This window comes from Lytechinus variegatus, chromosome 11 (genome assembly GCF_018143015.1).
Source record: "Lytechinus variegatus isolate NC3 chromosome 11, Lvar_3.0, whole genome shotgun sequence".
NCBI lineage: Eukaryota > Metazoa > Echinodermata > Echinoidea > Temnopleuroida > Toxopneustidae > Lytechinus > Lytechinus variegatus.
Window position 1 is genome coordinate 16,102,131 of NC_054750.1, and position 248,903 is coordinate 16,351,033.

A 248,903-nucleotide genomic window follows, 5' to 3' on the forward strand; every position below is an offset into this window, starting at 1 on the left:
TTTATTCACATAAAACAAGTTTAGATTAATTTGTCATGTTCTTCAAATAGGACAAAGATTGCGTAGCTATAGCCGTCATGTGTGGAAAATCTTGATTTCTATAATTCATCTACCGGTAATCCATTTTCATATTCAAACAATTCATGTCAACAAGCAATAACATACCCCTTATTTTCTTACTTCTATGTATACCTTCAGATATACATAAAAGTAAGAAAATAAGGGGTATGTTATTGCTTGTTGACTTGTTATGGTGAATTGTCTGTTCAGTACTTTTTTGTTACGGTGGTTACCTTTCTGCTACTTGTTATCATTATTCGCATATGTTTTCTTTGTTTCTCTTTGTATGAACACATGCCTGATCATGGGCCTGATGAAGGCCTATAAAGCTTGCATAATAAAATTTATGAAAGCTATACGCCTTACAATCGTATCCCGTGTTTTACGTCTACTCATTATAAAATGTTGCACCTCATCACGTTCCGCGAAGGACCAACTTCTGTAATTGAGCATGGACCTAACTAGGTCCATGTTTTGAGAGAGTTTATTAGCAAGAATATGATTTTCTCTCTTTTTTTTTCCTTTTACATTATCGATATTGTTTTTTATTTTTATTTATGTACATTATCGATATTGTAATAAAGCGATATCTATTATTTTGTGTTTATGGAATTTCAGTAATATAACTTATCTCCACACTGGGCTACCCACCCCGCTCCATCTGTTTCCCCCACTCCCTCTTTTTTCTGCCTTCTCTATTTCCATTCATTTCCTTCTCTCACTATTCTGCCGGGTGCTCATTCACCTCAACTTGGTCGAGTGCTGAAGGGAAACACACCATGGCTGGGATTCGACCCCACGGCCCTCTGTTTGAAAGGCGATGAATATTCTTTTATATACCTGCTATGGAGTAGGCCCTACATGCATTTGGTACATTCAAGTGAATGATGGATTCCCTTTTCGTTTTCAAATGCGTGTTACGTAACGATTCAAAGGGTGTGGCGATTATTGTGCCAGTGAACACAATGAGACACAAAACATTAAACTAATAGTCAAATATGTACTTTCCTCTTGTCCGTTTGCATAAAATGTATCTCAGATCAGTAATGCAAGATGTAAGTGAAAAATTATGATGGTCCCATATATACCTCGCATGATTTTGTAAATGCAATTTTCTGCTAATAATTATGCAAACATAGGCCTAGATAAAAAAAAGATATCAAAAACTGCTGACAAGCCTAAAATTAAATCATTCTTCCTTTGATTTCATCATTACAAAATACTCCGCACGACCATCCTATCCGTGTTCTCCATGGTCAAAATATCTTATAATCATAGTGATGTACATTCAAACATTCATTGTTTTCTTGACGATTCAGTGTTCTCTTTGTTTCCAAAGGACGTTGTGCGAATTCCTAAAGAAAAAAATATGACAGATGGATTTCCATGCATGTACTTAAAGGTCAAGTTCACCCCAGAAAAATATTGATTTGAATATTAATAGAGACAAAATCAAACTATCAAAACGATGAAAATTTCATCAAAATCGGATGTAAAATAAAAAAGACATTTTAAAGTTTTGCTTATTTTTAACAAAACAGTGATATGCAAATGAGACAGTCGATAATGTCCCTCACTCACTATTTCTTTTGTTTTTATTGTTTGAATAATGCAATATTTCATTTTTTTTTTAGAGATTTGACATAAAAGAACCAACTTGACTGAATCATATATTAAACAATGCTCATTCCACATGTTCAGGGAAGAATTAATCGTTGTTTCACTTGACAATAAGGAGAAAAAAAATTCCATATTTCATATAATAAAATACAAAATAAATAGTGAGTGGATGACGTCATTAGCCTCCTCATTTGCATACCCACCAGGATGTGCATAATATATAGCTGTTTGTGAAATTAAGCAAAACTTGAAAATGTCATAACTTTCTAATTTTACATCCGATGTTGATGAAATTTTCAGTGTTATTTTTGTTGGATTTTCTCTTTTTATTCAAATCAACTTTTTGGGGGTGGCTTCTAACTAAGGTTGATCGGATCAATCGTAACTCCCTGATGTGTGTGTTTTTAATGACGTCATATTAAATGTTATCACATTCCCTAATAAGCAAATGACTTCTAATTAAAACCAGCAAGATAATCCCTTCATCATTTACATGCGAACTGAAAGTGCTTTCAACTCCTCTTAAAAGATAAATTGACGGCGATCGCTCTTTGGGATGTTTGCGAAATGGTCCTCCAACAATAGCTGTTTAACAATAGTGTCTGAGCTATTATTGGGAAGCTGTCATTATGTGGCTGTGTTTTAGGTGCACGCATTGACAAAAGAGAACTCGGTCAGACGGGACAAAATTATCAATCGTTCTCTTGGAATTAACCGATAGTTTCGGCGAACATGGGATCAAAAAGCAAGGAAAATTTATTTCCAATGGAAGGGCTTGAAGCCCGGGATATAATCGTAGGTGACAAGAAGAGGTATGTATGCTCGTTGCTTCCCTGGTTAATTGCTTCCTTGCAGTTGAACTTTTTCTTATTTCGAGGTCAGCATGTTTGACCTGTTGAGAGTTTAATCAACATTATTGTTAGGCAAGTTGTCAGATTATTTGACATCTCTCCTTGACTTTGATTGGCTGAGTATCTATTTCATGACGTCAGTAAGAATGATAAATAATCATCTAACTAAAATTTATGTTGTGTTTTTAAATATCATTGCATTATACTGCGATCGACGTTTGGATTTTAATTTCTTTCATTTATATTTGTTGTATGTTTTTTTACATGACATGTATATATTATCGTGTTGATATTATCAACGGTTGTTTCGAAAGTTCAGAGTGATATGAGAATGAGAGCCACATTCATTTACTTTATATTGTTAAGAAATGTCTATTTCGACGATTGTTGTTTACTTTTTTCTCTTGGATGCCTTAGTTTACGACTGTTTTCCTTTTTTTGGCCCCCTCACAATAATGTAGGCCTATCTAGGTTCATATTAATTTTCTGTGTCCTATTTTGTATATTTGTAATGTTTATATATATATTATTGTGGTAATAAAGGATTTGATTTGATTTGGTTTTGGCCATTCATTTCACTCTGAACTGCATTTTGGATTCGTAAAATTTAAGATGATATATATGTATATTTTTCTTTGGGGGATTAGAGTGAATGTCTGTTATATGCGAATAATATTGAAAATAAACTTTAAAAATGATAATATGTATATGTAAATATATATATAGTAACAAAATATGCTGAAGATAAATGGTAATGCTTTCAAAGCCAATATAGTTTTTATTTCCTCGAATTTTCGACGGACCTCCGTCTTCTTCAGGAGTAAATACAATGTGTGGTATCAATCAGAGAGCGCATCCTCAGACAGATGTTATATGATGACTGGCTGAGGATGCGCGCCCTCAGCCAGTCTATATTGGCTTTGAAAGCATTACCATTTATCTGGCATTTATCTTCAGCATATTTTGTTACTATAGTATTAGAGAAGCCAATACGTGAAACTTTAAGATGTTTAAATATATATATATATGTAAATGTGCTCGATGTTTCAACTGAAGCAGAGCGTTATCGGAATTTTCCTCACCTCTGGGCGTCTTTATGTACCGAGGCGCGAAACCATTGGTAGACCAGAGGTGAGGACATTTCCTATATATTTATATCTAACGCTCCCCAACCTCTCCTCGACAGTGGCTTTTTCCCGGCGGGCGGGGAAAATATGTTTTTTTGGTAAGGTTTGTTTAGCTCAGGAAAAGCACCGCCTCACCACTGCCGAGCTGGGGAGTTTAACACACAAACCACCGTAAAGTAAACGCAAAAGACAAAGAAAAGATTTAAATTTCTAACTTGGTCGCTTGTTTATTATATCTAAAATTCATGCTTACATTTCCTTGGTTTTCTCATAAGTTGGATTCCTTAAAACCCATTACCATGGTTCACATAAAAAAATATAAAACTAGCAACACCCAAACTACACTGTAAATTATTATGAGCTCAACATATACATGTACATTCACACCGTCACTCACACAGTTAGTAAGGGAAAAGGTAAAGGGACAAGGAGAAAAGAGTTTTGATAGTCCGTCCGTGGGCCCTAAGTTTTTAATGTCCTTCGTAGTATTATTGGATTAAATGTTTATAGTTCTAATTATATATGACTTTTTATATAGGAAGAAACTTGTCTACTTAGCTGATTTCTGGATTCTCTCTCTAGACGTTCCTCGCTACGACGTGACTGACGTTTCCTCCATATCTACGGTCGGTTCACTAGCTCCTTTTCCACAGGTTTCCACCAGGATCAACAAAAATGTGTTCATTCCTCTCTATCACTTGGAATACTTTAACTTGTTGCAGTTCGTTACTGAACTTATAAGTAAAGAAGATACATCATATCCAGTTGTTTAAATTTCAAGAACAAAATTGAAGGCTTTTGAACTGAAGATTATTGCTTCACCAAATAGTCTTTAATTCGTTGCTCACTCGGCAAATCAAAGACACAGGCGACAAAATTTTAAGTTTCTTTCTGTAGCAGGACAAACTTTGATTGAACTTAAATAACAGGTTCTTCAGGAGTCCATTTTGGTTACGAAGACGAAGAAAGAAAGAGAAGAAGAAGAAGAGGGCTGGCAAATGCTCTGGGACATGGATACAATTTATGGAAGTGCAAGTGAAGTGCAAAGATCGAAGAAAGGGAAAACGTGAGGTTTTATACTGCAATTCACACTCAGTCAAGCTACCTAGCTCACACCTCTATTCCAGAAGATTCTTATTACTTGCTATTATGTTTCCATCCCATAATAATCTTTTGGTCACCTGATCTAAATCCACTGACACTGTTTTTGATGGGCAGGGCAAAACTTATTTCCATTGGTTAAAATATTTAATTCAAATCTCAAATTTCTCATTTTAAATTCCAAAGTCATTCTTACCTCCTGATTGGTCAATTAGAGGGGCAGGACTTACTCCATTCAGCGTGGGTACACTGGACTCTCTCTATTCCCGACTATCGAGAACCTACTGACAGCTCAAGCTCTACGGAGTCGATTAACTAGTGACAGACCGATATCTGCCATTTTTCAAAATATCAACAAATATATAACTAAAAATTGAAAACATAAATTCTCTGTCCAGGACAGTTCAATATTCTCGACCTATCTCTCAATTTGCTCTGCCATTCAGTCTACAAAACCATTTAAAACTGTGAAAAAAATATTTGTTTGTCGGTCCTATATCCCTTAGGATTCCTTTACCCTCAAATTTCCCCTTTTCTGCAATTCAGGTGCATTTAGGTGTGTTCACACTCTGCATTAATCTCCACTATGATGTACGTTTACACATGTATTCAAGAATGTATTTTTTTTTATTTATCACTCTCAATCACATGTGCTGTATTAATTTTCATGATTATTCCCATGCAGTAAAGATAAGGAGGTACGACCGAATATTGGAGACCATCGTGAAGCTCATGCCCCTTATCGATCCGCCAGAACACTTTTGAAATACTTCGTGAATACTACCACTTTCCACGGCCTCCCCCAAATTTTTGGAGCCCCTTACTTCCTCGAGAGGGTCTTTTGGTTGGCGGCGTTCCTCGTATGCCTGGGCGTCTTTACACATCAAGGTAATTGCGAGTTTTCGCTAAAACCAAGTTTCCATGCACTGTCACGAATTGCGCCACAATTCAAATGACGTACTTAAAGGGGTGGTCCGGGCTGAAAATGTTCATAGCCTAGTAGATAGAATAGAATTCACTGAGCAAAATGCCGAAAATTTCATCTAAATCGGATAACTAATAACAAAGATATTGAATTTTAAAGTTTAGCAATATTTTGTGAAAACAGTCGTCATGAATATTCATTAGGTGGGCTGATGATGTCACATCTCCACTTGTTCTTTTGTATTTTATTACATGAAAATAGGTTTATTCAATTTTTTTCCTCCAAGAACTAGAAAAAATGGACTGACAACTGATTTAGTGCATTAGATATTTATTGCTGCAACTTATTTTATTATAAGGGAGACACATTATTCACACAAGTATGAAATAATGAAAAAATTATGATTTTATGTAATAACATAAGAAAACGGAAAGTGGAGATGTGATATATATAAAAAAATGAATTGATATGAAATTTTGATATCAAGAATTCAATTCTTGATGTTAGAAATATAATTCTTGATATTAAGAAATAAGACTCAATGCTAAAATGCCTTATAGGCTCGCGTCGCTAAAAGGCTCGTACGTCTCTGAACTCGCTATTAAGGAGTTTCACACCACCATGCAGAACAAATTCAAAAACAGTAAAATGTATTAAAATGCAAGTCAAATCTTTTTTAAAAGCTTGGAGGCGTTTTTTTCTTTTTTTGGAAAATTGGTAGTTGGGTACAACCGTTTCGAAGCTGACGAAAAATTGAAAATATATCGTTTGTCCAGAGCCCAGGACGGTCCTGCTGTTTCGATTCATCGATTTTTGACAAAGACTTCTTGGTCGCTCTTTATTGTCATTAAAGGCATGTGACCATACACTTTCTATGTTCTTGAAAGCGTTCCTTATCATTATCATCATCGTCATCATCATCTTTATCATTTTCCTTATCGTCATTGATGGTTATTGTTGTAATCGCCACCACCACCAACATCATTATCACAATCATTATCATCATTATTACCGTCACTATCTCCCCAAGCATCGTAGCCATCATTATCATTCACAATTCACATTCATTACCATTTCCATTACCACTTTCAATATCGTAATCGGTGATCATATACTGTTGTCATCGCCATCATCATTCATCATCGTCATCATCGTGTTATACCTAATCATATTATTATCATCGGTTTGGGGGTTTTGGTGATGTAGATGGTATTGAAATGTTTCATAAGAAGTTTTTAAAAAGCCTCCTTGGGCTTAGTCGAGGATCTGCAAATTGCATGGCATATGGTGAATTGGGAAGAGTCAGTTTGCATTATACTATTGAAAAGCGTATGATAAATTTTTGGGCTAGGATTCGTCAAAGTGTAAATGGAAAATCTAAGTTGTCAAGTATGATTTATAGGCTTTTGCGTCAACTTCATGATAGGGACCTTTATAAGTCACCATGGATAGTTAAAGTAAAAGACATTTTGGATAGATGTGGGATGTCTAACTTGTGGAGTGCTGAGAATATGGTCTTGGACGTTAAGTGGGTTAAGTCAACTGTGAGTCTCAGATTGGATGATATTGCCAAACAGGAATGGAAAACTGAAATTAATAGAAATCGTTTATGCATGAATTATAGGATATTCAAACAAGATTTTGGTTTTGAGAACTATTTAGTGAAGTTAGATTTTGCAGATAGGATTGAACTCTGTAAATATCGTTGTGGAAATCATAGATTGCCTGTTGCCAATGGTCGTTACTTGCCTAATCAAGGTTTGCAATCTTGTACTTTATGTGACTCGCATGAGCCGGGTGACGAGTTTCATTTTGTGTTAAATTGTCCTGCTTTTAAAAATGAAAGGAAAGCTTTAATTAGAGGGTATTATTCTGTTAGACCAAATGTGATTAAAATGCACAAGCTGTTTAATATGAGAAATACAAAAGACTTGAAAAATTTGTCAAGGTTTTGTAAATTCATTATGTCAAAATTTTAAAATCATCTTAAATGTAGTTGCTGTTTTGGTTACTTTCTCGTATTAGGGCATGATTTCAGATTTTGTTGAATTGCGCCCACACATGCTCAGTGGGGTATGTGTCTTTGTACCGGTCTCCAGATACTCTCTGGCATGTCTGGGGTGGGGTGGTTAATTTGTGCCCGTTTCTATTATTGATCTTGTATTGTACATATGTTTGTTATCATCATGTTTGATTCTTTTTTTTTCTTTCTTTTTATTTATTTTTTTTGTTACCATTGTATTTTTCTTATGCCTATTATTGCCATTGTTATAAGTTGTGATTTCTTCCATGCCCCCAGGAGGGGCCGTCAAGAAATAAAATCATTGTCATTGTCATCGGTATTATCATAGGAACTGTAATCGTCTATGACTTCATCTCCTACCCTTACTCAACTCGAACCGACATCATCACCGAATCCTCCCTGGACTTCCCCGCCGTTACCATTTGTAATGCCAACATGATGAGGCGATCGAAGCTTGTCGACACTAGATTCGAAGACCTGGTTGAACTCGATGGTAATACAGGTAATTAACACCGAATGTTCATGCTGTAGTTACACCTTGTTGGGGGTATTTTTTTAATGTCATCATACATTTGAAAGTTATACCTCTTGAAACTTGGACACAAATATGAAAAAGGTAATCCATTATCACTGATCGTCTTTATAATGATTGAGGTAAAAGGTCATGTAGGGTAAGTGAACTTATAAACACTGAAATCTTAACCAGTTTTTGAAATGTCATAACTTTGATAGAAAATGGATGTATTGCATGAAACTTGATCATAGGGGTGATTGTTTAACACGAGTTTCAGGTCACATGATCGAGGTCAAATGTCATTTAGGGTCAATGAACTTAGTATTGTCTTATCATAAAAGTAGTGTTTTTATGAATAATAATTCATCTTAGTTGTGTTCATTGTCAGCAGACTCAGCACTACTGATATGCAGGAGAGACTGCCGGATGCGTTAAACGTGTTTTATGATATTCAGATTTTAAAAACTTTATTATGTAAACGCCATTTCTTTACCGTTTCATTAAGACGCATCTTGCATTTGATTTCTGATGTGGCAAGCGCCCATTAAACGGTTGATCCGACGATTAACCGAAAGTTCGAATATTTCGAAGATTGAATCATCCGAAAACGAAATAAGGTTTGTTATTTCGTTTCAAAAAAAAAAAGAAAAAACTATTCGATAGTACGAAAATGAAGTAAGGTCTGTCAAAATTTTCTTAATTTTTTATATGGACCTTATTTTTTTCTGCACTATTGAACCTTCGGAAAAACGAACCTAGCGAGCAATGTCATTAATATTCTGATTATCTAACCCCTTCTTTCCTTTCGAACTGACAAACTTTTTGGAGTATGCAACTCGCATTTTAACACGTTTGGGATAACGAGCGTACACCCACTATAGACATCTCACATGTTTACCGTAATTCATGTTCTTTTTTAATCATTAATTTTCACTTTCCCCAAATAAAATAATTAGGCCAAACTGATGATTATTCTTTTTGGTTCGATGACGCCTTTTTCAACGGACTCGAGGAATCATCTTCATCTAGCATGTCTAACCAGTCAGGTATTTATCTATATAAAACTTTGACACATACAGATGGGGATGGGGGCTTGGATAGAGCACTTTGTCTTTCACCCCCCCCCCCCCACCAAATAAAAAAAGATAAAGAAAGTGCCGTTAATAGAATAGACACCCTTCGCCCCCTCCCCAATCGATCCACATTTTGGCTTTCAAAATAATATAGTAATATGATTGAGAACATTCATGACATTTTATTTCAGATAGAGGGTTCAAAACATGAGAATGTCGAGTGCTGGGAGATGGAATTAAGTTTTAGTTCCATGCATGCGCTCCGGCGACTTTTGCTTCAATTGAAAATCTGAACGTTAAGCAAAACATAAAACTCATCCTACAAAACTAATTAAACCAATTAAACCCCAATCCTCGTCTTTTTATCATTCTGAACCAAAAACTCTATTACAATCCTATAACTCTAATCCTGTGCCATCTGGAATATTAAGACCAGAAAAGTTGTCGCAAAACCAAATGTCATGTTACCAAAGTTTTATACATCCGGCGCATAGCACCAAAGCTTTGAAAGATGGGATGGGTTTGTGGACCGGTACCCATTACCATTACTAGCTCCGACCACAAGCCTCGATTTTTTTTTTTTGGTATCATAGACAGAGTAAACTGGGAAGACAAGAAGTGCCGCCGGCGCGTGAAACAAGGCATTGTAATTCTCTCCTGAAGCGCGGAATCTAAATTCATAAACCAAGCTAAAAGAAAGAGATCTCGTCTCGTTTAAGTTTTTCATCTTTGGATGTCAGAAGGAAAAACTTAGCCGACTCTTTTCCCTTGTCTTTTCCCCGCTTATCCCATATGATCTTACAATGTATAGTAAAAATCCACTATTTTCGTAGAGAGGTTATATATATATATATATATATATATATATATATATATATCTTCATCCATTTCTTTCACACAATATTTAGATAAAAGAGTTGCCAAAGCTGTTGTACATGTTAAACTTCACACATTTATTTATCGTTACCCGTGTAATTGTGATTAATACAGAATTATAAATCTCAATCAAAATTTCTGTTTCACTAATATGGAGCTTCTGATTCGATGTTCATTCCAGAAAGCAGTTCTTCGATCAGTGATTCAGGGGCTTCTCAACCTGAACGTACAGATCTTGAGGATGTATTCAGCTTCTTTGAAAGCTACTGGGATGATAGTTCATTTGATTTCAGCTTCTATGATGCGTGGAACGGAATATCAGGTAAGGATGAATACAGGAATGTGGTGAGGAGTACAATAATGTGAAATGGCGTACGAAGGAATAATAAAGGATAAGTACAGGAATGTGGCCAATGATTATGTAAAAGAAAGTGTAAAGGAATTTTGAATGATAAGTATAAGAATGTGGGAGGATAAGTGAAGGAATATGTAAGGATAAGTACAAGAGTATGGAAGGATAAGTAAGGGAATGTGTAAGGATAAGTATACAAGAGTGTGGAAGGATAAGTTAGGGAATGAAGAAAGATAGTGCATGAATGAGGAAGGTTATGTTCAAGAATGTGGAAGGATGAGTACGAGAATGATAAGTAAAAGATTTAGAAAGGATTAGTACGAGAATGTGGAAGGATAAGCATAAGATTGAGGAGAATCGGCAGGAATGTGGAAGGATAAATGAAGGAATGTGGAAGGATAAATCAAGGAATGGGGAAAGATAAGTGCAGGATTGTGGAAGGATAAGGAAAGTAACGTGGAAGGATATTTATAGTACTTTGGAGATATAAGAATAATAAGTACGGGAAAATTGACTTTCTATTAATCTTTCTCAGACACATCATGCAGGTGGATGTTGCACCACAAATTGTCGCCCCTGCACAAACCGTCTCCCCGCGACAATGTGCAAAATTCAACACCACAAATTGCCACCCCTGCACAAATTGTCTCCCCGCGACAATTTGTGCTGCACGTGCCGGTCTCAAATTTGAAGCATATTGTGCCAATTTGTGTCGGCAAAAAGAAGCCTAGAACCACAAATTGTCGCCCCTTACACAAATTTTCTTCAGCCACCAGTCTGGTGTGTGGTATTGGTGCGTCCTAGGCCCCGTCTTACCAAGAGTTACGATTGATCCAATCAATCGCAACTATGGAAAGTCAGCAAAGTCAACATATAAAATGCTTTTTTATTCTTTTTATCTGATATAAATGTATATTCATAAATTCATTGACTTCTGGATAATTTGGTGTGATCTCCTTTCTTTATTAAGTACATTTTGCAAATTTCCTATTGAAAAAATTATGACACTGATGGATTTCCATAGAGTTTTGTAAGACTTTGTAAGACGGGGCCCATGTGTGTGCCATTGTTTCTGGTAAGGTTGTGTGCGTTGTGTTAGAGAAGAGTGTTGGCGTGTGTGAGTGTATATGTGTGTATTATTATTATTTATCACTACTACTGTAGTTTTTTTTTTTTTTTTTTTTGGGGGGGGGGTTATATACACTTGGTCAAGCAGAAGCAGTTGGTCAAACTCTCTGATTGTCTAATACCATACTAGCTAAACCCATTTGCTCTCGTAGCAGTTTTTGTCTAACCTCCTCTTGGTCTAATGTATAGGAATTGGTCGAAAATAATTGCAGAATAGCCAAATGGTCTAGTCACCTTTTTCGTCTAAATCCAAAATAAATATTTCCATTACAGGAATTGACCAAGTGACCGATTACTTATTAGACCAAATAGAAATTCGACCTAATGGAAATGGGACGAAATATAGTAAATAGGCAAAATGACAATTAGACCAAAAGGTAAACTGGTTGTAGACCAAAATGGAATTAGACCATGTATAGTATGAGGCTAATCGGCCATTAGTCTAATCTATAGTCTAGATCAACTGACATTTTAACGTTGCGAAGGCTTATATAGAAAACAGCAGCAGAGCCCGTGGAAAATTCGGTTTTTATCCATATTATCCGTTTGTCTATAATAGCACATGGGATTAACCCATTCGGTCTACTAATAATTTGGTATATTTTTTGCAATTGGTCTAATATATACTTGGTCTAATTCTCATTTGGTCTAATGACCAATTCGTCTATTAGCCAAATGGTCTATTTGCATTTGCAACTCTGTGAACTATTCCGTTTGTTAACTGAAATGGGGAAACAATTTGTGGTGTCCCCTCCTCCACAAATTGACACCTAAATGAGGCGACACTTTATGCAGGGGTGACAATTTGTGGTGTCAACTTTTGGACAGTTATCGCTAGGCGACCTTTTGTACAGGGCGGCGATTTGTGGTGCAACAAGTGGGCAAGATTCTTTAGAAGTTTACTTTTAAAATGTCATGAGAGAGCCAAACGATGGCCTTTATTTCCTTAATTTCAAATGATCAGTTGAATCATAATTACAGTCAGCACCATTAGTAAATAACGCACACTTAAAAAATTTCTACGTAAGCTTGATATGCATATAATTGGCCACTGTGCGGTCATAATTGTTGTAAGCCCTAATCCTGTTCCTAAATACACGACTTGTATAAAACAGCTAAAATCGGATTGTGAAGTTGAAGTAATTGTCTTGGTTCTTAAACTTTTGATTCAAAACAGGAGCAGAGAATTGGGAAGCGATCTTTAATCGGTCTCAGTTACCCGACTTCTCTGATGTTCGAGCTCTCCTCAACCCTACAAGAGCCGAACTTGAAGAGTATGGACACCAGGCTGAAGATTTTATCCTTCAGTGTAGCTTTGATCATCGTCCTTGCAGCTACAGGTGATGAAAGGGAATGCAATATCACTCTGATGTATCGTTGGTTCTATAGACCGCAGTAATGGCGTATCTAAAAGAAAATTGCTAGTAGGGGCAATTTTTACCACTAAAAAGTGTGGGGTCCAATTTCACTGCCATTTGGAAGCAATTTTTATCAAAAATTGAAGGAAACTTTATTCTACATATCTACTTCCACGTACAGTAATGTTATAATTCCAATACAATGCGCTTTAATGAGATACGATTTTTGCTGTCACGGAGTTTATTTTTTTCTAAGGAAAAGACATTATTTTGATTTCTTTTTTATTCTGATACACCGAGTATAGAAAAGTTCAGAATGAGCACATTTGATGTACCTGGTTGGTTGGTTTTTATTCACCATTAAAAAAATGCATAAATATAAACAAAATAAACATTACATGATCAAATAGTTAAAAACAATATAACATATTTACAATATAACAGTAATGAAACTTAGAATGCATGTAATACAGAATCGTAGGGATAGACCCGCTCCAGATTGGCTAAAGCCAACCTGTTCTTCCCGGGGTCCCTATGATCTGTTTTTTGTATACAAGCCTGTAGCATGAGCACATGATTGGGTTATGAAGTTCTGTATGGTGTGTCTCTTTTTAACAGAAATTTTTCGAGGTTTGAACACAGTCAATATGGAAACTGTTTTACATTTAATGGGAGGATGTTGGAGGATTCAACCACGACGACACTGAGGTCAGGCAGAACTGGGTCAAATTATGGTATGCGAATGATTGTATTCTGAAGTTTTTATCTGTTCCCCGTGTTGGGTCAGACATAGATTATGATTCATAATCATCATCATCATCATCAATACCACCTGCACCACCACCATCATCACCATTATCATCATCATCACCACCAACATCATCATTATCACCACCACCATTATATCACCATCATTATCATCAATTCATCCTCAGATGTACCATCAGCTTGGTCATGAATCATCGTCGTCGTCATCATTATCATCATTATTATCACCATTATCATCATCACCACCACCAATGCCACCAATATATCATTAAATCATTGTTACCATGGGTTTGGGATATCATTAGCAGTGGTGTTTGGTGATTTGTAATTTTTATGCTTTCAGGATTGCAGTTGACTCTCTTCACGGAACAGCCCGAGAACATAGGGATCCTGACGGATGAATCAGGGGTCAAGGTCTCCATCCACGGTCAGACAGAACAACCATTCCCTGAGACTAACGGACTTACTGCATCTACTGGTCAGAAGACTATTATTGGCTTAAGGAAGGTGGGTGATATAGTCTGCAGGCACAGATCCTGATTGAAACTTCAAAGTCAAATTCAATTCAAATTTACTTTCTAATAAAAATACATAACAGTATAACATCAGTCAAAAATTAACATAATAAAACAGTAAACATATTACAACATAAGTAGCAATACAAGAAACTAAGAAAGGATACATAAAATTGCAAAGTGGGTTGCGGCCAGAAAGGAACTGCCCTAATAAATAGGCAAACCTCAAAATTATCATAAAATATGATATTCTTAAGATAATAATTTTAAATCAGACAATTGAAAGAAGAACAGAAAAAAAAACGAAGCAATACAAAACAAAGAAAACATAAACCTGTACCTAGGAACCGTTAAAATGTTAATTTTATCCAACAGAAATTTACAATACCTATTTTTGAAAATATTTAATGATTTAGAATTTTATTTTTTTATTTCAGAAGGGAGGGAGCTCCATATAAATGGACCCCGGCCTGGTAGATAGAAGATTTTTTTCAATAAAGTTGTGCGGACACGTGGTTATTGAAAATTATCCATAAATCTTGTAGTATGTCCATGTACCTGATAATTGAATGTTAAATATTTGGAAAGAGATGTAGGAATGGGTTCATGGTTACATAATTGCATCGCTCGCTCGCAAAGTGCTTTGTGAGGCCGTATGAGTACGTAATTGGCTACACTCTAAATTACAGGGATTTAAAATAAGTCCAAATAGACTGTAGTTAGGGACCAATCGAATTCCGGATTTAGTTTGAATCCTTAAGATTCATTTTTAAATCTCGAAAGATTAAAATCTAAATCATTTTAGATTTAGATTTAAGTCTTTAGGATTAAAACTAAATCCATAAATCAATTGCTCCCTAACTACATTCCATCTGGACTTATTTTAAATCCCTATAATTTAGAGTGTACTTTTACAGGATTTTCGTGTTTATAAAGCTAAATAGATATATTTTTATATTGATGTTTATTTTACATAGTGCACCTCCCCCCGAACATTAATGACTGCATGGATTTCATTTTCTCAGACCGTGAATTTTGGAGTAACTTTTTTTGTGTGTGTCACGGTTTTCAGCTGAACATCACCCGTCTTGGAGGTCGGTACGGTGAACCATGTACAAGGGCAGGAGAAGGCACCAACTTCACATCCCAGACGTTCTCCTACACGGTAAACGCCTGTCAGAAACAATGTCTTCAGGCTACCCTACGCCAATCCTGTGGCTGCATCACTGACATCAGGTTTAGCAACTACACCCAATGCAGCGCTCTCGACTCAAGGCAAGGTAATTGGACTGTCAGTGGTGGATCTAGCTATTTGCTAAGAGGGGGGTTTGACCCCAACACGATGAGCTGTAATACGTCCTACCTTCCCAACCCCGTAGATCAGCAAAACGTTTTTGACTTAAAAATAACTTTTTTTCTCAGTCTCCCAGATCCATTTTTTTTTATTTTTGCTCAATCCTTCACTTTTCTTCAGTTTTAATCGCCCCACACCCGACACTTAATGAAACCGCAGGGGGTGGTATAAAGACCGTCGCCCCTTGCCCCACCCTGGTCTGTCGCAATGGGAGGTGGCGCTAGCTGTTTTAAAATGAGGACATGATTGAATAAGTAATTTTAGACAATAAATACATGTATATCCCTGTATCCTGTCATATCACCATAGACTATGTCCTTGATAATTGCAACACACTCATCATTGGCGCCAAACCGACTGTCAGCTGAAGCTTTGACAGGGAATTGAAAGTTGTCCAATCTGTAGTTATGATTTCTTTTCTTTTCAACGCAGAAAAATGCCGCCAACTTGTTGAATATCTCTACGATACTAGCACCCTGAAGTGTTCTTGCCCAATACCATGCAGGTAAGAATATTTAAATTAAAATGACCTCGTTATGGTTTATGGTCACTTCCAGGGTCATGGGTTCGAATTCGACCCAGAAAGAGATAACCTTTAAGCTAGGGTTACACCAAAACCAAATTCCTCCCGAATAAATTCGGACCGATTTTTCCCGAAATAGTACGACCTGATTCGGATGGTTTCACTGAATTCGAATGTTCCCGAACCCTCCAGTTCTTTCTCGCATTCTATTCGCGGAAGGAGAACAGAATACTCCCGAAACCAACCGGATCCGAATACGTGTATTCGGACGAATTCGCAGCTTATTCGGTTCGGGAGTATTCTGTTCTGACAGCAAGGGGAACCGTTTTTCTTCACTGATGTGGAAGAGCCGTGGTGTAGTGGTTCTGACTCTCGCCTTGTAAACAGAGGGTCGTGTGTTCAAATCCCACCGCGGTCTAGCGTCCTTTGGCAAGGCATTAATCCACACTTCAGTGCCACTCTCGACCCAGGTGCTAAATGGGTACCCGGTAGGATGCGAAAGATATTGTATGTTTGATTTTGCCAGCGCCATAATGAGGCTGCGATGAATGCAAGGAATGCTCCCCAGGGAGTGGAAATTGTGCACTTTTCGTGCGGGATTGAAATAAATCCAATGACCGGGGTAATAATATGCTGTAACGCGCTTTGGGCCATTCTGGGAAAAGCGCTTTATAAAAATTGGGTATTATTATTATCTTATAGTAATGAGTCATTCCGAAGCTTTCCCGTAAATGCCGTGCAAGTGCTTGAATTGACCAATTTGCATTCTAAAACGGAAACTTTCTCATGCGGTCTCTCCGCTCAATCTTACAAAAAATTGGTTTTAATTGTTTGGCTTTGTTTTCGTCCCCTTCCCCTTACCTTCAGACTAGAAATATTTCATAAGATTTATTTTTGTATTCTTTAATTACTTGCTAATTTGCTTTAAGATATAAATGTTAAGCGCTTAGAAACTATTGTAATAAGCGCTATATAAATGTACATTATTATTATTATTATTATTATTATTATTATTATTACTAATTGTTATAGTGAGGAGTCATACAGGCGAACTGTATCATCATCGTTATGGCCATCAACAAGATATGAGGTAAAAAAAAAATTTAAATTGATTAAAAGAACTGCATTGTATTTCCTGTCTGGCATAATAGTTTTGGGAAGTAACGCTTCAGAGATGAATTCCAATATTTCTCTCTAAAGCAAGCAAGTATGCTTATTAATTTATACTCTTCACGTTTTTATTCACAGTCATTTCTCTTTTCCAAACTCATGAACGACAACCACAAACAAAACTCGAAGGAGAAGAAAAAGAAGATGAGGAAAAAGAAAGAAAGAAATGATAAGAATAGATGAGGACTCTGGATGAGGGGGAGTGGGAGTAAAAGAATTATTTCATTGTCAAAAACTTGACATCACTTTAACACTCTAATGGGGTGTTGCAAGAAACTTGCAATCAATCGCAAGTCAATTTTTGGTCCCTTAATCAATCATATGTCTTGCAGTTAATTGCAAATTAGTGATTGATTGTTAATTTGCTCCTTGAAACAAGAAGTTTGATCTAATTTGCTACAGCTAACGTTGATCTATCAGTTGTCAATTTGCAACAGAATATTTGCAATTGATCGCAAATATTTTCTTGCAACACCAATTACGAAAATTGCAAAGATTAAAAATATAAATACAGGTGGACTGTAGTTAGTGACGGTTACACTTCGTAATTCTAAAGGTTCGTAATTCCGAAGGTTCTTTATTCCGAAGGTTCGTAATTCCAAAACACGTAAATTGCCTATACCTCGATGTTCGTTAATCCGAAAACGTAAAAGGGTTCGTTAATCCGAACATTTGTGGCGTTATTCCAAAGGTTCGTTATCATGGTTATTCCGTAGGTTCGATATAATCCGAAAACGAAATAAGGTTCGATGTTGCGAAGGTTCATTAGTCCGAAAACGAAATTAGGTTCGTTAATCATTACGCTTTCGGACTACGAACTTTCGGAATTACGAACCTCATTTCGTTTTCGGATTAATAAACCTTCGGAATTACGAACCTCATTTCGTTTTCGGACTTACGAACCTTCGGAAGAACGAAGCTTTGGAATTACGAATGTATGCGGTTATTGACCAATGAAATTTTTGATTTCGTTTAAATCTTTATGAAGAGTTATTTTTTCCATTTTCAAGGATTTCAATTAAAGTCCTTTGAGATTGAAAAATCAATCTTTATGATTCAAAATCCAGATTTGATTGGCCCCTAACTACACTAACTACAGTCAACTACATGATTACATCTATACAATTTAGAGTGTAGATCCTTGTTCCTCCTATCTGAACATCCTTGTCCTTCCCATGGATGAATAGTCGAAATTTATGAAGGTATAAGCTCACATCTTTATTTCCATCTGTAGGTTTCTTGTTTACAATAAGTTTATTTTCATTCTTGTCACTTGCTTTACCAAGACACATCTCGCCGAACAGCTCGTGAACATTAACAACAAGCTGGAGAGGATTATCACAGATTCAAGGAAAACCAGGTAGATAATGAGGGGCAGCGCCGCAGGGGGGGGGGTTGCCCCGTGATTTTGTCTTTATGTGGTGAAAAAAGGGAAGGAAAAATGAACAAAACTAAAAAAAGAAAAGAGGAAGAAAGAAAAAAATATTTAAAAGAGAGGTCTGAGTTATTTGACTCTACAAAAAGGCGTCCGACTTTTAGCTAGAGCTTCTTGCTTTTAGGTCGTATTGTTCTCCCACCCCCACACTCACTATATTAAAAAAATCTTCTGGGCCGCCCATGATGAGTGGGTAAAAAAAGGAGAGATATAATCGACTGGTTGCGCACGTGGGCGGGCAAATAATTACGTTTCTATTTTTTTCGCATCTAAGACATAATTATCTCTGCTATTGCAATAGTTTGTGTTTCCCTTTCTTATCTTTCGAGGGCTTTATCCGTTTAAAACTTCTGTTGTCGTTTCTTAATGATTTTTTTCTTTTTTAATTGATTTATCTGTATTCTCAAACGAAGCTGCTTGATTAAAAAAACTGATGTATTACTTGTAGGAATCTTTTCTCATTTAGGGAAAATGTTGTGAATCTGGTGGTCTTTTTCGAGGAACTGAACTACGAGCTAAATCTACAGCTACCCGTCTACACGGTAAGAACTTGAAAAGTACATGAATAAATTGATATAGAATTAATTTCAAGTCAGTCAGATGTAATCAATTTCAGATTCTCCGCTTCCAACACTGACTTTTTAAGGTTAATCAATGATTTTTTTTATTCAAATGAGACAGCTGATGGTTGTCCTGATTGTAAAACAAACCTTCAAAGTATATGGATAAGGACTTTAGGTGGCAGCGGTGGGATCATTAATTTACGATGTTACTTTTTGATTTCGTCATCAGCTGGAGAGTCTTCTTGGGAACCTGGGAGGCCTCCTCGGGCTCTACCTCGGGATATCGTTCATGTCAATGGGAGAGATCTTATTCCTATTTGCCGGCTTCCTGAATATCATCGGCAAGAATTTCCTCTGCAGGTCCTGCAAATCCAAGAAAGAATCCGAGCAAGCATACGATGATCATAAATCGAATTCTCAATTCAATCAGTCTTCGCCTGATCACGACGAAGAGGTTCCTCGAGCTCAGTGGTATCGGACTTTGGTGGTGCTGGGTACGCTGTTTGTGTTTTCATCAACGGTAGTCGTCGTCGCACTCGTAGTCCTGTTCGATATCGGGATCATCAAAGTGAATTTGTGATTTTAAACATTAGCAATGAATATCCATGTGACATTGAATATTGTTAAATGTAAACTCATAATATTGTATCACTTTTCTAGATACAGTACGAATGGATTTTGATGTAAACCATCCCTGTTCATCTAGAGTTTCGATGTTACTAGTGTCCATTAACGCACACATTTACACTCTCCATGGACTTGACCATTAACCTCAGGTTAGTCGAGTCACGACACCTGAATTGTATACATTGAGTTAGTTAGACACTCTGCTACTGAGCTGTGTATCGTCTCATTCTGTAGGGTCATTTCTTGTAACCTAGAACTTAAAGTTATAACAATCCATCAGCGAACTGCGATCGCTGTAGTATTCAGGCTTGTTGAATTTATCAACCATTCAAACATTCTTGAATGCATCAGTATTCATATTTCAAAAGAGTAGAAATAAAGCTCAATCTGTAGAAATGTGAATTCCTAATTTATGTTAAAAAATAACCTCATTAATAGTGGGTTCTTATTAGGACAACGCAAAAAGTAACCATTTAGCACATATATATTTAACTAGTGTCTGCTTCTGTTTAATGTCATCCATGTTTGCACTCTGCGCATACGTCCCGAAGATGAAGTTATAACAATCCATCAGCGAACTGCGATCGCTTTAGTATTCAGGCTTGTTGAATTTATCAACCATTCAAACATTCTTGAATGCATCAGTATTCATATTTCAAAAGAGTAGAAATAAAGCTCAATCTGTAGAAATGTGAATTCCTAATTTATGTTAAAAATTACCTCATTAATAGTGGGTTCTTATTATAGGACAACGCAAAAAGTAACCATTTAGCACATATATATTTAACTAGTGTCTGCTTCTGTTTAATGTCATCCATGTTTGCACTCTGCGCATACGTCCCGAAGATGAAGCTACTGTCTGCAGTTTTCATTAACGGACAAGTCCACCACACGAAAAAGTTTATTTGAATAAAAAGAGAAAAATCAAACAAGTGTAACACTGACAATTTCATCAAAATCAGATGTAAAATGAGAAAGTTATGAAATTTTTCAGTTTCGCTTAATTTCACAAAATAAATATATGCACATCCCGGTCGGTTTGCAATGAGGGAACTGATGACATCACTCATTCACTATTTCTTTTGTATTTTAGAAACTTGTGGAATTATCATTGTTTAACATTTTATGGTTCAGTCAAGTTGGTCCTTATTGCCAAATCTTTAAAGATTGAAAATATTGTACAATTCAAACAATAAAAAGCAAAAGAAATAGTGAGTGAGGGTCATCATCGATTCTTTCATTTGCATGTGACTAAATTGTGCATACACTATTTTGTGAAAAATAAGCGAATGTTTAAAATGTCATCACTTTCTTATTTTACATCCGATTTTGATGAAATTTTCAGCATTATACTTGTCTTGATTTTTTTCTATTGATTCAAATAAACATTTGCTGAGAGGCGGACTTGACCTTTAAATACTTAACATTCCTCCTCTTTAATTTGGGAGCATACCCTTCTAATTATATGATATTTCACACAAACCCCTAATCGGGTGACAATGTCTTAAAACATAGTAATAGCACTGCACAGCTTTGCATACTATATATGACAATAACAGTTATAATATACTATCAAATATCTAGAACACTTGGCAAATGCTGAATCTAGCAAATAAAGTTTTCAACTTTTAGCTTTCATTATATAAGATTTTCTTCAAAGTGTGTTACATCTGTAAGTCTAAATGGTACAATTAGTTTTCATAGTTCTTACCATTTACTCATATAGCTTTGAATATCAATTTAATCATAAGAATTACTTGGTATCAAGTGCAAGCTTCACATTGGAATATGAAACTTAGTAGGAAGTGTTATAAAACATCCTGATGCAACTGTAAGCAAGTTAAATCCAATATCATATTGATGTTTTCAACAATATTCATGCATTTCTCATGGTGATATAATATCAATAACGTGTAATGTGGCTATATATATACCTTATCTGACGATTATAACTAAATTTCAGACAATAGTGTAATTTAACTTTGTTTCATGTGTTCTCTAATGAATGAATATGAAAATTACAACATTTTGTGAATGAGTCATTCTTAATATCTGTTCACCTGTGGGACTTTATAACTGATCTCTCCACCCTCTATAAATGCAAATATAACTCCAAGACATATTGACCTTTTTCAAACCCTTTTGATTTTTCTATTCCAATGGATTGACCATCAATCTGTCTAATCATCATGCAATAATTCACTTGCAATTCGTGCTCAGATAAATCTGAATAAGATTTATCAAGCATTTTATAATTACAATACCATCTTCAAGTAGCACATACCTTGTTCTAAACAGATGATTACGTGTGTTTTCTTTCAACATGCAGCTGTACGTTCTTTTACAGATTTTGCAATTTCCCTGTGAGTACCATTTATAATGTGGCTACTAACATATTTTGATTGTATGACACTATTATCAACCAAAATGAAATAACTTTTATATGTTTTTAATGAAAAACAACATAATCTTTAAACTTTGAGGGTGTCTGTAGCTGTCGTTTTGACACCCCCCCCCCCCCCTCGGTGCCGGGTAAAAATGGCAGAGGTAATAATGGCAGAGGTAAAAATGGCAGTGGTAAAAATAGCAGAGGCAAAAATAGCAGAGGTAAAAATGGCAGAGGTAACAATGGCAGAGGGGTCGCCCCCCCCAAAAAAAAAAAAAACGCACCAAAACGAAAAACATAGAGCAAAAGGAGGAAAAAGAAAAAGCGAAAGAAGAAAAGGGAAGAAAGATATAGCTCTGTTGTTTTTTCCTTCTTTTTTGTCAAAAGAATTAAAAAGAAAACCTAAACGAAGCGTTGATCTTCTCCCTTCATACAAAATTTTGCTTTCCCGCTCCGCGCGAGAAAATATCAAAATAGCCTTTCCCTTTTGTTTCCCACACTTTTTTTCTACTCCGTTTTTCCCCTTTCCGACTGTGGGAATCTTATATTCGTGCCAGAAATTATAAATTATACATGGGTGTAAAGATTATACTAAATTTTTAGTTGCATTGACACAAAATTTCGGCTCTTCTGTTCGGAGTTGGCAAACATTTCAGCCACTTCCCGACTCCCCAAATTATATTTCTTTTGCTTTTCAGCAAGTAATTTTTTGTATATCTGCTCAAAGGCGAGACATTAAATTCGTGCCGTGCTATATGCAAAAGTATGTACGATATATGAAACTTTATTTTATAGTATATCACTGCATCCATCTCCTGTGTTGTTTTGTGGCATTGATTTAAAAATTATATCACTAAAGTTTCTTAATCAAACAAAATGAAGTGCTTAATAATGTGTGAAATTACACCTTTTTTTCTTCCAAAATAAATCAAAGAGGATTCTGTGCTTCGTGAGCATGGGAAAGGAAAATTAATCCCTCATCTAGCTAGTGCATCATCGGATCGTCCCTTTCACATTTTGAGTTCGTTTTCTTCTAAATCGAGTTATCGTCTAAGAAATGTCAAAATTGTAACAGGTTAACGTTTCAGATAATTAAATTTCTTAAATTCTTCAACGCCATTCGCAGGAAGGAATGGGTCTGTTTTCTTCCTGCTTATACCCGTCTTCTACTCTATTTTGCGACTTGAGTTACAGAAATTCAAATCAAATCTCATGAGATCAAGGTAAGCATTCTGTTATCAATTCTTATGAAACGTTTTAGCTACCGCGGTTCGCGCGGTACGATGAATTATTTCTAATTGTTCAATCTTATTTCAAATCTTATAGTTCATTTCTTATGAAAACAATTTTTTATAATCACGCCAATTCTATTGAATTCGAGTTGGACGATAAGGGTACTTGAGACGCCTTCTTTTGATTTGAATTTGATGATATATCAAAAACTTCGCGCGGCCGCGCAGGAGGCGGGGCGAAACTCCCCCTCCCTCTAGGGAGCGCGTTCTGTATTAAAGTGTTGGCACCTTTGGTTGGCACGCTTCGCCTGCACTTATCGCCACCCCCCTCCAAAACTAAATCCTGGCTTCGCGGTTGCTACTCGGACTGATCAGAGTTTGAGCTCTGGGGTTTGATCGCTGGTACGAGGTTCCAATATCGGATGCTCAGTTGTCTAGGTTGGATACTTGAATCACAGTATATCCTTGTGGATTGGTTTATAGATGAGGCTTTTCTTGCGTAGCTTGCAGGTGCGGTTTAAGGGGGGAGGGACTTTGGGGACTGAACCAACCCCCCCCCCCGAAAAAAAACAATCGCTCAAGCCCCCCCCCCCCCAATTTTCGACCACAAAAATGTATTGATTAATATACTATTCCGTTCATATCGTCAAGTGCTCTAAAATCTAAGTTTTTTATTAAAATTCAAAAATTTTCTGGCTCGGTCGCTAAACGCTCCCTCGCAAAATAACATCAAAATGCCGCACAAACATTAAATCTCGCTCTACGTGCAAATCTAAGAAGTCTCTGATCTCCTGCAATATAGTAGACTGCCTTGCAACTTTTGTTTTTCAAATTAATCTCCCTATATATACTTCACCCACCACGAATATATTATGCTACAATTATAATGCCATATAAATGAAATACAAAAGAACAATTGGGGATATGGCATCATCAATTTGCCAATTGAATATTCATGAAAACATGCCTAGAATTAGTTTCACCGGAAAATGCAAGTCTTTCGAATGTTGTTTATTCCTTGTCCAATTTTGATCAAATTTTCAGTGTTTTGTTTGTCTGATTTTTCTTTATCTGTACTTCAGACTGGATTACCCCTTTAACGATTGTCCTGGTGTTGTACGAAAGACGGGGATTGGAAACCGCTCCCCCCCCCCTGTTACACCCACAAATGTAATAATCGCCCACAAATGTAATAACGCCCACAAATGTAATAACACTTTACCCACAAATGTAATAACGCCCACAAATGTAATAACACTTTACCCACAAATGTAATAATTTCACCCACAAATGTAATAATGCACTTTACCCACAAATGTAATAATTTTTGATCGCCCACAAATGTAATAATGACTTTACCCACAAATGTAATAAATTTGAAGGGATTTTTGGCAAATCCGTTCTGAACTAAAATCGTATAGTAATGCGTTCATTTAGCACAAAAGTGCAAAGTCTCTTTTCCTGACCCGGTCAATCAACAAATTATAATATAAATCCAAAGTCTTTATTCCAGACCCGGTTGTTTCAAAAATTATAATATAAATCCAAAGTCTTTATTCCAGACCCGGTTGTTTCGAAAATAATAATATGAGCCCAAAGTCTTTATTCCAGACCCGGTTGTTTCAAAAATAATAATATGAGCCCAAAGTCTTTATTCCAGACCCGGTTGTTTCAAAAATTATAATATAAATCAAAAGTCTTTTTCCAGACCCGGTTGTTTAGAAAATAATAATATAAGTCCAAAGTCTTTATTCCAGACCCGGTTGTTTCAAAAATTATAATATAAATCAAAAGTCTTTTTCCAGACCCGGTTGTTTAGAAAATAATAATATAAGTCCAAAGTCTTTATTCCAGACCCGGTTGTTAAAAAATGATAATATAAGTCCAAAGTCTTTATTCCAGACCCTGTTGTTTCAAAAATTATAATATAAATCCAAAGTCTTTTTCCAGACCCTGTTGTTTCAAAAATTATAATATAAATCAAAAGTCTTCATTCCAGACCCGGTTGTTAAAAAAATAATAATATAAGTCCAAAGTCTTTATTCCAGACCCGGTTTAAAAAATAATCATATGAGCCAAAAGTCTTTATTCCAGACCCGATTGTTTCAAAAATGATAATATTAGTCCAAAGTCTTTATTCCAGACCCGGTTGTTTAAACAATAATAATGCAAGTCCAAAGTCTTTTTCCAGACCCTGTTGTTTCAAAAATCATGATATGAATCCAAAATTTTTTTCCAGACCCGGGTGTTTAAAAAATTATAATTTTAGTCCCAAATGAGATACATTAATGATATTCCAGTGGAATAAAAATGAGAATCGAGCTTAGTCTTTTCTCCAGACGCTAATGGTAAATTGAAAATCATGCATAGTCTTTGCTCCAGACCCGGTAACTAAAAGCTGAAACTTTATAGTAATGTGTTTATATAGCACAAAAATGCGAAAAAATTTTTTCCAGACCCGATTAATTAAAAAATATAAGTCCAAAGTCTTTTTTCCAGACCCATTTATTTCAAAAATTATAATAATTATAAAAAAACAAAGACCCACGATCCTATTTATGTTGAATAACATGGAAATGTAGCGTAGTCTTTCTGTCAGACCCAGTTATAAAAGTCATTAAAAACACAACAACAACAACAAAACAAAGACCCTGCAACCATTAAAGGTCAAGTCTTCTTCAGAAAAATGTTGATTTGAATCAATAGAGAAAAATCAGACAAGCACAATGCTGAAAATTTCATCAAAATCGGATGTAGAATAAGAAAGTTATGACATTTCAAAGTTTTGTTTATTTTTAACAAAATAGTTATATGAACGAGCCAGCTACATCCAAATGAGAGAGTCGATGATGTCACTCACTCACTATTTCTTTTGGTTTTCATTGTTTGAATTATACATTATTTCAATTTTTACGAATTTGACGATTAGGACCTCCTTGCCTAAAGCACAAAATGTTAAAATAATAAATTTCCACGTGTTGCAGGGAGGAATGAAACCTCATTTCACATGACAATGACGAGAAAATAAAAATATTTCATATTTCATTTAAGAAAATACAAAAGAAATAGTGAGTGAGTGATGTCATCAGTTCCTCATTTGCATACCGACCGAGATGTGCATATATCTGTTTTGTGAAATGAAGCGAAACATTAAAATGCCATAACTTTCTTATTTTACATCCGATTTTGATGAAATTTTCAGTGTTATGCTTGTTGAATTTTTCTCTTTTTATTCAAATCAAGTTTTTGTTGGGGTGGACTTGTCCTTAAAAAAAATATTTTCTTGTATATTCTTTCCTTTTTTCTATGAAAAAACCTAAATAACAAAACATTAAAATACATATGAAAAAAAAATGAGAAATAAGATATCAGTAAGCAATAGGGGGATTACTTCCTGAAAACGATAAAGTTGTTGATTGACGATCTATGATATATTATATAAAAGAAAAACATTATAACAAGAGGGGATAACCATTCCATTCCATGTTTTTATTTGGCAATAAGTCATGATTGACCATTTACGCATACATTCGTAATTCCGAAGCTTCGTAATTCCGAAGGTTCGGTTATTCCGAAGGTTCGTATTTCCGAAGGTTCGTAATTCCGAAGGTTCGTAATTCCGAAGGTTCGTCAATCCGAAAACGAAATAAGGTTCGTAATTCCGAAGGTTCGTTAATCCGAAAACGAAATAAGGTTCGTAATTCCGAAGGTTCGTTAATCCGAAAACGAAATAAGGTTCGTAATTCCGAAGGTTCGTTAATCCGAAAACAAAATAAGGTTCGTAATTCCGAAGGTTCGTTAATCCGAAAACGAAATAAGGTTCGTAATTCCGAAGGTTCGTTAATCCGAAAACGAAATAAGGTTCGTTAATCCGAAAACGAAATAAGGTTCGTTAATCCGAAAATTAAATAAGGTTCGTATTTCCGAAAATGAAAATAATTCATTTTGGTAACAAAAGCGATGTTGTCATTACAAGATTACACGATATTATGCAATGATAGTAATAACGATCGATGATGTGTGTTGGGGCCAAAGCATGTATTTCATTAAGAATGGCGCCCTGATCAAGCATAGGCTAATTTCGATTTTATCTGAGCAATTGCTGCCTATAAGCAAATGGTTTAATTAAAGATGCAGGGGATCAAGTGTGTTGGAAGCGTGCGAGCAACCTCTAGATAATAGGATTTGTATTGGAGGGGATGTCATTTTTAATAACAGCTTCTGCTGCATGGTAATAAAAATAAAAATAATACTAATAATGATCCATGTGAGATGTTGAAAGCGCGAATCGCAAGCTGAAACTAGTAGACATTTCATGTAACAAGACGTGAAGTGAGCATTCGGAGCATTTTTTGTAATCATGAGAAAGATGTGTATCTTTCTAAAGAATTAATGCGAGGGCGAGTTGTAATTTGTTTATATACTGACCTGGGGCCCGTTGCATGAAACTTTTTACCTGAGAAAACTCAGGTTGTTTTTACAGGAGTTTTTGCCCTGTGCTAAAGTAATTGGCGGAAATCAGACTAACCTTAGTTTTCAGTTTTTACCAGAGTTTTCTCAGGTAAAAAGTTTTATGCAACAGGCTTCAGAAAGTAATCTTTTAAGGGCTGCATTTAGTGACTCATGAATAGAATATATATCTCACGAACTATATAATGAGAGCGCGAACCGCAAGCTTAAAATTTGTGATATTCCAACCTGAAAACTGGACATTTCATACTTCTTTTTTGTAACCAGGAATAGAATGAGTTCCTCAATAAACAATACTTGATGCGAGCGAGAAACGTGAGCCAAATTTTTCCGATTTTCCAACCTGAAAACTGGACATTCTATAGCATTCTTGTAAAAAAAAATAATAATAGCTGGGAGAATAGTTTTCAGAACTGAAGTGGCTTCCCTGGGTAAATGATATCTATATCAATATCATCATTCTAGGCCCACATGAAATTTCCAAAAGTTTGAGCACGTGATTCACTCGCAACATCTCACAAGGATGCCATTTTCACAGTATTGACCAAAAAGGTGAATTTTACATCTTCAGATTTGACTTTTTCCCCCCAAACCGCTTGCTCTCTACGCTCGCAGAAATGAAACGTAAATATATAACTTTAGCATGTTTAGTGATCACTTAAAAAATTGTGCTCAATTTAGTCACTACAAAAACACACAACCTCTTTACACAGATGATAATCTAATGGTGAAAATATCTGTTTGCACCAAATTGCCCCTATTGGCCCCTTTTTTTTACTTTGCACCCCCCCAAAAAAAAAATACGTTCCGCCGCCATTGGCTAAAACACGCATCGTCTTCATGGCTAACTGCAAAAAGTTCTTAAAATGTCCCCTTTAGATCAGATCAGAGCTTATATATATTTAAAAATTCTGTTCGCGCTTCTTGCAGGCAGTTATTATCTAAATTTAGTAACATAGGCATCTCGCTTTGAAGATCACAAACATATTGCCCATCATATTAACAAAAATATAGCTCGCGCTCGCATTATTTAAAAAGGGTTTATCATGTTATTACATATTTACTTTATTTTATAAGGATAAAGCTAATTATTGACTGTTAGGACTACCCTTTCAAAGAAACAAACAAAAATCAACTTTAAACTGCCGATCAAGGAAAATATGGCTAAAAAAAATCCCCCCCTCTATTTGACGAAAGTTGGATCCGTCGGGAGGGAGGCAGGGGGCATCAAAAATGGAATAAAAAACAGGGGAATTAATATTTTCCAAAATGGGAAAGTTCCTTTTTCAAAAATAAATATGCCGTTTTTCATGTTTTTTCGAAATAAAATACTCTTTTTAAAGTATACAAGTTTAGTTAAGTTTTCAGGCTGGAATATTGAAAATTTTCAGCTTGCGCTTCGCACTCTCATTCGATTGGTGAAATATGCATCCTAAAGAGGTCACTAAATGCTTTCTTTAACAGGTTCCTTTTCTGGTCAGTATGTTTAAGCTCGCGTTTTGCGCTCGTGTTAATTCTTTAGTGAGATGCACATCTTTTTAATGACAGCAGAAATCTGCTCGGATTTTTAAAAACTAATTTTCATTTTTTATTGAAATAACCTAAAGTTTAGCTTGTGATTCACGCTCGCAACACCTCGCAATAATGCCATTTTAAGAATAACTGACCACAAAAAACGTTATACAACTTCACCTTTGAATTTGTTTTACCAAGCCGCTCGCTCATTATACTCTCTCCCGAAAAATAAAGCCTAAATATACATTTTGCCATAATAAGAAGTCACTTCAAAAAAGTTATTCTCTACTTAATCACTATCAAACAGGCAATGACTTCAAGCAGATGATAATCTTAAGGTGAAAATATCACCACAGTCCCAATTTTGACGTATGAGTTTCATTTTTTGGCTTTACCCCCAACGAAAATTCGTTCGGAAGGCCCTTGCCTTCCCATCCTCATATGATAATTGAACGGCAACAGTGTCCCCCGCCCCCCTCCCCTTGCCTCTGCCTCTGCTTTCCCGGTTTTCATTTTTCGGATTAACGAACCTTATTTTGTTTTCGGATTAACGAACCTTCGGAAAAACGAACCTTATTTTGTTTTCGGATTAACGAACCTTATTTCGTTTTCGGATTAACGAACCTTCGGAAAAACGAACCTTATTTCGTTTTCGGATCAACGAACCTTCGGAATAACGAACCTTTTTTCGTTTTCGGATTAACGAACCTTCGGAACAACGAACCTTATTTCGTTTTCGGATTAACGAACCTTCGGAACAACGAACCTTATTTCGTTTTCGGATTATCGAACCTTCGGAACAACGAACCTTATTTCGTTTTCGGATTATCGAACCTTCGGAATAACGAATCGTCGGAATTACGCCACAAATGTTCGGATTAACGAACCCTTTTTCGTTTTCGGATTAACGAACATCGAGGTATAGGCAATTTACGTGTTTCGGAATTACGAACCTTCGGAATAAAGAACCTTCGGAATTACGAAGCTTCGGAAATACGAAGTGTAACCGACTATTTATACCACCCACTGTATGAGAAGTAGGGTAACAATTTTATTTAGTATTATTTTTATTACTTCTTTTTGTCTCACCTGCATAGCAGAGTGAGACTATAGGCGCTGCTTTTCCGACGGCGGCGGCGGCGTCAACATCAAATCTTAACCTAAGGTTAAGTTTTTGAAAAGACATCATAACTTAGAAAGTATAAGAACCTAGTTCATGAAACTTAGCCATAAGATTAATCAAGTATTACTTAACATCCTATCAGAGTTTCATGTCACATGACCAAAGTCAAAGGTCATTTAGGGTCAATGAACTTAGACCATGTTGGGGGAATCAACATCAAAATCTTAACCTGAGGTTAAGATTTTGAAATATCATCATGACTTAGAAAATATATAGACCTAGTTCATTAAACTTGGACATAAGATTAATCAAGTATCACTGAACATCCTGCATGAGTTTTACATCACATGACCAAGGTCAAAGGTCATTTAGGGTCAATGAACTTTGGCCGATTTGGGGGTATCTGATGAATTACAATCAAAACTTAAAAAGGTTTTGGATCTGATTCATGAAACTTGGACATAATAGTAATCAAGTATCACTGAACATCCTGGGCAAGTTTCAGGTCACATGGTCAAGGTCAAAGGTCATTTAGGGTCAATGAACTTTGGCCGAATCGTTTTTTTTTTGTTGGTGAATTACCATCATAACTTTGAAAGTATGTTGGTCTAGTTCATAAAACTTAGACATAAGAGTAATCAAGTATCACTGAACATCCTGTGTGCATTTTAGGTCACATGAAAAAGGTCAAAGGTCAATGAACTTTGGCCATAATGGGGGTATCTGTTGAATTACCATCATAACTTTGCAATTTTATTGATCTGACTTTTGAAACTTGGACATAAGAGTAATAAAGTATCACTGAATATCCTGTGTGAGTTTCAGGTCACATGATCAAGGTCAAAGGTCATGTGAGGTCAATGAATTTTGGCCACATTGGGGGTATTTGTTGAATTACCATCCTATTTCTGTAAGTGTATTGGTCTAGTTCATAAAACGTGGAAATAAGAGTAACCAAGTATCACTTAACATCTTGTGCGAGTTATAGTAGTTTTCAAAGTCAGCACTGCTGCTATTTTGAATCGCGTGATGCAGGTGAGACGGTCAGAGGCATTCCACTTGTTTATTATTATTATTTTTTGTATATTCATTCCTTTTTTTATGAAAAAAAAAACTTTAAATACATATAAAACAAAAAACTGATGAATAAGATATCAGCACACAATATGGGGATTACTTCCCGTAAACGATAAGGTTGTTGACCGACGATCGATGAGATGTTATATAAAAGAAAATCATTCTAACAAGAAACGTTTGAACGTTTCAACAAGTTCTTCGGTACTTTAAATTTTCAGTGTACCAAGCACCATTTGTAATATATTCAGCATTTTTTTTTTATTAGTTACAATTCCAATAATCTCAGTGGCCTAAGATATATTCTCTGGGGTTATAGTGACCCGTTAAGTAAAGAGAGAGAGAGAGAGGATTTATGTGATCAAGAAGTGATAAGATAGGGAAAAAAACTGATTTGAAATGACTGAAAGAGAGACAGGCAAAGAAAGAAGAGCCCCCTCCCACACCCGTACCAGAGTTACGGAGTTAGGCTGTCCCGTCGGTAGATTCAGGTCCATCAACATCTTGAGGTTTAATCTTTCCAGGGGGCAAACGTGTGTGTGTGTTTGAGTTTTGTCAGACGTGTCTCAATCAGATATGATTATTTACGTCTGGGACCGACCTTTAACGTCACCATCCGAAAGACGTGACCAGGGCTCGAACCTCGACCCTCTGCATCAATTTGTAACTTCCCCACAGCTTGGATTACAGGCGCACGCCACAACGCCCAGTCTTTAAATATGGTGTAGTCTTTGCTCTAGACCCATGCAGTTATTTCAAAATAGGAAATTATTAGAAACGATAAAAACAGACAAACAATATTAACCAAGACGCCACAATATCATTGATGTAGAATAACGTTGTTGTTGTTGTTATTTTGGGTCTTTAAAGCGCGTACCATTCAGATCTAAATATTTACGCCTTTTATTAATTTGACGTTTTTGTGGTATTCAATTCAATTCAATTTTATTATTTCACTTCCATCAAACAAAAACAAGTTGTATACCAACTTACGGTATGCCTTATCACAGGGTTTTATAGTTTGGGAGATGCTGGTGTCTAAGTTTTTAGATTAATCTTTTGCTTAATTTGTATTTTAAGAGAACTGGATGTGGGGTAAAGACAACTCTCTAAACCCAAGCATTTAACTGGGTTTGATTTTAAAGATTGGTCTTAGCTTTGATTTTTTTTTCAATATTTATTTATCTTATAAATATCTGGGTCTAGACGAAGGTCTAAGCATAATAATAATGTTATTCAACAGGAATAAGAATATGACAAAGTCTTATGTTTTTAAGATTGTTTGAATTAATTTCTAAATGACTGGGTCTGGAATAGAGACAACGCTCTAACATGTGCTTTTGTACTTGGTCTTAATTTGGAGGATTGTTGGTTCTTAGATTCGTTGTTGGGGGTTGGGTTTTATTGTTTTTCATTCTTGAAATAATTGTGTCTGGAGAAAAGTCTACAATCGATCTCCATGTTATTCCACAGTAGTTAGATTATTGGGTATTTGTTTTAGACAATTTTATTTTTAAATAATAACCAAGTCTGGAAAATGGACGTTTTCTTTGCAAATGCATAATTACAATGTTTGGTAGGGGTCTTAGTATTATTATACAAAAGAATCTGGGTGTGGGGTATAGACATATTTTTTACTGGGTGTAACTTTTGAAAACTGGTTTTAGATTTTATTTTCTTTTTTAATTCATTTCTTAGATAACCTGGTCTGGAGGAAAGAGTACGTTTTACAACTCATGTTATTCCAAGAGAATATGATAGGGTCTTATGTTAGATTTTTTTCGTAATTTTTGTAATAATTAGGTCTGGAATATAGACAACATTCTAAACCTCTTTTTAAAAACATGTTCTTAGGTTCAAGGATTGCTTGGTATTAGATTTGGAGTTATTTATATTTTTACTCTTAGCCTTATTTTGAAAAACAAATGACTGGGTCTGGCTGAAAGACTACGCTATATGTCCATGTTATCCAGCATTAATAAGATTATGGGGTCTTTATACGGTTTTTTTGTTGTTGTATTGTTATTTACAATTTTTGAATAACAGGGTTTGGAGAAAAGGCTAAGCTCGATTTTCTTTTTTTCCACTGGAATATCATTATGGTATCTTAGTTTGGACTTATATTATAATTTTTGAAATAACTGGGTCTGGAAAAAAGACTTTGGACTTACATTATAATTTTTGAAACTACTGCGTCTGGAAAAAGACTTTGGGCTCATATTGTGCTTTATGAAGGCATTACTATAGGGTTCTAGTTTTTAGTTTTAAATAACCGGGTCTGGAGAAAAGACTATGCTTGATTCTCAATTTACTCATAGCGTGTGTATTCACAATACGTTCAGTATAATTTAAAACAACAACAAAGACTTTGATTCCACCAGTTTTAATTAACTGGGTCTGGAGAGAAGACTAGGCTCGATTCTCATTTTTATTCCACCGGAACATCATTATCGTATCTTAGTTTGGACTTATATCATAATATTTGAAACAATCGGGTCTTTGGAATATATTATTATCTTTTGAACAACCGGGTCTGGAATAAAGACTTTGGATTTATATTATGATTTTTGAAACAACAGGGTCTGGAAAAAGACTTTGGATTTATATTATAATTTTTGAAACAACCGGGTCTGGAGAAAAGACTTTGGACTTATATTATCATTTTTTATACAATCGGGTCTGGAATTAAGACTTTGGATTTATATTATAATTTTTGAAACAACAGGGTCTGGAAAAAGACTTTGGATTTATATTATAATTTTTTAAACAACCGGGTCTGGAGAAACGACTTTGGACTTATATTATCATTTTTGAAACAATCGGGTCTGGAATAAAGACTTTGTACTTATAATTATCATTTTTGAAACAATCGGGTCTGGAATAAAGACTTTGGACTTATATTATAATTTTTGAAACAACAGGGTCTGGAAAAAGACTTTGGATTTATATTATAATTTTTTTAAACAACCGGGTCTGGAGAAACGACTTTGGACTTATATTATCTTTTTTGAAACAATCGGGTCTGGAATAAAGACTTTAGGCTCATATGATTATTTCTTAAACAACCGGGTCTGGAATAAAGACTTTGGACTTATATTATCATTTTTGAAACAATCGGGTCTGGAATAAAGACTTTGGACTTATTTTATTATTTTTGAAACAACCGGGTCTGGAATAAAGACTTTGGATTTATATCATAATTTTTGAAACAACAGGGTCTGGAAAAAGACTTTGGATTTATATTATAAGTTTTTAAACAACCGGGTCTGGAGAAACGACTTTGGACTTCTATTATCATTTTTTAAGCAATCGGGTCTGGAATAAAGACTTTAGGCTCATATGATTATTTCTTAAACAACCGGGTCTGGAATAAAGACTTTGTACTTATATTATAATTTTTGAAACAACCGGGTCTGGAATAAAGACTTTGGGCTCATATTATTATTTTTGAAACAACCGGGTCTGGAATAAAGACTTTGGATTTATAGTATAATTTGTTAATTAACCGGGTCAGGAAAAGAGACTTTGCACTTTTGTGCTATATGAACGCATTACTATACGATTTTAGTTCAGAACGGATTTGCCAAAAATCCCTTCAAATTTATTACATTTGTGGGTAAAGTCATTATTACATTTGTGGGCGATCAAAAATTATTACATTTGTGGGTAAAGTGCATTATTACATTTGTGGGTGAAATTATTACATTTGTGGGTAAAGTGTTATTACATTTGTGGGCGTTATTACATTTGTGGGTAAAGTGTTATTACATTTGTGGGCGTTATTACATTTGTGGGCGTTATTACATTTGTGGGTGCAACACCCCCCCCCGATATTGTCACGGAATATGGGAAGTCTGAAATATTAAATGTTTCCCAAACGATTTTCACATTATTTTGCCCTAGAAAATTAGTAATAGATAATATTGGGAAAAATGATGAGACCAGAATATTGGATGCTGGAGGGGGCTGAAATGAGAACCTTTAAAAAAAATCTTTATTTTACATCTCTCTCTGTATCTCTCCTCTCTTTGAAATTTGAAATTATGGAGCAGTACGTGTTTCTACTTTGAAGGAAATTATCCGAATTCCGGGAAATCCAGATGTTTTCCAGGTAATTTCTGGGAAATGAAAAAATTACAGGAAATTCCGGGAAATCCGAAAATTACAATGAAAAAACAATTAAATGTAGCAACTCTCAATATTCATGTTATATTTACATGATTTTAACCTCCATACGGCGGGGACAAGAAAAATGCGAAATTCCCTGATTTTTGCAACCTGGAACAAATTTACACTCGTTGTATTATTGCCCGATTTTCGTTAAAGATCAAACTTTAAAATTCCAGGAAATATTTATGAATTTCAGGAAATTTGGAATCCAATTTCGGGAAATTTATTTTGGAGCTGTGGAAACACTGTTATGGAGTGCCATAGTAGAGAAAGGTCGAATTTGGCTAGCTTACCATACAGCAATAGGAGCAAACGTCGCGCTGGTTCACGTTTCGATTGATCAACGATTGGGTCTCAAAAAGAGGAAATTTCGACAAAATGGTGAGTAGAGTCATTGTTCAACGAGATAAGCTACATTCTGCAATGTCAGGAAAAGATAAAAGTATTAGTTTGCCGGAATAATATTTATCTAGTCGCATTAATTTTACTGACAAAGTATCAGATGAAGTGTGCGCAATCAGCAATTTCCTACTGCACGCGCCATTTACGGTAGCACCTACCTCACTCCAACGCCGCGCCGCCGGCGCCGGGGAGCTGCCGGTTGTCTCTCGGGAGTTGTCTCGAGCGCGTGGCAGGGGCCAAGTACTGCCCTTGAGACATTGTCAACTTCTGTCATGTCACATAACTATTTACACGTACATTAACAGTCACAACACACTTAGCCAGGTTACTATCAATCTGAGACTGGCAGATGCTACTGCAGATGGTAAAATTAAACATGTTGATTTGTAGGCCTAATAAATCATGACATTTTCACAGTGAAAATGTTTTTTACTTTGCAATTGTTTTCCGGACCAGCATCATAGTATGGCACTGGCAGTGCAGTGTTACCAGGGATCTGTTTGTCAACACCATCTTAAGTTTAACTTCTTAACTAAATCGGAGATAGTGAGCTACTTGTCCGCTTAACTGCTTCGCAAAGTCCTTGGCATTTGCCAATTCAAGATCAGGGACGAAAACCTGACTAAATTATACTAATTGTGACTGATGACACCTCCGAACCGGTCATAAATTAATAACTTTTTTCTTAATGAAGTAGTGATATTACCTGGGTACGACTATGACAACCCGTATACGCAACGAACAATTGTCCATAGACTGTGTACAACGGATAGATCGTCTCCGCACAGCAATTCTAAGACCGCTGATTGGTCAATCGCGCAGATCACGTTATGATCACGTGGTCCGAAAAATAATTCCTTCGGACTGCGTGCGGAAGTATCGATAGCGATAACGATATCTGGTCACGATGTGTACGCGGTAAATGGTCTTGGTTCGTGATCGGATCGCTCCGGTATCGATAAAAAATTATCGAAACCCTGCAATTTCATGCATATTCACGCGACGCTCCGAAACCTGGAAGCCAATTGACTTTGTGCACGTTGCGATAGACTCTACAAATTCCAACGAACACGATGACATACAGACGCTAATTTGTAAGATTTTGACGGAAAAGCAAAAAGTAATCGAAATTCTCTTACCTGTGCGGTATCGGTGAGAAAATAGATCCTCCGAGAATACCTTTCATAATTCATATAAAATACGCGAAAGTGAAATTCTAGGTCGATTTTGGTACGAGGTGATAGAGAATTGCACACTTGTTTTGTTGGAATTCTGTGTGGGGAAATAAAAGGCTTGCACTGCGCATGCTTACTATATTTTCATTCATAAATTGGTTCTCGGCAGTGGCTGGATGACGTCATGTAATAAGCAAAAATGTACACGACCGCTACGTTCACGCTCCGCTATCCGTTGTACACAATTTGTCGCTGTGGTATAATTATCATTTTACAAAGAAAGCCTTTATGGTTTACCATGTTTACATAGACCTGTAAACTATTCAAATTTGATATCCTGGCCCAGGGAACCCATTTCAACATCCACATGATTTTTTAGTCATGAAATGAATTAGTGATATCATTTTCTCAGCAATTGAATGCTCTAGTCTGCATGGTTTAAGTATGTATGATGCATATTTTGCCTCTGCTATTATTTTGATTAGATTTCCAAATTCATCACAATAACATAATTGCAGTTTTATGAACTCTTATCATAATTTTACCTGAATTTGAAAATTATGCTATTTTTTATTAAGGCTACTTCTCGTATGTACTTTTTACTGATAGTATCGCTATCAAGGGAATCTTGTTAGGAAATCTTGTGTGAAACAGGTTTAGTAAGACTGGAACCAACTCCGTGGTTGGTTGATAAAGATACTGCTTCTGCTTTTTTCTCCCTTCTTTCTCTTCTTCCCCTTCTGTTCCTGTTTTCTCCTTTTCCTTCTCCACCTCTTCCTACTCCCTCTCCTCCTTATCATCCTCCTTTTCTGCCTCCATCACACTCTCCACCTTATCTTCATATTATCCAACATGAACTTCCCCACTTTTTCCTTTTCTTCTAACTTTTTAAAATGTCACATTAATATATTTTGTTCTCATGATAATATTTAATCTTTTTTTAGTCAAAGCTGTGCTAGTCCCCAGCTCCTAAAGCTAATGGGGAAAAAAATTTCAGGATCATAAGCACATTCAGTAGTCATCAGTAGGCCCGTTTCGGGTACACGTGTACACGCACGGTCAAGTCAGTGCACGTGTACTAAATTCCATCACCGTGTACACGGTAGCATCTGCATAAACAAGCTCACAGCCTCACATTAAATCTTAGTTCTCAGACACTGCACATGTTTAATTACTAATATGTCAACATACTTCAATTAATCCAGAGTGAGTTCACTTCCAAAATCGCCAATTTAATCCACATTCTTTCTGGAGACTCACGTTTTTGTACCACGAAATCGGCACGAAATGGGTCTGCTCCGGTCTCAAAAGCTCGAAAGCGTTGCTCAATCACACTCAGAGTCAATTTGAGAATCACCAATTGCGATAGCGATCGTCGCTACAACTTAATTGTTATACGCTCGCACACAAGCCTACAAACAAACGCTCTTCAAATTGGCAACATAATAATGAAAATTAATCGATAACTTCAGTTACACTTATTCTGCAGCGATCTGTGCATGCATGTACGGTACAGTATACAAAATGCGCATCCACCAAGCGTCGGCGATAGCTAGGGCCCTGCACTGATTTTCTTTACCATTCTTTATTAATTTAATGCGCTGCTAAGCCGAGTAAACTTTTAATTTGCACCAATTTTTTGTGGATTGATACTTCAAACTTATCAGGTAAGCTTTAAAACCGTGACTTAGTCTATATAGACCCCTTTTTATGACATATTGATGCGGGTCCGTGTCGACATGAAAACAGAACTCGCTCTCACAGTGTTTACAACGTGTACACGTGTACACGATCGAAAAACACGCCGTGTACATGTGCATCAAAAATGGACTTTCAAAACGGGCCTAGTCATCAGATAGTCAAGCCTAAAATGTTATTTCAAGCTAGTGGCAAAATTGTGCCTAAAGTTATTTTGTAAACAATTTAAAATGCTTTTGTTGATGAAAACAAACCCACCGAAACTCTAATGCCAACACAATTGCATTAAATTTACTCCATTTAAAAAATGTTGCGGGAGATCCATTTTCTAATGAATGATAAATTCCTTTATTATTCCAAAATGTATATATTTCTTTTTTTTATTGAAAACCTTTAACTTTGCTTCCCAATTAGAACTGTTGACGATATGGATGATGTTTTATCCTCATTTGAAATATTTGAAAATATTGGTGTACATTTTCTCACTTGCCAAGTATAATATGAATGTAATGCATTTTTATTTCTTCAAGATTTTATCCACAACTATTTGTGTCCACTTTTTTCCAGGCGGAGAGAAAGCAAGTGAACCGGTATTATCCGCCGGATTTCGATCCGGCCAAACACAAGAGCATCAACAAGTACCGCAACTCTCACCCGCTGAGAGAGAGGGCCAAGAAATTGAGCCAGGGCATCTTAGTCATTCGGTTTGAGATGCCCTATAACATATGGTGTGGTGGATGCGGAAATCATGTAGGCATGGGTAAGTAGTTGACTTATAAAAGTGAAATAAAGCAAGCTAATCGTTTCTAATATTTTGTTGTATTAGCTGAATTTGAATGCACATTTTGAATTTTTAACTGTTAAATGCACTTTCTCAGTCCTTAAAGTAGGATTCCATGATATTTGCTCCGGCGACAATTGCTCTGATGGAAAATCTGCACGTTAAAGAGAAATTCCAGTAGTTGCAGTAAACACTGGTTTCATGAGAAAGTCTGTAAAACCAGGCTTAATTGTCAGAATATCATTGGGGATCTAGATCTGGTACAGTTACATAAACTGAACTTTGTGAAATCTTGAAATCTATGCTGAAAAACGTTCACACTGAAGGTTACCAACACAGATAGGCACACGTGGGACTGTATTATTATTGCTGGAATAAAGACCCGATGGAAGTGACCGAATCCGCGCTTATTTTGCTTATTTCTCGGTAATTACACAATTTCACCCAGAATCCGTTGGCATATATTTTTTATTAATACAAACAGACACTTGGGTGGCCATTATATTAGATTCTGTAAAAAGTCATTTTGAGATCGTTACCAAAACTGGAATTTATCTGCATGTTAAGCAAAACATAAACCTCTCCTCCAAAACCAAATAAATTCTAATGCTAATCTTAACATTATTCTGAACCAAAAACTCAATTACAATCCTAACTCTAATCTTGTGCCTTCTGAGATATTAAGACCGAAGCAATTGTTGCAGAAGCAAATGTCATATCACAAAGAATAGAACCATTTCTATATCTTTTTTTTTCTATCTGTCAGCAAGTGATTTGAAATTTTTATAAGATTGTTTGACAACATCAATATCAAGAATTTTATGTATTTAATTAGTATTCCGAAGTTACCACTTTTGTTGTTTTGAGGTGTAATCAATGTTTATTCTTTTGTCCATCTCTATCTTCATAGGGGTGAGGTACAATGCAGAGAAAAAGAAAGTTGGAAAATATTACACAACTCCCATCTATCAGTTCAAGATGAAGTGTCATCTTTGTGATAATTACATCGTCATGGAAACTGACCCCAAGAACTTCGACTATACCATCATCAGTGGGGCACAACGCAAGAACCAGAAATGGGATATGGCCGAGAATGAGCAGGTTTTGACTGAGGGTATGTCAATAAACTAAAAGCCAATGGGAAAAAAAAGGTTCATCTACAAAAACTTTAAAATCAATCCTCACTTGTGTATTTTGTTTTGCTTCATATGATTCCCTAATTTTTCCTATAAATCTTATTAGCATTTTAATTTCTCTTACAAATTTACTGTAATAATTTGCAGTGAAGGTTATATACATATCTGTAGTATTGCACATTGAATTATGATAAAAAGAGACAAAATGTTTATGGGGGCAGGGGTAAAGAGTGCATTCCTGAAGAAGTAAGATAGTATGACGATTTTAGTCTGTATGGTAGGGAGGGATACTGCAATGTCTGAATTACCCGACTTCAGTAAATCATGTACTTAATAATTAGTTTCAAACTTTGAATTATCAATATTTAAAGAGATTCCTTTTTGAAAAATATGATCACATGTTACCAAGGATCCAGTCAATAGGGTCAATAGTGCCCAATCCAATCCTGCAATGTATTCCTGGTAAAATTGATGTCAAGTTTTATTTGCTACCATTTTATTGTATCCTTTCAATTTTTTTTTGGTTTACAGATAGGGAAGCTGTGAAGAAGCTCTCCCGAGATGCAATGTATAAGTTAGAGCATGGTGTTGACGATACAAAAAAGCTGAAGAAAGCTGCACCATCTCTCACAAAGATTGCGGAGATTCAGTCAGCTAAGAAGGATGATTATGCCCAGAACCAAGCCCTCAGAAAGAAATTTAGGGTAAGAATCTTATTTTTCAAATAAAAGCCCAGTTCTAATCTTTCTGTGGAAGGTATCAGTTATTAACGTAACATTATGATTCCTCAGAAATGTAGAATTACTTGTACAGTCCGACCTCTCTTATCCGGACACGTTAGGACCAGCACCTATCCGGATAAGGGATTTATTCGGATGTGGAAGACCCAATACTAAATACACGCAGCTGCCTCCGCGGTAGTAGCTGCACGTAATCTATTTAGTGGGCATACACAGAAGTATTCACTGCAGTGTCAGTGCAAATTATAGGCGGTATTTTTACAGAAATAAAATCGATTGGTGGCAAAAACTGTTGGATAATTTACCTGCTCAAATAATTGAGATATAAATCGAGCATACCTCGAAAGAAAGAGAATGAATGACTCGATGAAACTAAGTTTTACAATTAGATCATTGCAGCGGCTATCGCAGCTTCGCAGTGTCAGCCATTGTTATACTGACTGTAGGCTTAAACATGATAGATGGCGCTGTCCGTATTGAGATTGAGGCCTAGCGTTAGCTAGCGAGACATGTGTTGTTTTTCCCGGGAAACAAAAAGAGAACGTGATGAAATGTTTGCATTGCGCCCCAATTTCCTGGAAAATTATCATGCCTAAGTTCTTTTGGTGATTTGGGTGAGATATTTTCATGAAAAATAATGTTGTTTTAGGTAGACTATATTGGAAAATATATGTAATCAAAGGGAGTTTGCGTATAGGATTGAGTTTAGATTGCAATCTCATTTACTCATGTACTAGATTGAACTGGGAAAAAAAAATTTCGGCAAGTGTGCGTCCGGATAATAGAGAGATCCGGATAAGAGAGGTTGGACTGTATTTAAATTATATGCTCATGGATCTGTGACAGAATGGGGAAGAGAATATGAAAAAATATCTTATAGTAACTGTTATGAACATATTCTTCCCTGACATGTAAATTTATTGTTTAGGCTTGAATTTGTTAATGACATCTTATGTTTGATTAAAAAACAAAGTGACTGAAAGGCATCCACAATGTCCACATTTGAAGAAATATTTGATTTGTCTCTCTATTTGAAGACTAATGCCCTTCTCCCCCCCCCAAAAAAGAAAAAAATTGAGAAAACGCATGCCCTATATTAAGTATGACCATCTTGTAGGAGTTTCAGGTCACATGATCATGGTCAAAATCTATTAGGGTCAATAAACTTTGACCATGTTGTGGTATCAACATAAAAGACCTAAGTTATGATTTTGAATTTTCAAGATAATATTGAAAGTAGAATTCCTACTCACTATTGCATAAAAAGTATAACAATTTTCCAAGTATTGATGTGTTGATGAATGAAATTTCAGATCAATAAACAAATATCAAATGTCATTTCAGGTCAACAAATTAGTATTTTATTATCAAATGAATGGGTTTTTAGTGAAATTTTATCTCAGCCGTTTTCAAAGGCAGCACTGTTGCTATATTGAATCGGATAATGCAAGTGATACCGCCAGTGGTGCTCCACTTTCGTCTCGCCCACCAGAAGTGAAGGCAAGATTTGGGGATCCAAACATTATAACAAGTAAATATGCAACCGTAGGTCACTTTTCAACCAAACTTAGATGGTAGATGTACTTAGGGGACCTGCATGTTATGCTGCAGTCAGAAGTCGCATGTCAAGGTCATTTTCAGGTCAGCGTTAAAGTTTTCATGCAAGACTCTTATGACACATAACTCTGCAACCGTAAGTCACTTTTCAACCAAACTTAGAAAGTAGATGCACTTAAGGGATCTGCATGTTATGCTGCAGTAGGAGGTCACATGGTAAGGTTAAAGGTCATTTTTTTAGGTCAACGTTAAAGTTTATATGTAAGACTCTTATTACACATACATGTAACTCTGCATCCGTAAGTCAATTTCAATAAAACTTGGGTTGTAGCTGTACTTACCTGCATGTTATGCTGTAGTCAGAGGTCACATGGTAAGGTCAAAGGTCAATTTGAGGTCAACATTAAAGTTTACATGCAAGACTCTTATGACAAATGTTAGTCCATCCCAGTTATTTCACAATGAACTTTTGATACAATTCTGTTGCGTGCCCTTGCAAATCATGATATTTCTGGTCATTTTCACAAGCGGGCGAGACACATTGCTTATGCCTTGTTTTCAGACTGTTTTGTGGATGGTGCTATGACACTGATAGTGAGAGAATGATATGATGTTCAATGTAATTGGCCCCAAGCTGTTCCCACAATCGGCGATGTACATGTACAGCCATATATGATGCAGCAGTTAGTCGAATCACCTGGTTGGAGACGAACATATTCACTAAGCAACATATTGCAATGTTCATTGAAATTTTACCTTTCCACTTCCCTATTTTTTTCCTTTAAAAATAAATGTTTATATGGCTTGGATTACCCTTTTCATTTGTGTACATTTACATGTATATTCATTCTAACACTCTTCGTTTTTTTTCTAGACGGAGAAGAAGGAGCTCATTGCTGTTGAAGCTAGTGACAATGCTCTTTTATCAAAATCTTCTTTAGAGATTGAGCTTGTACCAGAGACTGAGGAGGACAAGAAATTGGCTTCTCTTCTAAAATATTCAGTTCCAGAATGTAAGTTTGTCATAATTCTTCAATCTTTGTACATGTACATGTTTGTATATTGATGGGTTAATTTGTGAATTGGTTGGTCAGTTGGTTCATATGCATGGATTGATTCATTCGTAATCCATTTAATATGATGACATATTTAATTACATTTACTCCCAAGGTTTTTTTTCCATTAATTTTTTTAGTTGATAATTTTCTAATTTGTTGACTTGATTTTATTTTTTACTATTGATCAACTGATTTCATTACTTTAAATATCTTTAAAATCATTCATTCAATCATATAACATCTATAGAGTTTTTAACTTCTCAACTTTGTCATTCCAGCTTATGAGGAAAAGAGGGAGCAGAAGCGCGATTCAATCCAGAACAGAAACATATTCGCTCCATCCACAGTTAGCTCCCCAAACAGCATTGAAATTTCTCCACGTTCATCCTCCTCGTCATCCTCCTCCTCGTCATCCATCAAGAGGTCATCTGGAGCACAGCAAACACTGATCAACAAGGTCATGAAGAAGGCATCAGTCTTTGGATCTCTGGGGTCCAAGAGCAGCAGCAGCAGTGATCTCAAGGCCTCGGCCAAGGAGTGGCTGGGGAAAACAACAAAATCCTTAATAGGTGGGACTGCTGGAATCATATTGAAAAGAAAACGCAAGTGCAGTGAGGACAGTGCTTCTGTTAGTCATGAAGTGAGTAAGAGATCCAAGTTGTCTAATGAGACCGAAACTAGGGAAGGTGGTGGATTGACTGTTAAAAGAGATGCTGCCAGAGAGCAGTCAGATCATAGCGTAAATATTAATAAAGATGCAAGGTTACAGGAATTAGACGTAGGTGGTACAGAAGACATACAAGGTCTGCAGGATGATCCTGTCGACCCAACTAAAGCAGAGAGAGTTCTACCATCAGGAAAGTCTTTCTCACCATCAGCACATCAAATTGAGGAAGGTAGATGCTGCTCCGAGAGTCTGTCTAGGAGCACTTTAAGCTCTTCATCTTGCTTGAACAGTTCTGATAAGACTCCAGGAAAATCAACTGCTTGTGCTAGAAAGGTCTCATCAGAAATCGGGGATACATCCTTGCAAAGCCATACACGCTGTGCACAAAGTAGAAGAGAAAGCCCTGACGGCTCCACCGATGTGAACAGCAATTCTGAAGCACAATCCCGATCGCACATAAGAACGTTTGAACATGAAGAGATCGGTGCAGCACCCAAGGGTTCTACGTGTGAACACGACTCGTCCAATCTTAGTGTTGAAGTTGACGGAGAAGTATCAAGAACAGAGAGTCTCCAGAAAAGCTCACTCTCATTGGTTTCTTGTTATTCTTCTAGTAGTGGCAGTGAGGATGAGTTATGAAGTGGTATATCCTTTACTCTATCCTTCCAGAATAAAATCTATACCCCACAAGTTATACCCTACAAGCTGTTCAGGTTTGAGGGTTGAAAGGTAAGGTAAAGTTTTAGTCGTGTGCAGGAATTTTACACGTTGCTGCATTGGTCAGATCATGTGCATGGGAGATACTCGGTGTGTTTAATTATTAAGTTCCTGTGGGATATTACACACTACCGCATTGGTCAGATCATGCTAGGGTTGAGGTTCTCTAGTGTGAAGTCATCAGTGACTATCTAACATGTTGAATACCATGTGCGCACTTGGTGGGTGCTTAATCATGATTCTAAGTCACTCTTGTGAGAATCAGCCCAGAATCCTACGGGCCTAGCAGTACAGATAAAAATGTTGACCCAAAGTAAAAACTGGTCAAGAAAGGCCAAAATCCAAGTGCACATGTAATCAGTTCATGTAGTAGGTATCCTCTTCAAATCCTCTTCACACATTATGAGTTTTGTAATGTTTTTACCTGAAGAAGTGGAGCCAAGCAGAGCAATAATCCGTCCATCAGACGACCAAGCTGTTCTTACGCTTTTTGAATATCTTGTCTGCAAAAGAAGTTTTTGATTCTTCATCGTAAGTTCTTCGGCAATCAAAATCTTTGTTCCTTTCAGCTATTTCCGATTTTTAATCTTCAGGATCTCTCTCTTCTTCCTGTAGCTGGTCAATTTAACGATGATTGGTTGTGGCTTCGCGGATGTTGACGATGACCCAGGTTGCGCTGAAACCGGAGTACGTCCAGTTTGATTGGAGCGGTCGATATCTTTCATGGTATCCAAGGACACACCAAGCTTTGCTTGTGAGGACCTCTTTCAGTATCAGTGTTTTCTTCTATTTTCTTTCGTAGACCAAATATACGAAGGCATGATCTCCTCGAGTATTGTTCAATGTTGTTCATTGAATGCTCCACACCTTTCAATTTCTTTGTCTTTCCTTTCAGCATCACCTTTCAACTCAAACAATTCACCTTGAATACTTTCTATGCTTGTCAATAGTACTTCTACACCATATACTAATAGTCCATGAGAAATTAATGCATTACCTGTTCTGTTGCAAGTCAACTATTCAAGTGTTGGACACCTTTGCCGTAATTCTGCAATTCTGACAAGGTCCATTTTGTTAATGATTGTACATTCTTCCAGAAGATGCTAGAAAAGGGGCATCAACCACACAGAGAATGTCACTTCCATTGATCCAACATGTGTCCTCCTTGTTTGGCCAGTGGAAGAATTTTGAGGGTCCATGGGGGTGCATGAAATGGATGTAGAAGTCCCCATGTTCCTCGGACACATCTTCCACTAACCCGGGGAGCGTTTCATGAAAGTAGTCAGCACTGACAAGCTGGCTTTCTCTGACAGTTACCATAGTAACAGTCAGAGGCAAGTGCCTCACAGCCAATCAAAACCAAGGATTTTACTGAAATTTTCAGCACCGACAATTCAGTCAGTGCTGTCAGTGCTGACAACTTTCATGATACACCCCCCTGATCCCTGCCTCATTGTCATACCGACAACAAATATAGTTCTACCATTTGATTCCAGTGATGTTCACTGTTGGTGTTTCAGTCACATCAGCAGGAATATCTGTGACAGACACTAGTTCTGGTGGGTCACTCTTGAGGCTCAGCTTGTAGGCAAGTATCTTTGACTTCGAAACAGGAACCAAATGGTGAAACTGCTGTGTTCCCTTCACTGTTTTGGGCATCTTTGAATCTTTTTGTTCATTCAGAGTAATGCTTTACTATTTCTTTTGGGGTTACATTAAAGAAGTGAATGTCTGGGATACTCTGGGTGCTGAACTCCATTGTTGCATCACTTGTAAGAATTGGGTTTGTGTATGGGCGCTGCAGACTAGCCTTAGAGAGCAACCGTTTCACGGTCCCTCCTATTCCATCACATTTCCCATGACTCGTAGCAAAGAAGTTCCATTCCCCCTCCAAATTGAAATCCTCTTGATGATGGCAGAGATTGAGAAAATTGTTTCTGTTCTTATATTGTCCTGCACAACCATCCTTGAAATAGTGAATTTTCTTCATGGAGATGAATTGTGTCTGGAGGTATGGAACAACAACTCTCAAGAATGCATGTAAATTTACAGTTGGATGCTCTCTTGTGTCACTTAAAACATGGATGTTTCAAAGTCCTATGGTGCCATCAGCCATCCTACAGTATTCCACAAAAGGGTGTAGAGTGGCCAGCTTGTTTTCCCAATGGAAGGACTGAATTTCGTGCTGGACAACGTAAGAATAGTTTTCGGCAAAGTGACCCTGCAGGTCCTTAAAGTCGTCTATTCTGAGCTTTTGGGCTGCATATTTCAAACTCTCTTTAATTATGACAGACTTAAAATCTCTCGTGAACGCCATTTTGAGGGAAGTGAGCTCATTAATATAATAAGTCACGTTCAAGCCTCGTCTCTTATTGGTCCGTGTTCGCGGACAGTTATGAATATTTATATTGAAGCTTAGTTTATGGTTCACAGAATTACTACGAACGGAATGAGGTAAGTAATAGAAAATTCATTTTTTGTCTTCACACATACAATAAACTGAGAAATTTGCACAAATAGTCAACCACACTAGTTCACATTCATGAAAAACAAGGAAAAATCTTGAAATTACGATTCCACCACCATGGAACAAAATGAGGCTCTACATAGGATTTTTAGAGCATTATGCTGATAACGCAAGTGTCATGAGTTCTGTTTAACTCCCTTACGTAGCAAGGTTGGGGTTAATAGGTGAAGATACTTCGAATCAGAGGAATAATAAAGTTTGGCTATTAAAAAAGGATATTTATGCTAATGAAGTCAATCAATGAAACAGCTCAAAGCCACAACAAGCCGTAAAGCAGCCTCGGTAAAGTCATTCAGATTGGGTTTAGTTCTGATTGCATTTAAAATATTCTTATGCCAGAACAGTATACAGGATGCATTTTTAAACTTTTTTTCAAGCTTCTTTAATGTTAACCTACACCAGGGGACTGTTTCATAAAGGACTTGCAACTGTTGTATCTTTGCCAGCATGGCAACTACCATGGAAACCTTGATTCTGATTGGCAGCTGACCCTTGTTACCATGGTAGTTACCAATATGGCAAAGTTACATCAGTTGCAAGTCCTTTATGAAACTGGCCCCAGAAGGTGTACAAACAGTATCCCACATGAGCAAATACATGTAAGACCTTGAGCAAGCTAATCTTCCTCTAGTGTTTTTGATAAAGATGGGCTTGACCTGTGTGATGACCGTTTGAAAACCGTTTGATGATTCGTTCCTGAGGTTCAGTCTCATCCCGAAACTCACAATCATACGCTTGTAGCTTGAGACGTGATACAAAGTCATCTGTACTTTCCCTCTCTTTCTGCGTATACTGTTGGAGAAATAGTCTAGCCACACGAAAATTAGCTCTAGGTTTCAGCTGTGTTTCGAACTTCTTCCAAACAATGACTGGGTTCAAACGATCATCACCCTCCAGTCCCCACGAGTTGTAGAGCTTAATGCCTGTTGCACCGGTGAAAAGGAGGATATGGTCCACCTGCTTAGCCACAACGTTCTTGACTGAGAAAAAGAGCTCACACTGTTGATGAAAGTGCTTTATTGCGCTAGCCCTATCAGGGTCTTCCCAATCCATACGGGGTGTATAATCACTAATTGTTAAATCAGCAGTCGATATCACCACCAATAATAATGCAAATGTCAAAGTCGCTGTTTACTCACACAAAAGTCTGCATATGGGACTGTAGTGAAAAAGCATATTGTATCGTGGCCTATAAATCTAAACTGTGAACTAAGATAATGCGCTAATCTAACGTTAAAATATGGATCTGGTCGTCGATGTAGGCGTGGAATAGAGCTCGAAACGATGCTGTCGGGTGCCGATGTCAGAGCGCTCTGAATCCTCGCTGTAGTGTAGCTGCCGGGGTATCATGCTTCCTCAGGCCAGTACGCATTCAGCGGCGGATCCAATTTACTCTTCAAAACTCTTAACTACTACGTGTGTCTAAGCTTATATAGGGAGCCCGTGAGCCTTGGGCCGTGACAAAAGGGTATGGCTCGCCAAACGGGATATGTATGTAGCGCTATGGGTAGCGAATAGGGAAACTATAAAAAGTGCTCATCACTGCAAGCACCAGTGGAATCCGATGACAGTCTGCTATGAAATTGTCTCCAAAAACAGTTGAAATGATTCAAAGTTCCTCACATTGCTCAGCGTGTTCTTGATTTAGCTGCCACCATGTTATGTGGGTTAGTTTGACTATGAGATAAACTAAAATAACAACACGGATTGAGAATTGATATACAGTTCAGGTCCAGCCAGTCTGGTTGTTAGTGTGTGTGTGTGGAGTGCCAACATCACTGTCTCCATATGTATATGTGTGTGTGAAATGAACATGAGATAACATATGTTGCAAAAGGTATGGTAAATAAATCCATTTAAGAATTGAGTTGATCATTTTCCATCCGTTAAGAGTTCATTTAGAATGGATGTTGCTTTGTGTATCTTCTCCTTTTGTTTTCCTACTAGTGTCGCTATGTGGTTTACACCTAAGGTTAAATTATCTTGGATGTGCTCAATATACACTCTCTGCTGCTCCTCCCGAACCTCGATAAGTTCCGTAAGATTGTTCACCATGCTCTACAGCCACTGAATATCAGTTTTCAGTGAAGACATTTCCCCCGAAAGTTTTGACTCCATTTTTTCGATCCTCTTGATAAGCTTGTTTGGTGGCACATGCTCTGATTCATTTTTCTTTCTCTGACACCTTTGTGGTTTTCTGCCGACCGGTAGGGGTATCGGTGGGAAACACGTTGGCATATGGTTTTGTTCCCCCATCTCCATCCGAGTGTCTTGACTTAATAACTGGTCTGCCACGTCACCAGCATTCGAGATGGGCAAATAGTTTTCATTTAGGAGAGGTGTGTCCTGCCCCTGGGGCCCAACTTGGTGCACAATTTGAAGTTCATCTCCAAAGCAATTGAAGTTGGTCGCTATCGCCATGACAGTGATACAAGTACAGAGCTTGAGGAGGTCCAGAAAATAAGAAAGTTACAGCACAAATGGTAAGGACGATGAAACCTCAATGTCACAATGTTTTCCAAAAAAATGTAGATAATCCACTATTCCAAGTAGTAAAGAACGACGAAATTACCACAATGTCACAGTTTCAAAAAGAAGAAGAATATATAACACTTTGGTAAATAGAGATTTTGTTTTGAGTGTGCTCTGAAACAAAGTAAGTCTGCCTCCGATGCAAGGATGAAGGAGAAATGTGACCCATCCACAAAGAGGGAATGTTCTTGGTCCTTATGTCCAAAATTTTTCAAGGACTAGCCGTCTTCTCATTGACCGACGAGGGGTCAGTGTCCTTCTCGCTAGTCTGTGTCCTAGTAGAGGCAGTGTTTGAAAGAGTTTTCTCATTCCTAGCCCTATCAGCATGTTCTTTTACCCATTCTTGGATGTCGCTACTTCGAAAGGGTTGGAGACGATCATGGTGAAGAACTTTAAGTTTGCCCTTCTGTTGAGATTTGATTTCAAACACCAAATCGCTTAGCTTCCTGGTAACAATACATGGTCCAATCCAAGCAAACTTTAATTTAGGAGAAAGTCCTTTCTGTTTTGTTGTGTCTAGATAGTAGACTAAGTCCCCTGGCTGGTAGGTGTTCACTGATAGTCTAGAATCATAGTCCTTCTGTCTCTGGGTTTGTGAGGACAGATGCTCACGAGCTATATTGTATGCATCCTTCATAGTAGAAACGATATTGGAGGCAAACTAGTCATAGTCATAGTTTATTGATGTCGGGCTGGTCCACACCGAGGGCAATTTCAATTGGGTTCTAACCTCACGCCCCAACATAAGAAACTTTGGCGAAAATCCAGTTGTCTCGTGAATGGTGCTATGATAGGCAGCAGTCAAGAGCGATAAATTCATGTCCCATTCCTCTTGTTTCTTATCCACAAAAGCAGATATCATATTGACAAGTGTTTGATTGAATCTTTCAATCATTCCATTAGATGACGGATGATGTGGAGTAGTCCTTGTTTTGGTTATTTCCAGCAATTTACAAATATGTTGGAAAAGTTGAGATTCAAAAGTCTTTCCTTGGTCGGAATGTATTTCCAAAGGTATGCCCCATCTAGCAATAAATTAATTAACGATGATGTTGGCGACAGTGCGGGCAGTTTGATCAGGGATACCATAGGCCTCAATCCATTTAGTAAAGGTATCTCCCACCACCAAAAAATAACGGTTGCCTTGGTTACTAACTGGAAATGGTCCCATGATATCAAGAGCGATGCGATCCACAGGAAATCCAGAGTTATAATCGCCAAGAGGGGCCTTTGGTTTGGAAGTCGGATGCTTTCGGGCACCACATTTCACACAATTTCCTATGTACAGTTTTACAGAGTCTCTCATCCCCATCCAGTAAAATTTCTATTGAATCCTACTGAATGTTTTCTTCACTCCTAGATGCCCCGATAGAACAGACTTATGGTTTGATTCTAAGATTCGATCACGGAGTGCGAAAGGGACGTCGACTTGTTTGGTTGTTGTTAGTTTATTATTAGTCATATGCCGTTTGTATGAGACACCGTCAGTTAATTCAAGCTGTGCCCATGAGAGCCATAGATTTCTTACAATTGGGCTCTTATCATGAACTAATGCTCGATTCGGTCTTTCTTGAGATTCTGAAGTCCAATTATAGACGATACCGATGTCGGGATCATCTCGTTTTATTGTCATTAACGTCTCTTGGTCAAAGTCATTACGTATAATATCCTGCTACCCGGAGTTCTCTCCAGCTAAGGCACCTGTTTCCGAGGCGCAGTGCAGGCTATTATTTGTTCTGACATTTAATGAAGAATGTTTATTTCTCGACTTCCTTCTCGATTTCATATTCCGCACTACTGAAACTCTAATTGGAGAAGGCCAATACCCTCTCCGCATACTACTTAATACATCGCTCATATAGCATAATCCTCTAACCTCTAAAACAGCAACATACATGATAAACTCTAAAATCATCTTTGGAAGTCTACAAAATATCCTTGCAACGAGCTCGACTACGACCAGCATCATGACGACAATGTCATAGGGATTAAAATGACTGGGTATCTCTTCTGGTTTCGGTAACGGCGTTTGCTAATGTCATTAAATGGTTTCTTCCCTAGTAGGTAGTGCCGAAAATGCCGAACAAACAAGACGATTGCCAGAAATTCATGTCTTGTGGTGCAATATCGACGTTGGGTTCCGGTCAATGTCTTGCTAGGGAAGGCGACCAGTCTCCCAACTTCCTACTGGGTGACGTCATCCCACTGGAGTTGAGATAGGACTGCGCCTATTCCTGATGAATATGCATCTGCGTCAAGAATGAACATGCCATGGTCGTCGGGGTATGCCATGACGTCACTCATTAGTGCATCTTTCAATTGTTCGAATGATGATTGGCAGACATCATCCCAGGCAAATTTTTAGGACTTTTCTAGTAGTTTATTCATAGGGGATGCGATCGATGAGAAGCCGCGAATGAATGGGCGATAGTATGAACATAAACCAAGAAAGGAACGGACATCACCTATCGACGTCAGCGTCGGCCAGTCGCGAACTTTGGCAACTTTCTCAGGGTCAGGCTAGTCTAGTTCTAGACGATTTCAATTGAATCATATTCTCCGCCGTATCGTACTATTCCGTACGTACACCCAAGCCGAGTGAGCGCGCACACCTGTTGGCCCGAAATAAAATAAGACAATAAGACATGTTATTTGGTGTCAGTAAACTATTTACTTTGTGATACATCTTAGATGTTAAGGCTTGCTGGGGAAGTTCTTTATATTGCATCAATTTCTGGCTTGCGCCCAGTTAATTATTCAATGCTGCTGTTAACTTCTGAAAAAAAATCCATGATAAATGTCAATAAGGAAAGGAGATAAGTATGTATGTTTCCAAAAGTCAATCACTGTCATCTACATCAGCAATAGCCTCTTCAAACTCATTCCAAGACCAAGCATCAGAATCATCAGAGTTATCCTCTTGGACTGGGGTACTTTCATTCTCTGGCAAATCTGTCCTTCCAAGGACATCAAGGTACATTTCCCACGTTTTCTGTGCAACAGCCTGGCTACCAAAACTGTATCTGTTCATGAATTGCCTTTGTGACAGGTGCACGTTGATTTCACTCATCAGTTTGTCTATTGTTGACTGAGGAAGTCCACTTGCAATATCCACCCCACTGTACAGGTGATCTGGGCAGTCCTTCACCAATTCACTTTGATATTGCTCCAAACATCTCTTAAGTTTGTCTTGCTGGGTAGGTGATGGTATGTTGATGGTGTACTCTGGGTGTTCTTTCATGGACAGTTGACGGCGTGCTAGACTCTCCAAGTGGGGCGGCTTTGCAGAGCAATCACTGCCACAACACGTACATCCAAGTGCACAGATGTCGCAACAATCATGTTTTTTCATGACTTCAGCACTGCTTGACGAAACGTAACTATCATTGATGACACCTTTCCTGCACTCCTTTCCCAGCAAAAACCTTTCCATTGCTTTGGAAAGTCCTCTCCCGACAACATCTCCAGGGTAGCTCAACGTGAGGCACACACTCTGTTTCCCATCTCTCCCAATCCTTCCTGCCATCTGCAAATAATCATCCAGCTGAGATGGGCGTCCGACCATGATCGCAGCTTCTGTCCCTTTGACGTTTACTCCCATCCCGAATGCTATAGTAGCTATCAACACTTGGATTTGTCCAGTTGGGTTGCCCATGTCTGCTGTTATCTCATGTTGAACGTCCTGCTCTGTGTTTGTATGATACATCTGTACAAGAGAGATGAAAGGCCTTGGTAGTTGACTACAAACATGGCATAGAGCTCGGCAACCAACTTAAGAGATTGGCAATACAGTATTGTCCTTGGGCACTGACTTCCTTTTCGCTTCAGCTCATCGATGAGAAACTTCAATGACTCGTCAAAGTCCTTTGTCTTTGTGCCCAGCACAACTTGTTTGATGTTTTGATTGTCGGGAGAATCAGCAATCGTCACATAGTTCCTCATTCCGAGACTCTTAGCCACCTTGCACCTGACATGTGTTGTTGCCGTTGCTGTCATTGCAACGACAGGCACAGCTGGAAGAATGGATCGCAGCTCTCCAAGCCGATCGTAGCTTTCTCGAAAAGCTTGCGTCCTTCCAGAAGACTGGCCCCTGTGGAAATAGAGAGGAAAATGTACATGGTTAAAATCAGCATCAGTGTTTATAGTACATGTATATAGCTATACACTAAAGACCAGTGGTCAGCCCACTCTAATTTGTTGCAAGGTACTTCTAGTCAAGAAATATATTTTGCAAGTACTTGTATATGTAGGTAATTATATTTTGATGCATCCCCTTTTAATAAGCTGCATTAATGAATATCTCACAAATCCATGTTTTTAATCTGAAGTCTATTCATTTTCTCATTATCATGATTATTGGATAACAAAATTCATAATTTCATTAAATACAAAAAGGTTGGGATATTTGTTCAACGGTTTTTCTCGAGACAGGGTGCCCCTTCTTGGTTTTTTCAGAGCATCTTGCTCCTGTAACAACACGCTGTCTCGAGCGTACCAATCGCCTGATTAGTGTTGTGTACATTAATCTTGTTCAATGGCTTGATATGATCAGCTTGCTCAACGGCTTGATATGATCAGCTTGCTCAATGCATATTCATAAAACATGACGTATAACAGTTACACTAAGACTGCTTCACCAAAATAATGCAAAATTTAAAGATGTCAAAATTTAAATCAAGCTCCCTTTCTCAGTGATGTTTTTATTTTCATTTACCTTAGCTTTGCATTTTTAGCACTTACTCTAATATTACCATGATCATGATTACGATTAATAAAAATAAACCCACCATTTTGTTACGCAGTGACTTTCATCGACAAAAAATCCACACAGACGCTGCTGAACACAATCCAACTTCAGAAATTCTGAACCATTCTCTCCTGTCAAAAACTCTGGAGACGTCGTCAGCAAAGACAGCTTACCATGAGACAACTGCTGGCGAAGCTCGTCGGTTAATCCATCACTGATGTCTGCTGCAGAAATTCCTAACTCTGCAGCCCTATGAAGCTGGTCCTTAATGCTTTTAAAGGCATAACCACAATCACAAAACTCTTTCCTGCAGCTGAAACGGTTTTTTCCTGACCAGTCTTCAGAAAGTCAATACAGGTCGAGGCACCTTGAAAAACCACACTCTTTCCGTATCATGTAGGTACACTCAAGAATACATCATGTCCTCGCAGGAAACTTTCGAGTGCTTTATCCTGTTGGTTCTTCAAAGTTGCTATTCCTAACTGTTTGGACATATGCAAGATGGAATCTCTAATAGAAGGACGATGATTCCTCGTCGCCATCACATCAATTAAAACGATCATGAAAGTAAAACTGAGAAGAATATTGCGCACAATCCAAAATCAAATTCGTATCGTAAACACGTTGAAATGTGTGTGGACCTATTATGTACCGTATATCGTAGCTATTGAATTGCCCGCTGCATAATATATCAACATACACAGTACATGCACTGTGCAGTACACACTGCGTATGTACCGCATGCATAATCCCATCACACACGAGTCCACAGCTATTGTGCAATAATTGCTTCTGCATTTGAAAAACACGATAGTCTACCATTACCGGGTGCTTTCTAACCATACTGCATTATTAGGGGAAACAAATACAAGAAGATGTATTTCTGAAGGGGCTTTTAGATTTCTTTCAATTTATTTTCTAATTAATTTATATCAATCACCACCTTTCTAGGGAAAAGCAAATCATGTTATCATTAATTTGTAATATATATTTCCCCACACTACCTAACGAAGCTGTTAACAAAGACTAGTGGTTGGATCGGAGGCATGCCCACGTTAATGACTGTTTCCCAGATTTCTGGGGGAGTGACGTCAGTGCGGAGGAACTGTTCTAGACGATTTTATTTCGGGCCAACAGGTTCTCGGATGTGCGCACTCACTCGGCTTGGGCGTACGTACGGAATAGTACGATATGGCAGAGAATATGATTCAATTGAAATCGTCTAGAACTAGACTAGGTCAGGCTTAATCCCAGATGCACTGACTATGTCTCCTAGATATGATACCTGGGTTTGGAAAAGGTGACATTTTACTTGGTTTTAGCTTTAGGCCGGCTTCTCCCAGGTGTCCAAGTACCTCGTCGAGACGGTAGGTGTGCTCGTCAATAGTTGAGCTCATTACAACGATGTCATCAAGATATAAGATCAATGTTCGCCACTGCAGACCTTTCATGATTAATTCCATTGCATGCTCAAAAGTGCTGGGTGCATTGCATAACCCAAATGGCATTGCGACATATTCATAGTGTCCAGTCCGTGTACTGAATGCAGTTTTGTGCCTATCTTCTTCTTTAATGTCTATTTGCCAGTAACCTGACTGTAAGTCCAATGTAGAGAAGATTTGTGCACCTCCTAAGCAATCTAGACAGTCTTCAATGCGAGGTAATGGATAGGCATCCTTTCTTGTGACGTCATTTAATTTTCGATAGTCAACACAGGGGCGCGTCGTACCATCACGCTTGCGAACATACACAAGTGGGCTCGACCAAGCACTCGTTGATTCTCGAATGATGCCCATTTCAAGCTGCCTCTTGATTATTTTCTCTTCCTTGAGCTCGAGGTGGCCGACGGGGATGCTGTTTGATTTGGACTGCATCCCCAGTGTCAATGTTATGCTGGACAATAGAGGTTCGCCCAACATCAATCGAAGAAGATGCAAATGTAGATGAATGTATATCCAATAACTTAGAAAGTTCATTCTGTGTATCCTGTTCGAGTCCTTCGCATGATTTCTGGTATAATGATTGCAAGTCATCTGACCAGCTGTTTGATTGAACGTCCCCATTCGGACCAGCTTTCACTGTACGAATAATGGGTTTCGAACTGTTCATAGTGTAACACTCTATTTTATGTGTACATTATTTGGAATTATTCGATGGCAAGATGAATAGAGTGTCACTCCAACAGCACACACCAAACAGAAAATACAGTTCACTCCAGTCACTTATAGTTATATATCGTAGTTTAATTAAAACTAGTAGATTATGATAAGTAAAGTATAGATCATTCTGCGAGTGATGATAATGGTTGAAACTAGAAGTATGGGACCTCACCCGAAGGTGGAGAGGCACCCTAGAGAAAGAACCTGAATCATAAAATGGTGGGCTTTTATAGAGTAGAATGGAATGTCGGAATGTCATTAATGACCAACATACAATCAGATGAAGTGTCAAATAAAATTGTAATTGGTTCTGAACAGCCATTAAAAAGACAGGGATGTGTGGGTCATCTGGGTATGAGATGCCAAATTGGGAGTCATACGGCAATGGTATCAACACATATACATTATTGATCAATTTGATAGAAGCAATTCACATACCAGCTCGAAGATCAATTGGTTCATTTGATGTATTAGCAACTTTTACTGGTATGTCTATATCATTCCAAGTATTATCAACTAAAACAGATGCGACATTAAGATCATCTTTGTTACAGGCATGAGCAGTTTTCTCAATAATAGCACAGGCTCCAGAGTCAGTCAAAATTATTTACCTTTCCTGGTACTATGAACTCGAATTGGGTGGTACAACAATATATTCAACATATACTGCACCTACATGTACTTGATTGCAGTCTTGACTTTCAATTGGGATCAATAGATTGTCAATATGAAATCCGCGTCTAGCTTCTAGAATACAATTATAAATGATGCATAAAATCAAATCCAATCAAGCATTCATTGCTTATGTCTGTCAGAGTCGACCAAAATTTGCATGAGGCCCCGTTCACACTGCCAGAAATATACGCTGAGAGTTCGTTTGATTTGTCGATGCATATTATCTTGGGACCTGGTTCAACATATTGGGCCATGACCTGGTCGATGGGGTCAGCCCTCCCTATTCCCAGCAAATAGTTCCATGTTGTTTCAGGAATTCATCCCTGTCTCAGACTTGGTAGTTTATTAAAATTATGGGTGCACTGCTGACCGCTTGGCCATTTCTGGCATTCATTTCTTCATAATTCTCCTTTTCCCTCACTTAACTTGGTCATAAGATCTGACTGATGAATGGGGGTCCAGTTGATATAGTGAAAGACAGTTCCAGACACATCCCGCTTTCAGATAGCACTTGGTCATTGTCTTTTCTTTTCACTATGAATGGGACCATACTTCCAACGCAAAAGGCTTGAATTCACAAAGGTAGATTCTGCAAAATCCATGGATTTTGCAAGACCCAAAGTCCACAGAGTGTGAGTGACCGGTATGATACTTGGACTTACCTGTGTGTAAGGTTCAAACTAATATACTTTTCCGTAGTCAAGGAGCCAAACAAAAACAAAGTCAAACAGGTTTTATAGAATGGCTGGGGATATAATTATGTATTCAAGGCTATGAAGATACAAGGCTATAAAAGTAACAAAAATGTAATATCACGACTTGGACAGAATCAGAAAGCAAACTCAAATTACGTATTAAATAACATTAAATAAAAATAGATCGGTCAGTATCCACAAGGAGAACGAAACAAAATAAAAGGAAACAGTTTGTGTGTCTTTTTGTCTGATATGGAGATAACGGTAGCAAAAGAAGTGTAGAATCTCTCCTAAATAAATATCTCAATCGATCTGGATAATATTTCAACAAGGGATCCAAAATTAATGAAGATACTCCAGATAGCGTCTCTTATCCAGTGTCGACCAAAACGAATGTGCACGATCAAAAACTATAAATCCGGTAAGCATCTTACAAGGTATTTTGATTCCACAAATAGGCTTTAAGAAATACAATCTGCATAGTGTTTATCAGTGATGTCTTGAAAGGGGTTCCGATTCCAATTATTGGCTTAAAAAAATACTCACAAGCTGGATAGCGTTCAAATCAAGATGCTTTGATTCCAATACCAATGTTTGGGTGCAGAGGGGCAAACAGGTTGTGCAAAACTTAATTCTACTTCCAAGGTAAATTCCAAGATAAAATGAATAAATTGCTCAAAATGCTCAATATATGGTTCGTCACAAAATTAAATATTCCACAACTGCCAAAATGTGTCCTCTTCTTCACATCCAATCCAACTCTGTCCAATCCTTTTCAAAGCAGAAAATGTGTCTTCTCTATTCCATTCATGTGGCAGCTCTCTCTGCCACGTCATAAGTCCTGTTCTCTCTTTACTACAAAATACTGACCATTTAGTGTTTTCGCTAATTCTACTGCCATACAAGACTAAGTTAGAACTATGCACAACAAAATATCTCAGTATGAACAGATCTACACTATCCTACACTGACATTCCATAGAATTTCTGACCATGAGCTTATACCGAGACTAAACTAATTCTATTCTACTATAAACTATGCTGACTCAAATGGGAACGCTGCTCAGTGACCGTCTGGGTCAACCACCCTGCCCATAAACCTGTTAACGCTAACCATGCACACATCCAAGGATAATGTAGAGGGGGAGAGGGAAAGGGAGTGGGGTAAAAGTGTTGCCTATCACAAAAGATGCCTATACTTTACATGTGTACACCTCTGATGAAATCAAGTGCTGTAATTGCTTGAATATTGCCGAGTACAATGTCTTCATCATATGGGTTTTGAAGCTGCACGAAGTCTCCCGGCAACATTTCCTTTGTGAGGATGGTTGAGGCAGACAGTGGGGATGGTGGGGGACCGCCACCAGTCTGCCTCAGTTTGGCTTTGTACGTGCTGTACTCTTTTTTGGCGAACACCCTTTGCCGTTTCCATAACTCTTTCATCTTGTTTAGTGGCCACCGCCTTCCAAAACGAGCACAGAATTGCTCCTCAAACTCGTTCCATGCCTGGTGCTTTGCCTCATTGGCTTTGTGGTTTGTCTCCGTGTTACATATCTTGTCTTGTTAATCAGATATCAGCTCTATATGATATTAATTCCGGCTTTCTGCCACGGTTCAAGACCTTGGTTGATATGTTGTGTGCCCTTGCAGCTACATGTAGCTGAGATTTGGATGATGTGTAGATTGCAAGGATTTAACTATGTCACAATAGTTTATTCACATATGGATTGATGAAGTCTCTGACAAAAAAACTCCCTGATTTAACTTTCCAATGTCTAGATTGCTACATCTTTTGGAAGTGCTGATAATAAATTTTGTGAGTGCTTGCTTGTAATAGTCAACCATTGTTTCTTATGTCAATGACAGACCATGGACCGTATCCCCTAGGCCCATGCTGTATCTAAATCCCAAGATTGATGATGCAGAGAGCCCAAGATTTCCAAATAATGGGCATCTGTCTGCAGTCAGAAGGCTGGGTCCCAAACCTATATAATTTAGATGTTTTTCATTTTCAGAATTAATGAAACCATTTTAACTTCAATGTTTAAAGATTTCTGTTGATGATATTTGTACTTTGTCTATAAACGCTCCCTTACCCCTCGACAGAGGCTTTATCCCGACGGGCGGGGAAATGGTTTTTGGTAAGCTCTGTTTAGCTCAGGAAGAAGCACCGCCTCACCTCTGCCAAGCTGGGGGCAGGTTAGTTAACAAAAAGATCACATTCAACATAAACGTAAAACTAAAAAGAGAAGTAAAAGATTTAAATTTCTAATTGGTCATTTGTTTGTTATGCTCAAGATGTATGCTTGCACTTCCTTGGTTTTCCCAAAACTAATTAACATGGTTCACTTTCTAGTATTACCAAAAAGACACAGTGTAAATTATGAGCTCAACATGCATGTGTATTCACACCATCACTCAAACTGTTAGTAAGGGAAAAGGCAAAGGGACATGGAGAAAAGAAAGAGTTTTTACTGTTTTCTGAATTCTTAATGTCCTCCTTATTATTATATGACTAAATGTCCATAGTTCTAGTTATATAGGCCTTTTACATGGAAATTCTGGATTCCTCTCACGACATGCCTCGCCATGACGATCTCACTACAATGACCTGCCTCGTTACGACATGCCACAAGTTTCCTTCATGTAAATTATTTCACAATCGGCTCACCAGCTCCTTTTCCACAGGTTTCAACAGGATCAAGAAATGTTCATTCCTCAATATGTCATCTGGAACACTTGAACTTTTTGCAGTTTGACAGGGAAAACGTGGGGTTTTAGACTGCATTCACACTCGATCAAGCTAGTCTGCCACCAATGACTTGATTTTATTGGTCAAGCTAGTCTGCCACCAATGACTTGATTTTAGCAGCAACCACGTTCCCAAAACTTTGCCCGCTCTGAGTCCCACATGCATTATTAACAAAGTGAGTATGGTGGTCGTTTTCATGTTCCTGTCCAGAATGTACCTGAAGAACCGTCTTCTCTGTTCTTGCTATGTCACAATGGTTTATTCACGTATGGATTGATGAAGTCTCTGACAAAAAAACTCCCTGATTTTACTTTCCAATGTCTAGATTGCTACATCTTTTGGAAGTGCTGATAATAAATTTTGTGAGTGCTTGCTTGTAATACTCAACCATTGTTTCTTATGTCAATGACAGACCATGGACCATATCCCCTTGGTCCATCCTGTATCTAAATCCCAAGATTGATGATGCAGAGAGCCCAAGATTTCCAAATAATGGGCATCTGTCTGCAGTCACTAGGCTGGGTCCCAAACTGATATAATTTAGATGTTTTTCACCTTCAGAATTAATGAAACCATTTTAACTTCAATGTTTAAAGATTTCTGTTGATGATATTTGTACTTTGTCTATAAACGCTCCCTAACCCCTCGACAGCGGCTTTATCCCGGCGGGCGGGGAAATGGTTTTGGTAAGCTCTGTTTAGCTCAGGAAGAAGCACCGCCTCACCTCTGCCAAGCTGGGGGCAGGTTAGTTAACACAAAGATCACATTCAACATAAACGTAAAACTAAAAAGAGAAGTAAAAGATTTAAATTTCTAATTGGTCATTTGTTTGTTATGCTCAAGATGTATGCTTGCACTTCCTTGGTTTTCCCAAAACTAATTAACATGGTTCACTTTCTAGTATTACCAAAAAGACACAGTGTAAATTATGAGCTCAACATACATGTATATTCACACCATCACTCAAACTGTTAGTAAGGGAAAAGGCAAAGGGACATGGAGAAAAGAAAGAGTTTTTACTGTTTTCTGAATTCTTAATGTCCTCCTTATTATTATATGACTAAATGTACACAGTTCTAGTTATATAGGCCTTTTACATGGAAATTCTGGATTCCTCTCACGATATGCCTCGCCATGACGATCTCACTACAATGACCTGCCTCGTTACGACATGCCACAAGTTTCCTTCATGTAAATTATTTCACAATCGGCTCACCAGCTCCTTTTCCACAGGTTTCAACAGGATCAAGAAATGTTCATTCCTCAATATGTCATCTGGAACACTTGAACTTTTTGCAGTTTGACAGGGAAAACGTGGGGTTTTAGACTGCATTCACACTCGATCAAGCTAGTCGCCACCAATGACTTGATTTTATTGGTCAAGCTAGTCTGCCACCAATGACTTGATTTTAGCAGCAACCACGTTCCCAAAACTTTGCCCGCTCTGAGTCCCACATGCATTATTAACAAAGTGAGTATGGTGGTCGTTTTCATGTTCCTGTCCAGAATGTACCTGAAGAACCGTCTTCTCTGTTCTTGCTATGTCACAATGGTTTATTCACGTATGGATTGATGAAGTCTCTGACAAAAAACTCCCCACTTTTACTTTCCAATGTCTAGATTGCTACATCTTTTGGAAGTGCTGATAATAAATTTTGTGAGTGCTTGCTTGTAATAGTCAACCATTGTTTCTTATGTCAATGACAGACCATGGACTGTATCCCCTTGGACCATCCTGTATCTAAATCCCAAGATTGATGATGCAGAGAGCCCAAGATTTCCAAATAATGGGCATCTGTCTGCAGTCACTAGGCTGGGTCCCAAACTGATATAATTTAGATGTTTTTCATCTTCAGAATTAGTGAAACTATTTTAACTTTCATGTTTAAAGATTTCTGTTGATGATATTTGTACTTTGTCTAACGCTCCCCTACCCCTCGACAGCTGCTTCATCCCAGCAGGCGGGGAAAGGACTTTTGGTAAGGTCTGTTTAGCTCAGGAAGAAGCACTGCCTCACCACTGCCAAGCTGGGGGCAGGTTAGTTAACACAAAGACCACATTCAACATAAACGTAAAAGATTTAAATTTCTAATTGGTCATTTGTTTTGTTATGCTCAAGATGTATGCTTGCACTTCCTTGGTTTTCCCAAAACTAATTATCATGGTTCACTTTCTATTATTACCAAAAAGACACAGTGTAAATTATGAGCTCAACATGCATGTGTATTCACACCATCACTCAAACTGTTAGTAAGGGAAAAGGCAAAGGGTCAAGGAGAAAAAGAGTTTTTACTGTTTTCTAAATTCTTAAGGTTATCATTATTATATGACTAAATGTCCATAGTTCTAGTTATATAGGCCTTTTACATGGAAATTGTCTACTTACCTGATTCTGAATTCCTCTCACGATATGCCTCACCATGACGATCTCACTACAATGACCTGCCTCGTTACGACATGCCACAAGTTTCCTTCATGTAAATTATTCACAATTGGCTCACCAGCTCCTTTTCCACAGGTTTCAACAGGATCAAGAAATGTTCATTCCTCAATATGTCATCTGGAACACTTGAACTTTTTGCAGTTTGCTACTGAACTTAGTAGAGATGATACAGCATATTTTGTTCCGATTGCAGTAACGCAACAGGTGACTTGATGAGTATATGCTTCACCAAATTTCAGTCGGTTGTTGATTTCTTAATTATTCACATATTCAGCAAACTGAAGATATAGATGACAGGTTATAAAAGTTTCTTTCTGTAGCAGGAAAAACTTTGATTTTACTTTTATAACGGGTTCTTCAAGAGTCCATTTGGTTACGAAGATGAAGAAAGAAAGTAGAAGAGTGGGTTGCAAATGCTCTGGGACGTGAATAAAATTTTTGCAAGTGCAAAGAGGACAGGGAAAACGTGGGGTTTTAGACTGCATTCACACTCGGTCAAGCTAGTCTGCCACCAATGACTTGATTTTAGCAGCAACCACGTTCCAGTAACTTTGCCTGCTCTGAGTCCCATATGCATTATCAGCAAAGTGAGTATGGTGTTCGTTTCCATGTTCCTGTCCAGAATGTACCTGAAGAACCGTCTTCTCTGTTCTTGCTATGTCACAATGGTTTATTCACGTATGGATTGATGAAGTCTCTGACAAAAAACTCCCTACTTTTACTTTCCAATGTCTAGATTGCTACATCTTTTGGAAGTGCTGATAAATTTTGTGAGTGCTTGCTTGTAATAGTCAACCATTGTTTCTTATGTCAATGACAGACCATGGACTGTATCCCCTTGGACCATCCTGTATCTAAATCCCAAGATTGATGATGCAGAGAGCCCAAGATTTCCAAATAATGGGCATCTGTCTGCAGTCAGTAGGCTGGGTCCCAAACCTATATAATTTAGATGTTTTTCATTTTCAGAATTAATGAAACCATTTTAACTTCAGTGTTTAAAGATTTCTGTTGATGATATTTGTACTTTGTCTATAAACCCTCCCTTACCCCGGCGGGCGGGGAAAATGGTTTTTGGTAAGGTCTGTTTAGCTCAGGAAGAAGCACTGCCTCACCACTGCCAAGCTGGGGGCAGGTTAGTTAACACAAAGACCGCATTCAACATAAACGTAAAAGATTTAAATTTCTAATTGGTCATTTGTTTTGTTATGCTCAAGATGTATGCTTGCACTTCCTTGGTTTTCCCAAAACTAATTATCATGGTTCACTTTCTAGTATTACCACAAAGACAGTGTAAATTATGAGCTCAACATGCATGTGTATTCACGCCATCACTCAAACTGTTAGTAAGGGAAAAGGCAAAGGGTCAAGGAGATAAAGAGTTTTTACTGTTTTCTAAATTCTTAAGGTTATCATTATTATATGACTAAATGTCCATAGTTCTAGTTATAGAACTATGGACATGTTCCTGTCCAGAATGTACCTGAAGAACCATCTTCACTGTTCTTGCTATGTCACAATGGTTTATTCACGTATGGATTGATGAAGTCTCTGACAAAAAACTCCCTACTTTTACTTTCCAATGTCTAGATTGCTACATCTTTTGGAAGTGCTGATAAATTTTGTGAGTGCTTGCTTGTAATAGTCAACCATTGTTTCTTATGTCAATGACAGACCATGGACTGTATCCCCTTGGACCATCCTGTATCTAAATCCCAAGATTGATGATGCAGAGAGCCCAAGATTTCCAAATAATGGGCATCTGTCTGCAGTCACTAGGCTGGGTCCCAAACTGATATAATTTAGATGTTTTTCATCTTCAGAATTAGTGAAACTATTTTAACTTTCATGTTTAAAGATTTCTGTTGATGATATTTGTACTTTGTCTAACGCTCCCCTACCCCTCGACAGCTGCTTCATCCCAGCAGGCGGGGAAAGGACTTTTGGTAAGGTCTGTTTAGCTCAGGAAGAAGCACTGCCTCACCACTGCCAAGCTGGGGGCAGGTTAGTTAACACAAAGACCGCATTCAACATAAACGTAAAAGATTTAAATTTCTAATTGGTCATTTGTTTTGTTACGCTCAAGATGTATGCTTGCACTTCCTTGGTTTTCCCAAAACTAATTATCATGGTTCACTTTCTAGTATTACCAAAAAGACACAGTGTAAATTATGAGCTCAGCATGCATGTGTATTCACACCATCACTCAAACTGTTAGTAAGGGAAAAGGCAAAGGGACATGGAGAAAAAGAGTTTTTACTGTTTTCTAAATTCTTAAGGTTATCATTATTATATGACTAAATGTCCATAGTTCTAGTTATATAGGCCTTTTACATGGAAATTGTCTACTTACCTGATTCTGAATTCCTCTCACGATATGCCTCACCATGACGATCTCACTACAATGACCTGCCTCGTTACGACATGCCACAAGTTTCCTTCATGTAAATTATTCACAATTGGCTCACCAGCTCCTTTTCCACAGGTTTCAACAGGATCAAGAAATGTTCATTCCTCAATATGTCATCTGGAACACTTGAACTTTTTGCAGTTTGCTACTGAACTTAGTAGAGATGATACAGCATATTTTGTTCTGATTGCAGTAACACAACAGGTGACTTGATGAGTATATGCTTCACCAAATTTCAGTCGGTTGTTGATTTCTTAATTATTCACATATTCAGCAAACTGAAGATTTAGATTACAGGTTATAAAAGTTTCTTTCTGTAGCAGGAAAAACTTTGATTTTACTTTTATAACGGGTTCTTCAAGAGTCCATTTGGTTACGAAGATGAAGAAAGAAAGTAGAAGAGTGGGTTGCAAATGCTCTGGGACGTGAATAAAATTTTTGCAAGTGCAAAGAGGACAGGGAAAACGTGGGGTTTTAGACTGCATTCACACTCGGTCAAGCTAGTCTGCCACCAATGACTTGATTTTAGCAGCAACCACGTTCCCAAAACTTTGCCCGCTCTGAGTCCCACATGCATTATTAACAAAGTGAGTATGGTGGTCGTTTTCATGTTCCTGTCCAGAATGTACCTGAAGAACCGTCTTCTCTGTTCTTGCTATGTCACAATGGTTTATTCACGTATGGATTGATGAAGTCTCTGACAAAAAACTCCCTACTTTTACTTTCCAATGTCTAGATTGCTACATCTTTTGGAAGTGCTGATAAATTTTGTGAGTGCTTGCTTGTAATAGTCAACCATTGTTTCTTATGTCAATGACAGACCATGGACTGTATCCCCTTGGACCATCCTGTATCTAAATCCCAAGATTGATGATGCAGAGAGCCCAAGATTTCCAAATAATGGGCATCTGTCTGCAGTCAGTAGGCTGGGTCCCAAACCTATATAATTTAGATGTTTTTCATTTTCAGAATTAATGAAACCATTTTAACTTCAGTGTTTAAAGATTTCTGTTGATGATATTTGTACTTTGTCTATAAACCCTCCCTTACCCCGGCGGGCGGGGAAAATGGTTTTTGGTAAGGTCTGTTTAGCTCAGGAAGAAGCACTGCCTCACCACTGCCAAGCTGGGGGCAGGTTAGTTAACACAAAGACCGCATTCAACATAAACGTAAGAGATTTAAATTTCTAATTGGTCATTTGTTTTGTTATGCTCAAGATGTATGCTTGCACTTCCTTGGTTTTCCCAAAACTAATTATCATGGTTCACTTTCTAGTATTACCAAAAAGACACAGTGTAAATTATGAGCTCAACATGCATGTGTATTCACACCATCACTCAAACTGTTAGTAAGGGAAAAGGCAAAGGGACATGGAGAAAAGAAAGAGTTTTTACTGTTTTCTGAATTCTTAATGTCCTCATTATTATATGACTAAATGTCCATAGTTCTAGTTATATAGGCCTTTTACATGGAAATTGTCTACTTACCTGATTCTGAATTCCTCTCACGACATGCCTCGCCATGACAATCTCACTACAATGACCTGCCTCGTTACGACATGCCACAAGTTTCCTTCATGTAAATTATTTCACAATCGGCTCACCAGCTCCTTTTCCACAGGTTTCAACAGGATCAAGAAATGTTCATTCCTCAATATGTCATCTGGAACACTTGAACTTTTTGCAGTTTGCTACTGAACTTAGTAGAGATGATACAGCATATTTTGTTCTGATTGCAGTAACACAACAGGTGACTTGACAAGTATTTGCTTCAACAAATTTCAGTCGGTCGTTGATTTCTTGAATATTCACATATTCAGCAAACTGAAGATTTAGATTACAGGTTATAAAAGTTTCTTTCTGTAGCAGGAAAAACTTTGATTTTACTTTTATAACGGGTTCTTCAAGAGTCCATTTGGTTACGAAGAAGAAGAAAGAAAGTAGAAGAGTGGGTGGTGAATGCTCTTGGATGTGAATAAAATTTTTGAAAGTGCAAAGACGACAGGGAAAACGTGGGGTTTTAGACTGCATTCACACTCGGTCAAGCTAGTCTGCCACCAATGACTTGATTTTAGCAGCAACGATGGTCCGGTAACTTTGCCTGCTCTGAGTCCCATATACATTATCAGCAAAGTGAGTATGGTGTTCGTTTCCATGTTCGTGTCCAGAATGTACCTGAAGAACCGTCTTCACTGTTCTTGCTATGTCACAATGGTTTATTCACGTATGGATTGATGAAGTCTCTGACAAAAAACTCCCTACTTTTACTTTCCAATGTCTAGATTGCTACATCTTTTGGAAGTGCTGATAAATTTTGTGAGTGCTTGCTTGTAATAGTCAACCATTGTTTCTTATGTCAATGACAGACCATGGACTGTATCCCCTTGGACCATCCTGTATCTAAATCCCAAGATTGATGATGCAGAGAGCCCAAGATTTCCAAATAATGGGCATCTGTCTGCAGTCAGTAGGCTGGGTCCCAAACCTATATAATTTTCAGAATTAATGAAACCATTTTAACTTCAATGTTTAAAGATTTCTGTTGATGATATTTGTACTTTGTCTATAAACCCTCCCTTACCCCGGCGGGCAGGGAAAATGGTTTTTGGTAAGGTCTGTTTAGCTCAGGAAGAAGCACTGCCTCACCACTGCCAAGCTGGGGGCAGGTTAGTTAACACAAAGACTGCATTCAACATAAACGTAAGAGATTTAAATTTCTAATTGGTCATTTGTTTTGTTATGCTCAAGATGTATGCTTGCACTTCCTTGGTTTTCCCAAAACTAATTATCATGGTTCACTTTCTAGTATTACCAAAAAGACACAGTGTAAATTATGAGCTCAACATGCATGTGTATTCACACCATCACTCAAACTGTTAGTAAGGGAAAAGGCAAAGGGACATGGAGAAAAGAAAGAGTTTTTACTGTTTTCTGAATTCTTAATGTCCTCATTATTATATGACTAAATGTCCATAGTTCTAGTTATATAGGCCTTTTACATGGAAATTGTCTACTTACCTGATTCTGGATTCCTCTCACGACATGCCTCGCCATGACGATCTCACTACAATGACCTGCCTCGTTACGACATGCCACAAGTTTCCTTCATGTAAATTATTTCACAATCGGCTCACCAGCTCCTTTTCCACAGGTTTCAACAGGATCAAGAAATGTTCATTCCTCAATATGTCATCTGGAACACTTGAACTTTTTGCAGTTTGCTACTGAACTTAGTAGAGATGATACAGCATATTTTGTTCTGATTGCAGTAACACAACAGGTGACTTGACAAGTATTTGCTTCAACAAATTTCAGTCGGTCGTTGATTTCTTGAATATTCACATATTCAGCAAACTGAAGATTTAGATTACAGGTTATAAAAGTTTCTTTCTGTAGCAGGAAAAACTTTGATTTTACTTTTATAACGGGTTCTTCAAGAGTCCATTTGGTTACGAAGATGAAGAAAGAAAGTAGAAGAGTGGGTGGCAAATGCTCTGGGACGTTGATAAAATTTTTCCAAGTGCAAGTGCAAAGAGGACAGGGAAAACGTGGGGTTTTAGACTGCATTCACACTCGGTCAAGCTAGTCTGCCACCAATGACTTGATTTTAGCAGCAACCACGTTCCCAAAACTTTGCCCGCTCTGAGTCCCACATGCATTATCAGCATAGTTAGTATGGTGGTCGTTTTCATGTTCCTGTCCAGAATGTACCTGCAGAACCGTCTTCACTGTTCTTGCTTACTTCGTTGACAACATATTCTTACTGGCAAAAGTATTGAAGAGTTTGGGGGCTCTTAATGAAAGGGGGAGAGTGCAAAATGTAGACTTTCTGAAGTCAAGAAAGTCACACACACACAATTAGAAGATAGACAAAGTGAAAGCAAGAGTCAGGACAGGAAAAGGAGGAAACTTAGATATACTTACAAATACGTCGACGACACACGGGACTTCGCCGGCGAACATCACAGAAAACAGTCATTAAAAGTGTCAGTACAGCCAATAAGTATCAGGATTAGTTGGGTGAACTTGGATGAGCGCGTGGTTGAGAATCCCCGAACCCGGAGCAGCAAGTGTTGATGGAGGTCTTCACCGATGCTGCCCAGATCCGAGAATGGCGGATCTTGGCCGATACACCTTACGGGCTGCAGGGGACGCACATAATACGCGCGTGTGCAATGTGTGCACACGCACACGAAAGTGAGAACCGTCAGCCCAAAGAGGATGGATACCGAAGAGACAACACAAATTCACAACAGTATGAGTAATGATCTATATTATAGATGGCATGATCTGTATTTTTTTTGTGCCATTACAGATGATCAATGTTGGAATGAGTGCTGATTGACGTATGTGTGCACGGCCACTGGTGATTCGTTGCTGCCGGCTTGCCTAATCCATCCGGCCCGGCCAGCTGCGCTAGTGCTGTTGCAAAGCACACGCCTCGACTGCCAATTGGACCGTACTGTGTATGCTGGTAACTTAGAGAACTTACCCTGAAAGGGTCTATTACAGGGCAGTATGAATTAAAAAAAAATAATAATCAGGTATTTTTAACCTGAAGTTACGAGTTCTCTGAATTTAAGGGGTGTTCTGGTGATCGAGGGAGACTGATTACCCTCATAGGCCCGTATTCTGAAGTCAGATTTAATTTAAACTCTGGTTTTAATTTGTGGTACGGGGGGTCAAACTCTAGGTCAAAGGGGACCTTATAAACCGCTCCAATACATTATTTGATGCATATGCATTTAACAACAGTAGAGGTCAATATATCAGCTAATTTGACTCCAAAAACAATATTAACTGTCTGGGAAGGATAAGTATGACAGTTGTCTTCACCATTGAATAATTAGTAAAGAGCACAGGAAATATGAGAAGCATTCACTCTAAACAAAATTTTTGAACTCTTTGGCTTGCCATAATATTAGCACAGAGTTAGACCATGGTCTAAATTAAACCCGACTTTAGAATACGGGCCATAGAGTCACTTCTGACGTGAGTCATGTTTAAGTGCCCACACTTGATAACGTGATGCGCAATCTCATTGATTACTTTATCCATAGTAGAGTGCGCTGCATGACTGTGATCTGACCAATGAGGTGATGTATTATATGCCACCCACAACTGGGAATGAAAGATAATCAAGCTGAAAAACCCCAGAGAGCTTTCCCTAAATTATATATATTTTTTTGTATTGTTATGTACTTTGTGAATTTATATACTACTTATTGCGCCCAATAATTAGTAATATCAAATGATTAAATATACAGGTGTATCACTGCCATATTTGACACGTTACATGTAGACTGGGCATTGAGATCCTAATTCAGTTGGTTTAAGTGTACACTCTACCAGGTGGGTTTTTGTAAGGCTATTTGTGAAGTTATGCATGACTTTCCGAACAACTGGAACATGTTCTTATAGTCAGCTACATAGGGATATGTCATTTAGCACAAGAAAGTGTCGCCAGTTGTGCATAGAGTCATCCATATCTTATGATCAGCTTTATGAAACATCCACCTGGCCCCTTTTCTCCAAGCTATAGAAGCGCTTGATTGCAGGGCTAATTTGTTATTATTACATTGGTCATTATGTGTGATCGATTATACAAATAATTTCAGTTTCAGTTTCAAATTCAATTGTATTATAGGTTTGTGATACAGGCCCAAGGCATGGTTTTTGGTCTTCATAGAATCTTACTTGTAACCAGTAATCAATGGCAACAATAAAGTATTAGGACTCATTGAGATTCTCAGAAAAAGGAATATCTATTTTAAAGATCTGTACATTTGTTTTATAAAGCAATACTCATCGTTTTGCTCTGGCTTTGGTACAATAATTTCCCTCACTCTGTACATGTGAGTTTAAAACTGTCCTTATGCATCAACATTTGGCGTTCACAGTATGCTCCTATAGTGGACTCTTTGAATTGTTCATCTTTAGTTACAGCGTGACTTGTTCCACACCCAGCAAGTCGAACAGCGCCCTCTGGAACACTGTTTTTTTTTCAGCTGGGTTTGTCTTCATCCTAACATCAGGATCTCGTTTCATGAAATTTGTTATAATAACAGATTTGGAATAACAGCTACTGTATTCCATCAATTTAATTGGCTGATTGGGAAATTGGTATAGATATAAGTGCATTTATTATTATAACAAGTCTTTAATGAAACGAGACCCCAATCTTCCTTGACTCAGTCTGTTTCAAAGCAATTGTGAGAGGTCAATCCTGTGAAATTCATTGGATTCCCCCCCCCCCCAAAAAAAAAAAATACAGATCAGATATAGTTATGGTGACAAGCCAGATATTAAATCTATATTTAGATCTTGAAAATTTGAATCAAGACTAATTTGATCTAGATATACTATTCAGGTACATGTTCTATTCATTCCCTGTATTTTGTAATGTATTATTGACTGCATGTAAAACAGAGATCACAATTGAGAATAAAATGAACCCTTAACCCTAAAACCAACAGGGGGGTGAATCAACCTCATCTCAACATTTTCTGTGACCATTCCGCTGTGTGAAATCTTTTTAACGTACCGCTCGCTGACTTTTTACATGTACTTTGAAGTCTTGCCCATCTTTTGAGACTAAATTTACGATGCCTGGGTATGCGGTTCAAAAATTACACAACATTACATAAGTGAGTTAGACCTCAAAATTGTTCCCAAATGTAATGTAAATTGAGTTTTCTCATCTTATTCATAAAGATATGATTATTTTTACTTTCATCAGATGAAGTTAATTGATTTGAGCATAATTATACTTCAAACAGGCTCTGCAATAAATTTGGTTTAAAAAAACAAAGAAATATACATCCCACATCTACACCTGCAATGGTCACTGTACCTTTAGGACATGGAGCAACAAATTTTTCAAGAAACCCTGGGGATATGTGTTGCGAGTCCATAATGCCTCTATTTGCCTCAGGGCGGGGTATAGACGAAGTGGGAGGACACGAGTTCGAGCCAGAGATTGCAGACTGCGGCATCTCTGAGTGAGATCGTTGAAGACATTGTTTGCTGATATGTCCACGTCCTTTACAGCAAAACATAGTGTTTCCTCTTGGCACTGATCTCTTTGTGATCAGTTTTCCCACAGATGAAACACCTGAAACACCTGGTTACCTTCTGAGAAGAGGATGTAGAACCCTTTTTTCTTTCTTTCACCAGAGCTTCAACACTTCTCTGAAGTAGAGCCACATTATCTTTCAAAGACTTTATTTCTCCTTGTAAATCAACATCCGCCTTCTTAGTAGTTGCAACATGGATCTCTGTTGTATCAGTTATTGCTTTTTTTTATATGTTTTATTGAATCAACAAAATTACAAATTTACAAGTGATTGTTACAATGATTTAAAATAGATGTAAAACAATAGTTACAATATAACAAAACAAAACCAAAAAAAAAAGGAAAAAGTTAGAGAAAACACATAATACAAAGCATGGTGTCTGCTTGATAAAACTACACGCTAAGCTTCACAATCATTAATCAGAATAAAAATAGCAAGCAAAGCATACAAAACTTACACAATATGAATGTTAGCTGCAGTTCATTGTAAAAATCATCACATAGGAAAATATTAACCATGCTTTGTAAAAAAAGGATAATAATAATTGAAAAACACAAGCAACAAATTATGGTTGATCTTCATGACATATGGGTATATTTTCTTCTCACAATTAATAAATATAAATAAAAAACAAAAGAGATTGAAAACTATTATTAAAGACAAGACAAAGGAAGGCGGGCACATGATAAAAGAACAGGACTTCAAATCAAAACACAGTCCTGTTCATTATGTGCACTGATGAAAAGATAGGCAAAAAAAAACACACACACACAAATGCACTAAAAACCGACTTCTGGCAAAAGAAGATAATTGATCTGTTTGGTCTACTTAAAGATAAAATATAACATAAAAATAAAAAGACCCAGCAAAAGGTCAACTGTAAATACCATGATTCAGCTAAACCGACTGGCTGTATACTGTGTAAACAGCTTTCCTATAAAATGAGGATTCCTTGTACATAAGCTAATAAATATTTAACCTCATTCTCTGCTTTCAATTTGTTCACTTCCCTGACAACCTCATCCAACTGGATAGTACAAGCTGATATTGTTTCCTCGTTGGCTTTTACTTTCTCATTGATTTTCTCAACCTCTTCCACCACAAGCATCTCCATATAATGTTCTAGATTAGTAAATCTTTTATCTAACATGCTGGTGAACTTACTGAATCATCGTGGAGGTGAATCGGCATCTCCTTCTTGTTCATCAAACGTAAGAGTGAGCCCTTGCCTGACGTTGGCTGCGCTGTTCTTGGCATCAGCTAAATCTTTATCGACTTTCTGCTTTATCGGAGATTCATCAGGTTTCTTTACCAAAGACGTGGGGGAGTCCATCAGCTCATCCCGTAGCACTTCAAACATATTCGATTTCCCCATTTTCGTATTCGGATTCGGCTTTTCGGGAGTATTCAGCTACCTCAAGACTCATCTTGTCACCAATTGTGTGTCCTCCGCCGGTTTTTAGTGAAAATGTGGGATTAAATTTCACTCACAACTTTCATGACAGATGGTCAAGGGCGCCCTCCTGCTGTTCTCGTATCAGTTATTTCTTCATGTACAGCAACCTTGTCTCTTGACCACAGAAGAACTCCCAAACATCTTCCCTCATTTCTATGAAAGATTTGTTCTTTGCAGCAATTTCTCTTCTCCGTAGCTCTCTCTGCATCCATACTTGATTTGTCCCAGTTACAAACCTTTCTTTAAGAGATGAGTCCCGCACCTGTTCAAGGGCCCTTCTCTCTGTTGTCGTTGCAGCTTTCTCCATCTTATTATACATGTATATGCGCATTAACACCCTACTGTAATCAAGTAAACTTTCAGTGCCCAACTGCTTTCTGTTGTGAAAGTCTCCTGTGAGTGATTGGACAGTCTGTACTGCTCCACACAAAGATTTCAAAATTTCAATAAGTTTATCACAATCTTCCCTTACACTTTCGTCTCTGCATAAGATTTCTTCCTTAGCAATATGTTTAGCAATATTTGTGAAAACAGTCATGAATATTCATTAGGTGGGCTGATGATGTCACATCTCCACTTTCCATTTTCTTATGTTATTACATAAAATCTTAATTTTTTCATTATTTCATACTTGTGTGAATAATATGTCTCCCTTATAATGAAATAAGTTGCAGAAATAAATATCTAATGCACCAAATCAGTTGTGCAATTTTGTAAAATGAGAGCTTTATATAAAAAAGAAAAAATAAAACAAATATATTAATAAAAATGTGATACATAACTGTTATTGCTTGTGCTCTATTAAATTTTGGATCAAACTATGTGTCTATTTACAACATCTGTTGGGTGTTGCATACAGCTGTTCATACTTTGTAAGTTACTTACGTGTGATTTTATGAATGTGTGGTGGTCATTTCTTGTAGTAAATGATAATCACCAGATTTTCATTGGTGTTGATGTAGTTCCTAAGAAAGGGTCACCACTCATTCCTAAAGTCGCTCATAAAGCTGTTCGTAAGTTAAGAGCGACTTTAAGAACGACTGGTGATCCTTTCTTGTGGTAAATGGTATATACATTGGCGATGGTTAAGCGCATAAGAAAGGTTCACCAGTCGTTCTTAAAGTCGCTCATAAAATACAAACAGCTTTATGAAACACCCACCTGGTCTTTCTTGATGTGCAAGAAAACTGGGCCATATAGATATTTTTTTAATTTTGTGCTGGGTCAGCAAAGGTGATATAAAGAAATTCTGAGATAATAAGTTCATAGCCATGATATTTTCAGGAGAGTTTTTGAAAATGAAATCTAAACAATATTTTGTCACTCACATGTACATTCTGGAAATTTATTTTTTGTTTGGCTACAAATGTTATACTGAAGTGAAGGATCATTTTCCCTTGTTTTCATCTGCACTTGCTGACCTTTGCATTGCATAGTAGCATACATGCAATGCTAGCTAGAAAAGAAGATGTAGACCTGGTGTGTGTTTCATAAAGCTGTTAATAGGTTACGAATGACTTGATCTTGCACTATATGATATATCCTTGTGTGAGCCAAAGAACGAAAGAATATCTTCCAGAACTTTATGCTTAGTCATGCCAAACTTTACGAACGTCTTTATGAAACACCCACCGGGGGCCCTGTTTCATAAAGGACTTGTAACTGTTGTAACTTTGCCATTATGGTAACTACCATGGAAACCTTGATTCTGATTGGCGATTGCTTAGCCCTGTTACCATGGTAGTTGCCATTATGGCAAAGTTACAACAGTTGCAAGTCATTTATGAAACAGGCCCCAGGACCAAAGCAGCAAAAACTTAGGGAGGGAGATGGGGGTTTGGGAAAGGAGGATGGAGGGATGAAAGAGAGAGAGGGGAGAGAAAGGGAAGGGCAAAATGGGAGAGATAAATCGGAAGGTAGTAGAGGCCTAGAGGGTAAAGCCCCATTTACACCTTTGCATGTTTGACTTGCGTTTGGTGTGTTATTTACAGCGCTCCAATAAGCAGTCATTCCCGGCAATACACAGACAACGTAAGAGTTTGTTGTTCTATTGCACATCATTTTTTATTATGATTTATCGGGTCAAACTGCATATGTCTGTGTTCAGGTAAAATGAAACCAAATATGCAATTTGTGAATGAGGCATTAGAAAAAAGGAACGATTCGAGAGAGGAAGATACAAAGGGAGAGGAAAAGAGGAGAGAGAAGAGAGCAAAAGAGGAGAGGAAGCTAAGGGGGGCAATGGGAACAATGGAGATAAAACAAGGGTGATGCAAGAGAAAGAGAATGGAACAGAAAGAGATATACAGAAGTGTTTGTACAAGAAATAGCCAAAACCTATACCAGCCCAATGGTCTCACCTCTTCTACTGGACCCCCCCCCCCTCCTTCCTCTCTCCTCACCTTTCCTCTTCCCTGCTCCCCTCCCTATTTTACTGTCTCTCTCCATCTCCCCATTTCTCTCCCCGCTCCTCTCTCTTTCATACCTCATTTCTTTTCTGTATGAACCTGTCATATATTAATTTCACTCTCAACTTCAACACATTCCAACTCTTCCAATGCAAAATATAATTTCTTGAAAACTTGATCAGTCATAAATTTCAAAAGGACTGCAAAAGGAACACCAAATGCAAGACCAAATTCAAAAAGAAAAATTGATATTTAATACTGTACAGAATTTTACAGAATTTCTTTTTTTGCACATTGTGAAATAAAATTGCATTCCCTAAATTTATAGAGATACAGTGTGCCTTTGCAGGCATTGGTTAGGTCCAGTGGGAGAGCCATGCTTTTGGGCCCCTAAACAAATGATGTTTGCAACTAAATTAGCGCTACGACCGTCTCACAAAAAGTTATGATAGATTCAAATCAAATTCAAAGTCTTAATCGATTTTAAATGCCTATGGCCCGTATTCTGAAGTCAGGTTTAACTTAGACCACGGTCTAACTCTGTACTGAAATTATGGGAAGCAAAGAAATAAAAAATTCAGTTTATATTTTACATTTCTTATGTGTAATATTTTGTTTCCTTTTGCCTCCATAATGAAGAAAATACTTCAGTCATCATTCCCAGGCAATTATGAACAATTTGGGTGCGATATGAGTTAATAAACTGAATGTTTACTGTTAGGGATTTATGCTCAAATTGGCTTTCCATGCTTAAACCACAACTTTAAACCAGGGTTTAATTTAAACCTGACTTCAGAATACAGGCCTATGTCTTTACAAACACATATTGAGACAATCTGCGTTTGATTTCAATCTACACATGTCTTTTCCCAGACAAGGCCCTGGGGTTCCCAGAGAAGTAAAAATCAATTTCAGGAGAGATCAAAACTGCTTTCTGAGAATATGATTAGTCTATAAATTATAAAACCAATTCAAACCATCCATGAATCACTCAGAATTCTTCTATGATAGTTAATAGTACATTGTATCTCGATGTGTGAGGCAATTTTCAGCATAATATCGGTCAGTTTAGGGTCAATACATGACTTCTATTTCACAAAAAATAATAAATAAACGAGACCAAATTCTATTTCTTACTAAGTACTATATCATTTTTTGTTGTTCAATTAAGTTATAGGCCTATAGTTTCACATCAATGACCTGTCAATTATGTTTTTTTTTGTAAATGTGCACTGCTGCATAGTGATATGAGGGTTTGGATGAACACATACTTTTGAAAAGCAGTGAGTCAGCTGTTATATTACTTGAAATTATTAACTATTTATAATGAATATATATTTTTTTAATGTGTTCAAAAAGTTGGTTACAAGGAACTTTGATTTTCAAAATTGTACAGATTGTACTGGAATCAAATATAACTTTGACCATAGCCTTATTGTTTTGTAATACAAATATATACACAAGGCAAGAAGTGCAACAACAATATCCAATATATGCATATTTAAACAATAACACATTTCATACATTTGTATTTTCCCTGTATATCCCTGGGCATTTGTGCTTTGTCCTTTTAATAAAGGGGCCTCTTTAGTGAAGAATGGCAGATTCTTTGTGGAACAAAACCTATTCATTCGATGCTCTCATCTCCATCATAATCAATTTCAAAAGGGTGAATGAACATTTTTAAAAGAAGGAAAATTGCTTCTTCTGGAATGAGAGGTATAAACAGAACATCTTTCCCTGGTAAATGATCAACAGTATTCATAAAGATGAGAAAAAAATGGAAGTCATCGACTCTAAAAAAAAACGAAAAAGCAATTGAGGTATCCTGTTCATCACACTTCAAAACACCCGACAGGTGCATGAACTGACGCAGTCCACCAGTGACACACAGATACATGTATCATATAACATCTATCAGAAAATAATTGAATGGTATGTTTGTACACTTCAAGGGGTGTTTCAGGCTGGAAATATTTATATCTCAATAAATGGAGTAAAATTCACAAAGCAAAATGCTGAAAATTTGATCAAAATCGGATTACAAATAGCAAAGTTATTGAATTTTGAAGATCCAGTGAAACAGTTCTAGGCATGTCTTTATGAATATTCATTAGGTGAGATGATGTCATACCCCCACTTCTTCTTTTGTATATCATAGTGGGAAATTAGGTTTATTCAAAAATTTTCTACCAAAAACTAGAACAATTGGATTGACAACTGATTAAGTGCATTAGTTATTTGTTGCCACAACTTATTTCATCATAATGGAGACACATCATTTACACATGTATGAAAAAAATGAAGCATTTGTGATTTCATGTAATAACATAAGAAAAGGAAAGTGGAGATGTGACATCATCAACCCACCTAATGAATATTCCTGACAATGTGCATACACCTTTTTTCACAAAATATTGATAAACTTTAAAGTTCAATAACTTTGTTATTTGTTATCTGATTTTGATAAAATTTTCAGCATTTTACTCTGTGAATTTTACTCTACAGGTATTTGCCAGTATTTGGATATAAATATTTTCAGCCCAGATCATCCCTTTAAATTTCTAACATGGATATCTTTATGGATAAAAAGTAGTGTCCTGTTTCATACAGACTTGTTATAAAAACAAATGCACAATATCTGTAACAGGTTTGCTATTAGCCTATGAAATCGAATGACAGCTTCAAACTGTCATTGCAAGTTTGCTATAGACCTTATACATGGACATCATCACAATGTAAATTTGAGAGGCCAGGGACATTGCCTTGAAGCATTGGTGATATGCAGTTGGCGCATCTCTGACAACTCTGTTTACATATATTCTTATATCCTCTGAGGGAGGGCGCTAAGGTCCCTGCTTTGCCTGTAAAGGCAGCAAATATACGATCCAAATAGGACTGTTACATTATGGTATCCTAACCATCTACACATTTCAAAGCCAATACCATGTGAACTGTATTGTAAACCACTTGGGTCCCATCTTAAAAAGAGATGTGATTGATCCAATCAAACTCAACTATATGGAAATCCATCAATTTCATAATTCTTCTTACAGGAAGTATGCGCAAATGTCCTTTGTAAACAAAGAGGAAGCACACTGAATTGTCAAGACTATGAATGCAGACTAGAGTATACTTTGTATCGAGAAAAAAAATCCAAACAAATATGCATATTAGATCGTATTAATCACAACTCTTTGTGAGATGGGACACTGGTGTGACACGGTAAAATGGTTAGTCTTCCTGACTTTGCTAAAATACAAACAAAATATACATGTATACTGAAACACAACACACACACAAAAAAATCATTACCTGTGTATCAAATTGCACTTTTTTTCATTGATTAAACATCTTTCTACAAACATACATGTACAGTGTGCAAAGAAGTGAACATATAATACCCACGGGTGTACTAGATGGATAAAGTCAAGTGCTCAATGTTGGAAAAAATTGCTAGAATTTTCAGTAAATCATGAAAAGTAATTGACAAAATATGGGTCGATAGGAGGATTTCCGACAAACAATCAGACTTTTCCTGAACATTCTATGCATTTAGTCCCAAAGTTCAAAGACCTGCGGAAAACGTTTTAAAGGGGTACTTCAGGCTGAAGATAATATTATTTGAACAGATAGAGAAAAATCAGACAAACAAAGCACTGAAAATTTGATCAAAATCAGATAAGGAATAACACAGTAATGACATTTCATAAGGAATAACACAGTAATGACATTTCACAGTTTTGCATTATTCCAGTAAAATAGTTTGAAGCAAGTCTTCCATGAATATTCAAAGAGCACATTGAAATCATATCCCCACTTGTTCTTTATTTTATTATGTGAAATTAGGTTTATTCTTTTTTTTTCCTCCAAGAACTAGAAAAAAAATGATTGACAACTGATTTAATGCATTAGATATTGATTGCTGCAACTTATTTCATTATAAGGGAGACATATCAGTTACACATGTATGAAACAAACTGGATTTCATATGATAACATTAAGAAAATGGACAGTGGGGATGTGACATCATCAGCCCGCCTAATTAATATAAACGATGACGTGCATGTAACTGTTTTTAAAAAGATATTGCCAAACTTTGAAATTCAATAACTTTGTTATTTGTAATCAGATTTTGATGAAATTTTTCAGCATTTGCTCTGTAATTTTTACTATATTTCTTTACAAATACATATTTTCAGCCCTGAGTACACTTTTGAAAACATTTATTTGTATGCTGCTCCGCATGGACACTTGTGTAAGAGTATTTCACCTTGATGTTCATGAACTGTTAACATGTTCAATGCTTGATATAGTTTTTGATGATCTTTTATACTATTTTGTGGATAAAATGTTTTTCTAGCTGTAGATATGCTTTACAGTCCTTTGAAATGCAAAAGGAAATGGACATATCATGTGTATAATAGCAAAAAATTTCCATCTATAAATAGACTTCCTAAAATTTGAATGACATGTATAATTTCAAACATGACTACCAGTATATATTAATTTGTTCATTATTGATTTAAAAAAAATTCATGTTACTTAATTTTCAAAGCAGAGTGATATAACCTTTCATATTATATCAATACACTTGTCAAAACGTCAAGATTGGATGGTCCTTTTCAGGACCAACACTTGCCCAAGATAGATACATGGTGTATTGTGAAACCTACTACACTATCTTTCAACTTTGTTTTTGAAAATGTTTTTAGTGGTTCAAAAGCACCTTTTGAGAGGTTTGGGGACAACTGCAAAAGGAGATGTACTAACATTTATAAGCTAATAATCTTCTAGATATGCATGCAAATGATTACAAAATTTGTTCTTGGTGCAAGTGTATGCATGTTACTTGGTTTTTTTTAGGCATGTAAACAATCATGTATGTTTCAATATATCTGGGGATTTACCATTACGTCACTATCCAAAAGACATGACCCGAGGCTTGAACCTTAGACCTCCAAAATAGTTTGTAACTTACACATGAACCTGGATTACAAGTGCATGTCATAATGTGTAGTTTGCTTTCATTATAGTCAATGCTTGGTAAATACTTGTAGTTTTCATTGATATCAGCCAAGGTGTGCACTCATCACAAAGTACTGTTCAAGACAGCTAGGAACCATTTATAAAATGTGACAGAAAATCACTGAAAAAACACTTCATGAAGGCTCCCCATGGAATCCCAGAGGGAACTTTTGGAGGAGGATTTTCAGCAAGTGAATGAGATTGATCATTTCCTTTAACACAATGCCTACTGGAACCAGGTGGTCCCTCTACAAAACCTGTTGGAATGACAGAATTAAGTAGTCAACAGGTTAATCTACCTCCAAGGGCAATGACAGCTGAGAAATCACAAATCCTCAAGCATTTCTGATGACACTCCATCCTAAAAAGTCGAATGATATTCAACATATTGATCACCGGTGACAACAGCATGATCGGCCTTCATGAAGGAATGGTGGGGCATGGCATTGTTAACCTAAAGGGGCATGCCCCTACAGTCCTTTGTGTGCTCAAAGTGTTCCAGCGCCTCTGATAGCCACATGACATAATTCGAGGCCCCACGTCAGTCCCAATTGGTTTTCCTGGACAGTTTCCCTTACCAGTGACATTGGAATGCTTGGCCTTCACAAAGGACTGAAGGGGCATGCCACTGTCAACCCATTATAACATCCCTCTGATCCTTTGCATGCTCAAAGTGTTCTGGCACCTGTGATAGTTACATGACGTCATTCCAGGCCCCATGTCAGTCCAGATTGGTCCTCTTGGCCCGTTTCCCTCAGGAAAGCCTCGTAAGCATCAGCCATATCGGATGTTACACCGGACCCATCCCTGCGAGAAGAAAAGGGCGGAAACATCTTTCATCTTTGGGATCATTGAGACAGGATGATAGTGAATGGAAGGCAAGTACAGGAAGATAGAAATAAAAAGGGTATGAGATTGTGTTTGCTTACTGTATAGGGTGATGGAATGAAAGACACCACCTCTCATAGAGAAAAAAGTTGAACTTCCTTTTATTAAAGACTTTTTTTTTCCATTTATGCAGATTTGACAATGTCAAATAAGGACAGGCCTTCTTGATTGGATCATAATTATGTCCGTTACAACGATGGGAATTCCACATGATTAGGGAGGAATCAAACTTTTTTTACATTATGAAGAGGAAAAATGGAAATATTCAACATTCCATAATAATATACAAAAGAAATAGTGACACTTGACACTATCAGCTCTCTCAATTGCAGTTTCATGTAACCGTTTTGTTAAAAGTAAGCAAATGTTTAAATAAGATGTCTGTTCTCATTCGCCATCCAGTTTGGATGCAATTTTCTGCATTATGCTTGCATCATTTCTATCCATTGATTCAATTCAACTTGTTTGGGGTGGACTTCCCTTTTAAAATTGATATCAACTCACCCTAATTCGGGTTGCCAGCCATAGTGATCCAGGGCAGGGTCAAAGTTCAAATTGTTGGGGTCAGTTTCATCTTCGTAAGAATAGTCCTCTGGGTTAAACAGCTCTGCTTTGAAACCTGCAAGATGAGCAATTTAAGTCAATTACATCATTCAACAATGAATACAATGAATCAACATTTCATTTAATCAACAAATAGGCCTACTTACAGCACTATAGAGTACAAGTATGTGACATTTACATTTATATTTTAGCATTTTGATGACTATATTTCGGGAGTGCATGATCAAAAATCACCACACATCAAATTTGATAGTAATTTTTTCATGGCGATCAAAGGATAGCCCTACTGATATTGATCATGTAGCAAATATATATGATTGTTATATTGACCATAATGTACAATCAATCCTTACAATCACTTGTAATATCAGTCATTAGTTTCATATTACGGGGCCAGATTAATGATTCACTTTATAGGCATCAACTTACCAGCTTCTTCTGCAGATATTACTGTTCCCTTTGAACTGTAAAATGTAGGGATATTCTGTAAGGGGAAAGCAAAAAAAAAATGATAAAAAAAAAACAAAGATGAGAAAAGGATTGGCAAAATACAAGTACACAGGTATGACACTGAAGGCCGATGAAGATAAAGAGATAAGTATATACAAGGGGCCACTTGCAAAATGGTTGCAATCAAACACAAGTCATAACGCAAACACATCTCATTTTCCAACCATATCAGAAGTGTGCATTTGGACATACATTTTATTTCCAGAATTGTGTTTGATTACGACCCTTTCTGCAACAGCGGACTAGATTTAGGGGGTGTTGCAAGAAAATATTTGCAGTCAATTGCAAATATTTCTGTTGCAATTTTGCAATCAATGGATCAATTTTAACTGTTGCAAATGAGTTCAAATTGCATGCTGAAGAAGCAGATAATCTATCAATCGCAAATTCACAATTTATTACAAAACTTATGATTGATTTAGGGACAAAAACGAACTTGCAATTGATCGCAAGTTTCTTGCAAGTCCCCATAAGTCTTATTTAAAGGACAAGTCCACCCCAACAAAAACTTGATTTGAATAAAAAGAGAAAAATTCAACAAGCATAACACTGAAAATTTCATCAAAATCTGATGTAAAATAAGAAAGTTATGACATTTCAAAATTTCGCTTCATTTCACAAAAACTGTTATATGAACGAGCCAGCTACATCCAAATGAGAGAGTCGATGATGTCATTCAATAACTATTTCTTTTGTTTTTTTATTGTTTGAAATATGAAATATTTTAATTTTCTCGTCATTGGCATGTGAAATGAAGTTTCATTTCTCCCTGAACACGTGGAATTCCATTATTTTAACATTTTGTGCTTCAGGCAAGGAGGTCCTAATCATCAAATTCGTAAAAATTGAAATATTGTATAATTCAAACAATAAAAAACAAAAGAAATAGTGAGTGACATCATCAACTCTCTCATTTGGATGTAACTGGCTCGTTCATATAACTATTTTGTTAAAAATAAGCGAAACTTTGAAATGTCATAACTTTCTTATTTACATCCGATTTTGATGAAATCTTCAGCATTGTGCTTGTCTGATTTTTCTCTTTTGATTCAAATCAACATTTTTCTGTGGTGGACTTGACCTTTAAAAGGCCTACACCATTGCTCATTCTCACATCTGCCGAGATATTCCTCTACTCATCTACCCTTCTCCTGCTCTCAAGTCAAATCTCACCCGGGCCTCATTGCATAGAAGTTACCATTATAGTAACTATCCCATCCAATGATAACTACCATGAAATCCTTGTTTTTGATTGACTGTTGATCAATGTTACCATGGTATATAATAATAATAATAATATAGGTTATTTATATAACACACATATCCACCTTGTTAGGTGCTCAAGGCGCTCCTATATTACCCGGCTAAGCTAGGCGTTCATAGCGCACACAGCTTTTTAAGGAATTACTTCCTGCCGGTACCCATTTACCTCACCTGGGTTGAGTGCAGCACATTGTGGATCAGTTTCTTGCTGAAGGAAATTACGCCATGGCTGGGATTCGAACCCACGACCCTCTGTTTCAAAGTCCGAAGACTAATCCACTGGGCCACCACGCAATATAGTTATCATTGGATGGTAAAATTACCATAATAGTAATTTTTATGCAACAGGGTCCTGGAGAGTATTTCATGAAGCAAATAGCAAATTTTTACCAGCATATTTTCTTCTGAACCAATCAGATGCAAGGATTTCCATAGTTTATAACAATTGACACTGAATATCAGTATTTTTTTTCATACATGAGTGCTTCCCAAGTTTTCAGTCCTTATAAGGACTTCATCCAACCTCATAAAATATCATCCTCCTCTCTCATCTACCCCTTACTTGTCTTTGAATTCCCACTAAATCTCTTTTATGTTCCTTTCTCATCAACTGGTTTGCGTGCCTTTGCCACAGGTCATTTCTCCAGCAACCTACTTTGGTAGGCACGACCATATAGCTTAATATGCCATACCCAAAGCTACAATAGACACATACAAATATGCAATGTTCCCTAGGACAGTACGGATATGGAACAGATTACCAGGACATGTCATTCTCCATGGAAACCCAACTACGTTCAGAGAGGCTGCACTACCTATCATCAGCATGATGCAGCCTCCTGTTGGGTCCCACATGCTATAAATGGACCAATGCATGTTTTTACTCGCACCCCTGCATGCTCATTTTTATTGTATATATGTGAGCCAACCCAAATCCTGCACCTTGTCACCTCCATTGGCACATGACATTATTGACATCCCAGTATAGTTTCCAAGGAGCTGCGTTTTGGGATTATTGCGACAAGTAACAAGTAACTTCTCTTCATTTAACAGGCCATTTCAGGAGTAATCAGAGCCCCTTCTATGTTACGAAATTACTGACCGTAAACACATCTCCTCCAGCATCCCCATTCATAGCGATGGCCCCTACTGGCTCTTCATACCTTGACCTTTGACCGTTGATTGGCCTCCTCCCCCAGTCTGAAGCTCTGAATTCAATCAGTCGCAGCCACTGCTCTCTGATAGATCTGGGAATGAAATGAGAGTTAGATCTTTCCAAGTTTGATAAATTATAAAAAACAAGTAGAAAAATCACAGAAACAAATAAAAAGGTCAGAATTTAGAATCTGCAGAAATAAAATTGATTCTGTTGGGTGTTTCATAAAGCTGTTTGTAAGATATGAATAACTTAATGCATGACTGGTGATCCTTTCTTATGCTATGTGATATCCCTGTATAATTGATTTATGAACTAAGAACATGTTCCAGTCGGGCGTTAAGTTGTGCGTAACTTTACGAATAGCTATATGAAACACCCACCTGGACTGCACTCTGTTTTAATACAAAGTGTAAGATTGCCGAGTGTTGATTGAATGTTATTTTTCTACCAAGATTATCTTTAATTGATTGGTTAGTCAACTAATGGGGTGCTGCAAGAAATTTGCGATCAATTGCAAGTCAATATTTGGTCCCTTAATAAATCATATGTCTTGCAGTTAATTGCAAATTAGTGATTGATTGCTAATTTGCTCCTTGAAACAAGAAGGTTAATCTGATTTGCTACAGCTACCGTTGATCTATCAGTTGTAAAACTGTAACAGAATATTTGCAATTGATCGCAAATATTTTCTTGCAACACCCCCTAAGCAATGAAATGAGTTGGAGAGAGTGTACTCTTACAGTATATTGGGTGAATGACTGTAGGAAAGATGAATTTGGTGGATTCACAACATGGTGCGCCATTTATTCATATCTAGTTTGCTTGGTTTTGAGCACATATGGGCACCAGTTTGGAACGTTCCCTAGGGAGTGGAATGTGTATACATGATGGTATGCTAACCTGATGAATGACCAACAGCTTGGGAAATAATTATTAGATCACTTTTCTACGAAACTCCCATACAACATGGTCTAATAATTATTTCTCAAGCTGTACAGTACATGTACATGTATAAACATACTCTAAACATTTGCTTACCCTTTTGACTTCAGAATTTGGTCACCACATAGGTCCATATTCCTAACTCTGGTTTAAACTCGACCTCGGTCTTAAGTAATGGCCAACCAAAAGTGTCAAAAATTGTTTACAGTATATTCCCTTTATATTAACTGATGATTTAACACATTACGTTGATTTTATGTTAATATAATTATGTAATATAGGTGGCATTTGGCATCACAATATGGTGCGCCATCGATCAGATGCAGCAGACAGGCCAAAATTCGCAATGCCTCATGGGAAAAGTTGACATCCAAATTAATCTCTAGCTCTGCAGCGTGCTGCATGCATCCAATTATGCTGCCCTTGCCGATGCGCGGATGTGCCGACTTGCATACATGTACGTTGTCGACAAGGGTCCAGGAGAAATCTGCCGCATATTTTTCTTTGCGAAATTTAGACCGTTTTGGGGGTGAATTCTTCCTCCATTTTTGACATGGTTTTATGTGAAGCATCAGGATGATATAAATTTGCACATTTTTATTGCTAGCACTGTGCGCTGCCTGCACCTGTGATGTCGACCCTGAAGTCACAAATCAGTCAGCAACTGATAGGAGCGCATCAATTGTGAATCCATCAAAATTGTCTGCTGCTGTAACAAGAAGAGTAGGGTGACTGATTTTTGATAATAGATCACCGATTGGGGGTAGGTCTGATGGAGAAGATCATGAGAAGGAAGACGGTTGGTGATGGTTGAGCAATGACTAGCTCCACCGTTCTGCAGCATTCCTATACTGTGCTGCAGCAATCATGTACTGTGACTAGACGAATGATAGCTCGCCCAGGCATGGGGTATCTTGACAAGATATTGTAGCTGTGTCAGCCAGCGAGGTAAACGGCGCCTGAAACAATAGTGCTGTACTTTTTTTAATTCTTGGTGAGTATTGCGGCATGAATGTTGCAAAGAGAAGAGCAAACTTATCATTATAGTGAGCTCAATCATATTAAGAGACTACATTATAATAATGTTGCACCCTGGGTAAGGATAAGGGAACTTTATAAGAAGTTCAGGTCTTCAGCTGGTGCCATTCAAAGTGGTTTAGCTTATCGGCCTAAAAGGATTTCTAACAATCTACTTTATGGAAGCATCATGGTCTAGTGGTTCTGACCATCCTATCAGTCACAGGGTCATAGGTTAAAATCACAAGTCATTAATCCACTTAAGCAAGGTGGTTATCCACACAATGCTGCACTCAACAAGGGGTTTATTTTCTATTCGCCCAATGCCAATGTCGTCCAATTACCAACTTGTCTGCTTTCATTTCATCTACCAGCAGTCCGTCCACTATCCACATGGTCTAATTGCCGTATCGTCCACTCACCATTTCGTCTAATAACCAGTTGGTCCAATAGTCATTTAGTCCATATTCCACTTGGTCTAATTGGACTTAGTGTTAATTAGGCGAAATGAATGAAAATAAAATGGATATTAGACAAACTGGTTACGAGACGAAATGATCAGACGAACTGGTGATTAGATGAAGTGATGATTGGACCAAATGGTTATTAGACGAAATGTTGATGGACGTAATGGCATTAGATTGAATGAAGGTAGACTATAAGATGAGTGGACGAGTTAGCAATAGACGAATTGGCAATTTACCAACCAAGGTAAGGTAAATGGGAACCTGGCACAATTAATTCCTTGATATTCTTTTGTCTTGTCAAAGCATGAGTGCTTAAAGCAGAAGTACTAATATTCAAGTCCCTTGAAAGCCCATGGGAAGTTATATCATAATGTGATATGCCATATACAAGAAGTGAGTCTTCTTATTTATTATCATTACTGAATCACACTGACAAGGACTGAAAATCAAAAATTTACCTGTCAACCTCGCCATTGACAATATAATTCCTTCCATCATTGAAGATCTTGTTAATTAGCTCTGACGACTGACTGTTGCTCATTTCTCGATCATAATCCTCTATCGTTTTCCCTGCCAACTGCAAAGATAACATTGAAAGATAGTAGGTAAATGGTTCAACAAAATACAAATGAAAGAGGAAAACAGAAGAGGAACTAAGAAGAGTTGGTATACCAAAATAAAATCACTCAAGAGAATCACATGCAAAGCTTCGAATGAACGAACTTAGAAACAAGTGAGTAAACGGAAATTTAATCACACTTGAAAGAGGCAATAGCAGAAGACAAAGTAAAAGCAGAATACAGAGAGAAATAGCAGGGAATTGTTCAGAAAGAGATGCATTTAAAATCAAATGCCAAAACACAAGTCCCAAATGCAGGCAACTGATTTGTTGAAAGTAAAGTAGGATTGAACTTTAGGAATCGCTTTTGATTGCAACTTTATGCAATGGGGCACAGATCAGCTCCAACATAGACCAAAGATGGAAACACCAAAGGAATAGTTTCATGCACAGACAAAAGCAGATACAGGATTTCGATATAGAAGGGGTACAAAGAGCTAATTTAAACATAGAGGGGATACAGATGACAAATTTGTTAGACTTGGCTACAATGTGGGTTCAATGGGTGATTCTCAAAATATAAAAGAGGTGCATCCCTTATGGATCTGCCACTGCAAATGACAAGACAAGGAAGATGCAGTACATGTGCCTTGAGTCTTCTCTCCTAATCCTGTTTTATAACTCCCTAATCCTGTTTTATAACTCCACTCGCTGACTCAAGCCAGCCTTCTCTCACCTCTCCAAATACTCGAGCCTCCAATCTTATCAACTACTCAAGCTCCTCTACTTCCGTGGCCTGTTTGATAAAATTGGTTACAAATTGGCAATGACAGTTAAAAGCCACTGAAATCCATTCATCTGATTGGCTGATGGTTCATGTGTTATAGAAAAATGTCTTTATGAAACGTAGCCTAAATCTTTCTGTTTTACATTCCTTTCATGGACTTCACTCATTTCCGAAAGATACTCCACCTTCAAACCTTTCACTTTCTCGCCTCTCAATGCCACTTCTTCCTCTGTCCACTTTTCTTAGTCATCCGAAGACTCACCACATGGTGAACCAGAAACCCCCTATGCGATTACCTTGAATATGTTACATAGACACTTCAGGTTTGCTTCTGAGGGGTGGTCTGTCAGAGACTGGAAGAGTTCTTGGAGTGCTACTCTGTAAACCTTGACCTTATGGATAGTGCCATCGCCACCTATGATCTGAAAAAAAAATACATAGAATGCAGAAATTATGTTTTTAAAAACTTTCAAGTGAATAAATGAGTAAACACCAACCACTCCCTGTGCCATCACATTTCCAAATACATTGTTTTCTCAAGCTAGTGCTATGGGGCAAAAAAAAATGCTTTATCAAATTGCTTAATAGGGTATATTTCATGCACAATCGGAATGAAAGCACCAATGATGTTGGGGAAAGGGATTAGAAAAAAGAACTTTTTAGCATCAAAGATTTGCTCGTTCATTTTGCCACATATTGTGTTCATTATCCTTACCTGAATGAACATACAAATGTTAAAAGATTCTGCATTTTGAGGAAAAATATGTTTTTCGTGATTTTCCATTAGAAAAGCCACTTTCAAAAGGCCTTTGCCCTGAATTCCATCTGTTTTCTATCACTGTCATGTCCCTACATGATAGCGGGTATCATTGACAACGGGAGAAAGGTTATCGACATCGCTAAAGAGCAAAAACTGGTGATAAAGAGGTTATGATAACAGTAATAACATTTGTATGCGATGAAAGGCTGGGGTTTCACTCACATTTTGAATATACACACACTGAATCAGATACTCATCATGTTGATGAGGGAATTCAATCTAGTTGGTGTTTCATTTATTTATTTAAATTATTTATTCATATTCATTGATTTATTCGTTTATTAATTTAGTTTTTTGCTTGATTCATTCATTCACTCACTCACACACAAACAATCATTTATTTATCTATTGATTTATATATTCATGCATGCATGCATTTTTTTACGGGGATGGAGGGGCTCTGACTTCAAAGAGGAACCATAATCCTTTTGTTCATTTCTTACCTCCATATTCATGAAGAGTTCAGCCATAAACATAGTAACACCATGTAATCTCTTGTGTTGTGCAGGGTCTAATGCCATCTCTTCCTTCCTTACAACAACTTCCTTGGCTCTATGTCATTCAGAAGAAGTAAGATATATTACAGGAAAGAACTTAAAGATAAAAATGAATTTATCTCCACTGAGCTAAGCCACTGTCATAGACCCATGTACACTAGGTTAGTCCTGATATACTGGATCTTTTCATTAAACAGGTGGAAATACATTGTAAATTTTTGTAAAAGAAATGATAGTCATCATTATTCCATTAAAAAAAATTATATTTATCATGGGGCACTCAAGCATTCAAAGAATTGTTTTTCCATTTGGTACCTAAGGAGACATCTGGCTGGAGTGGTAATTGAATATTCATGTCTTGCCAAAGGACGCCCATGCTGCAATAGGGATTTGAACCCTAGACCACGTCCACTGAATTATCCAATGATCCACAGCACTTCAAGATGAACAGGCCTTCAATTTGATACAGCAAGGCCACTTTTCAAGAGAGCACATAATCATTACAAATACAGCATAAATGGGAAAAAAATTAAAATAAGGGCATAAGAATATCTAAGGCCAGAAAAAGGGCATTGGCGTCAGTCAATGGGGCATCAAAGGCCACGGATTAATTCAATTGGATTAATTTAAGCCTGGGTGAATACTGACCTTTCATTGATGAGTGTGCGGATGTTTCTGCTGCCGGGTTGAACTGGTAAGGTCTTGAATAGGTGATCAATCATTCGGGCTCCTGTATACGTGAAGTTTGGCTCCATAATGGACTAAAATCAATGGGAATATGAAAGTCATAGGAATTTCATTTTTAGATTTACAGGACCGTATTCTGCAGTTGGGTTTAACTTAAACTCAGGTTCAAAGTTGTGGTTTAAGTATGGGAAGCCAAAATTATCAATTTTTTTTATTAAGTTGTATGTTACTTATGTTTACTGTGCTCTTTCCTGATTCATCGAAGGTGGAGACAATCATCTATTTATACTTCCTACACAATTACAAGTGATTTGAGAGCCAGATGAGCTGATAGTATGATATGTCTACTGTTAGTGATTATGTAACAATTGGCTGTCCATACTTAAACCACAACTTTAAACCTGCGTTTAAGTTAAACCTGACTTCAGAATACGGGCCACAGGGTCTCCTTAGAGGACACTTCTGGGCCCCATAACACATACATTAGGTCATTTTCAAACGTGAGTGACACGACAATCGGAGAGGTTTAAGGGCTCATATCTTTTAACTTAAAGGTTATGAATTATTCATGACTACTATTTTATATATAATGTAGGACTGGCATGGGCCACTACAAGTTTGATTTGAATTCAACAATTCGTTTAGTAGATATGATTAAAAAACGGTGCGTGAGTGACACGACAAATTTTGGACATGGGTTTCTGACCACTAACACATATGGTTGGATTCGTGCCCAAGTAGTTGTCATGGAGTACTGTGAGTACCAGTAAATGGACACAAATAGTGTACCTATCTAACACATATAGTCAAAATCAATCAAACCTTCTCTATGGAAAATGGTACCCTCCTATATACCGTGAGTGACACGACATCCAAAACGTGAGTGACACGACAAGTGCAAAAATACAACATTTATCTCAACATTGAAAGTATTTTTTGCATGATGTAAAAGATTAAAATACCATTAACCAAAAAACAAGCTTAATAACATAATAACTGCTTTCTTTAAAGTTCATAATATGTCATCCCGATGTTTTATTCATGGTTTATGGTCATACATGTATTTGCCCATCAACTCACATTCCCTATACCATACCACATTGTCACACTAGGGCTTGTACCACTCTCCTCTTTAGAGGAGGAGGGGGCACTTGAAGGAGGTGTTATGAGGTCTTGGCATTGACATCAACTCAAACATTATTTTTGTGGCCTGATATCATTCAAAACTTTAACTCTTTCTCCCTATCTAAAGTTTACAGGTTTATACAATGCAGCATCCACAATGGATGAAATCATTTTTCCTTGTAAGAAAGGTATTCTCAAAAGTCACTCACATCATCTGGCATGGTCTGGTAGATGTACTAGTAATGTATGACTCCTTTTTCTTGAAATATTGGATTACAATATTATCATCCTTTAATATTTTAGGCATTGTCCAAATAGGACATGGCAGTTTCAATATCTTTTTTGGTACCAAACCACAATCACATCGCTGCACACTTCAGATGGACTATCAGCAAATCCTTGGGAATTCAACTCAACAAGCATAGGTTTTTTCCTGAACACTACTTGTATGTGGACCCTCCCAAGGCAGTACATGTAGGCACTGTACCAAAATTCAGAGCTATGCTTTTAGCTGGAATCTTGTAAGCGCCTTTTCATTGCTAATTATTTGATCATATACCATACCACGGGAATCCAGGGAAAGCCACAAGGTGAAAGACGCAGTCAGTACCTGATTCTTGCAGTCTGCTACTATTACATAACTACAACTACAAGTCATTAGCCTTTCCTTTTCTAAGCCCTTGGATGTCACACTAAAATCCAATTCAGCATCCCAACCAGGCTCCCTTTATACCTCAATAGCTTTTTCCCCTCGAGGTCCAGCTCTGTTCTTATCAGGGTACCCCCCCCAAAAAAAAAAAAAATTGATCTACTGGTACATGGCAACCCATCCAAAGTTGCTCAAATCAAAATGCGGTCTTGGTTGGGACTTGTTGGGACCTACATGAACGTGCATCATTTTGTTGTAAATTGTAATGAATATGTGTAAATGCAAATCTGCTCTGAACACACATCGGCCCGCTTACGGTAGTTTGCTGTTCAGACCCTACATGTAGTAAAATCACTAGCGGTATGAATGGTGGCTGAACAAATAATGATTTTGAACTTGGCATGTAGCTGCTTCAAGCAATATCCAAAATGTTCTATCCAATCTCAGTACATTCTCACCTGAAATGTTTATGTTTTCTTGCAAATTTGTTTATTTCATGTCCTGGAATACAAGCTTTATGGCAAATGAAAAAGTTGATTTAATCAATCAGAAGGAAAAGAAAAATATTTTCTTTTCCGAATTTGAAAAAATGTTTGGTGTTCATGGTGATCTCTTTTATCTCATGTACACTACTTTATCACTAAAATTTCTGCAAATTTAAAAAAAAAAGATCCCTGACTTTTCTAGCTATGAGTATAAAAGGTGAACTTTCTGCTCATTTCTGTAAATGGAGACAAAGAATGTTCGAGTACTACCTACATGTAGGTATGACGTGAACCATCACCATCACCAACCCTTTATGCATTCCATTGCTATAAAAGTGTAGTGGTTTTTCTCTTGATACATTCATAATTTTGTGTTGATTGATTATGTTGCAATATTCTTAATCACAGTACATTCACCAAAATATGAATTAGGATCCGAGTCTTCACACCAATGGAAAATTTTCAGGATTTTTTTAAACCAAGGCAACCACAGAGAGGAGAGAAAATAGATGAACTCAATGTCAAATTCAATATTTCCATAAAAAGGAGTAAAATTAGGAAGATGGAGGAAATTATTAGCCTAAAATAGGCCTAAATGATGTCAGGAACAACATTTTGACTGTATCCCTGGTAAAACGCTTCAAAAATTACTGGATGTCCTTTTTTATACACAATATAATACCGTGAGTGACACGACATTTCGTGAGTGACACGACATTGTGAGTGACACGACACAACTTTAACAGTTAATTTTAGCTTTACCTTAACACATTGGACCAAGTTACTTTATATACAATAAGGTACAGATAAACTGTATTTGCTCCAGTACTGGGATAAATTAATTTTCAGAATACACAGCTCTAAAAAACTTTTTGCATTTAAAACGTGAGTGACACGACAACCAGTTTTGAAAACTTCGAAACACAATTTTTTTCAGAAAAACACTTTACAGAATTGTTTTTTGCTATTTAGGAGTTAGATACAATACACAGCTTGTATCTTGCCAACAAATGCGCTTCTAATACAAAGTTTATATTGTGATAGGCAATATGTGAATTTTAATGCAAAAATCAACATTTTGTAACATTTAATTTCCCTTGCATAAAATTCACTGTATCTCAAGACATAATTAATAATTTTATGTAAATGAAATGGAAAAATATACTTTAAGATGTCTAGTTTCAAAAAACATTGAAGCCTAATGATTTCTGGCAAGTTTTAATTTTCACCCCCATGTCCACTTTTGTTTGAAAATGACCATTAGCGATTAATCCCTAATTTGAAAGAACAGTTTTGATCAGGCCTTTAATAGTCAGTCTACTGAGCAAATTGTGCATGCAACGATAATCATGATAGGCCATCATTTTGCCATTAATATGGCTAACCTTTGTGTCAAAGAGCCCTGCATTACCTCTTAATCCTGAATGCTCCCAATTATAAATGCACTTTGACAACTGTCAACAACAATTTGATTCCATTTCCAATGCAGTAAGTTGTGTCACTGCTGATTAAAAGCAAAAAAACAGGGACAAATCATAAATTGGCAATGCAAATGAACTTATCATCATCACAATATGAGTAGCATGTCAATGACTCTGTATCCTGCATCCAGCAAAGAAATTCATGCAAAGTACTATTTCAAACAAAACAGACACAGTAATGAAAATATTAGAAGGTGCTGATTACGAATCAGGTTAAATAACAGGTTATAATTAGGCATTGACCTACATAATTGGTTGCCAAAGGAGAAAGACTTGGGGCATTTGAAAATAAATCAGCACTAAGCACTACATTGTAAATTTTTTTTAAAATTCGGTGTAAAAATTGGTGAACCCCACAGAGCTCTCCCACATAAAACAATAAAATCCAAATAAACTGGGTTCCAAAAGAAGCTTATCACACTTCACAAGCACACAACACAAATTCCACTCACAAAAAATTGATACAGACTTGCTTCAATAATCTGTTCTTTAAGCACATGTCAATGATTAAGAGATTGGTTTAATATTAAAGATGCTGTAGCCTCTTAAATCAATTGATTGCAGAATCCAAAGTCACAAAATGGCAAAAGAGAGACCAATGAAAATGAGATAGGATTTGAACCAAATGGTCATTCTTTGCTTAATTGGTTGCTATTGAGTCCATTCATGCATTATGCTTCATTGACCTCACTAGGTGTGTTTAGAATGTTAATTTCAACTTCCTGTAACTTCTTAGTTATTTGAGGTAATCAATTAAACATGCTGATGGTCATGCTGTGGACTTCAATAAACTGGTAAGTTTGTTTAATCCCATCGGATTTTCATTGATCTTTCTTTTGCCATTTTGTGACTTTGGATTCTGGAACCAATTGATTTGAGGGGCTACAGTTTCTTTGTAATTAACCCAATCTGACAGGCATGTAAAAAACTTTTCTTGGGGAAAGACAGGATATCTAAACCCTAATTCTTCCCGAGGGGAGGGGGCCATAATGCCCCCCCCCCCCGACAATTTTCGCGATATATCTGCTGCGCAAAATTTTTTGACCTCGCCGCTCACTTTTTACTTTCAAGTCTCGCGCAAATTTTGAGACCAAATTTGTGACACCCGAGTACGCGGTTACGACATTACGCAATATTATGTAAGTGTATGTCAGACCCCAAATTGCTCATAAATGTGATTTCATGTACAAATCCAATGCAAATTGTGCATTAGCCAAAATTCATAAATGTATCATTATTTCTACTTTTACTGATTAAACTTAATTCATTTTGCCTTGTTTATGATCAGAATTAAGTCTGGAACGATTTCCATTGAAAAAACAATAAAAAACAAAAAGTAAAAAAACAAAGAAATACATAAGGAATTTAAAAAAACAATATAATACATAAGGAATCGGTCTTGGTACCCCCCCCCCCCAGGGAATGACAAGAATCAAAATACCCCGGGAGATTTAGGGTTAAACAGTGGAAGGGAAATTAATTTATCTTTGATTAGTTTACCTGTTCAAATATGACATCAGCGACTTCACTCAACTGCCAGTCTTCTCTGATGGACACTGAGAGGATGTCAGTCAATGAATTCATGCATTCTTGAAACAAGCCAGGATTGATGCTCAGTTGATACAGAATGTCATTCAATTCTACAATGTAGTCAGACTCCTAAATGATGATAAAATCAGAGGCATGACAGTAAAAGCATTATTTCCTACTGTTGGTGAAAAAGTTTGTATTTTTTGCATGCAAGTTTGGTTATGAGGACTTTGGTGTGTGTAAATGTTAAGGCCGATGCATAATTGTCGATTCCAATATTTCAACAAATTACATAACACTTTTTTGAAATGATTACAAAAATATATATTTTTTTAATTTCAGTTTCAGGAACAAACATTGGGGTGATATCAAGCCTTTAGATCAGAGAAAGGGTCGCGCTTCCACATTTACTCTACTTGATTACATTAATACATTTCACTTAAATGAGTAACCTTTTTTTTATTTAAAACTGGAAATTGAAACTGAAAGGAACAATACATGTACAAGGGAAAAGTGGTCATGTCATGAGCCCAAGACAATTTTTTTTTTGGGGGGGGTCATTTTAGATGAAATTGGATTGGACCATGAGGGCCGGGACAACATCAGAAAAATTATAATCTTACTGGATCAATTGGGAACAGACTACATTAATACAGATTACAGTCAAATCATTTTACTACTTTCATTACAAACCACCGAGGAGCTTGAAGGATCACATCACCACCATAGGCATTAAAGCATAAAACATGGGTCCCATTGACAAAAATTAGTGATTAATCATACGCTCAAATTTCATGACTGATTGTACATTGTAGTCAATGAAATCAATCAGAAAAAATCTTCTCTGATGATTGCTAAGCTTTGTGTTACAGGCCCCAGTTATAATTATATGCTCAGCATTTTTCCTACATGTTTTGTTCATAGCTTCATTCTTCTTCTTCTTCTTATATTGGTTTGAGTGGCGATTAGTCATATTTGACTATTGTCGCCATTTACTCTATTAATAAAAATCTCACTTCTCACATAATAAAATTATTACCAATAATAATTTATACATATGTGAAATATTTTTCATGTGCATCCTTCTAATATGAAAAAGGGATGATTATGGTACAGTTTGCCGTAACTCTAATCAAAATGGCATATAAACAAATCTTCGCCAAAAACAAACCGCTAGCTTCAGCTCAGTTCCAACTAGTTGCGCTTGCCCTGTCCTTTCAAGATGCAATCATACCGGTCAGCACGGTACATTGTGCCGATTTTTCGGACGTAAATGCCTAGGTCACCCATGCATAGACGAGGGGGCGCTAGTGTACCTGTGCTTACAGATGGGTTAAACATTAAAATAATTTATTTCTTCTTTTTTAAACAACAACAACAAGGCGAAAACACTTGTGGGCTTTGTTAGTTATATGTGCAGAACATATTGTATATATTATATCATACATTATTATATATATATATATTTTTTTTTTTCTTTTCACATTAGACTTGTACAATCATATCCTTTCATATTTCTTAATAAACAATACAAGTACATCACTCCTTACTAAAACGTTTCGTTCTTGAAACGAAACGTAAAAGTGCTTTCTGTATCCCTGGATCATCTTTTTTTAAATACTCCATTATTTGTCCAGGCTGTGATTCATTCAAATCTACAAGGAGCATTGATCTTTCAATTATATATTTTGGACAATGTAAAAGATAATGTCTGACAGTTTCTACCTCACGACATGTATCACAAAACCCTGTTTGATGGATCCCTAATCTATGTAGATCTTGGTTAAGACCAGCGACTCCAAAACGGAGACGATGGAGTACAGTTTCCTGTCTCCCTAGATTGCATTTATATGAGGGTAACACTGATGGTTGCAACTCTTTCAGTGCTGAGTTAGTTTTATTCCATCTTTCTTGCCAAACTATCTTACAACTTTTTGAAATAAGTTGCATAATCTCTGATAATGTTATTTGATTATGAATTTCTATTTTGTTTGATAAAGCTTTTTTTGCGCAGGAGTCTGCTATTTCATTTCCTTTTATTCCACAGTGACCAGGGATCCACTCTAGGTATATATCTAAACCTTTATATTTAAGTCTTGTAGTAATAGTCAGAATTTCTGTGATAATAGGATCGTCTTTCCGATTCTGTAAAGATAAAAGTGCACTTAATGAATCACTGAAAATAACAACACCTGTATATATATCTAAATGTTCTATCCATTCCAGTGCAAGAATAATCGCAATCAATTCCGCCCTGTAGGAGGAGGTGAAATTAGATAACCTTTTGCCTTGGTAAAAAGAAAAATAAGGTACGTAGAAAGCGGCTGAACTAATTCCCTTTTCAGGAGCTTTGGATCCATCAGTGTATATATGGAGTTGGTGTGACCATTTTGTATGTATCAATTCCAAACTCAGTTGTTGCAATTGTATTGGATGGTCCGATTTCTTAATTTGTGAACTTAATTCAGTAGATATAACTGGTGGACAAAATAACCAAGGGGGAAAGGCTGGAGAAATAATATTTTCAATACTAATTTCTTTTCCTATCTTGGATTGAAGCCTATAACCAAACGGTTTACTAACGTTCTTACCTTTAAGATAATCGAACTGCCAACATGGTTTGATACGTGTTATTAATGGGTGATTACTATGTCTTTCTATATTTTGTCTGTACTTGCTTGATAACATTTGCCTTCTTAAATCTAAAGGAGGTTCTCCCATTTCCACCTGCAGAGAAACTAGCGATGTCAACGGCAGCCCGCCAGCACATATTCTGAGTGCTTGATATTGCACCGAGTCTAACAACTTTTTTGTAGTTACTGGAGCACTATCATAAGCTTGACAACCATAATCAAAATTTGATCTAATAATTGCCCTGTAAACCATGAGTAAGGACTTAGATGAACTTCCCCATTTAGTTCCTGTTAAACTTCGCAATATATTTAGTTTCCTTTTACTTCTTGAAACTACGTTCTCTATATGGGGAAGCCAAGACAATTTACTATCAAATATCATTCCTAGGAAACGGTGATTATTTTTATAAGTGAGTATACTCCCTTCAAACTTGACTGTTGGAGGTGTAACGTTTGTAAGCTTAGTGAAAAATACCGGAACAGTCTTCTCAATAGAAAAATTGAATCCCCAGTCTTTAAACCAGGTACATAATATATCTAGATAAGTTTGTATCCTTAATCTAATATTCTCTACATTTTTTCCAGAAAACCATATTGCACAATCATCAGCATATATGGATATTGTCACTTCAGGATCAATTGGAATATCTCTCATCATGACATTATATAAAAGGGGGCTCAGAACACTCCCCTGGGGGAGTCCGTTATGGATTTGGAATGTTCTGGATTCAGTATTTGTAACTCTTACCTGAAAGGTACGTTCTGTTAGATAATTTTCTAAAAATTGTAACATATTTCCTCCTATACCACATTGAGCTAGTTTGTACAGTAATCCATCAATCCAAAGACTGTCATAAGCCTTTTCGACATCCAAAAATACTGCAAGAGTGTGCTCACTGCAATTGATAGATTTTTGAATGTCATTTTCTAATAAAACAATATTGTCAGTTGTACTACGACCTTTTCTAAAACCGCTGATGAAATTAGGCAATAAGTTATTTTTATCTATGTACCACTGCAATCTATTTTTTATCATACGCTCTATAACTTTGGCAAAACAAGATGTAAGTGATATTGGTCTGTAAGAGATAACGTTTTTTGAGTCCTTACCAGATTTCAAGATTGGCACTAAAATTGAGTGTTTTAGAGAACTCGGGATATCCCCGGATTCCCATATTCTATTAATAATGTTCAACATAATTTCTTTTGTGTTTTTTGGCATATTTTCGTATACAATGTATGGAATATTATCTTTTCCTGGAGCAGCAAATTTAGTAGATTTAACTGCTTTCTCAAATTCATTCATCGAGAACGGTTCATTAATGACATGTTCATTTTGGTAGAAAGAGTTTTGTACTTCCTTGGTTAATGTTTTATTGATATCTTGTTTTTTGTGTCCTAAGGATTGGAAAAAAGTTCCAAAAATCTCTACTCTCTCTGGTAAGGACGTAATGGCTTTACCTTTCTCAATCAAAATAGGCATATTTTGTGATTTTTTGACAGGTACGCCATTCAAACGTTTTATACATGACCATATCTTTGTCTCTGGCATGAATCTGTCTAGTCTTCTGCAAAAAGCTTGCCAATATTCTCTTTCCGCTTTCCGGAGAACTCGTTGGGCTTCTGCCTTCTTTTTTTTGTATTCGTTAATTCTATCAAGTGTAATTTTTCTTGATAGATGGTTTCTTATTCTATTTCTTTCTTTAATCTTTTCAGTACATTCCTTGTTCCACCATGGGACAGGATTTTTTCCTGTCTTTCTTTTTTTTGGAATTGCTTCATGAATACATTCTTTCAAGCGTTCCATAAATGTATGAAAAATGTTCTGAATATCATCTTCAGAATTAATTATTTCATTTTTTATAATATTTTCACATTTGTATGCAAATATGGGCCAGTTAACATTCTTAAAAGAGATATGTTCATGAGACATGTTATCTTTGGCCTGATTACTTAGATTTTCATGATTTTTTTCTTTCTTTCCAAGTGTTATTTGAATAATAATTGGAAAATGATCACTCCCAAAAGAATCTTCCATAACCTTCCATATCGCCTTACCGGCCAGTAATGGGGAGGAAATACTCAGATCTAAGCACGAAAGCTTTCAAGTACAAGGATCAAGTCTAGTTCCTGTTTTATCATTCAATACTATGAAGTTATTCTCATATATAAATTGCTCAATGGCTTGTCCATTTCTGTCGGTTTTGTCACTGCCCCAGAGGGTACTATGGGCGTTGAAATCACCTAAGATTATTAGGTTATCTGTTTCATTAACATTTTTCAACAATGTGTTTAGAATTGATTCGTTTAATTTTTTGCATGGATTATAAAAGTTGATAATAGATATTATTTTATTGGTGACATATATGTTAACTTGTTGTAATTCTAGACTTGGATCATTGATTGGATCTTCGTACTTAATCCTATCGTGGATATATATTGCACAACCCCCTCTTCGCTGACCTTCCCTATTTCTTGGAAGGCATGTATAATTTGGAATACAAAGTGAACTATTATCATAAAACCACGTTTCTTGAACACAAATTAAATCATATTCTTTATTTGTTTTTAAATGATTAAGTAGCTCTTGTCCGTGCCCTAATAAGCCCTGAGAATTCCATTGAAGGATGGAAAGTAGGGCAAAGAAAGCGTTAGTTCCTGCGTTGTTGAGTTATGATTTCCTTTTTTTGTTGCCGCAATCTTCTTGCAGCAGTTAAAATTAAAGCATTTATTTCTTCTTCTTCTCTACCTTCAGTTAATGACATAATTAATTGACATATAAAAACAACAATTTGTTCATCACTGGCTAAACTTATGAAATTAGGTGTGGTATTCTTTGTCGATGTACCAGCTGACCTGTTAGCCTGATCTTTAACTTCAGACAGTGGTGTATCCCTTTGTTGGGTGTTGACAGGAAAGTTAGTCTCCATAGGTAGTTCGCTTGGAACCGTTGCTACCTGTGGATTTGTAACTTTACTCTGGTTATCTGTTACATATGTTTTTACTCTTACCTTAGGTACTGATTGGGAAAATCCCTTAGCATCATCAGTGACTGTCTGTGTGACTTTTTGTTCACTTTGTGTTTTCCAGACCTGGGATGCTTCAGCATATGTTAGCTTTCTTATTATCTTTATTTCTTGTACTTCTTTTGCTTTTTTGGCCTGCTGGCATCCTTTGAATGCTGCGGAGTGTTCACCTCCACAATTGGCACATATTGGTGTCAATTTCTTCTGGCATTGATCAAAATTATGATGATCTCCACACCTAACACACCTAATCTGAGATCTGCATATGTCAGCAGTGTGACCATACCTTTGACACTTAAAACATCTGGACACAGGAGGGATATATGGTTTTACTGAAAACATCTGGTAGCCTAGATTGATATTCTGAGGGAGATCTGCCAGACTGAAAGTAAGAATCACACTCCTCATAGGAATAAAAATAGGCTGATTATTATCAGCACCTTCTCTTTCTTTGTCATTTTTGTTTCTCTGGTCTTTCTTTACTATTCTTTTTACTGCTGTCACTTTCTGGTCTCTCAATTCTTCAAGAATATCCTCTTCTGATGTTTCAGTTGGGACACCATATATCACTCCTTTAGTTCCCGACCTACTTTCCGTGACCTTTACTGGTATATTGCCTATGTTTTGAATCTGTGAGATGGATTTCATCTGCTTTAGGTTGATACATTTTACCAGCAACCCAGTGCTAATGGGTTTAATAAACTCTACTGGTTGTGAAGTCACATCTCTGATCGCTTTTTTTACTTTTAAGGGATCAATATTCCTTAAATTCAATTTCTTCTGTCTATCTATAGGTGCTATAAATAACTTGAAATCAGACAATCTTTTGGTTGAAGTAAAACCTGGAGTACGATATGATGTATTCGAGTCAGAATCTGACGATGCGTTTTGATTGATATTTTCAATTGTAATATCGTCACTCTTTTCTCTTTTTCTTTTTTCTGGTTGGTACGAAGTGCTTTTTTTTCGACGTGGTCTTTGTATCATCCAGATTTCTTCATCCGTACTCGTTATTGTATGGTCCGGCTCGGATGTCGCCGGCCCAGTCGCCATGATTGGCCTTTGGTAAAAGGGCGGGAAATTTGAATGTTAGTACGGTACGTATAGGTGCGACCTACGACATAAAGTAAGTGTGAAGTGCTCAAAAAAGCCCACAAATGCTCGCTTACCCTGTCACTTGACCATAGGAAGGATGTTCCAAATGCACAATTTAGTCTAACAGCGCGATATTGGTAATTTATAGAATTTTTCTGATATTTTCAGAGATAGTGAGTTGCACGTCCTACTCAGGTCAAGCTGCATGCGACATCCGAGGATAAATACTATAAATATAAATACTATTGTCATAAAATTGCTACCATAGCATGCTTACCGGTTCATTTTGTAACCCATTCCAGTATCTTCCTGGAACAAACTCTACAGCTGTGGCTGACAAAGTCATCATGTAATGTCACTGATCTTCAAACTCTAGAAAGAAGTCTCGATGCTCAGGTAAAAAACTGTTGAAAAAAAAATTACAAACGCAATAAACAATAGGTGGGACACACGGTGTCTGAGCCTGACTTGTGTGCATTGTGTACCAAACCCAAACTGCAAACATTTCATCCGTTAAAATGGTAAAATGAACATTTCTTTAATAATATTTAGACAAGAACAATTATCTAGGTGTATTAGATCAATGCGAGTACTTTTTATCATTTCAATATCTAAACAGTAAATCATGAATTTCTCACCTTAATTCTCTCACAAGGCAAGCTTACTTCATCCTCGAAGCGGTGATGTCTTTGTTGTTGTTTTTGTTATCGATTTTATTCATTGTTCATTTTTATCGCGGGTCATCCGCGCCATTTCGATGAGATGAGCAGCATATAGAGATGTCCTGTATACCCATTATTAGTATACATCTCTGAGCATACCCCAGAGAGATGTCGATATCTCCAATTTTATGATATACCCTCTGTTTTTGTTGTTTTTGATTTGAGAAAATTTAATATCTGCAAGTTAGCATGATATAGGCCCCATCATTCGTAACATCTAATCAAGCAGTTTGGGTTACAGAAAAAGAGATAGGGAATACGTTTCAAAAAGTGCATGCCCAGGACAAACAAACAAATAAATAAATAAATAACTAGGAAAATAAATAAATAAAATAAATAAATAAATAAATCAACACCCTGGGTCATAGATCAGGGAACACTTTTGGGTATTTCATGAACTGCATGGCCCTGGGAATTATAGCTAAAGCCGCCCCCCCCCCCACCACCACCAAGACTTTTTGGGCCCCGCGGTGCTGCATATATTTTATGCAACACAAAATTCACCCCTGGAATCCAGTTTGGTATAGCTAATTTTCCCCCATTTACATGACCATGGGCCCAATAAGAGGGGGAAGTGCCGCGGCGGCTGCAGAACAGAAGCCCCCCCCCCCCTCACCACCAAGATTTTTCCGAGGTTACTGTTGCATCTAATTTTCTTTTCTTTATTTTTTTCATCATTTTTTGCGTGTCAGTTTTTCCCTAATCAGAATATTTTTTATTTTGGAGTGACCCCGCCCCCACCCTATTCTCTTTCAATTTTCATTTTATTTTTCCAAACCAGCATCCCTTTTTCAAAATTCCTTTCCAGCACACTAATGAAATCCATATGGGGCAATTCTGAACGGCGGCGCTTTTGGTGGTCACTCGGGTGCGGGGGCCGACATGCCCTATAATTCACACTCTGGAACCAATTTAAAAAGTGCGAGCACGAAGACGAGCAGAAATTTTTAATATGCGTTTTGATCTATAAAAAAAGGATCTGTTAACGGCAGCTTCTTAGCCATGAAGACGTTACATATTTCAACTATCAAATAATGCGAGTGCGAGCTGAAAATTTTGGCACTTTTACCTGAAGAATGGAAAACGATAAGTATATAACTTAATTCAAGATATAAACCTAAAAATGGGACACTCTATTCATATTTTGTAAATCATGAAAAAGAAGAGTAATTTGAAATCTTACTATATATATTAATAATGCGAGCACAAAGCGCGAGTAGAATTTATTTTTTATTATTTATATACGGTATCTGATCAAAAAAGGATCTGTAAACGGCTGCTTGTTAGCCATGAAGACGTTACATATTTTAACTATCAAATAATGCGAGCGCGAAGCGCGAGCTAAAAATTTTGACATTTCTACCTGAAGAAATTCTAAGCAAATTTTGTAATCGTAAAAACTTATATAACTAAACAATTGATGCGAGCGCGAAGTGCGAGCAGAAAAATTCCGTACACTCTATTCATGTTTTGTAAATCATGAAAAGGATAATAAAAGTTACCTACATTAATAATGCGAGCAAAAAGCGCGAGCAGACAATTTTTGATATTGTGATCTGAAACTGGATAATGATTAAAATAGAGAACAAGCTGCGTATCTGAATAAACGCGTGTTGCACATTTCGACCTAGAATTTGGGTATTCTAAAATCTAAATACCTTTCTTATCATGAAAATCATCAAAGCGAGCGCAAAGCGCGAGCTAAAAATATTTGATATTCCAATCTGAAAAAGGGTCAATTTTTACAGATCGAGCATACTGATCTTAAACAAATAGGAGCAATGCCGAAAATTTGTTAAACAAATTATAATTTCCTCCTATAAAAGCCTCTTAATTTACTATCTATTGTCCACGGCGGACGGCATTTGAATAGTAATGAGTCAGAAAGAAAAGGATCGAGGGGATTTGAATTCCAGTTCATCTTGGCTTAGCGTGAACCAGAATAGCCTGGTGGTTGAGCCGCTGCCCGGAAAGCAGTAGATGGCAGGTTCGAATCCCACTGGTTCCATTTTTTCTGATTTATGATTTTCATACAGATCGAGCATACTGATCTTAAACAAATAGGAGTAATGCCGAAAATTTGTTAAACAAATTATAATTTCCTCCAATAAAAAGCCTCTTAATTTACGGTCAATTTTTAGCTTTGTATTTCAAGCACTTTGTGGTAAAATTGTGAGGTACCTTGGATATGGATCACAGATTGAAAAGAGCTGTTATGTTTCATTGTTATTACTTTGAGTTTTGACATAGGACCGGGGCAGTCTATAAGGACATTATGTCATATGAAAATGATGTCTATCTTCCTTGCATGAGAGCGCAAAATCTGTTAATATCATGGCCTGAAAACTGGACATTATTTTTAAAGCACTTTTGTAATTATGTATAAGATGCATGAGTTAATTTTTCAACAATCAATGCGAGCGAAAATCGCGAGCCAAAATTTATGATAAACTGTCATCAAATGGGGATTTTAAGTAGTTTGTTTTATAATTAATATTAAGATATACATGCCTCATCAATCAAAATGCGAGCATGCAGCGCTAGCTGATACGGTTTTACAATCTGTCTTGAAGAAGGATATTTTGATAACTTTATGGAATACAGGAAAATAATAGGTACCTGACAATTCAAATTTTGCGAGCGCAGCGCAAGCAGAAAATTTTAATATTCAGACCATAAAACAGAAATGTGTACAGAGCACTTTTTGAAAATCAATTTGTAAATGAAACAACATAATGAAAGTTAAATTTCCGAGCTGAAATATGTTTTGTATAATTATTGACTTCAAATTTTGATATTTTAAGCTCCATATCGAGCAAGATATGTAGATCACCTAAAAGGCAATGCGAGCGCGAAACGCGAGCGAAAATGTTATATCCCGACATGAAAGATTAAAAAAAAATTATTTTCCAAGTCTTCCCCTCATCTTATTTTATTCACTCGTCTTCCTCCTCTTATGTTTCTCCTTCTTTTTTCTCCTCTCTTTTCCCTTCTCCCCCCTTATTTTCTTTTTTTTTGCTACGCCAAGGGGGGGGGGGGGGCGGCCCCTTCTGTTTTTTTTAATACTGTTTCATTTATGCGTGTCCAGTTTGGCATTGTAGTTTGACAGGGATCCAATCAGATCAGAGTCAATCGAAAGGATCCAGAAGCGTGCCCTCCAAATTAAGCCCGGGGGGCGGGGAGTTCCATTGACGAGTGGATACCATGCGCGACCATATGGTCTTGAAAAGCACACTAAACACGTAATTTCCATATTTTGAAAATGCGTGTGAACCCTACCCTTAAAAAGTGTTGGAAACAAAACGATACTCTTGACAAGTATATTCCCTGAAATGAACCTCTAAACAAGTACAACAATATGTCACGGGTCCGTCGGTCGTCGCGGTTTTACTTTTACACATCATTTGGTTTAGTACGGCCCCACATTGGCGGCGGAAGCCAAAAAATTTAGGGGATGTGCACCTGAATTTTTGGGATGGACACAGGTAAAAAATTGGACAAGCGCCCCCCAAAAAGGTTATCAAATTTTAGGAGTTGCTAAGCAAAAATTTTTGACAAGCAAAAAAAAAAAAAAAAAAAAAAAGGTCAGCAACATAAATTTTAGGGGGGGACAACACACGTTCCAGGGGGAGTCCACGTGAATTTAGGGGGGGGCGCATGAAAAAAAATTGACAAGCAAAAAAAAAAAGTTATATAAAAAAAATTAGAGGGGGACCGCACCCCCACCTAAAATTTAGGGGGGGGGGCACGTCCCCCCCTCTTCCGCCGCCTATGTGGCCCCACCTTCCACACGTAACGCAAATCGGACTCTTAACGCGTATAGTACTGGGGCAAAAGGACATCCTTTATAAAACATCTTAATTTTGTTTTATCATCCCGCAAAATTTGACCCTAAACACGGTAGCTTTCCTAACAAAATAGATACCCCTTTTTTCATTATTTTTTGTGATTTTGACACCCTCATCACGTTATGTACGTATATGCCCTATCTTGAAAAATGATGTAAGTGCCCCCCCCCCCCGGGGGCGCCGAAGGCTTCGGCTGATATTTCGAGGATCGTCCTATCTCAGGTCTGCAGTCAAGGAGGCAGTCTCGGGCAGTGATGAGTCTCTCTCTCTCTCTCGCGAAATGCTTCAAAGAACCTAGGTGTTGCACTGACCATGGCCTATATAAGAAATAGGCGATTAACGCGAGCATTCTTTTGATGCAGTCATAGTCGCCGTATATGTGTATATTAATGAGAACATACAGGTGTTTTGACACTAGCGGCAACCGAGGCGAATCTGATCTTTACAACGGAATCTTTTTTCTCATCTTGGCGTTTGTTGGCTGATGTCCTGTATAGATTATACCTTTCAATTAAGATGGTTCAGTTTTGGAACAGCAAATTGAGAAGCAGACGATTTTTGTGATATCAAATATATTATTATCGATTTGCACACATCTGCATACTCATAATGACCTTACCAACAACGAGAGAGGGACAACCACTACAAGCTAGAAACCCACCATGTTTCTCTGGAATGTCATGAGGAAATCTTTAAAATGTGATTTTAAATTACAATCAATCAATTTCATTTCAGCCTCTATCTCGAAATATTCATACATTTTCCCAAATAAAAACCATGGAACTAAGATATTTATTTGTAAACAAGAACTGCACATTAATTTCAGAGAATTTAGGTAATTATTACCTTCTGCGCATACAATTTGTCTAATGTTAAATGTCTAATCACCGAAAGCTTTTGTAACTCATGGTTTACTTGACGGCGACCATGATGTATATCACAGGAAATAAAATATGAAGAGAAAGTTATTCACATGACAATAATAGTCAGATGTTAGGGAATTCATTAACTAACCGATGAATGTCCAGCTTTCATAGGTCCATGCATTGGCGGCGGAAGCCAACAATTTTAGGAGGGGACAACCAACAATTTTTTGACAAGCAAAAAAAAAAGGTTCTCAACCCAAAAATTTTAGGGGGGACGTAGGAAAATAAATTGACAAGCAAAAAAAAAATAAAAATATAAAAAAGATCATCAACAACAAATTTAGGGGGGACCGTCCCCCCTCCTCAAATTTAGGGGGGGACACGTCCCCCCGCCCCCCCCCCCCCGCTTCCGCCGCCTATGGGTCCATGCACTGACCGATACAAAAATAGTCCAATGCCCCGGCAAATGCCATTCATGACAAAACTGTTGAACTCGGAGTAAATATCTATGTATGATCTGGCCCACAATATGTGACAAACTGAAATTTTGAAGGTTCATGTCTTATAACATGTGATGTGTAATTTAGATTTATTCATTCCGGTATAATGAATTAGATTTAACATGTATAGGATTTATCTCTGTTTTTGTTAACTGTATATATTATTTCCATTCTATAATGGACAAGTCCACCCCAACAAAAACTTGATTTGAATAAAAAGAGAAAAATCCAACAAGCATAACACTGAAAATTTCATCAAATTCGGATGTAAAATAAGAAAGTTATGACATTTCAAAGTTTCGCTTTATTTCACAAAATAGTTATAATTATGCACATCTCCATCGATATGCAAATGAGAAACTGATGACATCACTCACTCACTATTTCTTTTGTATTTTATTATATGAAATATAAAATATTTTTATTTTCTCGTCATTGTCATGTGAAATGAAGTTTCATTCCTCCCTGAACACGTGGAATTCCATTATTTTAACATTTTGTGCTTCAGGCAAGAAGGTCCTAATCTTCAAATTCGTAAAAAATGAAATTCGAACAATAAAAAACAAAAGGAATAGTGAGTGAGTGACATCATCGACTCTCTCATTTGGATGTAACTGGCTCGATCATATAACTATTTTGTTGAAATTAAGCGAAGTTTTGAAATGTCATAACTTTCTTATTTTACATCCGATTTTGATGAAATTTTCAGCATGTGCTTTTCTGATTTTTCTCTATTGATAAAAATCAACATTTTTCTGAGGTGGACTTGACCTTTAAATCTGGAGACCTTCGTATACATGTCTTCCTATACCCATCCTTCATAAAATTGTTAAATATTGAATTTCTCACTCATGCGTGAATGAGAAATAATCTAAGTAATTTCAGATGAAAGAAGAGATCCTAAGCTTTACAATGATAGGTCACTTGTCTATTTTATTTGTGATTAACATCGATAAATCTCGGTTTCGTTTTTTTCTGGGACGCACTGTCAACGAGCCAATAATGTTCTCGGAAGTGAGCCAGTCATCTTGAGGAGGAAAACGTAGAACTGAATACAGTGGTATAACCACAGAAATTAAAAACCCGTTGAGCATAACGTGCCTGCATTAAGAATCTTCCCTAGGCATCCCTAGCTAATTGATTTTAAAAAATGGTGTGGGCATATAAACAAACGAGGAACGGAATAGCTCAGTCGGTAGAGCGGGGGTATTGGATTCTGGTGACGTGACCCGGGTTCGATTCCCAAGTGGTGCGCTAGTAAAGCATTTATCCTCATTACCAGGCCCCTCGGAAAAGACCTTAAGCCGTTGGTCCCCTGGTTGCTTGCTCACAGGCATTCGTGCTTTCTTAGCAGTCAGGTAAAATAACACCGATATATTAACATAGCAGCCGATCACCGATAACATGTGATTATCTTCATAAATATTATAGTTCAAATTTATCAAAAATACAAAATATAATATTAATAATTTAAGTAAATAATATTTATATTATTTTTATTATTTTTTATGGTTAATAAATGATAAAATATGATTTAAAATTAAAAATATATATCTCAAATATACAATTTAGTGAGCGAGTACGATCGATTTACCATGGCACTTATGACGTCATACACAAGCGAGAGATGTTAATTGTTATGAGTCGAGTACGAGTGGTGGAGACACCGACACCTTCTACGTCTACGATGATCTTTTAACTGAGAAATGCACATTGTATGATAATACTATACCGGTACATTTTGTGATAAAGTTTTCGATCGACCCGAAGATCTTGAGTTGAAGAAACACATATTGTCTGAAGGAAAGGTTGGTGAATTTTTCGTTTTTGAGTGTGGAGTCTGGCTGGACTTAGTGGTTAGTGGACTGTGGTGCTAACTGCTGCTGCGGCCAGCGCCAGCATTCAGTAACTTGACTTGATCAAGGCTCAACTTCATTTCAAGCCAGTTTCGATTCTCCTCGGCCGCCCCGCCAGCTAGTGCTAAGGCTAAGCTGTGTCCTGCGTCCGGTCCTGCACGCAGACATGTCAGTGCTGGTGAGTTGGGTCTCCTGACAGTCTTTTTTTTTTTGGGGGGGGGAGGGGAGGTATGTTATGCAGAGCCACTGCTGTTTTGGGCAGGCCTGATCAAATCAAGTGCCATTTTTATTTATTGTGACATTGACTTGTCAAACTCAAATTAATCCAGTCATGACTGTTCATCATAATTTTCAATATTATGTCAGGGTTAATGTCCAATTATAAAGGGGAAACTCACCCTGACAAAAAGGTTTATTGTAAAAATAACAGAAAAAAAATATTTAAGACATTTGTGAAGGTTAATTCGTCCACCAAAGATTAAAAAAACGGTATGATCGAGAATATTAATTTTGTGATTTCTGATGTCACTGTGCAATAGTGGGAGCAGCTTCACAAATTATCATGAATTAAAAAAATGTCATGAAATGTTATTTAAAAAAACAAGAAAATTGTTTTTATTGTCTCACCTGCATAGCAGAGTGAGACTATAGGCGCCGCTTTGGCGACGGCGGCAGCGTCAACACCAAATCTTAACCGAAGGTTAAGTTGATCAAATGACAGCATAACTTAAAGGCAGTGTATACAGCCACACGCGTGTGTCTTTACCATCCAGCCACACGCGTGTGGTTATATCCAGAACACATATCTGTGGATACCGCCACACGCCGCCAGTAATAACAGTGAAACACGTATGTCTGACCGTCTATATCACGATCAAAATAACCTCATTTCTTCATTAAATTCTTACATTCTAAACCCCTTTGATATCCTTAGATCGTTTCAATTTCATTCTCACCGTCTTCTCTCCTTGCTTTTCTTGTCTTGTTACAAACGGTCGTCTGTTTAACAGCAAATTCTCTTTTTCTACTTGTGTCGATTCTGGCTTCCTTCGCGGTGGCAGACCCATACAGCGTTAGCGCAGCGCAGTATAGTAGACATACACAGTTTGGGTTTCGTACGTACGCGCACATAGCCTAGATTCAGTAGAGAATCGACACAAGTAGAAAAAGTGTGGAAATTTGCTATTTAACAGGCGGCCTTTTGTAACAAGACAAGAAAAGCAAGGAAAGAAGACGGTGAGAATGAAATTGAAACGATTTAAAGAAATCAAAGGGGTTTAGAATGTAAGAATTTAATGAAGAAATGAGGTTATTTTGATCGTGATATAGACGGTCAGACCTATACCGCGGTACGTGTTTTACTGTTATTACTGGCGGCGTGTGGCGGTATCCACAGATAGGTGTTCTGGATATAACCACACGCGTGTGGCTGGATGGTAAAGACACACGCGTGTGGCTGTATACACTGCCTAACTTAAAAAGTATCATCATCATCTGGTACAGGAAGAAGGCGGTGGCCTGTAATTCCCGGTCCCTCCAGCTATGTATTTAGTCTGGTGAATTTATTTACTGTACGCATGCTGAGGAGTGGGAGTCATGGTAGATCAAAGCGATGATCCCACCAATATAGATATATGGACCTAGTTCATGAAACTTGGCCATAAGGTTAATCAAGTATTACTTAACATCCTGCCTGAGTTTCATGTTACATGACCAAGGTCAAAGGTCATTTAGGGTCAATGAACTTAGACCATGTTGGGGGAATCAACATCAAAATCTTCTTCTGGAAACGGTACAGTCCACCGTCTGGTGTATTGTCGTACTGTTGTACTTAACCTAAGGTTAAGTTTTTGAAATGTCATCATAACATAGAAAATATATGACCTAGTTCATTAAACTTGGACATAAGTTTAATCAAGTATCACTGAACATCCTGCATGAGTTTCACTCACATGACCAAGGTCAAAGGTCATTTAGGGTCAATGACCTTTGGCCGAATTGGGGGTATCTGTTGAATTACCATCATAACTTTGAAAGTTTATGGATCTGATTCATGAAACTTTAAGATGATAGTAATCAAGTATCACTGAACATCCTGTGCAAGTTTCAGGTCACATGATCAAGGTCAAAGGTCATTTAGGGTCAATGAACTTTCCCCAAATTGGGGGTATGTATTGAATTACCATCATAACTTTGAAAGTATGTTGGTCTAGTTCATAAAACTTGGACATAAGGGTAATCAAGTATCACTGAACATCCTGTGCGCTTTTTGGGTCACATGACCAAGGTCAAAGGTCAATGAACTTTGGCCGAATTGGGGGTATCTGTTGAATTACCATCATAACTTTTAAAGTATATCGATCTGATTCATGAAACTTGGACATAATAGTAATCAAGTATTACTGAATATCCTGTGCGAGTTTCAGGTCACATGATTAAGGTACGCATGTAAAAGGTCATGTGAGGTCAGTGAACTTTGGCCACGTTGGAGGTATTTGTTGAATTACCATCATATCTCTGTATGTGTATTGGTCTAGTTCATAAAACGTGGAAATAACAGTGACCAAGTATCACTGAACATCTCTTGCGAGTTATAGTAGTTTTCAAAGTCAGCACTGCTGCTATATCGAATCGTGTGATGCAAGTGAGACTGCTAGAGGCATTCCACTTGTTGTACATGTAGGTAGATCGATTTCAACAAACAAATTATTTCACGCTTGCTCCTGAAAGAAGAATTTGTTTAGTCATTTAATATGAACCATGTTATAATATCAAAACTTTAAATTTTGTGCATTTTATCACATAACATATGGGGCAGCAACTCGTATATGATGTCACAAATCAAAAACTTGAAATTCTAATAACTTTCTTAATCTTCAATGGATTTTCCTCAAACCTTCACCAATATTTTTTATGATTTTTCTGCTACTTTTTGCAATAAACTTTTTGTCAGGGTATAAAACTTCCTGTTTGATAAGTCCAACTCAGTAACTGTTAGTGTTATTGTTCATGATTATTTTATTTATTTTTTTTAGATGGCTTTATCTTCACCATAATGACTTGGTGCGCTGAGGAATAGACATCATGACAACTAGAGAATTAAGGAAATCACTGAAAGAGGAGGGCGGAGGTGATGCTCTTCCTCTTTTGGCTCCAACGTCCATTGCTGAGGAACAAGCTTTTCAGGAGCTGAGAAGGAAACAGGTGGCTCGGCGTATCGAGGCAACTCGGACCGAGGGTGATGTTATTTTGGCAGAACGAGGCTACGGGGACGAGGAGGATGTAGAGAATCTGCTGAGATTATCCGCCAAAGAGAAGCGCAAGACAGCCCTGGTGTTCCATGATGCATTCTTTCTGGTCCTGGACTACCTCCAGTTCTATGCCGTGGTCCTGGCTATTGCTTTGCGATGGCCATGGCCGTATGCTTGGATGCAGTACACCAGGTTCATTCTGTTTGCGAATCTTGATATATGGGAATTCATCAAGTTGAATACACCAAGCATCTATGAATCCACGGTTGATCGCTTCATCTCAAGCTCCTTACTTCCTTTTGACTATCGCTTCCTGTTGCTGGCATGGGGTATTTTAATCTTCCTTTTCATCTCTGTCTTTATCACCATCTACCTTTGCATGCATTATCAAAAGAAGTACAATCTAATGCTGCAGGTAGCCAGGTTCAAGCGCACTTATCTTTTCCTTGCACAAGTTCTTGTGATGCCCGTTGGGGTTGCCTTAGGAAAGGTATTCCATTGCAACTCTGAGAACAATATGGATGTCCACAATGAAACTCCCTGCGGAAGTGGAGAGCACATTGCATACATGGCAGTGTCTTTGGCTATCTTCTTTGGGATGTTCATATTGTTGCCAGCGTGGATGATCGTGAAGGTCAAGTCTCAGATCTTCAATCTCAAGAAGAATAGCCATGAGTCTCATCTCCAGCTGAAGGAAGCAGAGTTTGCTCACTCCCTGGACCTCATCTGGGCTTTGAAACACTACCACATGTTTTCATCATTCAAACTCTTCTGGACCTACTACTACCCCATCATGCATTTCCTCAAGTTCATCTTCATCATTGCCTATTCTGCGATGTTGTGGTTACCGACTTGGCAAATGTTAGTCTTTGTCATCCCAGTCCTCCTGCTATTTGCGATCATCATCTTTAAGTGGCCTTTCCGAGTGACCAGCTTTAACTTTCAACTTGCTATTAACCTCCTCTGCATGTTGGTCATGTCCTTCATGGGATTCATGCAGAACATGGATGGTGTTGACTCTGTGTTCTTTACTGTAACCTATCTCTACATTGAACTCCTTGTCATCAATGCCTGTTGGCTTGGCATGACTGTCCTTTGGCTTATCTACATTGTTCTCCGCTACTATGGCTGCCTCTGCAGATCGAAAACCTTCTGGCCACAGCTCACAAGTAGCAGCCTGGATAGCCTAGAGGAACACACCCGGAAGTACATGCGAGCCATCTTGTGTGGACGCATCGTCCTGGAGCAGGCTCTTGCTTCTCCTCCGCTCTTCAGTCCTGCACATGAGGTAGCCAGACAGATCCAGATTATAAATGCTTACTGCAGGGAAGCCGAGCTCCTTCAGGATCCCATCCATGATACCCTCTGGGATCTCCTGGATGAACTGATTGAGGCTCATAGTCGTATCTCACAGACGTCGCTGTTTGCAGAGTCGGTCAAGGCATCCATCAGGGAAACTGCAAATGAGTTCATGAAGATCTTACCAGAATTCAAGAAGAGACTGGCACAGAGGGAGTATGACTTCTCGTTGATGACATCACAGAAGCGTCGCATGCTTCTCAAAATGTACACTTTAGGTTAGTATAATAATATTGACAATGTTCAATTTAAAACGCAGTAGTATATTTTTCTGTTGAAAGCTCGTCCCCCCCCCCCCAAAAAAAAAAATATATATATTTTTATATAATAACTAAATAAATAAGTAAATGATTAATTAATGAAGTAAGTAAGTACGTATTAAGTCAAATTGAATTGAAGCACAATAATAAAGACGTCAGGCCTTAATATGTCTTGGTGCATAATGCACTGAACAAAACCCATGTGGTATTATCAAATTAATATACATACAAAAATAATGTCTGGATTCTCTCCAAAAAGATACCTCGTAATACAGATTAAAACCCAATAAGGTATTATAATTTAGATAATGTACTCTTCTTATACAGATACATGACATGGTATTTCTTAAGTTCTTCTTAGATCACAGATTACTGTTGTCCTTATCTTGATGTTTATTTATTCACATTTGTTAAATTGTCAAGTAGTTTTTAACTCCACCACTACATTACAAACAATATTTTATGTGAAGTGCTTGACAAGTTTGTGTGGAATTGCTATTTTGATGTACTCAGCCCGGTATTATAAAGAATCATGGTAGATTAAAATCAAACTCAATTGAGATTGATCCAAATTGGGATTGATTTGAATCCCGACTCATAAGCCTGACCCCCTGATCCTTGTAACGCAGAAGTTTATTACTCACCCCTATGATTGTTAAACTTACCATTTCTCTAGGAGTGTTTGTGAATGGAAGAGGGATGAAATCCAAGCCCACTGCTACAATTGAAGCCATGGAGAAGCTCTACAACCCACAAGTTTCAGTTGTCCTCAAGCACAGAGGAGTTGAAGGTATGCGAAAGAGACAGGAATTGATTACAAGGAATCGTAGACATTTTTCACTAAAACCTGGGAGTATTTCATAAAGCTGTTTACAATCAACTATAATAATGAATAAAATGGTTTACTGTAAACACCAGGGTCCCGTTCATATAGTTTACCATCAGCCAATCAGATTGAAGGATTACAGTAGCTTTTAATTGCTATTGTAAAATTGTTATAACAAGTTTTATGAAACAGGACCCTTGCGGGTGTTCCATAAAGCTGTAAAGTTACAATAACTTTACACATAACAAAGACCTTCTAAAGTACCAAGTCTGCTGCTTAGGAATATAACCATTTAGCACAAAGGGTTTTCAGTTGTTTGTAAAGTCATATGCAAGTTACAAACTGCTTTAAGAAACAAGCACCTGGGCCCCGTCACATAAAGTTGCCGTTACGGTAACTTCGCCATCCAAAGGTAAGATGCAGGGAATCCTCAATTTTGATTGGCTGTTGATCATCGTTACCATGGTAGTTAATATTGGATGGTAAAGTTACCTTTATAGTAACTTTTATGCAACGGGGCCCAGGTCTTTGATGCATTATAAGCAGCCTTTTGAAAAAAGCTTTGAGACAGTTTCTTCCATCATTTCAATTCAGAACCAGAACACAATTTTATCATTGAGTTGTATTACAATGTATTTCATGTCGTGTATGTTTTTTGTGATATTAACGACAATTAAGGACAAGTCCACCCCAACAAAAACTTGATATGAATAAAAAGAGAAAAATTCAACAAGCATAACACTGAAAATTTCATCAAAATCGGATATAAAATAAGAATATTATGACATTTAAAAGCTTCGCTTCATTTCACAAAACAGTAATGCACATCTCGGTCGTTATGCAAATGAGGGAACTGATGACATCACTATTTCTTTTGTATTGTATTATATGAAATATTTTGATTTTCACGTCATTGTCACGTGAAATGAAGTTTCATTCCTCCCTGAACACGTGGAATTCCATTATTTTAATATTTTGTTCTTCAGGCAAGGAGGTCCTAATCATTAAATTCATAAAAATTGAAATATTTTATAATTCAAACAATAAAAAAAAAAAAAATAGTGAGTGACATCATTGACTCTCTCATTTGGATGTAACTGGCTTGTTCATATAACTATTTTCTTAAAAATAAGCGAAACTTTGAAATGTCATAACTTTCTTATTTTACATCTGAAATTTTCAGCATTGTGCTTGTCTGATTTTTCTCTATTGCTTCAAATCAACATTTTTCTGAGGTGGACTTGACCTTCAATATTTCTGTGCAACTCTTTAATATTTCTGTCTCGCTCCAAACCATTAGGTGATGACGGGCATTACACTCCAGAGTATGATGACAGTCATTTACCCGCTGGTCCTGCAGGCTATAGGTTCAAGCAACGGCAGGCTCCGGCTATCATCATGGAGGAGAACGAGGAGGGCGAGGAGGAAGATGAAGGATTGCTCCCTATCTGGCTAAGACCGCAATCATCTGCATCGGTAATAATTCATCTTTCATTTTCTATATGGTGAGGGTGATTGAGTCAAGAAAATAAAAGTCAGTGTACAGTATTTGTCTTAATAGATGTCATTGAAATCAAAGCTCCTGAGAGAAATGGGGAAGGACCATACCGCAAAACATAAAATGATGAAGATGCAATGGTGTGAAAAATCATCAATTTTAGCATGGGAATGATGGACTTACACAATTCAGCAAACAAGGGGAAGAAAACAAAATCGCATGTCGATGAGAGAGAAATAACGCTTCTTTACTCTATCTTGAACAGGTTATATCTGGTGTATCGTCAATCAATGATCGCGATGATGATGACCTTGCAGCGTTGATGTATGGCATTCCTAGTCGTATGGGGACTGCTGTGTCCCTGGCCTACCGGTCTCAGAGGTATGTGTGTTTTGAATGACTATCTGGGCATCTCAGGGGACCATTTCATGGAAGCTACTACTATCCAACAGTTCAGATGCATGTGCTTCTCTGCAGGGAAAAAATTACACATGGGCTAGGGGCGAGCTTGCCCTGAATTAGAAAAGAGCCCCGGAAAAACCCCATTCCCTGCCAATTTAAGCTTATCCAATGTAGCAGATTGTGGCAGTAGGTTGGGAAAGTATCCCCCGAAAATAAAAATATTTTTTTGCCTGCTGCTTCTCAGCCAAAAGCAAGAATATTTGTTGGGTCTGACTTTGCCAAGACTATAAGTAATATTGATGAAAGACCCCCTATGCCTACATTATACAATGCTTGGCGATTAATTGTAGGACTTTATGGCCCGAATTCACAAAGCTGATTGTGAAAATCATTGGTTGAACCCATGGTTTATGCAGATTTCCTGTATATATTACGCTTAATTTACCGCATATATGTCCAATGCTGATATATGCTTATGTCACATTGTGCAAAAGTGGTGCCTGTTGTCATGGTTGAGTACGCTATTTTATTCACGAATCCACTGTTTCGAATAAATGAGTCCACTGAATTCGGGCCAATGCATTTCAATCATTGATTTGATATATATTGGTCATTAAATGCAGTCAGTGATAATATAGAAAACAAATTTTATTGATCATCAAAAGATCAAGCATTGTCTTTTGTGTTACAGGGCCTCTTGCAGTAAACTGTCCTTGTCCCTGTAATTTAATAGATACAATTGATTCTTCAATTCAGTTCAGTAATTATTAATCATATCTCTGTTTGCCACACCCCAGCGATGGCACTTAAAAATCACTGTTAACTACATGTACCATAGTTTCATTGCTCAACAGCCCATCAAAATATATAGTTCCAGATTACAGTTCTTTGCCGTTTCTAAGAGTAGATTTTAAAACATTAATTCATATTGATTTGTTCTTTGCACCTACAGTACTGGTTCCATGCAAGGTAAGCCGTCCCGGGAGGGGTCTGTGTCGTCCCTCTCAAGACAACACCCATCATCATCATCCTCCTCACATCACTCTTCTCGAGACTCCCTCCTCCCTGCGGCTCGTCTCGATACCAACTTCCAGGACATCCCAGAAGAGCTATAAAGACAGGCAGTTGTCTCACAATTTCCGGGTCTTTACAGGTTAAGCCCACTATGGGAGGGTCTGGATCTATGGCATCCTTTTCAGACCACACCTAATGCAGACCTGCCAACCTCTGGGAATGAAAAACTGTATTCTGTGATAAAAAGAAAATGTATTTTTCCAAAAAAAAAGGGTATTTTATAATAAAATGCTTGGCGCATTCGCTCATCGCTGCGCTCAAGTTGCATTCAAGCTAAAATACGCACTGCTCTTGCAGATGAAAGAAAATTGAAACATGTGTATATCTCACCCTGGTTTTTACAAAATGATTGAAAAAAAAGTTACCTGAAATTACATTGATCTGATAACCATATTTGTGTAAGTTTTATGAAATAAGACATATAGAGATGATTTTTCTCAACGATTCTGTAATTTTTTTTTTACAAAAAACATATTTTATAAAGAAAAAACGTACTGCCGTATTTAGGTTGCAAAAACATACTAAATACGCCTAAAACGTACTGGTTGGCAGGCCTGTCATCCCCTTCCCATCGCCACCAATCAATCACTGTTCCCAGCGGCTTGTCTTGACACTAACTTCCAGGACATTCTGGAAGAGCTCTAAAGCCATGCATTTGCCTCAATGTTTCCGGTTCTTGGTAGTAAAGCCCTAGGAGGGGGGGGGAGCAATGGCATCCCTATCAAGACCATGCCCATCATTATCCACCCTCCACCATCGGTCCTCTGAGAATCACTGATCCTCTTGACACCAGCTGTAATTGAAGGTAAGAGTTGAGTGCTTACAGCAGATCAACTGTTAAGGGCCTGATGATGTACAGTATACAAATAGCGAATAGGCATGAGTGCGATGGTGCGAGATTTCGCATGAGGTGAAAGAAAGATGCTCTATTCAACGAGGCGTTAGAATAGAGCGTTTCTTTCACCGAATGCGAAATCTCGCACCATTGCACAAATAAGAATATTCGCTATTTGTGTTGTACAACGCCTCGGAATCTAGCGAAAATATGAAAAAAGAAGAGTTTTTCCCTCCAGACGTAATCTATGAAAAAGGAGCAAAAATATTGAAAGCGAAAAGCAAAATCCCACAAGTGCACATGATCTTGGACAGCATTGCGCATTTAGCCAGCGGGTTGTACGCGCATTGTCATCTTATTCAATGAAATCGCATTGTGACGTCACCTCCTAAAGCCGTGCAATGGTACATTTTGGACGGTACATTTTAGATGGTACATCTTGTGTGCAACGGTACAAATGTGTGACATTCAGCCTCCCATTTGATTGCGTACAACAAGCTAAGTAGGCGTTGTACAATCAAATCTGTATAGTAAGACCACCAGAGGCCTGAATAGATTCCTTTCAAATGTGAGAATATTTGGTAGCTAGACTGGTTGCTGCTGAGACAGTTTATTTATTTCTTGCTTTCACAAAAACATTCATACATGGTAGTTTTAAAAAATGATCATAAAATAAATAGCAAGATAAAAAAAGAAGATTGTCAGCGCTAAACGTACATTGAAGTTGTGACATAAATCAAATCATTCACATTACAGAGTAGGATTCCAGAGACAAAAGTTTTTTGAAAGAGGAGACCTTAAAAAAGCTATGCTTGTCAAACCAAGGTCCCCAATAAGGATACGATAAGTGTATAGATGTTTAACATACTTTGAATATGACTACACATCTAAATCTACATACATGTATGAAAAGAAAACGAAAGAAAGAAATACAGAGAGAAATAGAGGTTTGATGCTATGTTTGTTACAGGTTTGATTGTATGTTTCTTTTTCATAGTGTTATTAATCACATCATAGTTACAGCTCTCAGTTAAAAAAATTCATTGGGTTGTCGCGTAGGAGAGGTCAGGATTTATGAGAAATGCCAGACATAGCAAAATTAGCTGTTGTACAATGTAAATTTTGAATAATAATTAACCGTGTTATAAAGCATAATGCCATATCTTCAGAATTTCAATTTCAGAATTTTCAGAAATGTAGTACTAGTAATGTGATACAGATAGCAGTGTGATTACACAAAGTAACTTTGAATACTGGAATATTTTTCTGGTACATGCACAGCTAAACCAGCATTATGGAATATGTTTGAACTAGAAAGTGTAGGTCACTTTGTAAAGTGAATATTTTACTTCCATTTGTGATCAAACCGACTCAAATTTCATCAATTTTGATGATTTAAAACACCCTAGATATTGTTGGCGAAGAAATGCCTGAACTGTTTCGGGAATGAAGATTTTATTTTCTTTATATCATTCATTCCATTTATCTGTATCACATACACATGAAAATATGAGGCATCTGCAATTGTACCATACACACAATAAATTTGAAGTGTACTTTCACAATAATTCATAAACAACTCAATTACTCTATATTGAATTGAATAAATTGAAATAGAATAGGATTTTGATAGAGCATTCAAATATGATATACAGCATTCAAATATGAAAGAGAATTGAATATTTTTTTCTCGCTTGAATTGTTCAATGGCATTGTAATATATCTTTATTTGTGTGCTGTGTTTGTATTTGATTTCATTATGTTGTGTTCTGCTTTATTGATTGTAGATTCTTTTCAAGATTAATTATGAATCATACTTTTTTGTAAATACTTAGAGTAAATATGTGAAGTTCTTTACATTCTAATGAAGATAAGTCTTTCAAAATTCTAATAATTTATATATTTTAAATTCAATCACATATATTTTAGATTTATTGAACTGTATATTTTGATACTTTAATCTATTGTGTGCCTTTCACCTGTAATTACACATACATGTATATTCTAATAATGTTTTAAGAAATTGTGATTTTCATATTTTTCTCCTGTCAATAACTATACACCTTGACTGAAATGTTGATATTTTGGCCCATATTCTGAAACCTGGGGGGTGTTTCACAAAAATTTAAGTATGACTTAGAGTCACACTTAAATGCCTAGTTGCGTGCAGTATAAAAGAGATTACCACATTGGTCAGATCATGGCAAATGGACGCGCACTACTGCGTATTGATCAATATGATTGCGCGTTGCATATCATGTCTGCGTCGGCATTTAAGTGCAACTTTAATCATACTTAAAATCTTTGTGAAACACCCCATTGTAACTTAAATTTGTGTTTTGAACTATGGATAGCCAAATGTGACACAAATCTTTTACAGTTGATTTTCAATTTATCTGGAAATGATATACAACAATTTTCTTCACTATTGAAGCAATACATGTGGAATGAATGCAGTAAAGACTTAAAACATAGTGTACCGGTGAATAAAGATTTGATATATTTGGCTTCCCATGATTTTTGCACAGGCTTGGCACATATTATACAAATAATGCTTATGAGAGCAATGGACAGGATACTTCATGTGGTGAAAGATGAAATGATCCATTCAAGGTGTAGTCGAGTTGAATGGATCATACATTTCATCTGTCACCTAATGAAGTATTCTGTCCATTGCATGAATAAGAACATTCATTATTTGGTTTATATGACACCTAAAAATAGGTTCTTTTTCATATAAAATTTATGAATTTTGATGCAAATTACGCTCATGCAGTGCATTCGAGCTCGGCCTATTGATTGTCACATACGCATATAGTATACAACATGCGCGCTGCAAACACGAGTGATGGGTGTGGTGCCTGCAGTCTGTGTGCACGCGTGCAAAGGACAAAATCGTATGGATCCAAAATTGCACGATGAATGGATCGAAAATTGCACGATTGATGTCATTGTAAAATGGGCTGAATGATCAAACAACCAATCAAATGACAAGGATCTATCTAGATGTCATATAAAGCTGATTGAAGTTCAACTAGAGTTCAGAATACAGGCCTTCATTTTCCAATAATAATTTGTACACCCTTTCCGTTGATTTTGTAAAAGAAAATCTTTACCTATTCAGAAAAAGCATGTACATTGGAATTTAAGAAAATTTGGTGAGTTAATCCCTGCAGAGTTTCCACGTTGTTATCTATTCCAAATTAAGAAAATATCACAAAATTTAGAATTAAATCAGAAAATATCTGTACTAGAATACAGTAAAGTCAACCGTCCAGATGTTGAATTTTCACTAAAAGTGGAAGTAATTTACAGACAAAATAGTTCAAAATGTGTTATCTACCTCTTTCAAGTCAAATTTATAACAGACGTATGTGGTTCCAAGAGATTGACTTAGGCCAAGTAACATGAGTAGTGATGCTGTAGACTCGCAACATGTATACAAAGTTCTGTAGTTTTCACCCATTTATGACAACAAATCAGATAAAAGGGAATGAATTGAATCTGATATATGAATCTGCTGAAATAGTATTATCCTTCATTCATAACCTGAATTTACAGATGATATTGAGAGTGCATACTTTATATTTCGATGCCTTGTAAAAGAATAACTGCATTGCATTTTAGGCAGACAATTGGTCCCAATTGAAATCAAACAAAGGTCAGAAATTGAAACCAAGTTTTGTTTGGTTTGAGTAGTAGATACATTTCATTGCAAGATTGTCCATAACAGGCCTTAGATTTATAATTCTGTTGTTGAGTGTTCGTGATTTTTTTTATTCAAATATCCGTCCATCTCATGTGTGAACAAATTATGATCAATAATGAAATAATAAAACACTGATTTTTCTATTTTCATCACAAAATATATTGCATGTATCTCATTAATTGTTGTATTTTGAGATTTCTAGTTCAGAGCAGGAAGGGTGTGTGTAAAGTCTTGGAAGCATTTTGTGAAGTTTCTTGTTGGCAATTTTCACAATGTATGCTCTTGGCCAATCATATGCCAGGATTTCAGGTTACGTTTGTTACAAAACTTGATGAAAATGGCCCCGATTCCCCAATTCCAGTGTGTTATTTGATCATGACTTTACATATGATCAATCACCCTGGACGTTGTTTTCACAAAGATATAAGTCTCGGGTCATTCCATGCCAATTCACCCAATGAATGTGCAATTTTGCACCCGACTGTCTCAGAATTCGTAGTAATTTGGTATACATAAAATTCACCATGGCCCAAGCACAAAACAAAAAAAATTAGTCCAATCGGTCCGTCGGTTCTCGCGCTACGGCCCGCCCTTTTCTCCTTGTTTTGACAAAAATGGGCGTGACCTTCAACTTTCAATGGCCACTGCGTTGTTTCGTGTTGACCAATTTTCATGAAAGTGGTACCATTTGATAGGAAATTCAGAAAGGAATCCAAAACATGCATCGAATAATGTATTGGAGCAATTTATAAGGTCATGACCTTTGACCTTGAGTTTGACCCCCGGACAAATAATTTTTTAACTTGATTTTCGTGTATGTTAATTATTGGTATGATATTGACAAAATATGTTAAAATCAATGATGATATTTTATTTCTTCACCTTTAAAACTCTTCCAAAGATACCATGAAATTTCACTCTAGTCCCATACACTGATATTCATGTTAGTAAAGTGTTCACCAGTTACATGATTTCTTCCAATCTTAAGTTACAGCATGCAAACACATGAAAAGAAATTAAGCTTAATCAGTTTACAAGTAAAAGATTAAACCTTTATGCTCATGAATAGGTATCTGTTTAGGCATTTTATGATTCAGCAATATATATCATATACATATATACATGTATATATTTTGATGATAAAAGTGAAGACTTTACTACCATGAATATATATGATATATATTGCCGAACATCAAAATGAATATATATTGATGAACATCAAAATGCCTAAACAGATACCTATTCATGAGCATAAAGGTTTAATCTTTTATTTGTGAACTGATTAAGCTTAATTTCTTTTCATGTGCTTGCATACTGTAACTTAAGATTGGAAGAAATCATGTAACTGGTAAACACTTTACTAACATGAATATCAGTGTGTGGGACTAGAGTGAAATTTCATGGTATCTTTGGAAGAGTTTTTAAAGGTGAAGAAATAAAATATCATCATTGATTTTAACATATTTTGTCAATATCATACCAATAATTAACATACACGAAAATCAAGTTAAAAAATTATTTGTCCGGGGGTCAAACTCAAGGTCAAAGTTAAGGTCAAAGGTCATGACCTTATAAATTGCTCCAATACATTATTTGATGCATGTTTTGGATTCCTCTCTGAATTTCCTATCAAATGGTACCAGTTTCATGAAAATTGGTCAACACGTAACGACGCAGTGGCCATTGAAAGTTGAAGGTCACGCCCATTTTTGTCAAAACAAGGAGAAAAGGGCGGGCCGTAGCGCGAGAACCGACGGACCGATTGGACTAATTTTTTTTTGTTTTGTGCTTGGGCCATGGTGAATTTTATGTATACCAAATTACAACAAATTCTGAGACGGTCGGGTGCAACCACTGGGTGAATCCAGATGGAATGACCCTCGTCACTTAAATTCCAAGTTGTGTGTAGTATCACTGCATTGGTCAGATCATAAGGGGACTTGCACTACTGTGTATTAATCAAATTATTACCTAAATACAGCATTATGGAGACAAGATATAAATGCATAATTTGTCTGTCTATACTCAACACAAAATATGTTCCCTTGACCCAAATGAAAGACAGGTGACCCTGGGTGTTGAATAAGTTGCTCGTAACTGGCAAACAACTTTATCAAACAATCTTCTTTTCAATTTATGATCTCTCCCTCAATCAAGTTTTTGTTCCTCTCATCAATTTCTTTCCACTTTTCTCTTCCTCCCTACCATTTTTTTCTAGCCATTTCTTTCTTCCCTTTCATCCTATCTTGAATCTTTTTCTCATTTTCTTTGATCCTCAGATTTCTTCTACACCCTTCTTTACTCATATTTTGAGTTGTTTAGTTACGAAAGGCCTGGTCACACCGCCTGAGCGTTGTTGGAGCGGTCGTGGTGCAGAAGGGAAAGAGAGTCAAATTTCGCTCACAAAATTGGGGGAAAAAATTGAAAAAACAATCGAAATCGAAAATGGTGAACAGTAGCGAGCGGTGATGATTTTTGTCTCTCCGCTCCAACAACGCTCGGGCGGTGTGACCAGGCCTTAAAGTCATGTTTACCCTTCTTAATATTCCTTTCACCCTCCCGTCTCCCCTTCTCACATCTTTATTCTCAAATTATCTCTTTTCTTTCCTGTTTTCTTTCACTCTTCTTTATCTTTCTACCGGTATTTATCTCTCCCTCTTCTTTATCTCTCTGCTCGTTATTTTTATTTTTTTTACACATTTCAATATCCATTAAACAAAGCAATTTGTTAGAAACGTAAATGTGTAACCAGCTAACAACACATTACATTCTGTAATATAATTTACTCATATAGCACTTTATTTCTCATAGATCCAAATAATGGATCCATAGTACATATCAGCCACACAATACTGTACAAACACTTGTGCCTTTAATATCTTTAAAAATTATTTTGAGTTGGTTAGATACTTATGTTCAGTTTGACAGTATACTTGAAGGCCAAGCCGCCAAGTCCACCTCAGAAAAAATGTTGATTTGATACTGAAAATTTCATCAAAATCGGATGTAACATAATAGTTATGACATTTGAAAGTTTCGCCTATTTTTCACAATAAGTAGTCAAATGCAAATGAAAGAATCAATGATGTCCCTCACTATTTCTTTTGTTTTTTATTATTGTTTGAATTGTACAATATTTTGATTTTTACAAATTAATCAAAACTTAAAAATATTTAACTTTCTTACTTTACATCCGATTTTTAAGGAAATTTTCAGTGTTATGCTTGTTGGATTTTTCTCTTTTTATTCATATCAACTTTTTGTTGGGGTGGACTTGTCCTTTAAGAACGCTATTAGTCATAAATTTATTCATTTTATAGTCCGTATTCAAATGACAAAGTTAAGAATAACTTGGGAAATCAAAATGAAAATCATTCCAAAATGTTTTGATACAATCTATCATGCATAGATATAAATATATTAAGTTCTATATCGTTGTTACATAAAATAATATAACCCAATAATGACGGCCTTCATCATCTTTTTCCTTTTCCTTTGGATTTTGCAGTCTGCTGAAGACCATCGATATACCTCCTAGGGATTTGGTAGTGACCTGCACCAACACAAACAGAAACAAATAAAACATTTTTTTTATAACTGTTTCAGTCAGCCACAACTTCTTAATGTTCTATAGCAAATCCACATTCATACTTCTTTAGGAGGTATATGGTGCAATCTAGAACAAAAAAGCAGTGACTTTTACGGGACCATCTAATGTTAACTTTGCCATCTAATGTTAACTTCCACATCTAAAGACTTGTTTGTTTTGATTGATTGTTGAGCATTGTTACTGTGGTAATTATGAAACTATTACTCTTCTCTGTGATACCCTCTTAGAATATTGTATGCAGAATTACCTTTTGCCATTTATTTAATATGTTGTTAAGCACTTAAAGCATGTTTCTATGAAAGGGTACCACTTTGAATCAACTTTAACCAATGCTAGAAAGGCACATTTGGCTTGCCATACTCAAGCCATTTGTAATGCTGTGTGGAACTTTATGAACAGTGACATAAAACAGCCCTCCTGCATGAAGAATTCAGTGTATCACAATCAGAAATTAAATTCTGGAAATATGTCTTTACATTACTCAAACATCACCATTGCAATCCTTAAAAGAAAAATTTCTTATAATTACCTGTTAGAAATTTGTCAAGGAACTTAATTTGGTTGCCCTGCACGGTGACCTGTAGGCCTAGCTTGGCATTGGAGCATTCAGTCACCGTAGTGCTGGCCGCTACAGCTATCTGCAACCGGTGGGCGAACTCCTTGGGGTCCAGGCTGAACTGTTCTAGGTTCTGGATCACAGTGATCTATGGAGGAATTCGTACAAAAGTACATAGAATCAGTGTAAAGGTTTCACTGTACACAATGGGTGATTTCAAGTACGGTGTTGACCTTTTGGTGTTGGTGTTAGGTCAATTTTTACACGATTATAACGCCAAACCTAAAATGAAGATGGTCCAGAAAGGTAAGTCACTAGTTGTTGAGGTGTCAATAATGTGATCTGGATCAGTTTTGCAAACTATGGAGAAGTTTTGGAGTCAGGGGAAGCAATCCAAATTTCAACACCAACACCAAGGCCAACACCGGACTTGAAGTCACCCAATGCATCTATCTTGGGCATTTGTTGGTCCTGCAGAAGATCACCCAACTCAAATGTTTCAGCAATGATTTTGCCAATCTTCAGGGCCCTGTTTCATAAAGACATTTTACAATATGCACAATTACTATAACATATTTACCAACAGCCAATCAGATTCAAGGATTTCAGTAGTTTTTAACTGTTATTTCAAACTTGTTATAACAAGTTTAATGAAAAGTGGGCCCCCAAGAGAATGAGCAAACAATGGAAGAACAGGCAATATAAGGGTGCTATATGTATGGTGCCCTACAGAGTACATGCCTCTAATTGGCCAGAAATGTCACAGCAGATTACACGTTCATTGTAGTGTGGAGAATATATAAAGACTTGAGTGACAGTGGGTGCACTAAACAGTAAATGGGGTAATTTCTTTTTTTTTTTAAACAAGTGCACACCGAGTTACCAATAATGCATTAGCATTTCCATTTATTTGAAAGCAGGATAAAAGTGCATTGTAGATTAAATGCCTTTCTCACGGGCATAGGTGCCGCGGCTGGGGATCGAACCCCGGATTTTCCATGTATAGCCAGGCGCCTTAGACCACTCGGCCACGGCACCTCCACAACTGGGGTAATTGCAGCCAATTGCCACTGGCATCAATGGCAATTTGGAGAAGGTATTAAGAGTAGGATTCGGTATGAAATCTAGGGTATATTTATTCAACATGCAATGGTGATCATTTCTTTAAGCAAGTCTCATCAATGGCAAAGCAGATACAGGACCTTACGAACCTTCACAATCATTATCCTAGAAGTGCCGAATAAATAATAAATAAAAAAGTGCAAGTTTTTAATACACACTTCTGATTTATAACTGAAAATGAATTTGTTCACAGTTGGGTTGTACTAAAACACACATTACATGAACCAAGCCTCACGCAAGAAGATAATATAGCTGGTCTCAGCTCTTTACATTCTACAGTATTCATATCATTCACTCTTTCACAGCACACACATCCTGTTTTTAATTTCTGAAGAGATGATAAAGATTTGGAATTTCAAGGTTTGACTTTCAGCTTAAAAATAACAATTGCCTACATAAACAATGAAATAAATAGCCTGATTTTGAGGATTGGTTAGAAAACTAGATTTCAGAACGATTGACTGGATCATAGAGCATAATATACCACATCTTACCCATTTATTGCCTGCTTTGCGGTCTAACTTTAGTATGATTGGCTGGACCTGGCCTTTGTGGATCGGAGGTTGAACTCCAGCTGGGAGCTCGCCAGGGAAGACTATCTGATATCCGGGATTCATCTTATGTAAAAACCTACAGTAATGAGAAATAAGAAGCATATTTGTTAACATTCGTGTGTGAGTAGGTAGGAACTATCTAATTAGCTTAGAGAGTCAGCAGTTTTATATTTTGTAAATGCAAATTCTGTTTTCTACTGTGTTCTAAACATTGAATTCTGTTTTCTTCTGTAACATGCGCAAAACATACGATTAGACAATTTTGAATCATTGCTAACAAGTTGCTCAGCAGACTTTCCACTGATGCAAGGATTTGGTTAATGGATTTCGTGATTTTCACCATATTCTTCATTGCTGAAAAATTTTGGCCTAAAATATTTCAGCCAGGAAAATGTGTTTTCTGTGAAATTCTGTGTTTGTACAAAATTCAGTGAAATTTTCATTGGAAACTGGAAACTTTAACTTAAACTGATGTTCAAGGCTAGGGGGATATAAAGAGAGGATTTAACGCTTAATAATTAAAAACATAAGCTTACCTTGTGAAAAGCTGATCCCATTTTAGATGAGTGATGCTGCCTTCAGACTTGTTTACAACAGCATCGTGGAGAATAGGGTCGAGTGTAACACGACTGAAAGATTTAAAAAAAAAGCAATCAGCAATAAGCTCAGTTACAGTAACATTACTGGGGGAGGGGCGACACTGCCTTCATTCTTGTTTATAACAACATCACAAAGGATTGAGTCTGTTCTAAATTAAATAAAAAGACCTACCCCCTAAAAAAATGATGCAAAGAGAGATAAAAATATTTCTATTTGTCAAACTCTTCAACATTTCCAGCCATGTCTGACTTTATATTCCAGACTAATGATAATTTATTTTTACAATAATTAGTTCTTGAAGAAATCTGTAATTACTAGCATTCTGAACAATTCGCTGCGCAGTTTTTCATATAGTTAATCATGAAGTTACCGTACATATCATTGGTAACCTGGGGGGGGGGGGTCAAATCAGATTCTTTGTATCCTCATCAGCAAACAAATCATCTGACATGTTTTACCATTTATCAAAACGTGATTCAGGGTTATGAAAATTCACTCCCACTGTTTCAAATAAGAAAAAAATGGGGGCATTTCATTTAGCACATAAATAATGTAGTTCTTTAATCGTGCATAACCTACTACCAGATTTATGAAACAGCCTGAGCCCTGGTATATATAACCACTGTAATGAAAAGGTCATTACCTATAATCATTTTGGTCTACCAAGCTCTCATTCTTGATGTAGGCTGTTACAGCATTCCTGACATCTTCTTTCGTCATCCAACAACCTCTCCTGTTGGTAAAAACAAATATCATACATTGATTAATAGATAAATTAAGAAGTCGCAAGTTCAAGCTTTTCACAAGATGATCTCGGTTGGAAGTCAGTATTAAATTGATCAGCCAAAGAGTAATTTCTGATTGCAACAGACTGCCTACAGAAGTAGTGGAAGCTATATCAGTGGAAAGATTTAAAGATCTGTTGGACAAGTTTTGGTGGAGGAAAGATTTAAAACCTCCATATCTCAATGCAGGTAAACTTTCACAACTTCAAACTGTCTAGCTAATTGTCAATTACCCGAAGCACCGGAGGATCCACAGGAGAAGTCCTTCATTTCCATACCTGATGTGATGTGAATTTGAGTAAACAGGCCTATTGCGTATACCATCATGATTATTAACTTGTGGCTTTGCAGGATTGGTTCATGTTGCTAGGCCAGCTCTCATTTTGAGGGGCATTCACTAGTGACTTTCTTATTGATTGCTTATTAAGGAACCCTTAAAAATGTTTTTTTTTCATGAACTGGATATCAATAAAGTAATTATCATTACATCATCCTCTACACTTACTTGTACCCACTGTGCTGGAGTACTGGTACTTGGTTGGGTAATACAGCATAGAATTGCCTGATCTCTGGGGGTCCTTCAGGTGCCTTCGAGCTTGAGGATTGGTTGGAGGCTGCGTCAGATTGCTCACCAGGATCGCTTGCATCAGGTAAAGGTACAAATGATCGTATTCTGTAGAGGAAACAGGGGGGTGTTTCACAAAGATTTAAGTATGACTTAGAGTCGCACTTAAGTGTCTAGTTGCGCGCAGTATAAAAGGCATAACAGCATTGGTCAGATCATGCCAAGCTGACGCGCACTACTGCGTATTGATCAATAAGATTGCGCGTTGCATATCGTGTACGCGTCGACATTTAAGTGCGACCTAAGTCATACTTAAATCTTTGTGAAACACCCCCCTGAACTACCAAGGATCAGGGGCCTGTTTCATAAAGAGTTACAACAGATAACTTCCCCACTATGGTAACTAAAATGGAAACCTTGATTGTGATTGGCTGCTGAGCCTGATACCATGGTAACCGCCATAAATGCAAAGTTATTTGCATATTAACTCTTTTCAATATGGTATGGGCCTTAGCTATATGTAAGATTTTAGGCAGGCAAGCATGACTTGGCTTGAGAACGCTAAGAGTTAGGTATAATGAATATGGGGATGAGGGGGTGTTTCATAGGGTTAAATGTAAGTTACACATAACTTCATGTACCACAAGTGACTCACTAAATCAGATTCTCCAACAAGTTGAAATCTTTTGTTTGTAGATAAAATTAGGGTTAATGCTGAATAACTCACTCATCATGGTCTTTGTGGATTGCTGTGATGCTATCAACACCAACGCGCAACTCCCTCACATCTAGCAGACCTTTCTCCTGCATGGCTTGCAGGAACTTGGACAACTTCTTGTAGCTAGATTTCTTCAGATCTAGACTCTTCCCTTCTGGACTAACATAGAGTAATTACAAAAAGAGGGGAGCAAAGTTTGAGCCAATCAGATGCAAAGATTTTGGTAGCTTATAACAATAATTTGTTAAGTTCCAAGTCTATATTTATAGTGATAACATCCTGTAGAATTTCTTTAGTCACTGAGTAAATGTCATTGTATATAATTACGTAGAGGTGCTGTGGCTCAGTGGATAAGTCTTCGGACTTTGGACCACAAGGTCCGGGGTTCAAATCCCACCGCAGCACTAACGCCCTTTGGCAAGGCGTTTATCTACATTTGCCACTCTCGACCCAGGTGTAGTAAATGGGTACCCGGTAGGAAGGAATTCCTTGAATGCTCGATGCACCCGATCAGGGTAGCCGTGCTAAAGCCGGGGTAATAGTATGCAGCGCTTAGAAACATTTGTATCAAGCGCTATATAAATGTTGCATATTATTATTATTATTATTATTAAAGAGTTTACACATGCAATTTGTGCAATTCTATGTGGTTAAGAGAGGATAACGGGTGGCGGAAGGGTAATTCCAAAGGGGCATGAAAGGTGCTTTTCTGTATTAGCAACAAAGAATTGGTGAAAATTTTACAACATATTCCTTAAGCTTCTTTAACTAGCATAACTACACTAATTCCAAGCCACAAGAAATTTATTTACATAACTACAGTCAACAAAATGTTCTGAAAGTGCCTTATGTGTAATGTTAGTTACCATGGACTTAATTATTTATTTTCAGTTCCTCATAAGGGATGGATGAACAGAAAGCATTTACTTTTAGACTTCTCAATTTTTTCATTTTTTTTTAAATAAACTGAAATGAATGAATGAGTGAAAGACTTAATAAACAAAAGAATTAATATAATATAAGACTGAGGGAAATGACAAATCAAGTTTGAACTTACCCGCATGTCTGCATATAATTCCTATACAATGAGCTCGTCAGCAATGGCAAGTCTGAAGGCTTCACTTTTTTCTTGAGACTGTGTAATAAACACTGGCGGAGAAGTTCATCCATGGCATCTGTAAATACAAGACCATGGCATTAACATCAGTATTCTGATTGTTGAATTTATGAAATTATCTTTTTTTTTCTTTTACATTACTATAATGAAGATTGAACAATCTATTTTGAAAGATAAGCCCACTATCTTTGACACAAACTTTAATTGATCTTACTTCCTATACAGTACATCCCAGAATAAACAAAACCGAGATTTAGCGATTATTTATCATAACTTAATCATAAATATAATAAACAAATGACCTACCAATTTAAAGCTTAGAATCTCCTCTTTCATCTCATATTACTTCGATTATTTATTATTCACGCATGAGTGAGCAAAAACAATTTGAAGAAAGGATACCAAAAACTCATTTGGAGGGGGTATCTGGGTTTCAAAAGGAAAACCACATTTGCGAAAAGTTCAATATCTGCTCTTTAATTTGGTACCTCAATTACAGAAAATGGTCAAGAAAAAAAAAGTTCTGGCCATTTAAAATAAGGCTTGTATTTCCATAATTTCATGAGATAAATGTGTTTTCACCGGTTTCCCACAGAAGCTTTCGCATGGTGAACAATAGATTTAATGCATGGCTGATCGTCAACAAAACGGAGTGTCGAGTGAGTTTGAAAGCCAGCCTGTAAAACCTCTTCATTTTTCAACCATTTTCTGTAATTTAGGTATCAAATTAAAGAAGAGATATTGAACTTTTCAAAAATGTGGTTTTCTTTTTGAAACCCAGATATCCCCCGCCAAATTAGTTTTTTATATCCTTTCTTCAAACTGTTCAGAGAAAATACAAAACATGAAATTCACACGGCACCATTTCCATTTATGTGCTTAAGGTACTATGAAGAACAAATGGCCAAAAAGTATATGGGCAATTCCAAGCAAAAGCAGACATTTTTCCAAAATTTAATATTGGCTCTATTTAAATTCTTGATCAATATTTTCTACTAAAACTCATTGGAAGTTCATAAATACAAAGGAGGATCTTAATAAGCATTAAAAAAAATTCTTATGCATCTCTTGATAGGAGAATCCAAACCAAGCAAAAAAATATATTCATGGGACTGCATGTACTTTTTTTACTTCATTTCAATTTAATAGAAAATGGGTTGTTTTTTTCAGTTGGATAATCTGAAGGTCATCACTTTACATCATATTAAAAGAAAATTTTCAAATATAGGTTGCGGGAAAGGTTAAAAAATCTCAACTATGTGGTGCCGAACAAAGTGTAATGCAACTGACTGTAATGCGACTGACCAGATTTTTTCTATCCACAAGAGAATCTCAAAGTTGCTTCACACATTCAAATGTCTTATTTGACACTTCTATTGTAAGTAATGTTTTACAGGTATTAATATTGGCAAAAGTGTTTTGATTTAAAAGAACTATTAAAAAGTAAGTAAAAAGTCACGTTTTTTACATTTCCTTTTTGTGTAATGAGACTAACAGATTTTTGGGATGTCACAGCATCCACAATATACAACCTACAACCATTGTGTATGTATTGAATTAAAGGAAAAAGACAGTAGTTGCAGCAAACAATTATTTCAGGAAAGAGTCTTTAAAATATAGGTTAATTGCCACAATATCATCAATCTACATCTGGTACATTGAACATAAACTTAAAATAAACTTATCTTTGTGAAATCTTGAAATTTTATCCGAAAAACCAAATATTCTGATGATTACTAACACAGGAAAACATGTGGGACAGTATATTAATATTGCTCAGTAAAATACCTGACATATGATGGAATTCCGTGTATTCATACATACAAACACTTGGGTAGTAATTTTATTGGAATCTGTCTGAACTCATTTTGAGATTGTTACCAAAACTGGTATTTATCTTTAAAGCCTCAGTTGTCAAGATAAGGGTTTGGGTGAGATGAATGACAATGGGGAAAGGTTTGCAAATTTCTGTGCTGCAAACAAGTTTGTTATTGGAGGGAGCTTTTTCCAACACAAGCGCATACACAAAGCTACTTGGGTTTCACCAGATTTGGCAACTGAGAATCAAATAGACCATATATGTGTAATCAAGAAGTTCCGTAGTTCTTTGCAAGATGTTCGAACAAGGAGGGGAGGAGATGTGGCTTCAGACCATCATCTACTGGTATCACAAGTAAGGTTAAAACTTAGGAGGGACTATGCAGGACAGAATGCAAAACGCCAAAGATACAATACTACTTTGTTAAAGGAGGCAGTGAAACTCAACAAATTCAAGATCAACCTTTCCAATAGATTTGAAGTACTCCAGGATACATTAGAGAAAACAGTTGAAGGGACATGGAAAGGAATCAAAGAGACATACACAAATACGTGTAAGGAAGTATTAGGTCCTGTAAAACACAACCACAAGGAGTGGATCACAAAGGATACTCTGAAGAAAGTGGAGGAAAGGGGGGAAAAGAAAGCAGCAATCAACAATAGCCGCACAAGAGCTCAGAAATCCAAAGCGCAGAGAGAGTATAGGGAGGCTAACAAGTCTGTGTGACAGAGGATAAAACAAGACAAAGTAAGGTTCATTGAAGGTCTTGCAGATGAAGCTGAAACTTCATCTAAAAGAGGAAACTTAAGAGAACTTTATTCATTAATCAGAAAAATGTCAGGGAAATTTACTAAGTCAGAGAGACCAGTTAAAGACAAGGACGGACAACCTATCCTTGACAAAGAGGGTCAGAAGAAAAGATGGGCGGAACATTTTGAGGAACTACTGAATAGGCCAGATCCACATGACCCACCAGACATACAACCAGCTAACCATGATTTGGACATTGACTGTAGTATACCTTCCAAAGGAGAGATTCGAAGGGCCATAAATCAGCTGAAAAATGGAAAATCTGCTGGACCAGATGGCATTCCAGCAGAAGCACTGAAGGCCAACTTGGTAGCCAGTGTGGACATGCTATATCTTTTATTTGAGAGTATTTGGAAGGAGGAAAGCATCCCGTCAGACTGGAAAGAGGGATATCTAGTTAAGCTACCTAAGAAGGGGGACTTAAGTCAGTGTTCAAACTATAGAGGAATAACTTTACTGTCAAGGCCTGGGAAGGTTTTCAACAGAATACAGGATGAAGGACGCTGTTGACCCACACCTGAGAGACGAACAAGCAGGATTTCCATCAGGTAGATCATGTGCTGATCAAATTGCCACTCTGCGCATAATCCTGGAGCAGTCACTGGAATGGAACTCTTCCCTTTATGTTAATTTCATTGATTATGAAAAGGCGTTTGATAGCGTTAACCGACCAACACTCTGGAAGCTTATGAGACATTATGGGATACCACACAAAATTACCAATCTTGTAAGGAATTCATACGAGGGATTGTCATGCAGGGTAATTCATGGAGGGCAGCTAACAGATGCATTCAATGTGAAGACAGGAGTAAGACAAGGGTGTCTCCTCTCACCCTTTCTCTTCTTTTTGGCCATTGACTGGATTATGAAGTCCTCCACCACTCACAAGAGGAATGGAATCCAGTGGACTCTATGGCAGCAACTGGATGATCTTGATTTTGCAGATGACATCGCCTTGCTCTCACACACTCACAAGCAGATGCAAGATAAAACTGACATCATTAGAGATAAGTCAGGTCACCTTGGACTAAATGTTAACCAAACAAAGAGCAAGATTTTAAGAATCAATTCCTCAAATCAATCTGCCATCAGGTTGGAAGATAAATCACTGGAAGAGGTTGAAAGGTGGGACAGATGCAGATGTAAGAATAAGGATAAGGAAAGCAAGGGGAGCATTCCATCAGCTAAATAACATATGGCGATCTACAAAACTACCAAGGAACATTAAAATACGCATCTTCAACACAGTTGTCAAGCCGGTCCTCCTATATGGTGCAGAAACATGGAGAACTACTGTTGCCATTATTAGGAAAATACAGACCTTCATCAATACTTGTCTTAGGCGTATCCTCAGAATTTTCTGGCCTGAGGTAATTAGTAATCAAGACTTGTGGGAGATTGCTCACCAGCAACCCATTGAGGCAGAGCTCTTGCAGAGAGGATGGCGGTGGATTGGCCACACCCTACGGAAACCAATGCCTAATATAACTAGATAGGCATTGACTTGGAATCCTCAAGGAAAAAGGAAAAGGGGAAGGCATCGTAACTCATGGCGCACAGACATGGAGGCAGATGCTAAAAGGATGGGCCTCATGGGAAAGGATGGGATGGGAAAGAACTGGAGACGCTGGCTCATGACCGCTCTGCCTGGAGGAACTTGGTTGACGGCCTATGTCCCAGGAGGGGCGATAGGCATAAGTAAAGTAAGTAAGTGTCAAGATAAATTGATAGTATAACTGTGACAGAAAGACTGACCCCTAAAAAAACTGACAGTACCAAGTATTAAAAAAAGACACGCAAAAGTGTAATGCAACTGACAACTATAAAATACTGTCATTTGAGCACATGATAAAACAAAAGGCACATCCAAAGTTTTGCCACCACCACTAACCTACGGGTGAAACTTCTTCCGCTGCATCTTCTTCCACTACCTCCTCTCCTCCGACTGCTCCTCCACCCAGCGATAGACCAGCAACTTCTTCCTCGATACCACCCTCTTCATCTCCTTGGCATACATCTCCATCAGCTGCACTCTGGCCATCTAGGCCTTCAGTCCTGTCTGTCTTGTTATCACTTCCTGCAGAGTTCTCAACATTGGTGGCGCTATCACTGTGCGATGGCGAGTCTTGAGGGATCGGGTCGATCTGTGGTGGTTTTAGTTTGCCACCAGTTGCCCTGTAATTGTAGGAAAGATAAAGGAACAAGGTAGAAGAATCTATATATTAGGCCTAGTAATATATCATCTTCATTCGCAAAAGAATATTTATTTAATATAAATGATTCATCTTTCAAAATTATCTAGAGATCTATAGTAGAATATATTATTAAGTTATCTGTCTTTGCTACAATAAAACATTAATTTTTATACAAAAATATGTTTATAATTATGGCAAACTAGAAAAGGATTTTCACTTAAAACCAAAAAATGCTGATCAAATTAGTTGAGCAAAATTATTCCCTGGTTAAATATTCAAACAATAGACACACACAAATTACAAATATGTAGGCCTATAGAAAAATATGACAGAAAAAAATAAGTCAACAGTGCCATACATTTAAATTATTTCAGCGATGTAAGATGAAATTTATCCTTACACTGGGAATTGCAATTATTTCCACAAGATATCAAGAGATTGAAACATTTCAATTTCAACTATGGAAATAGATAACAAGTAGATGAGAGATTGAAGAGAAACATGCAATCGAGGAAGGACAGAGAAGAGGGGAGGAGAGAAGAGGAAGGAATAGAAAATAGCTGGGGAAGAAATATAACATAATACCAGTAGTAGTAGTATTACCACAGGTGATCACCAAAACAGTGCAGTGTTAACACTCCCTTTCCTTTCATGGCACAACCCAACATATCTGATGATGACATGGAGGCAGTTCCTATAGCAATAGGAGCAAGGTTACCAACAACGTTCACACTACATACTTGTGATTTCTCCAGAAGGGGAAGTCCCGTCTCTGACACGACTACCCCTGGTAGCATGAGATCTGAAGAAAGGTATCATAAGAAATAATGATCAATGTAAATTCACAGGGTCATCATGATTTATAATCAATCATCATTTATCATATTTGGTCATTTTCAAACAAAAGTGGACATGGGGGTGAAAATTTAAACTTGCTAGAAATCATTAGGCTTCAATGTTTTTTGAAACTAGACATCTTAAAGTATATTTTTCCATTTCATTTACATAAAATTATTAATTATGTCTTGAGATACAGTGAATTTTATGCAAGGGAAATTAAATGTTACAAAATGTTGATTTTTGCATTAAAATTCACATATTGCCTATCACAATATAAAATTTGTATTAGAAGCACATTTGTTGGCAAGATACAAGCTGTGAATTGTATCTAACTCCTAAATAGCCCAAAAAAAATTGTGAAGTGTTTTTCTGAAAAAAATTGGGTTTCAAAGTTTTCAAAACTGGTTGTCGTGTCACTCACGTTTTAAATGCAAAAAGTTTTCTAGAGCTGTGTATTCTTAAAATTAATTTATCCCAGTACTGGAGCAAATACAGTTTATCTGTACCTTATTGTATATAAAGTAACTTGGTCCAATGTGTTAAGGTAAAGCTAAAATTAACTGTTAAAGTTGTGTCGTGTCACTCACGAAATGTCGTGTCACTCACGGTATTATATTGTGTATAAAAAAGGACATCCAGTAATTTTTGAAGCGTTTTACCAGGGATTCAGTCAGAATGTTGTTCCTGACATCATTTAGGCCTATTTTAGGCTAATAATTTCCTCCATCTTCCTAATTTTACTCCTTTTTATGGAAATATTGAATTTGACATTGAGTTCATCTATTTTCTCTCCTCTCCGTGGTTGCCTTGGTTTAAAAAATCCTGACAATTTTCCATTGGTGTGAAGACTCAGATCCTAATTCATATTTTGGTGAATGTACTGTGATTATGAATATAACAACATAATCAACACAAAATTATGAATGTATCAAGAGAAAAAAATCACTATACTTTAGCAATGGACATACAATGCATAAAGGGTTGGTGATGGTTCAAGTCATACCTAGGTATTACTCGAACATTCTCTGTCTCCATTTACAGAAATGAGCAGAAAGTTCACCTTTCTTTTGAGCAATGTTATTTCTTTGTTATACTCATAGCTAGAAAAGTCAGGGATCCTTTTTTAAAATTTGCAGAAATTTTAGTGGTAAAGTAGTGTACATGAGATATAAGAGATCACCATGAACACCAAACATTTTTTCAAATTTGGAAAAGAAAAAAAATTTCTTTTCCTTCTGATTGATTAAATCAACATTTTCATTTGCCATAAAGCTTGTATTCCAGGACATGAAATAAACAAATTTGCAAGATAACAAACATTTCAGGTGAGAATGTACTGAGATTTGATAGAACATTTTGGATATTGCTTGAAGCAGCTCCATGCCAAGTTCAAAATCATTATTTGTTCGGCCACCATTCATACCGCTAGTGATTAACTACATGTAGGGTCTGAACAGCAAACTACCGTAAGCGGGCCGATGTGTGTTCAGAGCAGATTTGCATTTACAAATATTCATTACAACAAAATGATGCATGTTCATGTAGGTCCCAGCAAGTCCCAACTGAGACCGCATTTTGATTTGAGCAACTTTGATGGGTTGCCATGTACCAGTAGATCAATTTTTTTTTTTTTGGGGGGGGGTACCCTGATAAGATCAGAGCTGGACCTCGAGGGGAAAAAGCTATTGAGGTATAAAGGGAGCCTGGTTGGGATGCTGAATTGGATTTTAGTGTGACATCCAAGGGCTTAGAAAAGGAAAGGCTAATGACTTGTACATGTAGTTGTAATAGTAGCAGACTGCAAGAATCAGGTACTGACTGCGTCTTTCACCTTGTGGCTTTCCCTGGATTCCCGTATGGTATATGATCAAATAATCAGCAATGAAAAGGCACTTACAAGATTCCAGCTAAAAGCATAGCTCTGAATTTTGGTACAGTGCCTACATGTATTGCCTTGGGAGGGTCCACATACAAGCAGTGTTCAGGAGAAAACCTATGCTTGTTGAGTTGAATTCCCAAGTTTCTCAAGGATTTGCTGATAGTCCATCTGAAGTGTGCAGCAACGTGATTGTGGTTTGGTACCAAAAAAGACATTGAAGGAGGATAATATTGTAATCCAATATTTCAAGAAAGAGGAGTCATACATGACATCATTGGCTACCAGACCATGCCAGATGATGTGAGTGACTATTGAGAATACCTTTCTTACAAGGAAAAATTATTCCATCCGTTGTGGATGCTGAATTGTATAAACCCGTAAACTTTCATATACAGATAGGGAGAAAGAGTTAAAGTTTTGAATGATATCAGGCCACAAAAAGAATGTTTGAGTTGATGTCAATGCCAAGACCTCATAACCTCCTTCAAGTGCCCCCTCTCCTCTAAAGAGGAGAGTGGTAGAAGCCCTAGTGTGACAATGTGGTATGGTATAGGGAATGTGAGTTGATGGGCAAATATGACCATAACCCAAGAATAAAACATCAGGATGACATATTCGGAACTTTAAAGAAAGCAGTTATTATGTAATCAAGCTTGTTTTTTTGTTTAATGGTATTTTACTCTTCTACATCATGCAAAAAATACTTTCAATGTTGAGATAAATGTTGTATTTTTGCACTTGTCGTGTCACTCACGTTTTGGATGTCGTGTCACTCACGGTATATAGGAGGGTACCATTTTCCATAGAGGTTTGATTGATTTTGACTATATGTGTTAGATAGGTAAACTATTTATGTCCATTTACTGGTACTCACAGTACTCCATGACAAGTACTTGGGCACGAATCCAACCATATGTGTTAGTGGTCAGAAACCCATGTCCAAAATTTGTCGTGTCACTCACGCACCGTTTTTTAATCATATCTACTAAACGAATTGTTGAATTCAAATCAAACTCGTAGTGGCCCATGCCAGTCCTACATTGTATATAATACAGTGCGTATCAAAAAAAAGTTTACACTTAGAAAAAATCCTGTAAAATTATATATTTGTAATATCCTGACGATCTTTCCACATTTTAGCATTGGTACAGATCTATTTAAGCAAATTATGATATAACTGTCAAAAAATGTTTCCGCTTGAGTGAGCACCACTTAGTTTTGAAAAGTTGGTGAAAAATGATTTGCGCAGAACTTTGAAATAGTTATGCAAATAAAAGTAGACCTTAATCATGAAGAACACGTGGAAAGTAGCTAGTAAAATTGATTTGAAGATGTCTTTTACCTTTTTAAACTTGTTTCCTTGCCCAAAACACTTCGAAGAGTGCATTGCACCCCACCCCACTCCCCCACACACTGAGGCCATCGTGACGATATTTGATTTACACTGAGCTGTGATTTACATGAAATGGCTAAGGCTTGATTTTCATTTTGTTAATCATTGCCAAGCTTCGGAAAAGTGTGGAGAAACAAGTATTAAATGAAAAATGAAATGTAAACCAACTTTAAATGATAAAAACTTAGTGAAAAATGCTGGAGAAGTGTGATATAAACTTTTGTTCAGATTCAGTTAGGTCCTCAGATCAAGCCGGCACAAAAAGGGGAAAGGTTGTGCTTACTTAGTGTTGAAATTTCAAATTTTGGTAGCAAAATTGTTACAAAATGCTTGAATGTATCCGTTTCATTTCAATTGGCTAAAGGGTGCTAGGGAAATTTTTGAGAAATGCTTCGCAGGGTAAGTTTGATTTCGCCCTTTCCCCTTGACACAGCGTGAAAACAAGCATTTCTGCGCAAACAGATTTCTGCGAGCTTTACAAAAATGGAGAGTGCTCACTCAAGTGTAACATTCTGTCAAAACTTTTACTTTCATTGGATAGATGAGACCCAAACCCATAATTATATGTGAAAAAATTACCCACATGTTGTATATTTTTTAATTCCCAGGGCTTTTTCAAAGTGTAAACTTTTTTTTGATACGCACTGTATAGTAGTCATGATTGATTCATAACCTTTAAGTTTGAAGATATGAGCCCTTAAACCTCTCCGATTGTCGTGTCACTCACGTTTGAAAATGACCATTTGTTATCATGAAAACAACAGTATACATGTAATCATAACATCAAATACCACTTCTCCAACAACTTCCTTATAGTGCGGTACGGTGTGTCATCCCGTAGGACTAGCGTGCCAAAATTGATTTTTTGGTTGTTTTGGCTTCAATAGGGTCCCCTTAGACCAAAAACGATGGGGTTCAAATTTTCAGACCCCTCCTTCCCTTTGTGGGGGGTCCGTTTTGGCGCCATATTGGCCTGTACAAAGCCCAATACAATAATCCATTGTTTTCAACCTTATTTCTCCCTTTTCTTCGCCAATTTTATTTTTTAGTTGTCTGAGGTGTACAAGAATGAATATTTGATGATGTTGTGATGTCAATATTTTTTACTTTGCCATACGGTGGGCGGATTTTGCGAAAAATGCCCCAAATTTGTAAAATATTACCCCAAAAATATAATTTTCCCCTTTTTGGCACTAGAATTAGGACAAAAAGATTACAATATGAAGTGTATTTGTCTTGTTGTACAGTCCAATAACAGAGGAATCTCATCACATGTAATTTATATGATTATTCTTGGTAAATTAATGTAAAAGTCACCCCCATTTCAGGATTTTATGCAGTGAAAACCAACTACAACACTAGAGGGCGCCATAACTTATCATGATGATATTAGTTATCATGACACAGCTCCTGCAGGATTTTTGTGCCAAATTTTTTTTTTTTTTTTTGGATTCACTTGGGTCCAATCTATCAGGAAATGATAGGGTTCCAATTTTCCCCACCCTCACCCACTGCCTGAGGGGGGGGGGGTCACCTATATCAAGACCCACTAAATTCAGGAGTATTAGTAATTTTGCGCCCGGTTAAAATATGAATTGTTTTATGGTATTTTATCATCCCTAGACAGCTAGAATGCCTATATCTGAAGGCTTCAAGTTAGACGAGCATCCTACCAACCATATCCCCTACTCCCCCCCCCCACTGACTGGCATACAACTTTCACCATTCGGCCACTCGTTCTAGAGTACAATTTACGATTAAAGGACTTCAATTCGAATTGTCAATTATATAATTCTCGGCTAATTTCCAATTTGTATCATTTTGAAGAATGAAAATAAATTTGAATTGAATTGAATTGAATTACTGATAGACAGAAAGAAACACATAAAATATATTTTTAGCCCCCCCCCCAAATACACACGCACATGCACATAATCATTATTGAAATAACATGTGATGTTTAGAGAACTTTCGAACTTACATTGTTTTTCAACAGTTTTTAGTACTAATTGACCTCAGGAAAAATATACTAAAAATCTACCAAAATCTGCATCAGGGAAAGTGGTTATTTTCAAGATAGTATCAAAGATGGCCACCATTCACTTAAAATTAATGAATACGACTCACTCATTATCCATCCTAGAATCCTAATTAGTTTCATACTCCATGGTCTAGGAGTTAAAATAATTTGTTGACACAGGGTAGAGTGAATATAAGGACCCCAGGATACCTGGAAAATATAAGATGGCATCAAAAAAGGCTGCCGTGTGCTAAAAATCCGCAATTTGATTCAATGATTTTAAGGGTGAAGTAGTAAATTTGAAAAAGTTACAAGGACAGTGAGTGGTCTGGTGGGTCCAAAAATCAAAGATGAATTCAAAAAGATGATCTTAAAATGGCTGCTGATACTTAAAGCGGACATAGTTCATTTCATATCGGCCTGGGAGATATCAGGTGGGTGTTTCATAAAGCTGTTCGTAAGATAAGAACGACTTTAAGAACGACTGGTGATCCTTTCTTTTGGTAAATGGTATACACCATAGGCGATCGTTTAGCGCGTAAGAAAGGATCACCAGTCGTTCTTAAAGTTACTCTTAACTTACGAACAGCTCTATGAAACGGCCACAAGTTTGGTGTCTAAACCACTGGTTTCAAGGGTCAAATAAGACATTTGGATAAGTAAATAAGGGCTGTCAGTGGTCTGGTATGTCAAAAAATGCGATATGGCCTCCAAAATGCAGGGTCTAAATTGACTGTGGTTCTTAAAAGTAGGCCTAGTTCATTAAAAATGCACATTGTGGATTTGATTTTGGTGTCTACACTAGAGTTTAAAGGATCAAGTATTGTTTCAAGTTGAAAGAACAGTCGGATGTCAAGTTTATCAAAAATCCAAGATTACTTAAATGACTGCTATTACTTAAAAGTGGATATAGAACATTAAACATACACCTGGGAATGTTATTTTGGTGTCTACACTAGTATTTCAAGAGTTGAAATTAAAAATATTTATTAAGGACTGGCTACAATGACTATGCAGTTATCCATTTTGCCTTAAAATCCAAGTTGGCTTTTAAAAATGGGTTCCAAAATGACTATTTTTACTTAAAAGTGGAGACATTATTCAAACAATACCAACCTGTGAGAAATATTTTGGTGCCTACACTTAAATGTATGGAATAAGTTATCATATTGATTCATGACTTTGTAATAGCACCCATTTGATGAATTTTTTTAATCTACCATGGATTTTAGACTTAAATGGAAAACTAAATATCCTTGTTATTTGTTGAATGTGGAGCGTTGTGGCCCAGTGGATTAGTCTTCGGACTTTGAAACAGAGGGTCGTGGGTTCGAATCCCAGCCATGGCGTAATTTCCTTCAGCAAGAAACTGGTCCACAATGTGCTGCACTCAACCCAGGTGAGGTAAATGGGTACCGGTAGGAAGTAATTCCTTAAGAAGCTGTGTGCGCTATGAACGCCTAGCTTAGCCGGGTAATATAGGAGCGCCTTGAGCACCTAACAAGGTGAATATGTGCGCAATATAAATATCCTATATTATTATTATTATCCGACCCTTTATACCACCATGTAGACATTCAAATTATTCCTCACATATTAATATTGTATGAACTTTGACCATTATTAATGAGTTTTAGGAATCATTTAAGATGCCATTTTGAAAACTTTCTTGGATTTTTAGGCAAAATGTACAAGTGCATATCTTTAGTTTTATATCTTTGTAACTAGTCGAAAGTATCATTATAATCATGAAACCATTGAGTGGACACCAAAATCTAAGTCCTTGGTGAATTTTAAATGAACTATGTCCATTTTTAAGTAACAGCATTCACTTTAGACTCAGATTTCTTCACGCCATGTTGGATTTTCCGACATAGACCAATGACTGTCCTTGTTATGATATGATAATATTAATAATATAGGTATATTTACCTAGGGAAGCCACTTCAGTTCTAAAAACTGTTCTCCCAGCGGGCCTTGCCATTATTATTACCCCTGCCTTAGATGGGCTGCCTAGGCGCTTTAGCATTCAAGGAATTTCTTCGCGCATTCAGAGAATTTCTTCCTACCGGGTACCCATTTACCTCACCTGGGTTGAGTGCAGCACAATGTTGATAAATTTCTTGCAGAATGAAACTATGCCATGGCTGGGATTCGAACCCACGACCCTTTCAAAGTCAAAAGACCAATCCACTGGGCCACAACATTCGAACGGTTGTAACTAATTTTCTGACTTTAAAAATCATGGTTTAGACATCAAACCATATTCTTGATGGATATTACATGTCCACTTGTAAATAACAGTGGCTATTTTATACTCTATTGTTTAACATACTCGACCAACGACTCTCCTTGTAACTTTTTCTAATGTATTATTAGACTCACTTTTCCATGGTAGTCACACACCTTCATATTGCCGGATATTGAACAAACTATATCGGGTTTTCAAGCAGCAACAGCAATTTCAAACTCCATTTTTGGAAGCCATCTTGGATTTTTAACATACTGGACCACCGGCTCTCCCGGTATGTTGAGTTCAAGATGGCCTCCAAAAGTTAAATAAATAAAAAAAGGAAACGGTATTCTTGTCCCAATTTTGATCGTTGAAACCATGGTCTAGACACCGATTCCATCTATCTCAGGTATATAAAATGTGCTGTGTCCATCTAAAGTATCAACAGCCATTTTAAACTCCATTTTTGGAAGCCATCTTGGATTTCTGGGTCATTGTAACTTTTCCCGATTTACTTCTTCACCCTTAAAAATCTTTGAATAGAAACCAAATTAAGGTCACTTAAGTAACAAACAAAAAAAAAGAATCCAGGATTTTTTTTTATTTTCAGCCTAAGGCAGCCATTTTGCCCCGCCCCCAGGGGGGGGGGGGTAGAATCAAAATAAATTAGATGCCCATACTATGAATCTACATTGGAAATAATTGCTCTTGAAATGTGTCAGCTTTCAAATTTATTGATAAAATTACAGTGCCTAGAATCTGTTTTTTTAGGTAAGTGCTATCATAAGTTATGGCGCCCTCTAGTGTTGTAGTAAGGTTTTCACTGCATAAAATCCTGAAATGGGGGATGATTTTTACATCAATTGACCAAAAATAATGATATACATTACATGTGATATATTCCTATGTTGTTTGATTGTATAACAAGACATATTTATTTCATTTTGTAATCCTTTTGTCCTAATTTTAGTGCCAAAAAAGGGAAAAATAATATTTTGGGGGCAATATTTTACAATTTTGGGGCATTTTTCGTAAAGTCCGCCCCCATGTGGTAAAAGTTAAAAAACATTGACATCACAACATCATCAAATATTCATTCTCATACACCTCACACAACTTTAAAAAATATAATTGGCGAAGAAAAGTGAGAAATAAGGTTGAAAACAATGGATTATCCTATTGGGCTTTGTACAGGCCAATATGGCGCCAAAAAGGACCCCCCACAAAGGGAAGGAGGGGTCTGAAAATTTGAACCCCATCGTTTTTGGTCTAAGGGGACCCTATTGAAGCCAAAACAACCAAAAAATCAATTTTGGCACGCTAGTCCTACGGGAGCTGTGTCAGTGACATACCGTACCACACTATTAGTATTCGTCTTTCTTTCATCCTTCTGTTCCCTCTTGTTCTTTATTTTTTGAAAAAAAACCAACTCAACTGCTATTAATCATATTATGAATACTTGTACAACTTCTACTTTACATCAGTTCCTTATTCTTCTCTAACTACCACTACTACCACTACCACTACCACTACCACTACCACTACCACTACCACTACCACTACCACTACCACTACTACTACTACTACTACTACTACTACTACTACTACTACTACTACTACTACTACTACTACTACTACTACTACTACTACTACTACTACTACTACTTCAGACATAAATGTACCCCCCTTTCTCTCTCTATATTATGTATATTTCAATATGGCTTTGGAGCCCAGCCTTTGAAAGGCCAATGGCCTCTGCTGGCTCCCCCATATTCTTGGTATTGATATTCATATGTTTTCTTTTTGTAAATATTTGATTGTATTTGAATGTTTTTTTTACCAGAAATGGAAATAAATAAATGAATGAATGAATGAACTACTACTACTACTACTACTACTACTACTACTACTACTACTACTACTACTACTACTACTTCTACCACTACTACCACCACTACTACTAACACCAATACCACTACGACCACTACCACTACCAATTTAATTTCTTGCTCACAAAAATACATACCTGCTCCTCCAATCAACTTCTCTATTACAGCAGGGAATGTAGTGAGACATGGAAGCAATGATGGACATTTCCAGAGCGTGTAAACTGTGATTGATGAAATTCAAATAGACATTTCATATTCAAGCACAGACTTATTTTCAATATATGAAGTAGGATGTTGGACAAGGAAGCAACATTGTCACTTCTTCCTTACAGATGAATATAAGAAAATATTTAAATTTCGCTATTTGATTGATAGTTGGAATGTAGATTCTTGTTTATTTATTGGTATTTACATGGTTCATTATTGGTATTTACATTACTTCCTAAGCTACGGATGTACCCCTTAAATACTGGATGTAGATTTCAAAGACCATCATCCATTATCACTAACATTATTACTTTAAATATGGCTTTCTAAAAGTCTTATAATTTCATAGTATGAAAATGATTTACCTGTAGGATAAAGAACCTTCTCATTCTCGAAGAAAGCCGGCACCCCATCTACGCAGTAGACCACCATATGTTCTCCTGTGTGTGTCTGGATCTTCATTGAAGTTGTCTGGGCTTTGTTAGGAAAGATGGAATCCACCTGATCCGAGGTGATTTCACCGAACTGCAGCAGGACGGAGCTCTTCATCTTACGCCTGGGGACGGAGACAGACAGAAAAGTAAGAAGAAAAGATAAAGAGCAATCCAATGTAAAATATGGTCAAGCTTGAAGAATTATAATGGGTTGGAACTGATAGATTTGACTCGTGTTAACACTCAACTTACATAATTGTAAGAAAATATGTAAAGCTTATAGAAAAGGTCATGATGGTAAAAAAAATCTAAATCCAAGGCATTTAAGTGAAAATTAACCTGGGTGAGGGCAATTGGAGCAAAACTGACTAAATTTTCAAGAGAACAAGTTTAGATTTGCAGGGACACAAACACACATTTTTACTAGATTCCTTTCTGTTTATAATCAGCCTAGAGAACTGAGGAACCACCTCTTAAAAAAGAGACAGAGGGGAAGGAGAAAAGAGAGAGAGAGGGAGAGAGAAGGGACATTGAAATGAAAACAAAATCCTAGTTTTCAAGAGGAAAAGTGTGTCAACCAATTTTGCTTTAGTTAAATAAGGAGGTTTGGTATATTGTGTAACAGGTCAAAATGAACTGTTTATTGAAAATTCATATATTTTCATTGCTCTTAATCATTTGTTTGTAAGTAATAGATGCCTTCACAGGAAGTGCACAGGAATTAGTAAATAGTAGAAATGTTTATCAATCTTCATGCTTTTTAAGAAGTATGATTCACACTCTTTCTGGGTAAAACATCACATTCCAGAGCTATGAGCTTGTATGACGTAGATCATTATGGTCAAGGCTTAGCATCTGTGAATGGAAAGTGATAACTGCATAAAAGGGAGAAAGGATTTTACTCCAATTCACTCCTGCACTGCACCCCATTCATGGGGCAGGCAGAGAGGCTTCTTCATTTTCGGGTCAGAATTATAGGTAAGATATTATTTTGTCAATTCTGTTAGTTTTGAACAATAGTTTATAAAGTTGGTTAACAATGTATTTTCTATTGTTCGGAATAAGAGGTTAGGTTATATTAAAGTGCTATCTATGCTAGCATAGCATATTTGTCTTATTCTAAGGGGTTTTGTGAATTAAATAATTAATTAGTTGTGCATCTGTCTTTGTTACTTCAGATGATTTTTGTGATATTTTATATTAATTACTTGTACTTGTATACTTGATTGTAGTATGTAGTTATAAATATAAAATGTGTTCGGTTCTAATCGTAAAGTAAAACGATTTAGTAAAATGATCTTTAGAGTTGAAGATTTTGGTTATTGAATTGTAAATTCAATGTTTCAGTTTTGTGTTTTCAGAGTAAAGGGTCACAATAATTGCTTACTATGTGTAATAATTGTTACTTTCCTTTTAAAGGTATTTGACATGACATTCGTGTAGCAGGTGAGGCTATCACAAGATGAAATATGGTCCTCTAGGCCAGATTGCCACCTGGGGTGAGTGGTTATCATTTATAAACCACTGTATTTCAATGCTAATTTGTTGGCATATTTTAATTGTTGTTTGGTAAATTTCACTTAATGGATGTATTTCATTTATTTGTTGGAAGAGTTATCCATAACGATGGAGGAACTGAATTTGTGATTAGATGAGTTGAATTCAGGCAATATTGAATAAGTTTTAATGAATGGATATAAACATGTTTATCATTTATTATTACGAGTCTACTTGACATCATATTGATGAATGTTTTATCTTAGAGTCACAGTCACAATGTTTTTCAAGCATATACCATCATTCTAGTTAATTGTTTTATTCTCATTGGTTCTTGCAGGTTTTTTTTATTTCTTTATCTTTTGTTCCTGTACTTGGAAATTTTGGAATTTTGTATATAACGACTCATCGATATTAAACGAACCGAAACACAAGGAATGGTGTCGTGTGTCATCTTTCTACATCAGTTTCCGCGTGTTACAATTGTACATGTAAAATGTTTCGACAATCTTAAAATTTTCAAATAAAAAAAAAGTTTCCACTTACTTATCTGATCCTTTCATTGCAGCATTAGACTTGACATGAAATGGCTTCTTGAACATGGTGTTATCTATGATGAACAATTAAAAAGAGAGCAGGAACTTCAACTCGGGACGAGTCCCTCTTTGGTCTTGACCTGTAAATTCAAAGGAGAATATTTTCACATCAATATCTTGCCTCTTGCTGCATAAGGGGGGGGGGGGAGGAGGTAATTCACATGGCTATCTGTCACCCCTCATGCTTGATTTGCAATTCATGCCTACTTCACTAGCAAATTCTTATGCCTTTTATCAGCTAGTCATATGCTGTTGTCATCTGCAAAAACTGTATGTGATAATGCTGACAAGTATCGATCAAATCAATAAGGGACCCAGAATAAAACCCTTGGGTACACCATATAATCTAAAGGGACAACTCAGGAATTTGATGTTTTCTACTAAGTTAGCACCATTTCCTTTTAAGTATAAGTACTGGTAATCAAAATATTAACATAGACCGCATATAATTCTGACAAAAATAATCTGGCTTATAAAACAAGATTAAATTAGGTGTGATTTTGTGCATTGGAACAACTAGAGTTGTCCCTCCACTGTCATGTCACTAATTTTGAAATCCCCATATTATAAGAGTTTTGCATTCATATCACAATCCAAATTTGCTAAATTTTCAATTTTCAGCTTCCTATTCCATCTTCAAAAAAATATTCAGTTCCCCCCCCAAAAAAAAAAACACATGTGACTTGATATATGGTGTGCAAATGAAACCAGGTACCATCCTGAGAAATTGAACATCAGATTACAACTCTAGATAACTCAACTTACTAGATAGATTTTTGCCAAATACGGTATCAGTTACTAATTCCTTGATTTCAACTCAATAGTTCAATACAGCAAATCACATTTTAACATACATCCAAAACTTTACAGACATCTGCTTAATTTCCGCTTTTATTATTTTTTTTAATCACCAGACAGTCCTACTAAGTTAGTTAATTGTCATGCCTGCTTAACTGAACATAAGGCTGGCTTAACTATGGCTAATTAATGGCTTATTGGCCATATTTGAATGTTGCCAAATGTTGACCCAAATTTCTAGAAGTGGGAGTCTACAAAAAATGTGACTAAAATTTCTGGAAATCTGGTGTCTTGGTGAAAAAAAATAGATGGATGAAATTCACAAAAGGTGGTTCACGAACCACCAGTCTCGCCTGATCTTGTGATCAATAAATGCAACATGACCTTCTGACCCCAACATGACTTTTAATATCCGCATGAACACACATGTAGTATTACCCAAGGATCCTTTCTACCAAGTGTAAACAAAATTGATACAGAAATAAAGAAATGAGAGCAAGTTGAACAAAAACTTGAATGAAAATGGACATGACCTCATATCATTTAACCCATAGATGACCTTTGACCCAATCATCTTCAATCATCCTCAAAAAGCTGTGTGCACCGAGAAGGTAGCCTAGCTTAGCCGGGTAATAGTAGCAGGGCCCGCTGGGAGAACAGTTTTCGGAACTGAAGTGGCTACCCTGGGTAAATATACCTTTATTATTATTATTATTATTATCTTCATGACCACACAAGTGGTATTGGCAAGGATCATTTGTACAAGTGTGTTCATAATTGGTGAAATAAAAAAAATGAGAGGAAGTTGAGCAAAATCTTGACCTTTTGACCCTGATCATCGTCAACAACACACACAAATGGTATTAAATACCCAAGGATCATTTGTACCAAGTGTAAACACTATTGATGCAGAAATAAAGAAATATCAATTTGAACAAAAACTTGACCTTTTTACCCTTGATGACCTCTCACCCCATCATCCTTGGCAACAAACATACCGGTATGTGATATTACCCAAGGCCAAGCCAAATAATTTGACCCAGGCAAGTGTGATAAAAATTGATGAAGAAATAAAGAAATTAGAAGAAAATAGAACAAGTTGAACGAAAACTTCAAGGGGATGGTCATGCCATCATATCATTTGACCTTTTATAATAATAATAATAGTCAGTTCTTTAATTTCTTGTATAGCGCATTATACATTATCAATAACGTCTCTATGCGCTTCCAAAGGACTTCTTACCCTGGCTGTAGCTCAAGCAGCTTTTACGTGCTCGGCATTTCAAAGGAATAAATTCCTGCCAGGTACCCATTCACCTCACCTTTTGACCCCATCATTCTCACCATAGGCTCACAGTCACATCTACCAAAATCATAACTACCAAGTATGACAGTGGTCCCCAAGTCTGCGCACCTAACGATTTGAGTTAAGATTTAACATGAATATCTTGTTTCACAAAATCTTTCAGTTTCAAATTCTTTTATTTTTCAACCATTTTGAATCAGATTTTTGGATGAATATGTATTGCAGGAGTAAAGTTTGTGTTTGTTGTCTATCTTTTTTAACTATAGAATCGTGCAGATACACGTGTGTGCAGATAAGCTTTAATAGGGCACTGCGCAGACGACAAGTTGGGGGAACAACTTACTTGATGCAGAATTTAAATTTTAAAAAAGGGCAAGTTGAACAAAAACTTTTTTCTTACAGAAACAGACCAACACAACAGACTAAAAACAAGCAACAGGAAAAGTGATTACAATTTTATACATGGGTACGGCCCACTAGGTCTTTGTCGAAATTCATTCAGCAAAATCAATATAAAAGCAGCCTCATGCCCTCACCTCAGCCAAGCGTTGCTTAATTTGGGCCAAGGGCAAGGCCATGTCAGACAAAAAAAATGAAATGTCAAGTTAAGATGTGATTACTTTTGTTATCATAGCCTAGGTAATGATTATGATGATGCTAAAGGAAACTCAAACCCAAGAAGAGAAGCAATCTTATTGGAAAGAGTAAAATGGGAGGAACAATTAAAAAAAAAAATCATCAAAATCAGTTATGAAATAAGCAAGTTATGGACGTTTAAAAAGACTTGACTCCATTTAATTATCAGGTTTTCCCATTTTACATATATCACATTATCTCCTCCTGACCTTGACATATGTGATGTGAATTATATTTTCCCATGACATATGTTGTGCTCAGGAGGCAAGATGCAATTTGAAAGACAATTCCACCCCAACAAAAAGTTGATCGAAATAAGAGAAAAATCAGTATAAACACTGAAAATTTCATCAAAATTGGATGTAAAAGAAGAAACGACATTTTAAAGTTTCTCTTAATTTCACAAAACAGTATTATGCATATCCCGGTCGGTATGCAAATGAGGAGACTGATGACATCATCCACTAATTCTTTTGACATTTTGTATTTTATAAAATATTCAAATTTTCTCATTGTCAAGTGAAAAAATTGATCAAATCCTCCCTGAACATGTGCAATTAGCATTGTTTGATAATATGGTTCAGTCAAGTTGGTCCTTAAAGGTCAAGTCCACCCAAGAAAAATGTTGATTTGAATCAATAAGAGAAATCAGACAAGCTCAATGCTGAAAATATCATAAAAATCGGATGTAAAATAAGAAAGTTATGACATTTCTCAGTTTCGCTTATTTTTCACAAAATAGTTATATGAACGAGCCAGTTACATCCAAATGAGAGTAGATGATGTCACTCACTATTTCTTTTGTTTTTTGTTTGAATTATACAATTTTTCAATTTTTACGAATTTGAGGATTAGGACCTCCTTGCCTGAAGCACAAAATGTTCCATGTGTTCAGGGAGGAATGAAACTTCATTTCACATGACAATGACGAGAAAATAATTCATATTTTATATAATAAAATACAAAAGAAATAGCGAGTGATGTCATCAGTTCCCTCATTTGCATACCGACCAAGATATTATAACTGTTTTGTGAAATGAAGCAAAACTTAAAAATGTCTTAACTTTCTTATTTTACATCCGATTTTGATGAAATTTTCAGTGTTATGCTTGTTGAATTTTTTTTCTTTTTATTCAAATCAAGTTTATGTTGGGGTGGACTTGTCCTTTAATATTGTCCAATTTCTAAAAAATGAAATATCGTATAATTCAAACAATATTAAACAAAAGAAAGGTGAGGCCTGAGGGACACCATCGACCGTCTCATTTGCATTTCACCGAGTTGTGCATATCACTGTTTGGTGATAAATAGGCGAAACTTTATTAAAATGTCATAGCTTTCTTTACTTTACATTCGATTTTAATGAAAAATATTAAGTGTTATGCTTGTTTGATTTTTCTGTATAGGGCCTGGGGCCTTAGGGGGCCTACTTTTCTTCTGGAGTGGACTTGACCTTTAATAAGTTAGGACTTTATTGAGAGGGTTGTGCCGTGTGTTGATTTGCACTTAATTTGGGAAGCCGTAATTTGTAGCCAGCATGCAATTAAAGGGATCGTTTCACTTTGTGACCAATTTAAAAAAAAACCATACTGCTCTATGGAAATGGTATGAACATTTGACTTACAGTTTGAAAATACCTATGTGAGAGTTTGGGATCATAATATTTTCGGGAAGGGTTTTTAAACGACGAAATTCTGGGGCAATGTTTGGAAAGAAAATTTCACTTTTTGACCGTTGAGTCACGATCTATATTCATTTGAAATTAATATTACACAGCGCCACCTTGTGATGTAAGCGATGAAGTAGGTGGAGTTATCACGATGATATTCGCACTGTCGCGAGTGTGGGCGGAGCTTGTGGGGGTGTTTTTTTTGCGATGTTTGCATGTGCATTCGCTCTCGAAGCGGTCTCTGTAAACGATTCCGTGGGCCAGTCCTGTTTTGCGAACGTGGAATAACCGTACCACGTACGGCTCTCGCTATGTAGCTGGCTCTGCGGTAATGCTCTCCACGACATGTTTTGTGATGCGAACGAAGCATCACAAGTTTCGAACTTGTGAGTTTCCCGCACATCCTGGTGTATATTTCTCTTCATGTTTGACCTGTTAGCCACATGTACGAATCACTCTAATTATCATGATAAAAAACGCTGCTACACCCAGCAATACAGAAATCAAATGGCAGAGTCAAGGCAATTGCCGAGCAACTGTCGAGCACAGTATGACTTTGAGTATGAAACTTACCTTGGCTTTTGTTCTTTTAGTTCTTCATCTCAACATGCACTATGATTGAGTGGTGACAACTCTCTTTTACCATTCACGATATTTATGAATTAAAAAAGCTTCCTTCGAGAATATGGTGAATTGAACCGAGACCGAGTATAAATTATTCATGGGCGATATGGGACCAACAATACGCGAGGCCGGAGAATGCATATCAGTGAAAGCTTCCGTTTGTCAGTGCAGTGTGCACGTACTACCGGTAGTTGTACCAAGGAGATGCCTGTAGAAAGTCATTCATGGGCACGGAAGGGGGGGGGGGGGGTCTTAGATTTGGTTTGGACGGGGAGGAAAAGAAAGAAAAAAAAGGTTGTCACCAAAAATGTAAGGTCGCTTCAGTTTACACCTAAGATATTGGATGAGAATATGGACCCATGTTTAAAACGCCAGTATCTAAAAATTGAGGCCATGTTTAGGGATTGAGTCCAGCATAAAACCATACCCGATGTTTTTTTTTTAAAGCGACCCCATTCCAGCGGCATAGTACCCTTCCCCCATGTCATGGAAACTTCGTCTCTCCTTCCCCACACTAATTACAACTTCTATAGATTCCCTAACAGAGATATTCGCATCAACAATCTGCAATATCAGCCTATATATCTTCACGCAGTATATTTTTTTAGAAAAATGCCTTCACCGAATGCAAATAAGGATCGAATGGGGTCAGGCGCGGATCCAGGAGGGGGTTTGTTTGTTTGTTTTATTTCCGTATATAAAATAACAAATACAAAGTACATGTACATATAACATGAGATGATGAGGTCAATGTTAAAATACAAGAATAAAAGGTAAGACAATAAAGTTAATTATACGGCTGGTAATCCATTTTCAGCTGCAATAATGCAGTGCTGCTGGTCTTCCATGGAGCCAGTTTACTTGCGATATGATTACCATAATGAAAAGGAAGTTGACCTTCAGACATAAAAGTGAACTCATTAAAAAAAGGAAAAAAATAAATATAACCTACATTTACCCCCCCCCTCCCCCCGTACAAATCAGTGATTTAGTTTCATTTAGCACAGATATATTTATAAAAAAAAAAAAAAAAAAAAAAAATTCAAAAATGTGACATTACGCACGTACAAAGGGACAAAGGGATGAATTCAGAGGCAGCTCGTTAAGAGAAAGATCTTTTACAACTATTGGTTCTAGGTCTGGGTAAACATACTGTTATTTTCATTTCTTAGAGGGTAAGGAGTAGCTTTTGTACGAAACATACTTTTCATATATTCAGTGGACATGTTGTTACTAATCTTATACATGAATAATATCAAGTTAGTATACTGTCTCTTTTGAATAGTGTCCCAACCCAGAATAGAATGAATTCGAGAGGTTCAAGTGTGTGAATAAGGGTCAGTTTTCAAAATTATTCTTCCAGCTCTATTTTGAATTTTTTGAAGTTCGTCAAGAAGAGATTTGTTAGTAGATTGATAGATAATGTCACCATGATCAAAATGAGGTAAAATTATTGAGTTATATATTCACTTTATTTCTGACAAATTTACAAAATGCTTTAGCCGTGCAATATAACTAATCATTCTCCCCATTTTTTTTTTACATAAATAATTTACGTGATCGTCCCACTTCATGTTTTCATCCACAAAGACACCTATATACTTAAAATTTTTCACTTGAGTCAGTAAATGACAGTCAATTTTTAGTTGTAAATGTTGTGACTTCTAAGCATTTAGGCGTTCCAATCAACATGCTTACGGTTTTATCATAGTTTATTTTCAAATTATTTATCTTCATCCATGCAGATAAACTTTCAAGTTCCTTATTAAGGACGCGTTCAATAACACGAACATCTTTATGTGAGAAATATATGACTGTGTCGTCGGCATAAAGGTGTACAGTGGACTCTTTAAATACAGAACTTATATCATCGATAAATATAATGAACAGTAAGGGTTCAAGGAGAGATCGGCCCCGGCCCTCCCCCCTATTTTTTGACAACCTGCAGAAAAAGTGCACTCTTTATTACCTTGATAGAAATTACGAAAAACAGAAAGAAAAGTAAGAAAGATTTTTTTCCCCATGTGTAATTTACACTTTACAGCCTCGTAAGGACCGGCCCGGACCCGAAAGGAAACCAAAAAAAAGGTGAGGGGAAGAATTGGAAAATAGACTTTGTATAAAAATTTTCGCTCGCGCTTCGCGCTCGCATTGCCTGTGTAATGAATCCCATTCAAGAGGGTTAAATGACACTAATATATAACCAATATATATACAATATGAGTTATGAGTCATTCATTATAATAGTTATCACCCTGACTATACATATACAAGACTAGTCATATAATTGATTTTCCGTCGGTATTATGGGGATCATCCCAAGTAGGGTTGGATCCACCTTCCGCCAATAGGTGGGCTCGACAAGAATGTACTCATGATTTCCCAAATCGACTGCGAAACGTTGATTTTTTTTCTTTTTATTTGAAGGGGGTAGTCAAAACAGTCGCCTATAAGCTTTATTCTTATGAAACAATATATATATATTGTCATCTCATAAGCACTATATTTTGCGGAAATCTCATGTATTTTGTTCTGAAAATTGAGCTTTATGTGCCATATTTGTGATCCTTTCGGAACAAGATGCGTATGTAAAAAAAAGTCTACCCAACGAAAATTTGTGATTTTAGTAAACAAATAAAAATCCATCTAGCATAACACTGAAAATTTCATCTGAATCCGATGAAAAATAAGAAAGTGATGACATTTTTTAAGTTTCGCTTGATTTCAGAAAATAGGCGCATACCAGTCGGTATGCAAATGAGGGAACATATTTCATCGCTCACTATTCAAGTTGGTCCTTCGTGTCTCCAAATCTGTCTAAATTGAAATACATTTTCTGTGGTAGACTTGACCTTTTAAATAATTTTTCAAATATATTTCCTGGCCTGATCGAAAACGGACCTATTAACGACTTTATGCAGTTAGCAATGAAGACGAGACATATTTAAACAACAAAATAAATCGAGCGCGAAGCGCGAATTGAAAGTTTTCGACTATCGACCTCGAAAAATTCACAAGCATTTTCTTTTTAATTTGAACAGGATAAGTATATAGCCCTAACTAAACAATATGAGCGGGAAAAGGGAGATTTTTACCTGAAAACGGGACATTGTTTTCACGTTTTGAAAATTATGAAAATAATTGGTGATTGGGTATCTTCCTATATGAGCGTAAAAGCGCGTATAAGCTGCATACCTCAATAAAAACGCGTGCATGCATGTGTTTTAGAGTTAGACCTAAAATAATGTGGATTGTAAATATACATTTTTATCATGAAAAATTCATATTAATATGAGCGGTCTGAAAATTTTTGACATTCCGATCCAGCACTGTACAGGAATTATTGTGAAGTGAATGACATTATTGATGCGAGTGCGAAGCGCGAGCATATTTTCTTCCTTATATCTCTCTTGACCTAGTACCGGGGAAAAGTTTCATATGAACATGATTTTTATTTTCCTATTCCTCTTCCTTAGCGCGAGATGAAACGTGACGATATTACATTATGAAAAAGAAGTATTTAATATTTACTATCCTGAATTCACGAACATTTAATATTATATATCTAATAAGAATTTCAGCACTTTTACAATGATGCGATGCATAATGTTTGCGAATGAAAATCGGGAGCAGAAATTTTAAATTAATTGTCATGAAATGAGATTTTAAGTATAGTTTGTTATAACTCAACAAGCAAAGTGCAAGCGTGTAGCGCTATATAGCTGATAGGTTTTGACCAACAGACATGAAAAGGGATTAAGAACTTATAGGGTCTTATACACTAAGAAAATAGGTTCTTGACTAATCACATACTGTGCAGAATAGCTCAAAATGATGAAACTCAAACAATTCTAGAGCATTTTTAAAAATCAATACGTCAATCAAACAAACAAAAATTGATTACTCGATGTTCGAGCTGAAATATGTTTGGTATATCTCCATATCATATTGAGCAAGATGGCATTGAACATGCAATGTGAGCGACATGACCTATAATTGTGACATCAAAATTGTGTTATAAAAAATATTTCCAGTCTTCCCCTCACCTCATTTTATTCACTCTTCTTTCTCCACTTTTACCCCTCTTCTGTTTTTCCTCCTATCTTTTCTTTCCTCCGTTTCTTTTTTTTGCTCCGTCAATGGAGAGGGGGGGGGGGGCGAGCCCCCTGTACCAGCCTATGATCCCATGCATGCCGTGCTTTAATTAGGTATGTAAAAAATATATATATGCCGAGGGAGCAAATATATATAGGAGGTGGGAGGAATATCTTTCCTGGCCTCAGTGGTGTACGGGTAGGGGGGTATAATAATAGGGGTTTTCGTAAAAATCTGTCCCAAAATTAGTTTTTTTTTAAATAAGAAGTGTCGACATTTTCGCCTGAAATACCTTAGAATGGTTATCACACTGCCTGGGATTTAGGCTAAAATTTCATAGATCTTATCCGAAGTAATGAGTAAAAAAGATAGTTCAATACCATTCGGAACCTTGCAGACGAACAAATTCATAACTCACTTTTTTAACTGTTTTTTTTTTATTTCCACATGATGTTTTGAAAAAATATTTCGTTTCTTCTCAATATTTGTTCTCATTTCTTGTTTTTCTCAGGCTTAAACGTTTTTTATGAGGGCCACAAGCCCTCTCCTTTGGCAAGTCATGTACTGTTGGTGTTACCTGCGTTCGTAGCATTGGAGATACCAGCCAGTCAAAATGGTCAAGGAAACGAAATATATGTTCTACTATGTATAGCTGAGATTAGATGGTGCGGAATCACGCAATCTCAATGCTGAAATAATACACCAAATATTTTAGTATCTTTTTTTTCATTATTGGAAATCATTTTTAAGAATATATTTCATTTTTGTAAGAATAACTGAATATAGGGTTCTTCTCCAATAGGGTTACGCGATTGCATGCCCGTACTGGCACAAGGCATGGTTACTGACGATTAGAACTAAATGATTTAATCGCCTATCATCAACGCTACCATTTATATTTGTAATACAATTTATTTTTGTGACTGAAGGGTGATAAGTTGAATGTAGTAAATCTATTTCATCTTGCTAAAGAAATTTGTACGGTTGATTGTGAGAGCGAATCGCGACACAAACTTTTTGACATTTTCATGTAGATATGAAAAGTAATCATTCCGAGCACTTGTAAAAAATACTGAACAAGATGATTATGTAACTAAAGAATCAACACGAGCTCGAAACGCGCGTGCCGAGGCCTACTGATTGACTCATGATTTCGTCGATTGAACAATGCGAACGCTAGCTGAAATTTTGTGATGTTCGAATCTGAAAAGTGCCATCGTTCAAAGAACTTTTTTGTAACCAGTAACAGAATAAGTACATGTATAACTTACGAAACAATAATTGATGAGCGCGCGTTACGCAGGCAAAATTTTGTGATATTATCAAATATTTGTTTTTGTAACAATGAACATGAGTACCTTACTAAATAATATGCGTGCGCTAGTCAATATTGCTTTTTTTTATCTTGTACCTAAAATTCATAAGATTTACTTTAAAAAGGTATTACATTTAGAAAGGGGGGGGGGGAGTGGAGTGTCACTGCCCGGTTACACCGCTCCTCAAGTCATTAGCATATCGACACAAATAAAATTGCAATTACCAATTATTTTCCCTTTTATAATTTATTTGTTTCAAAATATTTTTTGCTTTGCTCAAGAAATGGAAACGAACATCGGGATTACACTGCTGCTGCAATTTTATTGACTGTAGGTCCTATTCAGTACTCTGTCGATCAGAACAATCTGAACCATAAATCTTACTTGTGAGCAGTGCATAAGAACATGACCCCCCCCCCTCGACTCTATATCTTTTGCACACCCTCTTCTCTCCGTCTGCCTCTATCTTGTGTGGTTGTGGAAGATCATAATTGTGTCGATCGCACGAACCCCGTCATGCCAGTGAAGTCTACAATATCTTTTATCGGGGACTGTGGAGATCAATCTTTCGTACTGAATTCACTTTATCTTTTCGAACCGAGGGATCAAATGCACTGACATGAAGAGTTGGAGGCCGCTATAACAACCCGCCCTGGATCCACCCCTTCAATAAAAACGGAGAACGTATACAAGGGCCGCGGAAGGGAGGGGGCGGGGCCCAAGCTTTTTTTCCCAAACTATGTTAAAAAAAATCCTGTAAAACTGACCATCTGCATGATTTTGATTATTTTTTTATTGTCAGCCCCCCCCCTCCCCTCACTTTTAATACCGTTTTACGGCCCCTGATCTGAGGACGTTATAGGGAAAAGTATCTTCTTTAACTTTCTTGCTCCATTACAATTTTTCACAAATTGTAATGTCGATTTGCTATAACACACCAAAATGTCATTCAATTCATCAACCTGAAGAGCATGAGAATTAAAGAAAACAATATGTCAAAGTTACCCTTTTCTTTATTTCGTTGCAATTTGGGAAGCATTTGTCCAAAATCTAACAAGATAACTTCTTTGCGGGTTTGTTCGAAAATATTAATTATTTTATATGACCTTAATTATGTTCTGACCCGCCTCATACATGTATAACATCAAAGGGAGTCCAACAAAGAGCACGTGGCCCGGGGGAGGGGGTACTTAGACTAGGTTTGGACCGTTGTGTATGGCAGAAGGTTCAAAACCCATACCTAATTTACGGGTCATTTTGGCTAAAAGGTACCCATTTTTTTATTTACCAATATTTGTTTAAAAAAAAAGGATATATCTCACCGATTCTGAGGAGAATAAGGACTCATGTTAAAGGCTATAAAAATTGGGACCATGTTTAGGGATTTTCCAACATATAACCATACCCGATGGATGTTTAGGGATTCCTTCCAAAAATAAAGTGACCCATTCCTGCCGCACATCCCCGTATGCCTTATTTCGCAAGTAATTAACCTTCCCCTCCCCCCTGGGGGTGGGGCAAAGAGCTATGATTGAGCAAATCAACTACAATTATTAAAGCTAGCAAACCCAATCATCTAAAAAGCGTTTTAGTTCCTCATGTTATCTAGATAATAAAACTTTCACAATTTTCCTGAAAGTGTGGTCTCACTGTTCACACGTTTTTTGTGAGTAAAATTATGACAGAGATGGAAATCCTCGACATTGACCGGAGCAATCCGTAAAATGGGGCCCTGGATTGCACTTTCATCCGAGTATATTGGTCACTTCGAATTATTTTTTTTAAATATATATTCTGATTGATTCATCAAATTTGCCATCACTGTTTTAATTCTATGCGCTTTTCGTTTTTCTGCTTCCCCATTTCCTTATTCTTTCAATTGTTTCTACGATTCGTTTACTTTGTGGCGTATGAGAAAATTTGCAGACTAACAAAGGGAATGGAAAAAAAGTGCTGGGAATAAACGGAATCACAAGAAAGTCTCAGAATGTAATTGTTATTTATGTATTTTTTATTCACAATTATTCTTCATACATTTATTTCATATCGAGAATAAATAAACTCGATATCCCTATGTTGGTTGTATTTGGGAAGTTCACAGGTGAATGTTGCAGGGGAGGATTGTGAACAGGCAGTAATCATGATTGTTTTCAATAGACACATGAATTGTTTCCAACCTGGGGAGCGTTTCATGAAAGGACTTGTCAGGCGTTTTATCCGACAAGTCCCATTTTATCCGACAGTTACCATAGGAACAGTGCCTTCCAGCCAATCAACATCAGGGAAAGATGTCAGACCTGACAACTTGTCGGACAAAAATGTTGATGAAACGCTCCCGAAAATTAAGGTCTATATTATAAAGGACACCATGTAGCCGACTTCCAAATATCAAAAAGTTTGTGATTGTTTGAATCTCAAGCTTGTGCTTGTTTGAAGCTCCATACGGCCTACCACTCAGGTCCGTAATGTTGTGAGAAAAAAATCGAAGTGCGTTGGGATTCCAGGATCAGGAGCGACAGGAAGAGTCTTACGTAATAAAAAGTAATTTGCATACCCTGAACCCTGAGTTCATGGGATGTACATTGGGGGCATCATGATTGGGGGAGCCATACTACCCTCTCGACATACAGACATCCCTTGTCCTCATATGCCCTACATTCTATTCTGGCTATCATTCATTTCATCTGGTGCTGAATTATGGATTCATCTTCAAGTGATGAGGAGATAAATCCATATCTACAACATTACTTCCAACCCGGAGACCAGTCGGTGAGTCTGCATATTTTATAATTTTTAGATGGTTATGCTGTCTTGTTGCTAAATGAAAGGATGGGATGGTCGATGCAAATATACCATCCCATGCATATACCTACCATAATACTTTGGGTAGTTTTTCACTACTCAAATGCAATTATTGTATGATGATTTATGTCCACCCCCCCCCCCACCAACTCAACTTGTTTTTGCATGGACCAACAAATTTCAGTCAGATCATTATGACCAGCTACCCATGCAAGGTCCTCGTTGTGTCGGATTTTCGCTCACGTTGCTTCGTTAGAAACTATAGTAGACAGGGGCCGGGGGTGGTAATTGATTTCCACATTACGAATCAAATGTGTTGCAAATCTGATGTCCTTCCATCAGGAACTTTAGATCGACAGGGCTGTTTGAAGAACAGGGTCTTTGAATGTAAAGACTAACCAGTACAGCGAACAATAGTCATCTCTCCAGATCCCCTCCATATACGCACCACTGCAATTTACAGACATCGCGTCAGCGGGGGAGGGGGGGGGGGGGTACGTTGATTTTGACGGTTTCGCGATCTGTCCTGTAAAGTGCAGTGGGAGTGCAGGGGACCGGGGAAAACCTCGAATGGCCTGCATAGATCTACACACCCGGGTGGCTGGGCGAGGTGCACGGTGGCAGTTACATGCATGCCCCAATGCATGCAATACCGGGAGACGGGATGCACTAATGCAAGGGAACTTGATGTGCCGGGAAGGAAATAAATAATTTTATGAGTGACTGGATGAAACTAAATGATTATATCACTGTTTTTTTATCATTTTCTCATATAAAATATCTGAAATTTAGGTCAGAACTGGGGGGGGGTGGTGTCAATATTGCGACGATCTACGTATTCGTGCATGGGGATAATAGTATAGTTTTTTTTACACTCGCAGAACGTTAGCTTATTGGGGGGAATGCCCCTATAATTACCAGAGCAATGAAACAATCATAATGGTCCTGGGAATCGGGGGTTATTTTCTAAAGGCATATGCCCCTGAACGTATGGTAATGTAAATTTCTTTTATGGAAATCTTTTTACCTTTCCCAGAGTGTAACGAAATCTTTTTGCAGCCAGCCCCCTATTTTGGTATGCAAATATGTCAAATGTTTATCATCGGAAAAGCAACTCGCTTCGATCGCCGCTGATCCCTGACTTTCTTTCTCCATTGAACAGTTTTGAAGCCTCCACCCCCCCCCCGGAGAACATTCTATGTGTGGAATCGATATTTTCCCCAATTCAATTTGTCGAAATTACAGTAAATCTCTCTCGAGTAATAAGGAAAACCTAATTGTCGAACCTGGCCATAAGGCCAAAAATTTAGTAGTAATTTCATGTCCAGATATCGATTGGTAAAAATAATGGTAGGATTTATCAATCATGATTCTGAGGCGAATTCATTATTGACAAATGAACAAGTAATACAGCGTGCATTTCTCCATTTTTGACAGTCGTCTCCAGGACAGCAACTTGATCAGGGAGAGTGGTTGGATGCATCTAGTGGGCCTCCTACTAGTACTGGCGCTGAGTCATCAGTGGCAGTACAACGGGGGCGCGGACGAGGGCGCGGACGAGGTCGCGGACGAGGTCGCGGACGTGGTTCGAATCGAGTGAGAGGCCAAGGACCAAGGTCCAGAGGACGCGGTCGGGGGATCAATCGCGATGCTGGAGCCGGAGGATCGAGCTCTGGACAAACATCTCGGAGCAGGCCGATTGCTCGACAGACAGGTATATTCGGTCGCCAAGTCCAAACACATATCGTTGAACGTCGTGAAGAGCGACTCCAAGAACTGCGGGTAAGTGTATGCATTTTAAAAATATATTTAATTATTGGTTACTCTCGATCAAATATATTTAACAAGGTACAAACACGTACAAGTTATTGCTGTGAGGGGTGGCAGAACGTATTGTCCTTTATTTCATTTATATTTTTTGGGGGGGTGCCAAAGCCCCAAAATGGACTTACATGCAAAAATTTGTATTTTGGTGGAAACGGATTTCTTACCTTGAGATTGTCTGCGTGAAGAAAATGGGTGTTCTTTTGTAATTAGTTTGAGCAAAGCATATTCTTTTTAAATTTCTGATTGATAGGATAGGCTTATTTCGTCTTTATGGGTTTTTTTTCCGCGAGAGCCGTTTCGAACAAAAAATCACTGGTATGGAGTTATAATTATCGGGGGGGGGGGGTCAATCATGGCGCTAATTACTGTTAAACTGGCATTCTGGTGAGATGTTGCAAGCTCAAGCTCTTGACATTTCATGTAGCAAGACATGAAAACTAAATATTCTGGGCAGTTTTAGATACGCATCTAACGTATTATATACATGACCAGAACTTTTTAAGCACTACATTTAGTGACTCATGAATTGCACCAATTGAATGATGTGAGTGCGAAACACGAGCTCAAAATTTCTGACATTCTAACCTGAAATTGGACATTCAGAGCATTATTGTAGCCAGGAACAGAATGAATACCTTACAAACAATAATTGATGCGAGAACAAAACGTGAGCCAAATATTCCAACCCCCCCCCAAAATTAAAGCATTTTTGAAACCATGCCAGGATGAATAATTGATTCAAGCACAAGCCCCCCAAATTGTGATTTTCTATGAAACCTTTAATGTATTGTTCACCTCAAAAAGGGTATGTTATAAAAAAAGGGTAATACTATATATTTCAGTATATCCTTAAAAAAGGACTTTCATTTTCGAAGGGGCATTTTTTCCCGCTCAGATTTCTATTTTCTTTTTTGAGGGGGGGGGCAACCCCTACCCGGTTCCGCCGCCCGTGGTTAATACAAATTAAGTTAAATTAGCATAATCATCACATGCCCCCTTTTCCTCTACCCAACCCCTCTTTCTCTCACTTGTCCTCTCTCAATACCTTTTTCATTTTGCTTTTTTTTTCCTCATTACTGCTATAACGAGTTATTTAACGAGTGTTATTAATTTACAATGATTTCTAATATTGTTATGACTATTTTCCATACTTTTCCTTACATCATCTAAAACAAAGTGACAAGCACATGTACTCAGATCACATTCACATCTTCCATTGTATCAAGTTGTTATGTGAGACAACAAATGGTTCATCAAAATGTAAGCATTTTCCTTTTCTCTATCTTTTATTGTCAAGGAGCTTATTCTCAACTTTACCTTGGAAGAAATTCAGCAGTTAATGCTCAGTGTAGCTGAGCGTAATAGTGGTATGCTGCTTGATCTCATGAGAGCACCCCCTGAACCAGAGCAGCAACCACAACCACCTGAAAATTTGTTGCCGGGATGGTGCGTCTGCACAAATTGTAGGCCAATGCGGCGAGATGTTGAGATGGTGTGCTGTGGGCTCCAGCCAGTAAATTGTATTTCACTTACAGAGGTGCGGATACATACTTCTTACGTGAAATTACACATAATTTATGTTCCTTTTCAATACATTTACGTCTCCCCCAACAATACCACAGATGAATTCTCCTATCAATATAATCACATTAGCCCAAAAAGACTCTAGGCAAGAAATAAAGTATGATTCTAATAGGTATCGGAAAATAGACAACCATAACATTAAAAAATTTACCAAAATTAAATGAATAACAAATTCATGATAAGTTATGGAATTTTCAAGTTTTGCATAGCTTTGGTATAATATTTATATCCACGTCATCATAAATCTGCAATGAATGGGCTGATGATGCCGCATCCCAATTTCCCTTTTGTTATGTTCAGCATACTCATGGAATTATTATGTTACAAAATTGAAAAAGGGCAATGACATATGAATACTCAAATAGTGAAGGGCTTGTTTTCATATGAATAAAAGCAGTCGTTCAAAGGTGGGAGGGAATCGATGAAGAAAAATCACCTCTTTTGTCAAATTTAATGACCATTGATGCCTGATAATGGAAAATTTTCTATCGCATGTTAGATAAAATGAACATTTCTGCTCATAAAGCCATAGGATAACATACATTTTTTGCCATTATTTTCAGGACAATATGATAATAGGATACAATGCATTCCAGCAGCATTCATGCCAATGATATCTGTGATCTTTGACTTTTTGTCCCCCATAAGTAATCAGATGATTGACATTGCTATATGCACACATGATTCAATTTAAATGTTCTTGAAACGGCTCCTTAATTATTGTGAGTATATTTTTAGGTCGATAATGACCTCTGGGATATATGATCTTGATTTGTCCAAAATTTGAGTTAGCCACCTTTATATACATGTTATATACAATTTATATACAATTATCAGCAATATATTACTCAAGTTTATCCACAAAACCAGTTATGCATATAGGATCCAAGTTGAAGGTAATACATCAAATGATTGCAAAAGAGAAAACAAGACAGACATCCTAAAGCATAATGCCCTTGATACGAACTTTGATGGAAAGGGCCATAAAATATCCACTTAATAACTAAACACCTTACAACATGGTGCGATAATAAGCATGCAAATCACTTCGACAATAAATATTTGTGCATTTGAATCAATGTATTTCTCAATTTCTGGAAGAATGTGAGAGCGTACATATTACAGCCAAACATGTGGCATTACAGTATTGCATGGTTTGACATACTTTTTGTACCTTCAGGTATCACAACACAAATTTCAATAACAGATAATCCAGTTAATTTTTGCCTTCTTGTCTCAATTATGCAGCACTTTGCAGCAATTCTAGACCCTTTTGTGGTCAACCTTCAGAGACGAGGTGCCCGTGAAGCTCACAATCTAGAAGATGACAATCAGGCACCTGGTGCAGAGCACAACCGGATCAGGTGGCAAGTCTATCGGTCATATACTTTGTGGCAGCATGGACGTCTCGGTGCTGGGAATAGGGTTGTTATTCCAAGTTGTGTTGTGAGCCGTACAAGATCTCGCTACCCAGATCCCAATGACCACTACACAGGTTTCCATCATGCATTCTTGTGTAAGTTAAAATAATTGTATATAAATTAGCACTGTCAACACTTATCAACAAAAAGCAGAGAAGAAATTTCTTCTTTAACAAAAAAAGTGTAACATATGGCAAAATGCAGAATGAATTTTCACATCCAATAAATGCAAATTAAAAGTTGAGGACTCCAGTTCTTCAAAATCTTCTTGAAATGTTTCAGAATACTTCACACAACTAGTAGTTTTGCAATCTCTGACATGTATCTCCTTACAACTTTATGTTAAAACTATGAACTTTTCAATGCAGATGATATTTCTACGATAAGAATCTGTCCCTCCTCATTTTTGTTGCCTTTTCAGACAGTTCTCATTCTAATTAAACCTGCTCTTTTTTTTCTCAAGGAGGTTTTCCATCGGTGGCCTTGGAAGTGGTGCCAGACTTCTACGGATCTGCCTTGGGTCATTTGGAAGCATTACTGCTGGCCGATGCAGAGGTTGATCATCTCGGCATCTCCGTTCTAGGATGCGACTCACCATCCCTGGCATATAAGTGTACTTCTTAGCAGTTCGGACCTTGATGGTCACCCAGTCACTTGCATGCTTGGACCATTTAGCTCGCAATCTTTTGGATAATACAGAAAAAACAAACAAAACGTATAAGCATTTTTGTTAATATTTGTTGAAGAATGTCTTGGGTGTATAATGAAAAAAATATTGTACAAGTAATTTTGCACGGGATTAGTAATGATGGCAATATGCATGTGTAGATTTCATGATACATACAATATCACACACATGAGCCAGTAGTAGAAGAAATTTTGTATAGCGAACCCATGAAATACCAGGATATTTTTGTCTTCATACCTATGTTTAGTGATATGTTGCTATACACTTACGCTGCAAATCTGATCTGAAAAGTTCACACGTCTTCAAAAGAAAAATTTTAAACAATTTTGCTGCGATGTGTTGTGCAGTCAGGACATTGTGGAACATAATTTTATATAGTGTGCTTTTTACATGACCTTCCAATAAAAACAAACATCTTTTGGATTGTCAGATATTGTTGTTCCGTCTTTTCATTGTTGCAAAGCCGATTCGTGATGAAAGAAAATGTCAAGGTCTTTTCAGGTTGTAATAAAAACAGTGGCCAATCAAGGGATGTGGATGTTGAATATCAAACTTCTTTGTTATTTTGCGGTGGTTTGGTTCTTCTATCTTTATTTTTTAAGGTTAAGTCCATCCCAGATGAATGATTTGAATAAAAAGAGAAAAATCTAACGAGCAAAGTACTAAATATTTTATCAAAATCAGATGTAAGATATGAAAATCATGAGATTTTAAAGTGTCGCTTATTTTTTCACAAAATAGATACATGCACATCTCAGTGCCATTAAAATGAAAAGGCGATGATGTCCATCACTCACTATTAATATTGTTTTTTATTGTTTGAATTATACAATATTTAATTTTTTACAGATTTGAAAATAAGGTTCAACTTGACTGAACCATAAAGTATTGAAACAATGCTAATTTCACATGTTCTGCGAAGAATTATTCTTTGTTTCGGTTGACAATGACAAAATTAGAATACTGCATGATTTCATATAATGAAATACAAAAGAAATAGTGAGTGGGTAACATCATCAGTCTCATTTGCATACTGACCAGGTTGTACATATAATTGCTGTGTGAAATTACGCGAAAATTTAAAATGTCATAACTCAATTTTACGTCCGATTTTGATGAAATTTTCATTATCGTGCTTGTTGGATTTTTATCTTTTTATTCAAATCAGCTAAAGGTTAGGGTGGACTTGTCCTTGAATAAAAGAGTAACTGTTATGCAGAAATGAGAAGCGATTGACAGCGTGTCAAATGGATTATCTATTGCATGAACTTACTTTGGATCTCCATTCTCCTTTAGTGCTAGCGGTCTGTCCTTGTGTTCTTGATAATCTATCATAGCGAGAAGATTGCGGGCCCTGTATGCTGCATAACTGAACAGACGAACAAAAAACTGTTAAGCTAAATATTAATAATTCCATGTTTGTCATTTTCATTCCTCTTGTTTTCAATGATAGTGTATCAAGTTAACAAAAATGTTATTGAATTTCTGTATTTTTATCTTTTTATGAGAGATTTCTTCATCTGTGAGATGGACCCCCCTCCAAAAAAAATCATGAATTGGAAGTTCATATACATTTTTTAAGTATTCAAATGCACACAATGGAATATTACAACAGGACCTTTAACCTTGAACCCTGAACTTAAACCTGACCACTACACCTTCAATATGCCTTCATGATCTCAAATGACAGTTATGAAAATGAACCAAACGTTTAAAAAAAAGGTGGTTCACGGATAAAGTTTCGCAAATAATTACAAACACAATATGATCTTTTGACCTCTAGATGACCTTATCATCCTGAAACTTGTTGCAGACATAAAAAAATGAAAATGACAACAAGTTGCACACACAAAAAAGGATGGACATGACCTCATATCATCTGACCCCTAGATGTCTACTTGAACATTGAATAGTAACCCCTTTCAGCAGCTTTAGGCTATCCCGGGATGTATGAAAACAGAATGGAAAACAAAAAACCTAATGCCTCTGGCAGAGGTATATAAATCAATTTTTTTATTAAATTATTTAATAACATGTGTGTCATAGAAATAACAAGTAACAATTTCTTACCCAAATGAATATCTCTTCGAACAATACATCAGAATATGGTTATGTAGTACCTCTAGCTCTCCTGTATGTCTGTAGTGCAAAACAAACAGAAAAAAATTGAATCTTGACTATCAGTTCTCTATTTAATCTTATTTTCACTTTCACATGATTTCATTGAAAGGGTAGTTCACTCTGACAAAAATGTGGTGTATAAAAAGATTTTTTTTTAAGATCAAGTTATTTTAAGACTTCACATGCCAGCATCTGCTCAATATGTTACCTAATATAATCGGCGGTCACCTGAACCGTCCTATCAGTCAATTTTGGTAAAAAAAATTGTTTTTTTTTAGATTTTTGCAGAAAAAAGAACAAGTTCTATTCATAACTACATTTCTAGGCAGCAATTTATTTTATTTTCTGAGATATGGGAGGATTTTCACAGGGATGCCATACATTTTTAAAACAAAATGCGAAAATCCCATTGGAAACATGCACCACAACAGAGCGATACAACATTTTGACTAACGGCGATTTCAATGCACGCGGTCAGCCACACTGTCGTATCGGCCACCTGCACTGCATTGATTTTGCACATGAAAAAAGATATGACGTATTGACTGACCGCGGCCATTGAAAATCGCGGTCAGGGTTGTTGAATTCCCTATGGCGTTTTTGTACGGCGGAAATCTAAACCGCTCAAACCAAAATCACGAGCATTTAGCTCTTTTGCGATACTTTCTCTGATCCTTGCTTTTGTGTAAAAAAATAAGGCTACCACTGTCAAGTAATTGTCTTGGTCTTTCCAACCATGTATTTTTCGAGGAATGAATGTTTTACGGCTGGGGAACTTAATGTGAAAGTTATAGCAAGCTTTGAAGTTGATTTCCTCTGAAATGGTTTTCCATCGTCATATTTTTATAGCATGCACAAATTTTGATTTTTCTGATATATTGAATGTACTCTATACATTTTTTCAATTTATCAAAATGACATTTTATTGTGTATTTCTACTTCACAATCATGAGGCTAACTCTCCCTTTACATTTCCAATTTTTAATTCAGCCAAGGGCATATTTATTAGCCCTTTAATAGTACATATTGCTGAATCAGGCATAAGCTAATGGTTAAAACTCCCTCACTATTTACCTTTTTGTTGTGAACCTAGAGCAAAGCTTTGAATAAATTCTAATACTAAAAATTCTCCCACATAAATCAGAAAAGGGGTTTAAAAGTGACCAAGATTAGTTTACATTTTACTGTACCTCTGAACACTAAATGTGTCATAACTGGTATTTAATTTTTCAATCAGTTGCAAAGTTACAAATCCTCATGACCTCATTTGCATCACTTCTAAAAGTAAAAACAACTTTGACAACACGCATAAACTTACCTGAAGTTCACAAATTTCACCAGAGTATTCAAGAACTTCTTGTCCATCACTAATCGGACAAGAGCCTTGTGGGGCGGTGAACCTGGCAGGAGCCACTCCTCCCTTTCTTCGATATCGCCATGCTCACATCGTGGCTCTCCCCCGAGGCCTTCAGTCAACAGCCACTCATGCTTGTTACAAACATGATGCACTATTCCTCGCCACTTGCTCTGAAAAAAAATACACCAAAATCATTACGGTATTCATTCAAAGTACATCAAAATGAAGACTTTCATTTTACTGTGATTTAATCTGTTAATTGGACATGTACAGTATGTATCTGCATGGGGGGGACCAAATAATTGGAAATACTAGTAGCACATAACAAATTTTTAACAGGTCAGCAGCATTTCAATCACACAATAAATGTGAATTCAAAACTTAAAGGTATTGTTTAACTTTGTGAGCAGCTGATTTAAAAATTTCTCAAACCAAGAAGAAGCATGTGTACAAGTGCATGTATTAGAACTAATAAACCCTGACAACAATCATTATTGGGAATGAAAAGCTAAAACTACAAGGCAAAGCCCAATTTTGTAAATGGCCGTCTTATAGATGCCTGAATAGTACACATAGGTGTATGGGATGAAATTAAGATGGTGTTTCCGGTCACTTCATATTTCAATTTTTGAACCACTTAAAGGTCAAGTCCACCTCAGAAAAAATGTTTATTTAAATCAATAGAGAAAAATCAGACAAGCACAATGCTGAAAATTTCATCAAAATCAGATGTAAAATAAGAAAAGTTATGACATTTCAAAGTTTCGCTTATTTTCAACAAAATAGTTATATGAACGAGCCAGTTACATCCAAATGAGAGAGTCGATGACGTCTCTCACTATTTCTTTTGTTTTTTATTGTTTGAATCATACAATATTTCAATTTTTACGAATTTGATGATTGGGACAAAAGCACAAAATGTTAAAATAATGGAATTCCACGTGTTCCGGGAGGAATGAAAGTTCATTTCACATGACAATGACGAGAAAATTAAAATATTTCATATAATAAAATACAAAAGAAATAGTGAGTGATGTCATCAATTCTCTCTTTTGGATGTAACTGGCTCGTTCATATAACTATTTTGTTGAAAATAAGCGAAACTTTAAAATGCCAAAACTTTCTTATTTTACATCCGATTTTGATGAAATTTTCAGTGTTATGCTTGTTGAATTTTGTAACATATCATAGACACGGGTGACAAGTGTGACCTTCTAGCTCAGATTTTTTAAAAGTCAAACCAATGTTAACCAATCACTTTAAGCAACATACAAATGTGTAAGAATGAATACAGTTAAAAAGAATAAAATACATAGCTAGGTTACTTACGTAAAATAGGTCTACCTTGCCCTCGCATGTCTCAGCACAATGCCAGAAGTGATTCACAAGGCGTTTCACCCAATACCTGAGTGGTTTTGTCTTTGCTGTACTTGCGGCCTAGATTAAAAAGCAATCGGAATTAAAATGAAAGTTTCTCAAAATACTCTTTCTCCCTCCTATCTCCCCTCTTCATCATCAAAACCTCTGTTATAACCAGTCACTTACTAATGAACTTTGTTTATTTTTTCCATTTTATTCCTTCTCTCCTCTTTTTGAACATCTCATTACAAAGACATGACAGTAATTTCATTCATAATTAATTCTTATTCACTGGTAGGCAATAACTCTTCATGAAGCATTTGAGAAACATACCTTGGTTAACTTCTTGGCAAGATTTTTTGCACCATGCCATATATCCCAACTGTGCCTCAGTTCTGGGTAATCCCTCTCTGTATAAAAATGGGGTTTAGAAAATGTTAATTTTTGTATTCTGTTTAGGGGATAAAAAATATGCAATATGAGTCAATATTGAAATAAATGTTTACTCACCAAAAAATATGCAAAATTTTTGTATTCTGTTTTGGGGATAAAAATATGCAAAATTGTAAGGACTACTTTGACTATTTTACTGCTAAAAAAGTTTTGGTTTCCTTTTTTTTTCAGTTTAGTATTGTCGTTAGCAGTAACACTAATCATTGCTATAATAATTCATTACATTTTTTAACTGTACAGTTAAGCTGCTTTGGGTGAAATATATGCTTACTGATCATTGCAGCAATTGTGCTGTGAGCATCCGTCACAAGCTCCGAGAGGCTGACACCTTTCGCCTTTACAGCCTCCAAAGCACGCTCCAGAGCAAGAGGCTCCATGTTTGGACTCTTGTCCCCTGCCTCCCGCTTGTCCATGAACTCCACATGGACAATGTCCTTCGTCTCCTCCTCCAAAAGCGTGTACGTGCAGTACTGCGCACTAAATCCAGGCGAGTCATTCCTCGCATCACCTACATGAAAGAGAAAAGAAAAAAGGTTTTCAATGAAGATGACTGCAGAAAATTGTGTTGTTGATATCTCAGCTGTAAAAAGAGAAAGGACAAATAATACAACTTTGATTTTCCTTCCAAGTGGACAGTTTCTTCCTCTTCACAACAAAAATAATAATCAGTCAATATTGAAATAAATGTTTACTCACCACACACCACTACATGTTTCTCCTTCAGTTCATTGCCCTTCTCACTCAAATAGTTATTGAAGGTGTCCTCCACTTCTGGGAAAATGTAGTGGCTCTGCATTGAGTGGAAGAGCCTGCTGGAGATAGGATGCAGGCCCATCACCTCCAACATGTGCCGAACTTTCAGGAAATTGTTCCCTGATACAACTATGGAGGTGGCTAATTTGACATCCCCTACATGGGTTCTATTTATCATCTCCTGTATGCAAAATTTATCCTTGTGACCATTGCTGCAAGTCTGTGGAAGGAAAGTCCAAATAATCCCTTTTAACAAAATAAAAAATATTTACACTCACATAGTCATACAGAGTAGAACAGTATAAAGTGTCCCAGAGACCAAATAAATTTTCTATTTTTAGTTCTAAAAAACACAAAAAAAAGAGGGAAGAGGAAATCATCTTCTTTGACAAAGTTGTTTCTTATCACTTAGGGAGCAATGAGGTTGTAGCGTACATGAAAATCAGCATTTAACTTTCATGGATCATGTACCCATTTTTGTTAATTTATTTTGACTACTGAAAAATAAAACCACAAGAAGGGGAAAAGGAAATGTGAAAGGCAAACCTTTATACTACACTTACCCACTCAATGTGCCCTGATGTGCCCGATGGATTAACGGTCACCTGATTAGGCTCCTCGCACACTTTGCACATTTTCCTGGCCTCTATTGCAAGTGCCTTAAGAGCTCCCTCTGAAGCCAGAAACAATCTCGCTTTCTCTGCCTCCTGCCCGGTCAACAGGGTTTTGTGGAGGCCGGATACAGTTCTTGTTTCACGCTCCTCCTCCTCCTCCTCCTCTGCTTCACTCTCAATGCCAAAAACCTCCTCCTCCACATCTATGCGTGGCAGGGTCTTGGCAATGGCTCTGCATAAGAGAAAAGAACAATAAACTGCAAAATTAAGAAAATATGCAAACATCCAATCATTTCTATGCTTGTTCCTTTCTTACAATTACTGGTATAATATACCAAAAACAGTAATTTTGGAGTATCGCACAACATCAACAATAGTTCATACAGCCAGTACATAAATGGGCAACGTAATGAAATGAAAAACAGTGTATAAGTAGACAAAATGTTCATGTCATTTCCTTGTTAAACAGAGTGAAGCATATGAATGTACATATTTTCTTTCCATTTTTTAAAAGGGAAGTATAAATTGACACATACCTCTCTTGATAGTAAGATGGATGCCAGAGCTCTACATCTTCCTCTTCCGACTCTGTATCAAGTGGGTAAATGAAATCCCCCTCTTCTATGGCTTCAAAATCATTTCTATGGAGGATACAAAGGGTGAAAGGGAGGCACAATTATGTAAATGAAAATTATATGTATGTAATTTATTCTCCCTCTACTGGCCTATGAAATCTGGCTGATAAGGCACACAGAACATATACATGTTTGCTGCAATATTACCCCACTGATGAAGATAGGAACTCCAACACAAGGTAGTGAACAAATGTGAAGTATTTTTCATTGTCAATTCCCCTCTTTGTTATCTTTCCCCTTTCCTCTTCTCTCTTTTTAACTTAACCTTTGACCCATCTAGTATTTGATGCATCATGAGATCCCCACACCTTGTTCGCTTTTGATACAGTTTTTACTTCTAAAAAAGAAAAATCACCTATAGATATCTGCCATGAATGACAAACTTGTCCAAATGCTGCCAACTGCTTCAGAAGTGCCAATGTATGTTGCAGCCCAACATTGAATATGCAAATTGAAAAAAAAGCCTTAAAAACAAATTGAACTTACTCAGATTGTTCATGGTTCTGCATACTCTCTTGATCTGTCATTTCATCAGGAAACTTAGGTCTAGTCAGAAAAGGATAGAGTCACAAAAAATATCTATATTAAACATTTTGCAATATGTCGTTAAAAAGAATGAATTCTGAACTGTACCTAGTCAATGTGCGTGCCTTTATTCTGCCTGGCTAGAAATATATTACAGATTCTACCTCTACACTTTTCAAATACCGATTAAATATAACCTTTTTGCCATTTCCATTACACGTCACGAGCAAGTCGGTCTTTTAACTGCCTCTTTAGCTACCGCAAGTCATTTTCCAAACGAAAATGATATTTGTAATATTACCCCTTACAGTTGAGGAACACAAGACTGTCAGATTATCAACATGTCTATATGCATATCCGACCTGAAGTTAATCACTAGTGTATGAGAAAACATCTTGGGGTGAATAATAATCTGTGAACTTTTACCTTACAGCTTGAAAGCAATAAATCTTATCCGATTATGATCCAAATTTTAAAGAGTTATCAATAAAATGGCAGATCATTGTCGCCCCAATTTGCATTCATAATCAGAGTACCGGTACAAGTTGATCCTTTAAATGTTCTTGACAATGGAAAAAATGAAAAACAAACAGACAGACAGAAAAATAATGCCTTTAGGCATAATAAATAATTTGTAAACAATAATACATACACAAATTTGGTATTATAACTAGGGTCAATATGTTAATATGGATGAAAGAGGGATTTGAACAAACAAATGTTGATAGTAATCACACAGTACCTATCTTGATTTTGTGGACTTTCCAACTCTGCTATTGGCTCCATGTCACTCATGCTCATTTCTTCTATCCCGGATATTGATGTTCCAGACCTAGAACAGGAGATCAAAGAAGGGAACATTATGTAAAGGGGTAAATCCAAATTGACATAAGAAGATTCACATTAAATATCTACACTTTCTTTGGTGAGGCACTGATCAGGAATTGTATGGAAAAAATGCACGAAAACAGTCAATTTGAGTGCAGAAATAGATCGATATGACCATTGTTTTTGGTTCGATGCAGGAACCAACAAAAAAATTCCAGAGATTGTCAGATTAAATTCAATCCAATTATGATGCAAAATAAGAAAGGTATGACATTCCAGTGTTTTGCTTACTTTCTCAAAACAGTAAATGGAAAGCCTTGTCAGTGATGTCCCCCATTCATTATTTCTATTGTAATTTATTATGTGAAATTATTTATTTTTTTCCTCATGTTAATGCTACATAGGTTTTTAATACTCCATGAATACGTGCAATTGGCTTTGTTGCATGTACATGATGCAATTAAGAGTACCGCAATTAGAAATTGACAAAAAATAACATATTATACACATCATTCAATTGAATAAAAATATAGTGCGTGCATGAATTCATCAACTCTCTTCTTGGCATATTACCTATGAGGTGCAAATGACATTCCTTTTTATATGTGGGGAAACCTCAAAATTTCATATTTTTTTCACTTTACAGCATATTTAGATGATAATTTGCAGTATTGTGGAAGTTTGAATTTGTGACTTTGCCCTTTAAGTTTAGCACATACATGTACATCCAAGCACGCAATATAATTTTTTTTCCATCATTCACCTGTCTGACTGTGACTCTGGAATGCGTTGTGTTCTCCTGGGGAAATAAAGAGACAAGGGGGCATTAACAAGTTCAGTAAGGCAAAAGGCTGACATGCATGCAAAATAGCAAATATGATAAGGTAGGTGTTTCATAAAGCTGTTTGTAAGATAATAAGGACTGGTGATCCTTTATTTTAGTAAATGGTATACACCATAAGCGATGGTTAAGCACGTAAGAAAGGATCACCAGTTGTTCATAAAGTCGCTCTTGACTTAAAGGTCAAGTCCACCTCAGAAATATGTTGATTTGAATCAATAGAGAAAAATCAGACAAGCACAATGCTGAAAATTTCATCAAAATCGAATGTGAAATAAGAAAGTTATGGCATTTAAAAGTTTCGCTTGTTTTTAACAAAATAGTTATATGAACGAGCCAGTTACATCCAAATGAGAGTCGATGATGTCACTCACTCACTATTTCTTTTGTTTTTTTATTGTTTGCATTATACAATATTCATTTTTTTATGAATTTGACAATTAGGACCTCCTTGCCTGAAGCACAAAATGTTAAAATAATGGAATTCCACGTAATCAGGTAGGAATGAAACTTCATTTCACATGACAATGACGAGAAAATGAAAATATTTCTTATTTCATATAATAAATTACAAAAGAAATAGTGAATGATGTCATCAGTTCCTCATTTGCATACCGACCGCGATATGCATATAACTGTTTTGTGAAATGAAGTGAAATTTTAAATGCCATAACTTTCTTATTTAACATCCGCTTTTGATGAAATTTTCAGTGTTATGCTTGTTGAATTTTTCTCTTTTTATTGAAATCAAGTTTTTGTTGCGGTGGAATTGTCCTTTAAGAACAGCTTTCTGAAATGGCCTCCAGGTAGATAATGAAATGTCAATATGCAAAACTGTGCAGATATACATGTATGCAAGTCTTGCCACCCCCATGTTTGGACTTGTCTTTGCTTTACAAATATGAAAGAAGCAACAGACTATTGCCTGCATGAGCATGGACAAGCCCACACTCATTCCAATATTTCAGGCAATTTTATTATTGGCAGAGTAGCAAACGAGTGGTTGTTTGCACCCCCCTTAAAAAAAACAAAGAAAGCATGACATTTCAAATTATCTCATGCAACTCTATGAAACAATTACTTGTTAGTTAATTTCTTCTGTCTGAACACAATAAATATTGAATAACGGGCTACAAATGGCAGGAATACTGTATACATGAGTAGAAAATCGAGTAATCGAGGCAACAATCCCAACCATAAAGAACCTGTTTTCTAGCCTCCTTGAAAACTTTTCAAAAGCAAAAAATTGATCCAGTGCAGCAAATTTACATGTATTAATAATTCTAAATAGCTCATACTCACTGTTCCATTCTGGGTACTAGTGGGGAGTTGAAGAATGGAATGCTGTTGGGAAAAATGGGGGGAATAAAAGCTATCATGTAATTGTCAATGTTGGTAAAAATCTATTCACAAGAGAAAGAATGAAGAAATTTAAAAATACTTCACTTTAATATTAGAAAGTTGATTTCCCTTTTCACATAAAGACTAGAAGTCTCATTGTGAACAAAATTGTCTTTTTGGCCATGACAAGCTCATTTTCCTTATATATACCTCCTTCACAAGAAATTACAGTAGCTTGGTTCCACATGTATACATGTAACTGCTATTGGCATTGTAATCTCTGATATCACTTAAATTCATTGGAATACACTTCAAAGTAATTTCACATGGGCATCAAAACTTAGTAATATATTTCATAGTGAAACTTTCACATATTACCTCAAAACATTTCTGTTAAATTCTTCTTAATTTCATTTATAATTTCCTAAAAATCGCCTTGAGCACTCTACAGAGTGGATTTGACGCGAAATATAAGTCTAATTATCGTCATCACATTCACAGCTGTACTCTGTAAATACTTCTCACCACAAAACTGCAGATTTCCTCCAACTTTGACTGTCGGTACAGTTTAGTAAGACCATACTGTACTTCCAGAAACATTAATAAAGAAAACCTAATTCAGAATGGGTGAACAAATCAAAGTTAAAAAAGCAATGTTCCTCAATGTACATGTACACATCAGATAATGCACCTAATGTAACATCCCTGGAACCATGGGATTAAAGTTATACTGTAATCATCTAACAAGTACATGTACACACTAGGAAATGAAACGGGGTGTGTGTAAATCATTTGACAACATTTCATCTAACCTCTTTGCGGACAATGGAGTGCCGACTTCTTTATGACGAGGAGTTGTAACATCAAGATTTCTGTATGAAAAACAAACAGTATTATGAAACACAATTCAGAGAATGCAGACAAATAGATGGATTGAAGTTGATGTTAACATACCATGGTGCTCAAAAGTTAATGAACCCAACCAGAATACCGTACATTTAAGTTCTTGTAAGATATTTAATTGTGAAGTCAGGTGATGAAATATTATATTCAATTAAGCTTGTTTCCCTGAACATTGTAGCATTGTCGAATTTCAAAACTCAGCATGAAGGAGTGCATTTTCTGGTGGGATTTATTTACTTTTGAGCAAACTGTACTCATGACTGTACTTATGTACAGCAATTTACATTACACACACCTAAGCAGGAATGTTGAGCAGAAAGGATACAATTGCACATGTCTTAAAGCCTCTTTTAGGCCAAACTAAATAATCATCAACAGGGTGAATCCATGATTTTCCAAACAAGTGCCATTTTCCAATATCATTGGAACAAGGGATGGGAAAGTAAAAAAGAAAACATGCATAAATTCATGGCATATCTGATGAGTTCCTAAATTATGTGTAGAGGGTTTTTTCCCAACCTACAGCTATCACACAAGTACCAAGAAAACATAACAAACATTGATCAACATATGAAAGAAAAAACATTTTTTATGAATAAATTTTGCATAAATTTGCATCATTTTCTAGTCAAAATTTAGTGTCAAAGTCTGGTAACCCTAAAGAAGCTATACCAGATAGTGAAAAAAATCAACAAATAAAAGTATTTCTTTGTGTGATTATGAATACATATTGCATAAATTAGCATAAATTTCTTTCTAGTAAACATTTTAATACTTTGTATCAAAGTTTTGTGAACCTCATGCAGCTCTCCCAGATGAAAGAAGATAATCGAAATCAGTCAATAAACTAAGGAACATGAATTTTGAAAAGTGTGCAAACATTTATTTCGCATAAATCAGCACAACAGTTTTTAGTCTAAATTTCTAAATTCTGTGTAGAAGTTCGGTAAACTTCATGAAGATTCTAAAACATGGAAGCAAAAAAAAATCAGAATCTGTCAAAAGATAAAGGAGAAACATTGATTGCAAATTTTGAAAACTGAGCATATATTAGCATACGGTAATTAAGGAGTTTCATAATTCTGTGTGCAAGTTTTGAATCCTCCACTTAGTGCTAAAATATAAGCAAATAGAATTTAAATCAGACTTGAAATGACAAAGAAGCATTTTGAAAATGTGGACGGACAACAGACAACAAATGCCACGCCATGGCATAAACTCATCTGGTCCTTTGGGCCAGATTAGCTAAACAATCAAGAAAAAAAGGAAGAAGCAAAAGTTGAAGGAAAACACAAAGATGATAATAAAGATGATAAAAATGAAGAACAAGAGAGAATGTTCCTATAACTTGTGAAATATTTCACCAAAAAAAAGTCTAAAAACATTTTTTACTCACTCTTCTGAATTTCGGGACTGCTCTTCTTGTACCTTGTTGTACCTGGAAAGTGTAACAAATGATTTAAAATACAGATCTATTGGGCACAATAACTGTGATTGTTGAAGAGAAAGTTTACTAGTATTAAAACAAGGTATTTCGAAGGTTTTCCATTTCAACTGAGATTTGAAAAAAATATTCATGCACTATAATATGTAGCAATTGTGAACATTTTTGTGAATTACATGTCTACATGAGCTGCAATAGGTACTGTGGAAACTTAGGGCAGCTTCTGCATGTACCATTCTTGAAAATAAACGTCACTTCTTATTTTTGATGCACGATTCAAAACACAATACACACGACAAATCAGTTGCATACCTAAGATTTTCCAAAGTGGGGACAAAATTGTCTGTCATAAAAAATTGACAAGCCAAAAAAAAGGTCTGCAACCACAACCAGAAAAAAATTGGACAAGCCAAAAAAAAAAAAGGTCTTCAACCACAAATAAAGGATTTTGTACCAGAAAAAATAATGAAAATTGACATGCATAAAAAAGTCTTCAAGTTCAAAGGGGCGCGGGCCACTTGTGGCTCATCAGGGATAAGTTGTGACTGTCGGGGGGGGGGGGGGGCTATCATGTAAAAATGTAATTCAGAAATGTCCACTTCTGAATAGAATGTTTGATTAGCCTTACATAAAATTCTACACAAAATGTCAAGTACGGTAACGGTAGCAGATTCTAGATCTACATCCCGGGATTGACATTTTCGTTACATTACTACATTGTAAAAGCGCACAAATGTTATAAAAACTTTTTATTGACTAATGTAGGCCTATCTTAAAGGGGTGGTCCAGGCTGAAAATATTTATAGCTTAATACACAAAGTAGAACTCACTGAGCAAAACGCTGAAAATCTCATCAAAATCGGATAACAAATAATAAAGTTATTGAAGTTTAAAGTTTAGCAGTATTTTGTGAAAACAGTCGTCATGAATATTCATTAGGCGAGCGGATGTCACATCTCCACTTTCCGTTTTCGTATGTTATTACATAAAGTCACTTCTTTTTTGCTCAGTGAATTCTACTCTATTTATTAAGCTATTACGGTAATACTTTCAGCCTGGACCACCCCTTTAAATGTATATTCTTATGTGTAGAGAAAATCTTATTAAAGGACAAATCCATCCCAATAAAAAGTTGATTTGAATTGGAAGAAAAATCAAGCAGGCAGAACACTGAAAATTTCATCAAATCGGATGTAAAATAAGAAAGTAATGACACCTTTAAGTTTTGCTACATGCACATCCTGGTAAATATGCAAATGAGGGGACTGATGACATCATCCACTATTTCTTTTCTATTTCATTATATGAAATATTCAAATTTTCTCATTATTGTCAAGTGAAACAACGATTTATTCCTCCCTGAACATGTGTAATTAGATAAATCAAGTTGTGCGTATTGTCAAATACAAATTTGTAAAAAAAAAAAAAATCAGATAATTCAAACAATAAAAAAACAAAAGAAAATCTTGAGTGATAGATATCATTGACCGAATCATTAGCATGTCACTTACAGTAGTTGTGCATAACACTGTTTTGTGAAAAAAAGAGAAGCTTTAAAATGCCATAATTTTCGTATTTTACATCCAATTTTTATGAAATTTTCAGAGTTATGCTAGCTTGATTTTTCTCTATTTAATCAAATCAACATCTTGCCCTTTAAAATTTGTGCTCTACTCTAGATCATTAGATAAGCCTTCATAATAATACATGTAGATATTGGAAAAATGAACCAATAAAATACATGTAAGACTATGAAAACCCTGTTCCCTGAAGTAAGATCACCATCTTTGATCATAAGGAATTACAAGTCTGCGTTCACAATACGAATTACACGTGATGTTATCCCTAGGCATGCTTGCTTCATGTACATGTACATGTACATGTAGGTAAAGAAATAAGAGAATCTGTTTTCTAGAATCTAAGATTTTCTTGGGGAAAATCCTGGCAAGTCATTTTCAGATCGAACATAAAAAATGGTCCATGGTCTCTGCGCAACCCATGTGCAAAGTTTGTATTCAATGGACATCTTCCTTTACTAAATACTAGAATTGTGCATTCTACGCCCTACAGCTACGTGTGTACACAGGAGAAAGGCGACTGCACGGACTTGGGGTATCAATGCTACTGTTGGGTGACTATTGACTTTGACTGCTTCTGGTGCTGGAACTCTAAAACAGAGTTCAAAAACAAAATTAAAAACAAACAAAGTTCAAAAACTAAAAAAAAAAAAAAAAATCAAAAACAGAATGTTGATTAGACATTAGGCTTCTTCTAGTACATGTAGATCTTATTCTAATCACAATCCAAATCCATTCTGAGTTTTGATGACTCCAGATGACCAGGTCACAATGACAGCTCAACACCTATAGACAACTGGTACAATGTAGCCATCTATTTTGAGGAGTTCTTTCAGATTTTTTTTCTATTTCTCCTCGTACACAAACGTGCAGTGACCATTAGGGGGTTGACATTTATGCACCCCCCCCCCCCCCCGATGGGGCTCATCGATTTTTTGTCTTTATTTTCATAGACTATATAAAAATAAGTGTACCAATAAGGATTAACATTCCATTGTGGCCTGGAATGCACCAAAACAAATAAAATTACACTTGGTAGGGGAAAAACAGTGACTTACTTTGACTGTCCCAAAACTTCACTTCCCTGTTTTATCCGTACATAAACTTATGGCCATTGAGTCCCTGTACAGATCGAGCTACAACTTTGGTCTCTGCATTTGGTGAGTAGAGCCAACAGAGTTCATCGGAACAACGTCCAAGCCACTTCACCACCGCTACACTACGCTCCACCTACCCAAACTTCGAGACCGTGAACTCGATCTGATATTTCGAGTGACAAAGGTGGGATTTTATGGGGGAATATAAAATTCATGCAACATCAAGATCTTCAAAAACAGGTATAACTAATATTCTTACTTTACACATATTGTCACTTCTTTTCCATGCTTCTAACAGTCTTACATCGGTGTTTAGAGCCAACATGAAGTTTTTCACACATATAAATAATTCGCTGCCGATTTAAAAACTTCCAAGTTCGGTCGACCAGACCTACATGTAGTACCTTGCGCATATCGCATCCGCATGCGATGTTTCGAAATCAGCAGCAAATTATTTATATGTGTGAGGAACTTCAAGTTGGTTCTAAATTACCAATTTGGGGACTGATAAAAGCATAGAAAAGAAAGGAAACTTTGTGTAAAGTAAGAATATTAGTTTTACTTGTTTTTTTAAGATTGTGATGTAACATCACAATCTTAAAAAACAAGTAAAACTAATTGCATGAATTTTATATTCCCCCCCCCATAAATCCCCACCTTTGTCACCTGGAATATCATATCAGAGAGTCCAGTCTAGAAGTTTGGGTAGGTGGAGCATAGTGTAGCAGCAGTGAAGTGGAATGGAGCCTGCACAAACTTTGCCAGAGGTACGTTGGGTGGAACACTGATGCTTAAAATAAAGCCATGGCCCGGTCAGACCCCGCAGTTTTGCAGTAGGCAAAAAAGGCCTAAAACACCAACTTGTGAAGTTGTGTAAACACTGGGTTTTGCTGTGAGCCTGGCCTAAACTAAAATATGAGTACCGATAATCGGTATGGACTGTAGATCCTAACGTTATTTCCACAACTAACCATGCTAATGGTGAATGTGGATTAATTTTGTCTTGAATATATTTGGATGGGGGTCGGGTGTCCTGACACTTTATGGTCAGTTCCCCCATGTCTGCGCGGTCTCCCAAGTCTGCGCACCCGCGTATCTGCGCGATTCTAGTAATAGAAGATACGCAACGAGCACGAACTTTACCATGCAATACAAAGACAGGTATTCATAAAAAAATCTGACTCAAAATGATGGAAAAATAATGAATTCAGGGCATTTCATGTGACGGCCTCAAAATGCGGCCTTTCTCAACAAAATCCCCGAATCGTGTGCAAAGTGAATGAGTGCGCAGACATGGGGTACCAATTTTTTTTCAATCTGAAAATGACTGCCCGAGGCTTTTTCAAGAAAATCCTACATTTTCTTTCATTTTTTAATTAGAAATTTGGTACACTTACTCATAATAATATAAGGAACATTATTAACTGAAAGATTTCGTGAAATAAGAAGAAATTCATGTTAAATCTTAACTCAAATTGTTAGGTGCGCAGACTTGGGGCCCACCATCATATAATTTTGAAGCCTTCTTCATTGTCTCACTCTCAGATTACACTAAAAATATGAATTCAATAGTTATAATCATCATCTTGCATTTTTTTCTAGTATTTCCTAACAATTTGTATACCCAGTTGTATGTCTGGACAGGTTGCGTGTCCAGACGCTCAATTTCATAAAATCATTTCAAAAAATTATCCAAGGGAAGTCTTGTCAATTTTTAGTACAAAATGTCTGGAAATCTAAGATTATAGAGAAGATGATTACAACTATTTAATTCGTATTTTAGTGTAATCCAAGGACAAAAAAGGCGGCTTCAAAAATATAAAATGTCCGGACACCCGACCCCCCCCCCCCATCATGCCCATCCTACTAAAAATTGACGATACATCGCTTGTATTTTTTTCCAAATTAGTTTCTAACGATAAACATGATAAAATTGATCGTCTGGACACAACCTGTCATGCCTGTGTCCGGACACACATCTTGGTATTCTAACGTTAGATCTAACATTTAGATTCATTTCACTCTCATGAATTTGACCCAACAATCAAACGTTACTTACATAGATACGAGATGGGATAGAACGTCCCTGTCGGATGACAACCCTTCCACTTCGCCGATTCTCCTAAGCTCCTTCGTGAGTTCAACTGGAACCTGAAATGTTTTCTGACCGTATCTTTTGTTGCGCTCTCTCCTCATCGCCTTTTTTTCAGAGTCTGTTTTTCTTCTTTTCAAGCGAACTTTCACCTCCTGGTCCATACTTCGACTACCGTTTGAACCGGCAATTAAGGCAGTAAAATGACAATGTAAGTAATGCAGATCGAAGAAGCAGTGCAGTGAGAAGTGATACGTGGGTTCCGTGGCGCTGAATGTAATGTTTACGGTTTGACCATGCATGTGCGCCCGGGCCCGCCCCGGCCTACGGTGCAGGACGGCCGCGGCCACGTCTGCACAGCTAACCAGCAAGCACAACAGCGAGCGCGCGCTATAGAAAACCCGTGACGTTGATTGACATTTCTCTTGAGGAAAAGGTACGATCTCAACGCAGAGGGAGACTCACATTTAATTCTGAATTACGAATTTCAAAATTTCGTCTAGTAGACGGTTGAAAATATAATCATATTTTATCACCAACTTACAACTTTTCATCACAAATAAAGACGATTTCCAGTGTTTTTAGACACAAATACATATACTCATAAACATATTTCATCTTACTTTGAGATTTTTTTAAATCGGTTGCTCACAAAGTTAAACGATCCCTTTAATTCAGAAGACGCCCATATGCATTTCCAGAGTCCAGGCCCAAACTCACGCTGAACTAGCGGGCAATTCCTCTACGACTGTTGCACGGGTGGGCTTCAGCTTCAACAGGCAGCAACATCACATCAGCTACCGCCGCGCTGCCTGGATCCGGACAACTCTGACAGTTTGAGCTCTGAATTAGACTTGCTTACGGAGCTCTGATCGATCCATCTGCCTCTCGGTATTAATTCAACATAGAATCTCGGTGTCCCCTCTAAAAATATGAGAAAAATTGGGAAGTACAGTGTACAGGCAGTTTTGTGACTTTTGTCCCAACTAGCTGCACGTGGAACGACCACCGGATGTAAATATCCATTTAAACTTTGACCTTTATAATGAATGGCATTCGCGCAATGTACGGCAGACGATACTGCGATAGTGTCGGAAGTAAAATTGATAGACATCGCCATTTTGAATATTCGTGCACTTTTATTAAAAAGTAGTTAGTTACCAGAAATGTAATCAAAGATCAGAAAAGGGAATTCAAGCACACAGAGAAAACTTTTTTTCAACGCATTATGCTACCTTATATTAATTTAATTATAGAAAAGGGCATTAGTTCAATTTATCAAAAAAGTTATGCGCGCACTACTATTTAGTACCCAATAACATTAATGTTACAAGTAAGTGATGCGGTTTTGTTGTTTTGGCGCGTCTAGTCATGATAAAAATTACGGAAAACCGGTAGATTTATGACATATTCACTGTCATTTTTCATTCTTCCATGAAACCTCATGGTTCCTTAAGATTCATGTAAGTTATAAACGGTATATGGTTTTCACGTTTGTTTTTGAGAAGTGTGTTATTGTCGTGTGTTTCGCTTGGGTGCCATTCACTAAATTATTGTTCATACTCGCCGCCGCACACACTGTGCATATTGTGCGGGAATTCAATAGGTGCGTAGCCCGGCGTATGCCGGAGACGGGGGGAAGAAGGGGCTGCATCTGTCTACGACGACGTGCCCGTGGAGTGTCTGTGCAATTCGGAATCGAGGGCTTAAACAAAAGGATTTTTGTTTTACTGGAATACTGCGCTGCAGTGATGTTTGTCAGAGTTGATAGAGTAGCATGCCTAGGCCTAGCCAAGATTCAACATTGTTCTTCTTTTTCTGCAATTCAAATGCAATAATATTAACGTTGGTCGTTGACGTTAGGCTTTCTATTCTAAAAAGTCTAACGAGTAACGTTAATGACAATGTAGGCCTAGTAATTAAATAATAACATTTCTTTTCACCAAAAAACTTTAGAATCTAACTTAAGCCTGGTTTCAAACCGCCTCGATCACAAGAATCCCCGTTAAATTACGAGAACTTTCTCAGGCTGAAAAATACCCGTTAATTATTCCTGCATTCACACCGCCCTGAAACATACCCTTCGGGATAAGTTCCTGAAGTTACGAGCATGTGCAGTATGGTCTGATAAGCAGGCAAGGCGCGAGATTCAAAATCACTAGCCCAGCAGCCACCCACAGCTCCCGCGCCCAACGACAACCAACGACACGCTGGGCTAAAAGTTCCCGTAATTTGCTTTCACATCGCCAAAATACCTGCGACCTTGGAAAAATCCCCACAAAAGTTCTCGTAATTTCGCCAAGTACCTACTATTTAGCGGGTATTTTCTTTCGGGGAAATTACGCGTAGTTTGCTTTCACATTACCAAAATACCTGGTATTTTCTGATCGGGGTAAATTTCCCGATCAGAGAATACCTGGAACTGGCGAACTTCGAGGCGGTCTGAAACCACCTATAGTCATAGGGAATCTAACTAGGGCCTAGGCTAGTATTTTTTTAGTAATGTTAGATTTTGTGTTTGTTAAATATACAGTTACACGGTCAGACGGTAGACTAAGTAAAAAAAGTAATTGCAATGTTCATTTTCAAATTCCATCTCAATAATTCATAAAATCTTGGAATGTATCATTATCAATCATGTGTATCGCCATGTTTCACGGCCGAGATTCAACATCCGGCATCCCCTCACCCTGCCCTTCGTTCGACATGGTGCATTCAAAAGTCAATGCGTGTGAGAGTTGCCGAATTGCGACGATGTGCAACCTGGAACTGGAAGTTGCAGCAATCACTCGCCCCGCCAGTAGAGGCGCTGGTCCAAAAATTGGGATTGTCCCAGAAAACAAGGATATCCTCATAAACCAAGACAAATCATGTCTTGATAAATTGAGACTGTCCTTGTTTATGGGGACGTTTTTTTTTCACTTCCCCCACGGGACAAAGACAGGAATTCTAAAAATAGATTCAGTGACCTTAATTCCCCCCAGTTCACCGTCTATTTTTCATGACTTACCGTCTTCCAATAATCTTGTTATGAAACCTGAAATGTTTACATTGACTAGCACACTTGATTGGTGTCGGCACTTGACAGGTGAATGAACTTTCCTAGATTTCTTGTGTGAAGAAATCCTTATAAACTGAGACAGTCCATGTAAACTGGGACAATCCCAATTTTCTGACCAGCGCCTCTACTGCCCGCATTGCGTTCAGGGGCCTGTTGCATAAAATGGTCTTTGTTTGAACTGCTCTACGCAAGAACGAGATATCGCTCAACTGGTTCACAAAGCTGATTTGGCGATACGAAGAATGGTCCTTGGTCTGGAAAGACACCTCCGGACATGTCCTACGTAGGCATCTTTGCACTCCGCCCGCTACAGTCAGCATTGAGAGAATATGTGTTTACGGCAAGCCACACTGACATATCACCTTTAAACATTTTTGGGGGGTCATTCTAGTGCACTCTGATGCATTTCATATGGGTTATTTTTTATATGGGGGTATAATTTCAGGTCCTGCATGGCAAGACAACCCAAAACGGATGTCATTTTTAACTTCTCCTGGGTCAATCTAGGCCCAAATGATTTTTTTTAATATGTTTTCTTTTATTCTCCTTTCTTTATCCCCACCCCTTTTCCAGTTGTTTCTTACGATTAAAATTGAAATATCGAAATGTACGGCAATCTCTCTCATTAGATAAACAATGTGAAAACAATTTTTTTTTAAAAAGAAATTATGAATGGTTAAAAACGTTTATAACCTTCAGCAAAAAAAAAAATAAATAAAATGTTACTAAATATGCTAGATCATTTTTTTCCATTTTCATAGTGACAATTATTATTTTTTTTGCTGATATTGATTTTAATCAATGAAAATTTATATTGGATTTGTACTAACTTGAGATGATAAATGAAACAAAAAAATCTGTAGTAACAAAATAGTTAATTAAATTTAATATATAGATGAGGCTAAATAGCTTATGAATCCATCACAATCCTTACAAATGAAAATAAGTTTGTTGTACCAATAAAAGAAAAGATTACAGAAAGTCCATACGAAGAGGCGCATTTTTAATCATAAGGTACTAGCCCCTATCGACCCCTATGTCAGCAATAATGTAGTCTCGACTCCTTAACTTTGAAATGTTGAACATATATATTTTTTATATTCTTAAAGCTTATATTCTTATTGAAGCTTCCATGAACTTATCAACTTTAAATATGACCAACGTTTATGATCGTTGTCATTTTTAGCATTGTTTCTGAAAATTGTATTTTTTTCCCATTGCGAATTGATTTCACACATTTTTCTATGTTTTATTATTGCAAAGCACTTCTTAACCTACTTGGACATGTTTGCAGCAATTTTCATATTTTGCTTGTCTTCGATTACTCATCATGTTTATACTCTAAACATGGGCATTTGTATTTCTTGCGTTGAGATCTGACAAATAAAATAAATTGATTTTTCACAAGCAGCCTCTCATTATTTTCCTTTTTAGTCTCAAACAATCAGAAAATTTTGTTTAATCCATTCAAACCCTATTTTTACCTCAACAAATGATATTAACGCATGATTTGCAAAATTATTTTTATAAATAAGTATTCTTTAAATAAAAATCAGAATATTTAACTAATACAATGTTAGTTAATTCAATTTTTATGTCGGACAAGGGTCTCTTTCATTGAAATACCAATGAAAGGTGTCTCTAAAAAGGACCCCGTGTCCTAGATAAGGGAAATAAGGAAAACTTTGATTTTATCCAGTTTGTTTTTTAATCTTTTTTTTTCTCCTTTTACTTCATAAAGTAAGCTCCATACATCAATTCTACAATCAGTAATAAATAAAACATTTGATCTCCATTTATTGAAATATATGATTTTATGAAAAGTCGTCATTCCGAAATAAAAGGTTTAGGTGACGATGAAGACTAAATATTTTTCCGATACTATCAATTTCAAACGATGTCGCTGACTTGGAAGACAAAATTGCCTTCATGAAACGGAAAGCGCTGATTTGCCACCAATCTTCCTATCTCGGAAGAATGGTCCAAGGACGTTCCTACGTATCGCTTATCTCGTCATGCAACAGGGCCCCTGTGGAATGAAGGCGACCTGCAAGCATGCCTTGAGTCGATTTCTGTACAAATTCAGTGCTTTTTAGTGATGAATTTTTCCCTTTGTTTTTTCTTTTTTGATTGGAAATTTTGAGGATGCGATCCTAAATTTGCGAGAAAGTTACCGTTCTCTGAACAGAACCAAGGATTTCTACATTTTTGGCACATTTTGGGGTGACCCTGCTTCTTAAATCTAGTGGAGCTAAGCCGCTGCATGCTCTAGATACATGTATATGGCGCTTATTCTGCATTTTTAGGGAAAATTTTGACTTTTTAAGAGGATTTTTTAGTTAAATCAGGACTTTCTGGTGGTAAGTGATGCCATGTATGGAGCCCCATGTCTGCGTACCTACATGTAAAACTCTAACTTAAGATTAGACATGAATTAAGTTTTATTCCCCAAAGTTTTCATTTGATAATATGAATAAGTGTGCCAAAAATCACATGAAAATTTGAAAGAAATATATGATTTTCTTGGAAAAACTCACGAACGGTCATTTTCAGATCGAACAAAACAATGGTGACATGCCCCTTGCTTGTCTGCGCACCCATTCACTTTACACACGATTTGATGATTTTGATAAGAAAGGCAGGATTTTGAGGCCATTACATGAAATGCCAAAAATTCATTATTTTTCCACCATTTTGAGTCAGATTTTTTAATGAATATCTGTCTATTTATTTCAGGTGTAAATTTTGTGGTCGTTGCATATCTTCTTTTATTAGAATCGTGCAGATACACTTGTGCACAGACAAGGTGCACCTTATATAAAATTGTGTTTAGTCATTTTGGTGTGTGTTTTGGTGTTTGACTACGCTGGCTTGTGAAATGGGTTTCCCATGTTGAATCTCGGCGCATGTCGAATTTAGGGCGTGTTTTTTTTCTTAGATTGTTCTTTGGACCTGATGTTGCCATCATATGATGAAGAGTGGCCATTACTGCCATGTAAAAACCATAATTAAATTAAAAGTACCTGGTACAAGGTTTTACATCAAGCAAATTAAATATGAATCAACACTTTTCTTAAATCTGTCCATATTGGGAACTAAAGGAAATGTGTTAGAGGGGAGTGAATTCCACAGCCGAGCCGGATCAGATCAGAGTCTTGTTTATACATGTAAATGTAGCTCAGATTATAAACGGTCTGCACAAGATTTTTTGGAAAAATTAGGTTTGAGTATTGGTTTTTCCATCCTCAATATGCTGGGTCAATAATGATACATGTATCTGTATTTCAAAGTTGATGGGTAAATACTTAAAATACCAACTTAATGGTGTAAATATCTTATGTTAAACACTATATTCCGTATTCTGACCAGGGCTCTGTTACACAAAGGTTTGCGATGAATCGCAAATATGAAAGAACCGCACTGATTGGTCCCTGGTCAGTATTTTAAACCAAATGCGCCTGTAGCATTGTTGATTGGTCAGTTCATTTAGCGATTGATCGCTAATCTTTGTGTTACAGAGCCTTGGTTTTAAGTTTTTGTTTAACTCTGGAGAGCCATTTGGGGCACAAATCTCTATTAGTATTCCTTCAATTTATTAACTAAAATGACACTCAAATCATTTGTAACTGCTGGGAATGATAACTGAAGTAATTTTCTTCTTAATAAAAGCAAATGGAAACAAAACAGTAAACATATGAAATATACAATGTAAACAGAATTTTTTATTTTAGTTTTGGGGTCTCAAAATTTTAGCACGGAGTTAAACTGGCCTAAGTTAAACCTGACATCAGAATACAGCCTATGTGTTTGTAGCTGCATTGCTGCAGTGATCAAAAATTGATAATTCAAGGAACAAAAATATTGTGTGTTAGAAACATACAGTGAGACACTTGACAATGGTCACAATGCACAATAACCTCTGATCTACACCTGTACATGTAAACATCAGATTTTCTTTGGTATGTTTTGTTGACTTTTTTGTAGTATCCCTCCTTCCCCAATTCCAGACATGTATGAGTTGAAGTATAAGATTTTTTTTTAGATCTTTGATGCAAGATCCCCAATCACATTGCTTAACCATTATCTAATTTAGATCAAATGAATATGCATTTTACTGGTAGTTGATATCTCGTGTTTATTCTATTTTGCAGTTGTAAACCCCTATCATCAGAATGAATGGAGAAGTGCCAAGTGTTCCCATTACAACTCTTGCAGGAATAGCAAGTCTCACGGACTGTAAGTCATTCATTTTTACCACGTCAATATTAAAATTCTATATAAGTTTAAAAAGAATTAATGTAAAACATTTAATATAAGATTAGAGACATTCGGACACGTCAGTATGAATCGGTACCCAAGATTTTTTGATAAATTTGAAGCAGCTAAACTTATTTATGTATGTTGCTTCTGACTTGTTGAACAGGTCACAGTTACACTTTTAAAGAAATGACTCGATATGAATTTTATTATGTTGTTAAAGTGATTGGTTAACGTTGATTTGACTTTTAAAAAATCTGAGCTAGAATGTCACACTTGTCACCTGTGTCTGTGATATGTTACAAAAATGAAGCCCAGAAAAAATTGCGTTCGAAAATAATTATTTAGTGCTTCAAAAATTGAAATATAAAGTGACTGGAAACACCATCTTAATTTCATCCCATACACTTATGTGCAGCGTTCTCGCCAGTGTATAATACGCATGGTTCAAACACCATGCGTGCGGAAATGGAGACCAAGTGGAACCATGCGTAAAATTTCAGCGACATGCGTGGCGACATGCGTGGAAAAATTAAATGGAAATATTCATAAAAAAATAATACACTCCATGAACTCATCTTAGTGATATCAACTTAATTTATCGGGTTGCGCCGAAGTCCCACCAACTTAAGACCACTTACAGGCCTACTACGGTTAGGAAAGTGGCAAGGCGCCCAGCTAGCTCGCGGCTGCTCGCTACGGTTCTCCTCCCGACTCCCTGGTCCTTTCATTCTCTCCCAGTCATCCATGACCCAACTCACTGCAGACATAAAAACCACACACACAAATTCTCTCCCCATCATCACAAGATCAACTCACTGCAAACATTATACACACACAGGACACAACGCAAGCACATGTTTGACCGTGGTTTGACCCTGGCAATTGTTTCTTCGAAGTGATTGTTTATAATTTTTAGTGCTGTGATGATAGAGTGATTTCCGTGCTTGACTGATATCTGATTTGATTTAATCCAAGTTTGAATGTGTGGTACTTGGTTTACTTGAGGTCTGTATGTTTACTGTTTAGTATTTTTAGCCCATTATTTGTCAAGAAAGATCTGCATTCGTGTCCAAATACAATGTAAAAAGATAAAGTTTTTGTAGAACTTTCGTACAATTCTGAGAAAAGTAATTTTATCATACAATATACCTGCAAGCCTGCAAATGTGAAGTTGAAATTATTTAAATGATGCATTTAAAAAAAAGACTATCCATCATGAATGCCGTCCAAAGCCTCTCTTTGCAATTAAATTTACCCTGACCTAATTTCTCAACACAGGCCATGTAGCAGCCAAACCCAACACAGAATGAAAAGGGCGGCAATCTTGTAACCCCCCTCCCCCCACCGCAAGAATATCAGATTTCCAAACATGTGCTTCTCAAGATTGTGCAATACTAGCGGAGACAAAGAAAGTTATGTAAACAACTCGCGGAGGGTTGGGACTAGTCTTTGTTTTCAGTCACTTAAGAAAATGGCAAACTGGATAAAGGTGAAATACATCATTAAAAAAAATGATTGTTTGGAATGAAAAGACTAAGATTAAAGGAAATATGACTGAAAAATATCCAGAGTTCAATCGCTAATTTCATTACTGACAGAACAATAATATGTGTTTTATTAACTTCTGGTCAATATATTCCAATATGACAAGACTCCCATTTAAGACTAGCGAGCAAATGATGGTGGGGGCGTTCTGGAATGAAAACCTAAAAAAAAAACTTCTCACACAAGTCACACACAAATCCCAATACACTAACTTTGATGATACAATCATAGCTCCATGATACAATCACAAGTGTTGCTTAACGCAATGCACATGCTCTCTACTGGCTTTGTACAGTCACAGAAATACACACAACACACACGATGCATCCTCATACCATGCATGCACACGGCATACACTGCAGGCTCCAAGCAGAGAAAGTTTGTCCTCTGCTCGAAGTAAATCATTCTGTCAGCTCCAAATTCCATGTTTTTTCTATCTCAGTGCTTGGATTCGGCGCTGGCTCCCAAGCCTACTGAACGGCAAGTATCTGTGCATTTATGTGCATTTGTGCGGGCTTAAAAATACGCCACAATGGGGCTTCCTTAGCGTCTCTTTTTGATGAAAAGGCCGTCGCTTCCGCGCTCCGCGAGGGAGGGGCGAACCCCCCCTCCCGCACCCACCCCCCAGGAGTGGCAGCACAAGTCCCCGACATGCGTGATTTTTTTTCTGGCGAGAACGCTGCAGTTATGTGTACTATTAAAAACTGTCTAGAAGATGCCTATTTACAAAATCGGGGTTTGCTTTGTAGTTTTAGCTTTTCATTCTCAATAATGGTTGTTTTCAGGGTTTATTAGTTCTAATACATGCACTTGTTTCTTCTTGATTTGAGAATTATTTAAATCGGCTGATCACAAAGTTAAACAATACCTTTAATGGGACCTTTCTTCCAATCAATTTCAACAAACCCTGACTCCTTTTTTTTATTCATATGTTTCTTACATGTTCCAGGATCTTGGGGTTGTGGAAGTTACGATATAATTTTGTTTGTTTCTCTTTTGTACAGTGTTGACAGAGTTGCCCCTGCCCTCACCCCTTCCTAGTGCAATCAACAGCAAAGGCCTTCTCTACACACCCCAAATAGCAGAAGAAGCCCAGCGATTGCTTGGGAGGCAGGATGAAAACCTGATTCCTCAACTCCTTCATGTTCTTAGCCAAACAGATACTGATCACATGTAAGCTCTATTTCAAGATTTTAAAACAACCTTCCATTATTACAATTACAGTTTATCTTTATTTAACCCTAAATAGATGCCTAAGAAGACTGGGGGCTGATTCAGCCCCCCCCCCCCTTTATGATCTCGGCCGTCAGTCACAACTGCAACAAAAATTGGCACGAGCGTTACCAATGGCATAAACTATAAGCTGAAATTCTGCGAAAAATCTCTTTGCTAATTAATTATGCCAATTTATGCGTAAAATAAAAAGTTTGCTCTAATTACCAAAGAGATGCCCCTAAAATGCTAATTTTTGGTTCAGACTCTTTATAGGAATCAGTTAAAATGTACTTTAAACAAATTTCAATATCACATTTATTTTCTTATATATTTTATTGTTGTCTAAATTTCTTATGTATTTTTTGGTTTTGGACCTTTTGTTTTTTATTGTTTTTTCAATTGTAATTGTCAGGGACTTTCTTTTGACCATTAACAAGATGGAATTAATTGATTGTAATCAGTAAAAGAAAAATAATGATACATTTATGAATTTTGGCTAAAAACACTACATGTATTTGCATTTGATTTATACACCCTATGGTACACGAATTCACGTTTTTGAGCAATTTTGGGTCCGCATGCACTTACAAAATTTAGGCGTAATTTCGGAACCGTGTATCCAGAGGTTGCAATTTTAATCTCAAAATTTGCGCGAGACTTAAATGCAAAAAGTCAGCGAGCGCCACGATCAAAAAATTTTGCGCAGCAGATTTATCACAAAAATGCAGAGGGTGTTATTAGGGTTATAGAACATTTTAAAAAGTATAAAGATGTAAATAGATATTGTTATAATTCTTGTATTAGTGGTTGAAGTAAAAATAACAAAATGTTAATTTGATTTTTCAATAAATAGTGTATTTTTTTGTTTAATGTTCGATATTGCCAGCTTTAGCAAAAAGAAAAGATATTGTGCTTTTGGTGTCCTGTTTAAGTGATTGTCAGTGTTCACTCACAACCTCCAAGAAACTTCTGTTTGGTTTTCCATGTTTGCACAAAACATGTATCACTTTATTCGCTTACATGTAAAACAAAAGCTTCAGGTTTGGATTACCCAGCTTCTGTTGTTTGTATTTACAACTTGAATAAAGTAAAAAAAAATATAATAAAAAAGAGAATACTGATCAATTCATTTAAACACTAATAATGGGGAGGTAGTACTTTTCATTTTACTAAATGGTTAGTCACAGCCTAATCAGAAGCAGATTTGCCTGCCGTGTGCCTTTGGATCTTCACATATTCCATTGCCATCTACTCTAGATGTTCTAAATGTACCTATCAATAATTAGTAAATATAATCAAACCTACTCTAGTGACCACCTGTTTAAAAGATTACAAAATGCTTGATAAGTTTTCTTCAAGAAATGGCTGTTTTTACATACAGATAGGCACATTTATAACTGTAGATTCATTCTCTACTTGTACTTTTTGCTAATAGTACATTTAGATCAAATATTTCAAGTGAATCGCCAATTCAAGATTTACAGGTATGGTATACATCAAGTAATCTCATTTTCCAACGGCCATATTTTTCATTTTCCTTGTTTTATTTATTTCAAACTTTAACCATTCTTATTTTTCATCTTTCACAATCATTTTATTATCAAAAGTCGGTCACAGTTGAATGTATTCATACAGGTAGAGGGTTTGATTTCGGGAGATTTCCCCTACTCAAATACTGCAGTCTCTTCTTAACATGTAAAAGGTGGAAGTTCCAAGAACCTCCGCACCTCTAAGCAGTTTCACTAGATAAGTGTTTATTTGATATGATTCATATTTATGCAGAGAGCTAAAAGACAAGACGGCGAGCAATGAGGTAGAGGGTGAGGTACCTGCACTTCTTCAAGCCATTCTTGCCCGCAATCCAAATGTGTTCAAATCAAGGGTGGAACAGTTAAGTGGTAAGTATCAGACAAAGGAATATTTGCTGTATTCATTTTTTTTTCTGCTCCATTACCTTACATGTATGTATATTATGATTACTTGACTTAACCCCTTGCCTGCTGGTACGGGGTGATCCCTGACAAAGTAAGTGGGAATTACAGAATTTGATTAAAGTAACCATGATTTTCCTTGTGCATTATCTCCCCCCCCCCAAAGAAAAAGAATAAGTTATAATTTCCCATTATTTTCCCACACAAACACAAAATCACAAAAGTCTTTATTACCTTTTGAAATTAATTCTCTCTACCTCATTTTCCATTACCCAATTGGGATATTTTAGCATTGAGTATATTGCTTGATAGTACTTTTATTGCCATCATAAATATATAGTTGTAGAGTAATTGTAAATATTTTGATAGAGTTATTCAAAGAAATCAATTCTGTAAAGCAGTCCTACATGTATGACTTGACCCTGAAAAGCTGACATAAGAGCTCCATTATAAGTATATATGGTGATGGAAGTTTTATGTCACTAATGCCATGTGACGGTTTTGCTCAATCTTTCATTTTTAGGGAGTGGATCTGGACAACATAGTTCATATTCTCCCCGTGGTGGCCCAAGTAATTCTTCTTCCCCTGGTGCAAGTACTCACGGAAACCAGCATCAATTCCAACAACCTGGCTCTGTGTCTGCACAAGGTAAGGTAGCCCAACCAAGCTTTTAAAGAAAAGTTCATCATGATACATACATGTAGTTAAATAGAAATTCCAGTAGTTGCAGTAAACACTGATTTCATGAGAAAGTCTGTAAAACAAGGCTTAATTGTCAGTATATCATCGAGGATCCAGATCTGGTACAGTAACATTAACTGAACTTTGTGAAATCTTGAAATATACGCTGAAAAATGTTCACACCGAAGATCCCAACACAGATAGGCGCACGTGGGACAATGTATAATAATTGCTTATTAGAGCGTCGGCCCGACGCTCTACCCGAATCCTGTGCTTATTTGCTGATTTCTCAGCAATTACACAATTTCTTCCAGAATCCTTTGGCACATGCATTTTATTTATACAAACAGACACTTTGGTGGTCATTTTATTGGATTCTGTACGAACTCATTTTGATATCGTTACAAAAACTAGCATTTATCTTTAAGGTTCTTATTGTATTATACAGGTCAGGCTACGTGAATTATAACGATCAGTGTATTAAACTTTGTGACATTCTTTTTTATGTTTATGTATGTTGCTAATTTCCATCTGGGTCCCATCTTACAAAGAGTTACGATTGATCCGATTAACATCAACTATATGGAAATCCATCTAAATCATAATTTTTTCTGCAGGAAATTTGCACAATGTCCATTGTAAACAGAATTTCACTGAATTGTCAAGAAATTGATGGCTGTATGAGTATACATCATACATGAATGTAGAAAACATTTTAAACAAATATGCATTTTGTATGTTGACTTTGCTGGGTTTCCATAGGTAGGGTTGATCAGATCAATCACAACTCTTTGTGAGACAGGGCCCAGGTATACAGACATTTTGATTGCATATTATGAATTTTAAAGAGAATGATTAGTAATTTATGCATTTAATCTTTAACAGAATATGGTTGGTGTTTTCACCATAGTTTATAAATTTATCTTGAACACTTGCTTGCTAAAATAGTCCCTAGAGAGCATCTTGTATCCTTTGCTGTTTTTCAATATCTATCGCACCTAAGTTTCTTCTTTTTTTTTAAATTACCACCAAGAATTCCTAGTGCTTAGATAATTCTTATTTAGAACAGGGTGCCTATGGTAGAAAGAGATGCCTTAAAATCAATTACATGTCCGAATACATTGTTCTGATTGGTTAAATATCAAGTTGCATAGATTTGTTTTTAATTGCATTTAATTGTAATCCTTTCTGCAATAATCTCCTGTACAAATTGTTAAAAAGTATGTCTATTTCATTTTTTTTCAGGGTCTACTCAAGCTCCTCTCAATGGCTATGCTGCTAACCAGTTTTCTCCTGCCCCAGCCAGTAGTCCTATGTTCCCAGCCACCCCACCTTCAGTTGGAACCCCAAACTCTCAGACAAGGTCGCAGAGGTCACCGTCAAGAGGTACAGATTATGTGATTTTGGATTTTACAGACTTGTTTCAATCAAATATGATTAAGTTTTTGTTGACCTTTAGTGTTAGTCCAGGGCCCCGTTTTACAAAGAGCTACGATTGATCCAATCAATCGCAGCTATGGACGGCCAGCAACGTCAACTTATATTATGCATGTTTGTTCAAAATATTTTCCAACTACGATGTATATTCATGCATTCATTGTTTTCTTGAAAATACACTGTGCTTCTCTTTGTTTACAAAGGATATTGTGCAAATTTCCTGTAGAAGAAATTATGACACTTGGATTTCCATATAGTTACGATTGATTGGATCAAACGTAACTTTTTGTAAGACGGCCCAGGAAACACAAGTTGAATCTCAGACCTGAATGAGTTGAAAAATGCCACATGTCACAAAAGCATGCTGCTACTATCTTCTGGAAGGTGGGAGAGGACTATCATGGGTCTGCAGCTGCATTGGAATTTCATAGGACAGTAATTACTGAATATCATTAAATTTGCAAGTCAATGAAAATAAATGATGCTGGACACATGATATATAGAATTGGAGGTTGGAGTTTCAGTCAAGAAATGTCCCTCAAACAGATGTAAGTCAGTTAGGGGTTATTTTGAAACACAAACAATATGTACCTTAGCTCACTGCTGAGGTCAAAGTTATATGTGAACATTGAGAATGAGGCCCCATACATAACCATTTTACACTTAGTGTCAGTCCAATACCCAAACTATGCAATATCGTGCAGCCACATTTGAAGCTATGCTTAAAGCTGGGAAAATAATGTCTGTGACATGAGTGTCATACCTGACACTCTGGCTTCATAAGAACCCACTATTATTAATATTATTTATTTTGTACATTACAACACTCTTTCTTCCCTATTGTAGCTCCAGCCACAGCCACGAGAGAAGATGATAGGCAAGGTGTGAACTCTGTGCATAATAATGAAAACACAGATGGAAGAGGGCGCCCTACTAGATCCCAGTCATGCTCTTCTGAAACAAATCATACGGTGAGAATAATGGTTGCTCTCGTAGTATTGCTGAAGTTGTACATGTAGGTGAAATCGGATTTAAAACACTGCTTATGTCGGCTAAACTTGACGTCCTATCGAGTAAAGGACAAAATTTGCATGTTTGATTTCAGTGGGGTTTTTTGTCATGTGTAGATCACTTTCCATATATGATACCCTAGGGTTATTTGTGATATAAACATTTGCGCTAAAAAAAATTGTGTATGTAGATACATGTAGCTGCGAGGAGGTTGTGTTCTTATGACCCAGTAGAGATTTTTTTTTTTTTAGTACATTTTTCATTTTTTAAATCCAATTAACAATGAAGTTCTTGACATTTTTGTTTGGGTTGCTTTTTCTCTTTTCATCAGAATTCCAACAACCAGCCAGATACTCCAGTCGACACCCAGGGGGAGTCTTCAGCAGGCATGCTTGAATCAGACAATGCAGATGCTGGGAGAACACGCTGGTCGTCGAAGCGGAAGAAACGGAAAGACAGGAAAGATAAAGAAAAGAAAGAGAAGGACAAGAAAGACAAAGATGAAGTCAGTTACAACATCATTCAATCCCCAACGCATTCAGGGCTACCCAAGATCACTCTGAAGATTGCTCGGAAGCCTGTAACATCTCCAAAAGCCAGTGAGAGTGAACCATCCACCAGTGGTGAACAATCCAAACCTCCTAGCGTGGAACCATCAAAACCTGCAAGCACTGAACAACAACCTACGTCACATTCTGATATCAAAACTGAAGTGCCTGACCAAAGATTGCAACCCGATATCAACACGCAGCAACAGCAGCACCAGGATGTTGTCCATCAATCACAGTCAAAGGAATCAAGAACTGAACAAAGAGTCAGTGAGCCAAACAGGACTCCAGGAATGGCTCCAGGAAGCCATCAGCAACATGTAGATAATAAAAACAATAGCATTGCTGGGCCTCCAAGGAAAAGTGTTTTGAGACTTAGGAATGAAACAAACAGTGATGTGCAAAATAAACCAGAAGTGGTGCAAAATAAACAGGAACAAGTGCATAAACAGGAAGAGTCGTCAAGAACTCATAGTAATAAAGGTCAAGGGGATGCAGATTCAACTCCAGTGCCAGCACCTGCGCCTGCCCCTGCAAAAGCCCCTGTGCCTGTTGAGAGTGCACATGAAATGGACAAGGAAGAACCGATGGATGCAGGTTTGTGAAGAAATGCTTGAGTGAATATGCTCTGGTCAGAGGATATTTTAGGAACTTTCTGGTCATTTACTAAGTTGTTTAAGATTTGCCAACTAAGATTTTGTGATTTTACAAAAGTACAACTCTCCCTTTTGTACACTGAAAATATGCCCCAAAACATTTATATTTGCTCATTTTAATAGTATAAACTTGTCCATGATATGTTTTATAAAACATGTATCAGTGGATAGACTTGTTAAAAGTGACAATTTATGAGAAAATATGTAGTAAAGGGGGAGTTGTAAAAGTGTGATATTACCTAAGTTGATTGCATTGCCAGCAGGAGGATTTCCATGTTATTAGATGCTGATAACATTCTCTTTTTTTCTTTCAATATTTCTTAAACTTTCCTTGATGTGTTTCTTTTATTTTTTTCTGTTTCTATGCAAGTTAACTTATTCTCATGATTCATTTCTCCTTATCCCTAAGAAGACGAGGGGCTGATTCAGCCCCCCCCCCCCAACATTTTTCATGATAAATCCGCTGCATGAAATTTTTTAACTGCGTCACTCACTAACTTTTTACATTCAAGTCTTGCGCAACTTTTGAGACCAAAATTATGTGGTCCCGAAATTATGCAACATTTTGTAAGTGCATGCAGACCCAAAATTGCTCAAAAACATGAATTTGTGTACAAATCCAATGCAAATAGTGTTTTTAGCCAAAATTCATAAATGTATTATTATTTTTCCTTTTACCAATTAAAATCAATTAATTACATCTTATTTATGGTCAAAATAAAGACTCTGACAATTTCAATTGAAACAACCTTAAAAAACAGAAATTCGAAAAACAAAGAAATACATGAGAAATTTAGAAAACAATAAAATGCATAAGAAAATAAATGTGATTTGAATTCTTTAAGTACAAGTGTCTGTGTACCAAAAAATTAGCATTTTAGGGGCATCATTTAGTTAGTCAGAGCAAACTTTTGATTTGATGCATAAATTAGCATAATTAATTAGCTATGAGTTTTTTCGCAAAATTTGATCTTGTAGTTTTGTAGATTATACCATGCGTAACACACGTGCCAATTTTAGTCACAATTGATGGCCGAGATCACAAGGGGGAGGGGGCTGAATAAACCCCCTCCTCAGTCTTCTTAGACATTGAAATAGCCCAGTCTAGTTAGGGTTAAAAAGAAAAACAGGGCTGTTGTTGTTTAAATCTATGCTACAGATCACTTGGAGAGAGAGAAAGAAAATGTACTTTAACTTTTAGTTACAGTATTCCAGGATTTGAACTTATTCTGAAGCCACTTTGGCTTTGTTTATGCTTCCACTTTTCAGGCCAGAATCAGCTTTTTCATATTTGATTAGTCCCAAATACGGTTGCGTCCATGCTTACATTCATTTAAATGACGTTTCAGAACGCCAATCGTAAACTTACAAAAAGGTGCGTTTCTAAACGTTTGACCAGAATCAGGCTTTCTGGGGAAGTATAAACAGGACTGCGATGAAAAGCTGCTGGCAAATACAGTCACATGGTTCTACTTTTACTTCCACGGAATTACCTCTCATCTCCCTGGTTCTGATAATGACCTATGGATATTTGCATGTGTGAAGACTATCACTATACACTTCTAATGCCGCAAATTTTACTGAATGATACGTGCCGTATAAGTAGCTCCATGCAAGTTTTCGATGTTTACATAATAGTCGACCATAACAACACTCTGAAAAATTAACTTTCGAAAAAGGGCGCGCCCGATCTGATCTCGCTTTCCTGTTCAGCGAAAAATCCGAAGCCAGCTGGAGATTGTGATTTCCCCTCTGAAAAATTAAGCATAAACAGCATTCCCAGAACCACGAATGATACGTGCCATATAAGTAGCTCCATGCAAGTTTTCGATGTTTACATAATAGTCGACCATAACAACACTCTGAAAAATTAACTTTCGAAAAAGGGCGCGCCCGATCTGATCTCGCTTTCCTGTTCAGCGAAAAATCCGAAGCCAGCTGGAGATTGTGATTTCCCCTCTGAAAAGTTAAGCATAAACAGCATTCCCAGAACCACGTTTACGATCGGCGTTCTGAAATGACGTTTGAAAACGCTGATTCTGTCTACGCATTGGAAGCATAAACACACCCTTTAACAACTATGTCTGTCTGTACTATCTATACAAATCCATGCAGTGACCCATTTTTAGTCTTCCCAGTTGTCCTACTTTCTTGGGTTAGCACAATGTGCAGTAATCTAAACCCATAAAATATCCTCCATTTCAGAACCATCAGTTCCATCAGAACATGCACGTGCCAAAGCAGCCCAGCCTCGGGTTGTCCTAACTAAGCTCTTACCCTCCACCATTGAAGAAGATTTGATTCCAATGAAGCTCGATGGCAGAGGAAAGAAACGAGGAAGAGGATCCGTTAATTACTGTGAGATTTCCCCCAGCAGTAGCCCACGCCACCGTCCCTCAACGGCCAATGCAATGGACGATGATTGGGGCCCACCAGCGACTGCTGCTCCTGCTGCTGCATCAAGCAGCAGATCACCATCCCATTCCAGATTGAAGGCCCCTTCACCAGTCCCAGAAGGTCCACCTATGGAGAACGCTCCCATCTTCATTGAGAGGAATGAGGCAGAAGAGGAGGAGGAGGCAGAGAAAGAAGAGAGTAAGTTTTGTTGTTGTTTTTTTGGCATGATCCATTGCCCCTGCCTGTCCCTCCTCATTGTTTCCACACACCAACCATTAAATATTGGATAGATTCTCAATACTTTTGATATGTGGATAGATTACAATATAACACAAATGGGGTTTGAATTCTGAGTTTGTAACTCAAAGGTCACAACTCAGTATATATTCAAATTGGTTCCTGCACAATAGTTTAGGAAATTTTGTTACTCAAACTTTATATCACTTTTAGTGTGCATTTAAATGACACTGAAATATAGGTCAGTACATATGTTTGGGATATAATTGCAGGTATATCATTATCAGAATGTGTGTTATTGTTCATTTCATATTGAATGGGAATGGGCAGCAGATGCAATCAAATGAATTCTAGAATGATTAGTTAATGTTTAGAACTAAGTACTTTATCTGCATTTTTAATATTTATTCTTTTCAATTACTAGGACCTGCTAAACGGGCAAAGAAGGAAGAGAAACCCAAAAAGAAAAAAGGCCGGACAGATGCAGAGTACGAAGGTAAGATTCTGTGTTGCATAATGATATTAGATTAATTTGATTTTTTTTGCAATTATGTTTGTCTTTGTTGATGATTTGCATTTAAAGTTTTCCTTTGCTGTGTTTGCCTTTTGTTTTGTTACAATAAGTTGTGATGACCATTTATAACGAAAAAATAAATAAATATATAAATGATATGATTTTGATATCTTCTTGAATGCCCTATTCAAGGGTCATTCTCAGAAGAAGAAAAACCCTCCAAATTTCATTGTCTCAATCTTTTTTAGTTTAGCCATGCAATCTTGCATTTTAGTAATGCTTGTGATTAATATTTTTTCTTTTTCAAAAGAACTCATGGACACACCCACTTTCAAGAGGTTCAACACTGCCATAGATGCTGTTTTTGAAAATTCTGAAGACATGGAAGTAAATGTTGACACTGGTAAGTTTCATTTGATTTCATCAGAATATAGCCAGTTCACTGTTAGCTGATGATCAACTTTTCTCAAATGACCTTTGCGATTTTTCATTAGGATGAGCACTAACATTTTCAAATGAAGAGGTTGTGTAAGTTTTCCCGGCAAAGCATCCAAATTCTAAGAATGAAAGGCATTGTATAGAGCAGGTGACTAGAATAGTACGTCAGGGTAAAGTTTTTTGAAATCTGTTTGTTTTGTTGTCTGGTCCTGGTACATTTTGACTATAGTTTTGGCTACTGTCAAATACCAGTGATTTACCTGTTGACTATTGAATTATGTGATTCTCATAGGCTTTGTACAGGGATCATCAGGTTCCAGTAGTCAATGGGTTAAGAAGACTTTGTTACTCTTCAGCTTGGATATGATGAAAAGAATATTTTAAAAGGAATACCTGAATAATCATCAAATCACAAATGCCTCTGTCAGTGAATTTGAAAACCGACTTCATGGTGTATCTCAAATGACCATTTACTGATTGTGCGTAGTTTACAACTGTGAAGAGGCTTATTCACCTACTTGGCTGAAGGTCATGTGATTGCACAAAACTTACGAATGACTATCACCTTCAATATTACCTAATTCCACTCTTGATTTTTTGTGACAGTCATGAAATAAATTAATTCATTTGCAAATCACTCATTGAAGCTTCATTTGTGCTTCTTTTGTTTTAGTTACTGTGTTCACAAAACATATACTTAAAAAAAAATGGTATCAAAATCAATTTATGATGTATTTTATTGCTTTTTACTGTTTAATATGTTGGGGATATTCTGTTAAAGCCATTGTGGAAGTAATTAGTTTTATTGGAAAAAATAAAAAATAAGTAAACATACATTGGACATGTACATAAGAATTATTTGTACCAACTTTTTGTCTGTTCAAGTAAAAATTTGCATATCTTCAGTTAGAATGCGATATTTGGATACTGTACAAGCTGTTATTTTCGCGTGTTGTTAAATTCGCGGCTGATCGGCAATTCGCAAAATCCGCGAAAATAACAGCTTCTACAGTATTGTAAATTTGGTGCAATCTTCATTTAAGCATCAAATTCCAGGCTTATTGTATAAATGCATGTTTTTGTACTCTTTGCTTATTTATTCAATGAAAATCATTTCTTTCATCAGGCGATGAAGAAGAGGAGGAGTATGCTCCTGATACACTTATATCCAAACCTTTACTGGCTGATCTTGTCAATGAAGCTGCCAAGCTCAAGTCACTAAGTGTCATGAATCAGGTAATATGTCCGTAGACATCTATTCATTCATTTCATGCACTTATCGCCCAGTTTCTTTCAGTCTGTCGTCATTTTTTTCTTTTCTTTTTTGTTCTTTCTGTCTTTCAATTTCTTTCTCATTTTTCCTTAATATTTACTTTTTAAAAAAATTTCATTTGGTTTCCCCCTTTGTCTATTTCCTTTATTATCCACTCCTCATTTATTCTTTTATTCTCTCACCACTAGGTCCTGTTTTTTTTTATATATACAAGCTGCAGCATGTTCAGAATGCATGTGCAAGACTTGTATCCGGTTCCTCAAAGTTTTCCCATATTACACCTGTTCTGATTCAATTACATTGGTTGCCAATAAGGCAGAGAATTGCATTTAAGATACTTTTGCTTGTTTACAAAGCACTGAATGGTCAAGCTCCGAATTACTTGTCTGAATTAATATCATTTAGGTCACATTCATATGCACATAACTTACGAAGTACACAGGATAAGCTGCTTCTAAAGCTACCTCACTTGAGAACAAAAGTAACTCTTGGGGATCGTGCTTTCATTTGTGCTGCTCCAAAGCTTTGGAACAAATTACCCCTGGAAATACGAAAAGCACCAACTGTTACCATCTTCAAACATTTATTGAAGACCCATCTTTTTTCAGAAGTTTTTGGTTAATTGTATTATATGCATAATTGTTTAATTTGTTTGAGCAGTAGCATTGTTGGGAGCTCTGTTACACTACAGCGCAGTAGAGTATATTTACATAGTGACTGCGCTATATAAATGGTCTAATTATTATTATTATATATTAACATTGTTTTTCGGAAAGCCCTTGCTAATAGCCTTTATGTCGTTGGTCTCAATTACCTTCTATATTTTGCATTATATTTTACCATATATTTTAAATTCTCTTGAGTTTTAAATGTTAAAGCACAATATTATTTTTACTCTTTGTGTGTCATTGTCTTCAAAGTTACATTTAAAAAAATTCTACTTGCACGATCAGGGCCCTGTCTTACAAAGAGTTGAGATTGATCCGATCAATTGCATCTATGGACAGCCGGCAACGTCAACATATAAAATGCATGTTTGTTCAAAAAAAAAATTCTAGATACGAATGTATATCCATAAATTCATTGATTTCTTGACAATTTTGTGTGTTCTCCTTTGTTTACAAAGGACATTTTACAAATTTCCTGTAGAAGAAATTATGACACTGATGGATTTTCAAAACGGGGCCCAGGTATTTCAAGCAATTAAAACAATCATGATGTGATTAGTACAGGGGTCTGTTGCAGAAAGAGTTGCGTTCAAATGCAAGTCAAAAAATCAATCGCAAGTCCAAAATGCGCGCTGTTGATTGGTTGAAAATCAAGTTGCGCATGATTTTTAGAGTTGCGTTTGATTGCAACTCTTTCTGCAACGGGCCCCAGGTTTTGTATCATTGTATTCTAAAAGGCGAATAATTCAGACCTACTAAATATTTATTTCTTGTGATGTAATCCTGAGTATCCCTCTTTGTTTTTTTAACAGGTTAAGACTGAACGGTTAGTGAGATTACTGAACATTCTGGAAAGGAATATCAGAGATGGGACAAAGCTGAATCCAAATGACCAGGTAATTTCTCAACTCTTTAAAAATAATCGGTGGATTCACAATACGGTGCACCATCTATCAGTTGCAGTGAACGGGCCAATTGTCTAACTTCGCGGTTAACATCATGCCTAGTATTGTGACTGATGCTTCAAAAATGGAAACCATATAGCAGGAATTCACCAAAACTGTCTAAATTTAGCACAGAAATATGCGGGCAAATCTCTGTCACACCTCCTGGACGGTAGAGAAACGGCATATTTGGTCGAGTCGTGTTGGCCAGCGCTGAATAATCAGATGCATGCATACACTTTAGCACTAGCAAGTGCAACAGATGTCGACTTTTTCCCATGAGGCATTGCGAATTTTGGCCTGTCCACTGCAACGGATAGATGATGCACCGTATTGTGAATCCACCGAATTCAATATCATTCTCCAGATTGGAACTCGCATTCAAGATTTTGAGTATTGTACAATCAAGATTTTGTGAATCAGGGCCCCATGTAAAAAAACTTGTGATTGATAACAAACCTTAAAATTCAATGACAAATTTTCTTGCAACCAATTATGTGGTGGGAAATATAAGAAGTTCAACAGTTGTCATTCTTTTGTTTGTATGGAAAGATAAATGAAATAGATTCATTTGCATTCAACAACTTAGTGGGATTTTAGTGTTGAATTGATTTTTGACAAAAACTTATATAGATTTTCCTCTGAATGAATGCACAATTTAATGTTACAATTTCAGTGTTGTTGATATATTGTGAAACAGGAATTACTCTAGTGTTGTTATTCATTGAGTTGTCATTAAAAGAAGATGAGCATCTCATATCAAAAAGATTTGATTATGATGGGATGGAAACACACATATGCCTTTTTTCCAAGTTCTATCAGTGATCTTTATTCTGACTACTTTGTTCCTGAGTACATTTAAAGCCAGTTCATTACTGAAACAAAGCCTTAGGACAGTATCAATTTTCTGCATTATTTCCTCGATACAGGATGAGCAGAACCCTCGTGAGCAACGCTTGTGGCGTGAAGTGACCATGGAACGGGTGACCCGGTCAGTGGATTCCTCATTAATAGCCCTCTACATCATGACCTCTGAAGACATGCCCAAGGAAGTCTTCATTGAAGATGTCATTGACAGGGTGTCTCAGCTGGCCAAGTTCCAACTCACCAACACTATCTATCCAGAATTTGACCCCGTCTACAGGGTCAACCCCAAGAAAGGTGAGTGGTTGTGTAGAAAATCAGTTTGAAAATTGATAAAGACTTGCCTGTGCTCTTGATATTAACCTACTAGTATTAGAGACAAAATGATTTTGCTATAACACATGTTTCCGTAGTCTCCAACTTGCGCATACTTTTAGGCGGGCTTAATCTCCAACAGCTTAAATTGTTTTGGGTGAAATTATGTACATGTATTGAACAGGGCAGTTTGTGTACATTGTTTATTTGTTATTTGCATATTGGCCAACCCTCCCTATTCAATAGAGACAGTCCTATCTTTGAAGAGGGGGGGGGTGCAGATTTTTATATTTGATGATCCTGTATCCCTACTTTTGCTAAACCTGACTATGGTGAGAAAAACATTCAGTTCAGGATCTTTTATCTTTAAGTGTGCATATGAAGAATGTTAAATTTCTGTTGATGTATTTTGATTTACACTGTCATTTGATTTTCTGCTAATGTCTATTGCACATCATTATTAAAGGATAATTTTTAAGTGTATTTTATGAATTAGTCATGTTTTGCATTAATATGCTTTATGATACTTCTGTGAGTTTGCGTTGCTATACCAATGTAATAATGCTTTTAGCTTGAAAATGATATAATGGGAAATCAGTAAAGCAATTTAATACTCCTGTATTAATTGAATGTGTTTTTTTTTCTTGTTTGAATTAACCAGAAGTGATAGCCACTCATACAAAGCTGAAGAGAGCCAGAGCTGGTGAAGTGAAGGAGAAGTCTGTTCTGATGGTGTATAACAAGCTCTGTTCACTTGTCACAAATCTTGCCGAACTTCTAAACCTCCAGATACTCACAGATTCAACAGTCCTCCTGGTAAGTTGAATAGATAAATAAAAAATAAAAAAAAAATGATAGTACATATGGTCATATGGATTGTTGATAGTTTTGAGAAATTCTTGTGAATGGTTAGCTAATGAAAAATCTGAAAGATTGCTAAGAGACTTGAAAGTCTTTTTGAAATTCTATTTGCTTGTGAGCTCAATGTTTTTAACACTTTGCGAAGTTGTTTGTCATCTCTGTCATCTGCTTTTGTCATTTTTGTGGCAAGAGCTCTTTAAATAACAATTACACAACCCTTCCCTTTGTTATGGCACCAGGATGAGAATCCTTGGAAGTATATATATATATATATATATAATGTGTGTTAGCTTGGTGTGGTGCAGTTTTGATATGCAAATCGTCCCTACACCAACAGTTCAACACCAAACTTGAAATCCCCATTGTCATCTTCTTTACACTCGTTAATGATATAATAACAATAATATTGTACTTATATAGCGCATGATATTGGTAATCTCTATGCGCTTAACAAATGAATTATCTATTACATAAGAGATCAAATTTTTAATATGGTTTTCATTCCTTTCCCCCTTAGATTTCATCAATGGGTACTGCCCCTTTCTTTGTGGAGAATGTCAGTGAACTTCAACTGAATTCCTTGAAGCTGATCTCTGCTGTAAGTATAGAAACATATATATAAGTATCATGAAACACTCCCCCGGTCTAATTTGTCACCCTGTGAAAGATGAGTACCAGTGCTGATAGGTTTACATATTGTCTGTTCATTTATGCATCCCTCCTGTTTTTACTCTCCCAAAGCATTCTCTCGTTTCTAAGCAAATGCAGGGGCCTAAGTTTCCAAAGTCAATGGAAAGGTCTGATAGATTAAGTTGAAATATATTAATGTGAATGACAGAGAATATATCGTGATGCAAGATTGACTTTGTACCCTTATATTTCTATTCACCAGGTGTTCTCAAGGTATGAGAAACATAGACAACTCATCCTGGAAGATATCTTTGCCTCTCTTGCCAGACTTCCATCAAGTAAAAAGAACCTTAGAAACTTCAGGTAAATACCCATGCTGGTTGTGGCAAACACTCTTTGTCAATTCTCCTCATGAACCAACCTATTAGCTTGAATATTTGAACAATCAGGTGACTATTTAATAGTCACCTGATTGTTCAGAGTTACCAAAGGGCAGCGGCACAAAGTTTGTACATATGACCCCTAATTCGTAGGACCATCATGAAATGGTTTGTCTCTGTTTCAAGTTCATGTGAACATTTGTTATACTCTCAACAAATTATGACTTTATGCTCATGATGTGCACTCCATGTTCACATATTTTGTGTAACAGAGTCAGATATTATATTTACAAATATAGGCAGGTATGGCATTGTATAAATGTGTCAATGAACCCTTCAGATTTTGCAATCATGCGATGTGTCAACAGGTCACAGGATTGTTAATTAGATTCAGAGTGATGGTAGCAATGTTGTCAATCAGATGAATTTCTCTATATTTACAGTGAATTTTCCCTTATTTTGCACCTTCATTTAGGTTGAACAACACAACCAACATTCAGATGGTAACTGCTCTTGTATTACAACTCATTCAAGGTGTAGTAGTGTTCAATAACCCGGATGGTGATAGCAATGCAATGGACCAATACGACGATGTTGATGACGAAGCCTCAAAGGTATGTGCGATCCAAGTTCTCTTTGAATTGATAAAATACTGATTCAAAACCAGTGTGATTGTAACAGACTTTTAGGGATTGGCGTTCAAAATGCTGCCTTGCTACAAATAGAAACCAAGTAGTTACAAAATATGGGCTGAAAGTCAGGATAATGAATCAATTTGTTTTGGCTTTTCTTTTTGATGTTTGTTTGTTGGTTTTTTTTAAGGGGGGTCTCTTGTGAGAAATCGCTTTTACACTTAAAGAATTTGATTTTCATGGTAGATGCAATTAGGTTATTTTTAATTGAAGAATGAGCAGATTATACTGGACAAAAAGAACATTTTGTATATCAATATCTAGTATCAAGTTAAAGTGATTGGTTAGCATTGGTTTGACTTTTAAAAAATCTGAGCTAGAAGGTCACACTTGTCACCTGTGTCTGTGATATGTTACAAAAATCAAGCCCAGAAAAAATTGCGTTCGAAAATAATTATTTAGTGCTTCAAAAATTGAAATATAAAGTGACCGGAAACACCATCTTAATTTCATCCCATACACTTATGTGTACTATTTAGGTGTCTATAAGACGCCTATTTACAAAATCGGGGTTTGCCTTGTAGTTTTAGCTTTTCATTCTCAATAATGGTTGTTTTCAGGGTTTATTAGTTCTAATACATGCACTTGTACACATGTTTCATCTTGATTTGAGAATTTTTTAAATCAGCTGCTCACAAAGTTGAACAATACCTTTAATGATACATCAAATAGTAATTGTAAAAAAAAGGTTGCTTATTGTAACAGGTTAAAATGCCTGAGGGTCAAGTTACACATTTGTATAGTGAGCAATGTAAGATGTTTCATATATAAGAAGAAAAAATCCAGGACTACGTCTTAAGTTTCTCTTTTGAAACAAGCTATTGTGGAATGATAAGGGTGAATAATGAAAATATCTAATCCAGACATGTTTTCTCACCAACTTTTTTTATTTATAATCTTTCAAGCAGACAGATCAAGGTGTGCTAGTAGTCAATGCTTATGAGACAGCAGTAAGAACGGGACAGAACTTCCTTTCGGTATTCTTGAAAAAGTAAATAAGTAATCAATTATTTTACCCGTTGTGTGTTATTGTAAAGCTCTTCTGGTCCCATGTATGGATATATGCATGTATATAATTTTGATTTCAATATTTAGTACTTTGTGTATGTCTAATGCAAAGATATATGTTATTTGTTTCTGTCACATAATATCTCAGATAAGTGAAATAATCGCATATACACTGATTACACAGGTTGCGATGCATATTTATACTAAGGACATTGTATTGATTATGATTGTTTCTAAAATCCTGAAATGGTCGATTATAAATTGAAAGAAATGCATTGTCTTTTGGATAATTTTTATGCCCCCTCCCTAAAAAAAAAACAATTTAATAAATAAATCAATTAATATATGAGAATTCAGAATAAAAATTGTTCATGTAATATCTCAGATTTTTCATTCAGGAGGCTTTCCATTGAATATCTGTAACAAAATTAAATATTTGCATAAACAAAATGTGTGCAGATGTCATTTTGAGTAGTCATAGTTCAAGAGCAAATCTGTCAAGATTTGATGGGAATTTACAAATAAGAAATTTTTGTGTGTGTGTGGGATTTCAAGTGATCCCAAGATATACCACTAATAAGTTACATCTACCTGTTTGTTTTGCTAGGTGTGTCAGCAAGGATGAGGAAGATTACAGGCCTCTCTTTGAGAACTTTGTTCAAGATCTACTGTCAGCGGTCAACAAACCTGAATGGCCAGCATCAGAACTTCTGCTTAGTCTGCTTGGGAGATTGCTGGTAGGTTGATTCTTTGGCCCGCATTCTGAGTCAGGTTTTACTTAAACCCAGGTTTAAAGTTGTTGTTTAAGTATGGACAGCCAATTGTTACATAAATCACAAACAGAAGAGATAAAATATTTCAGCTCATTTGGCTCTCAAATCATTCGTAATTGTCTAGGAAGTATAAATAGATGATTGCCTTCACCATCAAGGAATCATGAAAGAGCACAGTAAACATAAGAAACATTCAACTTAATAAAGAAAATTGACACTTTTGGCTTCCTATAATTTTAGCACAGAGTTAGACCATGGTCTAAGTTAAACCTGACTTCAGAATACGGGCCTTTATATCTGTGTCAAGTGATTCACAGTAGTGATGATAGAAATGACGTTGAGAATAGTGATGACGATAATGGCGATAACGGTGATTGCTATGATGTGTTGATGACGATGGTGACAAGTGCAATGATGATAATGATAACAATTATAGTGATGATGACGATAACTACAATATTGGCAACAACGATGATTATGATTGTAATGATGTCATCGCCATCATTACGATAATGACAGCCACGACTCTGATGATCGTGCTGTGGTGGTTTAACATCGATTTAGTCTTCAGTGGTGTAGTTGCATCAACAGACCTACTTTCGTCATATCAGTGACCCTCAACTTCTATCTCATTTTATCCATTGACATCATCCAGATGCACCAGTTCAGCAATCGTTCCAATGAGATGTCAATGAGAGTGTCTTCCCTGGAGTACCTTGGTCAGGTTGCAAGCAGACTGAGGAAAGATGCCATATCAAGTGTGATGGATGAAGAAAGACTCAATACCATTGTCAGAGAGGTAAGGAGGTGACCTATGCCAATGAATAACATGGCAAAGATTGATAATCAACCTCTGAATTTAAAGGGGAATCCAACCCAAATAAAAACTTGTTTTTATAAGGAAAAGAAAAATCAGACAAGTTGATAGGTGAAAGTTTGAACAATATTGGACAAACAAAAAGAAAGATATGAATTTTTAAAAGTTGTAAATATTGGTAATCACTATACCCATGGAGATTTCAAATTGGCCGCATATGGGATGTCATAGTGATGTAAGGCAAGGACTACTCTTCCATGTACTCCAATACATATTATGGCTAAAATGTCATTTTTCCCAAAAGTTTTATTTCAAATTATATTTTTCTTTCATGAGGACATAAAACAATATACTACATGGGTTATATTTAGATTACTGCCCCAGGGGAATGGGTACTTAGGAGAAAACCACAAATCCCTGATAATAAAGTACATGGCCTATGGGGAAGTTGTCCTTGCCCCTTGTCATAATTTACTTACTCAGTTGCCAATTTGAAATCTACATAGTATTAGTGATCTCAATTTTAAAGCAGCTATAACTTTCTTATTGCTTGTCCAATTTCTTTCAAACTTTCACCATTCTGTTTAATTTATTTTTTTCCTTCCCAACACAACATTTTATGGCCAAGGCTGGATTCCCCTTTAAGTAAACCTGTCCCTTTTAATTGGCAGAAGCGCCCCCATACAGAATTTTCATGGGGCAATATGCAAGCACAAATGATAAAAATCATACATTTATTTTTTGTAACCATGCATCCAAGGGTCACAAATTTGGTCTTATATGACTACTTCTTATGAAGTTACACTATAGGAAAAAAAATGCTTACCAAAACTGTTTTCAGCTGCTATTCTGTATTATCATTTCTACCATTCATATTTCTCTTGTAGATGAGGGGCGGTAGAGAGTCACCCGTTGGGGATGGTAAACCATGCGACAAACTAGACTATGTCATGAACCTTCAGCAGGCTATGGTGGACTACCTCAGCTATAACAGCCGCAATGATCCAGCAATCTTGGTAAGAAATGTAGATAATTAATGTAAGAAGTAATCAAATTAATGTGAAGACTTTTACTGATACCAAAGATAGCCATTGACCTCTTGCAGTTATATATCTCTTTAAATGTAATATTTTGTTTTTGTATAGTGCTTGATACTTTGAAGTTTCTAAACACTTGACAGATTATGTTATTACCCCTGTGATCGGATCCCTTTGCTGTTGTTTCCAAATTATCATTAATGCCTGATTAATCTCGGTTTTTCCAACAATGTAAGACGTTGTATTGCAACACTTCTGTTTGAATACAAAGTTTTCAACAAATAAGTCAAAAGAGATGAACGTGTAATTTAGCTACATGGATATTCATTAATTTTGTTATGAAAAAAAATAGAACGACAGCAAGATATTCAATGTAAAATATGTCACTTTATGTAAACTAAAGTTATTGTGACATCAGAACACTGGCATCAAATCCCACAGAGCCTATTTTTGAACTCTGACTTTGCATTCTCCCTTCTCCCTCTCTCTCTTTCAGTTTTCAAGGCAATTCTTTCTTGCCCAGTGGTACCGAGACACCAACGCCGAGGTGGAACAGACCATGAAAGCTCCTCAGTCCAAGAAGAAGAAGAAAGACAGTGATGATGAGGATAGCGACGATGAGGACGAAGACAGCGATGAGGAGGAGGAAGAGGTCAAGTCTCGTGAATCAGACCTCAAGACGGCAGAGATCCTGAGAGCAGCAGAAAAGAGGAAAAAGTTTCTTATTTCTGCTATCAAGGTCAAGAAACCTGCTTTATCTATAAGGTGAGGTCTTAGACATGGATTACAATAAAGTAGGGCTAAATTTATATACACATATTGCTACAAGCAGACTTTAAATGGTAATCATAACATGTTGATTATTTCCCAAACATAACAGGTATAAAATGAGATGGCAACAAGTACAATTTTGGAAAGTATTTGTTTTTTTAGACAGAAAGAAATATGAGATTATCATTTATGAAATTATTAGTTGTGATGATGAATTAGTATTCCGGTATACATTTGCTAAGACATGCTTACATTTTTATAGTCCATGTAACTGATACATTATGTGGAGAAATAAAGTGATTTTACCAAATTTATTACAAGCAATTTTCCCTGTATTGCTTACACCTTTTCTACTCATGCGCAAGCCCAACTGAGTTAGAACTTGTCATTATGTTATTTTTTTTCCTTGTCTAATACTTTTACAGGAAAGGAAGGAATATCATCACTTACGAGAGTGCTGCGTTTGTAGTTAGGTATCTTGCTTCAAGAAGACCCTTCTCACAGAGTTTTGATATCTACCTTACACAAGTGAGTATATTTTAAAGTAACATGTATATCCACCTTTCAAATGTTTTTACATCTCTTATGAAATTGGCAGTACTATAATGAAGTAGCGAAACAATTTTCCAGTCAAACTGATTTTGATGTCACCCATTTCGAATGGCCACCTATCTATCAAATCACTTGTTTGGTTTCCCATTGCAGCATGTATTACATGAACCTGTCCATAATAACCACCTTCTCATAAAGACCACTTTTCTTGTAATGTTTTGCTCTTATTGTGATACAAGGGGTTAGAAGACCTTTGAAATTGCATATTCATGCTCGGGCAGCACCCTTTGCCAGCTCGATGAACCCTCCGCTGCTATTGATCTCGTCAATTTTTGTATAGGAATTGATAAATGTTGAAAGTCATTCTGCTGTTTAATAAGCTCTTTCGTAGTCTATTCATGTGCAGAATTTCTTTCAGTGTCAAATATTGATTGTTAAGAATAATATAGGTACAAATTGCAAAAAAATAGTGTGTGTCCTTGTCAATGTGTGATATCAACCTTACCAAATCATCTGAAAATGAACTAAAAAAAAAAAACTTTTAGTTGCAGAATGAATATAACAAATATCCTATTGTTTTGTTTTCAGATCTTGAGAGTATTAAACGAAACAGCAGTTGCGGTCCGAACGAGAGCTATGAAGTGCCTATCACAAGTAGTAGCAGCAGATCCCAATATACTGGCCAGGGTAAGAAAGTAAAAACAAAATGATTTGAAAGATGAAGGTGAACTGTTCTTCAAGAGATACTTCAAATTTTTTCTGTTTACTTTAACGTAGTAGGAGTAACGGTTGAGTTTTGACAAATAATAAACCTTGCATTCAGATGCTCATGAACAACAAGAATTTTATTACAATCAGATTTCATCTTCAACTGATGACTCAAAATGATTGACAATTTGATTGAGCACCGACGAACATGTCACCGGTTATATATAAAGCCGTTCAAAAATTGCAATTAGTTTTACGAAATACCATCATGAACATTTGTAATTTTTTTTAGATATCACCCCAACACGTCACCAATTGTGTGTAAAGTCATCTCTAACTTTCAAACGGCTTTAAAAAAAAAAAACCACCCTGAACATTTAACCTATTTTTGAGTTTTCACCCCAGTAGCATTATATACATGTTAGGAGCGTTGTGGCCCAGTGGATTAGTCTTTGGACTTAGTAACAGAGGGTCATAGGTTTGAATCCCAGCCATGGCGTAATTTCCTTCAGCAAGAAATTTATCCACATTGTGCTGCACTCAACCCAGGTGAGATGAATGGGTACCCGGTAGAAAGAAATTCCTTGAATGCTTTGAGCGCCTAGGCAGCCCAGCTTAAGCAGGGTTAATAATAATAGCAGGGCCCGCTGGGAGAACAGTTTTCGAAACTGAAGTGGCTTCCCTGTGTAAATATACCTATATTATTATATGTTCATTTTTCTCTGTGATGTTTATTTTAGGCTGATGTTCAGAAGACCGTTCATTGTCGGTTCATGGATCAGTCCACCAGTGTAAGGGAGGCAGCAGTGGAGTTAGTCGGAAGATTTGTGTTAATGCAGACGGAGCTAACAGATCAGTACTATGAAATGCTTATTGAAAGAATATTGGTATGTTCATTTCTCAAAGGTAGAATTAATAGTAGTAGTATGGAATGCTCATGAAAAGAATATTGTGTTGCCTGCATAACATTAAAAAAATATCTATTCATTTATTATATCCATAAAGGAGTTGTGATTTCATTACCATGAAATGCTAATTGCAAAGGTATTTTGAAAGGTAGATGTACTAATGGTCATGAAGTTTTGAATTTACATAAATTCATGAATCATAAATATAGTACCACTATGAACTGCTCAAAATAAACCGCCTTGGTCATTGGCAGGTTTGATCGTACTAGTGACTCCATCATCTGACTGTTTTGTGGCATTTGAAAAGATCCATACACTTACTAATCCTTTGATTCTGTTCTCTCTCCCCGCGTATAACAGGACACTGGAATCAGTGTGCGAAAACGGGTGATCAAGACTCTCAGGGATATTTGCATTGATCAACCTGAATTCACCAAGATTCCAGAGATATGCGTTCGTATCATCAGGAGAGTCAACGATGAGGAAGGCATCAAGGTAAGTACAATGGCAAAGATATTCCTTGACGCTCCATTTTCGTACCCCTTATTTTCCTTATCCAAAACTATCCTCAACCTTGGAAGCATTTCATCAGCAGTTCTGTCCAACAAGTTGTCAGATCTGACGACTTTCCTTGATTCCTATTGCTGAGAAGCAGTGTTACTATGGTAACTGTCGGATAAAACAGCACTGTGCGGATAAAAACATCTGACAACTTTCATAAGATCATCCCTTGGACTATTAAAATATTTTTATTTCAGAGATGCTGGTTTCTTTAGTAGGATTTTGCCAGATTTTACATCTTGACAAGGTCCAATTTCAGGCTTTTTCCATTTTATGTTGTACAGCGCATATGGGGCTTTAATACATTCTGGCTCCTTTTCAAGCCCAGTAAACACTGATCGGCATCCCTGTTTTATTGCTTGGCATCACAGTGATGGGTTGTTCCTGCATTTATGCAGTTATACAGTAGCTGGTACAAGTCTCTCGTTGGGGCCAGCCAATATCAGACTTCAGATACATGTATTTATAACAATGTGCAGATCTTTGATATTAATGTCTGTGTTGTCTGCGATTAGAATGCAACTCTTATCGTGAACATTTCTGTTCAGCACCTTAAGTCTATTTTCAAAGCAACCATGAGCTATCATCTTTGATGTTTATATTGGTATTTCCTGCAGAAATTGGTGAACGAGACATTTCAGAAGATGTGGTTCACGCCGATGCCGAATCAAAACAAGAACCTACTACTTCAGAGGGCTCTAAACATCATAGAGGTGGTAGCAGCCAGCAAAGATACAGGCTATGACTGGCTGGAGCAACTCCTTACAAATGTAAGTGATCTCATGCTGTGCAATATATGATCCACTTGTTCTTACAAATTTTCAGGGGGACGGGAGATTAACTATATTCTATGTGATTTGTATAATTGACTTGGTCATTACAATATGTAATAAAAAATATGTTTTTTCTTCCATCATTGCTTATAATAACATCCCCCGTTATATAACGTTTAATTCATTAAGATAGTATCTCTTAAGAACCTACATATTATACTCACTTTCCAGACATGCTATTACCCTGGTCATCAAATTATGACTTTAATAAATCGTTTTGATCAAGATAATTACAAAATATGAACAAGATATATCGTATTTCCTCTTCTGTAGCTTCTGAAAGGTGAGGAGGATGCCCACTACAAGCCAGTCCAGAAAGCATGCGTTCAGGTCACAGACTGCCTGGTGGAGCATGTGCTTCGGCTGGAGAGGGGATCCGCCGAGGTGTCGGAGGAGGGCAAGGCAAGCAGTAAGAGGCTAGTCTCGTGTCTTCAGACCCTGTATCTCTTCAGTAAGGTGAAACCCACGCTGATGGTGGCGCATGCGACCACTCTTCAACCCTACCTCAGTACAAAATGTGCAGTGAGTATTCGACTTTCTTAGCAGCTCTTGATATTAAATTGAACCAGGCATTTCTTGACTTATAACCACAGGTAGAATTCTGACATTTAGAGGTCTTTGCCTCAAAGCAGCCAAAGACTAAGTTGAACAATTCGCTCTAGTTTCCTATCTGGTAAGATTTTCCCAGCTGATATGCTTTCCTTGATTATGAATGTTGCAAGAAAATTTAGTGTCCAGAAAATTCAGAAGAACTGATGAAGGAGTAAAAACATTGAAAACTCACTTGCAAGTTAAATATTTATCATAATCATACTGATGGTCAGCATCTTTCCCCCTCCCCAACTCTCTAAATGATACAACTCCATCATGGTTATCATCATTCCAGACGCAACGAGAAACCATGGTGATCTCCAACGTTGCCAAGATCCTTGAGATGGTTGTACCTCTGATGGATCATCCTAGCGAAGTTTTCCTGGCCAGCCTAGAAGAAGATATGATGAGACTTATCCTCAAACATGGACAAATGGTAAGAAATCAATCCTTGGCCCTCTATGAAGGAAACAATGTTGTCGATTGGATCCTGAATCCTATCACCATAGTAGTTACCAGAATGGGCTTTCTTTGGGGATGGCGGTGGGGGGGGGGTGTCATGAAGCATCTTGTTAATGATTTTTATGGGCTGGTGTGCTTTTAGCCAATCAAATGCAAGGGTCTCATTGGCTGATACTGACTAACTTTTGTCGTTAAAAACTTTAATTTTCCTCAGTGGTTGATGTTTTCTTTGCATCTTTGGATCCATTCATCAGTCTAACTTAAAACAATCGTGAGATCTTGAAATTTGAAATAAATGTTAAAAAAACACTGCCTTTCATATCAACTATAGTATGTCGATGAAATGTGTGATATTTAGGGAGCTAAGCCTGATTTGAATGTTTTCCTGCAGATAAATTATGCCACGTATGTACCACTTACCTTGAAACTTCTTTGTTGTTATTGTAGTTTCTCTGTATTATAATTTGTATATCAAGAGAAAAGGGAGAATTCCTCAATTTCTCTTATACCCTTGTTATTTTTTCTGGAGTTTATTTGTTTTTAAGATTTCATAGCAACCAAAAGAAACCTTGAGGAGTGACAGGCCTTGTGTTGTTAATCATCATCATCAGTAATTCAAGATGATTATTTATGAATTCAAATTCTAATATTTTGTACTGAATTGTCTTGAAACAGGTGCTTCAAAGTTGTGTGAGTTGTCTAGGGTCAATAGTGAATCGAGTGACCCACAACTATAGACTCGTCAGAGACTGCTTTCAAAAGTACTTTAGTAAGTATTCTGCAGTTCATAGATGGCAAGTTCCCCCTTATCTGCGCACACGCGTAACTGCGCGATTCTAGTAAAAGAAGATGCGCAATGAACACAAACTTTACACATGCAACACAATGACAGATATTCATCAAAAAATCTGACTCAAAATGGTGGAAAAATAATAGATTTTGCGCATTTCATGTGACGACCTGAAAATACAGCCTTTCTTAACAAAATACCCGAATCGTGTGCAAAGTAAATGGGTGTGCAGACATGGGATACATTTTTTTTTCAGTCTGAAAATGACTGCCCAAGGTTTTTTCCAAGAACGTACCATAATCTTTCAAATTTTTATGGGATATTTGGTACACTTATAATGATATGAGGAACATTATTAATTGAAAGATTTTTTGAAATAAAAAGAAATTCATTTTAAATCTTAACTCAAACCATTACGTGCGCATACTGGGGACCACCATCATACACAAATAAAACGGCAATGATAGTTATGTTGAGCTTGCTCTGATTCTCTGTCTTTATTTCTCTCAGCTTCTGGATAATCACAATAAAGATAGAAATTCAGGATGAATGTATTATAGATGGACTGTTTTGGATGATTAAAACAGAGATGAAAATACTGGCAATTCAGAATTGCTCCAAGGGAGAAAAGTGCCTGAGTAGTGCTCTCTTCACTCCAATCCAATATCATAGTGGCACCTTTTATACATTTGTTAATATCTGTGCCAATTTTTACGTCAATCAAACGTTTCACAGCCGAGATCTGAATCGGGGCAGGGGGGATCCAGTTCGCTATTGACCGCCCTCCCCCTCCAGAGTAAAACTTTGTCTGAAAAGCACAGTAAGAATAGGGCTAAAAGGTGTGCCTTTGCAAAGACACTGCTCAAACATCTGATATAGGAGCATAACATCTCCATATTTACCATAATTGAAACCTTTGAAACGGTCGTAGATCGTGGGTACCTGGCAGGAATTTATTCTTTGAAACACAGCGCGCGTAACAGCTGCACTGCTAAAGCCAGGGTAATTATGCTGTAGAGCGCTTAGAGACTTCTGACAAAGCAAGTATTAAGTGCTTTATATAAGCAAGTATAATTATTATTATTGTAATTCATTTGTTTTGTTTGTTTGTCACAGCAATTCTAGCCAAGATGAAGACTGACCATGATTCAAGTTCAGACAGCCCTATCAGCAAGAACAAACCAGTATTACTCAGGTCTCTCTTCACCGTCGGTCTCTTCTGTAAGCATTTTGATTTCGATGCTGGTCTCAAGCACTCCAAATCATCACCCAAGGTGGGTATATTCAGAGTCTAGTCAATCAGAAAGGTTTTTGAATCTCCTATTGTCCTTTTGGATGGGGATGGCTCGATCTCACATTGTCCTTACTCCATCCTACTTACCTCCTCCAGTTCATAGCTGCCAAGTAGTATTGATTTTCAGTATTTAGTACTGAAAAATGAGAAGAATACTGATGGTTTCATACAAAATACTGATTTCTGAAGTTCAGTTTTATGTTTTGTCCAATGGCATATCTTGAAAATACCCATTTCCTTGCCAAAATACTGATTTTCAGCTTTTAAATTACTGAAATGTACTTGTTCAGGTTGGCAGCTCTGCCAGTTGGTTTATGTACCTAGTGGAAAAGGATAATGCAAGGGTGTTAGAGTTTAGCTTATTCTAGCTTTCCTCTTAACAAACGTATGGGAGCTCTGTCGATTAAAGCTTTTTAAAACAGTCTTTCAGCTCTTTTTATTTGTGATCACTAATGTCCGTGATAGTGGTAATGACTGTTAGATCAGTACTTAAACCATTAGAAATGCAATGTTGAATTTCAGCTTGTAGAAAATAATTTACAGCAGTTGATATATCAGTTATGTAAATAATCATACTCTTACCAAATTTTGTATGAAGTATGTATTTAATGGCTTGAAGTTAAGGTGGCTGGTCAGCCATTGCAAATCTTATGGATAATTTTAGTTCAAGATAACTTTAGTCCTCAGAATTCATTTTCTTTCTTACATGTTTTTCCAAGTGTTGCACAATTGTAAAATAATTTTTTTTTTAATTACTAATTTTTTCATTTATTATCTTGGCATCCACAGGTTCCAGTGAGAGACCGGGTGTTTGATGTCCTGCTCTACTTCTGCAACCGAGAGGATGAAGACATCAAGCTCAAAGCTTTGAGTGGCCTAGGGTTCCTGTGCAATCGTCATGCAGACTTCATGCTGACAACAGAAGTCAAAGACCTCTACTGGAAAATCCTCACCGATCCTCTTATTTCCGTCAAGCAACTGTGCCTAGTGAGTCCCTTCTACTTCTTTGAACTTGTATTCATCCTCTTCCTTTGTGTTATTGTATGTGTGTGTGTGTATCAGGGGGAGGGGCTTTATGTATCATAACAAAATGATAATTAAAATTTTGGTAGTGTGTTGCATATTAATATTCATTTTACCATAATGAGGACAAATTTAGTTTAAGGGAAACAGAAGTTTTTTTTCTTTTTTTAACACTCTTTGAACATAACCTTTTTGCATGGTGCTGAATTCGCTAGAAACTTATTCTCATTCTGCTAGTCTTCTAAGTTTGAACTGTGTCTAAATTCATGAAATTGCTTCCTACTGTACTTCTTCATTGCCTCAATGAAGAAGGGCATGTGTAGATTGCCAATTTTTAATAGTTCATGGATAACTTTTTGCTCTGGTGTTATTTTTTTTAGGTGGTGAGAAATCTTCACTTATATCTTGTAGAAGAGGATGAGAGGATGAGACAAGCAGATGCAGAATGTAAGTTGATTTCACTTCTAAACATACTCCTTGTTCGTCCACAGGTTTTGCACTTTCCTTGACTTTTTGTCAATCGTTTGTTGTGAAAATGTTTAAAAACTTTTGCCATGCTAAAGCATTGACACAGAAAATCATGTCACTGTTGAAATCTTGCTTGACTTGTAGAAAATCAAGTGGAACAGTCATGTTTATATTGATCATTTTGTTTTAATTTTTTTATGGATTTATTCTTTGCTTTTAGGGAAAGCACATGCCAAAGAAGAAGATCTAAAGGAGATGGGGGATGTACAGTCAGGGTAAGTAATCATTTTGACCTCCAAATATTTTGTCAAAGCATGCATTTCTTGTATTTGTTATAGGAAGTGTGGGAAATGATGGCCTGATGGTGATGATGATGATGATGATGATGATGATGATGATGGTGATGATGATGATGATGATGATGATGATGATGATGATGATGATGATGATGATGATGATGATGATGGTGATGGTGATGGTGATGGTGATGATGATGATGGTGATGATGATGATGATGGTGATGGTGGTGATGATGATGATGGTGATGATGATATTGATTGTGATGGTGATGAAGATGATGATCCTTGTCTTGTGTTGGTGATAACAATGTCATGGCAACAAGCTGTGTGATGGTGAGAACATGTATAAGGTACACTAAAATAATAGAAGAGGGACATAGTGATACTTTGTTGTAGATAGTAAACAAATACATCAGGCTTTGAGAAAGTATAGTGGAATCATTTATCCGAGGTTGGTCTGGCAAGTACTATTTTTCCCGAGGGGCAAAGCCCTGAGGGAAATATAGTAGTTTTGCCAGTCCAACTGAGGATTAATAATTCCCACTATGCTTTCGAATGAAACGTCTGATATATTTGTTTTATATCCTACTTTTAATAATTTTTTATAACCAAAATCTATGCGCTGAGCTTGCAAAGTCCGGTTACTTGCGTTGAATTACCTACTTTTCTACGAGCCAGCGGAATGCAGATTAGTGCCTGCGCTGATGTATCACGGGACTTGCCCGGGGGAGAGAGAGCTTGCTCGCCGTTGCGCCCGAGAGTTTAGCTAAATATCCAGTTTTCTGAAATAATGACGTCAGAATATTGGTAATGCGAAAAATATATTGAGGTCTGACGTAACGCAACATCATAGTTGAAATATATTTGGTCACATGATGCTATTTGAACCAGTCACTATACATGATTCAATCTATGTAGGATATAATCTGTTTTGTTCAAGAACTGATAATCGCCTAAAAACCATATTGCATAATCGTTTATTGATCATAGACAATTCAGCATTACCTGACAAGTATGGCTAATGATCTGAATATGTGATGGTTTGTTCATTGTTGTTTATCCTACATTCTCATACACAGAATGAGCAGTTCTGTAATGCAGATGTACCTGAAACAAGTCATGGAATGCATGCTTCACAAGCAATCTATGGTCAGGATGGCAGCATTACAGGTCATTGTTCTAACATTAGGACAAGGTCTGGTTCATCCTGTTCAGGTGAGTACCTTAATTTTAATTTCATATCATATTTAGCAACCCCCCCTTCAGAAAAAAAATGATGAACAAATATATAATTATTTTCAAATAAAATCACAAATGGAATCAAATTAAGTTAAATGAATAGATGGAATAAGATGAAACAAATGAAAAGGAAATAAATTGAGTTCAATATTTTTAGAATAAGTAGAAATTTAGAGAAAAAATGAAAGAGTTAAAAAAAGGGTTGTTTGCTGTAATGGAGGAAAAAGGTTCAGGCCACTTGTTCATGTGTTATGGGGGGGGGTGTAGCTTCTAGATCTACAAATTCTTGTGCATGCAGCTGGGGCTCATATGTGATAAAAACATTGTGTGGCATTCCAAGGTAAACAAGTGCAAGTAAATTTTGGTCATTTAAAGCTATTCTCTTGATCCCTCTTTCGCATTTGATTTCTTCATTTGATGAACAATTGAATTTAGATGAATATAAATCACATTTGTTTGAAGTTATTTCATTTGTGAATTGCCTGAGATCCTGTAGCAATCATGTAATAAACAGGGTCGTGATAGTTCAGATTTTTATCTGATTTCGGATTTTGATTTTCAGCATAATTTCTATTTCAGACTTTTTCACCACTCCTCAGCCCTTTTTAGATTTTTTATTTGTGACCACTCACACCTCTGAATAAAGAACTTAAAAGTTCCTGAAATGGCTGTGTTATGTCCTAGTCATTTGATGTCTACACGACCAAATAGACATTAAACCAGCTGTTTTTCTTTAACTTCAAATTTTGAAGTAAATAATTTGACATTGATGTTATTTTGACCTACAGTGTGTACCTTACCTTGTTGCCATGGGAAGTGACCCAGAGTCTGCCATCAGGGTGAAAGCTGACCAACAACTGACACACATTGACCAAAGATATCCAGGTTTCATTCAGGCAAGTAATCAAAGCATTCCAGGGCTTGAATTAATCCAAGGTCACACAAAGGCTCTAGCATTGAATGCCCATTGATTGGTCTAAGTGCCCCTGTCATTGACCTTGGGTATTGTGTGTGTCCTTTTTAAATTTTTCCATTTAATAATAATGATATTAATAATGGCTGGATTTGTAAAGCACTTCTTGCCTGAGGATGCAAAGCACTGCTATTATTAACCTAGCTTTAGCTGCGCTGCCATTTACACGCTCAAGCATTCAAGGAATTTCTTCCTATTGGGAATGCAATCACCTCACCTGGGTTAAGTGCAGCACAAGTTGGGTGAATTTCTTGCGGAAGGAAAACGTGTCATGGCTGGGAATCAAACCCACGTCCTTCAGATTGAAAGACAAGAGTCATAACCACTAGACCACGACATCCCACCATTTGTTCTGTAATACTTGTTGGAGCGTTGTGGCCCAGTGGATTAGTCTTCTGACTTTGAAACAGAGGGTCGTGGGTTCGAATCCCAGCCATGGCGTAATTTCCTTCAGCAAGAAATTTATCCACATCGTGCTGCACTCGACCCAGGTGAGGTGAATGGGTACCCGGCAGGATTAATTCCTTGAATGCATGAGCGCTGAAAGGCAGCTCTAGCTAAAGCCGGGGTAATAATAATAATAACGCGCCTCGGAATAGAATATTTCTAGATAGATGGCGCTATATAAATGCCTATTATTATTATTATTATTATTATTAATATAGAAATGTGTCTTTTAAAAAAAGTGACCTTGCCATAGCATTGGAACTCAAGGTCTTTAAACACCTTTATTATTAAACAATTACAACGATGATGAAAATGTTGACTTCTATAATGGTGGTGAATCTGGCAATTATCAATGTCTCGCAGTTGCAGTACATTGAATAGGCCTAGAGTGATGTCATCAGGGATTTTCTGGTTATCATTCTCAAGGTCATGCATGAGGATTTTGTTCTGGAATTATAATAATAATGATAGAGGATTTTTTTAATGCTCATAATAACTAGAAAAGTTCTCTATGCGCTTTGGAATAAACAAAATATAAATGTACAAAAGACAGAAAACATGATTCAGTTATACCAGTGACATAAACAAATTATAACATGAAGTAATATCGTAAAATAATGATAATTAGAAAAAAACATGAAGAAAATATAAATATACAAATGGCAGGAAAAAATGATTTAGTTATAACAATAACATAAATGTGAGACATTGACAATATCGATTACCAGTTTCACCACCATTATAGAAGTCAACATTTTCATCATTATCATAATGTTTATAAGTAGGAGGGGATGGGGTGATGAATTAGGCTTCTCTTTCTTGATATTGATTAGATGAAATAACCCAAAAAAAGAATGTTGAATATAGAATCTAGGCCACATTGCATATAAATTTCCTATTACATTAACTCGACCATTATAAATACACATTGGTTCTTATTGATTGCAGAGTCTTGTTATATTGGTAGATACCATGATAATTTTTTTATGCAAGAGACCCCGCTGTCTTAAGATTATACACCTAATTTCTTTAGTTTTATTGGTGATAGTACATGTTCTAAATCTGAGTTTTGTAATGACCTGTGACCTCCGTCCCTTCTTTCTTGCAGATGAAAGCCTTAGCAGGTTTGAAGATGTCCTACAAGCTTCAAGAAATACTCAATTCAGAAACAGAAGACTACATTCGAGGTATGAGGGAGAGAGATAACCACCATTATGCCCTATGCAGTCATCTTTATTCTATGATCAGGTCCAACAGATCGCATCGGAGAGCCATCCTGCTTAGTCTACTCAATCTCTTCGATGAACATGTGGTCAGTGAAGATAACCATTTCCATTTACTTTTTCTTGGGGAACCAAATTGTCAAATCCCTTGACGTGTGTAAATTCGGCCCCCTAAATGTTAGACCTTTCTAGAATCATTTGTCTCTGTTTCGTAGTTCTGATGAATTTATTTATTCTCAATTGTATGACACCTAGATAGATCCTTGGCATTTGATTGGTTGTTTGATATCGATCATTCAGACCATTTTACAATGACGTCATCGACCATGCAATGTAGGATCCATACAATTTTGTCCATTGCACGCGCACATTGTACGTGACATACGCAACAATCAACAGACCGAGCTTGCACTGCATGATCATATTTTGCATCGAAATTGATTAATTTCCTATGAAAAATAATCTAGTTTTAAGTGTCATATAAACCAAGTAATGAATGTTCCTTCATTTGTATGATGGACAGAATACTTTATTCGGTGAAAGATGAAATGAATGATCCATGCAACTCGGCTACGCCTTGTTGAATGGATCTTTTCACCTTGTGAAGTATTCTGTCCATTACACTCCTAAAAATTCATTATTTGTATATTGATCATGACTGAGCCAGTTCATGAAATAAAGTAAAATATGAGATTGGTTGCACACAATAAAAAATTTACTATTGTATAAAATTACCTCAACTTTACACATTTTTATTTTCATTATCCCAAAACAATAATTGTATATACAGTGTATTATCTGCATATGATAAGTTACAAATATTGATTCATATTTATATGCATTAATATATAAAATTATAATAATATAATAATTAAGGACTTGATTACTTTTGTTTATATTTTTGGGGTTCTTGTCAGGTAAAGCTGATATTATATATTAGTTTGTTGATTGACATTCTGTGTTTTTTCATTGTAGAAAAGTGACTTGAAGCTGTTGGTTTTTGTGGCCGACAATCTTTCATCGTTCCCCTACCAAGCACAAGATGAACCTCTCTTTATTATGCATCACATAGAAATTATTGTTTCTGTATCAGGAGCAAATTTACTACAGTCTTTCAAAGATGTAAGTAGAATTAAAAGAATCTTCATTAAATCCCCCCTTCTGTGTGTTAATCATTGGTTCAAGGTTTTTTATGGTGATGGTGATTGGTGATTTTTTTACCTGATTGCTAAGAAAGCATGAATGCTTGTAAGCAAGCAACCAGAGGACCGACAGCTTAAGGTCCCCTCCGAAGGACCATATAATTTATATAATATATAATATATATTTATATAATTTTATATAATTCCATTAAAGATAAAAGAAAATAATTGTTGTTTGTCAGATTCTTTTCATGATATTTAGGGAGATGGTCACGAAAATTTAATGATCAGTGCAGAGGATCGCTTTTCAGATGCCCTCACATTCACCACATAAATTCAACTGTCAGGCCATTGATTTTGGCTGTAGTCCCATATATGCTCATCTGTCTACATTGATCATCAGAATTGATTAAATATGCTATCATTTTGTTGATTTCAATGCCTAACAGCGTACTCTCCAGTTTCTTAGGCCTCTGTTCAACAATTTGTTGGGGGTTAGAGGGAAGGGGAGAGGGAATCAGTTCTCCAAAGCTTTAAACTAATATTCCTTGAATACAGTTAGTGTGCAGATGAAGCGGCTACTAAAGCCAGGGTAATAATAGATGCACTTTGTGTCCTTTGGAAAGTGCTGTACAATCCAGCTAATATTGTATTTGTGATTCGGTTTATTCTTTCAGAGCTTTTGTAGCAACCAACCATCCAGACCGCCCTCAAGAGCGTCTCAGAATTCCGACTCTGGCAGGCCCAGTAGGACAGCCTTTGAAGATGATGATGAGGATGATGCAGAAAGCCTCATTGGTAAGTTTGATTTTGTCATTAGGGTGATGTTTCATAAGGCTGTTTGTAAATTACACCCAACTCTATGTACATTAGTAACCCTTTTTTGTAGTTGTGATTCCCCCCCCAAAAAAATAAAATAAATAAATAAATGAATAAAATAAAAATCCCTGTTTTAGCAATGGGATTATGACTCGTGTAACCATCATAATCTTAGCTACAAACTGTTGAATTTGAGAATATTGGGGATCTTTCATTAAGCTGTTTAAAAAACAACTGTGATTAAAAGTTCCAAGTTGCAATCCCAAAGTATTTCATTTAATCTCATTTATATTAAGTGTAAATTTTGGTTACGATTTTAAAATGAGTTTTAACGGAAACTAATATAAAATGTCTCATATATTTGTGTATGTCATGAAAGGTAATCTGCAAATAATTCTGACAGAAAATGCTAAATTGTGGAGAAATAGCCACAATTTTGTTGGTTTCCTCAAAAGAACACCATGGTAATTTATGAAGTTTCCCAGTTAATCTTTGGATGATATCTTTTCTGTCTTTCAGAGCGAATTCCAGAAGAACCCACCCAGCTGCTTGAGTGCTGTGTCGCCTCTCAGGCTGTCATCATGCTGCTAGTTCTCAAGCAACATCTCAAAGACCTTTATGGATTCAGGGATAAGTAAGTTCACAAGAATTATGATAGGTCCAATCAACTTCAACTATGCCATATTTCTTTTTACCTGTAGGGAATTTGCACAATGTTCCTTGGGAATCAAAGGAATATGCTGAAGGATTGATGCATGAATAAATATTTTCAAAAAATCATTTTGAATTAACATGCATCATTTATAGACATTGGCCCGTATTCTGAACTCGGGTTTGAATTAAACCCTGGTTTAAAGTTGTGGTATAAGTATGGAGAGCCAATTGGAGCACAAATCCTTAACAGTACACATTCAATTCATTAATTTATTTGACACTAGAATCATTCATAGTAATCTGAGAATGACAACTGAAGTATTTTTCTTTAATATGAAAGTGAAAGGAAACAAAATAGTAAACGTAAAGATACAATATAAACAGAATCTTTGAGGTTTTGGCTTCCCATAGTTTTAGCACAGAGTTAGACCATGGTCTAAGTTAAACCTGACTTCAGAATACGGGTCATTGGGTTTGCTGGCTTTTCATTGATTGATTAGATCAACTGTAACTCTTTGTAAGATGGGGCCCCACTGCCTCTGGAAGCTTTTTCATGAAAAATCTCTTTGTTGTCTAGTTTACGTGAAAGATTGTTTGTAGTATTTCAGGGGTTAAATTAAGAATATTGCAGGTTTCCTCAAAAATGTAACATTTCCTCATAATATCGTATTTAAGAATACAATATTTCTACCTAGGCAACATTTATCATTCCTCAAAATACTGCAATTTGGTTTATTATGCTTGCATCCGTGCTCTGCTGTTTCGCTCCTATTTTCCTCCATGTTGACTGCCACATGAAATCCAACTCTCTAAAACCCCTTTTGCCCATTCCTTTCCCACAGCACGATACACAGGTACTCACCAACGGAAGCTGCCAAGGTATATGAGAAGGCTGTCAATAGGAAGTCATTGGTCCACTTCAACCCTGCCAGAGCCCTGGACCTTCTCAAGACTGGCCAACCCAAGCCACCTCTCAGTGAGCAAGAGAAGAAAGATATCGTGGAGGAGTACTTAGACGTAAGTTCTATCTGTATCTTTTGATGAATTGAAGTGCTGATGATTGAAAAGCTGAAAGTGACTTCTAAAAAATGTTTATCTCAGTAGTGTTTTTGTTTTTTGTTTAATGATTGAAAACCATTTTAATCTAAATTTATAAATTCAGTTATTGGTTAAGCCCTGTTATTGCCCAATTTCCTGCTTGAGTAGTTTTTGATGAGCAAAAGAATTATACATTTTCAATGTGAATTTACTTTAATATGTTAAATTTCAGGTGTGTTTCATGATATAATCCTCTGTTTTCAATGAATTCAAACTTTGAAAACATATATTCTTCACATTTACAAAATTCTGATATAGGTTTTAATCATCAGGATAATTCCAGCATGTCTGTACCCCCTATTCCCTATTTTGTGGGAGCTACTTGATATTTTCAAATTAGCATGGCATGAACAGTTCGTAAGGTGAAGTAATAGTGGATAAAACAGGAATTTGATGTACCAAAAGATTCATTATACACCAAATAGACCATTATGAGTAAATACTTTTCCCTATAAGCCAGTTCGTAGTTCCACTCTGCGCATGATCAGAGGAAGGTCATTTGTATTAAAGTGACCTGGTGGTTTAAAATTTAATGAGATAAGCACCAACTTCGATGTCTTGATTATTCATATATTCTTTTGAATTGTGTTTTTCATTCAAATCCAGAAAAAACAATGCGTCCACAAATGACTGGTATATTTCACATTATGCCAAGTACATTGTACAGCATCCTCTAATATGCATTCAAAGTAGAAAAGCAACAAATGCCTTCATAGAGTGTTCATTCATGTGCTATTCTAGTCACCTGGTCTATTCAATTTCTTCATCCCGTTATGTAAGGCATGCATGCATAATGTCTTGCTTTGAAATCTGCCTATCTTAATGAAAGAAATGAAGGGTCATTAGACCAAAATTGTCCATGAAGTAACTACGAACTGGTCTATTTCAATAAATGTGTATTGATTTTGTTGGTACAGTTCAAGCAGCTGATGGAACTAATGGATGACAGTGAGGATGAGGAGGAAGATGGTGGGAAACCTAAGGCGGGTTCAGGACCAGGTACTCCAGTCAGGAATCAGGTAGGCCATATAACTTCATTTTTCGGGCGATGTTATGGTTGACAGCAACGTTATCATGGCTTTGAGCATTTATGTACGTGTATCTTACTCAAATGAGGTGCCATTTAAATAAGTGTCCCTGTTGGTGACTTACTTATTAACGACAGTGTACTGTACATTGCTGTATTTTGGTGAGATTTTACGAGAGTACTATCAAGGAAGCATGAATTCTTCCAAGAAAGCAACAGAAAGACTGATGGTGTAAGGTGCTCTCCGAGGGACCTGGAAATAGCGATAAATGCTTTATCAAAGGGCACTTAGTGCATCTGCTTGGTATTCAACCCAGGTCAACGGATTATTTGACCACCACTATGTCAACTGGGCTATTGCCTCTCCTTGATCATAAGATGAATTTCTGGTAAACTAAGGGTCCTTACATCCCAAGTCAGAAACAAGATAGAAATAAATAAAATTAAAATCCAATCATTTTTTTTTCCTTTTGTTAATAGACTGGAGAGGATGGCGAGGTGAAGGAAGAAGTAAAGGAGGAAGGAACCAATCACAACGAAGCAGGGGGAGGGGGCTCAACGAGTCCCGCAGCCGCAAGGAAAACACCCGAACCAGCACACATACCATCCAGTAGAACAAGACAAGTCAGAAAACATTCTGCCGAAGACGAGGATTCCTCTGAAGAAAGCATCCCCTCACCAGTACCAGTAGCCAAGGTAAAAAACTTTTATCAAGCCCTGGGTCTGGGTCCAGTAGCACAAAGGTTAGCGATTAATCTTACACTTGATTTTTACGATTAATTATACATATACTCAATGCAATCAATTGTAGAAAATGTTCTGTGATCGATTGCTAAGCTTTATGTTACTGGCCCTAGGGCCCTTTAACACAGAGCTTGGTGATTGTACACTTGATTGCATATGATAATTGCATATTAATTCAGCCCTACTATTAAACGCTAAGCTTTGTATAATAGGGCTCAGGGTCATGTGATAAACAGCCTTGCGATTGATCGTACTGTTCAAGATTTGTATTTATTATTGGCGATGACTATCTATCCAGTCAGTCATAGAATCAGCCCTCTAGGGGCCTGTTGTGGAAAATTGCGTTTTATCGCAACATTTTCTCCATCCGACCCCTGAACAGATAGAGAGAAAAAAAAATCTTGGATAGAACTGTAAACTATTCTGTGCTTTTCAGAAAGAAACAAAAAGTGACAGGCCAGGCCTCTCTTACAAAACTGAATCACACGTGTTTACATGCATCCAAACAAAGCTAATCATTGATTACTATTTGTAATGAGTTGTATGAATAACTTTTATGCAACGATGCCCTGTTATAATCCATTACTTATGTTTCCATTTCTTTCTACAGTCAAGAGCCAGGTCAAGGACGCCAGCACGGAGTAGAAGCAGACAAGGCGGAAGAGGAGGTAGTTCACGGAAAAGGCCACAGAAGAAACGCAGGAGAAGGATATCCTTTTTTCAAACAATAGCATTTAAGTATTATGGCTATGGGCGTGGGAGTAATCTGTTAAAAGATGGATTATTTTTAAAGGATTCTTACATTATGTAAAACAACATGAAGGTCCCCGAACATGAAAATACAGAATACTTTCTGTTAATGTGTATGAGTCCTTCACCAAATTATGTCCTGCTTGGTTTAAATGCGCATCATATAATTTTAATATTTTTAATTTTATTTGTCTTGCATTTGTCTGCAATATGCTGGGTCCCGCCTCCTTAAAATCCACTAGATCATTTTTTGCCTCTTGTGATGTCACAGGCGGCAGAAATAAGCATAAAAATACACAATGCTATGCAACTTGCCATAATTATGTACCATTGCTAACAATCACAAGTCTTCATACAACACCACCTCACAAGTAGTAACTAAATGACAGTTTGAATGGTTGCTATGCAGGCCCTAGTGTTTGAAGACTTGTGATTGTTAGCACATAGTTATGGCAAGTTGCATATAATAGTGTATTGTTATGCTTATTTCTTCCTCCTGTGACATCACAAGAGGCAAAAATATGAAGTGGATTTTAAGGTGGGGCTTAGGATACTGCAGATAAATGCAAGAAAAATGAAATAAAAAATATTGAAATTATATGATGCACATCTAAACTCCAGAGGTTATGAGTTAGTGAAGTGAGACTCCTACACATAAAGTATTCAGTATTTTCATGTCAGAGGACCTTCAATGTACAGGATTTTCATTTGAGAGAAATAATTCTGTTCTGCTTGGTTAGCATTCTTGAAAAACGGATGTGCCTTTATCATAGAAGTCACAAAAAGGTGAGGCTTCTATTCAACTAACACAACCCTCCCCCTTCAAAAACATGAGATTGCGATACTCGTGCATCCCTTTTAATAAGCTGTTAGTAATATTGGCTCATGTCAGTCAATAATAATAATAATACTTCTCTTCTATAGCGCGTATTAAACTGAAAGTTTCTCCATGCGCTTTACAGTAAAGGATACAAAATACACATACTACAAGCAAAGAAAATAGACTTGTGAATTACAGAATTACTTAATATTTAAACTTACAATTATTACCTATAAAATAATTACCTATACTGCACCTAGTTATGAGTTTCAGAAAAGATGGGTTTTGAGTAAGGATTTGAAAGTTGAATAAGTGGATGCCTGTCTGATATGTAGGGGTAATTTGTTCCAAAGGGTTGGTCCAGCTACAGCAAATGATCTGCTACCATAAAAGCTTGTGTGGGTTTTGTTAATTTCATTGATTTTATGTAAACTCATTACCAGTCTTGTAAAATATGAATGAAATGTGGACTCTCCGTCAGACATCTACTATTTCCTTGACTGCCTTTGTTTACATTGAAACCAGCGATGAAGAAGACGATGACGATGAGGACTCCGAGGACCCAGACTGGTAGATCATCCTGTCTTCAGGTGGAAGCTGGGTGATGAGATCGGTAACTTTTCTCGTGTCAGGATGTAGTCATCGTTCTTCAAGGATGCCGAAGCTGTGTTTCCATCGATGTCTTGCTCTCAACAATCGTCTTTTACTTTATGGTTCAACCTACTACATTGTCAAGGAACAAAACTGAATATTTGTTCTCTCCTTTTCTTTGTCCTTTTCTCTGTCATTTTGTTTCTTCTCTACTTCCTTCTATTCTCTTTCTCCATCTCTGTCCCTCTCTTTCTCTATCTATTTATCTATCTATCTACCATCAATCAATCTATCTATAACTGTCTCTTACCCAACCAATTTCTTATCTTTCCCTTTAGCTTGTGCTCAACATTCTATATAAGCTATTTGAAATATTCAAAGACATATTTTTGTAACTTTTACTCTCTAACATAGTCAAGAAGAACCTTTCAACCTGTTTTGAAATCTGAATAATTTTGTTTTGCTTGTTATAAAGAAGAAAACATGATCTCTCTATCACTTTCCATTTCAAGTCTGTAAAGTTGTTTAATGCATTCAGCAATTCATTAAGAATAATGTGGGGTTTTTCAGTCATACGCTATTTTCTTTTGATATTGAATTGGCAATGAAAATTTACAAAATATGTTTAAAAAAAAACAGCTATTTGCATTGTTAAAATGTCACCTTGATTAGAGTTATATTAAAAAGATACATTGCTGTTTTTTTGTTATGATTTGAAAAATAAACAGCTTAATTACTGTATCTGTTCGTATGTCCATTTATTTTTGGAGAAAGTAATTATTTTTTGTATATTCTTAATGATCCAGTATGTCGTGGAATCAAGTGAACTGCACAGAGTTGCTTACTTCCGAGTCTTTTAAGTCCACTCGAGGACGCTGTAGTATCAGTGATATGTTGAAAATGAAATATGAATTTGATTTGTTTTCTATAATATACATTGTATTGCATGAGACTTGTATGCTTGTTTTGATTTTTTTTTTACTAGCCATAAAAATTCATGACTGACTTGGTGCTTTCTATTTAATCCAAAACATTCCTGAGAGTGTGGACATGAAGACCAATCAATCACTGTAAAGCCGTGTTCATACATACCGCGACTAAGCTCATCAGCATCTTTGGCCCCAGACATTGTTCTGCCAAATCATCCCACTTATCTTGATAAACATGCATAACATACATCAAGTATCAAATAAGATCCTGGCGAGAGTTATGACACAATTTTGCAAATTTGAGGGGGGGGGGAATACTTGGCTTTTTGCCATGAGGTGAAAAAAACTGCATCCTAATCTTGCTTCTTTTTTATTAGTAGTGAAGGCAAAATCTTCAAATTCAAACTGAATGCAAAATTTCTGTGGTTTATTCACAATTGAGATGTTACTCTGCGCTTATACTGATAAGAAGTTCACAGAAGTGTCAAGTTTAAATTACAAATTTATGTTGTTTCGAATACATGAATAATAACAATGATTTTTATTATATACTTCATTACTAATGTTTTTCACAAATTCACAAATGAATTTCATGTTGAAAAGGAGAGTAAACAATGAGGCAAGTTGTGATGACAAACGACTTTCTCAAAACAATACAGTGAATTGGATTGGCTATTTCTTTTAAATTCAATTTGGTAATATTAAGGTCAAGGAGAGACCTATCATGTTCTTGTGGCATATGACTTGTATTGGATTTTGATTGGTATTGTTCAATGACATCTTCTATTTAACAAGCCTTGAATAGAGTTTTTTGAAAAAAAAGTTTCTGCTGTTCATTACAACTATAACTTCACTGCTGACAAAAAAAGGAACTTAATACAATCTGTTTTTCCTGGATCAGGAAATATGGTTATATTTTCATCTGTTTTATGAAAGAATAATCTGAAAGTACCAATATGACAATCATACTGAATTTTCAGTTTAATTTTGGTGAAAAAAAAAGTAATGCTATTTTTGGAATATAATATATGATGAATATTTGCATTATTTGTATTCTTTGAATCCATTACTTACATAATGAGGTAAAATTTACCTATAAGGCATAATGTCAAAAGTATATGTTTCTCATTAATTCATTTATATGAATGATTTTGGAAAATTAACCATATTCATTTTCAAATAATGTATTTATGGGATGAATGATGTGATAAAAGTCAAGAAATCTCATTTGGAGGGGTTTCATACCTGTATTTTTGTACAAGAAACTAATTTATGACTTTTACCAATTCCAGTGGAGTATCCACTTATACTCACATGTCAGTGGGGAGTTTCATTGTGTATTTATCCCAGTGTAGGAAGAAAGAAGGAAAGGATTCATTTTTTTCCCAAATCAATCAGGAACAGGTTTGTGTACTTAATTGGGTTCTTGATCTTGACACCAATAAGCCAGTTTGTAGTTCCTTTCTGCGCATGATCTAAGGATTCTATGCATGATCAGAGGAAGGTCATTTGTACTAAAGTGACATGGTGCTTTAAAATCTAATGAGATAAACACCAACTTTGATGTCTTGATTATTCATATATTCTTTTGAATTGTTTTCATTTACATCCACAAAAAAGCAACTATGCGTCCTCGGACGATTGGTATTTCACAGTTTGCCAAGTACATTGTGCAACATGCTATGATATGCATTTAAAATAAGAATGCAACAAATACCTTCATAAAGTGTTCATTGGTGTGCTATTCTAGTCACCTGGTCTATTCAATTTCTTCATCCTGCTATGTAAGGCAAGCTTACATAATATCTTGCTTTGAAATCTGCCTATCATAATGAAAGAAACGAAAGGTCATTTGACCAAAATTGTCCATGAAGTAACAACGAACTGGTCTATTACTTGGCAGTGGAGTTACATTGGTATCATTGTGACATAGGTGTTTACTGAATCACTTTGTAGATGAGATTAATATTTAAAAAAATTGACAACTTCATCGGCAACTGCTCGCAGGTGACATCAGTAAATGAAAATTATTTATTCTTATATTCTTTGATGGATTTCCATCAAGCGTGCATCAATATTTTTTTCTCTGATTTTGCAGCTTCTATTATAATCAACTTATTGTCAGGGTGAACTTCGCCTGTAAAGGGTGAATACCATTGGTTACCACTAATTTTACATTTGAAGCAATTTGTCCTCCATTTGGTCATTGCTTCTCTAAGCATATTGTTACTGAGCTTTTACTTCAGTTTTATTAGGTCATAGCAAGTTTTAAGTTTTCAAAGTGAAATCAGATTTAGTAAGTTTACTAGTAAACATTTACACCATGTGATAAGACACCAATATGAAGTATTTGTGATGGATTGTGCTACTGTGCATTTCATTATTTCAAAAATAATGATAATGAAAAATGAATCAATTTCCTGTATTGTCATTGTTACAAGTAATTTGATAGCATAACTAATATAGCTGATATAACTCACAGCTGTAAAGGTTCATAAGCTTGAAAATATCTCTCTTGAAATCCTTTTCTTTAGAAATTCAGTATTGCATTTTTGTTCATTTGTCATATGCAAATAATTGTTATATCATGATACCTTGCCACACAGCTTCTATTGGCTGCTAACACCATCTCTCTTTCTCTCTCTCCGTCTCCTGTGTCCCTTCTCTCTCCCTCTCTCCTGAGAACTTTCAGTCCTGGGGCCCGTTGCAGAAAGACTTGCAATCGATCGCAACTCTATAAATCATGCGGTACTAGATTTTCAACCAATCAACAGCGTGCATTTGGAACTTGCGATTGATTTTTTTACTTGCGTTTAAACGCAGCTCTTTCTGCAACAGACCCCAGTTGAAACATATTGGAATAAACTAGTATGATGAAAATTAAATTTATAAATTAAAAAAAAAAAGAGTTGGGGACAGATATCAACTCCTTGGTTTTTCTCTTAGTGGAAGACATATACTAAGAGATTTAAGACAATTATCTGAATGGTTTTAAAAAAAAGCAAGAGTGTCTTGATTTTTGTTAAATTTTGAAAAATTCAGTCAATAAGTGTTGATAGGTTCCAAAGATGAAGACTTGTGCAGTATGTTTAGTCGACATGCATTTGTTGTTATCGTGTAAATTGATTGTAAAAAGGAAAACTGTATAAAGGAGAGTTAAAAGTGTACAGAATGGGATTTATTTATATCCTATTTGTGATTGAGTTAGATATATGTGCTATTGATAGACAATTGATTTTTATCAACGGGCCAAGTGTGGGTATTTATTGGGAAAGCACATTGATTTTTTTAAAACTTGTTGATTCAAATACTCATTCTGTAAATACCCAGGTTGTACATAAAAGACAAAGTTTTTTGTAGTACTTCCAAGTAAACACTTTCGTTCCCCTTTTTTCACTGTCTGTAATTAAAGTGTTCTGAAGAAGGTAATTTTGTTGTAGTTGAACTGAAAAGAAGAATTCAGTTGAAAATGTTATTAAAGCATGTTATTCACGTGTTACTAAACTCAAAAGTGTAATTGAGTCCATTTATTTGCATTTAGAAAGTGCATTAGAGCATGCATGACTTCACCCATTTTCAGGCACGGATCCGGGGGGAGGTCGTGTACCACCAGTTTACAAACTTGGTTCTTGGAAATGCCCCCCTTTTTTCTCTCTTTGTAAAAAAAATCCCCAAAATATTCAATTTTCTGGATGCAAAAATGCAGATTGATTATCTTTAAAAATGAGGATTCATGCTCTGAAAATAAGTGAAACGATCATGGAGAAAATATGTGTTGAGTTTTTTAATGGTTCTATTTCAAGAAGACTGTAATATATATATATTTTTTTTCCTTAATGCAAATTTGGCAGTGGATGTTGACAGGATACTTAAATTTTAGAAAGGGGAAGAAATAGCCTAGCCCATGCTGGGTCAGAATTGAAAACGTATATATCCTATCCACTGGTAGTAAACAGTCAACCCTCGAATTTCCTCCTTATTTTTTATGATTTTTTTTAAGTGCCACACGAGTCTATGGGAAACTAATAAGGCCTGTGATACCTGTAGCGGTATTTATGGCCAGTGTGAAGACAGTATTGGAGCGAGGTGCTTGAGCGAAACCCGGGACGTTCAGACTCACTGGTATGGGCGGATAGATGGCATACATAATGCTACAGGTTTCCACATGTGGACCAGTGTGTGTGTGTGTAGGAGTGGTTTTTTTTTTATTAAAAAAAAAAATACAAAAAGTGCCCCCCCCCCCACACACACACACCCATCCGGATCCCCAGACAGACAAAACTGCTACTGCCGTTTGCTCATTCGCGGCGGTAAAAAGTCTGGGCTTTATAAAGTACACATAACACATTTCGCAAAATATGTTTTAAATAATGGACTTTTCATATTTAACACAAAAACAATAAAATACACAATTAGTTTTATCGTTGAATATGAGTATATTTATCAGTGTTATTAATTCCTTTCACATCCAGAAGAATATTAATGAGCTCTCCAAAGAAGAGGGAGAGAGATAGCAGATTTGAAGTCAAACAGACAAACCACTTTGAGCTGTATAGGCATCAAGTTGATACCACTACAATATAATGCAAGGTCAGCCTATATGAATATAATTCTACGAGATGTAGTCCTATTTTATCAAAATGTATGCCCAAAATATAGTGACTTTGTACAAACAAATTTTACAATGTTGCTTGGTTTGGTAGAGAAAGCAACGTCAGGGCTAAGAGTTGGTAACTCCTTGGCCTGGGATTGTATTAACTATTCTTAACATGAAGTTTTACAAGGAATATAAATAACAAATAATTACAATTCAGTTTGCACGTTTGTTGCTATTTGGTATAGCTAGCCTCCATTTAGTTAAGAACAACTCTGTAACAAAATAATATTACGCACAAAGTTGTAATCACGTTATATTGTGCCATTTGGTCGAGCTAGAAACGTTGAGAAATAACTTTTATTCTTTTATGTGCTTCAGTCTCATCAATGAAATCGAATCAACATCAATCCAAACTGTAACGTTAATTCAAATGTTTATCATTAATTTAGTAGGTTTGGAACCGATTTGGTATAACTGTTACATTAAAACGAAGAGTAAAAATACTTTTAAAAAAAATATAATATTTTCCACTTTACTGTTTGGTATAAGCCGTCACAGTTATGAGCAAAGAGCAACCTGTTCTATTTTTTGTCTCACCTGCGAAGCAGAGTGAGACTATAGGCGCCGCTTTTCCGACGGCGGCGGCGGCGTCAACATCAAATCTTAACCTGAGGTTAAGTTTTTGAAATGACATCATAACTTAGAAAGTATATGGACCTAGTTCATGAAACTTGGCCATAAGGTTAATCAAGTATTACTGAACATCCTATTAAAGTTTCATGTCACATGACCAAGGTCAAAGGTCATTTAGGGTCAATGAACTTAGACCATGTTGGAGGAATCAACATCGAAATCTTAACCTGAGGTTAAGTTTTTGAAATGTCATCATAACTTGGAAAATATATGGACCTAGTTCATGAAACTTGGACATAAGGTTAATCAAGTATCACTGAATATCCTGCATGAGTTTCACGTCACATGACCAAGGTCAAAGGTCATTTAGGGTCAATGAACTTTGGCCGAATTGGGGATATCTGTTGAATTCCCATCATAACTTTGAAAGTTTATGGATATGATTCATGAAACTTGGACATAATAGTAATCAAGCATCACTGAATATTTTGTGCAAGTTTCAGGTCTCATGATTAAGGTCAAAGGTCATTTAGGGTCAATGAACTTTGGCCGAATCGGGGGTATCTGTTGAATTACCATCATAACTTTGAAAGTTTATTAGTCTAGTTCATTAAACTTGGACATATGAGTAATCAAATATCACTGAACATCCTGTGCGCGTTTCAGGTCACATGACCAAGGTCAAAGGTCAATGAACTTTGGCCGAATTGGGTTTATCTGTTGAATTACCATCAAAACTATGAAAGTTAATGGATTTTATTCATGAAACTTGTACATAAGAGTAATCAAGTATCACTGAACATCCTGTGCGAGTTTCAGGTCACATGATCAAGGTCAAAGGTCATGTATGGTCAATGAACTTTGGCCATGTTGGGGTTTTTTGTTGAATAACCATCATATCTCTGTAAGTTTATTGGTCTCGTTCATAAAAAGTGGACATAAGAGTAACCATGTATCACTGAACATCTTGTGCGAGTATTCAAAGTCAGCACTGCTGCTATATTGAACCGCGTGATGCAGGTGAGACGGCCATAGGCATTCCACTTGTTTAAAATATATATTATGTAAACAATCTGAATCGCTTTTTTAACTGGTTACATTGTTTTATTGGTTATATTTGTTTTTCCTCCGAACGTACCATAAATTCTTTCTCAGCTTTGTGTTTCCATCGGCTGGTTCATGGTATTTAATGGAAGAACCGATGACCATCCTCATAACCAGGTCCCTCGGAGAGGACCTCAAAGCATCCATGCTTTCCTAACACTCAAATTAATTATACCACCATTTACACCGCAGTTCTAGATTAGAAGATGTCATTAAACTCCAGTATCTATTATCACCAGAGGCGTCTATCCATTCTTCGGAGGGGGGGTAGACAAAGTTTTAAAAATGTCCCAAAATGCAATGACAATTTTGTATATTAATGGTATTTTTGCCAAGTTTAATGGATTTAAAGTGCATTACAATGCTTTTAAAAACATTTTTTACATTGCATATTGTAATTTTTTTTTTTAGAGTTTTCTAAAGTATGTATTTGGGGAGGGGACAAATCGATGTGCTTGCGTCGCACCCCCCCCCCCTTCCCCCTTCTGTGGGACCAATGCCTCTGATCTTCACTATCGCGGCTACCAATCTCTAATAATGATACACTCAGCAGG

General features: G+C 36.6%; 8 protein-coding genes and 1 pseudogene across 11 annotated transcripts; 5 read left to right on the plus strand and 4 right to left on the minus strand.

Annotated features, from left to right (window-relative positions):
- Positions 1–2,310: 2,310 nt before the first annotated feature.
- On the plus strand, positions 2,311–20,911 carry LOC121424394 (acid-sensing ion channel 2-like). The gene is made up of 14 exons (XM_041620062.1): positions 2,311–2,492; positions 5,445–5,647; positions 8,036–8,209; positions 9,178–9,267; positions 10,352–10,492; positions 12,828–12,990; positions 13,627–13,742; positions 14,120–14,283; positions 15,364–15,571; positions 16,078–16,150; positions 17,201–17,258; positions 18,625–18,698; positions 19,240–19,315; positions 19,566–20,911. The coding sequence occupies exons 1-14, from the start codon at positions 2,413–2,415 to the stop codon at positions 19,914–19,916; spliced, it is 1,971 nt and encodes a 656-aa protein (XP_041475996.1). The 5' UTR covers positions 2,311–2,412; the 3' UTR covers positions 19,917–20,911.
- A 15,318-nt stretch (positions 20,912–36,229) lies between these two features.
- On the plus strand, positions 36,230–47,216 carry LOC121424016 (coiled-coil domain-containing protein 130-like). Its single transcript, XM_041619591.1, has 6 exons — positions 36,230–36,314; positions 39,776–39,968; positions 40,900–41,103; positions 41,657–41,829; positions 44,297–44,435; positions 44,759–47,216. The coding sequence occupies exons 1-6, from the start codon at positions 36,312–36,314 to the stop codon at positions 45,784–45,786; spliced, it is 1,740 nt and encodes a 579-aa protein (XP_041475525.1). The 5' UTR covers positions 36,230–36,311; the 3' UTR covers positions 45,787–47,216.
- A 6,333-nt stretch (positions 47,217–53,549) lies between these two features.
- Positions 53,550–75,253, minus strand: LOC121424235 (annotated as a pseudogene).
- Positions 75,254–81,718: 6,465 nt separating this feature from the next.
- On the minus strand, positions 81,719–105,677 carry LOC121423831 (polyadenylate-binding protein-interacting protein 1-like). Its single transcript, XM_041619337.1, has 11 exons — positions 105,593–105,677; positions 105,232–105,358; positions 98,171–98,329; positions 92,892–93,004; positions 92,190–92,298; positions 91,223–91,348; positions 90,039–90,157; positions 87,098–87,242; positions 84,652–84,706; positions 84,163–84,277; positions 81,719–83,577 (listed from the first exon to the last, which is right to left on the minus strand). The coding sequence occupies exons 2-11, from the start codon at positions 105,301–105,303 to the stop codon at positions 83,475–83,477; spliced, it is 1,116 nt and encodes a 371-aa protein (XP_041475271.1). The 5' UTR covers positions 105,304–105,358; positions 105,593–105,677; the 3' UTR covers positions 81,719–83,474.
- A 6,828-nt stretch (positions 105,678–112,505) lies between these two features.
- Positions 112,506–121,718, plus strand: LOC121423779. Of its 2 annotated transcripts, none has more exons than XM_041619268.1 (6): positions 112,506–112,698; positions 115,782–117,574; positions 118,293–118,406; positions 119,743–119,918; positions 120,206–120,321; positions 121,295–121,718. In XM_041619268.1, the coding sequence occupies exons 2-6, from the start codon at positions 115,831–115,833 to the stop codon at positions 121,455–121,457; spliced, it is 2,313 nt and encodes a 770-aa protein (XP_041475202.1). In that variant the 5' UTR covers positions 112,506–112,698; positions 115,782–115,830; the 3' UTR covers positions 121,458–121,718. The 2 variants fall into 2 exon arrangements, with proteins under 2 accessions (XP_041475202.1, XP_041475201.1); XM_041619267.1 differs by lacking the exon at positions 112,506–112,698 and adding an exon at positions 112,798–112,924.
- Positions 121,719–129,203: 7,485 nt separating this feature from the next.
- On the minus strand, positions 129,204–153,504 carry LOC121424032 (eukaryotic translation initiation factor 2D-like). Its single transcript, XM_041619605.1, has 13 exons — positions 153,350–153,504; positions 151,238–151,428; positions 150,803–150,886; positions 141,015–141,213; positions 140,108–140,391; positions 135,528–135,645; positions 134,480–134,629; positions 133,693–133,860; positions 133,046–133,135; positions 132,339–132,431; positions 131,743–131,878; positions 130,100–130,274; positions 129,204–129,513 (listed from the first exon to the last, which is right to left on the minus strand). The coding sequence occupies exons 1-13, from the start codon at positions 153,403–153,405 to the stop codon at positions 129,437–129,439; spliced, it is 1,821 nt and encodes a 606-aa protein (XP_041475539.1). The 5' UTR covers positions 153,406–153,504; the 3' UTR covers positions 129,204–129,436.
- Positions 153,505–166,310: 12,806 nt separating this feature from the next.
- On the plus strand, positions 166,311–172,033 carry LOC121423621. Of its 2 annotated transcripts, XM_041619010.1 has the most exons (5): positions 166,311–166,612; positions 168,083–168,427; positions 169,770–170,009; positions 171,305–171,572; positions 171,941–172,033. In XM_041619010.1, coding segments are annotated over exons 1-5 (927 nt in total). In that variant the 5' UTR covers positions 166,311–166,540; the 3' UTR covers positions 171,943–172,033. The 2 variants fall into 2 exon arrangements, with proteins under 2 accessions (XP_041474944.1, XP_041474943.1); XM_041619009.1 differs by lacking the exon at positions 171,941–172,033 and having other exon boundaries at positions 171,305–171,586.
- LOC121423620 lies at positions 171,906–190,774 on the minus strand. The gene is made up of 17 exons (XM_041619008.1): positions 190,073–190,774; positions 185,292–185,333; positions 183,805–183,864; positions 182,954–182,995; positions 181,574–181,609; positions 180,725–180,814; positions 179,944–180,003; positions 179,359–179,463; positions 178,772–179,054; positions 178,152–178,428; positions 177,727–177,963; positions 177,336–177,412; positions 176,973–177,080; positions 175,605–175,813; positions 174,236–174,304; positions 173,439–173,534; positions 171,906–172,160 (listed from the first exon to the last, which is right to left on the minus strand). The coding sequence occupies exons 1-17, from the start codon at positions 190,405–190,407 to the stop codon at positions 171,911–171,913; spliced, it is 2,376 nt and encodes a 791-aa protein (XP_041474942.1). The 5' UTR covers positions 190,408–190,774; the 3' UTR covers positions 171,906–171,910.
- Positions 190,775–191,414: 640 nt separating this feature from the next.
- Positions 191,415–242,821, plus strand: LOC121423619 (nipped-B-like protein A). 2 transcript variants are annotated; one of them, XM_041619006.1, is made up of 46 exons: positions 191,415–191,568; positions 197,318–197,402; positions 199,976–200,144; positions 201,969–202,084; positions 202,641–202,766; positions 204,045–204,185; positions 205,083–205,207; positions 205,579–206,392; positions 208,657–209,046; positions 209,510–209,581; positions 209,910–210,002; positions 211,164–211,273; positions 212,791–212,874; positions 213,852–214,083; positions 214,763–214,917; positions 215,480–215,560; positions 215,855–215,955; positions 216,448–216,586; positions 217,570–217,655; positions 218,280–218,409; positions 219,101–219,244; positions 220,150–220,278; positions 220,796–221,064; positions 221,496–221,598; positions 222,211–222,309; positions 223,071–223,217; positions 223,599–223,733; positions 224,417–224,569; positions 224,906–225,154; positions 225,519–225,659; positions 226,361–226,454; positions 227,592–227,749; positions 228,559–228,756; positions 229,173–229,239; positions 229,481–229,535; positions 230,639–230,774; positions 231,587–231,694; positions 233,327–233,530; positions 234,417–234,563; positions 235,261–235,381; positions 235,922–236,036; positions 236,899–237,073; positions 238,072–238,173; positions 238,662–238,877; positions 239,536–239,634; positions 241,010–242,821. In XM_041619006.1, the coding sequence occupies exons 2-46, from the start codon at positions 197,339–197,341 to the stop codon at positions 241,067–241,069; spliced, it is 6,852 nt and encodes a 2,283-aa protein (XP_041474940.1). In that variant the 5' UTR covers positions 191,415–191,568; positions 197,318–197,338; the 3' UTR covers positions 241,070–242,821. The 2 variants fall into 2 exon arrangements, with proteins under 2 accessions (XP_041474940.1, XP_041474941.1); XM_041619007.1 differs by having other exon boundaries at positions 191,416–191,568; positions 217,573–217,655.
- The last annotated feature ends 6,082 nt before the right edge of the window (positions 242,822–248,903 follow it).

Excerpts from the sequence above, each read along its gene's own strand:
- LOC121423620 (XM_041619008.1), bottom strand. The coding sequence starts at position 190,407 with ATGCATGGTCAAACCGTAAACATTACATTCAGCGCCACGGAACCCACG. Across the intron at positions 179,464-179,943 it reads CAGAACCATGAACAATCTGA|AAATGATTTTGAAGCCATAG; the intron begins GTAAGTTCAATT and ends TATCCTCCATAG. Across the intron at positions 179,055-179,358 it reads CCATCTTACTATCAAGAGAG|AGCCATTGCCAAGACCCTGC; the intron begins GTATGTGTCAAT and ends TCTCTTATGCAG.
- LOC121424016 (XM_041619591.1), top strand. Across the intron at positions 39,969-40,899 it reads CGGAAATCATGTAGGCATGG|GGGTGAGGTACAATGCAGAG; the intron begins GTAAGTAGTTGA and ends CTATCTTCATAG. Across the intron at positions 44,436-44,758 it reads AAAATATTCAGTTCCAGAAT|CTTATGAGGAAAAGAGGGAG; the intron begins GTAAGTTTGTCA and ends TTGTCATTCCAG.
- LOC121423779 (XM_041619268.1), top strand. The coding sequence starts at position 115,831 with ATGACAACTAGAGAATTAAGGAAATCACTGAAAGAGGAGGGCGGAGGT. Across the intron at positions 119,919-120,205 it reads GACCGCAATCATCTGCATCG|GTTATATCTGGTGTATCGTC; the intron begins GTAATAATTCAT and ends TATCTTGAACAG. Across the intron at positions 120,322-121,294 it reads CTGGCCTACCGGTCTCAGAG|TACTGGTTCCATGCAAGGTA; the intron begins GTATGTGTGTTT and ends TTGCACCTACAG.
- LOC121424032 (XM_041619605.1), bottom strand. The coding sequence starts at position 153,405 with ATGTTCAAGAAGCCATTTCATGTCAAGTCTAATGCTGCAATGAAAGGA. Across the intron at positions 151,429-153,349 it reads GCAATGAAAGGATCAGATAA|GCGTAAGATGAAGAGCTCCG; the intron begins GTAAGTGGAAAC and ends CTCCGTCCCCAG. Across the intron at positions 134,630-135,527 it reads AATTATATGCAGACATGCGG|TCCAGAAGGGAAGAGTCTAG; the intron begins GTAAGTTCAAAC and ends ACTCTATGTTAG.
- LOC121423831 (XM_041619337.1), bottom strand. The coding sequence starts at position 105,303 with ATGATGACTTTGTCAGCCACAGCTGTAGAGTTTGTTCCAGGAAGATAC. Across the intron at positions 84,707-87,097 it reads CTGGAGGAGATGTGTTTACG|AATATCCCTACATTTTACAG; the intron begins GTCAGTAATTTC and ends TTCCCCTTACAG. Across the intron at positions 84,278-84,651 it reads AATATCTGCAGAAGAAGCTG|GTTTCAAAGCAGAGCTGTTT; the intron begins GTAAGTTGATGC and ends CTCATCTTGCAG.
- LOC121423619 (XM_041619006.1), top strand. The coding sequence starts at position 197,339 with ATGAATGGAGAAGTGCCAAGTGTTCCCATTACAACTCTTGCAGGAATA. Across the intron at positions 211,274-212,790 it reads CACTAAGTGTCATGAATCAG|GTTAAGACTGAACGGTTAGT; the intron begins GTAATATGTCCG and ends TTTTTTTAACAG. Across the intron at positions 212,875-213,851 it reads AGCTGAATCCAAATGACCAG|GATGAGCAGAACCCTCGTGA; the intron begins GTAATTTCTCAA and ends TCCTCGATACAG.
- LOC121423621 (XM_041619009.1), top strand. The coding sequence starts at position 166,541 with ATGGATTCATCTTCAAGTGATGAGGAGATAAATCCATATCTACAACAT. Across the intron at positions 166,613-168,082 it reads TCCAACCCGGAGACCAGTCG|TCGTCTCCAGGACAGCAACT; the intron begins GTGAGTCTGCAT and ends CATTTTTGACAG. Across the intron at positions 170,010-171,304 it reads ATTGTATTTCACTTACAGAG|CACTTTGCAGCAATTCTAGA; the intron begins GTGCGGATACAT and ends TCAATTATGCAG.
- LOC121424394 (XM_041620062.1), top strand. The coding sequence starts at position 2,413 with ATGGGATCAAAAAGCAAGGAAAATTTATTTCCAATGGAAGGGCTTGAA. Across the intron at positions 8,210-9,177 it reads TGAACTCGATGGTAATACAG|GCCAAACTGATGATTATTCT; the intron begins GTAATTAACACC and ends TAAAATAATTAG. Across the intron at positions 16,151-17,200 it reads TCTTGCCCAATACCATGCAG|TGAGGAGTCATACAGGCGAA; the intron begins GTAAGAATATTT and ends TAATTGTTATAG.